The 288,358-nt window shown below is 46.3% G+C and overlaps 3 protein-coding genes across 11 annotated transcripts in view; 2 read left to right on the top strand and 1 right to left on the bottom strand.

Moving 5' to 3' along the window:
* The window catches only part of CIC (capicua transcriptional repressor), a 240,222-nt gene extending 186,084 nt beyond the window's left edge, over nucleotides 1–54,138 (top strand). For 3 of the 9 annotated variants that reach the window (XM_077456632.1, XM_077456631.1, XM_077456624.1), the window contains exons 3-22: nucleotides 12,217–12,366; nucleotides 12,453–12,660; nucleotides 15,827–15,956; nucleotides 16,926–17,108; nucleotides 19,256–19,421; nucleotides 21,857–22,053; nucleotides 26,878–27,106; nucleotides 27,198–27,298; nucleotides 28,902–30,054; nucleotides 30,234–30,445; nucleotides 32,162–32,334; nucleotides 34,153–34,337; nucleotides 34,696–34,995; nucleotides 36,386–36,575; nucleotides 44,000–44,270; nucleotides 47,605–47,852; nucleotides 48,100–48,254; nucleotides 50,154–50,285; nucleotides 50,400–50,531; nucleotides 53,539–54,138. In XM_077456632.1, the coding sequence (XP_077312758.1) occupies nucleotides 12,217–12,366; nucleotides 12,453–12,660; nucleotides 15,827–15,956; nucleotides 16,926–17,108; nucleotides 19,256–19,421; nucleotides 21,857–22,053; nucleotides 26,878–27,106; nucleotides 27,198–27,298; nucleotides 28,902–30,054; nucleotides 30,234–30,445; nucleotides 32,162–32,334; nucleotides 34,153–34,337; nucleotides 34,696–34,995; nucleotides 36,386–36,575; nucleotides 44,000–44,270; nucleotides 47,605–47,852; nucleotides 48,100–48,254; nucleotides 50,154–50,285; nucleotides 50,400–50,531; nucleotides 53,539–53,816 (4,793 nt within the window). In that variant the 3' untranslated portion in view covers nucleotides 53,817–54,138. The remainder of the gene's footprint in view (nucleotides 1–12,216; nucleotides 12,367–12,452; nucleotides 12,661–15,826; nucleotides 15,957–16,925; nucleotides 17,109–19,255; nucleotides 19,422–21,856; nucleotides 22,054–26,877; nucleotides 27,107–27,197; nucleotides 27,299–28,901; nucleotides 30,055–30,233; nucleotides 30,446–32,161; nucleotides 32,335–34,152; nucleotides 34,338–34,695; nucleotides 34,996–36,385; nucleotides 36,576–43,999; nucleotides 44,271–47,604; nucleotides 47,853–48,099; nucleotides 48,255–50,153; nucleotides 50,286–50,399; nucleotides 50,532–53,538) is intronic. The other 6 variants (XM_077456630.1, XM_077456625.1, XM_077456627.1 and 3 more) reach the window with 6 other exon arrangements.
* Nucleotides 54,139–76,503: 22,365 nt separating this feature from the next.
* Nucleotides 76,504–100,311, bottom strand: PAFAH1B3 (platelet activating factor acetylhydrolase 1b catalytic subunit 3). The gene is made up of 6 exons (XM_077456623.1): nucleotides 100,147–100,311; nucleotides 86,306–86,392; nucleotides 84,907–84,996; nucleotides 82,302–82,418; nucleotides 79,801–79,923; nucleotides 76,504–77,485 (listed from the first exon to the last, which is right to left on the bottom strand). Exons 2-6 carry the CDS (start codon nucleotides 86,384–86,386, stop codon nucleotides 77,216–77,218), a joined length of 681 nt encoding a protein of 226 aa, XP_077312749.1. The 5' UTR covers nucleotides 86,387–86,392; nucleotides 100,147–100,311; the 3' UTR covers nucleotides 76,504–77,215.
* A 198-nt stretch (nucleotides 100,312–100,509) lies between these two features.
* On the top strand, nucleotides 100,510–206,727 carry PRR19 (proline rich 19). The gene is made up of 4 exons (XM_077456622.1): nucleotides 100,510–100,663; nucleotides 164,824–165,785; nucleotides 191,919–192,073; nucleotides 203,861–206,727. Exons 2-4 carry the CDS (start codon nucleotides 164,852–164,854, stop codon nucleotides 204,932–204,934), a joined length of 2,163 nt encoding a protein of 720 aa, XP_077312748.1. The 5' UTR covers nucleotides 100,510–100,663; nucleotides 164,824–164,851; the 3' UTR covers nucleotides 204,935–206,727.
* The last annotated feature ends 81,631 nt before the right edge of the window (nucleotides 206,728–288,358 follow it).

Genomic DNA, 288,358 nt, shown 5'->3' with positions numbered 1-288,358 from the left:
AGTCACATTCATATACTTGGGCCAATTTTTGGACAGAAGCCAAGTAACCTACCATCATGTCTTTGGAGTGGATCGAGCTGGGGCCCAGGTAAGTATTAGGGGGGAGACTGCTGCACGCTGAAGGTTTTTTTTATCTTAATGCATTAATATTAAAAAAAAAAAAAAAAAAAAAACCTTCTGCCGTTACCACTTTAAAGAGCCACAGCTGTCTGAATACCCAACCAGTGGCCACATCTGATAGGATGCAGTCTCTGTTTGACCAATAATTTTCCAGACAGTTCTTCAGTTTTTTTTTTTTTTACTTTTGTCGAGCAGGGTGGTGCTTGCAGGTCCACCCATTGCTCGAATTTTGGACTACAATTAGAGCCATGTATAGAATTCCACCCTGTATGCATAGAAAGAACCCAGAATTATCTATGTAGGGCTGATTGTTTTCATTACCCCATCCCCTCCCGCTGATAACCTTAGACTTGCTCCCCTGCCAATCTACATTTTGGGGCCCTCGGAAATAAACCATACTTTTAGGTCGGGGGGGCATGTGACCTTCTACTCTTACTTCCAGAACGCAGTGGCCAATAGCCACATCCAAAACCTGTCAAGTGGGAAGGGGCGAAGGGCATGAACTCTATGTAAGTTCAGTGCAGAGCTTACACAGGGCTTGGATTTAGGCAATCAGAGCACAGGTGAAGGCTCATGAACCGGTATTCTGTAATCACACAAGTGCTCCTCATAGGGTGGAAGAGGCAGGAACGAGAGCTGTGTGCGAGAAGTCCTGGCGTCGGGTTTTGCCCAACCAATAGCTTTGTTCCCCAAAGAAACATTTATGGTCGTACTCTGGACTATAGACTTTGGGTTGTCCTATGAACTGGGTAACAAAACCCCCAGATTGGTGACGGACATCTGTTGGCTTTGTCAGCTTGACCAAGATTAGACCATTGCTTCAGGCGGTGTCTGTAGAACAGTGGTCATCAGCCCTGTCCTCAGGGCCCACCAACAGGCCAGGTTTGCAAGATAACTGAAATACATCACAGGTGATATCATTTGCTGCTCAGTGATTGCAGTATTCTAGTCTGCATCTCCCCCAAGGTAATACATAAAACCTGGCCTGTTAGTGGGCCCTGAGGACAGGGTTGATGACCACTGCTGTAGAAGACCTCTACTGCACTGTAAATGCTAGTTGCTTGCTAGTAATAAAACAATCCTGTGGATAAGTACACTCTGAGCCCCCTCAGCCTGGAATGTGTATGTGTGCATGTGTTCAGTTGTAGCAGCTCTCTGATTCTTTGGGCACCAAGTCCGATATGGGCTTTTCCATAGAATTGGCTTGGCAGGTTGGTTGCCAGGTCATTCCTCCAACCTAACTAAAGAATACACCTCCTGCGCATGAGTGTGGTGGTCTAGCACTGAATCTTCCTATACATTCAATCTTTGGCTGTAGGAGTAAGCTCGGCACCCCTTGCAGCCCTCTTAGGACTGGAGAGAGTCCCAACAAAATACCCAAAAAGACGAGGGAGAGGGTGCACCAGTCAAGGGAGAGGGTGCACCAGACTGGTGCACCCTCTCCCTTGTCTTTTTGGGTATTTTGTTGGGTCTCTCTCCAGTCCTAAGAGGGCTGCAAAGGGTGCTGAGCTTACTCCTACAGCCAAAGATTGGATGTATAGGAAGATTCAGTGCACCAATCTAGCGCGTTATCCCAATGACCATTTATTTGTAAAAATAGCTAAATATCTACTTCCAAACATAACTGATGAAGCTGGTTGAAGTAGTAAAGTTGTTCAGATCACTCCATATATGCTCCTAAAGGCTTGGGAGGACATCTCAAGGATCCCAACAGGGTTGCGTGTTCCCCCCCCCCCCCAAATCCTGTAAGCCAGTTGGATCCAGATGTCCTCCTAAGCCTTAAAAGCATATGGAGTGGTCTGAACTTTACTACTTTGATGAGCTTTGTCCGTTTTTATGTTTGTAAGTAGATATTTACCTACTTTTAGACATAAATGATTATTGAGGTAATGCGCTAGGCTGGTGCGACCTCTCTCTTTCCTCAAACCTCCCCTGTTGCTTATGCTTAGCTGACAACCTGGAACAAGCATGCAGCAAAGGTCAAAGCGAAATCAAAACTGAAGAACGGCATGCTTGTTCCAGGTCATTGGCTCAGAGAAGAACTAAAGTTATTTAATTAGCCTGACAGCCACACAACTGGCATTTTCAGAAGAAGGACACCTCGATAATTCAGCGCAGGTTTCCTTTTAACAAAAAGTCTACTCAGACCATGCATGGGGTGTTGTGTGGTTAGTAGGACTTCATGTGACTTTTAGTTAACCAGGTGCCTTGGGTTCTTATTCCGGTGTGACATCTTTTTATCTAGTAACTCCTCCGCTTTATAATTTTGGGTTCTCCTCTGCTGGAGGTGAATCACGCATCCCGCCCCGTCTGATATCAGTCAGCAAGTTGGCACAGATGGTTGCAGACAGCTTGTGTGCGCTGCTGTCATCTCATGTCGGCAATGCTGGTGCTACAGACTCCACACAGGCTTGGCAGCGTGTATTGCGGGTAGATGCATCACTCAGATGTTTATTAAAACCTTGGATGAGTCTGTTTGCTTGGGCCGTGTTTCAGGTATATCCCTACACTGCACAGCTTAGGAAGGAGACTGCAGGCAACGCTGCCTTGGAAACGTATGCAAATATTCCTCTTCAAAAACAAAAACAAAAATTTACACCTCTTGGTTGTATTTGGTATTATAGGGAAGTCGCTGTCGAGGTGTCTCTGATGTTGGAGAAACCTACCAGCGTTGCAGTCTACAGGGTGGACAACATAAGGCAATGGGAATTCTGTGATGATCTCAAATGTGACTCCACCTAAGGAGAACCTTAACTTAAAGCGGAGCTCCATCCGGGGAGAGTGGTTTTGACAGGTACCCACTCCCATATTGGTTCGCCGTGGTGGGACTGCTGTGTGCAAAACCACTGTGAGAAGGTCAAGCTACTCCTGTAGGGCCATATTTGTGAAAATGTCATTAAAACGGATTCCCAGACTATTCCCCTTACACATACCCCGCCCCCTCCCACCCCCCATGTGAATGAGTAGGGGTACATTGTACCCCTACTTATTCATCCAAAAAAAGTGTCAAAAAGAAACAATCACAGACAGTTTTTGACAGTTCCTTTTATTAAACAAAAACCATGTTGCCCGGTGAAGATCCTGCGTCCATCACCATGAACTCCACCACTGACCCGAATAAAACAAGACTCTGCAGTCTGCACCCGCTGCCTGGCATTTCTTAAATGGCTAAAGGGTGGGGCCCCCCAGCAATGTCACCGGGTGACTCCCGCCTCTTGTGACGTCATCGAATGGTGCACTCTGTGTCGATGACATCACGGGGGGTGGGATCCCCTGGTGACATCGCTGGGTTACCCCACCCATCCATCTGTTTTTAGTGGACCGGGTGTCAGCAGACGCATATCCATTGCCGTCTGCCGCTCTCCTCGTCTGTCCTCTTCTCTCCTCTCCTCGTCTGTCCTCTCCTCTCCTCGTCTGTCCTCTCCTCTCCTCGTCTGTCCTCTCCTCTCCTCGTCTGTCCTCTCCTCTCCTCGTCTGTCCTCTCCTCTCCTCTCCTCGTCTGTCCTCTTCTCTCCTCTCCTCGTCTGTCCTCTTCTCTCCTCTCCTCGTCTGTCCTCTCCTCTCCTCTCCTCGTCTGTCCTCTCCTCTCCTCTCCTCGTCTGTCCTCTCCTCTCCTCTTCTCGTCTGTCCTCTCCTCTCCTCTCCTCTTCTCGTCTGTCCTCTCCTCTCCTCTTCTCGTCTGTCCTCTCCTCTCCTCTCCTCTCCTCGTCTGTCCTCTTCTCTCCTCTCCTCATCTGTCCTCTTCTCTCCTCTCCTCGTCTGTCCTCTTCTCTCCTCTCCTCGTCTGTCCTCTTCTCTCCTCTCCTCGTCTGTCCTCTTCTCTCCTCTTCTCGTCTGTCCTCTCCTCTCCTCTCCTCGTCTGTCCTCTCCTCTCCTCTCCTCGTCTGTCCTCTCCTCTCCTCTCCTCGTCTGTCCTCTCCTCTCCTCTCCTCGTCTGTCCTCTCCTCTCCTCTCCTCGTCTGTCCTCTCCTCTCCTCTCCTCGTCTGTCCTCTCCTCTTCTCGTCTGTCCTCTTCTCGTCTGTCCTCTTCTCGTCTGTCCTCTTCTCGTCTGTCCTCTCCTCTCTTCTCCTCGTCTGTCCTCTCCTCTCCTCTCCTCGTCTGTCCTCTCCTCTCCTCTCCTCGTCTGTCCTCTTCTCTCCTCTCCTCTCCTCGTCTGTCCTCTTCTCTCCTCTCCTCTCCTCGTCTGTCCTCTTCTCTCCTCTCCTCTCCTCTCCTCGTCTGTCCTCTTCTCTCCTCTCCTCTCCTCGTCTGTCCTCTTCTCTCCTCTCCTCTCCTCGTCTGTCCTCTTCTCTCCTCTCCTCTCCTCGTCTGTCCTCTTCTCTCCTCTCCTCTCCTCGTCTGTCCTCTTCTCTCCTCTCCTCTCCTCGTCTGTCCTCTCTTCTCTCCTCTCCTCGTCTGTCCTCGTCTGTCTTCTTCTCTCCTCTCCTCTCCTCGTCTGTCCTCTCCTCTCCTCTCCTCTCCTCCTTCTCATTGTGTCAGTGGCCCCTGTGAGTTTTTACAGAAGGTCACAGCAAGTCTGTAAAAACAGGAACCTGAACAAAGGAGACCTTCCTGAGGGTGCATACGGGCCGGGCTGTGAACTCCCTGCACCGCAGAACACAGCGCCAGCCTGCAACTCTGCCAGCAACTGGCAGTGAGCCCCATGTACAATACATAGTGGAAAGTCTGACCAGTCAGATGTGTATTATTATTATTATTATTATTTTTATTTTTTTTACCTAAATGGCAAATAGTGTCTAGAAAGCTGATTGACTTTTGGTATTAACACTTCTTTACATCAGGAACCTCCTGAGACTTTGAGTTTTCTTAGTGCCAGTCTTTTACATTGTAGTCAGCCATTGATCTTCCTTTAATCATCTAATCTCCTGACTTCCTGTTTGAGGTGACAACCAGCAGTGAGCTCAGGCTTGTTTAGACACAAGTCTGACCCTGCCTCAGCTATCCCACCAGAAACTGTGAAAGCCGACAGCCAATCGTAGGCGGTGAAGAAATTTGCCACCCTGCAGCCTGGCTGTGGGACAGGAAGTGCCTCTGCCACCTATAATTGGCTGTTGGCTTTGACCGCTTCCGGCGGGATAGCTCAGGCAGGGTCAGACTTATGTCCACCCGAGCTCATCCCTATTGACAACAAAGCATGATCAGCCCTGCCTGGTTCTCCTCCCCTGCTGGACTACAGAACTACTCCCCCTTCCCCTTTAAAGATACCATTTCACCAAGCTTTCATAAAATAGGTCAGCAGCTACCTTTTTGTGTAGGTGCTAACTTAAAAAAAAAAATGGCAGCCCATCAAATCCACCACAGTCTTCCTCCTCGCACCCAACGTCTGCAAGGCGCCCAACCCCATGCCCCCGCCGCCATCTTGGATTTGGGCTGGCAATATATTATACAATTTTCTTGTACAACTTCCCTTTAGATTTACTATACTTTTTAATTAGAATCATGAATTTAAATAAATATGAATTGGTCGGCCATTTTCGGCACATTTTTAGCACAAGAAAAGCTCAAGAAAAATGCATTCCTTTTCAAATTCTATGTATCTCTTCACACTGTTCTGTTGCGCTTTCGTGGTGGTAAAAAAAAAAAAAAAAATCTTGCTGCATTTTTGATCAGTTAAAAAAAATGAAAAATGTACCTCCACGTTGAAATCTATTGAAAACGCATCAATTACGCATCCATTATACTTTTTTGATGTCGTTTTTGAGCCACATGACCTATGAAAAGCACAGTAAAATCGCCTGCGTTTTTGGCACCATTATCGGCACCTTTTTCTCTATTGGCCGAATTTTTGGTTGCTGAAATTAAAATGCGGTCAAACTTGTCAAGTCAGAATGTTGTTTATCATAATGCGTCCTATGCATTCAGATAAAAAGTCTTCTATGTGGAGCTGCCTGCCTAATACTTACCTGAGCCCCCACTCGGTCCAGGAATGTTCACGGGTGTCTCATTCTGCTCTAAGTCAGGGGCGGGACTGCGAGAGGAGCTGAGTCTAGCCGAATACACTCGGCTTTCTGTATGTTGGCAGCGCTCGCTTCTCTCCGCTCAGTCAGCGGGGATCGGCATTTAACACGAACCCACGATTTTCCCCTGAGCTTAAGGGGGAAAAAGTGTGTGTTATACGCCGATAAATACGCTATATATAAAATAATATGCAAAGTGGTTGAAGGGAAGCTTCAGAATGGCCAAGATGTATTTTTACAAATTTCAGATTTTTTGCAGGATTGCTGCGGACAGATCAGACACTTTTAAAACTTTTTGTTTGGGACCAGTGACATTTATGCAGCGATCAGTGCTATAAAAATGCACTGATTCCTGTATAAATGTCGCAGGCAGGGTAGGGGTTAACACTTGGTGGCGATCAAGGGGTTAAATGTGTTCCCTGGGAGGTGTTTCTAACTGTGGGGGGAGGGGACTGACTGGAGGAGGAGAGAGATCGCTGTTTCTGATCACTAGGAACAGACGATCTCTCTCTACTCCCCACTAGGAACCGACGATCTCTCTCTACTCCCGTCAGAAGGGGGAGCTGTTTATTGACAGATCCTCGTTCTGGCTCTGTAGAGCGATCGCGGGTGGCTGGTGGACATTGCGGCTGCCGGTCACTGGAGGAGGCGAGAGATCGCTGTTCCTGATCACTAGGAACAGACGATCTCTCTCTACTCCCCACTAGGAACCGACGATCTCTCTCTACTCCCCTGTCAGAAGGGGGAGCTGTTTATTGCCATTGACTGATCCTCATTCTGGCTCTCTGTGGATCGATCGCGGGTGGCTGGCGGACATCGCGGCTGCCGGTCACTGGAGGAGGAGAGAGATCACTATTCCTGATCACTAGGAACAGACGATCTCTCTACTCCCCTGTCAGAAGGGGGAGCTGTTGACCTTGACAGATCCTCGTTCTGGCTCTCTGTGGAGCGATCGCAGGTGGCTGGTGGACATTGCGGCTGCCGGTCACTGGAGGAGGCGAGAGATCGCTGTTCCTGATCACTAGTAACAGACGATCTCTCTATTCCCCTGTCAGAAGGGGGAGCTGTTTATTGACAGATCCTCGTTCTGGCTCTCTGTAGAGCGATCGGGGGTGGCTGGTGGACTTTGCGGCTGCCGGTCACTGGAGGAGGCGAGAGATCGCTGTTCCTGATCACTAGGAACAGACGATCTCTCTATTCCCCTGTCAGAAGGGGGAGCTGTTTATTGCCATTGACCGATCCTCATTCTGGCTCTCTGTGGAGCAATCGCGGGTGGCTGGCGGACATTGCGGCTGCCGGTCACTGGAGGAGGAGAGAGATCACTATTCCTGATCACTAGGAACAGACGATCTCTCTACTCCCCTGTCAGAAGGCGGAGCTGTTTATTGACCTTGACAGATCCTCATTCTGGCTCTCTGTGGAGAGATTGCGGGTGGCTGGCAGACATCGCGGCTGCCGGTCACTGGAGGAGGAGAGAGATCACTGTTCCTGATCACTAGGAACAGACGATCTCTCTATTCCCCTGTCAGAAGGGGGAGCTGTTGACCTTGACAGATCCTCGTTCTGGCTCTCTGTGGAGCGATCGCAGGTGGCTGGCAGACATGGCGGCTGCCGGTCACATGCATCCGCGCACCCCCACTGTATCTATTGCACGAACCGACGTACAGCTACGGTGATTCACGCAATAGAGCTAGCCTGCCAGCCGTATACCGGCGACTGGTCAGCAAGTGGTTAAACACTTTCAATTTGTATGCAATCAGGCAGGCCCTTGAACTAGTTTAAAGGTAAATCTAAAGGAAATTGAATGAGAAAATTGTATAATGTATGGCCAGCTTAACTAATCTCTCACATCAGCTCCCCTGCTGCGCATGCACAAGGTCAACGGACTTCAGGGAGGCTGTCCTAAAACCTCCTGGGATGTGTACTAGGAGGCTGTAGGTGGGTAGAGGCCTCGAGCCTAGGCATGGAATGAGGAAGTACACAGTGAAGGAGTGGGCACCGGTGAAAGTGGTACTACATACCCCCCGAAAATTATAAATAATCTGCAAAGGTGTGTGGGAGAATATTTGAATGATGCTCGGTGTTTATTCGGAGTGAAGGTCCGCTCTGACTCCTCCATGTTTACATCCTCCACACTCCTTCCCTCCCACACAATCTGCCGTCTATCTGTCCCCCTCTGCTGCAAAATCAGATTTCCTGCTTGTGTAAAAAGAATGCTCTTGTTACCAAGTCCTGTGCATTTCTCCGCATGGAGAGCGACAGAGGGGGACACATAGCAGGCGGCTTGTGTGGGAGGGGAGGGAGTGCAGAGTATGGAGATGAGGACGTTCTGTAGTCCAGCGGGGGAAGCATTGGACGGTACTGATGACGCTGTGTGAGATTGTAGTGCAGCAAATGCACCGTACGATCGGCTCAAACAGGAATTTAGTAGCTCACAGGAATATTAGCCGATCAACGGTATTTATTCCGCTGTACTTTCTGCAGTTTTAAAGGGATACAATATTATATAGAGCCAACAGTTTGCGCAGCACTTTACTATCTAAACAGAGACAGTACAGTTACAATACAAGAGGGTTAAGAAGGCCCTGCTCGCAGGAGCTTAACCACTAGCCGACCAGCGCACGGGCGATGTACGTCGGCACAATGGCGCGGCTGAGCAAGTGGGCGTACAGGTACGTCTCCTTTAAATTGCGGCATAGTGGGTGCGCACCGCCGGTGGCACGCACGCCCTCCATGTGCTCCATGACTGTGCCCACGAGTCCCGCTGACTCTATGTCCGCCGGGGTCCCGCGATTGTGTCCTGGAGCCGAAGGACAGGGAGATGCCTTTGTAAACAAGGTATTTCCCCATTCTGCCTAGTGACATGATGGGGGATCTACTGCTCCTTGTCATCGGGAGCGGTGATGCTCTCATGTCAGTGGAAGCCCCCCAACCCCCCCCCACACAGAACACCTCCCTAGGACACATTTAACCCCTTGATCACCCCCTAGTGTTTAACCACTTAGTAATCAGTGCATTTTTATAGCACTGATCGCTGTATAAATGACTACGGTCCCAAAATGGTGTCAAAAGGGTCTGATGTGTCCGCCATAATGTTGCAGTCGTGATAAAAAATTGCAGATCGCCGCCTTTACTAATAAAATAATAAAAATGCTATATATCTATCCATTATTTTGTAAACGCTATAACTTTTGCGCAAACCAAACGATATATACGCTAATTTCGATTTAATTTTGATTAATAGGACAGAACTTTGAGCTTTGGGTGGCCTTATTAGCACAGGAACCCCCCCCCCCCCCTCCCCATGTTGAGGGGCATGTGGCCTGATGCCCACCTCCCTTTTTTTTGCCAGGTTGCATGCTAGCATAAGGGTCTGCTATGGATTTTTGGGGAAGACCCCCAAGACAATTTAACAAATTTGGAAGTGGGGTCCCATTTATAATCCATACCTGACCTAAAATGACTGGTATGGATTGGGGGGATCCCCATGCGTTTTTATTTTTCCTTTTTTTTTTTTTTTTAAATGCTGGCTTTTTTGTTTACCGCTGACAGCAGATGAGTCATGATTGTGGAGGACGCCGCCATTAAAATACCGCAGGTTTTTACTACTAAAATACGGCATCTTCTCAAAAAAATAGTACATGTGGTGTTTAAATAGCTTTTTTATTTATTTTTTTTTTTTTTTCAGAATAAAAAACAAAAAAAAAACCACTGAGTTATTTCACCGCTGATTTTAACGCGGTAAATACTGCTTAGTGCATTGAGCCCAATGTCCAGCGGGGAGGATTCCCCTAACCACCTCACTTGTGTGGATGGAGGAATGTTTTTTTTATTTTTTGTTTTTTTATTTGTTTTTTTTGTTTGTTCTGTTTTTGTTTTTGTTTTTTGTTTTCCTTTTTTCTTTTTTTTTTTCTTTTTTTCCCCCAATTCAGCCCATTGGCTGATTGGGGGGGAAAAAAAACCCTGAATCCTTTATGACCAGCTTTTTATTTTCTTCTTTTAAGTCCTGTATAGTAGGAATCGCTAAAAGGTGCCTTTCTCTTACCCCTCTTCTGTGCAGCGCCCTGCAATACCCAACAGCCAATCACAGCTCACATCTGGCTTCTGCCACTACCGCATTTCATTTCTCTACAACAAATAGATAAATAAGTCCCGTACTTACAATAGCAGTGCTGTGTATAAGTTGTATTTCACAAAGTTACTGGTTACATGTTAAATAGGAAAGTTCAAGGAAAGCTTGGTGCAGGTATATGTTTAACACCGGTGTGATATAATGCACATGTTCTGATGCACTACAGTGCGTTTGTGGTCCATAATAAAAATTGTCAGTTTCTATCTCCAAAATATGACACGTTGGGGTTTTTTGTTTTGCATTTTTGGGGTGTTGGGAGACCCATAGAAGTCAATGGTGATGCATTTAATGTGGTGTGATGTATTAAAAAGCTTTGGTCAGTGGCTGTTCAACTCGATCCACTCCAAATACTTATTTAAAAGACCAATGGAAATTTACATCAACACACACCTGAAGGCACAAAGGAAATGCATATTTACACATGACAACAAAGAAAAGGGAAAAAAAATGCACGTCTATACACACACAGAGATCTGAATGGGGCCTGCATGTTTTGTTTGAAAGTATTTGTTGATGCGACATCACAATTTTACCCGCTTGTTCTATTTCATCAGATTATGGCGGTGACTTATATGTGATTTATAGACCCCCCCCCCCCCCCCAATGGCTGATGTATCGTGTTTTGATGTATGCAGTCCAGCTTTTCACATACTGCATAGAATCACCTAATACTAAAAAAAATTAAAATAAAATATATATAAAAATCTGTATATTTTCCTTAACCTCTTCCCACCTACCCCAGTGGTCCCTTTAAATCGTCCTGCATGTCCAGGGAGTTGATCATGTGACCATCACCTGGAGCGGGGGGGGGGGGGGTGATCATGTGACCACCATCAGTTGCGGGAGGAAATCATCTGACCAACATCATGTGGGTGATCATGTGACCACCATCATTGGGGACAGGGGAGAATCATGTGACCCCATCACTGGGGGAGGGGGTGGGCAATCATGTGACCACCATCATGGCGTGGGGGGAATCTTGAGACCACTATCACTGGGGGGCGATCATGCGACCACCATCACTGGGGGGCGATCATGCGACCACCATCACTGGGGGGGTGATCATGCGATCACCATCACTGGGGGGCGATCATGCGACCACCATCACTGGGGGCGATCATGCGACCACCATCACTGGGGGCGATCATGCGACCACCATCACTGGGGGGCGATCTTGCGACCACCAACACTGGGGGGCGATCATGCGACCACCATCACTGGGGGGCGATCATGCGACCACCATCACTGGGGGGCGATCATGCGACCACCATCACTGGGGGGCGATCATGCGACCACCATCACTGGGGGGCGATCATGCGACCACCATCACTGGGGGGCGATCATGCGACCACCATCACTGGGGGGCGATCATGCGACCACCATCACTGGGGGCGATCATGCGACCACCATTGCAGTGGTCACTTGATCAGTAGCTGTTTCTGGCCCCCCACCCCCCGGCTAACGAGCTTTAGTCTGGTTGGAGATCTGGCATGGCAGGGGAGAACCCTGTATCACACACCTTTTTTTTTTTTTTTTTTTTTTTTTTTTGGGGGGATCTGGTTGAAAAAAATAAAATAAAACGTGTATACCCCACATAAATCACATGCAGTCCGACAGCACTGATATAGTAGAGAGCTTTCTTGTTCCTGTCTGCCCACTCACGTGCATGCAGAATGTCAACAATGGAGGGGTTGCAGTTAGAGGGAGTAAAAAGAATAAAAAGCAAAAAAGAAAAGAAAAAGCTTTGTATTTCTTCTATCAGGAGGTTATGTAGGGCACTGGATAACTTGACGGGTGACCTTCAGTAGCTTTTCCATTCCTTTATGTTGATGCATATTTCAGGGAACCTTTTATTTATTTTTATTCATATTTTAATAGAATCTCCTAAATAAGCCTATAAGCCTGCCTCTCCAACATAAATGCAGGTTTTCAATGATTGCCTTTTATTTCTTATTTTTTAGTATTTTATACGCCTATTACACAATTTTTCTTTTTTGTCTTTTTAGTATGGACGAACGTAGAGCCGAGGTCTGTGGCGGTCTTTCCTTGGCACTCTCTGGTTCCTTTTTTAGCACCAAGTCAGCCTGACTCTTCCGTCCAGCCCAGCGAGGGTCAGCAGCCTGTCAGTCACCCAGGAGCAGCCAACCAAGGCAAAGGTAAGTCCCTTTGTTTTTGTACTCTTATGACCCTAATGTTTGTTATGGGTACAGTTTGAATATTTAATGTTTCCTCTGTTCCTCAGAACCCCCTGAATCGGCATCTGTGGCACACGAGCCTGTGCCCGCAACAAGCAATGAGGATGAACGCTGCGGAGTCCCTCATGCTGAAACCGTGCCATCCCTACCGAACGAGGAGCCTCCCAGAAAGCCACAGCACTTGGAGGGACCCCTACAGGGCCCTGCAGGAGATCGCAGGGTGGACAGCGAGACGGAAAGTGACCACGATGATGCGTGAGTCGGATTACACTTTGTGTATTGTCTTTCTGTATTATGGAGGGCGATCGACTGCAGAGTGAGGGTTCCTTGCTAGCGCCACAGGTAATGTCAGCCCACTCCTGTCCTCTACACTGTGCACAGTGCTGACCGTGCAGACTCAGAGTTCTCAGCATGCTGACTGTGTCTTTCTGCTTTGATTATGAGCAGCATTCGCTGGTAGGCAACACAGATCCTTATATTTAGAAGTCAAAAACAAACTGCACTAAGCATGATCTGCATCTAATCTGAACATGTTACCTAGTCCTATCCTGAATTATTACTCTTCCCGTACAAAGAAAACACTCTGTTTGTCCCTAAATTCTTTGGGCTCGTTCACTCCCTGTCTTCCGTTAAGCTGCTTTGATCTGCATAGATCAATAGAAGCCCACATAGAAAGTTATTGTTTTTTATATGCCCTGTTCATACTATAACACTGTGTGGGTGGGTTGCAGTGCATTCCGTAAAAATGCTGATGTGACCCCCGGGTCCTCTCCCATCCTAGATTGCCTCAGAGGTTCTCCCCCCAGTGTATAGATTGTGTTCATATTTTTGCCACCCAAATGCATTATTTTACGTTTTTCTACATTGAACCTCATTTGCCATGTAGTTGCCCACCCCATTCATTTGCTCAGATCTTTTTGCAAGGTTTCCACATCCTGCGGAGAAGTTATTGCCCTGCTTAGCTTAGTATCATCCGTAAATACAGAGATTGAACTGTTTACCCCATCCTCCAGGTCATTTATGAACACATTAAATACGATTGGTCCCAGCACAGAACACTGGGGGACCTCACTACCCACCCCTGACCATTGCGAGTGCTCCTCATTTATCACCACCCTCTGAACTTGCCCTTGTAGCCAGTTTTCAATCCACGTACTCATCCTATGGTCTATGGCAGTGATGGCGAACCTTGGCACCCCAGATGTTTTAGAACTACATTTACCATGATGCTCATGCACTCTGCAGTGTAGCTGAGCATCATGGGAAATGTAGTTCCAAAACATCTGGGGTGCCAAGGTTCACCATCACTGGTCTATGGCAACGGACCTTATTTTGTACAGTACACATTTATGGGGAACTGTGCCAAATGCTTTTGCAAAATCCAGATACACCACGTCTACGGGCCTTCCTTTATCTAGATAGCAACTCGCCTCCTCATAGAAGGTTAACAGATTGGTTTGGCAAGAACGATTCTTCATGAATCTATGCTGATTACTGCTAATGATACCATTCTCATTACTAAAATCTTGTATACAGTCCCTTATCATCCCCTCCAAGAGTTTACATACTATTGATGTTAGGCTAACTGGTCTGTAATTCCCAGGGATGTATTTTGGGCCCTTTTTAAATATTGGTGCCACGTTGGCTTTTCTCCACTCAGCTGGTACCATTCCTGTCAGTAGACTGTCGGTAAAAATTAGGTCTGGCAATTACTTAGAGTTCCTTAAAGAGGGATTCCACCTACAAAAAAAATATTAAAAGCCAGCAGCTATAAATACTACAGCTGCTGACTTTTAATAAATGGACACTCACCTGTCCCGGGGTCCAGCGATGCCGAGGCCGATCGATCTCTCGGCTCTCGGCTGCTGCCGCCACCATTCTAGCTGAGGGAATCAGGAAGTGAAGCGAATCGGCTTCACTTCCCGGTTCCCTACTGCACATGCGCGAGTCGCGCAGCGCAATAGGAATTGTCCGCGCTGTCTCTGGGACCCGTGTGTGTCCCAGCAGACAGCGCGGCAGGACAGGAAGAGGCATAGACTCCCACGGGAGTCTATACCCGGAAGTGGGTGTAAATACCTGTCTTTGACGGGTATCTCCACCCCCCTCCCCCCTAAAAGGTGCCAATTATGACACCGGAGGGGGGGAGGGTTCCGATCAGCGGAAGTTCCACTTTAGGGTGGAACCCCGCTTTAAGTACCCTTGGGTGCAAGCCATCTTGTCCCGGTGATTTATTAATGTTAAGTTTCCCAAGTCTAATTTTAATTCTGTCCTCTGTTAACCATGGAGGTGCTTCCTGTGATGTAACATGAGGATAAACACTGCAGTTTTGGTTACTGAAGCCCCCCGATTCCCTCGTGAGGACTGAGGAGAAAAAGAAATTCAATACCTTCCCCATCTCCCCATCCTTTGTAACCAGATGTCCTTCCTCATTCTTTACGGGGCCAATATGATCTGTCCTCCAAAGGGCTCTCTGTTGTGCCTACATCCGGATGTAGGCACTCTAATACAGGAAGGGTGTTACTGGCAGGATCATCAGATAAAAACAGAAGGACAAAAACCTGAAAGAATAAAATGAAAGCAGCCACCACATCTAATGATTGGCAAGTTGGCAATATATTCCATTTTGGTTTTGGGTTTAATTCCGCTTTAAAGCACGGCCTGAAGAATCTTCACACCCAACAGAGTGTCAGACGCTTGCATGCTCCAGTGTGCAATGGTGTCTTCTGTTGACCCCTACTTCAGTACTGTGTCCTGTAGTAACTTGGGGGGCAGCGGATGCTATGGTAGCGCACATCGCGGGATGCCGGCATATAAAGAAGCTACCACTTTGTAAGATGGCAGAGGTTGGAGGATTTGTGGATAGAAACCCTCTTCTTTTGCTACCTATTAACCCAGCAACAAATTAATTTAAAATTTCATGTCCCTTTTCCCAGTACAGTATGTGTGTTCTTTATGCAACTAAATGTTGTAAACCTTCCAGTACCACCTTTAAATAGTGTGGAGTGCCTTCTGTTACTGTTCATTTCAGCCAGTAAAGACCCCTTTACATGGGGGTGCCTGAAGACAGTGGTTCTCACCTCCTCTCCTCAGGACCCACTAACAGGCCAGATTTTAAGTATTACCTTTGGGGAGATGCAGACTAGACTTCTGCAATCACTGAGCAGCAAATGATATCACCTGTGATGTATTTCAGTTATCTTGCAGACCTGGCCTGTTAGTGGGTCCTGAGATTAGGAGTTAAGAACCACTGCCTTAAGGCCATCATTGGGCATGCTGGTCCCCAAGGTTATGCTACTCCCTAAGGTATGGGGCTTTTCCAGGGCAACCATATTAATAAGTAAGAATGGTAGTGTCTCCACAGATGAATACAACCCTTTTTGAGATTCATTCTCATTTCATCACTGTACTTTTTTTTTTTCAGTTTCTTTTCTATTGGGCCTGCTGATATACCACTCCAAGTGCATGCTGGGAAGCGCCGGACTCAGTCACTTAGTGCACTTCCAAAAGAAAGAGACTCCTCCTCTGAAAAGGATGGGCGCAGCCCAAACAAGGTATTCTGGGAAGTTCTATGAAAATGCAGCTATTGCTCAAACTTTGCATTACAGGGCACCTACTTTATTTATTTTTTTAGATTGTTATGACAATAACCTCCTCCTCCTCCTCCTCCTTCTCCTCCTTCTCCTTCTCCTCCTCCTCCTCCTTCTCCTCCTCCTCCTCCTCCTCCTTCTTCTTTTTATTAAGGCTCAGTTCACACTGGTGCGATGCGGGAACCAGCGCGATTGCTGGACTGGTTCCAGCATCACATCTGACTTGCAGGCAGTTCCTACTGACATCTGTGGACCGCTGCGGGTGTCAAAGTAAAGGCAATGACACTCCCAAATAGGTTTGTAAGAACTCAGTGTGAACTGTGAAATCGGACGGGAATCGGATCGCATGGGTCTGAACACGCCCATTCGATCCAATTCCAGTGCGGACAAAAAAAAAAGGGTCCTGCACCATTTTGGTCCGGCTACTATGCGATTTCAGCTATACAAACTGTGTGGCTGATTTTTGCATCTCACAGACCTCGCATGTGATATGGACGGCAATGCGTTGCAAATCACATGCAATGTCTGGGATTGTATCAGTGTGAACCCAGCCTAAATCTCCATTATTTAAGTGGAAAGTTCAATGAATTGCTCTATGGTACATAGAAGGAAAGAGAAGCTAGCATGGTTAATGCATTACTGCTGAACATACCTGTAATCACTTGTGTAAAGCAGCAGATAAAAATCAGCGTGTGTGAAGTGATAACCTAGAGGATGTTTCGGAGCAGCATGTAAGAGCATGTGTAGCTGCCTTTTCATTCTGAGTTTTCATTGTGCACACGAGTGATGTTGGTTAAAAATATAACTTAACATCCGTACAAGGCCATACAGTTTGATCAGCAGAATGGATAGAAAGTACTAGATCTCTCTTCCATGCTTTTAACTTTTTTTTTTTTTATATATATTCTGCATTTTGATTCATTTTCTCTACAGAGGGAAAAAGATCATATCCGCCGTCCCATGAATGCCTTCATGATTTTTAGTAAACGTCATCGCGCCCTTGTGCACCAGCGCCATCCAAATCAGGACAATCGCACAGTCAGCAAGATCCTGGGAGAGTGGTGGTACGCCTTGGGGACCAAGGAAAAGCAGAAGTATCATGACTTGGCATTTCAGGTACTGGAGAGAATATGGTTTAGGAGTTTTACTAGGATGATAAAACTAGTAAAGTGAATCTTTCCTTCGTCCATGCAGAGTAAAGCAGAAGGTTCACTTAGCTCTCAATTTCCCCCCCAGCACAATATAGCCACATTTTCTTAGTTCCTGCACCTCTCAGGCTGTCTGCTTGGAATGGGAGAAAAAAAGCGAGAGACGGGATCAAAGAAAGGTGGTTGGGGCAGGAGGGGGCGCATAGTGAACTGTTGCAAGGCCATTGACATTAAAATAATTAACATTTTCTTAACAAGCTGTAAATAACCTTGACCTACATCCCCTTACTGACCTCTGTAGTTGCTGCCACTTTGGAGTGATTAATCCTCAAAGTTTTGTAGTTTTACCTCCAGTTTTTTTTTTTTTTTTTTTTTTTTTTTTTTTTTTAACCTCTTCCCATAGTTCAGATATCCCCTGCCAGCCTTCCAATCTTAGTGTAAAGGGGGTACATTGACCCATTTTGGTAAAACTTCACTGTAGAAAAGCTCCTGGCAGGGGAGCTATGTACATAAGTGGGGCCCAAGCACCTGATGAGTAGAAACGCTGCCTGTACTGCCTTATTTCTGAAACAAATCCTCCTGTGGCTCCCCCTGAAGCCCATCAGCTTCTCCTTTTCTCCCTTCCACTGCCTTTCCCCTGGTGCAGGAAAACACACAGGGGGATACTTCCAGTATATTCACTTCTCTCCCCCTGCCACACCGATCACCCCCTTCTGGGTCCTTTCATTACCGATCCTCCCTCTCTCTCTAACACCGACTTCAGCTGGAAGACACACAGAGGAGGATCAGGAGGTCAATAAACGGGCACACTTAAAGAGGGTCCACCCCTGTTACCTGACCATTCCTCCGTTATCCATGGTTTGATTTTACTGTGTCGGTAGGGTGGGTTCATGTGTATCCAGCCAGTGTCTGGCCTTATATATGCAGCAGAGTCTCTAACCTTGTCCAGTCTAATGGGAACCTTCACAGCCAAAGATGTCATTCAATGCATGGGTTGTGAGGCAGAGTGGGTGCAACGGTGGTAAAAGTCATTGGGCACCAGACACTTCTTGGATGCAAAAGAGGTTTTATTTCTTTAACAGTCTTTTTTTTTATATTTTGCGAGGGAAAGAGGGTTAGAGCCAGGACACCCTTAAGTAGTTGCAATTTCAAATGGCAGATTCCGAGACTTTAGTAGGAAGACAGCCGTACAGGGAAAGGCCCCAGCAAAGTGCCACTTCTGTAAGTTCAGGATTGCTGTCTCCTATGGCAACAATACTTAAACAGTTCCTAATTCAAATGTAACAGTTCTCTCAGCTTTACTACAACTCCTTGTAGTTCTTCAGCCCCTTGAGCAACTGGTCTCTCACTGGACCCTCTGTTGATGGTGTCAGTAGTGGGAGTGGTACCCCATCATTGGTGTCAGTTGGTGGAATAGTGCCCCAAGGGGCAGATACGTGACCAGTGGGAGTAGAAAATGCCCCGGCAACAGTGCTCCATAATTTGTTTTAATGAGGGGCATATTGCCCCATGGTGTCAGTTGGTGGAATAGTTCCCCAAGGGTCAGATAAAGGAAAGCAAAGGGCTGCAGTGTAGGGACCACCAGTAGTGTATACAGAATTGGTGTTCAGTAAACCCACATTCTCTGACCCGGGTTACATAGTAAGGTTGAACAAAGACACCAGTCCATCCAGTTCAACCTGAGTGAGCGTCTACAATTGTCCCTATCCCTGTACATTGCACACTCACATTGGTCCCTACCATCAAGGAGCCCACAATCCAAGGCCCCCATTCATATACTAGGGTCAATTTTGGGCAGAAGCCAATTAACCTACCTGCATGTCTTTGGAGTGTGGGAGGAAACCGGAGTACCCGGAGGAAACCAACGCAGGCACAGGGAGAACATGCAAACTCCAGGCAGGTAGTGATGGGGTTGGGATTCGAACCAGCGACCCTTTTTACTGCTAGGTGAGAGTGATACTCACTACACCACTGTGCCACTGGTTGCTGTGTTTTGAAACCATTTCTCTGATCACTTCCCGTGTAAACCATTGTGTATAACATTTCAGACATCCTACAGAAGATTTTTTTGTGATGCGGAATAATAAAGTGTCATCACTTTCTTCCATGTATCAGGTGAAAGAAGCGCACTTCAAGGCTCACCCTGATTGGAAGTGGTGTAATAAAGACCGCAAGAAGTCCAGTTCAGATGTGAAGCAGGTGATGCAGGGGCCCTGGGGGGTCCCCAAAGAGATGAGGGAGAGAAGTATGTCTGAGACTGGGACTACAGCTGCCACGGGAGGTAAGGAGAAGTGCAAGGCAGGGTCTTCTGTTTTCTATCTTTTACCAGTTCTAGTTATTTAGTAATGTTCCAATAAAATATATACTTTGTATTATGTGTTGTGCCTGTTATTTTAGTTTTTGTAGATAAGAAATGGGTTTTGATCCTGTTACCTACTGTTGTATAAGACTGTCTGCAAAGTAGATCTGAACACAATCACTGAAATCTAATGTAAGCTGTAAGCTAATCGTGTTATTTCAAAAGTGGTTCTAATCTTTTTAAATCTGCCGCTGTCCTAAAATTAATATCTGATTGCAGCTGGACAGTCCTAGCTCAGGCTGTTATAGGATGACAATGTGTGTAGCTTTAAGGCTGGGATCACACCATTGTGAATTGGATGCGGGTTCCCCCCCCCACATCCAATTCGCATGACAGGAGGTGGTGACTGGCTCTCTATGGATATGTTCACATATCTCCGGGGTGGCTGCAGAGCAGCTTACACAGGAATACTGTGTGTCTTTGGTTTCAATTTCAGGGCCAAATTCAGGCAAATATTCGGCCCTGAAATGGAGAACAGGGATGCACCGGATCCCTGCTGCGATTTGCGGCCGTCTGCAGTGCGAACCCAGCCTAAAAGTATACTTTGCCACTTCCAAGATGGCCACTCAAGTTAACCATCAGGAAGTGAATGTGATATCACCGGACGTTGCCACCCAACATGTTTCGTCATCATAAAGCAACGTCCTCAGAGCTCACATCTGTTTTTTCTATTTTTATATCCCATCTGACCTCCTACAGCACCCGGCCGCCATATTGGCACCCCGCGTCTTCAGAAAAGATCACTGCGTGCCTACATACCCCAAATGGCTTGCTACACAACTACATTAAAAGCACAAACCAGTGGTCTCGCTAAGATTACAAGGCAAATGCTAACCTCGTGTACGCCAGTTATTGTCTATTGATAGGATTTACTCCCATCGCTCCCGGTAGCCATATTGCTACTCCCATATACCTTATAAAAATGGGTATTGATCTTTATAAACCGAGAGAGCCCACTTAAGCAAATGTCATGATGTGAATGACTTATAAATATAAGTGCAGCGATCGATTTTTTGGCTTGTTAAATCCTCCTACTACCTCCAGCAGCCATGTATGTACTCCCATATTTAAAACTCCTTTGCTCCTACATTGTCACCATCTCACACGATGGAGATTACGAGTAGCTATTCCCACTCAAGGTATGCAGTCCACTGTTATCCCTTTGGAGAACCTACCTAAGAAATGCCATGCAGCCATCACTGGAGTGTATATAGGAGGGAAGTATCTGCAAGAGGCTGCAGGCAATCGGCACCATTGAGCCATAACAAAGGATAAAATAAAGGTGTAAACAAGTACGGTACAAAAAAAAAGCACTGTTTTGATAAGCAGAGATTATAGCAAGCTAATGGTTGTTTAATTAGGGTTAAGGTTAAAAAAAAAAGCCCAGGATCAACTAACGTAACGCATATGGCACCACCATCCCTCAAATATGTATACAGAGAAATTTTGGGAGGTTGGGGACTTTATGGGTGCACTATACAAATCCACATAACACAATTTAGATATAAAAAAATATAATTTTATTAAATCTCATGAAAAATTGATAAAAGCATTTCATACAATACATCAGCATCCATCTATGTGAAAGGGCCACGACTTTCAGTATTATTTTGTTGTTTTCATGCTTTTAATTCTACATGTTTCGCCATGAGGCTTCTTCAGGAATGATCAATTTTCATGTGATTTAATAAAAAAAAAATTTTTTTATATCTAAATTGTGTTATATGAATTCATATCAAGTGTACCCATAAAGTCCTATCGCTCCCAAAGTTTCTCTGTATAATTAGGAATAAGATTTACTTTAACAAATGCTTGGCAGCTACTTCTGAATACTTCTGTTACAGTAACACAAAGCTGTTCCCTTGATCTCTGTGGTGTTGCTGGGACAAGCAGTGTAGTTTCTCTATTGTTTATTAAAGGACACAGCAGAACTTAGTCGCGGAGTCCCATCTGTGACAGAGTTCAGCTGTGTCCTTCAATAAACTCTGTAAAAAGGATTTTTACACTGAGTACAAAAATCCAATTTTTTAAATCTCCCCTCCATCTCCACCTGTAGGTGATTTCTAGTATTGCGTCCCATCTATGGTGTTGCTCATGAGTAAGGGCTCATTGACGCAGGCTTATGTGTATTTTTCTGAATGGAATGCAGGTTCTTGCTAGCAGAAGATCCTCACCTAAACTAGATTCCCCCTTTCTGTGTGCACTGAGAGGTCATGTTAAGGAGTAAGTAACATTTTTAGCCATGTTTGGAGACTGCTAATTGAGTTTTTTTCTTCTGTTGTCATTTCAGCAGGCTTACAAATGATTTGTGCTTATACTTTCCAAAGCACCTAATGGATTCTTCTGCTTTGCTCCAGGTTCCTCAGACATTGCTTCTTCCGGACTACTCCTGGAGTCTAAGCACGGGGCCCCCTCCTCTGTTCTGCCCTCAGAGCGCCTGGTTCCCACCTCCAGCACCTCTGCCCAGCTCCCTCGTCCGCGGGCATTCTCCCATAGTGCTGTGCAGAGCATAGAGCACAGGGAGGACAGCAAGGCTCTGCAGGAGCTCAAACAGGTACATATACTCTCTTACACAAACCTTGAGTGTCACAAACTGGATCTACCTGCAAGGTAAAAACCATTTACACTATATAGAAGCTGACCATCACACCAAAATCATGTATAAATTAAAATAAAGATCTTTCCCTTTCCAGCTTTCTGTGCTTCTGGGAAAGCTTTCCACAAGAATTTGGAGTGTTTGTGGGAATTTGTGTGCATTCAGCCTAAAAAAACGTGTGGCTGGATGTACAGTTTGAGGGAATCTGTCACATAGTTGTGGCCCGTACACACGATCCGACTATCGTACGACTTTTTTGGCTTAACCACCTGCTGACCGCTGCACGCCGATATACATCAGCACAATGGCAGCGGTGGGCAAATGGGCGTACCCTGTACGTCCCCTTTAAATTGCGGGGGTTAGCGGGGGCGCACACAGGATGACCGTGCCAGAGTCCGCTGGTCCCCCGGCGATCATGTCACGGAGCCGCAGAACGGGAAAGTGCCTATGCAAAAAAGGCATTTCCCCGTTCTGCCTTGGGACATGACAGAGATCAATGCATCCTGTCATCGGGAGCAGTAATCGCTGTCATGTGGGTTGAAGCCCATCCCCCCACAGTTAGAATCATGCCCCAGGACACACTTAACCCCTTCATCGCCCCCTAGTGGTTAACCCCTTCCCTCCCAGTGTCATTTACACAGTAATCAGTGCATTTTATAGCACTGATTGCTGTATAAATGACAATGGTCCCAAAATAGTGTCCAATGTGTCCTCCATAATGTCGCAGTCATGATAAAAATCGCAGATCGGCACCAATACTAGTAAAAAAAAATTTTAATGCCATAAAACTATACCCTATTTTGGAGATGCTATAACTTGCACAAACCAGTCAATATACGCTTATTGTGATTTTTGTGATTTTTATTTATTTTTTGTTACCAAAAATATGTAGAAGAATACACGTTGGCCTAAACTGAGGAAATTTTTTTTATTTTTTATATAAATTTGGGTGATGAATTGTTGTGATTGGCTCTTGTATTTCTTCAAACATATTGTATTTCTTGGTGCCGTACAACTGCAAGCTTGCAGGTTAAATTATTCATGTAAATAGGAGCAGAGCTGCAGGAAGACGAACAGACCCGTGTCCGTTTATTGCTGATCGTTGTAGAATCATGTGACTTCAAGGTCTGCATAGCTCTGAAATTTTGTGTTTCAGATTGGCGAATGGCGATGCCATCTTTCCATATTCGTTTGGGACGTGGCTACTTTAAGGGTTCACATAGCTGTAGAATTAGCCCCCAATTAACATTGCCTACTAAAACGGACATACGTGCCCCCTTTATGCCCTTCTCTGTGGCGCTACGTACCTGCCTCCTCCTCTTTTTACTGTTTTGTAACTCAATCTTAGCGGAGACGGGCAGTGAAAGGGCAAAGGGAGTTCCTTAGAACCTTCCTTTAACCTGTTTCTAGAGTTAAATTAACAGGAAGTATGTGAATTGTGAGGATCTATGGAGCAACCCTTTAGAGCTAACTTAATAACTGTATATATTAATACTCTTAAAGTGTAAGTAAAGGCAAAACTTTTTTTTTTTTTTTTTTGAGTAGAGAGGGCTTGGGATACCTGTCGGATTGTTTTTGCAGCCTGGGTCCCTGGTAGCGATAATGTTACCCTCTCTATCTTGTTTATCATTATCAGTTTAAGTTAAAAGAAAATCCCAAATTTTGAGATGGCCTTAGAATAGTGATAAAGGAGAAACTAGTTCTGGGGATTTTCTCTCACTTCCTGCTTTGACTATATGGGACAGGAAGTGAAGGGAAATCGCAAATAGGACACAGATGGCAAAAAAAAAAAAAAACCTGACCAAGGTTATTCCCTTCCCTTATTCTAAAATGGGCAAGAAAACTTTTTTATGTCTTTTTAGTTCTACTTTAAAGCGGGGTTCCACCCTAAAGTGGAACCTCCGCTGATCGGATCCCTCCCCCCCTCCGGTGTCACAATTAGCACCTTTCAGGGGGGAGGGGGGTGGAGATACCTGTCAAAGACAGGTATTTACACCCACTTCCGGGCATAGACTCCCGTGGGAGTCTACGCCATTTCCTGTCCTGCCGCGCTGTCTGCTGGGACACACACGGGTCCCAGTGACAGCGCGGAGAATTTCTATTGCGCTGCGCGACTCGCGCATGCGCAGTAGGGAACCGGGAAGTGAAGCCGATTCGCTTCACTTCCTGATTCCCTCACCTAGAATGGTGGCGGCAGCAGCCGAGAGCCGAGCGATCGATCATCCTCGGCTGCCGGCATCGCTGGAACCCGGGACAGGTGAGTGTCCATTTATTAAAAGTCAGCAGCTGTAGTATTTATAGCTGCTGGCTTTTAATTTATTTTTTTTTTTTGGTGGAATCCCTCTTTAAGGTGTCCTGGTTCCCGGTATAGATCCTGGTTTTATATGTGTTGTGTATTGTAAGAGCTCTGCACTCCAGAGTGGATGAGAATTAGGGGTCCAAAATCTAAAACTTGTTATTAAAAAAGCTTTCTGTAGACGGAGATATCACAAAGGGTCCCGGAAGAAGTCGGCAGAGTGCTGGAAAGATGAAAGCGTCCCAGTGGTTCATACAAAGCTTATATGATCACTTTTGCTATTACTGTTAAAACGATTGTTGTGAATTGATCTGTTATTGTGTTAAATGTCTATAGATCAGTGTGTTATCTTTTTGGATACCCAGTTTAAATTAGAGTTTTATTTGTATTTTTTTTGTGCTAGTTTTTGAGCCCTGATAGGGGGAGCTATCAGCCCCGCAACGTGTAAGATTTTTACCAGTTGTATTATGTCAAAGACTATACTGGACTTGAATGATTATTCAATCATTGTTTCTAATATGCTACAGATTTTTCCAGGGACCCTTTTGTAACGCCTATTCACAGAGAGCTATCTTTTAAGGTTTTATTCATTCTTCATTTCACGTTGTTCCATGTTTTTATTTCAAATTTTTTCACGTTCCATGTTATTTTTATTCTTCTGTTCTTCAGAGTTAATATGTAGTCTATATTGGGTGTCCTTCTGTGTAATATATAGTCAGTTTGGTTTCAGGTATGCAGTTAATAAGGCTGAAAAAAAGCTGATGGGGGGGGGGGGACCAACCTGCAAGGAAAAGCAGTAGTTACCTTTCGTACTACCATTGACACAAAATGTCTTTAAAAAGGAAATCTTGCTGAAAAATCTTCTGCATTCACCACTTTAAGCCCTTGTACATGCGGTCGGAGAATCCGTCGTAATGTGTCCTATCGGACCGTGTTGTCGGATAATCCGACTGTGTGTGGTATGCATCGGACTGTTTCCGTCGGAATATCCGTCGGACCCAATTTTCCAACATGTTGGAAATATTTTCCGACCAACTGGTCCGATAGGACATACTCCGATCATGTGTAGAGAATTTCGATCGGACAAAGTGCCACGCATGCTCAGATCAAATTCCTACACCAAAGCTATTGGCTACTAGCCTGAACGTAGTCCCATCGTAACGAAATTACATCATCACGTTCTGAAAGATTGGATTTTTCGACAACTTTGTCCGGCCGTGTGTATGCAACAGTTTCGGACAAGATCCGACGGACAAAATCCGACGGATTTGGTTGTCTAAATGTCCGACCGTGTGTACAGGGGCTAAGAGTATCAGATGCCTTTGCCCCTCTGTCACGCTTACCCCTAACTAAGGTGGTCAGACACTATAGCTGGCTTCTGTATTCTTTATTGATTAAAAAAAAAAAAAAAGTTTTTATTAAAGTTTAAATTTTTACCAAGACAAATGACAGAAATTATGACTAAATAACATATCAGTTACAGTATTTAGATACATAGATAATAGTATCCAAAAATAATAAAAAATATAAAGAAAACCATATTAATTATCTCAATTATAATAGGGATAATAAAGGTAATGATCGGGAGGTTATTAATACATCCATTGTGGAGACAATACACAAAAGTAATATAAATATTATCTTCATATATTTATATGCTGCCAATTCAAGTAATTCAAAGATGATGAACCTAAATAAACTGAACTGTGTTCTGGACAGTAATAGTAACCTGTCATTTAATAGATACAAAACAAAGATTAAAATATTAGAGCAGGGTAAGTAATTTTTTAATTCAAGTTATCTAGGAACAAATAACTCATCTGGCTTCTGTATTTTTCATCTATAGCAGCCCCCTTTCCCATGAGGCAAGCAGGCCTGCCGGTACGCAGTTGCCCCCAGGACTTGCTATAGTGCCTGGCTACCACCCCAGGGTAGGCGCGAACTAAGCAACGAGGTAATCCAATCTAGCAGGGTCGACAAACTGGGAGCTTGATCACGTATTACACAATCTATCACAAGAATGAGACTGCAGGCTTGGCTGGCTTAAATCGGGTTTGATCTCCACACAGAGTCTGGCCACAATCAATCACCTTGCAGATAGATAGACAAGGAGAATGCCACAGCCAAAACCAAAATGCTGGAACCAGCAGCTATGTGTGGTTTCATTTTACATCCACCTACATCACAAAGCACACAGTTGTGAAGTAACTAAAGAGCACAGTAAGGTGTCGGACATCTGACATGCAGAAGTGTGCTCAATGCTGAAGGGTCTTCGGCAACTTTATCTAAGGCAACTGGATGTGGTGGTACAAAAGGTAACCGATTTTTACTTTTGTTGGCTGGTTAAATTTTTATTTTTTTTGGCACTGTAAAGAACATGCTGCACTAAGGACGTATTTAGTTTTTGTAAAGTTGTCCTTTTAAAGCTGATGGGTAGTTCATCCACATTATTGGTGACATGTTACAACTGTAGTGATTACTCACAGATGTGCTCAAGTCGTTCTCCGTATCCCAATCAGAAGGCAGCATTTGGTGGCCCAGAGCCTTCATCATTCCCAATGCCTGCGCACAGCGAGAACGCCGCATGTCCCACTTCCAGAGCTTGCCCGCCTCTTCCTGCATCCTACCGCTCGCAACGCACAGCCAGCGAGGACATGACCAGTGACGAGGAGAGGATGGTCATCTGTGAGGAGGAAGGAGACGATGACGTTATTGGTGAGTGATCAGAGCCTGTGACGCGGCTTGTTACAGTAATAATAATTTTCTTGCATTTTCCTTTATTTCATGATCTCTATCTTCTCTCCAGCAGATGACGGCTATGGCTGTGCAGATATAGACTTGAAATGTAAGGAACGGGTGACAGACAGTGACAGTGAAGGAGTATCAGGAGATGAAGCAGAAAGCAAGGTATGTCGCACACCACCTATCCACACTTACCTGAGGATCCAGGAACACCTACTCCCAAGCCTCGTTACACTGCCCCTCAATCATACCACAGACTTCTACATATCTATGACCTTGCAGAAATAAATCACAACCTTCTCCAAGCCAGGGTCACCTACAAGAAGCATTACGTACAGAGAAATATGCATTGGAAGGAGGATAAGGAGCAGCAGGAGAGCCGTTGTAATCACATATCTTACTGGATACCAAGGATTGCAATAGTTTTAGAAATCTCCAATAAAATGAAACCAGTTTTGAGTGACAGAAGTTGGTCAACCTTGTCAATCCCGTAGACAGCGGTGCCTGTGTTTTGGCAAATATCTCCTAAACCGTGTAGGTTTAGGAGATTTTTCTTGGACCTACAGGTAAGCCTTAATCTAGGCTTACCTGTAGGTCAAAGTGGTTTGTAAGGGTTTACAACCACTTTAACCCTCTTGGGCATGGAGGTCACCAGAGCTTCACAGGTTGCCACTGGAGTCCTCTTCCACTCCTCCATGACGACATCACAGAGCTGGTGGATGTTGGAGACCTTGTGCTCCTCCACCTTCCGTTTGAGGATGCCTCACAGATGCTCAATAGGGTTTAGGTCTGGAGACATGCTTGGCCAGTCCATCACCTTTACCCTAAGCTTCTTTAGCAAGGCAGTGGTCGCCTTAGAGGTGTGTTTGGGGGTCCTTAACGTATTGGAATATTGCCCTGCGGCCCAGTCTCCGAAGGGAGGGGATCGTGCTCTGCTTCAGTATGTCACAGTACATGTTTACCTTCATGGTTCCCTCAATGAACTGTAGCTCCCCAGTGCCGGCAGCTCTCATGCAGTCCCAAACCATGACACTCCCACCACCATGCTTGACTGTAGGCAAGACACACTTGTCTTTGTACTCCTCGCCTGGTTGCCTCCACACACGCTTGACACCATCTGAACCAAGTAAGTTTATCTTGGTCTCACCAGACCACAGGACATGGTTCCAGTAATCCATGTCCTTAGTCTGCTTGTCTTCAGCAAACTGTTTGCGGGCTTTCTTGTGCATCATCTTTAGAAGAGGCTTCCTTCTTCGGTGTATGGTCTGAGCACTGACAGGCTGACTCCCCACCCCTTCAACGTCTGCAGCAATGCTGGCAGCATTCATACATCTATTTCCCAAAGACAACCTCTGGATATGACGCTGAGCACGTGCACTCAACTTCTTTGGTCGACCATGGCGAGGCCTGTTCTGAGGGGAACCTGTCCTGTTAAACCACTGTGCTGCAGCTCAATTTCAGGGTCTTAGCAATCTTCTTATAGCCTAAGCTAACTTTATGTAGAGCAAAAATAATTATTTTTTCAGATCCTCAGAGAGTTCTTTGCCATGAGGGGCCATGTTGATCTTCCAGTAACCAGTATGAGAGATAACACCAAATTTAACACACCTGCTCCCCATTCCCACCTGAGATCTTGTAATGCTAACAAGTCACATGACACTGGGGAGGGAAAATGGCAATTTTTGTACACACACACACACACACACACACACACTTATAAATATTTTTTTATATATACATTTTTTTTTCCTTTTTACTTAATCTCTAGGTGGCTCCTCAAGGTGTCTTTTCGCCCGTCATCCGTTCCTCCTCACACTCTGGAAGTTTTACACTTTCCTCTGAGGACTTCAAATCAGATAGAGCTATGAATGTGGCTCAGTCACCGAAGCCTAGTGACCATCCACAAGCCTCCTTCCCCCGTGGGTACCCTCCACTGCCTCCTGCCAAGCCGCCTCCTCCTCCTCCTCGTACACCTACCCAACATCAAGCTAGGAGAACTTCAGAAGTGCGCTTCACTATGGTCGACCCTGCCATGAGCTACAAGAGGAAACGCAGTGTAGATGGTGCAGGACAGAAGATGGTGGGGGATGGTGTGCCTCCCCCGAATCAGTACCCTGCTCAATCAGTCATCTCATCCACTGCAACCCAAACCATTGTCCTGCCCAGTGTGCCCTCACCACACTTTTCCAGCACTATATATTCCCCCATATCCAAACCCTATGATGGGCAGAGAGGAACACCTGATGGTCGGTCTTCTGTCCCTGCAGTAGGAACTGTACTTGTTTCGGGGCCACAAGGATTTGGAGTTTTACCTCCTGGTTTTAAGCAAGCCTCCACTGTAGTTACGAATGTAGTCAAACCAGTTATCAGCACACCAGTTCCTATTGCAAGTAAACCATTACCCATTGCCAGAAGCAGCAGTAGCAGTGAACTTTGTGATGGTCGTATACCTGGTTCCCCGCTGGGCATTGGGGTTGTCTATGCTCACGACAGGAAGCAAGTTCAACATCTGACATCTCCTGCCTCTCCCCACCCACAGGGCAAACCCGCTGGTGGGCTCGTAACCAACCTGCTGGTGGGAGCGCCTAGCTACGGACAGCCCGCACCCACTTCAGGAAATGGGGCAGGTCCTGTTACCGCACTGCAGTTCATTACCCAGAATCCTGCAGGCAGCCCCAATGGAGCAGTACCTCTGGGCATACTTCAGCCACAACAGCTGCTTCCTGCTTCAAGTAAGAGAGGCAACATCACCCAAGTGCAGTACATCTTGCCCACCATCCCACAACAGCTGCCAGGAGGCATCCACTTCACCCTTCCTTCTGCAAATGCTAAAGTGATCGCTACCCCTCAAGCTGTTCCAATTGTCCAGCCTGGTCCAGCTGCTAGCCCGTCTCTGGGCATTGTGTCAGCAACTGCCAAAGGTAAGAAGTTTTATGTAAAATTTACTTTTGCTTTCTACTTCCTCCGCCTCATTCTCCCTTCACTTTATCAATATTCTGCTTTTTTCCTTCTCCTTTCCTTCTTTCATATTCTTTATCAGCCTCCTCTTTTCTTCTCCATTCACTTTGATCTATTTTATAATTTTCCCATGCTCTAATAGCCCAGTCGGTGTCTCCTGCCCCTTCACCTGGGAGCTGCACTCAGCTGCTTTCTGCTCCAGGAATCCTGTCTCCAAATACTCCTGTTCAGGGCAAGATGCTTGTTCCAGTTACCACGCCTCATGTGACTGTGCGGACGGGCCCTACTACAACCCAGCTGCCGCTCATGACATCCCCCTTCCCGGTTCAGAATGGTGCACAGCCTGCGAACAAGGTCAGTGGTTTTATATTATAAAAAAATATATATTATTATTAACGATTTATATAACACCGACAGTTTACTCACTGCCTTACAATGTTGAGAGGGGAGATATATATATAGAGATATATATATAATCTATATCTCACATTTTCAGGTCCTTTCTCTTGTTTCCTAATCCTTTAAACCCCTTGACGCCGAAGTAACACAAAAATGCGGCCCCGCTGCACTAGGCTTTTTGCCATGGGGCTGCGTATTTTCATATCTCCCTTTGTGCTGGGAGCGTGCCGCATGCCCCTAGTACCGAGACTGAGATCTACCTGAGAGCTCCGCGCCCAGAACACCCGATTCTGGGTCATCTGATCACTGTGGCAGCTTTTGATTGGCTACCACAGGGATCAGCCACACTGAATCCCGCCCGTCTTTTTTTTTTTTTTTCTCGCTCTCTCTGAAATTAACCAGGAAAATGTTAAGGCTTGTGTGTAGCAGCCCCCCAGCACCTACCTGAGCCCCTTCTCTCTTCAGTGATGTCCACGATCCCCTCAGCCATCCGGGACATTCCTCCTGAATGGCTGAGACAGAGCAGCCACACCATTGGCTCTCGCGGCTGTCAGTCAGCCAATCCGGTGAGAAAGTGGGCGGGCAAGGTCTGGGCTTCGTGTCTGAGTGGATACCCGGAGCACTGACTGCCCCCTGTAGCAAGCTGGCGGAAGGGCACTCAGAGGAGGGAGGGGCTAGGAGCAGCAGAGAGGGACCCAAGCAGAGGAGGATGCGGGCTGCTCTGTGCAAAACCAACTGCAAAGAGGAGGTAAGTATAACATATTTATTATTTAAAAAAAAACAACAAGCTTTTACAATCACTTTGCTCAACTGGGACAAAGCAATAGGTTTGCCTTAATTCTCGACCCCACCACATCATAACTTTTCTTTCATTCCCCTGCCTCTGTTCAGCACCGGCCCTGGATCATTAAGTACTATTATGCAGAGTGTTTAGACCACTTTCACACTGGGGCGCTTTTCAGGCGCTTTAGCGTTAAAAAAACAAAAACAAAACATCTGCAATCCCAATGGGAAAGCCCGAGTGCTTTCACACTGAGATCCCTTTTCACACTGGGGCATTTTTCAGGTGTTTTAGCTTTAAAAAAAAGCGCCTGAATGAAGCCGCAACTGCAATCCCAATGTGAAAGCCTGAGTGCTTTCACACTGAGGCGCTGCACTGGCAGGGCGTCAAAAAAAGTCCTGCAAGCAGCTTCTTTGCAGCGCTTTTGGAGCACTGAATACACCGCTCCTAAAGCACCCCTTCCCATTGAAATCAATGGGAAGCGCTTTTGGCAGCAGCGCTTTGTGGGCGCTTTTAACCCTTTGGCCACTAGCAGGGTTTAAAAGCGCCCCAAAAACGCTGGTAAAGCGCTGCTACTTTAAGTGCCGCTTTACGGGCGTTTTTCGGGTGCTGGCAGTGGGAAATGGCTCTTAAAGCACTTGGGCTTTCACATTGGTATTGCAGACGAGGCTTCTTTCAAGCACTTTTCAGGTGCTTTTTTTTAACGCTAAAGTGCCTGAAAAACACCCCAGTGTGAAAGGGGTCTAACTGTCATGTGTAAACTTTGACTTTGTAACTTAACCCGGCCATAGATTGATCAAATCATTATTTCTTTGTCCATAGCAGGTGTGCCACAGTAGCAAGCATCTTTTTTTCCTTTACAATTGTCTTCTTGCTTTGTCCTTTTTCAGATTATACAGATCACTCCAATGCCCGTGGTGCAACCGCCAGTTCCAAAGCAGAGTGCCTTAGTGACTCCGGGCAATTCAACACTCCAGAGTGCTATCCCTGTCACCATGGCAACCGCAGCAGTTGTAGCCGCAGCATCCCAACCACAGAAAGTCATCCTACCATCATCAACTAGGTCATTTATTTTTATTTTTTTAAATGTATCGGTTGAACTAGATGGTCTCTTTATTTTATTTTTTACGCAAACTTCAGATTTTTTAATGCTGTGATGTAATTTTGTGATTTATATACCCAGTCACTTACATTTTATATAAATTGTAACATGTTAAAGTGACCATATCGCCAACTTGGGTGTGTTCAACCTGCCCATACATGGTTCGAATCTCTTGATCTGAACCATCTATGACCGGCTTAAGGGAAACTAAATCAGAAGAGGTGCTTCTAAATAATTAAAGTGGTTGTAAACCCTTACAACACACTTTGACCTACAGGTAAGCCTAGATTAAGGCTTACCTGTAGGTCCAAGAAATATCTCCCAAACCTTAGGAGATATTTACCGAAAGACAGGCAGCGCTGTCTATGGCGCATTCGCTGTAGACAGCGGCGCACTGAGCGTGCCGCCGTCAACGGCAGTATGCCGAGCGTGGCGGCTACTGTGCGCATGCGCGGGAGTGACATCATCGCGGCTTCGCCGAATGACAGCGGCAGAGCAGCGAGACCCACCGAAAAGATGGATGCGCCGGACTACAGGGGACAGTGGTGACTTCGCTGGCTCCCGTGTCAGGTAAGTGACACATAATGGACTACTATGCGATGCATAGTAGTCCATTATGCTTTACCTTTGCAGGGAATGAAAGAGGAAGTAAACTCATCAGGGTTTACTTCCTCTTTAATAGCTGGCATATATTTTTTCACTTTTCAGATTCCATATGTTTCTTTTAAAGTAGAAATATGGGCTACAAAAAAGGCATACTATGCTGCCATTGCTGGCATTAACACTTCACTTTTTGTTTTTCTGCTTTTTCGCTGTGAAATGGCTTTTATTGCCTGTTGATCCTGCTAGTAGATCTGTTCTTCTTCAACTTCCCTTTGACGGGTGACTGTGTTGTTCCCTCTGCACATCATCATGGTGGACAAGGCGGTCTTAGACAATTATGTTGTTTTTAATGGAGTTTACATAAGTCCAGCTAACACTTTGTACGCAATTACAACTGTTTTGTCCATTGATACAGACAGCGGGACCCAGGATTTGATTGACAGCAGCGGGAGCCAATGTCTCCTGTTGCTATCAATCTGTCCAATGAGCAGAGGGACAGCGGCTGAAGCCGCAGGTAGCTGGATCGGATGTTCAGGTAAGTAAAAAGGGGGAAGGTTTTTCAACTTAACGCATTAAGGTGCAAAACCTTGAGGCTTGACAACCACAACGACCAATCTTTTTCTGGCACTTTTTTGTTCACATTTAACAATCATTTATTTATTTATTTTGCTAGAAAATTACTTGGAACCCACAAACATTATTATAATTTTTATTTTTATTTTAAAGCAGAAGCCCTAGAGAATAAATTGGTCAGTTTTGAATTTTTTTTATGTCACCCGGTATTTGTGCCACAGTTTTTCAAATGCAACTTTTGGGGAATTTTTTTTTTAATGCTTACTTTTAAAAACGGCTTAAATGCAAAAAAACGCAATACATTTTTTTTTTTTTTTTTTGTAAAAAAAAAAAAAATGTTATGCCGAGTATATAGATACCAAACATATCGTACTGTTACATGAGAGCCAACCGCTGGCTCTAAAAAAAAACTGTACCGGGTACATGGCTGGTTGGCAAGTGGTTATACAAGACACTGATGGGTATGGCTGTGTATATGTATGTATGTATATATATATATATGTGTGTGTGTGTGTGTGTGTGTGTGTGTGTGTGTGTGTGTGTGTGTGTATGTGTATATATATCTCTATGTCCTAATATTCTGTATTGTTTTTCTCTGTACAGGATCACATATGTCCCCTCAGCAGCAGGCAGCACCCTTCCCCTGGTGACCACCAGTTCACACTCCCAGACTGTGACAGCAGGCACTGGCCATTGTGTCCAGCCTTCACTAGGGACTGGCTCCATGGCACTTGGCTTCACCACCATAAGTCCTAATGGTCGGGCCATAGTCCAACCACTACTAGCAGGTAAGAGATACTGTCCTAGAACTGCAATAGGGGGAAGATGCAGTATTTATGCATTCAGTCTTTTCTTGTATAGAAAACCCACAAAACTGCCAAAGTAAGCAGTGAGCATGACCAGCAGTAGCAAGAATCAAAGGCGGGGGTGCATGTGTTTCTTACCAAACCCCCCCCCCCTCTATATCTTTTAGATTAGTAATTGTAACTGCTAATATAAATCTGAAACATTCAGGAAACTTCAGTTCATCCAAATGCTTTTGTGCTTTTGAATTCATTCATTCTCATTAATAGCATGAGTATGAACAGCTGTATGGCTTGCTTAATAATGATTTGTTTTGTGTTATTTCTGGTCTTTGTATTACAGGGCAGAGCCACATCCTTGCCCCCGGGCAGGTCACCGTGTCTCCGGCCTCCACACCACCTGTACCCTCCACCTGTGGCAGCCAAGTCTTAACAGCGATATACCCAACAATCGGGTCTAGTACACTGACTGTGGCAGCTGCTTCCCCAGCTCAGAATTTAGTATGCACTGTGGCCGGTACAGGTACCGTGCCTGCTGCACCAACCACCATCTTGACCAAAGCCATCAGCACCCCTTCGACAATCAGTGCCCCACCTGTGCCATGTACAGTGGGCAGTACATCACAGGTCACCACCGTCACTGGTACGCATTTTTAAAAATAATAATACCTCTGTTAATAGCTTTTTAGGCCCTGAATAGATGGCCGCTGGCACCCATACTGTATGCTGGAGGTGTGCGTTTTTTGGCTTCTGTATCTGCCCTCGGCTGCTTACAGAGGTAGATTCAGTGGCTGCACAAAAACAGCCGCATGTCACAATTTGACAGCTGAGCAGGAGCGAGCGCATGGCCCCAAATGCACACAGGGTGGCAGCGACCTTCTGAACGAGGACTAAAGCACTGTCTGCATCTAACTTCCCATTTAAGATTACCCCAATGCAGTTTTCATAAATACTACCACAGCTGTTCACAATGTATGAAAAGTACATGCAGTTTTGAGTGCTTTGTTATATATAAAGACAGATTAATACATCTCTATACATTTAACCATAGAGCTTTTTCTTCTTAACCTGTTGACGCCCGCATAACCTATACATGCGGCGACAAAAGGGTGGATTATAACGGCCAAGCACCACACATATGCATTGCTGGGCGGTCAGTGTTTTTGTGCTGAGGGCGTGCACACAGCGTGCTTGCAGCACTGAGACCAAGTTGTCAATGAATGTCCAGATCCACACTAATGATCGGTAGTTAGTGGGACTGGCTCCCGATCATGTGACCACTCTGACACCCAATCACAGTGGTCACATGCTCACCAATCCTAGACGCCTCTACCTGAGAAGTATAGGGGGGTAAACACGTTAGAGCAGATTTGACGTTTCATTGTAACAGTGAGCAGGCAGGATTTTATTGCAGAAGAGACCATGTCTCTTCAACAAAATGCCCTTACCTTGCTGTCTTCTCCATCGCTGGAAACTGAACTGCGCATGCAGAGGTCAGCTCACAGATCCGGGCTGGTCTGAGTACCAGGATGAATAGCTTCTGCGCAGGAATGACACCATCTCGCCAATGAAGATGGCAAAAACCAGCAAACAGTAGAAGATGGCGGCGAGGGGGCGCTGGAAAGGTACGTTTTAACCCCTTTTAGTTGTGCTTTAAGGTGGAGCTCCACCCAAACGGGGAAGTTCCTCTTGTTTGCACACTCCCCCATTACATCCACTGCAACATTTGGCCCTTTTTGGGGGGAGTAGGTACCTGGTTTTGGCAGGCACGTGCTCCCACTTTCAGCTGCTGGCTTCCCTTGGTCAAGATGCCAGCGCCTGCACCTGAATCGGTTTGAAGAATTGAAGGGGAGGCCAGTGATGGATCCCTGGACAGGTAAGTGTCGTCATATCAAAAGTCAGCAGCTACTGTGTTATTTTGACTGGAGCTCTTCTTTAAGTGGTTACATGTAATGAATTCAGTTGCTGATTGTTAGGATTTTTCTTTATTTAATACAACTTTTACTCAAGCAGCATGTCCTGTTTTTTTGCAGCCTCTTCTGTTACCTTCAGTTTGGTGACTCCCAAATCTCAGAGGAACCTCTCTAAGCCTCCTCAGAAAGTGAAGGCAACCATTGCCAGTATTCCGGTGGGGTCATATGAGGCTACATCACCCTCACCCTGTGTGCGCACTACTTCCCGCCCTGCGCCGCTGCCACCTTGTGAAGAGACACCTGAACCAAAGTAAGAAGCTTTACAACATTTCCTAAGGGGAACGGGCCCAGATATCTGCCCCAAAAATTAGCTTGGCTTATGCTCAGTACCATTTAGCCTCTGGCTTCTTGTAAGTCTTGGATGCTCTCAACACATCACCAGTCATTTCCAGACTGTTCCTGTCCACTTGTGAGTTTTGGGTCTTTCTGCCCCCTCTTTTTACCATACTAATTGAAATTAAAGATGGTGTAACTCTTGTTTTGACCACAGCAAGTTTGCAGACCATGGGCCTCAGTCCATAAACCTCATAGAAAGTCTCAGAAAGATTTTTAAAAAAATGTCAGTTGCTATAATTCTTCAGGAAGTCTCTTTTGGGTGATTTGGTTGGTTTGGTTCTGCCAGCCTGTATCTTCATTCTTCACCATTCTTGGAGCCCTCAAACACCTGTTGATCTGTTGCCAGAGAAGCTTTCTATACTAGGCTAGAGAACCGACTAGAGCAGTATGGCCAACCTTGGAACACCAGATGTTTTGGAACTACATTTCCCATGATGCTCCACTACACTGCAGACTGCATGAGCATCCTGGGAAATGTAGTTCCAAAACATCTGGGGTGCCAAGGTTCGCCATCACTGGACTAGAATAAGCATATAGGGGTTGATTTACTAATACTGGAGAGTGCAACATTCAATCGGATCCTAACTTCAGTTTGTTCAATTAGGCTTTGACAATAAAACCTGGAAGCTGATTGGTTTCTATGCAGAGCTACACCAGATTTTACATCCTCCAGTCTTCATAAATTAACCTCATAGTGTTGGAAGCTGATGGGGGGGAAGGGGGGTCTCAGTAATGTACATGCTGCTCTAATTTGGATCCCTCCTTCACAGTGGACTTGCCCTTTAACCACTTGCTTACTGGTTATTTAAACCTCCTTCCTGCCCAGGCCAACTTTCAGCGCTGTCATACATTGAATCACAGTTGCGCAGTCATGCAACACTATACCCATATGACTATTTTTTTTTTTTTTTACACAAATAGCGCTTTCTTTTGGTGGTATTTAATCACTACAGGAGTTTTTATTTTTTGCTAAACAAACAAAAACATTTTCATAGTTTGCACTGATTGGGAGGCACTGATAGGCTGCACTGATTGGGAGGCACTGATAGGCTGCACTGATTGGGAGGCACTGATAGGCTGCACTGATTGGGAGGCACTGATGGGCTGCACTGATTGGGAGGCACTGATGGGCTGCACTGATTGGGAGGCACTGATGGGCTGCACTGATTGGGAGGCACTGATGGGCTGCACTGATTGGGAGGCACTGATGGGCTGCACTGATTGGGAGGCACTGATGGGCTGCACTGATTGGGAGGCACTGATGGGCTGCACTGATTGGGAGGCACTGATGGGCTGCACTGATTGGGAGGCACTGATGGGCTGTACTGATTGGGAGGCACTGATGGGCTGCACTGATTGGGAGGCACTGATGGGCTGCACTGATTGGGAGGCACTGATGGGCTGCACTGATTGGGAGGCACTGATGGGCTGCACTGATTGGGAGGCACTGATGGGCTGCACTGATTGGGAGGCACTGATAGGCTGCACTGATTGGGAGGCACTGATAGGCTGCACTGATTGGGAGGCACTGATAGGCTGCACTGATTGGGAGGCACTGATAGGCTGCACTGAATGGGAGGCACTGATAGGCTGCACTGATGGGAGGCACTGATAGGCTGCACTGATCGGGAGGCACTGATAGGCTGCACTGATCGGGAGGCACTGATAGGCTGCACTGATCGGGAGGCACTGATAGGCTGCACTGATCGGGAGGCACTGATAGGCTGCACTGATCGGGAGGCACTGATAGGCTGCACTGATCGGGAGGCACTGATAGGCTGCACTGATCGGGAGGCACTGATAGGCTGCACTGATCGGGAGGCACTGATAGGCTGCACTGATCGGGAGGCACTGATAGGCTGCACTGATCGGGAGGCACTGATAGGCTGCACTGATCGGGAGGCACTGATGGGCACTGCTTATCAGTGCTGATATGCACTGGTAGGTGGCTCTGCTTAGCAGCAGTGGGTCTGGAGTGTGTGGGACCGATGTCCCATTTACGCAAGATGGTAATCGTGTTGTTTTTTTTTTTTTTATAAGCCCATTACAATGTTCTGTTTACATTACACGATCAACTGTCATTGGCTGACCGCTGATCACATGTGTTAAGAGGTCAGGATCGGCCCCTTACTCCGATCTATGATCAGCCGAGTCTCATGGACTCAATGATCACAGAGAATACCACGCATGCCCCGCAGGCATCACATGCACGGGAGGACGTACATGGATGCCCTTCCGGCAATTTAGGCCCGTGTTGTAGGCATCTTTCGGCTATAGAACAGGCAGCAAGAGTCCAGTATTATGACAGCTGTAACCAACAAGTAATCAGGGGGCAAAGAAATAGCCACCAATAACTTTTATTGTTTTTCCTCATGAGAAAGATATTCTCTTTTTGAGTTTTTTTTTTTTTTTTTTTTTATTGGGTATTTACTATTAAAGGTTTCATTGTTATTAACACATACAAAACAGTCACACCACACCATTTACCACTTCAATTGAGGACTGTGTTCATGTCATGTAATTTGTGTAAACAGTGAAACAATCATCCGTTACATTAAGGACAACATTGTGAGATGTAATACCAGGTTCACTTTAAAGTGGTTCTGCACCTTTAACCACTTGCCGCCCGCCCTATAGCAAATGGACGGCGGCAAAGTGGTTTCATAATCCTGACCGGACGTCATATGACGTGATCAGGATTATGAGCCGCTGCGCGCCCCCGGGGGCGCACATCGCGGCGATCGTTGTTGCGGGAAGTCAGTCTGACACCCGGAAACTACGATCTCGGTAAAGAGTCTCCGACGGAGACTCTTTACCACGTGATCAGCCGTGTCCAATCACGGCTGATCACAGTGTAAATAGGAAAAGCCGGTGATCGGCTTTTCCTCACTCGCGTCTGTCAGACACGAGTAGAGGAGAGCCGATCGGCTGCTCCTCTGAAGGGGGGGGGGGGGTCTGTGCTGATCGATTATCAGCACAGCCCCCCCCCCCCCCGAGGATGCCCACACTGGACCACCAGGGACGCCACCAGACCACCAGGGATGCCAAGGACAAGGTATGCCACCCTAGACCACCAGGGATTCTAGTCAGTGCCACAATGGATGCCAATCAGTGCCCATAATGGATGCCAATCAGTGCCCACAATGGGCATCACTGATTGGCATGCATTATTGATTGGCACTGATTGGCATCCATTAGTGCAATATATTATAATACAATGCCGCCTATCAGTTCCCATCTGTGCCGCCTATCAGTGCCTACCCATGCCCACCTGTGCCGCCTACCCATGCCCACCTGTGCCGCCTACCCATGCCCACCTGTGCCGCCAGCCCATGCCCACCTGTGCCACTTATCCATGCCAATCCGTGCCAATTTGTGCCACCTATCAGTGCCCATCAGTGCCCATCCGTGTCGCCCATCAGTGCCACCCATCAGTGCCGCCTATCAGTGCCACATATCGGTGTCCATCAATGCCACTTCATTGGTGCCACCTCATCGGTGCCCATCAGTGCCGCCTTATCATTGCCCATCAGTGTAACCCCATCAGTGCCCATCAGTGAAGGAGAAAACGTACTTATTTGCAAAGTTTTGAAACTGAAACAAAAAAAAAATTTTTTTTTTCAAAATTTTTGGTATTTTTTTTATTTGTTTAGCAAAAAATAAAAACCGTAGAGGTGATCAAATACCACCAAAAGAAAGCTCTATTTGTGGGAAAAAAATGATACAAATTTCATTTGGGTACAGTGTAGCATGACCGCGCAATTGTCATTCAAAGTGCGACAGCGCTGAAAGCTCAAAATTGGTCTGGGCAGGAAGGTGTTTAAGTGCCCGGTATTGAAGTGGTTAAAAAAAATATTAAAAGCCAGCAGCTACAAATATTGCAGCTGCTGACTTTTAATAAATGGACACTTACCTGTCCCAGGGTCCAGCGATGTTGGCGGCAGATGACGAGCAATCGCTCGTCTCTCTGCTGCCCCCGCCGCCATCCTCTGTCAGGGAATCGGGAAGTGAAGCATTGCGGCTTCACTGCCCGGTTCCCTACTGCGCATGCGCGAGTCGTGCTGTGCGTCTCTGCTGGTCCCCGCTGTGTCCTGGGAACTGTGTGTTTCCCAGAACACAACGGGGGGGGGCGGGGCATCTGCAGCGGTCTTGTCCCGGAAGTGGGTGCAGATACCTGGATTATCCAGGTAACTGCACCCCCCTCCCCCCTGAAAGGTGCTGATTGTGGCACCGGAGGGGGGAGGAGGGATCAGATGAGCGGAACTTTCACTTCAGGGTGGAGGTCCGCTTTAAATGTACCGATATGAAAGCGCCCAACAGGAGGGCAACCTATATAAGTTAATGGTATAATTATTAGTATTTGTATTTTGGTAGTTGTGCGCTTTGTCTCCAAGAGCTTTGCATTGTTATTATTCTGCATCTTTTATACTGCCTCTCCTTTTCCGGTGGGCATTTCCTGCCTAAGACCTTGGGCAGAGCTGCACAAAGAATGACAGGAAGCAAGTTGTATAGCAGGTGATCCTTGTCACTGTAGTCATGGTAAAAAAATAAAAAAAATATTTCATCAGTTTCTGACACTGATCTCAGTGTTTCTAAAGTGACAATGCCGCCCTGGGCTCACAGGAAGTAGGCTGAATGACACCGAACACTATTCACTTTGGTGCTGAATCAGAGTTTGGGGGGGGGGGTTTGTTACAGGAGACTACGCCAGAAAAGTTGAGTATTGCTACAAGAGCTTTTTTTAGTTTTTGCAGTGATTGGCCGATTTATGTTTTTTTTTTTTGTTTTTTTTTTATTAAGGCAGCTCGAGAATAAGGGAAGTGTCTTCATTTCTGTCTTTGCCCTGTTGGGGAGGTCCACCCTCACTGACAGGGCTCCTGACACTTCCCCTCCACAATTGGGAATAGAATTATTTGATCCCCGGCAGATTTTGTACGTTTGCCCACTTACAAAGAAATGAAGGCTCTATATTGTTTTATCATAGGTGTGTTTAAAATGATAGAGACAGAATATCAACCGAAAATACAGAAAAAAACGCATGATATTAATGTTATAAAGTGAGTTGCAGTTCAGTGAGTAAAATAAGTATTTGATCCCCAAGCAACTTAGTACTTTGGTGCAGAAACCCATGTTGGCAAGCACAGAGGTAAGACGTTTCTTGTAGTTGGTTACCGGGTTTGCACACATCTCAGGAGGGATTTTTGTCCACTCTTTTTTTTTTTTTCTTGGCTGTCTCATGACAATTTGAAGTTTCAGCTCCCTCCATACATTTTCTACAGGATTAAGGTCTGGAGACTGGCTAGGCCACTCCATGACCTTAATGTGCTTCTTCTTGAGCCACTCCTTTGTTGCCTTGGTGTTATCTTTTGGGTCACTGCCATGCTGGAAGACACATCCATGACCCATTTTCAGTGTTCTGGCTGAGGGAAGAAGGTTCTCATCCAAGATTTTACAATACATGGCCCCATTCATTGGCCCCTTAATGTGGCTAAGTTGGCCTGTCATTTTAACAGAGAAACAGCCCCAAAGCATAATGTTTCCACCTCCGTGCTTGACTGTAGGGATGGTGTTCTTAGGGTCATAGTCAGTATTTTTCTTCCTCCAAACACGGCGAGTCGAGTAAATGCCAAAGAGCTAAATTTTGGTCTCATAACCACAGAACTTTTTCCCAATCCTTCCTAGAATTATTTAGATCAGTGATTCTCAACCAGGGTTCCTCCAGAGGTTTCTAGGGGTTCCTTCAGCATTTGGCAATTTCTGCCTCTCAGATAAGTTCCCACCGACACCATTGATCTTTCCTGATATCTGTAAGGAGGTAATTCTTCCCAATGCCCACAAGTGTAAGGACCATACTTCTCACTGACCATCACACTAATGTATCATGAGTTGTAGATTTCTAATTTTTAGCAGGGGTTCCCCGAGACCAGAGAACTATTTCAAGGGTTCCTCTGTGTTAAAAAGTTTGAGAAAGGTTGAGTTAGGTGTTCCTTGGCAAGCTTCAGATGGGTCTGTATGTGTGCCTTCTTGAGGAGGGTGACCTTGCGGGCACTGCAGAATCCATGGTGGCCCATTTGTGTTACCAATGGTTTGTTTGGTGACTGTGGTCCCAACTACCTTGAGATCATTCAGAAGCTCCTCCCGTGTAGTTCTGAGCTGATCCCTCACTTTTCTCATGATCACTCTTACCCCATGAGGCGAAAAGCTTGCGTGAAGCTCCAGACCGAGTGCGATTGATTGCTATTTCGTATTTCTTCCATTTGCGAATAATCGCTATAACAGTTGTCTCCTTCTCACCAAGCTTCTTGCTGATGGTCTTGTAGCCCATTCCAGCCTTGTTCAGGTCTATGATCTTGTCCCTGAGGCCTTTGACAGCTCTTTGGTCTTGCCCATGATGGTGAGGTTTGAATGGAAGAAAGAGATTCTGTGGACAGGAGTCTTTTATACACATAATAGGTTGTCATTAGGAGCACCTTCTTAAAGAGGGATTCCACCAAAAAAAAAAATATTAAAAGCCAGCAGCTATAAATACTACAGCTGCTGACTTTTTAATAAATGGACACTCACCTGTCCCGGGTTCCAGTGATGCCGAGGCCGATCGATCGCTCGGCTCTTGGCTGCTGCCGCCACCATTCTAGGTGAGGGAATCAGGAAGTGAAGCGAATCGGCTTCACTTCCCAGTTCCCTACTGCGCATGCGCGAGTCGCGCAGCGCAATAGGAAATCTCTGCGCTGTCACTGGGACCCGTGTGTGTGTCAGCAGACAGCGCGGCAGGGCAGGAAATGACATAGACTCCCACGGGAGTCTATGCCCGGAAGTGGGTGTAAATACCTGTCTTTGACAGGTATCTCCACCCCCCTCCCCCCTGAAAGGTGCCAATTGTGACACCGGAGGGGGGGAGGGATCCGATCAGCGGAGGTTCCACTTTAGGGTGGAACCCCGCTTTAAATTGACAGGGACTATCTGTGTACCACATAGTGTAGCCAGTCTGTGAGAAGCCAGTATTATTGTTGGTTGGTAGGGGATCAAATACTTATTTTACTCACTGAACTGCAACTCAATTTATAACATTTGTATCATGTGGTGTTTCTGGATTTTTGGTTGATATTCTGTCTCTATGATTTAAAATACACCTGTGATAATAATTATAGACCCTGCATTTCTTTGTAAGAGGGCAAACATACACAACCTGCATGGGATCAAATAATTATTTTCCCCACTGTATATACAAAACTGCGAAGAAAAAAAAAAAAGAAAAGTTGGTATGAGTTGCATTCTATGACCTCGGTGCGTTTGACTATAAAGGTTCATCACCCTGTCTCCTCCATTTCTTTGTGCTAGGTACACAGCAGAACCTCGAGGGGCATCCATAGGCCGGGAGCCTACCACAGAATCATCCTCTTCATCTAGTGCTTTCCCTGCCGCTCCGCCTCGGGATTTAGCTGCGGGGAAGCCTAGGCTGACAGCTGCAGAAGAGCGCTCGTCACGAGACGCGTGGGCGAAGTCCGCAACCGAGGAGAAATCAGTTGGGTCCCCGTTACACGGTGGAGTTGTCGGGCTGTCTGACATCAAAAGGGAGCCACCATCTCCCACCATCAAGAAGGAATCCGTGGTAATTAGTAACGTCAAGTTAATTCTATTTATACACAGCCTGAGTGACTCAAACCCACCCACCCGTACCTTGGCTATATTCAGACCTGACAAATGTATGTAATTAGGTTTTGCAACAATCTGTCAGTAAACTCATGTCAGCATGACAAATGCACATCAGGGATTTCTTTGACAGTCAGGTAGAGGATCTGTTCGTTTTGTGGTCTCTTTTAGACTGTCCGCTTTTTTTTACAAATGTTCATTGGACAACACAGCAGACCTCTGAGGTAACAGTGGTGTAGTGGTCAGCACCCTCACCTAGCAGTAAAAAGGGTCACTGGTTTGAATCCCAACCACGACACTACCTGCCTGGAGTTTGCATGTTCTCCCTGTGCCTGCGTGAGTTTCCTCCGGGTACTCCAGTTTCCTCCCACACTCCAAAGACATGCAGGTAGGTAAATTGGCTTTTGTCCCAAATTGGCTCTAGTATATGAATGGGGACCTTGCATTGTAGGCTCCTTGAGGGTAGGGACTGATGTGAGTGTGCAATGTACAGGGATAGGGACAATTGTAGACACTCAGGTTGAACTGGATGGACTGGTGTCTTTATTCAACCTTACTAACTATGTATAAGACCTGACCCTAGCAGAAGAGCTTGCAATCTAGTCTCTTTTTTTGAAACCAGCTCTTAGTGTTGGAGAACCTACAATTGCTAGAATGATGCTGCTGGTTGAGGCTGAGTTCACACTGGTGCGATGTTAGACAGATCACGTGATGTCTGTTCGATGCAAAATTCAGCCACACAGATTGTATGGCTGAATTTGCATTGCATTCGCACCAGAATGCTGCAGGACCCTTTATTTAATTTTTGGTCCACACTGGAATCTGATCGCATTCCTGCACCGTTTGGTTCGCATATCGCAGTGCAAACTGTCAATCTGGGGGTGTCATTAACTTTCTCTTGACATCCGCAGCGTTCTGCATAGGGCAGTGTGAACAGCCTGCGATTCCTAATGCAATGCGGGAACGGGAATCGCAGTCGCAGTAGTGTGAACCAGCACTCGAGGTTCAATTAAAGCCAGCCATAGAGGGATCAAAATTTGGCCAGTTCAGCAGGAACCAGTCGAATTTTGATTCACCTATAGCCATTCCCACTCAGCAGAGATTTACCAGAGATTTCTGTCCAACAGGAATGTCTGAAAATGTTCAATCAATTAGCAGCTCTGATCAGCGGAAGAGTCCCTGCTGTGTGAATACAGTAGCACAGCATAGAGATATACCTCCATCCATCTTGCTTGTGTGGCTAGGAGAACCTGTTTGTTTTTTTTATTTTTTTTTTCCAATTTTTTTTCCAATCTATGGCCAGCCTATATTTTCAACAAGGCTTACACATAATTTTGTGTGCAATTAGTAGTATCACTAAACCCACAACAGTAAAATTAGTCTGTATGTGTAGTAAAGCATACTTGTTATAGTCACTGTGGAAGGGATTCATCCTCTGCATTGTGTAAAAAGGCTGTTTGCTCTGTCCTCTTTGATCCTCCCCTACTTACTGCCCCCAATCTATCTGCTAATACTACAGAGCCTTGGAGACATTCTGCAAATGCTCAGTTTGGTGTGAATTGCTAGAGACTGAGGTTTTTTTCTCGGGGGGGGGGGGGGGGGGAGGGGGTGCATTTGATCAGCACAGGGCCAATCGGCACTGTCCAGACAGAGTCAGGGGTCTTGCAGCCTCACAGGACAGTTAGAATAAGTAACTCCTCATACAAGATTAACCAGTGCTCGGCCGGACACTGATAAGGTCACAAGACTGCTATATACTGCTGATGAGAAAAGGTATTTAGCAGTTTATATTTACTAAAATAATTGCATTTCTCTGTACTGCGGAAGACAGATCTAGTGAATGCAGGGTCCTGGGTTTAGTAACACTTTAAAGCAAAATCTGAACTGACTTTACAGGTACTACACTTCTACCATGGGTGGCATGTAGGTACCTCATATATATTGTAGCATGTCAGGAGCTCCATATAAAGTGGAATTAAAGTCCGCAGTACTGCCTCCCCTACAAGTTTCCAAGGTCCATCTTCTACATCTATAAACGCATACGTGGTCCATATAGTGAACTTGGTGTTGAGTTATTCACTTTAAGGTCATCACAGAAGACACGGGGGCACTCTCTTTACATCTGGAGGAAAAGAGATTTAATCTCCAAATACGGAAAGGTTTCTTCACAGTAAGAGCTGTGAAAATATGGAATAGACTCCCTCCAGAGGTGCCAGCTCAGTAGATTGCTTTAAAAAAGGCCTGGATTATTTCCTAAATGTACATAATATAACTGGATACTAATATTTATAGGTAAAGTTGATCCAGGGAAAATCAGATTGCCTCTCGGGGGAACAGGGAGGATTTTTTTTCCCCTGCTGGAGCAAATTGGATCATGCTCTGTTGAGGTTTTTTGCCTTGCTCTGGATTGTGTGTGTGTATGTAGATATAGATATATGTGTGTGTGTGTATGCATATATATATGTGTGTGTGTGTGTGTGTGTGTATATATATATATATATATATATATATATATATGTGTGTGTGTGTGTATGTATATATATATATATGTGTGTGTGTGTGTATATATATATATATGTGTGTGTGTATGTATATATATATATATATATATATATATACACACACACACACACACACACACACACACACACACACACACACACACACATATATATATATTGTGTGTGTGTGTGTGTATATATATATATATATATATATATATATATATATAATATTCGATATATATATGTAATATTCGATATATGTAATATTAGATATATATATATATATATATATATATATATATATATATATATATATATATATATATATATATATACATTTTTTATTTTATTTTTTCTCTTCTATTGGTTGAACTGGATGGACTTTTTTTTTAACCAGACTAACAATGTAACTACTCTCTGCTGGGTGCCATGCTGCAGCCACCTTCTTTGGTTGGTGCGAGATGGCATCACTTCTGAGCATGCACAGTAGTTCAGTCATCCTGGTACACATGATCTGTGCTGGAATTGTAAACTGAGCTGTGCATGCGCAGCTCGGTGTATATTCTACGGAAGACTGCAAGTAGTCAGGTAGGTTTATTTTATTGCAGAAAAGACATTACATGTGGAAGGCGGGTTTTGATGGGCCAGAGCTCTTTCTGTATTATTGAGCTTTCTGGGGCGTTGTCTGGGAAGACTTGTGGTCATCTCTGGGTTACTCTACTGTTATCACCTCTCCTAGTGGTTTAACATCGCTGGCAATTAATTCTTTGTTTCCTGTCTTTTACATAGTATTCAATGGATTGGAAGGGCACAGTCCCAGAGAGCCGTTTAGATCCCTCACCCGCTGCGCCTGCTCCACCTCCACCATCTTCGCCTGTTCCACCACCTGCATCCAGCAGTATCGGTGGCTCTCCAGGAGAGGCTGGTCGGTCAGCGGGAGGACCACTTCCTGAAGCTTCTGACAGAAAGGACGGACCAGTGAAAAAACCCAAACTGCGGCCTCCACCCTTGAAGAAGACATTCGATTCTGTTGACAAGTGAGTCCTTTCTGGCTCTTGGTGTGTTTGAGGCCCCTTCACCATCCATTTTTAAATCATTCCCTGGAAGGCTGTTTCTGTGCACTTTGCTGCCTTCCGTCTACCACAACTTGTCCAGGGGTCTGATTTTCATTGCCAATGTTGCCCAGTATCTCCAATGTGTGGCCATCTTTTCCTCACATTGCTTATTTCTATGAATGAGCACACACTTGTTCTAAGCTACTGACATCTCTTGTTGTTCCACCAGCAGGGTCTTGTCTGAGGTGGACTTTGAGGAACGATTTGCAGAGCTCCCAGAGTTCAAGCCGGAAGAGGTGCTGCCCTCGCCCACCCTTCAGTCTCTTGCCACCTCTCCTCGGGCTATCCTGGGCTCCTACCGTAAGAAGCGCAAGAATTCTACAGGTATGTGCTAGAGCTGCACGATTCTGGCTAAAATAAGACTCATGATTTTTTTGCTTAGAATATAGATCACAATTCTCGTGGCGTAACAACATCATCTTTCACATCGCACACACACACAAAAAAAAACAGGCTAACTCTATGTGTATTTTTTCCCAAAAAAATTGCGTTGGAAAGACCGCTGCGTAAATACAGTGTGACATAAAAAATTGCAACAACCATTATTTTATTCTCTAGGGTCTCTGGTAAAAAAAAAAATAAAAAAAAATATATATATATATATATATATATATATATATATTATAATGTTTGGAGGTTCCAAGTAATTTTCTAGAAAAAATACAAGTGCCAGGAAAGGTTTTAGACTTTAAGTGGCTAAACTTTCCTCATGTCAGACCAAGTTCATTCGTTCGATCTAAGAACGAAAAGCTACAATGTTTATAAATGTTGTGAAAAACTTGGCAGACTGCCCGATTTATTATTTATACAGCTGAGTGAGCAAAGAACTCTACACTTGTTACATGAATGAGTGTGGAAAATCTGCATAGAGATTGTGAGGGGGTTTGAATCGAGATCATGATTTTTTTTAACAATTAATCGTGCAGCTCTAGTATGTGCCTACGCTTAAAGTGATTGTAGCATGGGTACTTAAAGGAGTTGTAACGGCAGAAGGTTTCTTATCTTAAAGCATTCTATGCATTAAGATAAAAAAAAAACTTTTTGTGTGTAGCAACCCCCTAATTACTTGCCTGAGCCCCATCTCTCTCCGTCGAAGTCCAGGACATGCTACCTGATTGGCTGAGACACAGCAGTAGCGCCTTTGGCTCCCGCGGCTGTCAATTAAAGTCGGTCAGCCAATCAGGGGAGGGAGGGGTGGTGCCGGATTAGGCTTCTGTGTCTGAATGGATACATAGAGCTGTGACTCTGCTCCAGTGCCCCCATAGGAAGCTGCTGATTGGGGGGGGCCAGGAGCAGCAAAGAGGGACTGGAGAAGAGGAGGATTGGGGCTGCTCTGTGCAAAACCAAGTGCACAGAGGAGGTAAGTATAACATGTTTGTTTTTTAAACAAGACTTTACAATCACTTCAACCTATGGCCCTCCAGCTGTTGTGGAACTACAAGTCCCATGATGCATTGCAAGGCTGGCAGTTACCAGCATGACTTCCAAAGGCATAGGCATGCTGGGACTTGTAGTTCCACAACAGCTGGAGGGCCACAGGTCAAGCATCCATAAATAGACTTGCTTTCTCAGGTGGTCTCTACTACCTATTTTGGAGTTTTCCCTGCAATCTCTGTTGACTTAAATGTGTTGTTATCCAGTAGACTAAATGTCTGGAAAACATTTAGTAAGATAAAAGGATAATGACCGACAACGAGGGTTGCACTGAACTATGCAAATGCTCCGGTACCTGAGACCTAGACCTTTTTGTGGTGCGAGTTAAGTCTATACAAAATGAATGGGCTCAAATTGCACTAGAAAGAATCGCATACGGTTTCCCCACCGCTTCCGTATGAACCCCGACTTGTCATAGTGACTTCAGCCTTGGTTCACACAGGAATGGTGCTGGAAACCGCTTGCGATTCGGACAGTAATTGCACTGCATTCATGTTCGACTCGTATGCGATTCTTTGAATTCACTTGGTATTGGCTCATATTGCACCACAATGGTATCCGTATTCATACTCAATAAAAACCGGTAGCTGTGCAACCCTACCCACAACCACTGTGCTTCTAAGCAGCAAAGAGAGCCGGCATGAAGAAATATAGCTGTGTCCATGTAGATTTATAAATGGGACTTATGAGATTTTATATTATTCTTTTATCATTGTGCAGTGATTGGTTTTGTATGGACTAAAAAGAAATGACATGAAGTCACACAGTTTTTTGTTTCCTACCTGCCAGACTTGGACTCTTCTACAGAGGATCCCATCTCTCCGAAGAGGAAAATGAGGAGGCGTTCTAGCTGCAGCTCGGAGCCGAACACCCCAAAGAGCGCCAAGTGTGAAGGAGACATCTTCACGTTTGATCGCACAGGTATGATCCCCTTTTGCTCCTCCCTTTTCTTCCTCAGTCTGTCCACTATGGGCGGCTGTTCTTCCCCCTTCTTTATTCTGGCATCATAGATTGTAATCTGGTTTCCCCTCACAGGCAGCGAGGCAGAAGATATGCTGGCAGAGCTGGAGTATGATAAGGTCCCATACTCCTCCTTACGTCGGACTTTGGATCAGCGGCGGGCTCTGGTCATGCAGCTTTTCCAAGAGCATGGCTTCTTCCCATCTTGTAAGTGTGCAGGAACCGGAGAGCAGTGTATCCGCATGGAGCAGTGGTTTTATTTTACGAGTTTTGTTATAAGTCACTGATTGGTGTTTTCCCTTCTATACTGTTCTGGTGTAAAATTTGGGATTTTTGGGCTTTTTCTTACGATGAAAAGGGGGAAAAAATATGCAGCCACCACCTTAACATTATTAGGTTCAGTTTATGACATTTTTGTTCTTGGGTTTTTAGATATACTTTAATGATATCATAACCATCATATTTTAAACGACTGTTATGTTTTGTTAGTAATGATCATTTAATAGAACAAAAGTTATTTCATTCTATTTTGTGTAGATTAGTGATCTAAAGCAGGGGTCCCCCAACCCCCGGGCTGCAAATCGGTATCGATCCATGGCAGGACCGCATAGCGGGAGGTGATCGGCGACCACGGTCCAGGCGGGACTATCACAGAGCAGCACAGTGGTGTAGTGGTTAGCACTTTCACCTAGCAGCAATAGGGTTGCTGGTTCAAATCTCAACCACGACACTATCTGCCTGAAGTTTGCATGTTCTCCCTGTGCCTGCGTGGGTTTCCTCCGGGTACTCCGGTTTCCTCCCACACTGCAAAGACATGCTGGTAGGTTAATTAGACCCTGTCCAAAAAAAAAAAAAATTGGCCATAATATGTGTATGTGTATGTTGTAAGTGTGTCGGGACTCTACAGGTTAAAGGACCGCATAAATAGCTGCAGATGGACACCGGTGGCAAGAAAAGCGCCCTGAGGCGATTCAGTTTGTATAGGTAGCGCTATACAAGTCATTCATTCATTCACAGACCGTGGATTCTGCTCATCCCCTGTTGTGTTCTCTGAGCCCGTGTGTCTTCTCCTAAGTCTCCTGCCCCGCCGCTGATGTCATCCTGTCAGCACAACAGGGGGTGGCAGGAGCTTGGCGTTTTTCATATTAAAGCGCTAGTAAACCCGCATATTTTTTTATTTTATTTTTTTATTTTATTTTTTTAAACCTGTAAGACAAAAGGCATAATGAGCTAGTATGCACCACATACTAGCTCATTGTGAAATACTTACCTTAGAATGAGGCGTCTGCAGGTGATCTCAGTCCACGCCGAGGGAGCTGACATTTTCCCTCGGGGTGTTTCCGGGTATCATGGCTCCGGCGCTGCGAGTGGCCAGAGTCCCAATGTCGTCAGTCCCGTGCTTGCGTGCGGGAGACTTCTTTCTGGCAAGGTCCGGCATCTACCGGACCTTTCAGCCGGGAAATTCAGAGCGCATGCGCCGGTGAAGTCAGCGGTTGCATGCAAGGGGAATATTTCCTAAACCATACAGGTTTAGGAGATATTTTAGTTTGACCTACAGGTAAGCCTATAATAAAGCTTACCTGTAGGTAAAGTAAAATAAAATTACTTTACTACCGCTTTAACAAGTGGATAATCACCCACTTGTTGACATAAATTGGGCAGCTCCCGCCCTCCATCTAAATCTGCATCTCCTCCCCGACCCCTGCCCTGCTGACAGGTTGACATCGGCGGCAGCGGGAGACCTGGAAGAAGACACGATGCTGAAAACTGCCTCTATCCTGCCACAGGTAGGACTGTGCAGGGGAGGCAGAGACTGAAATGGGGCAGGAGAGAGGAGGGGGCATGACTGCAAGGGTCACTGTGACAGGGGGGCTGTGATTGCAAGGGACACTGTGATATAAAGAGGATTGCCCTGTAAAAGGACACTGCAATCATTACAGTGCACAGTCCTTTTTTATATCACAGTATCCCCTTTATTACACAGTGCCCCTTCCATTACATTATTGCCCTGGGCACTGTAATGTAAAATGGGGCTGTGATGTAAAGGGGGACCGTGGACACTGTAAAGGGGGTTGTGGTGTAAAGGGGGCCTAAGGACAAGGACAGACACAGTGAATATCCAGTCTACCTCTTGGTTCATGTTACTAAAAAGTTTGGGGACCGCTGATCTAAAATACCAGTTCAATCTATTTAGACACCAGGTTGTAACACTTTTTTTTAAATGCCCATGTGGGGGGTGAAAAGCACTGTACAGTAATATGCTTTGACTGGTATTGTGTCCCGTACCTTTAACCACTTAAAGCGGAGGTCCACCCTAAAGTGGACCTCCGCTCATCGGAACCCTCCCCCCCTCCGGCGCCACAATTGGCACCTTTCAGGGGGGAGGGGGGTGCAGATACCTGTACAGTACAGGTATTCTGCACCCACTTCCAGGATAGCTCTCTGCGGAAAGGGGCGTATATTACGCCCCTTTCCGCAAGTGCCCGCCCCTTTCCGCAAGTGCCCCGCTGCCTGCTGGGAAACACACAGATCCCAGAGGCAGCGGGGACCGTCCTTATTGCGCAGCGCGATTCGCGCGTGCGCAGTAGGGAACCGGGAAATGAAGCCGAAAGGCTCCATTTCCTGATTCCCATACCCAAGATGGCGGCGGCAGCACCCGACATACGATCTACACATCGGCTTCGGGTGCCGACATCGCGGGCGCGCTGGACGGGTAAGTGTCACTATTTTAAAAGTCAGCAGCTGCAGTATTTGTAGCTGCTGGCTTTTAAAACAAAAAAAAAAAAAAACGCGGAGTCCCGGTGGACTCCTGCTTTAAGGAAGGATTTGCCCCCTTAATGACCAGGCCACTTTTTACAATACGGCACTGCATCGCTTTAACTGACAATTGCGCGGTCGTGCAACGACGTACCCAAACAAAATTGATGTCCTTTTTTCCCCCACAAATAGAGCTTTCTTTTGGTGACGTTTGATCATCTCTGTGGTTTTTACTTTTAGACGTTTTTTTTTTTCGCCTTCCTCTGGATCAACTGTGGGTATAGGATTGGGTATATGGGATTGTATGATATGATATTTTTTGTTTTATTTATTTTTATGGTTGAAATAGATGGACTTGTGTCTTTTTTCAACCTGACTAACTATGTAACTATGTAAATTGATCAAGAAAATTGTATAATGTATGGTCAGCATAACTCTTCTTGTTTTTTCTTCTTAGCCCAGGCCACTGCCGCCTTCCAATCCCGCTACTCTGACATCTTCCCCACAAAGGTGTGTCTCCAACTGAAGATCCGCGAGGTGAGGCAGAAGATCATGCAGACCGCCACACCAACAGAACTTCACTCTTTTACAGAGCACGCTTCCTCCAGCACCTCTGAAACCTCAGCACCTTCTGAAATGCAGCCCCCACAGGATCCCACGCTGCGGCCCAGCGAGCCCCCCGACGCTTCTTGGGAGGCAGGCCAGGAACCTCCTGACTCCTCCAACACTAGATGAGTGGATAAGAACGGGGGGCCCTTTTCTGCATAGGCACCCAGTGAACTCCCGGAGGGCCGAGGGACAACCTCAAGCAAGGAATACCCAGGGCCAACCAAATGGATAAACCTGCTCCCCCTAGCCGCAACCAGACTTTGCCCCACTTGCACAGACAATCCACCCATTCCTTGGCAGAATGTGCACTCTGGATGGGCAGTGCCACCCTCCTGCGGGCAGAGATAGCCAGATGTTGGCAGTGTGATAATAATCCACACTGGATTAAACACTGCAGTTCTGGCTGCAAGTAGAGATGGCTAATCACATTTTTTTTTTTTTTTTTTTTTTTTTTTTTTAAACATGGAGGGCCTGCTCGGGGGTCCGGCGGCCTAGCCTTTTACCGGGTGTTCCTACGTAGTATAGAATGCTATAAAAATAAAAAAAAAAGACATGTCTTTGGCATGATGATGGACAAAGCATAGTGATGTAGCAGGGAATGCCGTGACGGTGGATTGTATGGACCCCAGCAGCAGGGTTGCGACAAAGCAGTTGTAGTGGATTATTAATCGGTTTCCTTGAAAAGCGTGCGACACCCAAGGACACAAGTGCCGTGATGGGCGGACGGGTGATTTTTAGTGGGGAGGGGGGAAATATCAAATAAAAAAATATTTTCTTATGACACTTTAGTTCAACCAGAAGCAGCTGCACTATGGGGAGCTGTATAAATATATATAATTCTATATATATATGTAGACCTTTTTTTTTTTTTTGTAAGCCAGATGGTCGTCGTTGAAATTCCTTCTATAAGAATGTTGATGACGCAGCACATCACATATCGCACAGACATGTATGTATACATATATATACACTGTGTGTATGTCTGTATGATACAAGTGTGTGCACTTACCTGTATGTGTGATGCTGATGAGTGGGCGGGGCTTGTTTTTCAAATACAGACTGCATACGTTTCCAACGCAGACAAAATTGCTTCTTTCCCATTGGTTGACATTTAACAATGAAGACAACCTTGTCACGAAGCAACCTACCTGTGTGGGAAGCCTGCCGTTTTTTTTTTGTTTTTTTTCGGCTTCCAGGCCACATGCTTGTTGCGGGTGCTGAAGTAGATCGGGCCCCTAACGTAGCATGCAGAATAGAATCTTCCATCAGTGGCTTCTCACGTAAACCTTTCATAAGATGCCTTTTTGGTGCTCCTCTCTGTAAAAGTGCATTGAACCATATTCTTTAAAGGAGATGAGGATCTTGTTAGTGATGATGAGGGTGGAATCGCCTCAAGTCTGTTTTCTGTTACAGCCAGCATGGCAGAACCTAAAGAGACCCTGTCACCCAATTTATTTCGACAACAATCTTCCCATAGCATTTTTTATTCACTATATGTTTTATGCATGTTAGAACTGTAAAAGCCTCCCTTGTGTAGATATGTAGAAGCCCCAAGACTGCTGCTGGGCATTGCCATCTTGGATGTCAGGAGACTCGGATGTCACCTACATTAAGTGACACTTTATGGCAGGGGTGTCAAAGTTGATTTCATCTCAGGCCACATTAGCATTATGGTTGCCCTCAAAGGGCCAGTTGTATCTGTAAAGCCAAAGTTCACTAAAAAAAAAGGGCCGACATTCGGCCCGTGTGTATGCCAGCTGGTTCAACGGAGGCTCCTGTTGGACGAGCTTGATAGAAAACCAGCTCCAGGTCAGCGCTGTCAGCCAATGGCAGAGAACGATGTTCAGTGTTCTGGCGGGGGGCCGTCCCCCTGTCAGAACACAACAGCTCAGTGCGGGGAGATCGCTGTACTAATGTCGTAGAGATAGTACAGTGACTCTGACCATAGCTGAATGTTTTTTTTATTTTTTTTTTCGTTCAACTTGCTGGGTTGAACGGAAAAATTCATAGTGTGTACCAGGTTTAAGACTAGATGTCAAGAGCCTACCCCCCCCCCCCTTTCTTTACATCACAGTGCACCCCCTTACCTTGCTTCTGGGGAAGAAGATGGGGGCGGAGATTGGAAGCAGAAAGTGTGAAGGGTCTGGAGGGGGGCTGTAGTGAGCTGCAGGAACTGGTGAAGGAGGGCTGGAGTGAGCTGCAGGATCTGGTGGAGGAGGGCTTGGGTGAGCTGCAGGAACTGGTGAAGGAGAGCTGGAGTGAGCTGCAGGAACTGGTGAAGGAGAGCTGGAGTGAGCTGCAGGATCTGGTGGAGGAGAGCTGGAGTGAGCTGCAGGATCTGGTGGAGGAGGGCTGTAGTGAGCTGCAGGATCTGGTGGAGGAGGGCTGTAGTGAGCTGCAGGATCTGGTGGAGGAGGAGGGCTGGAGTGAGCCGCAGGATCTGGTGGAGGAGGGCTGTAGTGAGCTGCAGGATCTGGTGAAGGAGGGCTGGAGTGAGCTGCAGGATCTGGTGGAGGAGGGCTGGAGTGAGCTGCAGGATCTGGTGGAGGAGGGCTGTAGTGAGCTGCAGGATCTGGTGGAGGAGGGCTGTAGTGAGCTGCAGGATCTGGTGGAGGAGGAGGGCTGGAGTGAGCCGCAGGATCTGGTGGAGGAGGGCTGTAGTGAGCTGCAGGATCTGGTGGAGGAGGAGGGCTGGAGTGAGCTGCAGGATCTGGTGGAGGAGGGCTGGAGTGAGCTGCAGGATCTGGTGGAGGAGAGCTGTAGTGAACTGCAGGATCTGGTGGAGGAGGGCTGGAGTGAGCTGCAGGAACTGGTGAAGGAGGGCTGGAGTGAGCTGCAGGATCTGGTGGAGGAGGGCTGTAGTGAGCTGCAGGATCTGGTGGAGGAGAGCTGTAGCGAACTGCAGGATCTGGTGGAGGAGGGCTGTAGCGAACTGCAGGATCTTGTGGAGGAGGGCTGTAGTGAACTGCAGGATCTTGTGGAGGAGGGCTGTAGTGAACTGCAGGATCTGGTGGAGGAGGGCTGTAGTGAACTGCAGGATCTGGTGGAGGAGGGCTGTAGTGAACTGCAGGATCTGGTGGAGGAGAGCTGTAGTGAGCTGCAGGATCTGGTGGAGGAGGGCTGTAGTGAGCTGCAGGATCTGGTGGAGGAGGGCTGTAGTGAGCTGCAGGATCTGGTGGAGGAGGGCTGGAGTGAGCTGCAGGATCTGGTGGAGGAGGGCTGGAGTGAGCTGCAGGATCTGGTGGAGGAGGGCTGGAGTGAGCTGCAGGATCTGGTGGAGGAGGGCTGGAGTGAGCTGCAGGATCTGGTGGAGGAGGGCTGTAGTGAGCTGCAGGATCTGGTGGAGGAGGGCTGTAGTGAGCTGCAGGATCTGGTGGAGGAGGAGGGCTGTAGTGAGCTGCAGGATCTGGTGGAGGAGTTCTGCCCTCCTCTGCTGCCGACTACTAATGCTGGCCATGCACTATGTGAAAAATTACCCGAACCCATTTTCGAAAAACGAACATTCGGCCGTAAGCGCAAACGATAGTGCTATCATGTAATGACTGATAAATCGTTCAGTGGACATAAATGAGTGCATTTTTTGTTCATTTTTTTTTTTACATATACCTAGTGCAGACAGTTCAGATGGGAAACACATTAACCTTTCAATTTATCGCTCGTTCGGCAAAAAATCTCCAAACTTGTCCTTCGTTTTTTCGGCTCAAAAACATCCCAAAGATTATCGATTTTGTGCGCATTAACTGGCCGAAAAACGAACGTGCAGTCTAAATGAACAAATTTTAATAAAATGAAGTAAAAAAAAAAAATCTAATATTTTAAGTTAAACACTGCAAATGAGCTTTAAAAATATGAAATTTTTTAAGTTGCTGATAGGGTCTCTTTACGAAAGGATGTGCTGGTTGTTATGGGCAACGCTTAGACAGGGCTCTTCTCTCAATACCCAAGCTAGAAAAGGCTCTGCGTTGGGTCTCTTTACAGGGGAACAGTATACGGAGGCGAAGCCCTGCTGTTTATAGAGTTCTTGTCAGTATACAGAATTAACTCTGCTGTATATAATGGTGTATACACTGTCCGTATACATAGATGCACATGTAGGCTAAGAAGGCGTTTGCTCCTCTTTTTGCACAGTTCCTGCTACAGTCACAGAGGGATCTATCGGTGCTCTCATTATAGCCAAGGGAAGCCAGCCTCCTAGGTGGGCACACCATACATACATACTACTATAAAGAAGTGTGATCACACCTATGTAGAAACATTACAGACCCGTTGGCGCATAACTAAATAATGAGGTGCACTTTGATGTGTCGGGAATGGCAATGACTGTGAAAAAAATAAAAAAATAGAGACATACAGCTATATATGCACAGGGTGCTTGTGCTCAGGATCCAGGGCATGTGGGATTGGCCCCTTCCTATCATGCGACTTACCCTGCACTAGGGAGGGGACTGTGCCTGCTAAATCACATTGCTTTGAGTTTTCGATGCTGTATTTGCGTGGGTGACCCATCCGCCCCTCTATACAAACATGCTGCATTATATAGTGCTATTAAGCTTTCCTCTTCTTATGGTGCTGCAGCACACAGACTTTGTTCGGGCCTCGAGGGCAGCAGCCATTTTTTTTTTTTTTTTTTTCGTCCCGGTAACAGGGGCATTGGGGCCCTATTTGGTGGCAGCGGGAGGTTATTCCATCACGACGTGCAATCCAAAGGCAATACAGACGAGGATGATCACAGGACAGAGGCTGATGCTCGCTATTTCCTTTTACGCCGGTGGCTTGCTTGTTTTTAAAGATGAACTGCTTAGCAGTGGCACAGCACCCTGTATCTGCCAGGAAGACTGAACAGTAACAAACAAACTGAAGGGGGTGCCAGCATACAATGCCCACTCCCCTGCCACCAGCGTACCCACAGATCAGATCGTGGAGACATCTTGCGCTTATATTTTCGTTTGTTCAAAGAAAGGACTGATACAGAACAGACATGTTGATCATGTGCAATATTTCTTACTGTATTAAAAAAATAAAACCTAAAAAAAAAAGAAAACGTGTGTTTTGTGTATGGGAGGATGTCCATTATGTTGCTGCCTGGGAAATGAAATGCTTTTAAAAGAAAACTCTGTTCTCCGAGAGTATGCGTTTTGGGTATTTGCTTTTCCACATTTTATTACTACAGAATATTTCCTATTAAGATTTATAAATGCTCCCTCTAGTGGTCGCCTGTAGATTCTGTTATGGAATTATTTTTCCTGCTTATAACACTATTGGTAGTGGGCATTCAAATATTTACATTCCTTAAAGGATAAGTTCACTTTTAAAAAAAAAAAAATAATAATAATAAATGCACATTTTTGCATAGCAACATTTACTACAAGGAGAAAATCCATAACAAAATTTAAAATTCCTTAGGAATCTCCACTTACCTTATCCCGCTGCAGGGTTCTGTGGTAAAACCAAACGGACCCAATCTTCACCCCTCACGGCGGGCTCCGTTTAAAAAAAAAAAAACTTCAAGGACCCCTTGTTATCGGGGGTTCCACTCCCTTGGACCCGTATAGCACCCCGCCAGGAAGCTTTATGGCTGAAAAAAGCAAAGCACTGGATCCTGGGGTCCAGCTCTCAAAAAAGAGAAGCGTTACAGGCTAAACCTCGTTTCTTCCGACACAAGGCCCGGCTACCATTCAATTTGGCCTGAAAAGACACTTTTAACACAAGCTTTGCACAGCTTGCCAGCAAAGGATTGCTCCAGTGGAGCTCAGCACATCTTTACTCGTGACCAACATCTTAGACACTGGCGAAAAAAATTAAGGTACTCCCAGTAATGGGGAGTGAACATCCTGTCTTAGGGTGTGCCAGTGTCTATCACCTAAAGGTGGCCTATAACCCACATAGTAACTACTATGGCTCTGTGTCCAGTGATTTACGATAAAGAAATGTGCCTCTTTTTTTTTTTTTGGAGCCTGTAAAGCAGGGGTCTCAAACTGGGGGTCCTCCAGCTGTTGCAGAACTACAAGTCCTATCATGCCTCTGCTTGAGGGAGTCATTCTTGTAACGGTCAGCCTTGCAATACCTCAGGCGACTTGTAGTTTTGCAACAGCTAAAGGGCTGCCAGTTTTGAGATCCCTGCTGTAAAGCATTGCACCAGCGATCGGCAGATCGTTAGCGCCATATGCAGGTCTCCTTCAGATCTGTCAATGTATCTATTTGCCCGGACATCATGCACAGGCAAGCAGATACACTGCCAGGAAGCGGACAGCCGCAAAGGATGTCAGGGCTTGTAGTTCATTCACACAGAGCTGATTTAAAAAATGGACAGCTAGTGCAGGGAACTTCTCCCCGTACTGCTGTCACAGGGAGTGCCGAGATCACACAGCGGCTGCAGCATTGGGAACATGTTACATGTTCCACCCTAAAAACATATGTAACATGTTCTCAAAGGTGAACTTATCCTTTAAAATCAGTGACAATGTTTTAATATAGGCCATCACCACTGTAGCTGCAGGCACTGTGAAGCAATTCATCCTCTAAGGCAGGGGTCTCAAACGTGCGACCCTCCAGCTGTTGCAAAACTACAAGTCCCATCATGCTTTTGCCTGTGGGAGTCGTGCTTGTAACTGTCAGCCTTGCAATGCCTCATGGGACTTGTAGTTTTGCAACAGCTGGAGGGTCGCCAGTTTGAGATCACAAGGTCACAAGAGAAGCACTAAAATCAGGCTGCCAGGTTGATGCTGGGAAAGGAGAGTTGGTGCTAAGTCACTGATTTGGGGGGGCGGGGGGGGGGTAGCAGGGTGAGCTGAGCTGCTGAGTTTCTGCTGGTAGGGGGGAGCTACAGTGAATTTCTGCAGACCCCCACATGTTAGATATTATGAATTAGATGTAACCACGCTGGACCCAATCATTAATAAATAACAGATTCCTGGAGGGCAGCTATAAAGTACTTTCTGATTTGGCATTTAAGAACAAATGCCTCCGCAGTGTCTGCCGCTACAGAGGTCAGTGCAGGCTCGTTGAGCCCGGGTTTGCACTGTAGCAATGCGGGAACCAGCGCCATTCCAGCACCAGTTCCCGCATTGCATCTCTCCCGCAGTCAGTTCGCACTGCCCTCTGTGAACTGCTGCTGGTGTCAATACAATGTTAATGACACCCCCAGATCAGTTCACAGATTGCAGTGCTAACTGTGGATTCGGACTGGATTCGAGTCGCATGGGTGAGAACAATCCAATTCCAGTGCGGGGGGGGGGGGGGGGGGGTTTCCTGCACTTTTTTTTTTTGTGTGAATCCAATGCGAGTTCAGCCTGTATGGCTGAACTCGCATTGCACAGACAATCGCATTTGATCTGCACCAGCAGTGCGGGTACGAATCATATGCGATGTCTGTGTTCGAAAAAGTCTGAACCCGGGCCTAAAGTGTTTGTAAAGGCTCAAGGTTCTTTATCTTCATGCATTCTATGTACAAAGGTTAAAAAGAAAAAACATTTTTTTTGGGCAGCAGCCCCCCCAATACTTACCTGAGCCCCATCATGATCTAGTGATGTGCATGACAGCTCTGGCTCTCCAGGGACTCCCTCTCCTCATTGGCTCCCGCTGCTGTCAATCACAGCCAGTGATCCAATGAGGGTAAAGTGGGGGCGGGGTGGCCACGGCTCTGTGTGTGACTGGACATGCAGAGCAGCGGCTCGGGTGCCCCCACAGCAAGCTACTTGCTGTGGGGGCACTCAGCAGAAGGGAGGGGCCAGGAGCACCGGTGGGGGATCCGAGGAGGATTGGGGCTGCTCTGTGCAACACTATTACACAGAGTAGGTAGTATGCCATATTTTTTAATAAAAAAATAAAATAAATAAAGCCTTTATATCACTTTGAGGGTTCCTGCTTCTAAATCTCCTGTGCCTCTCAAGCCCGATCTGTATTCTAATTGCTATCCAGAGGCTACTGACAGGCGTTGAGGAAGCGATGCAAGGCCTCCTCACCGATTGGTTTAACCCCATGGTTTCTTAAAAATGCGCCTATTGCACCTTAAGGGGGGGGGGGGGGGGGCAAAAATATGGCTAATCTGCACATTTTCACTGCCCCTCCCCCCAACAGCAAGCCTAAATGAGGCCTTAAGTGTTACTGCCTGGTAAGAATTGGTAATATTTGAATTTTCATACTTGTCCATAGTTCAGCTTTAAAACTTCAAGCAAATGGCTAAATATACAATTGAAATACTAAACCTGGAAATGTTTTCTTTCATAAGGATTTGTATTTTTGTGGATCTTATTCTGAGACAATCTTACTACACACCAGAGCCAGGCTGGCTTATCTACTACAGTTCATCAATACAGCTGGGTCACTTCACAGCTGGTGATGGCACGGTCAGGGCACAGCCATGAATTGATGAGGTCATTCCTTTGTTCATTTAATTCTCCTCCTGGCACAATGTTCATTGTCACTACACGTACATTGCAAAACACACATGATTGGCTGGCTGCTCGTACTACTAAATGCATTTCAGGAATTAAAGCCCAAATCAAGGAAATGTGAAAAATCCTTCCTTACAGTGGGGCTGTGCCTGCTCTGCAAAGGTAAACTGCTTGCTTAGTCTTCAGGAGGGTAAAAAGCACCTCCTCTCCCCCAGCAGAGGGTGCTCTTTCACACCTAAGCAGTGGACTGTCTCACGGTGTCATCACACCAAAAGCAGGGCCATCTACCCACCTCCTCTCCCCCAGCAGAGGGTGCTCTTTCACGCCCTAGCAGTGGACTGTCTCAGTGTCATCACACCAAAAGCAGGGCCATCTACCCACCTCCTCTTCCCCCAGCAGAGGGTGCTCTTTCTCACCCTAGCAGTGGACTGTCTCACAGTGTCATCACACCAAAAGCAGGGCCATCTACCCACCTCCTCTCCCCCAGCAGAGGGTGCTCTTTCACACCCTAGCAGTGGACTGTCTCACAGGGTCATCACACCAAAAGCAGGGCCATCTACCCACCTCCTCTCCCCCAGCAGAGGGTGCTCTTTCTCACCCTAGCAGTGGACTGTCTCACAGGGTCATCACACCAAAAGCAGGGCCATCTACCCACCTCCTCTCCCCCAGCAGAGGGTGCTCTTTCTCACCCTAGCAGTGGACTGTCTCACAGTGTCATCACACCAAAAGCAGGGCCATCTACCCACCTCCTCTTCCTCCAGCAGAGGGTGCTCTTTCACACCATAGCAGTGGACTGTCTCACGGTGTCATCACACCAAAAGCAGGGCCATCTACCCACCTCCTCTCCCCCAGCAGAGGGTGCTCTTTCACACCCTAGCAGTGGACTGTCTCACAGTGTCATCACACCAAAAGCAGAGCCATCTACCCACCTCCTCTCCCCCAGCAGAGGGTGCTCTTTCACACCCTAGCAGTGGACTGTCTCACAGTGTCATCACACCAAAAGCAGGGCCATCTACCCACCTCCTCTCCCGCAGCAGAGGGTGCTCTTTCACGCCCTGGCAGTGGACTGTCTCACGGTGTCATCACACCAAAAGCAGGGCCATCTACCCACCTCCTCTCCCCCAGCAGAGGGTGCTCTTTCACACCCTAGCAGTGGACTGTCTCACAGTGTCATCACACCAAAAGCAGGGCCATCTACCCACCTCCTCTCCCCCAGCAGAGGGTGCTCTTTCACGCCCTAGCAGTGGACTGTCTCACGGTGTCATCACACCAAAAGCAGGGCCATCTACCCTAAGTGCACCGGCCCTTAGACCGGTGGCATGTGGGGGAGAAGATGCTGTGGGGACCAGTCTAGCAGCATGGCTGGAGAATCCGATAAGTAGATCTTTTCTATGTCCTCTAGACCTTAATGAGCAAAGAACACCTTGTAATGCAGGTTGCAGCTCCACTGCAAAGTATATTAGGCTTGGTTCACACTTCCACAACTTGTGAGACTCCAAGTCGCATTACTGAAGATGCTCCGACTTTAGAAAAGGTTCCTGTACTACTTCAAGGTGACTTCTATCCAACTTGTACCCATAGACTTTAATGGAAGTCGAGTCCTTATCTATATTGATGTGATTTGGATCCAACTTTACAGGAAGATTACACAGGAATTCTGTGCAGTGTAGCCCCTCCCTCACTTCAAAATTGCATCAAGTGGCACCAAAGTAGTACTTAACCGCTTCAACCCCTCAAAATTGTACCCCCTTCCTGACCAAGAGCACTTTTTGCGATTCGGCACTGCGTCACTTTAACTGACAATTGCGCGGTCGTGCGACGTGGCTCCCAAACAAAATTGACGTCCTTTTTTCCCCACAAATAGAGCTTTCTTTTTGTGGTATTTGATCACCTTTGCGGTTTTTATTTTTTGTGCTATAAACAAAAAAAAGTTATAATTTTGAAAAAAAATTTTTTTTTACTTTTTGCTATAATAAATATATAAAAAAAAATGTTTTTTCTCAGTTTAGGCTGATACGTATTCTTCTACATGTTTAGTATAAAAAATAAAAAAAAATCGCAATAAACGTTTATTGATTGGTTTGCACAAAAGTTATAGCGTCTACAAAATAGGGGATCGTTTTAACGCATTTTTATAAATTTTAGTAATGGCAGCGATCAGTGATTTTTATCGTGACTGCGACATCCCCCCCCCCAACAAATAGAGCTTTCTTTTGGTGGTATTTGATCACTGCTGCGTTTTTTATTTTTTGCGCTATAAACAAAAAAAAGCGTCAATTTTGAAAAAACTAATTTTTCGCATTTTGCTATAATAAATATCCCCCATTTATTTTTTTTTTCCTCAGTTTAGGCCGATACATATTCTTCTACATATTTTTGGTGAAATAAAAAAAATAGCAAGAAATAAGCGTTTATTAATTGATTGGTTTGCACAAAAGTTATAGCGTTTACGAAATAGGGGATAGTTTTATGGGATTTTTCTTAATTTTTTTTTTTCTTTTCCTAGTGATGGTGGCGATCAGTGATTTTTTTTTATCATGCCTGCAACATTAAGGCGGACACATTGGACATTTTTGACACGTTTTGGGACCATTGTCATTTATACAGCAATCAGTACTATACAAATGCACGGATTCCTGTGTAAATGACCCTGGCAGTGTAAGGGTCAAGTATGTCCTGGGGAGTGATTCTAACCGCGGGGAGGCGTGACTACGTGTGACACGTCACTGATCTCTGCTCCCGATCATCGGGAGCAGAGATCAGTGAAACAGTCACTAGGCAGAACGGGGAGATGTTTGCTTACATTAGCATCTCCCTGTGGTGATCACGGGTATCCCCGCGGTGATCGAGTCCACGGGACCCACGACCCGACTCACAGAGGTCCCGGGCTGGCGCTCACGCGATGGCACATGGGCAAATTTAAAGGTACGTACAGGAACGCCCATTTGCCCAGCCGTGCCATTCTGCCAACGTACATCGGCATGCGCCGGTCTGGAACCGGTTAAGTCGCATCATAAGTTGCGTAACTTTCAGGTCACAGTAGTGTGAACTGAGCCTTAAAGTTATGAAGGAGCGTGTGAATTCTTCCCTTTCCTCTAGTGTGACTGTGCTTGGCCCCCAGTGCTGTCCCACAAGGGCAGGTAGAGTCCTCAGACCTATTTAAACTCCCAATTGCAGGGACTCGGATGGTGTTGTCTTCACTCCAGGTGGCTCAAAGGAGCACCCAAGGTAGGCAAGGCAAGTATGTGCTGAGGAAGGCGAGGACGTTAACCTGAATGTGCAAACCAGTGGTTTGCATTAACCACTTGCCGCCCACCATATAGCAGAATTACAGTGGCAAAGTGGTTTTAATATCCTGACCTGACGTGATCAGGATATTAAGCCGCTGCGCGCATATCGGCGATCGTTGTTGCGGGGTGTCAGTCTGACACCCCGCAACTATGATCTCAGTAAAGAGTCTCTGATGGAGACTTTTTACCATGTGATCAGCCGTGTCCAATCACGGCTGATCACAGTGTAAATAGGAAGAGCCGGTGATCGGCTTTTCCTCACTCGCATCTGTCAGACGCGAGTAGAGGAGAGCCGATTGGCTGCTCCTCTGACGGGGGGGGGGGGGTCTGTGCTGATCGATTATCAGCACAGCCCCCCCTGAGGATGCCCACACTGGACCACCAGGGATGCCCAGCACCAGGTATACCACCCTAGACCACCTGGGATGCCAGTCAGTGCCCACAATGGATGCCAATCAATGCCCATAATGGATGCCAATCAGTGCCCACAATGGGCATCACTGATTGGCATCCATCCCTATACAATACTGTACACTACAATGCCCATCCGTGCTGCCTATCCGTGCCCATCCATGCTGCCTATCCGTGCCCATCCATGCCACCTATCCAGGACAATCCGTGCCACCTACCAGTGCCTATTTGTGCCACCTATCAGTGTCTGTGTCGCATATCAGTGCCATCTATCAGTGCCACTTCATTGATGCCACATCATTGGTGCCCATCAGTGCCAGTCACTGTGGCCCCGTCAGTGTCCATCAGTGAAGGAGAAAACGTACTTATTTACAAAGTTTTGTAACTGAAACAAAAAAAAATGTTTTTTTCAAAATGTTCTGCCTTTTTTTAATTTGTTTAGCAGATAATAAAAATCCCCAGAGGTGATCAAATACCACCAAAAGAAAGCTCTATTTGTGGGAACAAAATGATAAAAATTTAGCTTGGGTACAGTGTAGCATGACCGCGCAATTGTCATTCAAAGTGTGACAGCGCTGAAAGCTCAAAATTCGTCTGGGCAGGAAGGTGTATAAGTAGCCGGTATTGAAGTGGTTAAAGGAAATATGAAATATAACATTGGACTTCCTTCTATTTGCCGGTCAGATGGCTTCCCTGTGTAGTAATTGACCTGGAGAAAGTATACAAGTCCATTCTGATTGCTTCTTCTGGGTCTGCAACTTGGAACATAGAAAAGCCACACATATGTAAGTACCCCCTTTTAGGGGAAAGTCAGCTATGGCAGCCTATGTTACTCCGGATTTCAGCACTGTACAGTTAAATTCATGGGGACAAGGGCAGAGTTTTCTTTCTCATGCAGGGAAGTTCTAGAACAGTCATGTTATACTGCTGCTGCTGAAGACGTAAGGATTGGATAAAAACGTCCAAAAAATAATTTGTAGACCAGACCAGGAAAATATCGCCTTTACCCAGCATGCATTTGTTTGGTGTTTTTTTTTCTAGTGTCCTAGGAGAATGGACTTCTTTAGCTGTGTTGTGAAATGAACCAATGTCACTAGCTTTTTTTTCTCCTTTATTCTCTACAATTTCCTCTTCAATCAAGGTTACTCACTACTTTGCAGTTTGAACTTACCTTTAGATATCAATTATCTGGATCAGCTGAATTTCGGGGGTGCCGCACCCAGGCCCCACTGGACATTGCAGGAGTGGTCTGGTCTGGAAGTGACCATTGAGCGCTGGGTCTGCTTTAGGTACTTTCCAGACCCCAGTCTATCACCAGCTCAGCCCTGGGGCACATTTCAGATACAGAACCAATAGTCTTGCTTGTCCTGTGTCTCTTAAGACTCACTTTGTTAGTAAATTCATTGGGCTGAGCACTAGGCGTTGCCTCGTTCGTTCACCACTGGTTTTATTCCGGAAGTGGCTTACATTGAGGGATTCGGCACTATTATCCACTGAGTGCTGTGTCCTGTGCATACTTTCTCACTATTAAAGGGGTTGTAAAGGTTCGTTTTTTATTTTCTAAATAGGTTCCTTTTCGCTAGTGCATTGTTGGTTCACTTACCTTTTCCTTCGATTTCCCTTCTAAATGTTTTTTTTCTTTGTCTGAATTTCTCACTTCCTGTTCCTCCTCAGTAAGCTGTTCTGGCTGACTAACCACCGCTCGGATGATGGTGAGAAGTTTACTGAGGAGAAACAGGAAGTGAGATATTCAGACAAAGAAAAAAAACATTTAGAAGGGAAATCGAAGGAAAAGGTAAGTGAACCAACAATGCACTAGCTTAAAGGAACCTATGTAGAAAATAAAAAACGAACCTTTACAACCCCTTTAAGCGTGCAGGCACTACTGTTCCTATTTTGAAAGAGATGCACAGAAATCCAATCTCTTGTCCGTTCCTACTGCCTGCCTATATTGGCCTTGGTCACCTCTGGCCTTCAAACTGTCATCGGCCACTAGCTGCCTGAGCACGAGTAACTTGACGTTGTGCTTCGTACCCTAAGCTTAGCTGTATTACCACCACGCGGTTGCAGCAAATACATCTAGAAAGAGAGGATAATCCTGCACCAGGTGATCCTCCGCTCAAATTCAAATGGGTCTGAAGATGCTTGTTCTGTCTGCACTCTGGAAACCAGGGACCTGATAGTTAATGGGTCATCGGAGTCCCCCTTGGCGTTGTAGGGTGAGGCAGAGTCCCCTCCCATTTCATTAAGGTCCTTCACTGCAGTCACACAAACGTTTGTGACCACATTCACCAATTCTACATAGATGTTAACCAGAGAGTTTCTAAGCTCACGCCTGTACCTTCCCCTACAAAGTCAATCTCTGATTTCCATGCAGCCCTAGAAGAGGGTAGGCCACCAGTCGCATTGGCCATATCTGCTTCAGAGTACCCGCAGTCTGTTTCCGATGAGATTTTTTTCAGAGGAACTGTGCTCTTTTGCTATTACTTTAGATGTACAAGAGACAGTTTCAGCCCTTAATTATACATTCTGCACTACTCTGCATCTTCATGATCAACCTGCTGGCTCTAGCCTTGTCTTTTATTTTTTTCATCATAAAAGGGTAGCAATATACATAGTCTTGTGTCTTAAAGAGTCCCTATTGGTTTCAAAGACCTTTATAACGCACTCACTATTCAAGGGTTCCAAATGATCATCTGCAAAGTCTACCCATGGGATCCAGATAGAGGCTTGGAGGGCAAAATGGCTGGCTGAGTAGCTGGGGAGAATCAGTCTTCCCCTGCTGGACAATTTTGACACAAACTTTGAATTTTTTTTTTTTTATTTAAGGTTAAAAAGATTGACAGCATCCTTTATGAATTAGTCTGAGGGTAAGGAGCGCTAATGTTCTATCTGTTGCTATGCAACTGGGTTTTTCGCCAGGTCTCCACGTTTAGAAATTGCTCATTTCCTGTAGGTGTCGGTATACAGCGTAGCTCTGCAATGGAGGGATCCAGTATGTGGTTATCCTCAGTTCCCTCACCATCAACCAGGGAGTTACCCGTCTAATTTCCTTTTCATAACAGTAGTTGAAGGGCCTTCTCCTTTTCCTAGTCTCTGTCCACCTCAGCCCAATACTCTGTTATTGTGTGTCTTGTTTCTGAGAAGACTTGAATGTCTACTACTAGAGATCCAGTAATTCCTTACCTGATGACGCCATTTCCCCATGAGATATTCCTGACCAGGCCTTTTCTTCCTTAGGGATGTCCTCTATTTTCCGAATCATCATCTCCAGGACAAATAGTTCTTTCTACACCTGGAAACCCTCTCTGGTCAGGTCTCCTGGGTTGACACCACAGAGAACAGCTGTTTCTTCATCATCAAGAAGGGATGGTAGTCATTCCTGGATGTGAAAAGTACCACAAATCTTGATTCCCCTAAGGGCAATACCCTGAAAGCCAGTTCTTTCCTTGGACAAGCAAGGTTCATCTCAGTCCCTGTGCTGCAGGTGAAGAAAGCCGTGTCGCCCTGGGCTGTCTCCAAGTGGAACAAACAAGTCTGCCTTAAAGTGGAAGTAAACTCCCCTATCGTTTTCAGCCAAGGAAGCTGCCATCTTTGCCTCTGTTTAATCTTCAACTGCTATGGTGCTGCACATGTGATTCGTTATGACACCAGCCATTGGATGGTTTGATAGTTTGGCTGAGAACACAGCCAATGTGCAGTTAGCATTCCCCATATGCCTTTTTTTTAACTGTTTAAATCCATGGGTTTACTTCCACTGTAAGGACTCTGGGACCTGTGCAGCTTGGGGTTAGGCCCCTCTTCTTTGGCTTATCTACAGCTTTTGTACAGAAAGCCCTCTAGTTATGCTTAGGCAAATATGTTTCGCTGTCCTGTTAAGACTCCTTTTCGTTAACCCCACAGCTGCTGCTGCTGCTTCACTGGCTATGGGGAGTTGGGAACATTCTATGACTCTTATGCCCTGTACACACGATCGGAATTTTGGTCGGAAAAAGCTCTGATGGTTTTCCCGACAGGATTTTATTCAAGCTGTCTTGCATACACACGGTCACACCAAATTTTGACTGTCTAGAACACGGTGACGCAGAAAACGTATGACGGGACTAGAAAATGGAAGTTCAATACCCAGTAGCCAGTAGCTTCCATCTCCTAGTTGAATCTGAGCATGCGTGAGTTTTTGTGCATCGGAATTGCATACATGCGATCAGAATTTCCGATAGAAAGTTTTTCCATCTGAAAAATTGAAAAAATGCTCTCAAATTTTTGCTGGCGGGAATTTGACCAGCTATATTTTCCGATGGAGCATACACACGGTCACATTTTCCGATGAAAAGCTCTCATCGGTCTTTTTCTGGCCGAAATCTGTTAGAGATAAGGATAGCCAGGATTATTCTTTTGTAGTAGGTTTCCACTTAGGGCATGTCCCAGACGGGCTTCTTGCTTACTGGTATGGCTAGTTCATCCTCAGCTCATTTAGGGTTGAAACTCATCTCACCAGTTTATGGCGAGGCTATAAATTGTATCTCCTGCCTACCCTTGTTGCCATGTTTTCCCATGCACTTTACCCTTCAGTCATGCTGCATTCATTGAAACCCGTGTTCTGTGCTGGACTTGGGTGACATTTTCGTTGCAGTTTCTAATCATTTTCCGAGTTCTTCTCTGGAAAGTACCTATTTGTCAAGGTGATTTTTCAGCACTTTCCTTCAGGTATGGCATTCTAATTTCTCAACCCTTAGGGGGTCAGGTGAATAGAAGTTTAAGACTTTTCTGGTCTTGACCTTTTCCCAGGTTCATTGTCTGGTACACATTAAAGCCCCATACACACTATCAGATTTTCTGCAGATTTTTTTCCTTCAGATTTACCAAAACCATGTAGTGGAAGGGCCTGCCTGATTGCATACAAATTGAAACTCCTAAGGTTTGACCTTATATTATATGGTTTTTGGTAAATTTAAAAGGAAAAAATCAGCACAAAATCTGATAGTGTGTATGGGGCTTTAAGAAGCATATCTGATGTTTTTCCTCACTAAATAAGTATTTGCTAATGGTTGGGGGGTTCAGGTTTTGTAGCTTCTCACCTGGACTATGGTTCAATGTTTCTCCCCTAATTGAGTTTCTGCTTGGTAACAGTTCTAAGTCATGGGCATTGTGTTGATTCTTTGTCCTCCCTTAGGTCGTGTTGGCAGATTTCCCTATCATGCAGGATGGGGTTAGACCTCATCCGGTGTCAGATTTAGGCAGCTCTTGGGCTGCAGGTAGTTCACAGTTCGGTTTTGTTAGGCCTGTTACCATTGCTGCTGTTTGGTCACCCCTTTTCGGGCTGTTTTGGAGGTCCCAATGGTGTAGGATTTACTGCGTCTCGCAATGGACGAGAAAGGAAATAGGATTTTTGTACTCCTCGGAGTACGTTGGGGAACACGGGTCCAACACCTCTCTGTGTTTATGATTATGCTCTTGGTACTGCTTGCTACAAATTGAGGCATGCTGTGAAAACAAGGAGTTATCCTGGGCACGGCTACAAATTTTGTGTTAGTCCAATCCTGTTGACTGAAGTATAGGACTTTTTGGGTCACTCAATGGACTTTGGTTTATCCAATCCTTATGTAGGTGGCAGTAGAACAGGAACAGTACATGACTTCCCATGTCCCTCAATGCACTCCAAGAAACACATTTTACATTGAGTACAAAAATCCTATAATTACCCTCAAGAACAGTTACCGATTTTATATGGAGAGGGGATCTGTTATATTGGTATTTTAGGAGCATGTATAGTGTATTTGTGGAGGTTTTGAAGAACACCTGTACTTCTGGAATCCTAAGATTGTGTCTCCTTGTTGGTGTCAATCACATAACCAAAGCCGTGGCACTGGGTCACACAGCCTGTACCAAAGGTTATTCAAGAACTTTCCTGCATCAGTAAATGCCATAACATCAGTATTGGTCACATGAACAGCCCCACAGGGGAGCCAACCACAGGATTCCAGAACAAAAGGTATTTTTTTACACTGGTCATTGTTTCCTGCATTTTTGCCTACTTTACCTACCTGTGAGAGTTCATCAATTTCTTGACCTAGTAACAATCAATGTAGAAGGTTTTTGACATAGCTCTCTTTCTCTATAGGCTAGGGGTCTCAAACGTGCAGCCCTCCAGCTGTTGCAAAACTACAAGTCCCATCATGCTTTTGCCTGTGGGAGTCATGCTTGTAACTGTCAGCCTTGCAATGCCTCATGGGACTTGTAGTTTTGCTGGAGGGCCGCCAGTTTGAGACCCCTGCTATAGCCTGTTGTGGTGAGGTTTCAGCTCTTCATCATTGAAATGAAGCAAAAACCACTCCAAACATATAAAGTTTGGAATTAGATGTAGTAAGTGTCACACGAAATGTAGAAAAACCATAGGATTGTTAAAAGGGATCCATATCCTGAATGTACAGTTAAAATTGTATAAATACAGAGCCTGGTGGATCAACCCATTTCACAAGGATTAAGTGCTTCATCAGGATTCGTGTTCCCTTATTTCAGAAGGATATGGGATACAATACAATATCTGTAATAGAGGGTGTAGCATAGCATCAACATTTCTCTTTTGTTCGACGGACACAGCCCCTCCTTACACACCTGGCTATGCCCATGGGCTGTCCTCCATTAGTATATAACCCCCTCCCTGCTCTAGGCATTCATTTTATTTCTGTCTATTCAGGAACAAGGACCAAGCTCCTTGCTGGGATATCTCTTGGTTCTAGCAAATTTAGCTTTTTCTCTTCGTAGATCTTCCAGGAGAAAATGCAAGGAAGATCTACAAATCAACTGCCGGACTGGGCAACAAGCTGGATAATCTAGATCCAGTGGTCTCCCCAGTGCAGCCAGCAACTACATGCTAGGTCACCCCACGACATTACCTCAATGGACAGAGGCTGGCCCGCCAGTTAAATGTCTCGCAGGGTCGCATAGGAATGGGCTCTGGTTCGAGTCGCAGCAGTCACTTGGCCGACAGCCCCCCCCCCCCACTTCCGTGGCGAGGAGTTTTGTCTGGAGGGTCACCCCCAACATGGACTGGTAAATACAGTCCCCCCTCTTCTCATTTGTGTGGTTTGTGCTAGATGCAGGTACCCTCTTTGGATGGTCGGACCTGCCTGCAGAATTCCCTCTCCCATCCTAAAGGCCCTTGGTTAAACTGGGCTTCCCCGTCCCCCCACGGATTAGTGGGAGTCCCAGGGCAGGCAGCAGGGACCCCTAATGGCCCATTCCCCTTCTGGGTGGTGTGTCCTGCCCTGGCGGTATGGGGGGGGGGGGGGGGGGGGGGTCCAGTGCAGCGGAGACCACTAGGTGCATGCCCTGCTGCGTGTGCAGTGGGAGGTAGTGTTCAGTTTGGAGGTCTCAGTGCTAAGAGCGCAGCGGTGCAGCTTTCACAGCAGTGTCCCCTTAAATGTTCACATGACCTGGCGGAGTACAGTATGTTTTTGGAGGGGGGGGGGGGGGTCCCTTGCATAGGGTGTAGGGATGTTGAAGGCAAAGAGAGGACCCTGGCAGCATGCTTCAGCATGTCATATGACTGGCGGCCATGTTTGGGAGGTCCGCTGACATCACAACAGCCATTTTCCCTTGGTTTGGCTGGTCTCCGGCCGACAGCCATGTTTGTGTAGCTGATGACACCCCGGCAGCCATTTTTCCTTAGTCTAAGGAGACGTCTGGAGCCTCATGGAGATACCAGGGCACCTCCTCTTCCTGCCCGGGATGGATGAAATAGATGCCGACCATTGGTGTTTGCTGTGTCCAAATTACGGCGCTCTTCAGGCTGGGAGGGTGAGTCTTTGGGGGTCCTTGTGTATCTCCCACTCTGCTTATAGGTACCCTGGCCATTGATTCCTTTTGTACTACAGAGTCTTCTTTCCTATGGGGCCTCAGGGTCACATCTCACCCACTGATCCCCCCCAATGGAGGTGGCAGGTCCATCAAAACCCCAACTTCCCATGGTTGCAATGACAGCGTTCCTTGACTCATTGGTTTTCCGGGCATTCTTGGTGGCTATAACCTCAGCCCGCAGGGTTTCAGAGTCGGCACCATTATCCTGTTGTAGTCCCTATTTAGTACTCCATACGTCCCTGCCCATCGTTTCTGCCCAAGGTCGGCTCTGATTTCCATTTGAATGAGGACATTGTGTTGCCATCCTTGTGTCCCAAGCCGGCTCATCCCAAGGAATTTGCTTTACATACCTTGGATGTGGCTTGTGCGATTCGACTGGCAGCCACTGAATCTTTCCAGAGGTCAGACTCGCTTTTTTTTGGGTTACACAGGGACCAACAAAAAGGCTGGCCGCTTCCTCGGCTACTATCTCCAGATGGATCAGACAGACTGACTCAGAAGGTATTCTACTAAGGGTCGGCTTTCTCCTTTCCCTGTCACAGTGCATTCTACTCAGGCATTTAGTACTTCTTGGGCCTTCAGTCGTCAAGCGTCAATTTAACAGATTTGCAAGGCAGCCACTTGGTCGTCAGTGCATACCTTCACAAAAAATTCTGTAACGTAGCTATTTTGGTATCTGCGCATGCTTCTTCTGGCCACAAGGTTTTGCAAGCTCCTGTTTAAGAGAGAGGGGGGGGGGGGGGGGTGTTCCCTCTTTAGGGGTGTTTTTTCCTCAAATACTTTTTTTTTCCCAGAAGGGGCTCCTGTGACCCAGTTAGGGGTCTTGTGGTTAGCTTTGGGTCATTTTGCCCACCCCTCATTTTTCTTTGGCAAAGCATTTGGACATCCCAATGGTCAAGATTAAGGAGGTGCCGAGTCAGTCAATGAACAAAAGATAAAATTGGATTTTTGTACTCACCATAAAATCCATTTCTGAGCTTAATGGACACAGCACCCACCCCTCTATGGAGTTTGATACTTCTATTACTGCTTGCTACTTAAAGCGGAGGTCCACCCTAAAGTGGACCTTCCGCTCATCGGAACCCTCCCCCCCTCCGGTGCCACAATCGGCACCTTTCAGGGGGGAGGGGGGGTGCAGTTACCTGGATAATCCAGGTAACTGCACCCACTTCCGGGACAGCTCTCTGCGGAAAGGGGCGTAACTTACGCCCCTTTCCGCAAGTGCCCGCCCCTTCCCGCAAGTGCCCCGCTGCCTGCTGGGAAACACACAGATCCCAGAGGCAGCGGGGAGCGTCCTTATTGCGCAGCGCAATTCGCGAATGCGCAGTAGGGAACCGGGAAATGAAGCTGAAAGGCTCCATTTCCTGATTCCCATACCCAAGATGGCGGCGGCAGGACCCGACAGACGACCTAGCGATCGGCTTCGGGTGCCGACATCGCGGGCACGCTGGACAGGTAAGTGTCACTATTTTAAAAGTCAGCAGCTGCAGTATTTGTAGCTGCTGGCTTTAAAAAAAAAAAAAACGCGGAGTCCCGGTGGACTCCCGCTTTAACTGAATACCTAGCCGAGCAGGGAGGGGGTTATTTACTGACTGAGGCCAGCCCATGAGCATAGCCAGGTGTTTTTTGTTATGCCTAGTCCTACTCTTGCAGAGGCAATATAACCCAATGGGTCAAGATTAAGGAGGCACTGTGTCCGTCGATATACTCCGAAAAATTGATTTTACGGTGAGTACAAAAATCCAATTTTTCAATAATTCAATATACACATCACGGAAGAATAAAGTGCTAAAGAGGGGAGAAAAGAGGTATTTGAAAAAAAAAAATAAAAAAATAAAAAAAAACAATATGCTGGTGGTCCCCCTCCATTTATTTCTCCTCTTTAGCCCTTTGTTGTTCTGCGATGTATATATTGAATTATAAGAAATTTTGATGTGTTATACACGATGTATCACATCCCATATCCTTGTGAAATAAGAGAACGTAGATCCTGATGAAGCACTTTATCCTTGCTAAACATGGTGATCCACCGCCCCCGATAAAAGCAATCTCGTGGCGAATCCTCCACTCAGACCACTTTTATCTGAAAGCCAGCCACTCGCCGTTGTTGAAAATACCGGGGTTATGGCAGCTAGCTGCTGCCATCACAACGGTATTTAGTGTCAAAGTACCGATGTACAATGACGGCTAAGTGGTTAAAGATGTATGTGTTTTTAAGTGACACTTCTTACATCTACCTACCTTTTGTAAGTTTGGAGTATTTTTTGCTTCGTGTGTATGAGATAGAGATTTTATATATATCTATTCTATTTATTATAAATGATATATTATTTATTTTTTTTAATGGGGGGGGGGGGGGGGGGGGTGATGGTGTCCATTTTTTTTGTGTGTGTGTGTGTGTGTGCACAGTCCTTTCACCAGTTAATTTTGGAGACTAAAATACTTTAGTCATTTAAATAAATAATTATTTTAGTCTACTAAAACAATTCAGTTTACTAAAATGCGGCTAAAGCAACATTTTAGTCAAAAGGCTAATTTTATATCACAAACGACTAAATCTGTGTCTGTAGTGCATGTTCAAACCCTAATACCATAAATAATAAACAGGATATTAGATTTTTTTACTCCAAGAGTATATAATGTTTGGCAGCTCTAAAGACATAAATTTGAATGCATTATCTAAACCCATTAAGCGTAAATACATGTAAAAATTAACACTGCCTTCCACCCATGTGTATATAGACGTATACAGCTCTTCATCACTATCCAGTTTGGGCTTCAACTTTGGTGAATTACTCTGCTTCAAATCTCTGCTCTCAAATTGTACAAATCACAGAAAAAAAATAAAAATAAAAAAAGTGAGAGTCACAACACATTTATTATGTGATTTGGTGACAAGCCTTCCAGGTATAGTGGAATCACACTTGCGGTGTACACAAAAGGTCATATCGGGGTCCAGAACAAAAAAAAAAAAAAACAAACAAACATTAACTCTCACTGTAATATACAAAATCAAATAGGATTAACTGTACAAAAGAACATAAAAACAAAAAGGAAGTGTAGTACTAAACAAATGGTCTCCAACCAGCTAGCTGCTTGCATTCAAGTCGTTTATTAAAACAAGTGCAGACTGCTCCTTAACGACCCTCGGCCAGGTAGGAGCCAATGCTGAAACAGTTTGGAGGAGTGCTCTGTCAAAGAAAAACTTGCACCTGTTTCAACAAACAGCTTGCACCTTTTGCAAAGGAAAAAAAAAAAAAAAAAACAGGCTGAAAATAAAGCTGCAGCTGGTTAGGGATCAGCAAGTGTTTGCGGGGCTAGGAAGAAGCGTCTCCCGTCCTCCCCAGAGGCAGTGGATATTAAGTGTTAACTTGGGAAGACAGCACCCCCTGGTGGAATGATAAAGTTATTGCACTGCTCTTACCCAGGCAGGATTTACTACCATATTCCCTTCAACCTTATCTTTGGAGAAGTTTTAAGAGGGAAGCCTTTTAAGAGAACCAGTCTCGCCCTCCTCTGGCATTATTTTTCCAGGTTATTCCCAATTCTTTCTAGATAACTATTTGGTTCACTATTGTTGAGCTGGCACCTTTCTGCCCTCTAGCAGCTGCAGCAGTTTTTTGTGCAGAGGCTGACAGATGCGAGCGTATCCCTGGCGGCTCAGGTGGAGGTAATCATACATGTCGTTGTGACTGATAGTGCCATCGGAATGCACAAACCCAGGATCCAGATCAAAGAGCATGGCGTTGGGCATGGAGGGCATGGCTTCTGCTAGCAGCTCATTCACCTGCTTGTTCCTGTCCCGTAAGGGGTTCGGGTTTTTCCCTCGTGGCAGCAAACTCTGCGAAAAACAAGAAAAATGGTTCAGTAAAATATTACAGCCCAAACCAAGCTCCCATTTTACTTATGTCTAAAGGAATGGAACGTGTTTTTTTTCCTATCTATATATAACCAGTATTGTTGCCCCTCCAGTTTTCAACTTGAGGAGCCCCCTCTTCTTTACCCTCACCGCTTTCTAAAAACGACTTAATCATCCCAGAACCCATCCCATGCGGGCCAATCACAAGCCAGCAGTATGTAGTACATGTCACCTTTAGGGATCATTTACACTTGCTTCAAAACATGGCATTGGACACTCTTTTTAAAGCTCTCAATGCCAAAGCACCTGTTACTAAATAAAATGGTTAGCTTACTAAAGTCCTGTTCACATGCTTTGCCTCATAAATGATACCCCATGTTGCTTTCTTGGTGCTTCAAAGCCTCTCCAAAGCCTCCATAGAAGTCTAAGCCCTTGTACACATGGTTGGAGATTCCGACGGAATGTGTCCGATCGGACCGTTTTGTCGGATAATCCGACTGTGTGTGGTCTACAATCGCACTGTTTCCGTCGGAGTATCCGACGGACCAAGTTTTCCAACTTGTAGCTAAAAATTTTCCGACAAAATGCTTCGATCGGACCTTGTCCGATCATGTGTAGAGAATTCCGATCAGTCAAAGTGCCACGCATGCTCAGATCAAATTCCTACATCAAAGCTATTGGCTACTAGCGTGAACGTAGTCCCGTCGTAACGAAATAACGTCATCACGTCAGATTTTCCGACAACTTTGTCCGACCGTGTGTATGCAACAGTTTCGGACAAAATCCAAGGGATTTGGTTGTCGGAATCTCCGACCGTGTGTACAAGGGCTTAGACAAAAGCACCCGATGCCTTTGAGGGGCTTTTATTGAGGCCTAGCTACGCTTTGTTTTGGAGGTATTCAAGGTATGAGATATCCCAGGATGCACTGGGATACCAACAAGCAAACCATAAAGACGTCATCAGTAGTCACTTCCGCTTCACATGTAGATATTTTTGAAGTGGCTGAGTGCTGCCACTGAGCGGGGCACGGGCAGAGCTGGGCGTTACCACTGAGCAAGGGATCTGTTGAACGAGGGGGGCGATTTTACTGTTGTGGGTTTAGTAACACTTTAAAACTAAAAGGAGAGGAGGAGAATTTTCACTAAGGAAGTGACTGCTCTGGACTTCAACAAAATGGTGGCCTCCAGCAAGAAGAAACAGGAGCAATGCTACAACACACACATTTTGGTAGCATAATTATTATTGTGGCATGCATGTTCTTTTGTTAAAAGAATATTAAATTAACAAACTGTTGTGGGTAAAGATTTGCTTTAAGCTTTACATTTTTTTATTCTATCCATGATGCAGGCTCAGCATCACGTGTGGGAATTACCTAGGGCAGCCTACATGCAAATATAGCCTGCAAAAACACTCACTTTTCTAAAAGCTGACATTCACCCAATAAGGCATTTTGATATTTGCACAAACCCTCCCAACAGTCAGCTGACTGCTGGACTGAGGGCTCTTGAGAGGAGTACTGAGGCAGAGTGCTTGGCAGGAGAGGAGTACTGAGGTAGTGGTAGCTATTGGTAGGATGGCAGCTGCTGCAGTTGGAAAATGCACTCAGTGGTACTTCGGTACCACAAAGTACCCTGGGCACATACTGCACTAAAAATGCAAGTACAGCTAGGTGCAGTGCCTAGCCACAGCAAATGTCAGATTCTAATGAAGTTGGACAGGCTGCCCGGCAGCAGGGCTGGAAGGCACACTTGTTCTCTCTGCCCGTGGCTAAACAAACGTCAGGGCTACACGCCCAGTGTTTGCAGGGCATAAACAGATCTGTCACTAGCAAACTGGTATAGAGTACTGCAGCCTCCAAGGTCCACTGCAAGGGAAGCCTGTTCTAACGGTAAAAGTTTACCTGACTTTTTAGACTTTTGTCTTCCACATACACGGTCTGTGGCTCAGAAGTATTGTAGCCAGACAAGTAGCATTTTCAGAAATGTTAGCAATGAGCCCAAGTTGTGAAACAATTAGTGGGGGGGAAAAAAAAAAAAAACTGAGCAGGTCTGAAATAGGACAGCCTTGCCTTCTACAATAGAAGCTCCATATAAGCCGGGCTGTCAAACCCCATGATCTTATGATGGGTGTCGGGCAGAGACACCATATTTTAGGGTGCCAAATACGCAGTTTTCTCTAGTGCAACCGCTGTTCTACACCATATCCTGACGACTTTTGTGATCCACTCCAAATTGTCACATGCCGACTTGTCATAATCTGCAACATTTCAGGGAGGAGGTAGTTCTCCGACACTTACCAGCACCACGACCTTAGCTTGAGGCTGCCTCTGCTGCATGCATCGGACAATGGCTTGAATACCCCCTGAAATCTGCTCTGCAGTGTTTCCCTGGTTGAATGTGCCCACCCAAAGCACAATAATCTGTTAAAAATCAAAGAACACAAATAAATGTACATTTACATCACTCAGAATGCATCTTGCCTTTAGCTACAAAAAAAATAAATAAAAAAAATGATACTATCCAGTATGGGGTGTACATTTATAAGTATCTACAGCAGGATCTGATTCCACAGTAATTCGTTCACCTCAAACTTCAAAGTAAAGAAGGTAGCTGCACTCCAAATTAAAAGCCATAGTTAAAAATTTGATGAATGGTCCAACAAACAAGTGAAACGTGTTAGGCTGGGTTCACACACGTCAGGCTGCGGTTTGCAGTGTTTGTTCACCGGGTCAGGTGCAAATTTTTGCCCGAATTTGAACCTGAACCAAAAACACACAGGACACTTTTCAAAACCTCACCGTGACCTTCCCAGACATGTGTGAACCGACTCCAGTAAAAGCCAGTCACATTCACGTGTTATGTGAATTGGATGCGGTTAAAAATGCATTATATTCACATATATGTGAACCCAGTCTTACAGGCAGAGATCAGGTGGTCTGTTCATTAAAAGAGAAGTAAAAGGTTTTTTTTGTTTTTATTTCCCCATTTTATACTTACCTAGATGGATGCAGCATCGGTCCTGTCCCCCTGCACTGAGAGCCGAGAGATCAAACATCGCCGATCGCTCTGTTCTCACAGCTCCCTGGGCAGAGAGCTGCTGACTAATCAGTCAGCAGCTCTCTGCTCTGCCCCCCCCCTCCGCATTCACTGGAGCCCTGAGCTGGCTGTGGAGAGGTGGGGGAGCGGCCGTCTCAGGCTCTCAGCGGCTTGCTGAGAAGGGAATCAGACCAGGCACCTGGCTAATCCAGACTTTACTGTCGGGATGATGCGGTGCCTGGACTGATTCCTGTGACGTCAGCAGAGAGCAGACTTCAGACCATTCTCTGCTGAAAACGGGTCACAGGAGTGCAAAACGAATTGCACTCTTGTGACCCATAGGAGAAGAAGCCCAACCAAACAAGCTCAGGCTGGACTTCTCATTTAAGGCTGGGTTCACACTGATGTGAATTGGATGCAGTTTTCTCAGCAACCAATTCACATGACAAGAGAGTGTGACTGGCTCTCAATGAAGCCTACTTGGCAGCCACAGAGAGATAATTGTACAGGGGACTTGTGCATCTTTGGCTGCGTTTCAGGTCCGAAGTTCAGACAAAAAAAAAATAAAAAATCATGCCCGATTCGTCCCTGAAATGGAGAACAGGGATGCACTGGACCCCTGCTGTGAGCCATGTTCATATTAGGTGTGAACTCGGCCTCAATCTTTTCCCATGGCTTTTAATTTGGAGTGCATCTGCCTTCTATATTACCAACATTGTAATAGAATTTTCTGTAATCCCCCGTGCCCTCTATACGGCAGCACTTTTAGATAAGCTTTGCACTAGAATGTAGCACCAATTAAATCACATTCACATTTGGGTGCAGGGGCTGGGTTTCACCCACTTTCTTTTGCCATGTGTGCAGACCTCAAAAAGTGACCCGGTGCATTCAAAGAAGCACAAAGCAGGTCAAACACAGCCTCAGAATCATCATCCATAATGCACATTTGTAATAAAAAGAAATCTGTAGATCTTTCATTAACCTCCCTGGCGGTATGATTCCTTCTGGTTTTAGGTGCTGAAAGCGGTACAATTATTTTGCATGGAAATCTGGCGTTTTATATTGTAGTCCTGTAATTCTTAGGAATAACTCTCTTAAATCTGTTCAAACCAGAGTCTAGCAGACATCCCGGGTATGATAAAGTTTATAATATAATAAATAATAATACAAATTATTCAATAATGTAATCAAATCCTAAAACACTGAAAAAGGGACACTTTTTGGTTGCTATGGACAATCTCCAAATTTCAGGCAGAAAAAAAAAAAAAAACAGTATTTATAATATAAAAGTGTATGCAGGGCATTGCACAGACCACTAGGGACAAAGGGGGTGTGTAATTTTTAATACAGTACTGTAATCTGTAAGATTGCAGTACTGTGTGTGTTTTGTGTCTTTTTACTTTTTTGAATTTGCCGCCGTTCTCCGCTCCTGTGCGCCGTAACGTCGCAGCGAACGGAGCTCTGCGGCATTCGGCACTGTGAATCGAGCGCAGGACAGCTCGCTCACACAGCGCGGAGGACATCGCTGGATCCAGGGGGACAAGGTAAGTAACTCTCCCTGTGTCCTCCCTGCATCCAGCGATGCAATCCCAAGTCTGGCTCGGGGTTACCGCTCCTGTTAGTAAAATCCCAACCCGAGCCACACTCGGGATTACTGCCAGGGAGGTTAAAGCACAGTGCAGAAAAACAAAGCCCGTCTATACAAGCTCCTAATATGGGACACTTTTTGAGCACATTTGTGTCTCACAAATCTAAGACCCACCTTTGGTTTGATGTGTTTCAGTTCCCCGTTCTCCATTCTCCATAATACATGCTGGGTGCCCTCACCCAATCCTCCAAAGTTCAAGGCGTGCATAGGGGAGAAGAGATCCCTCCAAACCTGGCGAAAAAAAACTAAATAAATAAATCCTTGCCATGTGAGCTGATGCACAGGTGAGGGAAAGTGCGTAAAGGAGCTTCCAAAAGGATAAGAAATATAAACCAACCAACAGACTTGTGTTCCGTATTTCCCGGTGTATAAGATAACCCCCTAATCTTACAGGTTTTTAAGATTTTTCGCCTGTACTCACCGTATAAGACGACCCGCCCCTTCCCGAGGCATATCCTGCTTCCTTCTTGCTGGAGCCAATCAGGGCGAGCGATGCATTTTATTCATGAATACAAAGCCTGTTTGAATTGGCATAGGCTGTAACATCAGCCCGCGCCTCTCTGACTCTCAAAGCCAATCCGAGCAGGCTACTGTATGTAGCTTACTCAGATTGGCAGAGGTTGTTACTCCAATCCCGGCAGGCTCTGTATTCATTTGAATACATCCCTCACTGGGATCGGCCGAAGCTACACACAGTATAACCACACATCCAGCAGGCATCTGAGTAGCTGACCCCGGCATATAAGGCGACCCCTGCTTTTTGGCCAGCTTTTTTTTAAGTGTAAAAGGTCATCTTATACTCCAAAAAATATGGTATTTTACTAGTTAGCAGGTAGTAAGCTAAATATGTAAGGAACTGCAGACTCTGAGCAATGTTGTCGCTCTCCTAAAGGCAAAACTTTTATACATTTACTTTGAAGTAAGGAAAGGTTATTTGTATGGTTGCACCAATACCGGTATCAGTGCCGATGCTAAGCATTTGCATGAGTACTTGTACAAATGCTGCAATACCTAAAACCGTATCACATGCGGTTTCCCGCACCACCCCTGTGTGAACCCAGGCTTGTCATAGGGTCTTCAGTCTGGTTTCACACAGGAGTGGTGCAGCAAACCACATGTGATCCGGACAGGAATTGCATGCAGTTCTTTGCAGTATGATTTGAGCCCATCGCACCACATAGGTATCAGTACTCGGTATCAGGGAGTATTTGTGTACCAAGTATCAGTACTTCTAGTCACAAGTAAAAAAAAAAAAAAAAAAAGTATCGGTGCAACCCTAGGTATTTTTTTTAGCTATCTTGAGTCCAAATTAGGCAGATTTCCCTTTAATTCCTGTCTAATGACGGTGTTCTGTCAAAAACTGTCCGGCAAATCGGATAGTGTCTGCCCCGTATTGCGCAGGCGTAGCATAGAGAAGGAGACTCCGAAGGTCTCAGAAGAAGAATGGCGTCTGTACACTGAGTCCAGGTGCAAGCCCCATCATCCAAGTGGACATATCGGTAGCGCATAGCAACAGGGCCCCTCGCGGGCTCGCTTCACTCGCCACTCTTCGGCCACGGCCTCGATTCGCTCGGCTATTTTTTATTCTAGCTCTATGTCCACTTGGATGGTGGGGCTTGGACCTGGACTCACTGTGCAGATGCCGTTCATCTTTGGAGACTTTCGGAATCTCCTTGTCCGCCCTGTACTGTGCAAGCACAGTACAGGGCAGACACTATTCAACACATCACCGGCCATACATGCAACCCGACAGGTTGGTTGTACTTTAAACGCCCACATGCCACACACACACACACACACACAATTACCAAACATATTGGGATGCCTGCATTTACACGCACACAACGTTTAATGGCATCCCAGTCTTAGTCCGTAGGGTTCAATATTGAGTTGGCCCACCCACTGCAGCTATAACAGCTTCAACTCTTCTGGGAAGGCTGTCCACAAGGTTTAGGAGTGTGTCTATGGGAATGTTTGACCAATCTTCCAGAAGCGCATTTGTGACGTCAGATACTGATGAGAAGGCCTGGCTCTCAGTCTCCTCTCCAATTTATCCCAAAGGTGTTCTATCCGGTCGAGGTCAGGACTCTGTGAAGGCCAGTCAAGTTCCTCCACCCCAAACTGGCTCATCCATGCCTTTATGGACCTTGCTTTGTGCACTGGTGTGCAGTCATGTTAGGTACAGGAAGGGGCCATCCCCAAACTGTTCCCACAAAGTTGGGAGCATGAAATTGTCCAAAATGTCTTGGTATGCTGACGTCTTAAGAGTTCCCATCACTGGAACTAAGGGGCCAAGCCCAACCCCTGAAAAGCAACCCCACACCATAATCCCCCCTCCACCAAATGATTTGGACCAGTGCACAAAAGCAAGATCCATTAAGACATGGATGAGCGACTTTGGTGTGGAGGAACTTGACTTATGTAATAAAAAAACAAAAAAAAAACAAAAAAAAAAAAAAACCTTCTGACTTTAGAATCACTTAAAGTTTAATGTATGGAACTCCATTCCTTGTTTAAGATTTGTATTTCTTTCACTCTGTTGCAGATTTTCCCTCACCCTCCCACCTGGTAAAACCAGCAGGACAGGAAGCAAGAATATGTTTTTTGTTTTTTTGTTTTTTAACTGGAGCCCAGGATAGCAGTAAAAACGCAAGGCTTTGCACCTTCCTCATTCCATCCATAGGATGGAAACTGTTCTGGCTTTGACATACACTTTTACCTCAAACTGATGCATCAGCTGAACATTAGAATCTCCTATGAACACGACCTCGGGCTCCTTGTCTTTGCTGCTCGACACAAAGTGATTGTGCTGTAAGACATGTAAAACAACAAAGACCCATTAAAAAAGGGGGAAGCGGGCGTGTAAATGCATCTTTTTTTCCCCAAAAATAAAAGTTTCCTTTATTTACAGTCAGGTACATTATACAATACTGTATATTCTTCATTTGAGCAAGCACATAGAGCTTTAAAACCTCTTTTCCCCACATTTTCCTATACTTTGGGGGAGAACTACTAAGGCTGGGTTCACACTGCTGCGGTGTACGAGAACCGGATGTGATTCGCACTGCACTGCGCACAGGAGCCGCCACCTGCGGCATTTCGCTGACTGTTGACTCAGTGTGCCTGCGTCGTAGACAGCGGTGCCCGTCTTTCGGCAAATATCTCCTAAACTGTGTAGGTTTAGGAGATATTTCTTGGACCTACAGGTAAGCCTTAATCTAGGCTTACCTGTAGGTCAAAGTTGGTTGTAAGGGTTTACAACCACTTTAATGTCTTTGTATGCTGTAGCATAAAACATTACTCTTCACTGGAAACACCTGAATGCAATCATTTGAAGCCAAATAATTTTGGCCATATAGGTGTGAGTGGCAATTGACACTATGCAGTGCAGGAACCACATGCAATTTTGAACAGGAATCGCACCGCATTCACATGCAATTCTTTAGCAATGCAATTTGAGCCATTATTCTGTATGGCTCAAATCGCAGAGAATATAAACCAAAAATGTGCAGGACCTTTTTTGGCCGTGCCAGAATTGGACTGCGTTTTTTCCAAACTGATTTTGGAGCGTCATTAACATATCATACACACCTGCATAAAGGCGGTGCAATTTGGATGCAGTGTGGAATCTGCAGCAAATTTGCACCGTATTAGTGTGACCCGGGACTCAAGGTCAGTGTGTGTGCACTCCCCTGCTCAACAGAAGAGGACTGTTTAGTGCAGGGGTAGGCAACCTGGGGCCCTCCAGCTGTTGTGGAACAAAATTTCCCATGAGGCATTGCAGTTACAATTATTCCCAGACGCATGAGGGGACTTGTACTTCTACAACAGCTAGAGGGCCCCAGGTTGCCTACCCCTGGATTTAGTGGAGTTTTGTTGAAAGCATATGTTGGAAATTTGTTACTGATTAGCCAATCGGCTACAGCCACTAATTAGTGCATTCTGACAGTGGCAGGTGCTGGCGGGAGGGATTCCCCCATCTGCCTTATGTATGTGAATGGAGAAATCAGTTGGGTTTTTGTTCAGTCCGCTGGCTAAAAAACAAAACAAAAAAACCCCTAACAGCATATTTCCAGCTTTAGCAAACTGAAATCAAACAAACAACATGCCCAACTCACCATAGACATCCAGCGTCCATCCCCCTGCACATCCGGCAAAAGGGTGGGGACAGCGGCCGGGTTCTGATTATCGTCACTCATTCTGCCCTATACAAAGGAAACAGATAGAATGTTAGAATTGTCCAAACTTTCATCATTGTTTCACCATCATGGCCCATCAGAAACAACCTCCCCAACATCTCCAAGCCACGTCCCTTTCTAACCAAGGAAACCACAAAGCTCCCGATTCACTCCCGGTCATCTCTCGCCTTGACTACTGCAACTCCCTTCTCATTGCACCTTTAAATAGTCCATCATGAATGCTGCTGCCAGACTCATCCACCTTACAAACTGCTCAGTGTCTGCTATACCCCTCTCTGCCAATCCTTCCATTGGCTGCCACTTGCCCAACGGATTAAATTCAAAACACGAACATTAAGTTTCCAAGCCATCCACAACCTAACCGCCCTCTTCATTCCTCCCAAGACCTCCTGCTCCCTCATCACCTCCTCCCATATCCGCCTCCGGGACATCTACAGAGCCTCGCCCATCCTCTGGAATTCCCTACCCCAATCTGTCAGACTGTCCCCAAATGTATCCACTTTTAGGCGATCCCAGAAAAAGAAAAAGAAAAAGGAGGAGGGAGGAGGAGTGCCAGAACAGGCCTTTTATGGAAATGGTTAGACACGGAAATGGACAAAGCTCAGAACTAAAAACGGGGCTGCATCAGTTCAGGAAGTTTTTTGCTGATGAAAAGGACAGATGAATACAGATTCAGGTTACATCGGCAGCCTTCTTCACTTCAGCTCAGTTTACATCTGCTTTTTTTTTTAGTTGTTGAACAAATTTTAGGTGATAAAAGTATCAACCAAAAATAAAAAATAAAAAAAAATGCTCTTGCTTAAAAATGCAAATAAATGGAATGGCTAATATCCAATCAAATCTGTATAAATGGAAGAGGACACAGCCTTGTTCCATTTCCGTTCAGTGCATCCTGGGAGCTCAGACGCCATCTTAAAGAAGTAAAAAAGCTTGTCAGTTCTTTCTTTGCACTTCTGTGACCCGGTTTCATCCGAAAGTCACCAGCTCTCTGCTCACAGTGCTCTTAGACCCTGTACACACGGTCAGAGATTGACAACCAAATCCATCGGATCTTGTCCAAAACTGTTGCATGCACACGGTCAGACTAAGTTGTTGTCGAAAAATCCGATCTTTCATAACATGACGACGTAATTTCGTTACGATGGGACTACGTTCAGGCTAGTAGCCAATAGCTTTGATGTAGGAATTTGATCTGAGCATGCGTGGCACTTGGTCCGCTCAAAATTCTCTACACATGATCGGAGTATGTCCGATCGGACCAGGTGGTCAGGAAATATTTCCAACATGTTGGAAAATTGGGTCCGACGGAATCAGTCCGATGCAGACCACACACAGTCGGATTATCTGACGACGCGGTCCGATAGGACACATTTCAACGGATTCTCTGACTGTGTGTACAAGGGCTAAGAACGGAGCAATCAGTGGTGTTTGATTGCTCGGTTCTCAGTCTTAGAGTCGGTCGGGGGGCGATCTTTCATCCACCTGGGTAAGTATAATCCTTGAGGGAAAAAAAAAAAAAAACCACCCTGAACTTGTTTTAACCCCTTTGTGCCCAAGGCTCCTTTCACACAGGTAGTCCGCTTTGCTCAGCAGGGGATCGATCCGCTGATCCCCCGCTGAGCTGGTGGATGACAGGTCCGTCTCCCCTCACTGTGCAGACACAGACCTGTCAGAGCCCCGCTCTCCTCTATGGGGAGATCAGACGAACCACCTGTCCGTTTTCATCTGATCCGATCGATGGTTGGAAAATAGGGTCTTCATCCGTCTGGATTTCACGGACAGGATCGGATCGGATAGCGGCATGTGTCAGCGCATATGTCACCACTGACATCTGCTGCCCCATAGGAGTGAATGGAGAATCCGATCAGGTCTGCTTGGAAAATTGGCGTACCTGATTGGAAAGCCCGTGTGAGCAGAACCGCCCCGGAGTGTTTACATGAATCGTGAGGGGGATGAATCAAGATCACAATTTTTTTTAACTATTAATCGTCCATCTCCAACACCAGAGCTTGCAACTCAGACATGTGTCTGTGGTCACCTGCCTGTATACCACGCTGCTTATGCAAATTAAGGCAATTCATTGGGGACCCCCAGGTCACCAGCCCCCCACCGTTTTTGCATACCTGAACCCCTTCATTCAGTCGGCAGGGCGCGCCGGCATCTTCCCCATGGGCTCCTGATTGGATAGATTGATAGCAGCGCAGGCATTGGCTCCCACTGCCGTTAATCAAATCCAATGACGCAGGCACCATGGGGCGGGGCCGAGTTCGGCATTCTGTGTCCATAAGCGCAAATGTTGAACTCGGGAGCGTGCCCGCAAGGTAACACCCCCGGCAAAGCGCTTCTCCTAGGGGGAGATCTTATGTGGGGAGGAGCCGCTGGGGGACCCCAAAAAGATGTTCGGGGCCACTCTGAGCAAAACGAGCTGCACAGTGGGAGGTAAGTACGATAGGTTTCGTGTGTACGAGGCTTTAGGATGGCTGCCGCTGTTACTTAATTTATATTCCAGTTGACATTTTAATTCATGAACTGAGATTACTCGCCCCCCCCTTTTTTTTTTTTTTTTTGGTTAAAAAAAAAAAACGCTTAGAGCCTACCTTTGATTGCAACATACACCCTTCTGTGCGCCAGAACTTTTGCAGCTTACCAACTATTTGATGTGCTGGCTGCATTTTTTTTACTTTTCTTAGTTTTTTTTTTTTCCCCTGGTGATCTGGCCAGTAACACACCTCCCTTATTAGTGAGCCTCCACTCTGGAGGAAGGAGCACAGAGGGCATCTTTAAACAGCATCATTCTCAGTCTGGGGGGGAGGGGAGCGTTAAATGTATGTTTGTAAGCAGGTTTAGATATACTAACAAATTGAAGACAAACTCCAGCTCACACTTTATAATTAGTTACAGTAGTTTTTTTGTTATTTTTGTTTTAGGATATAGGGTTTACAATCAGGGGTCTCAAACTGGCAGTCCTACAGCTGTTACGAAACTACAAGTCCCATGGGGCATTGCAAGGATGACAGTTACAAGCATGACTCCCACAGGCAGAGGCATGATGGGACTTGTAGTTTTACAACAGCTGGAGGGCCACCAGATTGAGACCCCTGAACAAATAAAAGCTGATCACTGTAAGCACCCCCCTGGCAGTGGTGTATGGTTGGTCTCATCCATGTAAAGCAGTGGTTCTCACCTCCTGTCCTTGGGACCCACTAACAGGCCAGATTTTAAGTATTACTTTGGGGAGATGCAGACTAGAATACGGCAATCACTGAGCAGCAAATTATATCACCTGTGATGTATTGCAGTCATCTTGCAAACCTGGCCTGTTAGTGGGTCCTGAGGACAGGAGTTGAGAACCACTGATGTAAAATGATATATTCTGCTGAAGAGCTAGAGCTTTTGAAAAAACAACAGACTTGCTGGCTGGATTACCAGATAAAAATGAAAAGCAAGAAAACCTAAAAAAAAAAGAAAACTAATGCAGCCATCACATCTTTATTGGTAAGCTTCAATACAAAATGTTTGTTTTTGGGTTCAATTGATTTTTTTTTAACCACTTCCTGCTCGTAGGACATCAGATGACATCCTTAGGTAGAAGTGATACCATGATGATAGGTGCAGCTATAGGCATCATTCACATATCTTTGTTTTCCCCAACAATCCCCTCGTAAAAGCCATCCTAGGGGCTTTTTAGCCACCGAATCGCTTTTACAGGCAATGGGAGGGGACGCGGAACACTCCCCCCCCTCCCTTCAGTGCCTCTCCCGTGCGATCGGAGCCAGATTACTATAGAGCTGTCTGTAAACCAGATGGTCCCTGGCCATCTCTATGACCTTGGGAGGTCGGAAGCAACTTCTTGACATCACTTCCGGCTCTGGCAGATGTAAACACTGGACAGTTTTTTATCCCTGGAAAGTCTGAGATCTGATTTTTTTTTTTTGTTGATCTCATGCTTTCCAGGGTACGGGAGATATCTGCTGTCTTAATTGATCCTGCATCTCTCCATAAAGAGGACCGGTCATGCTTTATTCCTATTACAAGGGATGTTTACATTTCTTGTAATAGAAATTAAAAAAAAAAGTGATAAAAGAAAAAAAAAAAAAAATAATAATAATAATAATAATAATAATAATAATAATAATAATAATAATAATAATAATAATAATAATAGGCACACAGTGTAAAAAAATAATTCTAAAAAAAAAAAAAAATTTAAAAAAATGGAATTACGTACCGGTAATGTCCTTTTCCAGGAGTCTTTCAGGACAGCCACCTTAGAGAGACACTGGCTCCTCCCCTCTTAGGAAACACCGCCTTCATTTTCAGGATTTAAGCCTCCTCCTCCCTTCATTCCTCAGTTCTTCCAGAGTACCTCCGGCCAACTGGGGAGACACAAGAACACGTCAAACAAACAAACCTTTAGTCTTACCTGACGGTCTCATGTGATGAGTTCACGATGGTCTGCAAAAAACTTGGGTGGGAACCGGTGCTGTCCTGAAAGACTCCTGGAAAAGGACATTACCGGTACGTAATTCCATTTTTCCCCAATCGTCTTTCAGGACAGCCACCTTAGAGAGGATAAGCGAGTACATTACCTTAGGGTGGGACCACTGCCTGCAGTACTTTACGGCCAAAGGCTTGGTCTTTGGCTGACAGAAGATCCAGTCTATAATGTTTCACAAACGTAGAAACACTGGACCACGTTGCAGCACTACAGATCTGTGCAGGAGATGCCCCAGCCCACTCTGCCTGAGAAGTTGCCACTGCCCCGGCTGAGTGTGCTCTAACCCCAACTGGGGGATCTAACCCCCCTGTCACGTAAGCCTGTCCAATGGCTAACCTTAACCATCTAGCTATCGTACGTTTAGAGGCTTTGGAACCCTTCCTAGCCCCAGAAAACAACACAAAAAGTGAATCAGATTTCCTGAACTGACTTTGTGCAATCCAAATAATGAAGAACACATCTTTTAACATCTAATCTGTGAAACATGTGTTCCTGTTCTCTTACTGGATTCGAACAGAAAGTAGGTAGCACAATCTCCTGTATTCTTATGGAAACTAGAGGCTACCTTAGGTAAAAAAAGGCCGGATCTATCTTAAAAACCAAATGATCCGGAAAAAACCTGAAAAAAAAAAAAAAAAAAAAAAAAGGTGCCCTAATAGAAAGGGCTTCGAGTTCACTTACTCTCCTTGCTGTAGTGATTGCCACCAAAAATACAGTTTTGAGAGTGATCAATTTTAACGAGCAAGGTTCTAACGGCTCAAAAGGTTCCCCTGTGAGAACCTGTAAAACTAAAGCAAGATCCCGACTGGGAAGGGGGGCGACCAAAGGCTTGGTCTTCGCCTACTTAAGGCTCTGAAGAACCTTACTATCCCAAGGTCTGACATTAGATGTCTATCCAGAAATACGATTGAAACGGATACCTGACTCTCCAATGTTTCAGGGCTAACCTTTTATCTGCCCCTGACTGCAGGATCTCTAGAACAGCCCCCGAGCTGTGCTCATTGAAGGAGTTCTCTGAGCACCAGCTATTGAACCGCCTCTATACCTTCAGGAAAATGGTCTGAGCTTCCATTTACCTGCAATTCAAAAGAGTGGCTACTAAACAGTCTGAGACCCCTTTGCCGTTCGGTAATTCCTCAGTAGCCAAGCTGCAAGGTTCCACCTGGGGACAGCAGATTGGACCCTGGGAAAGGAGACACTCCTAGACCGGGAAAAAAACCAGGGGAGTTCCACCGACAGGCCCTTCAGAATGGAGAACCACGGCCTCCTGGGCCAATGAGGTGCGACTAGAAAGAGATGGTAATCTCCACCTGAAACTTCCTTAACTCTGCAGGAATCAGGACGGGAATCAGGACGGGAAGGGGGAAAGCATAGCACCTAGAGAGACCCTAAGTCTGTGCTTAGTGCGTCTGCTCCCGACATCCCATCTCCCCTGCTCATAGAACAGGAGATGGCTTCTTTCGCGTTTTCCCTTGGGGCAAAAGAAGTCTATCGAAGGAATCCCCCTCCACCGGGTGATCATTTCGAAAACGTCCTGTTTGAGAACCTGGTTGCTCTCTCCCCGCATTCTCCTGCTGAGGAATCTAATACCTGAATTTGCTCTCCTTTCCACCGGATCACTGGAAGGACAGGAATTTAACATTTGGCCCATCTGAGGGTGGCTTTCGCTAAGGCCCCTAAGGCTCTGCTCCAAAAGCCCCCGTCTTATTGACGTAAGCCACTGCCAAGGGATTGCCTCCCTGACTCCTACCTAATGTCCCCAGAGCACTCTCTGAGGGGTCCTGAGAACCGGATCTACTGCTCTCAACTCCCTCCAATTTTGAGGGTCTCTGACTCCTTCCTCCTTGGATATTGGCCAAATCCACTCTAGGCTTTGTGACAAACATGCTCCCCTTTCCCACCAAAGGGACTTTAAAATACGGGCTGTGTAGTATTATCTCAATGCTCTAAGTCGGCTATTCACTGCTACCCTGCCAGCACAGGACAGCCAGCTGTGACCTTTGCCATTCAGTGATCAGTCGTGAGCCACCGTGCTAAAGCTAGCAACGGACACCCTCGTGATTTGGCACAGGGTGGACTAGAACTCATAGACATACGCAATCCAACCGCAGCCTGCGCCTTTGGGAGACGGCGCGCATTGTCACACGCCACCGCTCCTGGCTTCTTTACCTGAGTTAGAACCGAAACCAAAGAGTCCTAAGACCCCCTACTGTGGTCCCAAACCTTCAAGATGAATAGTTTGCAGAGGACGGTAACGTAACCCCGTCCACTGAACAGCTAGGAGCGTGGATGTCAGTAAGCTCAACCTGACCTTCTTCACTGAGTTCTGACGGTTGCTCTGGAGAAACAACAGTGCTTTGTCTACCTTCTGGATTTTCTCCAAGGAGGGAAGCCCCCTTTTTTTTTTTTTTTTTTTTTTTTGTTGAGCCCAGCACCTACCCCAGGAAGGTGACCCCTTGGGAAGGAGTTTAAGATGAGTTTCCCTAGGTTCAGAGACCAACCCAAGCTCACTAATAGGTCCCTTGTAAGCTGTGGATCCCCGTTCAACTGCGCCAGAGAAGGGACAAACAGGAGAAGATCGTCAAGATACACGATCACAGAGACTACCCTGAGACGCAGGAAGGACAGAATCTCTACCATCGCTTTGGTGAAGATACGAGGGAGAAGGGGATAGCCCAAAGGGGAGTGCTTTAAACTGAAGGTGTAGCACCCCTACAGAGGTTATCACTGCCAGCCTGAGGAAACGCTGGTGGCTCTCTGCGATGGAAATATGCAGGTATGCATCCTTACTATCGATGCCCTGAAACAGTTTTGGTGGAAGAGGTGCCCTCACCCCGTGACTAAAACCAACCAAAAACTTCTGTAGGTGACCAAGACACCCAGACGATTCAGGTTCAGGATGAGCCTGAACTTTTCCGAAGGCTTGCGAACCACAAATGAGAGAATAGAAGCCTTGCCTGTTTAACCTGCTGGGACCTTTGTTACCACTTCCTATTCCTCTAACTCCTGAAGAGGAAAGAAAGGCACATTTTGTCAGCTCAGTGACAAGGAGTCTCAAAAGGGGGAAGCTCTGAAAACTCCACACGGTAACCTCCTTTGATGATCCCCAACACAAACTGATTGGAGGTGATCATCTCCCATTGGGGGAGGAAGGACCCTTTTTAAACTGCTCCCCCTATTTTTTCTTAAGGGGAAAGGCCTCTTTCTTATAAGCCGTGCGATAGCACTGCTTCAAGACCTGGCCCAAACAGCAGGTCTCCTCTAAAGAAGAATTCCACAGAGCTTTGATCTGGACGCCCTGTCCCTCTGCCATGTCTACAGCCTTAAGGCCCTCCAGGCTGAGTTGGTCAGAGCCGAGGACCTTGCATACAATCGAATGGATTGAGCCGAAGCATCCGCAGAGTATGCCAACTCCTTAAGCAGCACGGGAAAAGGAGGATAGAAAAGACTCCCCTGCCGTCATTGCTTCATCTGGATAAGCCAATACTTTGTACTACGAGCCACCACTGTGGCTGCTATGGCAGGCTTAGAGATTTCCTTATGGTAAAACCCAGGCATCTTCAAACCATAGGGTCTGAAAGTACCCCCATGTCCCCAAGGACAGGTCAGTATGCCTGGACATCTGAGAAAAGGCCGCATCTAACCTGGGGGATTTTATTCCAGATGAGAGCCTCCTCTTCCGCCCAAGGAAACCTTTGCTTTAATGCACCAGAAAAGAAAAGTTTTCTTTCGGGATCCTGCCATCCTTGATGGCATTGATCAAGACATCATGACCCGGGAACACCCGCTCCCCCTAGGCCCTAGTACATCTGATCGTGGGGTGACAGTGCCTCCTAAGTGATTTGGACAGCTCTCAAGAGCCTTTCCACCTCGTCCAGGGGAAGTTTATACCGTAAGGTTCTTTTGGGTTCCCCATCCAAGTCCTCACCCTCAGTCTCCCCTTGGGAGTCTGAGACGGCCCTGTCAACTTCTTCCTCAACTTCCCTCTGGAACCCTCTGGATTCTCCCTAACCTGTGGGAGGAACAACCATTGGGTTAGGTGGAACACTCTGCTGTGCTGGTGAAAAGAGTGCTCTGGAGCTGAGGGCATTGGAACCTTCACAGAAGACGCCAGATCTACACCCTGTTCTGCTGCCTGCTTTCTAATGGCACCCAAACAGAGCTACGGACTGAGCTATCCAGGCCTTTAATACACTCCTTACAAAGTGCCTTGAACCAGGAATTCCCCAAAGAGGCTCCACATGAAGGCCACTTCCTCCAAGAACCAAGGGGGGGGCTGCTTAAGTCTTTCTGAGATACCGAAGTAAAAGAGAGAGAGCAGCATAAACTTTAAAAAGAAAAGAAAAAACACCAGCACTACTTAAGAGGACCACCGGGAGTGCCCCCTCCTAGGATCAATCTCCACCTGGATCCCAGATGCACTGCCCTTCCCCCCGACCACCTAGGGGGAAAACACACCAGTGGAGCTACTGGTTATAAGGTAAGGGAACCCCTCTCCAGGGCTATTACCTTTGGGTGGCTGGTGCCGTTAATTCCAGGAGCACTTGAAGCCACTGCTTCGGACATTCTCCTGTTGAGGAAGAGTGGTACGAACGTGCCTCCGACAGCTACCTGTGCAACTGTAGAAAGAGAGGCTGCACCAGCCGAACGCTAGGTTCCCCTCCACGTGCCGCGTCCGGAACCGGAAGACGCGGATCCAACGAAGAGGTCCGCCCCCACCGGAATTGACGTCGCCCGCCAACCGGTCCGGCCTCTAGCTCCCAGCCGACTGAATACACAGGGGGACCTTGGACGTCCTCGTTGCAGCGCCCCACTGGGCGAAACGCAGGGATGAACCTCCCCAAAAACTTCCTGCTTTCCCCAAGCGAAGATTGGAGTGCGTATAGAGAAAAAGGTCAGTCAAAAGTTCAGCTTCCCCAGCCGACCGGACTGCCTGTTCCGTTAAAACACCCGCGGGTGAACGAACGGACGACCCTGTAAAACTTCCTGCTTTTCCCAAGCGAAAGTTTAGGGTGTATAGACAGTACGAACGCTTCAGCTCCCCGCTGATCCGACTGTCAAGGGCTGACCGATAGACGGTCGGATAACCAAGTGGGGCCGGAGCTCCGCTCGGATAGCTTCAGTCTCACCAACTGAATTCAGCTAAGGTTCCTTAGTGGTGTCTCCCCACCGGAGGAAACACCATAACTGAGGAATGAAGGGAGGAGGAGGCTTAAATCATGAAAATGAAGGCGGTGTTTCCTAAGAGGGGAGGAGCCAGTGTCTCTCTAAGGTGGCTGTCCTGAAAGACAATTGGGGAAATAATAATAATAATAATAAAAAAAAATACAATTAAAGCGCCCCTATCCACTCGTGTTTGCACACAGAAGCGAATGCATAGGTAGGCGGCGCCCACTTATGTAAAGGCGTTCATACCAAACATGTGAGGTATCGCTACAAAAGTTCTAGCGAGAGCAATAATTTGAGAGCTAGACCACCCCCCCCTCTAACTCTAAACAGGTAACCTGTATAAATGTTTAAAGCGATATAATGATAGAGACTTAGATAAAATATATTACAGATAGAGATATATGTCCCTGCACTCCCGGGTCTGGCGCGCGCGCACACACACACACCTGTGCCGCTGGCAACCAGCGCCAGTGATCTGCTTATGTTAACAAGGTAGACTGCTGTTCTGTCAGTAGGGAAGGTATTGATCCTGTGTTTCTGTCTAGTACAAGTAGTAACCAAGCACTGGTCAGGCACAGTTAACCCTTTGATCGCCCCTGATGTTAGCCCCTTCCCTGGCAGTGTCATTAGTACAGTGATAGTGCATATTTTTAGTACTGATTTCTGTATGGGCGTCACTGGTTCCCAAAAAGTGTCCAATCTGTCCGCTGCAATATCGCAGTCCCGCTAAAAATTGCTGATCACCGCCATTACTAGTAAAACTAATATAAATTGTAAGAGAAAAAAAAAAAATTTATATAATATATATATATATATATATATATATATATATATATATATATATATATACATACATACATACATATACTATATATCCCAAATTTCTGTTTACCAAAAGTATGTATCAGAATACGTATTGGCCCAAATTGATGAAGAAATTAGATACATTTTTATTGGATGTGTTTAACCGGTTGCTGACAGTATACCTGCGGCAGGTTGGCACGGCTGTGCAACTCGCCATAGCTATACGTTGGCTCTTTAAGACGCTATAGCAGATGCCCGCAGCGTGTCACCGAAGCCGATGCGCCTGCCCGGAGGGCGCGATGTCCACCGGATGCCCCCAATTGCTCCTGACAGAAAGAGAACGGGGTGTTACAGTTTATTCATATGCAAAAAAAGTATCTACATGTTCATAAAAACTAGGTTACAAATGTACACATTAAAATTAGGAATTAGACATGCCCATGCTAGGGCAAGTGCTACAATTACTGACGCGTTTCAAGGGAAGCCCTCTTCATCAGAGCCTTGTAAAAAGTCAAGAGAGGTCTGTACAGTATTGTAGACCGACAAAAAGGGGAGTGGCTAGTTGGGAGGTGTGTCATATGGTTGTCCACATCCCAGCGCTCTATATGTCATAGAGAGATGTGATTCAAATGTCCCTTATGGGAATTCAATGTGTATCTGTCGGTTGTGCTGCATCCAGGTTTCCATGGCTGATGTCTCACATAGATGGAGACAGCTGATATCCTCATTGTGACACAAGACTACTTTCTGATTGGAGCGACCTAGAACCCTTACAGAAACAACTGCATCCTGTTCTCAAACAGATGCATGGAGGCTGCATCCTCCTTGTAAACCTGGATGCAGCACAACCGACCGACACACACTGAATTCCCATAAGGAACATATGAATCACGTTTCTCTCTATGACATATAGAGCGCTGGGATGTGGACAACCTTAGGAGAACTCATCACTCAGCATGTGACACGCCTCCCAACTAGCCACTCCCCTTTTTGTCAGTCCACAATACTGTGCAGACCTTTCTTGCCGTTCTACAAGGCTCTGATGAAGAGGGTTTCCCTCAAAACGCGTCATCCAAATTTTAGCACTTGCCCTTGCATGGGCATGTCTAATTCCTAAATTTAACGTGTACATTTGGAACCTAGTTTTTATGAACACTTAGACACTTTTTCGTATGGATTCATCTTTTTTTGCATAAGAATAAACGGTAACACCATGATCTATGCGTTAGATCACAGACCTTACATCTCCTTCTTACACTTGGCTTTCTTCGGACCACCCCTGGTCGGGTTAGGCAGCGGCACTCGCGTGATCATCTTCTAATTAATCTTTTCCTTTTGAACGTGCTACCATTTTATATCAACAACGCCTTCACCAGCGCAGGAGAAGAAAAAAAAAAACTCTGTTTGTTTATATTGTCACTGGAACAAGAATCTGTAAACAGTGTAAACAGACAAATCCCAGTTCTGTTGGGGGGAGTGGAGACAGATTGTGTGTTCATACTACCCCGTTTCCAAGAAAGTATATTGCAGCCATCACCGACAATCACATTAGGTCTTATTTTCGGGGGAAACAGGGTAAGTAGGAACATCAAAATGTCTCCTCCCCCAGTCACTCCCCCCCCCCCAGTTAGAAACACACGTAGGGAACACAGTGGATCGCCCCCTGGTGTTAACCCCTTCTCTGCCAGTGACATTTATACAGTAATCAGTGGCTATTTTTAGCTCTGATCGCTGTATAAATGTCACTGGTCCCAAAATAGTGTCAAAAGTGTCCGATCTGTCTGCCGCAATCCCCAAAAAAAAAAAAAGTATACACACTTATATATATATATATATATATACACACACACACACATACACCATTACTTGTAAAAAATAGAAAATTAAAAAAAAAAAAATATATATATATATATATATATATATATATATATATATATATATATAAGCTGATGAAGAAATGTGTTTTTTTTTGGGGTTATCCATCATAGCAAAAAGTACAAAATATTGTTTTTTTTTTTGTTTATAGCACAAAAAAAAAAAAAAAAAGCAGAGGTGATCAAATACCACCAAACTAAAGCTCTATTTGCGGGGGGGGGGGGGGGGGGGGCGACGACGACAACATCAATTGTATTTGGACACAGCGGCGCATGACCGCGCAATTGCCAGTTAAAATAACACAGAGCCGTATGGCAAAAAATGGGCAGGTCATGAAGAGGGGGGGGGGGGGGGGGAGTGTGTGTAAAACTTTGTGGAGCTGAAGTGGTTAAAGCGTGACATGTTAAGCATCCATTTATTCGGCGGATCATCATCTTTTATATTTTGCCAACAAATTGGGTTACATATTGTGTTTTTTTTTTTTTTTTTGTTTTCTTTTGGCATCAGACTTAATGAAAGTGTTTTTTAGTATGTTTTTTTTGTATTTTTTTTTCCCTAAAAACATTGCATTTAAAAAATTGTTGTGCAAATACCGTGTAACAAATTGCAATGATCACCATTTTATTCTCTAGGGTCTCTGCTTAAAAAAATAAATTCAAAACATTAAGATTAAAAAAAAAAAAAAAAAAAAAAAAAAAAAAAAAACTATATATATATATATATATATATATATATATATATATATATATATATATATATATATATATATATATATATATATATATATATATATATATATATATATACATATACATATACATACACACACACACATTTTTTTTTTTTTTTTTTTATTATTAATAATAATAATAATAATAATATCTGGGGGTTTCTAGCAACAACAAAAAAAAGGTGATTTTTTCGTAGGAGTGAAATGGTAGAACTGGCCCGGGGCTGGAAGTGGCAAAAAAAAAAAAATGGCGCAACACGCGTTTTGTTGTATTTTTCATGTGTTTCTGCGTTGCTCGGGGTAAATGCGGCCTTAAAAAAATAATAATAATAAATTGCACCGCCAAAAGCGTGACGCACATTATGGCACTTTTTTTTTTTTTTGCGCTATTCCAGGAGCGCTCAGGTGTGAATGGGGCCCCCAGGGCTTTCCTTACTAGATTTCTGAGGCAACAATGAACCTGATTGGTCCCCTACAAGATGCAGCAGAAGCTCCAATGGGCCCCACACTGCAGGCCATACAGGGATGCTGCATGGAGTATGAAGCTGTAATGTGAGGCCATCATTATAATTATATAGGTGAGGGTGACACCATGTCATCACACAGGGGACACCCCCATCCACACACACAGACAAGCCCTCCTCCTCCCCCCATCATCATAAAGGAATCCACCACACTCCTCACCTGCTGATCCCTCTTCGCTGTCTGCAGCCCTGGAATCCTCCCTTCCCCGGCTCACACCATCCCCCTTCTACTGCGGGGGGGAATCCACAGACAACCCTCCCACTGTTCAAGAGAGCACAGGAGCCCGCCTCCCCCTCGGCCAGTCATCGGCTAGCCCCGTCCAGGAAGTTACTCATCGACTTTACCGTGCACCCCCGTTTTATAAATCAAGTGGTCTCGTCTTCGTTTAACGCAACGAGATGGTCTGAGTCATGTCACTTTTTACAGGGGTGTACATATCCACCCCTTCTTAGCGTTATAGTCCAGGCCAGTCAGCACTCGCCAATAGAGGGGACGATACCAATTGTCACTAAAAATGGGGGTGATAGAATCCGGTGGTGGCGTATACCGGTTTAACCGAACATCATGCGATAGAGTTGTCGGTGGTGCCGCCATATTGAAATAGCTGGTCGTTACCGAGTGGCTAGGCAACGTGAATGTGATATGTGGTGTCTGCCAGCTGGGCTCTTCCATTAAGGTGATATATTAGGTGTTAAAGGACATGCAGAGTGCCAGCCTCCCATGCCAATGGGCAATAACATTGTCTTCATGTATCAGAGGTGCTCTGTGTCGTACCAATGAAGAATAACACTAAACAGGTGCAATTCCTCCCATTCTGCATGTGAAGGACTGCATACCTGAAATATGACACTATCAGAGCTCTATGCAGGTTTTTCAATGAGCCAATCATGTTCTCCGCTGTTATTGTTTCTGCAAGCAGCACCAATCTACCTGCATATCGCCTCCTTTGTAATTAAGGGACGTTTTCCATCACATATGGTGCGTTATGTGATGGCGATCCACTGCAAATAATGCCCCAAAAAATGTGCGAATCTGAAAATTTCGAAAGTCTCTTTCATACGGGCGGTGCAGCATTACCGGGCTCAATCAGGAGGCGATACAACGGCTCCTTGCCGTCCCTCAAATGCCCGCTGAAAAGCAATCCAGAATGCAGGTCACTCCACGGCAAGTGTTAAGGCTTGTTCTGATTGGCTGCAGTATGGGAATTGTGCGAAAGCGCAATTTTTCTTGCACTACGCCGAAAACGCTGCCTCCTCCTGATGCTCACAGCGGTCAATCATTTCTAATGGCACCCGCACACATCTGACAAACGCGGACGTGTTTGCAGCCTCCAAAACGCCTGGTACTGTGTGGTTTGTTGCGGCGCAATTTTCTAAATGAAAATTGAAGTTAATGGGAAGCCTAAAACCAAGGCTTGATTTTCGGGGGGCACAGTTCAGGCACCTTCAGTACTGAATGTATGCTATGGCAAGGGGTGCTGGAGGGTCTATTGATACTGGCTGCTGGGGGATCTATTTTTGTATGGGGCTCTGTTGTTGCTAGGTAGGTGTATCGTTGCTAGCGGGGAGATCTATTGTCGTTAGTGGGGATCTATTGTTGCTGGGTAGGTCTATTGTTGATGGCGGGGGGATCTATTGTCACTGGTGGGATCTATTTTTGTGTGGGGGTCTGTTGTTGCTGGGTAGAGAGCCAGAGCATTGTGTGTATAAGGCAGCAGTGTGATCCAGGGGGAGGGGGCAGAGAGCCAGAGAATTGTGTGTATAAGGCAGTAGTGTGGTTGGGGGGGGGTGGAGAAACAGAGCATTGTGTGTATAAGGCAGCAGTGTGATCCAGGGGGAGGGGGGCAGAGAGGCCGAGCATTGTGTGTATAAGGCAGCAGTGTGATCCAGGGGGAGGGGGGCAGATAGGCGGAGCATTGTGTGTATAAGGCAGCAGTGTGATCCAGGGGGAGGGTGCAGAGAGGCAGAGCATTGTGTGTATAAGGCAGCAGTGTGATCCAGGGTGAGGGGGGCAGAGAGGCGGAGCATTGTGTGTATAAGGCAGCAGTGTGATCCAGGGGGAGGGGGGCAGAGAGGCAGAGCATTGTGTGTATAAGGCAGCAGTGTGATCCAGGGGGAGGGGGCAAAGAGACGGAGCATTGTGTGTATAAGGCAGCAGTGTGATCGGGGGGGGGGGGGTGGAGAAACAGAGCATTGTGTGTATAAGGCAGCAGTGTGATCCAGGGGGAGGGAGCAGAGAGCCAGAGAATTGTGTGTATAAGGCAGTAGTGTGATCGGGGGGGGGGTGGAGAAACAGAGCATTGTGTGTATAAGGCAGCAGTGTGATCCAGGGGGAGGGGGCCAGAAAGGCCGAGCATTGTGTGTATAAGGCAGCAGTGTGATCCAGGGGGAGGGGGGGTAGAGAGGCGGAGCATTGTGTGTAAAAGAAAGCAGTGTGATCCAGGGGGAGAGAGGTGGAGAATTGTGTGTATAAGGCAGCAGTGTGATCCAGGGGGAGGGGGGCAGAGAGGCGGAGCATTGTGTGTATAAGGCAGCAGTGTGATCCAGGAGGAGAGAGGTGGAGCATTGTGTGTATAAGGCAGCAGTGTGATCCAGGAGGAGGGGGCAGATAGGCGGAGCATTGTGTGTATAAGGCAGCAGTGTGATCCAGGGGGAGGGGGCAGAGAGGTAGAGCATTGTGTGGATAAGGCAGCAGTGTGATCCAGGGTGAGGGGGGCAGAGAGGCGGAGCATTGTGTGTATAAGGTAGCAGTGTGATCCAGGGGGAGGGGGGCAGAGAGGCAGAGCTTTGTGTGTATAAGGCAGCAGTGTGATCCAGGGGGAGGGGGAGCAGAGAGGCAGAGCATTGTGTGTAAAAGGCAGAAGTATGATCCAAGGGGAGGGGGGCAGAGAGGAGGAGCATTCTGTGTATAAGGCAGCAGTGTGATCCAGGAGGAGAGAGGCCGAGCATTGTGTGTATAAGGCAGCAGTGTTATCCAGGGGCAGGGTGGCAGAGAGGCGGAGCATTGTGTGTATAAGGCAGCAGTGTGATCCAGGGGGAGGGGGGCAGAGAGGCGGAGCATTGTGTGTTAGCAGCAGTGTGATACAGGGGGAGGGTGGCAGAAAGGCGGAGCATTGTGTGTATAAGGCAGCAGTGTGATCCGGGGGAGGGGGGTAGAGACACAGAGCATTGTGTGTATAAGGCAGCAGTGTGATCCAGGAGGAGAGAGGCGGAGCATTGTGTGTATAAGGCAGCAGTGTTATCCAGGGGCAGAGAGGCGGAGCATTGTGTGTATAAGGCAGCAGTGTGATCCAGGGTGAGGGGGGCAGAGAGGCGGAGCATTGTGTGTATAAGGCAGCAGTGTGATCCAGGAGGAGGGGGCAGATAGGCGGAGCATTGTGTGTATAAGGCAGCAGTGTGATCCAGGGGGAGGGGCAGAGAGGCAGAGCATTGTGTGTATAAGACAGCAGTGTGATCCAGGGTGAGGGGGGCAGAGAGGCGGAGCATTGTGTGTATAAGGCAGCAGTGTGATCCAGGGGGAGGGGGGCAGAGAGGCAGAGCTTTGTGTGTATAAGGCAGCAGTGTGATCCAGGGGGAGGGGGCAAAGAGGCGGAGCATTGTGTGTATAAGGCAGCAGTGTGATATAGGGGAGGGGGAGCAGAGAGGCAGAGCATTGTGTGTAAAAGGCAGAAGTATGATCCAAGGGGAGGGGGGCAGAGAGGAGGAGCATTGTGTGTATAAGGCAGCAGTGTGATCCGGGGGAGGGGGGTAGAGAGACAGAGCATTGTGTGTATAAGGCAGCAGTGTGATCCAGGAGGAGAGAGGCGGAGCATTGTATGTATAAGGCAGCAGTGTTATCCAGGGGCAGGGGGGCAGAGAGGCGGAGCATTGTGTGTATAAGGCAGCAGTGTGATCCAGGGGGAGGGGGGCAGAGAGGCGGAGCATTGTGTGTTAGCAGCAGTGTGATACAGGGGGAGGGTGGCAGAAAGGCGGAGCATTGTGTGTATAAGGCAGCAGTGTGATCCAGGGGGAGGGGGCAGAGAGCCAGAGAATTGTGTGTATAAGGCAGTAGTGTGATCGGGGGGGGGGGTGGAGAAACAGAGCATTTTGTGTATAAGGCAGCAGTGTGATCCAGGGGAAGGGGGGCAGAGAGGCCGAGCATTGTGTGTATAAGGCAGCAGTGTGATCCAGGGGGAGGGGGGGTTGAGAGGCGGAGCATTGTGTGTATAAGGCAGCAGTGTGATCCAGGAGGAGAGAGGTGGAGCATTGTGTGTGTAAGGCAGCAGTGTGATCCAGGAGTCGGGGGCAGATAGGCGGAGCATTGTGTGTATAAGGCAGCAGTGTGATCAAGGGGGAGGGGGCAGAGAGGCAGAGCATTGTGTGTATAAGGCAGCAGTGTGATCCAGGGTGAGGGGGGCAGAGAGGCGGAGCATTGTGTGTATAAGGTAGCAGTGTGATCCAGGGGGAGGGGGGCAGAGAGGCAGAGCTTTGTATGTATATTATTAGTATAAAATATATAATGGGGGGGTATTATTAGTATAAACACAGTATATAATGGGGGGTATTAGTACACAGTATATAATGGGGGGGTATTATTAGTATAAACACAGTATATAATGGGGGGGTATTATTAGTATAAAATATATAATGGGGGGGTATTATTAGTATAACTATAAAATATATAATGGGGGGTATTATTAGTACACAGTATATAATGGGGGGGTATTATTAGTATAAACACAGTATATAATGTATATTATTAGTACCCATTATATTATTATTATGGGGGGTATTATTAGTATAAAATATATACCGTAATGGGTACTAATAATATACATTATATACTGTGTTTATACTAATAATACCCCCCCATTATAATACCCCCCCATTATTATAATGGGGGGGTATTATTAGTATAAACACAGTATATAATGTATATTATTAGTACACAGTATATAATGGGGGGGTATTATTAGTATAAACACAGTATATAATGGGGGGTATTATTAGTATAAAATATATAATGGGGGGGTATTATTAGTATAAAATATATAATGGGGGGTATTATTAGTACACAGTATATAATGGGGGGGTATTATTAGTATAAACACAATATATGATGTATATTATTAGTATAAAATATATAATGGGGGGGTATTATTAGTATAAACACAGTATATAATGGGGGGTATTAGTACACAGTATATAATGGGGGGGTATTATTAGTATAAACACAGTATATAATGGGGGGTATTATTAGTATAAAATATATAATGGGGGGTATTATTAGTATAACTATAAAATATATAATGGGGGGTATTATTAGTACACAGTATATAATGGGGGGGTATTATTAGTATAAACACAGTATATAATGTATATTATTAGTACCCATTATATATTTTATACTAATAATACCCCCCACAGTATATAATGGGGGGGTATTATTAGTATAAACACAGTATATAATGGGGGGTATTAGTACACAGTATATAATGGGGGGTATTATTAGTATAAACACAGTATATAATGGGGGGTATTATTAGTATAAAATATATAATGGGGGGGTATTATTAGTATAAAATATATAATGGGGGGTATTATTAGTACACAGTATATAACGGGGGGGTATTATTAGTATAAACACAGTATATAATGTATATTATTAGTACACAGTATATAATGGGGGGGTATTATTAGTATAAACACAGTATATAATGGGGGGTATTATTAGTATAAAATATATAATGGGGGGTATTATTAGTATAAACACAGTATATAATGGGGGGGGTATTAGTACACAGTATGTAATGGGGGGGTATTATTAGTATAAACACAGTATATAATGGGGGGTATCATTAGTATAAAATATATAATGGGGGGCTATTATTAGTATAAAATATATAATGGGGGGTATTATTAGTACACAGTATATAATGGGGGGGTATTATTAGTATAAACACAGTATATAATGTATATTATTAGTACCCATTATATATTTTATACTAATAATACCCCCCATTATATACTGTGTTTATACTAATAATACCCCCCCATTATATACTGTGTACAATAATACCCCCCATTATATATTTTATACTAATAATACCCCCATTATGCCAATTCCGAGCTAGCTCTTATCATCCAACATCGGTATCTGAATGGACAGATACTCCATAATTTCTTGGAAAGCCTCTGCAGAAGAATGGACCATGTTATAGAACAAAGGGGCTCTACAGTTCCTTGAAAAAGTATTTATACCACTTGAAATTTTCATGTTGCAACCAGAAACGTAAATGTATTTTTATTTTATTGGGATTTGATGTGATAGACCAATACAAAGTGGCAAAAAATTGTGAAGTGGAAGGAAAATGATAAATGGTTTTCAAAAGGTTTTACAAATAAATATCTTGTCTATGAGTGCATTTGTATTCAGCCCCCCGAGTCAATACTTTGTAGAATCACCTATATTTATTTCAGGTACTTGTATAGCGCCGTCAATTTGTACAGTGCTTTACATATACATTGGGCATTCACATCACCACCCTCTTTTGCTGCAGTTACAGCTGCAAGTCTTTTGGGGATGTCTCTACCAGCTTGGCATATCTAGAGAGTGTAATTTTTTCCCACTCTTCTTTGCAAAAATAGCTCAAGCTAACCAGCTGTCAGATTGGATGGAGAGCGTCTATGAACAGCAATTTTCAAGACTTGGCACAGAATCTCAATTGGATTTAGGTCTGGACTTTGACTGGACCATTCTAACACATGAATATGCTTTGATCTAAACCACTCCATTGTAGCTCTGGCTGTATGTTTAGGGTCATTCTCCTGATGGAAGGTGAACCTCCGCCCCAGTCTCAAATCTTTTGCAGACTCTAAGGCCACGTACACACGGGCGGACTGTTCGCCCAACTTTGTTCGTCAAACAGTTTCGGCAAACAGTCCGCTCAAAATTAGCATGGACGGACATGGCCACACACGGCACTTTTTGAGCGGACTGTTTCAGCGAACTGTTTGCCAAACAGTTCGCTCAACTTTTGAAATGAACGGACTCGCCCACGTAAGGCGGAGGCAAGTCCGCCCATTTCGAGCGCGTGTACAGGTAGGCGGGGCCCGCGAAGGAGACGTCGCGGGCTCCGCCGCCTGGAATGGACTTAAAGGGGAACCCCAACACCGAAAAAAATCGGCGTGGGGGTCCCCCCAAGTCCACAACAGACCCTTGTCCGAGCACGCTACCCGGCCGGCCAGGAAAGGGGGGTGAGCGAGCGCGCCCCCCCTCCTGAGCCGTACCAGGCCGCGTGCCCTCAACATGGGGGGTGCCTTGGGGAAGGGGGGGCCGCACGGCCCCCCCACCCCAAAGCACCTTGTCCCCATGTTGATGAGGACAAGGGCCTCTTCCCGACAACCCTGGCCGTTGGTTGTCGGGGTCTGCGGGCGGGGGGCTTATCGGAATCCGGGAGCCCCCTTTAAGACCCCCGGATACCGGCCCCCCACCCTATGTGAATGAGTATGGGGTACAATGTACCCCTACCCATTCACCTGTAAAATAAAAGTACCCAAAAAAAAAAACACAACACACGAGAAAAAATATTTTATTGCACAGCTCCGGGGGTCTTCCGTCTTCGGGGGTCTTCTCCAAGAGATGTTGACACGTCGCTCTCTCCGGCCGGAATGCCAGAGCCGCGCTGTGCGGTCACTTATATAGTGACAATGGGGCGGTGTCACATGGTATATGTCACATGGGTTGGTCACATGGTGACCCCGCCCCCTTACGATGTCATAGTCCCCATGTGACATCAACCCATGTGACCAACCCATGTGACATATACCATGTGACACCGCCCCATTGTCACTATATAAGTGGCAGCGCAGGGCGGCTCTGGCATTCCGGCCGGAGAGAGCGTCGTGTCAACATCTCCTGGAGAAGAAGAAGAAGAAGAACAAGAACGGAAGGCGGCGACGGCGACAGCGGCGACAGAAGACCGGGCCACCGCCTGTAAAAGAGCTACAAGAAGGCGCGGTGGCCCGGCAGAAGAACCGAAGGCGGCGACAGAAGAACGGAAGGCAGCGGCGACAGAAGACCGGGCCACCGCCTGCAAAAGAGCTACAAGAAGGCGCGGTGGCCCGGCAGAAGAACCGAAGAGGGGGACAAGACCCCCGAAGTCGGGAGAAGAGGCCGGCGGCGGGGAGGAAGAAAGCCGGACTCCTCCGCTAGTAAAAGAGCTACAAGAAGATAGCGGAGGAGTCCGGCGAGAAGACCCCCGAAGACGGAAGACCCCCGGAGCTGTGCAATAAAATATTTTTTCTCGTGTGTTGTGTTTTTTTTTTTTGGTTATTTTTATTTTACAGGTGAATGGGTAGGGGTACATTGTACCCCATACTCATTCACATAGGGTGGGGGGCCGGTATCCGGGGGCCCCCTTCTTAAAGGGGGCTCCCGGATTCCGATAAGCCCCCCGCCCGCAGACCCCGACAACCAACGGCCAGGGTTGTCGGGAAGAGGCCCTTGTCCTCATCAACATGGGGACAAGGTGCTTTGGGGTGGGGGGGCCGCGCGCCCCCCCCTTCCCCAAGGCACCCCCCATGTTGAGGGCACGCGGCCTGGTACGGCTCAGGAGGGGGGGCGCGCTCGCTCGCCCCCCTTTCCTGGCCGGCCGGGTAGCGTGCTCGGACAAGGGTCTGTTGTGGACTTGGGGGGACCCCCACGCCGATTTTTTTCGGCGTTGGGGTTCCCCTTTAAGTCCATTCCAGGCGGCGGAGCCCGCGACGTCTCCGTCGTGGGCCCCGCCTACCTTCACACGCGCTCGAAATGGGCGGACTTTCCTCCGAGCGGGAACAGTTTGCTCATTTCGAAAGTGGCCTACACACGGGCGGACTGTTCGCTCAAACAAGGTTTCAGCGGACAGTTTTTCGGAATTTCCGAAAGACTTTGTCCGTCCAACTGTCCGCTGAAACTGTCCGCTGAAAGCCCACACACGAGCGGACTGTCCGCCCAAACACTGTTCAGCGGACAAGGTTGGGCGAACAGTCCGCCCGTGTGTACGCGGCCTAACAGGTTTTCTTCTAAGATTGCCCTGTATTCGGCTACATCCATCTTCCCATCAACTCTGACCAGCTTCAACATCCCTGCTGAAGAAAAGCAACCCCACTGGGCGTCATTTGGACATGGCTGAGTGAAGCTGCTTTTTCTTTGAGCTCCCGGCCTCAACCCTCACATCTCGGTAAAACACAAATTAAACCGGTATGCACTCAGCCAAAAAGATCAGGACTAGAGCAACAACAGGGGGGTCCCCCTCCAGCAAGACCCCAGGCAAAATCCACCACTATTTCAAGCATCTACAGGTGATCTCCCCCGGAGCCAGAATGGCGGCGCCACAAATCCCCACACGCGTAGCTATACAGAGGGCCCAAATCCAAGACGCCCACTCTCCATTACATAATACCCCCACCTCCTCTGAACGATCCCCAACTACTCCACAGAACCTTCAGCCGGACACGATGCCCTCTCCCCAACCGCCCGATAACTACATACTGGACCAGGACATTAGGGCATTATTGGAAGCCCTCCTCACCCGGTTGGATATTGAGGCCCTCATTCTCCGTCTGGAAGAAACACACAGACAAGACATACAGGAGGTGGGAGGAGAGGTCTCTAATCTGGCAGAATGGGTGTCAATGGGAGAGGAATCGGTCACATCATTAGAGGGACGGATGACAGCACTGGAGCAATCCCGAGACCAGCACCATGACACCGCCATAGAGCTTCAGCTCCACCTGGAGGACATCGAGGACCGGAGCCACAGGGAACCGACTCAGAGAACATCCGGGAGACAGTGAGAGAAATCTTCCAGACCTTACTGGATGACCCGGAGGCCGAGGTCGCATTGGACAGGGTACACAGAGCCCTGGGCCCCAGATCAGAAGACCCGAGCAGGCCCCGCTATGTAGTATGCAGACTCCATCCTTACACCCAGAAGGAGAATATCCTATGATGAGCCTGGGAGCACGGAGACATAGCAGCAGAGGGCTCACAAATCTTCCAAATCCTTCCAGACCTGTCCAGGGCAACTCTGAAATGGAGGGCTCTCCTGAGACCCCTCCTCAACTTGGCCAGGTGAAAGGGGGTCAAGTCCTGCTGGGGATATCCTCTGTTAGTGACATTCATCAAAGACACAAATGCTTTTACTCTGCAGACCTCCCGGCTCTCTTCCGCTTCCTAGAAACAGACCCGATGCCGGTACTGGACTGGCTTCAGATCCTTCTGCGTCCAACCGGCAGATCAGGCATATCCACGTTTCGCAGACCTTTGCCTCTCCACCAGCAGAGGAGCAGACGGAGACACCGGTCCATCTCAAAATTTCGAAGGTCTCTTTCATACGGGCGGTGCAGCATTACCGGGCTCAATCAGGAGGCGATACAACGGCTCCTTGCCGTCCCTCAAATGCCCGCTGAAAAGCAATCCAGAATGCAGGTCACTCCACGGCAAGTGTTAAGGCTTGTTCTGATTGGCTGCGGTATGGGAATTGTGCGAAAGCGCAATTTTTCTTGCACCACGCCGAAAACGTTGCCTCCTCCTGATGCTCACAGCGGTCAATCATTTCTAATGGCACCCGCACACATCTGGCAAACGCGGACGTGTTTGCAGCCTCCAAAACGCCTGGTACTGTGTGGTTTGTTGCGGCGCAATTTTCTAAATGAAAATTGAAGTTAATGGGAAGCCTAAAACCAAGGCTTGATTTTCGGGGGGGGGGGCACAGTTCAGGCACCTTCAGTACTGAATGTATGCTATGGCAAGGGGTGCTGAAGGGTCTATTGATACTGGCTGCTGGGGGATCTATTTTTGTATGGGGCTCTGTTGTTGCTAGGTAGGTGTATCGTTGCTAGCGGGGAGATCTATTGTCGTTAGTGGGGATCTATTGTTGCTGGGTAGGTCTATTGTTGATGGCGGGGGATCTATTGTCACTGGTGGGATCTATTTTTGTGTGGGGGTCTGTTGTTGCTGGGTAGAGAGCCAGAGCATTGTGTGTATAAGACAGCGGTGTGATCCAGGGGGAGGGGGCAGAGAGCCAGAGAATTGTGTGTATAAGGCAGTAGTGTGGTCGGGGGGGGTGGAGAAACAGAGCATTGTGTGTATAAGGCAGCAGTGTGATCCAGGGGAAGGGGGGCAGAGAGGCGGAGCATTGTATGTATAAGGCAGCAGTGTTATCCAGGGGCAGGGGGGCAGAGAGGCGGAGCATTGTGTGTATAAGGCAGCAGTGTGATCCAGGGGGAGGGGGGCAGAGAGGCGGAGCATTGTGTGTTAGCAGCAGTGTGATACAGGGGGAGGGTGGCAGCAAGGTGGAGCATTGTGTGTATAAGGCAGCAGTGTGATCCAGGAGGAGAGAGGCCGAGCATTGTGTGTATAAGGCAGCAGTGTTATCCAGGGGCAGGGGGGCAGAGAGGCGGAGCATTGTGTGTATAAGGCAGCAGTGTGATCCAGGGGGAGGGGGGCAGAGAGGCGGAGCATTGTGTGTTAGCAGCAGTGTGATACAGGGGGAGGGTGGCAGAAAGGCGGAGCATTGTGTGTATAAGGCAGCAGTGTGATCCGGGGGAGGGGGGTAGAGAGACAGAGCATTGTGTGTATAAGGCAGCAGTGTGATCCAGGAGGAGAGAGGCGGAGCATTGTGTGTATAAGGCAGCAGTGTTATCCGGGGGCAGAGAGGCGGAGCATTGTGTGTATAAGGCAGCAGTGTGATCCAGGGGGAGGGGGGCAGAGAGGCGGAGCATTGTGTGTTAGCAGCAGTGTGATACAGGGGGAGGGTGGCAGAAAGGCGGAGCATTGTGTGTATAAGGCAGCAGTGTGATCCAGGGGGAGGGGGGCAGAGAGGCGGAGCATTGTGTGTATAAGGCAGCAGTGTGATCCAGGGGGAGGGGGGGTAGAGAGGCGGAGCATTGTGTGTAAAAGAAAGCAGTGTGATCCAGGGGGAGAGAGGCGGAGAATTGTGTGTATAAGGCAGCAGTGTGATCCAGGGGGAGGGGGGCAGAGAGGCGGAGCATTGTGTGTATAAGGCAGCAGTGTGATCCAGGAGGAGAGAGGTGGAGCATTGTGTGTGTAAGGCAGCAGTGTGATCCAGGGGGAGGGTGCAGAGAGGCAGAGCATTGTGTGTATAAGGCAGCAGTGTGATCCAGGGTGAGGGGGGCAGAGAGGCGGAGCATTGTGTGTATAAGGCAGCAGTGTGATCCAGGGGGAGGGGGGCAGATAGGCGGAGCATTGTGTGTATAAGGCAGCAGTGTGATCCAGGGGGAAGGTGCAGAGAGGCAGAGCATTGTGTGTATAAGGCAGCAGTGTGATCCAGGGTGAGGGGGGCAGAGAGGCGGAGCATTGTGTGTATAAGGCAGCAGTGTGATCCAGGGTGAGGGGGGCAGAGAGGCAGAGCTTTGTGTGTATAAGGCAGCAGTGTGATCCAGGGGGAGGGGGCAAAGAGACGGAGCATTGTGTGTATAAGGCAGCAGTGTGATCGGGGGGGGGGGGGGTGGAGAAACAGAGCATTGTGTGTATAAGGCAGCAGTGTGATCCAGGGGGAGGGAGCAGAGAGCCAGAGAATTGTGTGTATAAGGCAGTAGTGTGATCGGGGGGGGGGGTGGAGAAACAGAGCATTGTGTGTATAAGGCAGCAGTGTGATCCAGGGGGAGGGGGCCAGAAAGGCCGAGCATTGTGTGTATAAGGCAGCAGTGTGATCCAGGGGGAGGGGGGGTAGAGAGGCGGAGCATTGTGTGTAAAAGAAAGCAGTGTGATCCAGGGGGAGAGAGGTGGAGAATTGTGTGTATAAGGCAGCAGTGTGATCCAGGGGGAGGGGGGCAGAGAGGCGGAGCATTGTGTGTATAAGGCAGCAGTGTGATCCAGGAGGAGAGAGGTGGAGCATTGTGTGTGTAAGGCAGCAGTGTGATCCAGGAGGAGGGGGCAGATAGGCGGAGCATTGTGTGTATAAGGCAGCAGTGTGATCCAGGGGGAGGGGGCAGAGAGGTAGAGCATTGTGTGGATAAGGCAGCAGTGTGATCCAGGGTGAGGGGGGCAGAGAGGCGGAGCATTGTGTGTATAAGGTAGCAGTGTGATCCAGGGGGAGGGGGGCAGAGAGGCAGAGCTTTGTGTGTATAAGGCAGCAGTGTGATCCAGGGGGAGGGGGAGCAGAGAGGCAGAGCATTGTGTGTAAAAGGCAGAAGTATGATCCAAGGGGAGGGGGGCAGAGAGGAGGAGCATTGTGTGTATAAGGCAGCAGTGTGATCCAGGAGGAGAGAGGCCGAGCATTGTGTGTATAAGGCAGCAGTGTTATCCAGGGGCAGGGTGGCAGAGAGGCGGAGCATTGTGTGTATATGGCAGCAGTGTGATCCAGGGGGAGGGGGGCAGAGAGGCGGAGCATTGTGTGTTAGCAGCAGTGTGATACAGGGGGAGGGTGGCAGAAAGGCGGAGCATTGTGTGTATAAGGCAGCAGTGTGATCCGGGGGAGGGGGGTAGAGAGACAGAGCATTGTGTGTATAAGGCAGCAGTGTGATCCAGGAGGAGAGAGGCGGAGCATTGTGTGTATAAGGCAGCAGTGTTATCCAGGGTCAGGGGGGCAGAGAGGCGGAGCATTGTGTGTATAAGGCAGCAGTGTGATCCAGGGTGAGGGGGGCAGAGAGGCGGAGCATTGTGTGTATAAGGCAGCAGTGTGATCCAGGAGGAGGGGGCAGATAGGCGGAGCATTGTGTGTATAAGGCAGCAGTGTGATCCAGGGGGAGGGGCAGAGAGGCAGAGCATTGTGTGTATAAGACAGCAGTGTGATCCAGGGTGAGGGGGGCAGAGATTCGGAGCATTGTGTGTATAAGGCAGCAGTGTGATCCAGGGGGAGGGGGGCAGAGAGGCAGAGCTTTGTGTGTATAAGGCAGCAGTGTGATCCAGGGGGAGGGGGCAAAGAGGCGGAGCATTGTGTGTATAAGGCAGCAGTGTGATATAGGGGAGAGGGAGCAGAGAGGCAGAGCATTGTGTGTAAAAGGCAGAAGTATGATCCAAGGGGAGGGGGGCAGAGAGGAGGAGCATTGTGTGTATAAGGCAGCAGTGTGATCCGGGGGAGGGGGGTAGAGAGACAGAGCATTGTGTGTATAAGGCAGCAGTGTGATCCAGGAGGAGAGAGGCGGAGCATTGTATGTATAAGGCAGCAGTGTTATCCAGGGGCAGGGGGGCAGAGAGGCGGAGCATTGTGTGTATAAGGCAGCAGTGTGATCCAGGGGGAGGGGGGCAGAGAGGCGGAGCATTGTGTGTTAGCAGCAGTGTGATACAGGGGGAGGGTGGCAGAAAGGCGGAGCATTGTGTGTATAAGGCAGCAGTGTGATCCAGGGGGAGGGGGCAGAGAGCCAGAGAATTGTGTGTATAAGGCAGTAGTGTGATCGGGGGGGGGGTGGAGAAACAGAGCATTTTGTGTATAAGGCAGCAGTGTGATCCAGGGGGAGGGGGGCAGAGAGGCCGAGCATTGTGTGTATAAGGCAGCAGTGTGATCCAGGGGGAGGGGGGGTTGAGAGGCGGAGCATTGTGTGTATAAGGCAGCAGTGTGATCCAGGAGGAGAGAGGTGGAGCATTGTGTGTGTAAGGCAGCAGTGTGATCCAGGAGTCGGGGGCAGATAGGCGGAGCATTGTGTGTATAAGGCAGCAGTGTGATCAAGGGGGAGGGGGCAGAGAGGCAGAGCATTGTGTGTATAAGGCAGCAGTGTGATCCAGGGTGAGGGGGGCAGAGAGGCGGAGCATTGTGTGTATAAGGTAGCAGTGTGATCCAGGGGGAGGGGGGCAGAGAGGCAGAGCTTTGTATGTATATTATTAGTATAAAATATATAATGGGGGGGTATTATTAGTATAAACACAGTATATAATGGGGGGTATTAGTACACAGTATATAATGGGGGGGGTATTATTAGTATAAACACAGTATATAATGGGGGGGTATTATTAGTATAAAATATATAATGGGGGGGTATTATTAGTATAACTATAAAATATATAATGGGGGGTATTATTAGTACACAGTATATAATGGGGGGGTATTATTAGTATAAACACAGTATATAATGTATATTATTAGTACCCATTATATTATTATTATGGGGGGTATTATTAGTATAAAATATATAATGGGTACTAATAATATACATTATATACTGTGTTTATACTAATAATACCCCCCCATTATATACTGTGTACTAATAATACCCCCCATTATATATTTTATAGTTATACTAATAATACCCCCCCATTATATATTTTATACTAATAATACCCCCCCATTATATATTTTATACTAATAATATACATTATATACTGTGTTTATACTAATAATACCCCCCCATTATATACTGTGTACTAATAATACCCCCCATTATATATTTTATACTAATAATACCCCCCCATTATATATTTTATACTAATACCCCCCATTATAATTCCCATACGACTGTATAAGGCAGCAGTGTGATCCAGGGTGAGGGGGGCAGAGAGGCGGAGCATTGTGTGTATAAGGCAGCAGTGTGATCCAGGGGGAGGGGGGCAGAGAGGCAGAGCTTTGTGTGTATAAGGCAGCAGTGTGATCCAGGGGGAGGGGGCAAAGAGGCGGAGCATTGTGTGTATAAGGCAGCAGTGTGATATAGGGGAGGGGGAGCAGAGAGGCAGAGCATTGTGTGTAAAAGGCAGAAGTATGATCCAAGGGGAGGGGGGCAGAGAGGAGGAGCATTGTGTGTATAAGGCAGCAGTGTGATCCGGGGGAGGGGGGTAGAGAGACAGAGCATTGTGTGTATAAGGCAGCAGTGTGATCCGGGGGAGGGGGGTAGAGAGACAGAGCATTGTGTGTATAAGGCAGCAGTGTGATCCAGGAGGAGAGAGGCGGAGCATTGTGTGTATAAGGCAGCAGTGTTATCCAGGGGCAGGGGGGCAGAGAGGCGGAGCATTGTGTGTATAAGGCAGCAGTGTGATCCAGGGGGAGGGGGGCAGAGAGACGGAGCATTGTGTGTTAGCAGCAGTGTGATACAGGGGGAGGGTGGCAGAAAGGCAGAGCATTGTGTGTATAAGGCAGCAGTGTGATCCAGGGGGAGGGGGCAGAGAGGCGGAGCACTTAGAGGTGGCACTGATGGGTGGCACTAAAGGGCATTGATAGGTGGCACTGAAGGGCACTAATAGGTGGCACTGATGGGTGGCAGTGATGGGCACTGATGAGTTTCAGTGATGGGCACTGGTAGGGGACACTGAGGAAGCACTGATTAGCCCCACTGGTGGGCATTGATAGGTGGCACTTGTGGGCACTGATTGCTGGCACTTACGTACTCAGGGCCCTGATTCGTGGCACTGTGGGCACTGATTTATGGCACTAGCTGGCGGTACTGGTGGGCACATATGAGGCTTTAGGACCAATGTATCTTCAAACAGAAGCTGATGATCGGCTTTTTTTTCTCCTCATGCTGTCAGCGTGAGAAGAAAATAAAAACGATTACCGATCTGGTTACATCACATGATCAGCTGTCATTGGCTGACGGCTGGTCACATGGTAAGGGGCTGGGATCGACCCCTTACTCGGAACTGTGATTACCTGAGTCTCATTAACTCAGGTAATCACAGCGTGTGCGCTCTTCAGAGGGGCGTGGCGAGCCTGCAAAGGGGAGGACGTCAATAGACGAACTCCCGGCAAAGCAGATGCATGCTGTAGCCGTCATTCGGCTATAGCGCAGATCTGAAGCAGTTAACACTTAGACCTACATATTGCCCAAATTGGGGCGTCTGGCCTTTACACATCCCAGTCCAAAGCTGGGTACACACTATCAGATTATCGGACAAATTATCCTTCATTTTTTGTTGCATGCTAGTCTCATATCAAAAGTGAAGAGGTTACTCAACATACGAAAATTCCCATACGACTGAATTCAACTTCAGAAATGATGTAACGTGTTAAATTGTTTTGTATGTTTTTTTTTGGGTTTCTGAGCATGCGTAGTCTCGCTCTTACGATTTTTTTTGGACAAAAAACGTACTACTTAACCACTTCCCAACCGGCCAATGCACATATACGGCCGGGTGGGAGCCGTCTACTTCTGATAGGACGTTCAGGAACGTCCTTCAGAAGGAGCGGGATGGCGCACGCTCGTGCCCACGCAGCGGCGCGATCCCGATATGCTCGTGGGGGGGTATTATTAGTATAAACACAGTATATAATGGGGGGTATTAGTATAAAATATATAATGGGGGGGTATTATTAGTATAAAATATATAATGGGGGGTATTATTAGTACACAGTATATAATGGGGGGGTATTATTAGTATAAACACAGTATATAATATATATTATTAGTATAAAATATATAATGGGGGGGTATTATTAGTATAAACACAGTATATAATGTATATTATTAGTACACAGTATATAATGGGGGGGTATTATTAGTATAAACACAGTATATAATGGGGGGTATTATTAGTATAAAATATATAATGGGGGGGTATTATTAGTATAAAATATATAATGGGGGGTATTATTAGTACACAGTATATAATGGGGGGGTATTATTAGTATAAACACAGTATATGATGTATATTATTAGTATAAAATATATAATGGGGGGGTATTATTAGTATAAACACAGTATATAATGGGGGGTATTAGTACACAGTATATAATGGGGGGGTATTATTAGTATAAACACAGTATATAATGGGGGGTATTATTAGTATAAAATATATAATGGGGGGGTATTATTAGTATAACTATAAAATATATAATGGGGGGTATTATTAGTACACAGTATATAATGGGGGGGTATTATTAGTATAAACACAGTATATAATGTATATTATTAGTACCCATTATATATTTTATACTAATAATACCCCCCACAGTATATAATGGGGGGGGTATTATTAGTATAAACACAGTATATAATGGGGGGTATTAGTACACAGTATATAATGGGGGGGTATTATTAGTATAAACACAGTATATAATGGGGGGTATTATTAGTATAAAATATATAATGGGGGGGTATTATTAGTATAAAATATATAATGGGGGGTATTATTAGTACACAGTATATAATGGGGGGGTATTATTAGTATAAACACAGTATATAATGTATATTATTAGTACACAGTATATAATGGGGGGGTATTATTAGTATAAACACAGTATATAATGGGGGGTATTATTAGTATAAAATATATAATGGGGGGGTATTATTAGTATAAACACAGTATATAATGGGGGGGGTATTAGTACACAGTATATAATGGGGGGGTATTATTAGTATAAACACAGTATATAATGGGGGGTATCATTAGTATAAAATATATAATGGGGGGGTATTATTAGTATAAAATATATAATGGGGGGTATTATTAGTACACAGTATATAATGGGGGGGTATTACTTAAACCTTGTTTAAGCGAACAGTCCGCCCGTGTGTAGGCCACTTTCGAAATGAGCAAACTGTTCCCGCTCGGAGGAAAGTCCGCCCATTTCGAGCGCGTGTGAAGGTAGGCGGGGCCCACGACGGAGACGTCGCGGGCTCCGCCGCCTGGAATGGACTTAAAGGGGAACCCCAACGCCGAAAAAAATCGGCGTGGGGGTCCCCCCAAGTCCACAACAGAACCCTTGTCCGAGCACGCTACCCGGCCGGCCAGGAAAGGGGGGCGAGCGAGCGCGCCCCCCCCTCCTGAGCCGTACCAGGCCGCGTGCCCTCAACATGGGGGGTGCCTTGGGGAAGGGGGGGCGCGCGGCCCCCCCACCCCAAAGCACCTTGTCCCCATGTTGATGAGGACAAGGGCCTCTTCCCGACAACCCTGGCCGTTGGTTGTCGGGGTCTGCGGGCGGGGGGCTTATCGGAATCCGGGAGCCCCCTTTAAGAAGGGGGCCCCCGGATACCGGCCCCCCACCCTATGTGAATGAGTATGGGGTACAATGTACCCCTACCCATTCACCTGTAAAATAAAAGTACCCCAAAAAAAAAACACAACACACGAGAAAAAATATTTTATTGCACAGCTCCGGGGGTCTTCCGTCTTCGGGGGTCTTCTCGCCGGACTCCTCCGCTCTTTTGCAGGCGGTGGCCCGGTCTTCTGTCGCCGCTGCCTTCCGTTCTTCTGTCGCCGCCTTCGGTTCTTCTGCCGGGCCACCGCGCCTTCTTGTAGCTCTTTTACAGGCGGTGGCCCGGTCTTCTGTCGCCGCTGTCGCCGTCGCCGCCTTCCGTTCTTGTTCTTCTTCTTGTTCTTCTTCTCCAGGAGATGTTGACACGACGCTCTCTCCGGCCGGAATGCCAGAGCCGCCCTGCGCTGCCACTTATATAGTGACAATGGGGCGGTGTCACATGGTATATGTCACATGGGTTGGTCACATGGGTTGATGTCACATGGGGACTATGACTTTGTAAGGGGGCGGGGTCACCATGTGACCAACCCATGTGACATATACCATGTGACACCGCCCCATTGTCACTATATAAGTGACCGCACAGCGCGGCTCTGGCATTCCGGCCGGAGAGAGCGACGTGTCAACATCTCTTGGAGAAGAAGAAGAACAAGAAGAAGAACAAGAACGGAAGGCGGCGACGGCGACAGCGGCGACAGAAGACCGGGCCACCGCCTGTAAAAGAGCTACAAGAAGGCGCAGTGGCCCGGCAGAAGAACCGAAGGCGGCGACAGAAGAACGGAAGGCAGCGGCGACAGAAGACCGGGCCACCGCCTGCAAAAGAGCTACAAGAAGGCGCGGTGGCCCGGCAGAAGAACCGAAGAGGGGGACAAGACCCCCGAAGTCGGGAGAAGAGGCCGGCGGCGGGGAGGAAGAAAGCCGGACTCCTCCGCTAGTAAAAGAGCTACAAGAAGATAGCGGAGGAGTCCGGCGAGAAGACCCCCGAAGACGGAAGACCCCCGGAGCTGTGCAATAAAATATTTTTTCTCGTGTGTTGTGTTTTTTTTTTTGGGTACTTTTATTTTACAGGTGAATGGGTAGGGGTACATTGTACCCCATACTCATTCACATAGGGTGGGGGGCCGGTATCCGGGGGCCCCCTTCTTAAAGGGGGCTCCCGGATTCCGATAAGCCCCCCGCCTGCAGACCCCGACAACCAACGGCCAGGGTTGTCGGGAAGAGGCCCTTGTCCTCATCAACATGGGGACAAGGTGCTTTGGGGTGGGGGGGCCGCGCGGCCCCCCCTTCCCCAAGGCACCCCCCATGTTGAGGGCACGCGGCCTGGTACGGCTCAGGAGGGGGGGCGCACTCGCTCGCCCCCCTTTCCTGGCCGGCCGGGTAGCGTGCTCGGACAAGGGTCTGTTGTGGACTTGGGGGGACCCCCACGCCGATTTTTTTCGGTGTTGGGGTTCCCCTTTAAGTCCATTCCAGGCGGCGGAGCCCGCGACGTCTCCTTCGCGGGCCCCGCCTACCTGTACACGCGCTCGAAATGGGCGGACTTGCCTCCGCCTTACGTGGGCGAGTCCGTTCATTTCAAAAGTTGAGCGAACTGTTTGGCAAACAGTTCGCTGAAACAGTCCGCTCAAAAAGTGCCGTGTGTGGCCATGTCCGTCCATGCTAATTTTGAGCGGACTGTTTGCCGAAACTGTTTGACGAACAAAGTTGGGCGAACAGTCCGCCCGTGTGTACGCGGCCTTAGAGTCTGCAAAAGATTTGAGACTGGGGCGGAGGTTCACCTTCCATCAGGAGAATGACCCTAAACATACAGCCAGAGCTACAATGGAGTGGTTTAGATCAAAGCATATTCATGTGTTAGAATGGTCCAGTCAAAGTCCAGACCTAAATCCAATTGAGATTCTGTGCCAAGTCTTGAAAATTGCTGTTCATAGACGCTCTCCATCCAATCTGACAGCTGGTTAGCTTGAGCTATTTTTGCAAAGAAGAGTGGGAAAAAATTACACTCTCTAGATATGCCAAGCTGATAGAGACATCCCCAAAAGACTTGCAGCTGTAACTGCAGCAAAAGAGGGTGGTGATGTGAATGCCCAATGTATATGTAAAGCACTGTACAAATTGACGGCGCTATACAAGTACCTGAAATAAATATAGGTGATTCTACAAAGTATTGACTCGGGGGGCTGAATACAAATGCACTCATAGACAAGATATTTATTTGTAAAACCTTTTGAAAACCATTTATCATTTTCCTTCCACTTCACAATTTTTTGCCACTTTGTATTGGTCTATCACATCAAATCCCAATAAAATAAAAATACATTTACGTTTCTGGTTGCAACATGAAAATTTCAAGTGGTATAAATACTTTTTGAAGGAACTGTAGAGCCCCTTTGTTCTATTATTAGTATAAAATATATAATGGGGGGGGGGTATTATTAGTATAAAATATATAATGGGGGGTATTATTAGTACACAGTATATAATGGGGGGGTATTATTAGTATAAACACAGTATATAATGTATATTATTAGTATAAAATATATAATGGGGGGGTATTATTAGTATAAACACAGTATATAATGGGGGGTATTAGTACACAGTATATAATGGGGGGGTATTATTAGTATAAACACAGTATATAATGGGGGGTATTATTAGTATAAAATATATAATGGGGGGGTATTATTAGTATAACTATAAAATATATAATGGGGGGTATTATTAGTACACAGTATATAATGGGGGGGTATTATTAGTATAAACACAGTATATAATGGGGGGTATTATTAGTATAAAATATATAATGGGGGGGTATTATTAGTATAAACACAGTATATAATGGGGGGGGTATTAGTACACAGTATATAATGGGGGGGTATTATTAGTATAAACACAGTATATAATGGGGGGTATCATTAGTATAAAATATATAATGGGGGGGTATTATTAGTATAAAATATATAATGGGGGGTATTATTAGTACACAGTATATAATGGGGGGGTATTATTAGTATAAACACAGTATATAATGTATATTATTAGTACCCATTATATATTTTATACTAATAATACCCCCCATTATATACTGTGTTTATACTAATAATACCCCCCCATTATATACTGTGTACAATAATACCCCCCCATTATATATTTTATACTAATAATACCCCCATTATGCCAATTCCGAGCTAGCTCTTATCATCCAACATCGGTATCTGAATGGACAGATACTCCATAATTTCTTGGAAAGCCTCTGCAGAAGAATGGACCATGTTATAGAACAAAGGGGCTCTACAGTTCCTTCAAAAAGTATTTATACCACTTGAAATTTTCATGTTGCAACCAGAAACGTAAATGTATTTTTATTTTATTGGGATTTGATGTGATAGACCAATACAAAGTGGCAAAAAATTGTGAAGTGGAAGGAAAATGATAAATGGTTTTCAAAAGGTTTTACAAATAAATATCTTGTCTATGAGTGCATTTGTATTCAGCCCCCCGAGTCAATACTTTGTAGAATCACCTATATTTATTTCAGGTACTTGTATAGCGCCGTCAATTTGTACAGTGCTTTACATATACATTGGGCATTCACATCACCACCCTCTTTTGCTGCAGTTACAGCTGCAAGTCTTTTGGGGATGTCTCTACCAGCTTGGCATATCTAGAGAGTGTAATTTTTTCCCACTCTTCTTTGCAAAAATAGCTCAAGCTAACCAGCTGTCAGATTGGATGGAGAGCGTCTATGAACAGCAATTTTCAAGACTTGGCACAGAATCTCAATTGGATTTAGGTCTGGACTTTGACTGGACCATTCTAACACATGAATATGCTTTGATCTAAACCACTCCATTGTAGCTCTGGCTGTATGTTTAGGGTCATTCTCCTGATGGAAGGTGAACCTCCGCCCCAGTCTCAAATCTTTTGCAGACTCTAAGGCCGCGTACACACGGGCGGACTGTTCGCCCAACTTTGTTCGTCAAACAGTTTCGGCAAACAGTCCGCTCAAAATTAGCATGGACGGACATGGCCACACACGGCACTTTTTGAGCGGACTGTTTCAGCGAACTGTTTGCCAAACAGTTCGCTCAACTTTTGAAATGAACGGACTCGCCCACGTAAGGCGGAGGCAAGTCCGCCCATTTCGAGCGCGTGTACAGGTAGGCGGGGCCCGCGAAGGAGACGTCGCGGGCTCCGCCGCCTGGAATGGACTTAAAGGGGAACCCCAACACCGAAAAAAATCGGCGTGGGGGTCGCCCAAGTCCACAACAGACCCTTGTCCGAGCACGCTACCCGGCCGGCCAGGAAAGGGGGGCGAGCGAGCGCGCCCCCCCTCCTGAGCCGTACCAGGCCGCGTGCCCTCAACATGGGGGGTGCCTTGGGGAAGGGGGGCCGCGCGGCCCCCCCACCCCAAAGCACCTTGTCCCCATGTTGATGAGGACAAGGGCCTCTTCCCGACAACCCTGGCCGTTGGTTGTCGGGGTCTGCGGGCGGGGGGCTTATCGGAATCCGGGAGCCCCCTTTAAGAAGGGGGCCCCCGGATACCGGCCCCCCACCCTATGTGAATGAGTATGGGGTACAATGTACCCCTACCCATTCACCTGTAAAATAAAAGTACCCCAAAAAAAAAACACAACACACGAGAAAAAATATTTTATTGCACAGCTCCGGGGGTCTTCCGTCTTCGGGGGTCTTCTCGCCGGACTCCTCCGCTATCTTCTTGTAGCTCTTTTACTAGCGGAGGAGTCCGGCTTTCTTCCTCCCCGCCGCCGGCCTCTTCTCCCGACTTCGGGGGTCTTGTCCCCCTCTTCGGTTCTTCTGCCGGGCCACCGCGCCTTCTTGTAGCTCTTTTGCAGGCGGTGGCCCGGTCTTCTGTCGCCGCTGCCTTCCGTTCTTCTGTCGCCGCCTTCGGTTCTTCTGCCGGGCCACCGCGCCTTCTTGTAGCTCTTTTACAGGCGGTGGCCCGGTCTTCTGTCGCCGCTGTCGCTGTCGCCGTCGCCGTCGCCGCCTTCCGTTCTTGTTCTTCTTCTTGTTCTTCTTCTTCTCCAAGAGATGTTGACACGTCGCTCTCTCCGGCCGGAATGCCAGAGCCGCGCTGTGCGGTCACTTATATAGTGACAATGGGGCGGTGTCACATGGTATATGTCACATGGGTTGGTCACATGGTGACCCCGCCCCCTTACGATGTCATAGTCCCCATGTGACATCAACCCATGTGACCAACCCATGTGACATATACCATGTGACACCGCCCCATTGTCACTATATAAGTGGCAGCGCAGGGCGGCTCTGGCATTCCGGCCGGAGAGAGCGTCGTGTCAACATCTCCTGGAGAAGAAGAAGAACAAGAAGAAGAACAAGAACGGAAGGCGGCGACGGCGACAGCGACAGCGGCGACAGAAGACCGGGCCACCGCCTGTAAAAGAGCTACAAGAAGGCGCGGTGGCCCGGCAGAAGAACCGAAGGCGGCGACAGAAGAACGGAAGGCAGCGGCGACAGAAGACCGGGCCACCGCCTGCAAAAGAGCTACAAGAAGGCGCGGTGGCCCGGCAGAAGAACCGAAGAGGGGGACAAGACCCCCGAAGTCGGGAGAAGAGGCCGGCGGCGGGGAGGAAGAAAGCCGGACTCCTCCGCTAGTAAAAGAGCTACAAGAAGATAGCGGAGGAGTCCGGCGAGAAGACCCCCGAAGACGGAAGACCCCCGGAGCTGTGCAATAAAATATTTTTTCTCGTGTGTTGTGTTTTTTTTTTTTGGGTACTTTTATTTTACAGGTGAATGGGTAGGGGTACATTGTACCCCATACTCATTCACATAGGGTGGGGGGCCGGTATCCGGGGGCCCCCTTCTTAAAGGGGGCTCCCGGATTCCGATAAGCCCCCCGCCCGCAGACCCCGACAACCAACGGCCAGGGTTGTCGGGAAGAGGCCCTTGTCCTCATCAACATGGGGACAAGGTGCTTTGGGGTGGGGGGGCCGCGCGGCCCCCCCTTCCCCAAGGCACCCCCCATGTTGAGGGCACGCGGCCTGGTACGGCTCAGGAGGGGGGGCGCGCTCGCTCGCCCCCCTTTCCTGGCCGGCCGGGTAGCGTGCTCGGACAAGGGTCTGTTGTGGACTTGGGGGGACCCCCACGCCGATTTTTTTCGGCGTTGGGGTTCCCCTTTAAGTCCATTCCAGGCGGCGGAGCCCGCGACGTCTCCGTCGTGGGCCCCGCCTACCTTCACACGCGCTCGAAATGGGTGGACTTTCCTCCGAGCGGGAACAGTTTGCTCATTTCGAAAGTGGCCTACACACGGGCGGACTGTTCGCTCAAACAAGGTTTCAGCGGACAGTTTTTCGGAATTTCCGAAAGACTTTGTCCGTCCAACTGTCCGCTGAAAGCCCACACACGAGCGGACTGTCCGGCCAAACACTGTTCAGCGGACAAGGTTGGGCGAACAGTCCGCCCGTGTGTACGCGGCCTAACAGGTTTTCTTCTAAGATTGCCCTGTATTCGGCTACATCCATCTTCCCATCAACTCTGACCAGCTTCAACATCCCTGCTGAAGAAAAGCAACCCCACTGGGCGTCATTTGGACATGGCTGAGTGAAGCTGCTTTTTCTTTGAGCTCCCGGCCTCAACCCTCACATCTCGGTAAAACACAAATTAAACCGGTATGCACTCAGCCAAAAAGATCAGGACTAGAGCAACAACAGGGGGGTCCCCCTCCAGCAAGACCCCAGGCAAAATCCACCACTATTTCAAGCATCTACAGGTGATCTCCCCCGGAGCCAGAATGGCGGCGCCACAAATCCCCACACGCGTAGCTATACAGAGGGCCCAAATCCAAGACGCCCACTCTCCATTACATAATACCCCCACCTCCTCTGAACGATCCCCAACTACTCCACAGAACCTTCAGCCGGACACGATGCCCTCTCCCCAACCGCCCGATAACTACATACTGGACCAGGACATTAGGGCATTATTGGAAGCCCTCCTCACCCGGTTGGATATTGAGGCCCTCATTCTCCGTCTGGAAGAAACACACAGACAAGACATACAGGAGGTGGGAGGAGAGGTCTCTAATCTGGCAGAATGGGTGTCAATGGGAGAGGAATCGGTCACATCATTAGAGGGACGGATGACAGCACTGGAGCAATCCCGAGACCAGCACCATGACACCGCCATAGAGCTTCAGCTCCACCTGGAGGACATCGAGGACCGGAGCCACAGGGAACCGACTCAGAGAACATCCGGGAGACAGTGAGAGAAATCTTCCAGACCTTACTGGATGACCCGGAGGCCGAGGTCGCATTGGACAGGGTACACAGAGCCCTGGGCCCCAGATCAGAAGACCCGAGCAGGCCCCGCTATGTAGTATGCAGACTCCATCCTTACACCCAGAAGGAGAATATCCTATGATGAGCCTGGGAGCACGGAGACATAGCAGCAGAGGGCTCACAAATCTTCCAAATCCTTCCAGACCTGTCCAGGGCAACTCTGAAATGGAGGGCTCTCCTGAGACCCCTCCTCAACTTGGCCAGGTGAAAGGGGGTCAAGTCCTGCTGGGGATATCCTCTGTTAGTGACATTCATCAAAGACACAAATGCTTTTACTCTGCAGACCTCCCGGCTCTCTTCCGCTTCCTAGAAACAGACCCGATGCCGATACTGGACTGGCTTCAGATCCTTCTGCGTCCAACCGGCAGATCAGGCATATCCACGTTTCGCAGACCTTTGCCTCTCCACCAGCAGAGGAGCAGACGGAGACACCGGTCCATCTCAAAATTTCGAAGGTCTCTTTCATACGGGCGGTGCAGCATTACCGGGCTCAATCAGGAGGCGATACAACGGCTCCTTGCCGTCCCTCAAATGCCCGCTGAAAAGCAATCCAGAATGCAGGTCACTCCACGGCAAGTGTTAAGGCTTGTTCTGATTGGCTGCGGTATGGGAATTGTGCGAAAGCGCAATTTTTCTTGCACCACGTCGAAAACGTTGCCTCCTCCTGATGCTCACAGCGGTCAATCATTTCTAATGGCACCCGCACACATCTGACAAACGCGGACGTGTTTGCAGCCTCCAAAACGCCTGGTACTGTGTGGTTTGTTGCGGCGCAATTTTCTAAATGAAAATTGAAGTTAATGGGAAGCCTAAAACCAAGGCTTGATTTTCGGGCACAGTTCAGGCACCTTCAGTACTGAATGTATGCTATGGTAAGGGGTGCTGAAGGGTCTATTGATACTGGCTGCTGGGGGATCTATTTTTGTATGGGGCTCTGTTGTTGCTAGGTAGGTGTATCGTTGCTAGCGGGGAGATCTATTGTCGTTAGTGGGGATCTATTGTTGCTGGGTAGGTCTATTGTTGATGGCGGGGGATCTATTGTCACTGGTGGGATCTATTTTTGTGTGGGGGTCTGTTGTTGCTGGGTAGAGAGCCAGAGCATTGTGTGTATAAGACAGCGGTGTGATCCAGGGGGAGGGGGCAGAGAGCCAGAGAATTGTGTGTATAAGGCAGTAGTGTGGTCGGGGGGGGTGGAGAAACAGAGCATTGTGTGTATAAGGCAGCAGTGTGATCCAGGGGAAGGGGGGCAGAGAGGCGGAGCATTGTATGTATAAGGCAGCAGTGTTATCCAGGGGCAGGGGGGCAGAGAGGCGGAGCATTGTGTGTATAAGGCAGCAGTGTGATCCAGGGGGAGGGGGCAGAGAGGCGGAGCATTGTGTGTTAGCAGCAGTGTGATACAGGGGGAGGGTGGCAGCAAGGTGGAGCATTGTGTGTATAAGGCAGCAGTGTGATCCAGGAGGAGAGAGGCGGAGCATTGTGTGTATAAGGCAGCAGTGTTATCCGGGGGCAGGGGGGCAGAGAGGCGGAGCATTGTGTGTATAAGGCAGCAGTGTGATCCAGGGGGAGGGGGGTAGAGAGACAGAGCATTGTGTGTATAAGGCAGCAGTGTGATCCAGGAGGAGAGAGGCGGAGCATTGTGTGTATAAGGCAGCAGTGTTATCCGGGGGCAGAGAGGCGGAGCATTGTGTGTATAAGGCAGCAGTGTGATCCAGGGGGAGGGGGGCAGAGAGGCGGAGCATTGTGTGTTAGCAGCAGTGTGATACAGGGGGAGGGTGGCAGAAAGGCGGAGCATTGTGTGTATAAGGCAGCAGTGTGATCCAGGGGGAGGGGGGCAGAGAGGCGGAGCATTGTGTGTATAAGGCAGCAGTGTGATCCAGGGGGAGGGGGGGTAGAGAGGCGGAGCATTGTGTGTAAAAGAAAGCAGTGTGATCCAGGGGGAGAGAGGCGGAGAATTGTGTGTATAAGGCAGCAGTGTGATCCAGGGGGAGGGGGGCAGAGAGGCGGAGCATTGTGTGTATAAGGCAGCAGTGTGATCCAGGAGGAGAGAGGTGGAGCATTGTGTGTGTAAGGCAGCAGTGTGATCCAGGGGGAGGGTGCAGAGAGGCAGAGCATTGTGTGTATAAGGCAGCAGTGTGATCCAGGGTGAGGGGGGCAGAGAGGCGGAGCATTGTGTGTATAAGGCAGCAGTGTGATCCAGGGGGAGGGGGGCAGATAGGCGGAGCATTGTGTGTATAAGGCAGCAGTGTGATCCAGGGGGAGGGTGCAGAGAGGCAGAGCATTGTGTGTATAAGGCAGCAGTGTGATCCAGGGTGAGGGGGGCAGAGAGGCGGAGCATTGTGTGTATAAGGCAGCAGTGTGATCCAGGGGGAGGGGGGCAGAGAGGCAGAGCTTTGTGTGTATAAGGCAGCAGTGTGATCCAGGGGGAGGGGGCAAAGAGACGGAGCATTGTGTGTATAAGGCAGCAGTGTGATCGGGGGGGGGTGGAGAAACAGAGCATTGTGTGTATAAGGCAGCAGTGTGATCCAGGGGGAGGGAGCGGAGAGCCAGAGAATTGTGTGTATAAGGCAGTAGTGTGATCGGGGGGGGGGGTGGAGAAACAGAGCATTGTGTGTATAAGGCAGCAGTGTGATCCAGGGGGAGGGGGCCAGAGAGGCCGAGCATTGTGTGTATAAGGCAGCAGTGTGATCCAGGGGGAGGGGGGGTAGAGAGGCGGAGCATTGTGTGTAAAAGAAAGCAGTGTGATCCAGGGGGAGAGAGGTGGAGAATTGTGTGTATAAGGCAGCAGTGTGATCCAGGGGGAGGGGGGCAGAGAGGCGGAGCATTGTGTGTATAAGGCAGCAGTGTGATCCAGGAGGAGAGAGGTGGAGCATTGTGTGTGTAAGGCAGCAGTGTGATCCAGGAGTCGGGGGCAGATAGGCGGAGCATTGTGTGTATAAGGCAGCAGTGTGATCCAGGGGGAGGGGGGCAGAGAGGCGGAGCATTGTGTGTTAGCAGCAGTGTGATACAGGGGGAGGGTGGCAGAAAGGCGGAGCATTGTGTGTATAAGGCAGCAGTGTGATCCAGGGGGAGGGGGGCAGAGAGGCGGAGCATTGTGTGTATAAGGCAGCAGTGTGATCCAGGGGGAGGGGGGGTAGAGAGGCGGAGCATTGTGTGTAAAAGAAAGCAGTGTGATCCAGGGGGAGAGAGGCGGAGAATTGTGTGTATAAGGCAGCAGTGTGATCCAGGGGGAGGGGGGCAGAGAGGCGGAGCATTGTGTGTATAAGGCAGCAGTGTGATCCAGGAGGAGAGAGGTGGAGCATTGTGTGTGTAAGGCAGCAGTGTGATCCAGGAGGAGGGTGCAGAGAGGCAGAGCATTGTGTGTATAAGGCAGCAGTGTGATCCAGGGTGAGGGGGGCAGAGAGGCGGAGCATTGTGTGTATAAGGCAGCAGTGTGATCCAGGGGGAGGGGGGCAGATAGGCGGAGCATTGTGTGTATAAGGCAGCAGTGTGATCCAGGGGGAGGGTGCAGAGAGGCAGAGCATTGTGTGTATAAGGCAGCAGTGTGATCCAGGGTGAGGGGGGCAGAGAGGCGGAGCATTGTGTGTATAAGGCAGCAGTGTGATCCAGGGGGAGGGGGGCAGAGAGGCAGAGCTTTGTGTGTATAAGGCAGCAGTGTGATCCAGGGGGAGGGGGCAAAGAGACGGAGCATTGTGTGTATTAGGCAGCAGTGTGATCGGGGGGGGGGGGGTGGAGAAACAGAGCATTGTGTGTATAAGGCAGCAGTGTGATCCAGGGGGAGGGAGCAGAGAGCCAGAGAATTGTGTGTATAAGGCAGTAGTGTGATCGGGGGGGGGGTGGAGAAACAGAGCATTGTGTGTATAAGGCAGCAGTGTGATCCAGGGGGAGGGGGCCAGAAAGGCCGAGCATTGTGTGTATAAGGCAGCAGTGTGATCCAGGGGGAGGGGGGGTAGAGAGGCGGAGCATTGTGTGTAAAAGAAAGCAGTGTGATCCAGGGGGAGAGAGGTGGAGAATTGTGTGTATAAGGCAGCAGTGTGATCCAGGGGGAGGGGGGCAGAGAGGCGGAGCATTGTGTGTATAAGGCAGCAGTGTGATCCAGGAGGAGAGAGGTGGAGCATTGTGTGTGTAAGGCAGCAGTGTGATCCAGGAGGAGGGGGCAGATAGGCGGAGCATTGTGTGTATAAGGCAGCAGTGTGATCCAGGGGGAGGGGGCAGAGAGGTAGAGCATTGTGTGGATAAGGCAGCAGTGTGATCCAGGGTGAGGGGGGCAGAGAGGCGGAGCATTGTGTGTATAAGGTAGCAGTGTGATCCAGGGGGAGGGGGGCAGAGAGGCAGAGCTTTGTGTGTATAAGGCAGCAGTGTGATCCAGGGGGAGGGGGAGCAGAGAGGCAGAGCATTGTGTGTAAAAGGCAGAAGTATGATCCAAGGGGAGGGGGGCAGAGAGGAGGAGCATTGTGTGTATAAGGCAGCAGTGTGATCCAGGAGGAGAGAGGCCGAGCATTGTGTGTATAAGGCAGCAGTGTTATCCAGGGGCAGGGTGGCAGAGAGGCGGAGCATTGTGTGTATAAGGCAGCAGTGTGATCCAGGGGGAGGGGGGCAGAGAGGCGGAGCATTGTGTGTTAGCAGCAGTGTGATACAGGGGGAGGGTGGCAGAAAGGCGGAGCATTGTGTGTATAAGGCAGCAGTGTGATCCGGGGGAGGGGGGTAGAGACACAGAGCATTGTGTGTATAAGGCAGCAGTGTGATCCAGGAGGAGAGAGGCGGAGCATTGTGTGTATAAGGCAGCAGTGTTATCCAGGGGCAGGGGGGCAGGGGGGCACCCCAAAGCACCTTGTCCCCATGTTGATGAGGACAAGGGCCTCTTCCCGACAACCCTGGCCGTTGGTTGTCGGGGTCTGCGGGCGGGGGGCTTATCGGAATCCGGGAGCCCCCTTTATTATTATTAGTATAAACACAGTATATAATGGGGGGGGTATTAGTACACAGTATATAATGGGGGGGTATTATTAGTATAAACACAGTATATAATGGGGGGTATCATTAGTATAAAATATATAATGGGGGGGTATTATTAGTATAAAATATATAATGGGGGGTATTATTAGTACACAGTATATAATGGGGGGGTATTATTAGTATAAACACAGTATATAATGTATATTATTAGTACCCATTATATATTTTATACTAATAATACCCCCCATTATATACTGTGTTTATACTAATAATACCCCCCCATTATATACTGTGTACAATAATACCCCCCCATTATATATTTTATACTAATAATACCCCCATTATGCCAATTCCGAGCTAGCTCTTATCATCCAACATCGGTATCTGAATGGACAGATACTCCATAATTTCTTGGAAAGCCTCTGCAGAAGAATGGACCATGTTATAGAACAAAGGGGCTCTACAGTTCCTTCAAAAAGTATTTATACCACTTGAAATTTTCATGTTGCAACCAGAAACGTAAATGTATTTTTATTTTATTGGGATTTGATGTGATAGACCAATACAAAGTGGCAAAAAATTGTGAAGTGGAAGGAAAATGATAAATGGTTTTCAAAAGGTTTTACAAATAAATATCTTGTCTATGAGTGCATTTGTATTCAGCCCCCCGAGTCAATACTTTGTAGAATCACCTATATTTATTTCAGGTACTTGTATAGCGCCGTCAATTTGTACAGTGCTTTACATATACATTGGGCATTCACATCACCACCCTCTTTTGCTGCAGTTACAGCTGCAAGTCTTTTGGGGATGTCTCTACCAGCTTGGCATATCTAGAGAGTGTAATTTTTTCCCACTCTTCTTTGCAAAAATAGCTCAAGCTAACCAGCTGTCAGATTGGATGGAGAGCGTCTATGAACAGCAATTTTCAAGACTTGGCACAGAATCTCAATTGGATTTAGGTCTGGACTTTGACTGGACCATTCTAACACATGAATATGCTTTGATCTAAACCACTCCATTGTAGCTCTGGCTGTATGTTTAGGGTCATTCTCCTGATGGAAGGTGAACCTCCGCCCCAGTCTCAAATCTTTTGCAGACTCTAAGGCCGCGTACACACGGGCGGACTGTTCGCCCAACTTTGTTCGTCAAACAGTTTCGGCAAACAGTCCGCTCAAAATTAGCATGGACGGACATGGCCACACACGGCACTTTTTGAGCGGACTGTTTCAGCGAACTGTTTGCCAAACAGTTCGCTCAACTTTTGAAATGAACGGACTCGCCCACGTAAGGCGGAGGCAAGTCCGCCCATTTCGAGCGCGTGTACAGGTAGGCGGGGCCCGCGAAGGAGACGTCGCGGGCTCCGCCGCCTGGAATGGACTTAAAGGGGAACCCCAACACCGAAAAAAATCGGCGTGGGGGTCCCCCCAAGTCCACAACAGACCCTTGTCCGAGCACGCTACCCGGCCGGCCAGGAAAGGGGGGCGAGCGAGCGCGCCCCCCCTCCTGAGCCGTACCAGGCCGCGTGCCCTCAACATGGGGGGTGCCTTGGGGAAGGGGGGGCCGCGCGGCCCCCCCACCCCAAAGCACCTTGTCCCCATGTTGATGAGGACAAGGGCCTCTTCCCGACAACCCTGGCCGTTGGTTGTCGGGGTCTGCGGGCGGGGGGCTTATCGGAATCCGGGAGCCCCCTTTAAGAAGGGGGCCCCCGGATACCGGCCCCCCACCCTATGTGAATGAGTATGGGGTACAATGTACCCCTACCCATTCACCTGTAAAATAAAAGTACCCCAAAAAAAAAACACAACACACGAGAAAAAATATTTTATTGCACAGCTCCGGGGGTCTTCCGTCTTCGGGGGTCTTCTCGCCGGACTCCTCCGCTATCTTCTTGTAGCTCTTTTACTAGCTGAGGAGGCCGGCTTTCTTCCTCCCCGCCGCCGGCCTCTTCTCCCGACTTCGGGGGTCTTGTCCCCCTCTTCGGTTCTTCTGCCGGGCCACCGCGCCTTCTTGTAGCTCTTTTGCAGGCGGTGGCCCGGTCTTCTGTCGCCGCTGCCTTCCGTTCTTCTGTCGCCGCCTTCGGTTCTTCTGCCGGGCCACCGCGCCTTCTTGTAGCTCTTTTACAGGCGGTGGCCCGGTCTTCTGTCGCCGCTGTCGCTGTCGCCGTCGCCGTCGCCGCCTTCCGTTCTTGTTCTTCTTCTTGTTCTTCTTCTTCTCCAAGAGATGTTGACACGTCGCTCTCTCCGGCCGGAATGCCAGAGCCGCGCTGTGCGGTCACTTATATAGTGACAATGGGGCGGTGTCACATGGTATATGTCACATGGGTTGGTCACATGGTGACCCCGCCCCCTTACGATGTCATAGTCCCCATGTGACATCAACCCATGTGACCAACCCATGTGACATATACCATGTGACACCGCCCCATTGTCACTATATAAGTGGCAGCGCAGGGCGGCTCTGGCATTCCGGCCGGAGAGAGCGTCGTGTCAACATCTCCTGGAGAAGAAGAAGAACAAGAAGAAGAACAAGAACGGAAGGCGGCGACAGCGACAGCGACAGCGGCGACAGAAGACCGGGCCACCGCCTGTAAAAGAGCTACAAGAAGGCGCGGTGGCCCGGCAGAAGAACCGAAGGCGGCGACAGAAGAACGGAAGGCAGCGGCGACAGAAGACCGGGCCACCGCCTGCAAAAGAACTACAAGAAGGCGCGGTGGCCCGGCAGAAGAACCGAAGAGGGGGACAAGACCCCCGAAGTCGGGAGAAGAGGCCGGCGGCGGGGAGGAAGAAAGCCGGACTCCTCCGCTAGTAAAAGAGCTACAAGAAGATAGCGGAGGAGTCCGGCGAGAAGACCCCCGAAGACGGAAGACCCCCGGAGCTGTGCAATAAAATATTTTTTCTCGTGTGTTGTGTTTTTTTTTTTTGGGTACTTTTATTTTACAGGTGAATGGGTAGGGGTACATTGTACCCCATACTCATTCACATAGGGTGGGGGGCCGGTATCCGGGGGCCCCCTTCTTAAAGGGGGCTCCCGGATTCCGATAAGCCCCCCGCCCGCAGACCCCGACAACCAACGGCCAGGGTTGTCGGGAAGAGGCCCTTGTCCTCATCAACATGGGGACAAGGTGCTTTGGGGTGGGGGGGCCGCGCGGCCCCCCCTTCCCCAAGGCACCCCCCATGTTGAGGGCACGCGGCCTGGTACGGCTCAGGAGGGGGGGCGCGCTCGCTCGCCCCCCTTTCCTGGCCGGCCGGGTAGCGTGCTCGGACAAGGGTCTGTTGTGGACTTGGGGGGACCCCCACGCCGATTTTTTTCGGCGTTGGGGTTCCCCTTTAAGTCCATTCCAGGCGGCGGAGCCCGCGACGTCTCCGTCGTGGGCCCCGCCTACCTTCACACGCGCTCGAAATGGGTGGACTTTCCTCCGAGCGGGAACAGTTTGCTCATTTCGAAAGTGGCCTACACACGGGCGGACTGTTCGCTCAAACAAGGTTTCAGCGGACAGTTTTTCGGAATTTCCGAAAGACTTTGTCCGTCCAACTGTCCGCTGAAAGCCCACACACGAGCGGACTGTCCGCCCAAACACTGTTCAGCGGACAAGGTTGGGCGAACAGTCCGCCCGTGTGTACGCGGCCTAACAGGTTTTCTTCTAAGATTGCCCTGTATTCGGCTACATCCATCTTCCCATCAACTCTGACCAGCTTCAACATCCCTGCTGAAGAAAAGCAACCCCAGTGGGCGTCATTTGGACATGGCTGAGTGAAGCTGCTTTTTCTTTGAGCTCCCGGCCTCAACCCTCACATCTCGGTAAAACACAAATTAAACCGGTATGCACTCAGCCAAAAAGATCAGGACTAGAGCGACAACAGGGGGGTCCCCCTCCAGCAAGACCCCAGGCAAAATCCACCACTATTTCAAGCATCTACAGGTGATCTCCCCCGGAGCCAGAATGGCGGCGCCACAAATCCCCACACGCGTAGCTATACAGAGGGCCCAAATCCAAGACGCCCACTCTCCATTACATAATACCCCCACCTCCTCTGAACGATCCCCAACTACTCCACAGAACCTTCAGCCGGACACGATGCCCTCTCCCCAACCGCCCGATAACTACATACTGGACCAGGACATTAGGGCATTATTGGAAGCCCTCCTCACCCGGTTGGATATTGAGGCCCTCATTCTCCGTCTGGAAGAAACACACAGACAAGACATACAGGAGGTGGGAGGAGAGGTCTCTAATCTGGCAGAATGGGTGTCAATGGGAGAGGAATCGGTCACATCATTAGAGGGACGGATGACAGCACTGGAGCAATCCCGAGACCAGCACCATGACACCGCCATAGAGCTTCAGCTCCACCTGGAGGACATCGAGGACCGGAGCCACAGGGAACCGACTCAGAGAACATCCGGGAGACAGTGAGAGAAATCTTCCAGACCTTACTGGATGACCCGGAGGCCGAGGTCGCATTGGACAGGGTACACAGAGCCCTGGGCCCCAGATCAGAAGACCCGAGCAGGCCCCGCTATGTAGTATGCAGACTCCATCCTTACACCCAGAAGGAGAATATCCTATGATGAGCCTGGGAGCACGGAGACATAGCAGCAGAGGGCTCACAAATCTTCCAAATCCTTCCAGACCTGTCCAGGGCAACTCTGAAATGGAGGGCTCTCCTGAGACCCCTCCTCAACTTGGCCAGGTGAAAGGGGGTCAAGTCCTGCTGGGGATATCCTCTGTTAGTGACATTCATCAAAGACACAAATGCTTTTACTCTGCAGACCTCCCGGCTCTCTTCCGCTTCCTAGAAACAGACCCGATGCCGGTACTGGACTGGCTTCAGATCCTTCTGCGTCCAACCGGCAGATCAGGCATATCCACGTTTCGCAGACCTTTGCCTCTCCACCAGCAGAGGAGCAGACGGAGACACCGGTCCATCTCAAAATTTCGAAGGTCTCTTTCATACGGGCGGTGCAGCATTACCGGGCTCAATCAGGAGGCGATACAACGGCTCCTTGCCGTCCCTCAAATGCCCGCTGAAAAGCAATCCAGAATGCAGGTCACTCCACGGCAAGTGTTAAGGCTTGTTCTGATTGGCTGCGGTATGGGAATTGTGCGAAAGCGCAATTTTTCTTGCACCACGCCGAAAACGTTGCCTCCTCCTGATGCTCACAGCGGTCAATCATTTCTAATGGCACCCGCACACATCTGGCAAACGCGGACGTGTTTGCAGCCTCCAAAACGCCTGGTACTGTGTGGTTTGTTGCGGCGCAATTTTCTAAATGAAAATTGAAGTTAATGGGAAGCCTAAAACCAAGGCTTGATTTTCGGGGGGGGGGGGCACAGTTCAGGCACCTTCAGTACTGAATGTATGCTATGGCAAGGGGTGCTGAAGAGTCTATTGATACTGGCTGCTGGGGGATCTATTTTTGTATGGGGCTCTGTTGTTGCTAGGTAGGTGTATCGTTGCTAGCGGGGAGATCTATTGTCGTTAGTGGGGATCTATTGTTGCTGGGTAGGTCTATTGTTGATGGCGGGGGATCTATTGTCACTGGTGGGATCTATTTTTGTGTGGGGGTCTGTTGTTGCTGGGTAGAGAGCCAGAGCATTGTGTGTATAAGACAGCGGTGTGATCCAGGGGGAGGGGGCAGAGAGCCAGAGAATTGTGTGTATAAGGCAGTAGTGTGGTCGGGGGGGTGGAGAAACAGAGCATTGTGTGTATAAGGCAGCAGTGTGATCCAGGGGAAGGGGGGCAGAGAGGCGGAGCATTGTATGTATAAGGCAGCAGTGTTATCCAGGGGCAGGGGGGCAGAGAGGCGGAGCATTGTGTGTATAAGGCAGCAGTGTGATCCAGGGGGAGGGGGGCAGAGAGGCGGAGCATTGTGTGTTAGCAGCAGTGTGATACAGGGGGAGGGTGGCAGCAAGGTGGAGCATTGTGTGTATAAGGCAGCAGTGTGATCCAGGAGGAGAGAGGCCGAGCATTGTGTGTATAAGGCAGCAGTGTTATCCAGGGGCAGGGGGGCAGAGAGGCGGAGCATTGTGTGTATAAGGCAGCAGTGTGATCCAGGGGGAGGGGGGCAGAGAGGCGGAGCATTGTGTGTTAGCAGCAGTGTGATACAGGGGGAGGGTGGCAGAAAGGCGGAGCATTGTGTGTATAAGGCAGCAGTGTGATCCGGGGGAGGGGGGTAGAGAGACAGAGCATTGTGTGTATAAGGCAGCAGTGTGATCCAGGAGGAGAGAGGCGGAGCATTGTGTGTATAAGGCAGCAGTGTTATCCGGGGGCAGGGGGGCAGAGAGGCGGAGCATTGTGTGTATAAGGCAGCAGTGTGATCCAGGGGGAGGGGGGCAGAGAGGCGGAGCATTGTGTGTTAGCAGCAGTGTGATACAGGGGGAGGGTGGCAGAAAGGCGGAGCATTGTGTGTATAAGGCAGCAGTGTGATCCAGGGGGAGGGGGGCAGAGAGGCGGAGCATTGTGTGTATAAGGCAGCAGTGTGATCCAGGGGGAGGGGGGGTAGAGAGGCGGAGCATTGTGTGTAAAAGAAAGCAGTGTGATCCAGGGGGAGAGAGGCGGAGAATTGTGTGTATAAGGCAGCAGTGTGATCCAGGGGGAGGGGGGCAGAGAGGCGGAGCATTGTGTGTATAAGGCAGCAGTGTGATCCAGGAGGAGAGAGGTGGAGCATTGTGTGTGTAAGGCAGCAGTGTGATCCAGGGGGAGGGTGCAGAGAGGCAGAGCATTGTGTGTATAAGGCAGCAGTGTGATCCAGGGTGAGGGGGGCAGAGAGGCGGAGCATTGTGTGTATAAGGCAGCAGTGTGATCCAGGGGGAGGGGGGCAGATAGGCGGAGCATTGTGTGTATAAGGCAGCAGTGTGATCCAGGGGGAGGGTGCAGAGAGGCAGAGCATTGTGTGTATAAGGCAGCAGTGTGATCCAGGGTGAGGGGGGCAGAGAGGCGGAGCATTGTGTGTATAAGGCAGCAGTGTGATCCAGGGGGAGGGGGGCAGAGAGGCAGAGCTTTGTGTGTATAAGGCAGCAGTGTGATCCAGGGGGAGGGGGCAAAGAGACGGAGCATTGTGTGTATAAGGCAGCAGTGTGATCGGGGGGGGTGGAGAAACAGAGCATTGTGTGTATAAGGCAGCAGTGTGATCCAGGGGGAGGGAGCAGAGAGCCAGAGAATTGTGTGTATAAGGCAGTAGTGTGATCGGGGGGGGGGGGGTGGAGAAACAGAGCATTGTGTGTATAAGGCAGCAGTGTGATCCAGGGGGAGGGGGCCAGAGAGGCCGAGCATTGTGTGTATAAGGCAGCAGTGTGATCCAGGGGGAGGGGGGGTAGAGAGGCGGAGCATTGTGTGTAAAAGAAAGCAGTGTGATCCAGGGGGAGAGAGGTGGAGAATTGTGTGTATAAGGCAGCAGTGTGATCCAGGGGGAGGGGGGCAGAGAGGCGGAGCATTGTGTGTATAAGGCAGCAGTGTGATCCAGGAGGAGAGAGGTGGAGCATTGTGTGTGTAAGGCAGCAGTGTGATCCAGGAGTCGGGGGCAGATAGGCGGAGCATTGTGTGTATAAGGCAGCAGTGTGATCCAGGGGGAGGGGGGCAGAGAGGCGGAGCATTGTGTGTTAGCAGCAGTGTGATACAGGGGGAGGGTGGCAGAAAGGCGGAGCATTGTGTGTATAAGGCAGCAGTGTGATCCAGGGGGAGGGGGGCAGAGAGGCGGAGCATTGTGTGTATAAGGCAGCAGTGTGATCCAGGGGGAGGGGGGGTAGAGAGGCGGAGCATTGTGTGTAAAAGAAAGCAGTGTGATCCAGGGGGAGAGAGGCGGAGAATTGTGTGTATAAGGCAGCAGTGTGATCCAGGGGGAGTGGGGCAGAGAGGCGGAGCATTGTGTGTATAAGGCAGCAGTGTGATCCAGGAGGAGAGAGGTGGAGCATTGTGTGTGTAAGGCAGCAGTGTGATCCAGGAGGAGGGTGCAGAGAGGCAGAGCATTGTGTGTATAAGGCAGCAGTGTGATCCAGGGTGAGGGGGGCAGAGAGGCGGAGCATTGTGTGTATAAGGCAGCAGTGTGATCCAGGGGGAGGGGGGCAGATAGGCGGAGCATTGTGTGTATAAGGCAGCAGTGTGATCCAGGGGGAGGGTGCAGAGAGGCAGAGCATTGTGTGTATAAGGCAGCAGTGTGATCCAGGGTGAGGGGGGCAGAGAGGCGGAGCATTGTGTGTATAAGGCAGCAGTGTGATCCAGGGGGAGGGGGGCAGAGAGGCAGAGCTTTGTGTGTATAAGGCAGCAGTGTGATCCAGGGGGAGGGGGCAAAGAGACGGAGCATTGTGTGTATAAGGCAGCAGTGTGATCGGGGGGGGGGGGGTGGAGAAACAGAGCATTGTGTGTATAAGGCAGCAGTGTGATCCAGGGGGAGGGAGCAGAGAGCCAGAGAATTGTGTGTATAAGGCAGTAGTGTGATCGGGGGGGGGTGGAGAAACAGAGCATTGTGTGTATAAGGCAGCAGTGTGATCCAGGGGGAGGGGGCCAGAAAGGCCGAGCATTGTGTGTATAAAGCAGCAGTGTGATCCAGGGGGAGGGGGGGTAGAGAGGCGGAGCATTGTGTGTAAAAGAAAGCAGTGTGATCCAGGGGGAGAGAGGTGGAGAATTGTGTGTATAAGGCAGCAGTGTGATCCAGGGGGAGGGGGGCAGAGAGGCGGAGCATTGTGTGTATAAGGCAGCAGTGTGATCCAGGAGGAGAGAGGTGGAGCATTGTGTGTGTAAGGCAGCAGTGTGATCCAGGAGGAGGGGGCAGATAGGCGGAGCATTGTGTGTATAAGGCAGCAGTGTGATCCAGGGGGAGGGGGCAGAGAGGTAGAGCATTGTGTGGATAAGGCAGCAGTGTGATCCAGGGTGAGGGGGGCAGAGAGGCGGAGCATTGTGTGTATAAGGTAGCAGTGTGATCCAGGGGGAGGGGGGCAGAGAGGCAGAGCTTTGTGTGTATAAGGCAGCAGTGTGATCCAGGGGGAGGGGGAACAGAGAGGCAGAGCATTGTGTGTAAAAGGCAGAAGTATGATCCAAGGGGAGGGGGGCAGAGAGGAGGAGCATTGTGTGTATAAGGCAGCAGTGTGATCCAGGAGGAGAGAGGCCGAGCATTGTGTGTATAAGGCAGCAGTGTTATCCAGGGGCAGGGTGGCAGAGAGGCGGAGCATTGTGTGTATAAGGCAGCAGTGTGATCCAGGGGGAGGGGGGCAGAGAGGCGGAGCATTGTGTGTTAGCAGCAGTGTGATACAGGGGGAGGGTGGCAGAAAGGCGGAGCATTGTGTGTATAAGGCAGCAGTGTGATCCGGGGGAGGGGGGTAGAGACACAGAGCATTGTGTGTATAAGGCAGCAGTGTGATCCAGGAGGAGAGAGGCGGAGCATTGTGTGTATAAGGCAGCAGTGTTATCCAGGGGCAGGAGGGCAGAGAGGCGGAGCATTGTGTGTATAAGGCAGCAGTGTGATCCAGGGTGAGGGGGGCAGAGAGGCGGAGCATTGTGTGTATAAGGCAGCAGTGTGATCCAGGAGGAGGGGGCAGATAGGCGGAGCATTGTGTGTATAAGGCAGCAGTGTGATCCAGGGGGAGGGGCAGAGAGGCAGAGCATTGTGTGTATAAGACAGCAGTGTGATCCAGGGTGAGGGGGGCAGAGAGGCGGAGCATTGTGTGTATAAGGCAGCAGTGTGATCCAGGGGGAGGGGGGCAGAGAGGCAGAGCTTTGTGTGTATAAGGCAGCAGTGTGATCCAGGGGGAGGGGGCAAAGAGGCGGAGCATTGTGTGTATAAGGCAGCAGTGTGATATAGGGGAGGGGGAGCAGAGAGGCAGAGCATTGTGTGTAAAAGGCAGAAGTATGATCCAAGGGGAGGGGGGCAGAGAGGAGGAGCATTGTGTGTATAAGGCAGCAGTGTGATCCGGGGGAGGGGGGTAGAGAGACAGAGCATTGTGTGTATAAGGCAGCAGTGTGATCCAGGAGGAGAGAGGCGGAGCATTGTATGTATAAGGCAGCAGTGTTATCCAGGGGCAGGGGGGCAGAGAGGCGGAGCATTGTGTGTATAAGGCAGCAGTGTGATCCAGGGGGAGGGGGGCAGAGAGGCGGAGCATTGTGTGTTAGCAGCAGTGTGATACAGGGGGAGGGTGGCAGAAAGGCGGAGCATTGTGTGTATAAGGCAGCAGTGTGATCCAGGGGGAGGGGGCAGAGAGCCAGAGAATTGTGTGTATAAGGCAGTAGTGTGATCGGGGGGGGGGGGTGGAGAAACAGAGCATTTTGTGTATAAGGCAGCAGTGTGATCCAGGGGGAGGGGGGCAGAGAGGCCGAGCATTGTGTGTATAAGGCAGCAGTGTGATCCAGGGGGAGGGGGGGTTGAGAGGCGGAGCATTGTGTGTATAAGGCAGCAGTGTGATCCAGGAGGAGAGAGGTGGAGCATTGTGTGTGTAAGGCAGCAGTGTGATCCAGGAGTCGGGGGCAGATAGGCGGAGCATTGTGTGTATAAGGCAGCAGTGTGATCAAGGGGGAGGGGGCAGAGAGGCAGAGCATTGTGTGTATAAGGCAGCAGTGTGATCCAGGGTGAGGGGGGCAGAGAGGCCGAGCATTGTGTGTATAAGGTAGCAGTGTGATCCAGGGGGAGGGGGGCAGAGAGGCAGAGCTTTGTATGTATATTATTAGTATAAAATATATAATGGGGGGGTATTATTAGTATAAACACAGTATATAATGGGGGGTATTAGTACACAGTATATAATGGGGGGGTATTATTAGTATAAACACAGTATATAATGGGGGGGTATTATTAGTATAAAATATATAATGGGGGGGTATTATTAGTATAACTATAAAATATATAATGGGGGGTATTATTAGTACACAGTATATAATGGGGGGGTATTATTAGTATAAACACAGTATATAATGTATATTATTAGTACCCATTATATTATTATTATGGGGGGTATTATTAGTATAAAATATATAATGGGTACTAATAATATACATTATATACTGTGTTTATACTAATAATACCCCCCCATTATATACTGTGTACTAATAATACCCCCCATTATATATTTTATAGTTATACTAATAATACCCCCCCATTATATATTTTATACTAATAATACCCCCCCATTATATATTTTATACTATTAATATACATTATATACTGTGTTTATACTAATAATACCCCCCCATTATATACTGTGTACTAATAATACCCCCCATTATATATTTTATACTAATAATACCCCCCCATTATATATTTTATACTAATACCCCCCATTATAATTCCCATACGACTGTATAAGGCAGCAGTGTGATCCAGGGTGAGGGGGGCAGAGAGGCGGAGCATTGTGTGTATAAGGCAGCAGTGTGATCCAGGGGGAGGGGGGCAGAGAGGCAGAGCTTTGTGTGTATAAGGCAGCAGTGTGATCCAGGGGGAGGGGGCAAAGAGGCGGAGCATTGTGTGTATAAGGCAGCAGTGTGATATAGGGGAGGGGGAGCAGAGAGGCAGAGCATTGTGTGTAAAAGGCAGAAGTATGATCCAAGGGGAGGGGGGCATTGTGTGTATAAGGCAGCAGTGTGATCCGGGGGAGGGGGGTAGAGAGACAGAGCATTGTGTGTATAAGGCAGCAGTGTGATCCAGGAGGAGAGAGGCGGAGCATTGTGTGTATAAGGCAGCAGTGTTATCCAGGGGCAGGGGGGCAGAGAGGCGGAGCATTGTGTGTATAAGGCAGCAGTGTGATCCAGGGGGAGGGGGGCAGAGAGACGGAGCATTGTGTGTATAAGGCAGCAGTGTTATCCAGGGGCAGGGGGGCAGAGAGGCGGAGCATTGTGTTTATAAGGCAGCAGTGTGATCCAGGGGGAGGGGGGCAGAGAGACGGAGCATTGTGTGTTAGCAGCAGTGTGATACAGGGGGAGGGTGGCAGAAAGGCAGAGCATTGTGTGTATAAGGCAGCAGTGTGATCCAGGGGGAGGGGGCAGAGAGGCGGAGCACTTAGAGGTGGCACTGATGGGTGGCACTAAAGGGCATTGATATAATGGGGGGTATTATTAGTATAAAATATATAATGGGGGGGTATTATTAGTATAAAATATATAATGGGGGGTATTATTAGTACACAGTATATAATGGGGGGGTATTATTAGTATAAACACAGTATATGATGTATATTATTGGTATAAAATATATAATGGGGGGGTATTATTAGTATAAACATAGTATATAATGGGGGGTATTAGTACACAGTATATAATGGGGGGGTATTATTAGTATAAACACAGTATATAATGGGGGGTATTATTAGTATAAAATATATAATGGGGGGGTATTATTAGTATAACTATAAAATATATAATGGGGGGTATTATTAGTACACAGTATATAATGGGGGGGTATTATTAGTATAAACACAGTATATAATGTATATTATTAGTACCCATTATATATTTTATACTAATAATACCCCCCACAGTATATAATGGGGGGGGGTATTATTAGTATAAACACAGTATATAATGGGGGGTATTAGTACACAGTATATAATGGGGGGGTATTATTAGTATAAACACAGTATATAATGGGGGGTATTATTAGTATAAAATATATAATGGGGGGGTATTATTAGTATAAAATATATAATGGGGGGTATTATTAGTACACAGTATATAATGGGGGGGTATTATTAGTATAAACACAGTATATAATGTATATTATTAGTACACAGTATATAATGGGGGGGTATTATTAGTATAAACACAGTATATAATGGGGGGTATTATTAGTATAAAATATATAATGGGGGGGTATTATTAGTATAAACACAGTATATAATGGGGGGGGTATTAGTACACAGTATATAATGGGGGGGTATTATTAGTATAAACACAGTATATAATGGGGGGTATCATTAGTATAAAATATATAATGGGGGGGTATTATTAGTATAAAATATATAATGGGGGGTATTATTAGTACACAGTATATAATGGGGGGGTATTATTAGTATAACTATAAAATATATAATGGGGGGTATTATTAGTACACAGTATATAATGGGGGGGGTATTATTAGTATAAACACAGTATATAATGGGGGGTATTATTAGTATAAAATATATAATGGGGGGGTATTATTAGTATAAACACAGTATATAATGGGGGGGTATTAGTACACAGTATATAATGGGGGGGTATTATTAGTATAAACACAGTATATAATGGGGGGTATCATTAGTATAAAATATATAATGGGGGGGTATTATTAGTATAAAATATATAATGGGGGGTATTATTAGTACACAGTATATAATGGGGGGGTATTATTAGTATAAACACAGTATATAATGTATATTATTAGTACCCATTATATATTTTATACTAATAATACCCCCCATTATATACTGTGTTTATACTAATAATACCCCCCCATTATATACTGTGTACAATAATACCCCCCATTATATATTTTATACTAATAATACCCCCATTATGCCAATTCCGAGCTAGCTCTTATCATCCAACATCGGTATCTGAATGGACAGATACTCCATAATTTCTTGGAAAGCCTCTGCAGAAGAATGGACCATGTTATAGAGCAAAGGGGCTCTACAGTTCCTTCAAAAAGTATTTATACCACTTGAAATTTTCATGTTGCAACCAGAAACGTAAATGTATTTTTATTTTATTGGGATTTGATGTGATAGACCAATACAAAGTGGCAAAAAATTGTGAAGTGGAAGGAAAATGATAAATGGTTTTCAAAAGGTTTTACAAATAAATATCTTGTCTATGAGTGCATTTGTATTCAGCCCCCCGAGTCAATACTTTGTAGAATCACCTATATTTATTTCAGGTACTTGTATAGCGCCGTCAATTTGTACAGTGCTTTACATATACATTGGGCATTCACATCACCACCCTCTTTTGCTGCAGTTACAGCTGCAAGTCTTTTGGGGATGTCTCTACCAGCTTGGCATATCTAGAGAGTGTAATTTTTTCCCACTCTTCTTTGCAAAAATAGCTCAAGCTAACCAGCTGTCAGATTGGATGGAGAGCGTCTATGAACAGCAATTTTCAAGACTTGGCACAGAATCTCAATTGGATTTAGGTCTGGACTTTGACTGGACCATTCTAACACATGAATATGCTTTGATCTAAACCACTCCATTGTAGCTCTGGCTGTATGTTTAGGGTCATTCTCCTGATGGAAGGTGAACCTCCGCCCCAGTCTCAAATCTTTTGCAGACTCTAAGGCCGCGTACACACGGGCGGACTGTTCGCCCAACTTTGTTCGTCAAACAGTTTCGGCAAACAGTCCGCTCAAAATTAGCATGGACGGACATGGCCACACACGGCACTTTTTGAGCGGACTGTTTCAGCGAACTGTTTGCCAAACAGTTCGCTCAACTTTTGAAATGAACGGACTCGCCCACGTAAGGCGGAGGCAAGTCCGCCCATTTCGAGCGCGTGTACAGGTAGGCGGGGCCCGCGAAGGAGACGTCGCGGGCTCCGCCGCCTGGAATGGACTTAAAGGGGAACCCCAACACCGAAAAAAATCGGCGTGGGGGTCCCCCCAAGTCCACAACAGACCCTTGTCCGAGCACGCTACCCGGCCGGCCAGGAAAGGGGGGCGAGCGAGCGCGCCCCCCCTCCTGAGCCGTACCAGGCCGCGTGCCCTCAACATGGGGGGTGCCTTGGGGAAGGGGGGGCCGCGCGGCCCCCCCACCCCAAAGCACCTTGTCCCCATGTTGATGAGGACAAGGGCCTCTTCCCGACAACCCTGGCCGTTGGTTGTCGGGGTCTGCGGGCGGGGGGCTTATCGGAATCCGGGAGCCCCCTTTAAGAAGGGGGCCCCCGGATACCGGCCCCCCACCCTATGTGAATGAGTATGGGGTACAATGTACCCCTACCCATTCACCTGTAAAATAAAAGTACCCCAAAAAAAAAACACAACACACGAGAAAAAATATTTTATTGCACAGCTCCGGGGGTCTTCCGTCTTCGGGGGTCTTCTCGCCGGACTCCTCCGCTATCTTCTTGTAGCTCTTTTACTAGCCGAGGAGTCCGGCTTTCTTCCTCGCCGCCGGCCTCTTCTCCCGACTTCGGGGGTCTTGTCCCCCTCTTCGGTTCTTCTGCCGGGCCACCGCGCCTTCTTGTAGCTCTTTTGCAGGCGGTGGCCCGGTCTTCTGTCGCCGCTGCCTTCCGTTCTTCTGTCGCCGCCTTCGGTTCTTCTGCCGGGCCACCGCGCCTTCTTGTAGCTCTTTTACAGGCGGTGGCCCGGTCTTCTGTCGCCGCTGTCGCTGTCGCCGTCGCCGCCTTCCGTTCTTGTTCTTCTTCTTGTTCTTCTTCTTCTCCAAGAGATGTTGACACGTCGCTTTCTCCGGCCGGAATGCCAGAGCCGCGCTGTGCGGTCACTTATATAGTGACAATGGGGCGGTGTCACATGGTATATGTCACATGGGTTGGTCACATGGTGACCCCGCCCCCTTACGATGTCATAGTCCCCATGTGACATCAACCCATGTGACCAACCCATGTGACATATACCATGTGACACCGCCCCATTGTCACTATATAAGTGGCAGCGCAGGGCGGCTCTGGCATTCCGGCCGGAGAGAGCGTCGTGTCAACATCTCCTGGAGAAGAAGAACAAGAAGAAGAACAAGAACGGAAGGCGGCGACGGCGACAGCGACAGCGGCGACAGAAGACCGGGCCACCGCCTGTAAAAGAGCTACAAGAAGGCGCGGTGGCCCGGCAGAAGAACCGAAGGCGGCGACAGAAGAACGGAAGGCAGCGGCGACAGAAGACCGGGCCACCGCCTGCAAAAGAGCGGAGGAGTCCGGCGAGAAGACCCCCGAAGACGGAAGACCCCCGGAGCTGTGCAATAAAATATTTTTTCTCGTGTGTTGTGTTTTTTTTTTTGGGTACTTTTATTTTACAGGTGAATGGGTAGGGGTACATTGTACCCCATACTCATTCACATAGGGTGGGGGGCCGGTATCCGGGGGCCCCCTTCTTAAAGGGGGCTCCCGGATTCCGATAAGCCCCCCGCCCGCAGACCCCGACAACCAACGGCCAGGGTTGTTGGGAAGAGGCCCTTGTCCTCATCAACATGGGGACAAGGTGCTTTGGGGTGGGGGGCCGCGCGCCCCCCCCTTCCCCAAGGCACCCCCCATGTTGAGGGCACGCGGCCTGGTACGGCTCAGGAGGGGGGGCGCGCTCGCTCGCCCCCCTTTCCTGGCCGGCCGGGTAGCGTGCTCGGACAAGGGTCTGTTGTGGACTTGGGGGGACCCCCACGCCGATTTTTTTCGGCGTTGGGGTTCCCCTGTAAGTCCATTCCAGGCGGCGGAGCCCGCGACGTCTCCGTCGTGGGCCCCGCCTACCTTCACACGCGCTCGAAATGGGCGGACTTTCCTCCGAGCGGGAACAGTTTGCTCATTTCGAAAGTGGCCTACACACGGGCGGACTGTTCGCTTAAACAAGGTTTCAGCGGACAGTTTTTCGGATTTTCCGAAAGACTTTGTCCGTCCAACTGTCCGCTGAAACTGTCCGCTGAAAGCCCACACACGAGCGGACTGTCCACCCAAACACTGTTCAGCGGACAAGGTTGGGCGAACAGTCCGCCCGTGTGTACGCGGCCTAACAGGTTTTCTTCTAAGATTGCCCTGTATTCGGCTACATCCATCTTCCCATCAACTCTGACCAGCTTCAACATCCCTGCTGAAGAAAAGCAACCCCACTGGGCGTCATTTGGACATGGCTGAGTGAAGCTGCTTTTTCTTTGAGCTCCCGGCCTCAACCCTCACATCTCGGTAAAACACAAATTAAACCGGTATGCACTCAGCCAAAAAGATCAGGACTAGAGCAACAACAGGGGGGTCCCCCTCCAGCAAGACCCCAGGCAAAATCCACCACTATTTCAAGCATCTACAGGTGATCTCCCCCGGAGCCAGAATGGCGGCGCCACAAATCCCCACACGCGTAGCTATACAGAGGGCCCAAATCCAAGACGCCCACTCTCCATTACATAATACCCCCACCTCCTCTGAACGATCCCCAACTACTCCACAGAACCTTCAGCCGGACACGATGCCCTCTCCCCAACCGCCCGATAACTACATACTGGACCAGGACATTAGGGCATTATTGGAAGCCCTCCTCACCCGGTTGGATATTGAGGCCCTCATTCTCCGTCTGGAAGAAACACACAGACAAGACATACAGGAGGTGGGAGGAGAGGTCTCTAATCTGGCAGAATGGGTGTCAATGGGAGAGGAATCGGTCACATCATTAGAGGGACGGATGACAGCACTGGAGCAATCCCGAGACCAGCACCATGACACCGCCATAGAGCTTCAGCTCCACCTGGAGGACATCGAGGACCGGAGCCACAGGGAACCGACTCAGAGAACATCCGGGAGACAGTGAGAGAAATCTTCCAGACCTTACTGGATGACCCGGAGGCCGAGGTCGCATTGGACAGGGTACACAGAGTGACAATATAGTGACAATGGGGCGGTGTCACATGGTATATGTCACATGGGTTGGTCACATGGTGACCCCGCCCCCTTACGATGTCATAGTCCCCATGTGACATCAACCCATGTGACCAACCCATGTGACATATACCATGTGACACCGCCCCATTGTCACTATATAAGTGGCAGCGCAGGGCGGCTCTGGCATTCCGGCCGGAGAGAGCGTCGTGTCAACATCTCCTGGAGAAGAAGAACAAGAAGAAGAACAAGAACGGAAGGCGGCGACGGCGACAGCGACAGCGGCGACAGAAGACCGGGCCACCGCCTGTAAAAGAGCTACAAGAAGGCGCGGTGGCCCGGCAGAAGAACCGAAGGCGGCGACAGAAGAACGGAAGGCAGCGGCGACAGAAGACCGGGCCACCGCCTGCAAAAGAGCGGAGGAGTCCGGCGAGAAGACCCCCGAAGACGGAAGACCCCCGGAGCTGTGCAATAAAATATTTTTTCTCGTGTGTTGTGTTTTTTTTTTTGGGTACTTTTATTTTACAGGTGAATGGGTAGGGGTACATTGTACCCCATACTCATTCACATAGGGTGGGGGGCCGGTATCCGGGGGCCCCCTTCTTAAAGGGGGCTCCCGGATTCCGATAAGCCCCCCGCCCGCAGACCCCGACAACCAACGGCCAGGGTTGTCGGGAAGAGGCCCTTGTCCTCATCAACATGGGGACAAGGTGCTTTGGGGTGGGGGGGCCGCGCGCCCCCCCCTTCCCCAAGGCACCCCCCATGTTGAGGGCACGCGGCCTGGTACGGCTCAGGAGGGGGGGCGCGCTCGCTCGCCCCCCTTTCCTGGCCGGCCGGGTAGCGTGCTCGGACAAGGGTCTGTTGTGGACTTGGGGGGACCCCCACGCCGATTTTTTTCGGCGTTGGGGTTCCCCTTTAAGTCCATTCCAGGCGGCGGAGCCCGCGACGTCTCCGTCGTGGGCCCCGCCTACCTTCACACGCGCTCGAAATGGGCGGACTTTCCTCCGAGCGGGAACAGTTTGCTCATTTCGAAAGTGGCCTACACACGGGCGGACTGTTCGCTTAAACAAGGTTTCAGCGGACAGTTTTTCGGAATTTCCGAAAGACTTTGTCCGTCCAACTGTCCGCTGAAACTGTCCGCTGAAAGCCCACACACGAGCGGACTGTCCGCCCAAACACTGTTCAGCGGACAAGGTTGGGCGAACAGTCCGCCCGTGTGTACGCGGCCTAACAGGTTTTCTTCTAAGATTGCCCTGTATTCGGCTACATCCATCTTCCCATCAACTCTGACCAGCTTCAACATCCCTGCTGAAGAAAAGCAACCCCACTGGGCGTCATTTGGACATGGCTGAGTGAAGCTGCTTTTTCTTTGAGCTCCCGGCCTCAACCCTCACATCTCGGTAAAACACAAATTAAACCGGTATGCACTCAGCCAAAAAGATCAGGACTAGAGCAACAACAGGGGGGTCCCCCTCCAGCAAGACCCCAGGCAAAATCCACCACTATTTCAAGCATCTACAGGTGATCTCCCCCGGAGCCAGAATGGCGGCGCCACAAATCCCCACACGCGTAGCTATACAGAGGGCCCAAATCCAAGACGCCCACTCTCCATTACATAATACCCCCACCTCCTCTGAACGATCCCCAACTACTCCACAGAACCTTCAGCCGGACACGATGCCCTCTCCCCAACCGCCCGATAACTACATACTGGACCAGGACATTAGGGCATTATTGGAAGCCCTCCTCACCCGGTTGGATATTGAGGCCCTCATTCTCCGTCTGGAAGAAACACACAGACAAGACATACAGGAGGTGGGAGGAGAGGTCTCTAATCTGGCAGAATGGGTGTCAATGGGAGAGGAATCGGTCACATCATTAGAGGGACGGATGACAGCACTGGAGCAATCCCGAGACCAGCACCATGACACCGCCATAGAGCTTCAGCTCCACCTGGAGGACATCGAGGACCGGAGCCACAGGGAACCGACTCAGAGAACATCCGGGAGACAGTGAGAGAAATCTTCCAGACCTTACTGGATGACCCGGAGGCCGAGGTCGCATTGGACAGGGTACACAGAGCCCTGGGCCCCAGATCAGAAGACCCGAGCAGGCCCCGCTATGTAGTATGCAGACTCCATCCTTACACCCAGAAGGAGAATATCCTATGATGAGCCTGGGAGCACGGAGACATAGCAGCAGAGGGCTCACAAATCTTCCAAATCCTTCCAGACCTGTCCAGGGCAACTCTGAAATGGAGGGCTCTCCTGAGACCCCTCCTCAACTTGGCCAGGTGAAAGGGGGTCAAGTCCTGCTGGGGATATCCTCTGTTAGTGACATTCATCAAAGACACAAATGCTTTTACTCTGCAGACCTCCCGGCTCTCTTCCGCTTCCTAGAAACAGACCCGATGCCGGTACTGGACTGGCTTCAGATCCTTCTGCGTCCAACCGGCAGATCAGGCATATCCACGTTTCGCAGACCTTTGCCTCTCCACCAGCAGAGGAGCAGACGGAGACACCGGTCCATCTCAAAATTTCGAAGGTCTCTTTCATACGGGCGGTGCAGCATTACCGGGCTCAATCAGGAGGCGATACAACGGCTCCTTGCCGTCCCTCAAATGCCCGCTGAAAAGCAATCCAGAATGCAGGTCACTCCACGGCAAGTGTTAAGGCTTGTTCTGATTGGCTGCGGTATGGGAATTGTGCGAAAGCGCAATTTTTCTTGCACCACGCCGAAAACGTTGCCTCCTCCTGATGCTCACAGCGGTCAATCATTTCTAATGGCACCCGCACACATCTGGCAAACACGGACGTGTTTGCAGCCTCCAAAACGCCTGGTACTGTGTGGTTTGTTGCGGCGCAATTTTCTAAATGAAAATTGAAGTTAATGGGAAGCCTAAAACCAAGGCTTGATTTTCGGGGGGGGGGGGGCACAGTTCAGGCACCTTCAGTACTGAATGTATGCTATGGCAAGGGGTGCTGAAGGGTCTATTGATACTGGCTGCTGGGGGATCTATTTTTGTATGGGGCTCTGTTGTTGCTAGGTAGGTGTATCGTTGCTAGCGGGGAGATCTATTGTCGTTAGTGGGGATCTATTGTTGCTGGGTAGGTCTATTGTTGATGGCGGGGGATCTATTGTCACTGGTGGGATCTATTTTTGTGTGGGGGTCTGTTGTTGCTGGGTAGAGAGCCAGAGCATTGTGTGTATAAGACAGCGGTGTGATCCAGGGGGAGGGGGCAGAGAGCCAGAGAATTGTGTGTATAAGGCAGTAGTGTGGTCGGGGGGGGTGGAGAAACAGAGCATTGTGTGTATAAGGCAGCAGTGTGATCCAGGGGAAGGGGGGCAGAGAGGCGGAGCATTGTATGTATAAGGCAGCAGTGTTATCCAGGGGCAGGGGGGCAGAGAGGCGGAGCATTGTGTGTATAAGGCAGCAGTGTGATCCAGGGGGAGGGGGGCAGAGAGGCGGAGCATTGTGTGTTAGCAGCAGTGTGATACAGGGGGAGGGTGGCAGCAAGGTGGAGCATTGTGTGTATAAGGCAGCAGTGTGATCCAGGAGGAGAGAGGCCGAGCATTGTGTGTATAAGGCAGCAGTGTTATCCAGGGGCAGGGGGGCAGAGAGGCGGAGCATTGTGTGTATAAGGCAGCAGTGTGATCCAAGGGGAGGGGGGCAGAGAGGCGGAGCATTGTGTGTTAGCAGCAGTGTGATACAGGGGGAGGGTGGCAGAAAGGCGGAGCATTGTGTGTATAAGGCAGCAGTGTGATCCGGGGGAGGGGGGTAGAGAGACAGAGCATTGTGTGTATAAGGCAGCAGTGTGATCCAGGAGGAGAGAGGCGGAGCATTGTGTGTATAAGGCAGCAGTGTTATCCGGGGGCAGAGAGGCGGAGCATTGTGTGTATAAGGCAGCAGTGTGATCCAGGGGGAGGGGGGCAGAGAGGCGGAGCATTGTGTGTTAGCAGCAGTGTGATACAGGGGGAGGGTGGCAGAAAGGCGGAGCATTGTGTGTATAAGGCAGCAGTGTGATCCAGGGGGAGGGGGGCAGAGAGGCGGAGCATTGTGTGTATAAGGCAGCAGTGTGATCCAGGGGGAGGGGGGGTAGAGAGGCGGAGCATTGTGTGTAAAAGAAAGCAGTGTGATCCAGGGGGAGAGAGGCGGAGAATTGTGTGTATAAGGCAGCAGTGTGATCCAGGGGGAGGGGGGCAGAGAGGCGGAGCATTGTGTGTATAAGGCAGCAGTGTGATCCAGGAGGAGAGAGGTGGAGCATTGTGTGTGTAAGGCAGCAGTGTGATCCAGGAGGAGGGTGCAGAGAGGCAGAGCATTGTGTGTATAAGGCAGCAGTGTGATCCAGGGTGAGGGGGGCAGAGAGGCGGAGCATTGTGTGTATAAGGCAGCAGTGTGATCCAGGGGGAGGGGGGCAGATAGGCGGAGCATTGTGTGTATAAGGCAGCAGTGTGATCCAGGGGGAGGGTGCAGAGAGGCAGAGCATTGTGTGTATAAGGCAGCAGTGTGATCCAGGGTGAGGGGGGCAGAGAGGCGGAGCATTGTGTGTATAAGGCAGCAGTGTGATCCAGAGGGAGGGGGCAAAGAGACGGAGCATTGTGTGTATAAGGCAGCAGTGTGATCGGGGGGGGGGGGGTGGAGAAACAGAGCATTGTGTGTATAAGGCAGCAGTGTGATCCAGGGGGAGGGAGCAGAGAGCCAGAGAATTGTGTGTATAAGGCAGTAGTGTGATCGGGGGGGGGGGTGGAGAAACAGAGCATTGTGTGTATAAGGCAGCAGTGTGATCCAGGGGGAGGGGGCCAGAAAGGCCGAGCATTGTGTGTATAAGGCAGCAGTGTGATCCAGGGGGAGGGGGGGTAGAGAGGCGGAGCATTGTGTGTAAAAGAAAGCAGTGTGATCCAGGGGGAGAGAGGTGGAGAATTGTGTGTATAAGGCAGCAGTGTGATCCAGGGGGAGGGGGGCAGAGAGGCGGAGCATTGTGTGTATAAGGCAGCAGTGTGATCCAGGAGGAGAGAGGTGGAGCATTGTGTGTGTAAGGCAGCAGTGTGATCCAGGAGGAGGGGGCAGATAGGCGGAGCATTGTGTGTATAAGGCAGCAGTGTGATCCAGGGGGAGGGGGCAGAGAGGTAGAGCATTGTGTGGATAAGGCAGCAGTGTGATCCAGGGTGAGGGGGGCAGAGAGGCGGAGCATTGTGTGTATAAGGTAGCAGTGTGATCCAGGGGGAGGGGGGCAGAGAGGCAGAGCTTTGTGTGTATAAGGCAGCAGTGTGATCCAGGGGGAGGGGGAGCAGAGAGGCAGAGCATTGTGTGTAAAAGGCAGAAGTATGATCCAAGGGGAGGGGGGCAGAGAGGAGGAGCATTGTGTGTATAAGGCAGCAGTGTGATCCAGGAGGAGAGAGGCCGAGCATTGTGTGTATAAGGCAGCAGTGTTATCCAGGGGCAGGGTGGCAGAGAGGCGGAGCATTGTGTGTATAAGGCAGCAGTGTGATCCAGGGGGAGGGGGGCAGAGAGGCGGAGCATTGTGTGTTAGCAGCAGTGTGATACAGGGGGAGGGTGGCAGAAAGGCGGAGCATTGTGTGTATAAGGCAGCAGTGTGATCCGGGGGAGGGGGGTAGAGACACAGAGCATTGTGTGTATAAGGCAGCAGTGTGATCCAGGAGGAGAGAGGCGGAGCATTGTGTGTATAAGGCAGCAGTGTTATCCAGGGGCAGGGGGGCAGAGAGGCGGAGCATTGTGTGTATAAGGCAGCAGTGTGATCCAGGGTGAGGGGGGCAGAGAGGCGGAGCATTGTGTGTATAAGGCAGCAGTGTGATCCAGGAGGAGGGGGCAGATAGGCGGAGCATTGTGTGTATAAGGCAGCAGTGTGATCCAGGGGGAGGGGCAGAGAGGCAGAGCATTGTGTGTATAAGACAGCAGTGTGATCCAGGGTGAGGGGGGCAGAGAGGCGGAGCATTGTGTGTATAAGGCAGCAGTGTGATCCAGGGGGAGGGGGGCAGAGAGGCAGAGCTTTGTGTGTATAAGGCAGCAGTGTGATCCAGGGGGAGGGGGCAAAGAGGCGGAGCATTGTGTGTATAAGGCAGCAGTGTGATATAGGGGAGGGGGAGCAGAGAGGCAGAGCATTGTGTGTAAAAGGCAGAAGTATGATCCAAGGGGAGGGGGGCAGAGAGGAGGAGCATTGTGTGTATAAGGCAGCAGTGTGATCCGGGGGAGGGGGGTAGAGAGACAGAGCATTGTGTGTATAAGACAGCAGTGTGATCCAGGAGGAGAGAGGCGGAGCATTGTATGTATAAGGCAGCAGTGTTATCCAGGGGCAGGGGGGCAGAGAGGCGGAGCATTGTGTGTATAAGGCAGCAGTGTGATCCAGGGGGAGGGGGGCAGAGATGCGGAGCATTGTGTGTTAGCAGCAGTGTGATACAGGGGGAGGGTGGCAGAAAGGCGGAGCATTGTGTGTATAAGGCAGCAGTGTGATCCAGGGGGAGGGGGCAGAGAGCCAGAGAATTGTGTGTATAAGGCAGTAGTGTGATCGGGGGGGGGGGGGTGGAGAAACAGAGCATTTTGTGTATAAGGCAGCAGTGTGATCCAGGGGGAGGGGGGCAGAGAGGCCGAGCATTGTGTGTATAAGGCAGCAGTGTGATCCAGGGGGAGGGGGGGTTGAGAGGCGGAGCATTGTGTGTATAAGGCAGCAGTGTGATCCCGGAGGAGAGAGGTGGAGCATTGTGTGTGTAAGGCAGCAGTGTGATCCAGGAGTCGGGGGCAGATAGGCGGAGCATTGTGTGTATAAGGCAGCAGTGTGATCAAGGGGGAGGGGGCAGAGAGGCAGAGCATTGTGTGTATAAGGCAGCAGTGTGATCCAGGGTGAGGGGGGCAGAGAGGCCGAGCATTGTGTGTATAAGGTAGCAGTGTGATCCAGGGGGAGGGGGGCAGAGAGGCAGAGCTTTGTATGTATATTATTAGTATAAAATATATAATGGGGGGGTATTATTAGTATAAACACAGTATATAATGGGGGGTATTAGTACACAGTATATAATGGGGGGGTATTATTAGTATAAACACAGTATATAATGGGGGGGTATTATTAGTATAAAATATATAATGGGGGGGTATTATTAGTATAACTATAAAATATATAATGGGGGGTATTATTATTACACAGTATATAATGGGGGGGTATTATTAGTATAAACACAGTATATAATGTATATTATTAGTACCCATTATATTATTATTATGGGGGGTATTATTAGTATAAAATATATAATGGGTACTAATAATATACATTATATACTGTGTTTATACTAATAATACCCCCCCATTATATACTGTGTACTAATAATACCCCCCATTATATATTTTATAGTTATACTAATAATACCCCCCCATTATATATTTTTATACTAATAATACCCCCCCATTATATATTTTATACTAATAATATACATTATATACTGTGTTTATACTAATAATACCCCCCCATTATATACTGTGTACTAATAATACCCCCCATTATATATTTTATACTAATAATACCCCCCCATTATATATTTTATACTAATACCCCCCATTATAATTCCCATACGACTATATAAGGCAGCAGTGTGATCCAGGGTGAGGGGGGCAGAGAGGCGGAGCATTGTGTGTATAAGGCAGCAGTGTGATCCAGGGGGAGGGGGGCAGAGAGGCAGAGCTTTGTGTGTATAAGGCAGCAGTGTGATCCAGGGGGAGGGGGCAAAGAGGCGGAGCATTGTGTGTATAAGGCAGCAGTGTGATATAGGGGAGGGGGAGCAGAGAGGCAGAGCATTGTGTGTAAAAGGCAGAAGTATGATCCAAGGGGAGGGGGGCATTGTGTGTATAAGGCAGCAGTGTGATCCGGGGGAGGGGGGTAGAGAGACAGAGCATTGTGTGTATAAGGCAGCAGTGTGATCCAGGAGGAGAGAGGCGGAGCATTGTGTGTATAAGGCAGCAGTGTTATCCAGGGGCAGGGGGGCAGAGAGGCGGAGCATTGTGTGTATAAGGCAGCAGTGTGATCCAGGGGGAGGGGGGCAGAGAGACGGAGCATTGTGTGTTAGCAGCAGTGTGATACAGGGGGAGGGTGGCAGAAAGGCAGAGCATTGTGTGTATAAGGCAGCAGTGTGATCCAGGGGGAGGGGGCAGAGAGGCGGAGCACTTAGAGGTGGCACTGATGGGTGGCACTAAAGGGCATTGATAGGTGGCACTGAAGGGCACTAATAGGTGGCACTGATGGGTGGCAGTGATGGGCACTGATGAGTTTCAGTGATGGGCACTGGTAGGGGACACTGAGGAAGCACTGATTAGCCCCACTGGTGGGCATTGATAGGTGGCACTTGTGGGCACTGATTGCTGGCACTTACGTACTCAGGGCCCTGATTCGTGGCACTGTGGGCACTGATTTATGGCACTAGCTGGCGGTACTGGTGGGCACATATGAGGCTTTAGGACCAATGTATCTTCAAACAGAAGCTGATGATCGGCTTTTTTTTCTCCTCATGCTGTCAGCGTGAGAAGAAAATAAAAACGATTACCGATCTGGTTACATCACATGATCAGCTGTCATTGGCTGACGGCTGATCACATGGTAAGGGGCTGGGATCGACCCCTTACTCGGAACTGTGATTACCTGAGTCTCATTAACTCAGGTGATCACAGCGTGTGCGCTCTTCAGAGGGGCGTGGCGAGCCTGCAAAGGGGAGGACGTCAATAGACGAACTCCCGGCAAAGCAGATGCATGCTGTAGCCGTCATTCGGCTATAGCGCAGATCTGAAGCAGTTAACACTTAGACCTACATATTGCCCAAATTGGGGCGTCTGGCCTTTACACATCCCAGTCCAAAGCTGGGTACACACTATCAGATTATCGGACAAATTATCCTTCATTTTTTGTTGCATGCTAGTCTCATATCAAAAGTGAAGAGGTTACTCAACATACGAAAATTCCCATACGACTGAATTCAACTTCAGAAATGATGTAACGTGTTAAATTGTTTTGTATGTTTTTTTTTTGGTTTCTGAGCATGCGTAGTCTCGCTCTTACGATTTTTTTCGGACAAAAAACGTACTACTTAACCACTTCCCAACCGGCCAATGCACATATACGGCCGGGTGGGAGCCGTCTACTTCTGATAGGACGTTCAGGAACGTCCTTCAGAAGGAGCGGGATGGCGCACGCTCGTGCCCACGCAGCCGCGCGATCCCGATATGCTCGTGGGGGGGTATTATTAGTATAAACACAGTATATAATGGGGGGTATTAGTATAAAATATATAATGGGGGGGTATTATTAGTATAAAATATATAATGGGGGGTATTATTAGTACACAGTATATAATGGGGGGGTATTATTAGTATAAACACAGTATATAATATATATTATTAGTATAAAATATATAATGGGGGGGTATTATTAGTATAAACACAGTATATAATGTATATTATTAGTACACAGTATATAATGGGGGGGTATTATTAGTATAAACACAGTATATAATATATATTATTAGTATAAAATATATAATGGGGGGGTATTATTAGTATAAACACAGTATATAATGTATATTATTAGTACACAGTATATAATGGGGGGGTATTATTAGTATAAACACAGTATATAATGGGGGGTATTATTAGTATAAAATATATAATGGGGGGGTATTATTAGTATAAAATATATAATGGGGGGTATTATTAGTACACAGTATATAATGGGGGGGTATTATTAGTATAAACACAGTATATAATGTATATTATTAGTATAAAATATATAATGGGGGGGTATTATTAGTATAAACACAGTATATAATGGGGGGTATTAGTACACAGTATATAATGGGGGGGTATTATTAGTATAAACACAGTATATAATGGGGGGTATTATTAGTATAAAATATATAATGGGGGGTATTATTAGTATAACTATAAAATATATAATGGGGGGTATTATTAGTATAAAATATATAATGGGGGGGTATTATTAGTATAAACACAGTATATAATGGGGGGGGTATTAGTACACAGTATATAATGGGGGGGTATTATTAGTATAAACACAGTATATAATGGGGGGTATCATTAGTATAAAATATATAATGGGGGGGTATTATTAGTATAAAATATATAATGGGGGGTATTATTAGTACACAGTATATAATGGGGGGGTATTATTAGTATAAACACAGTATATAATGTATATTATTAGTACCCATTATATATTTTATACTAATAATACCCCCCATTATATACTGTGTTTATACTAATAATACCCCCCCATTATATACTGTGTACAATAATACCCCCCATTATATATTTTATACTAATAATACCCCCATTATGCCAATTCCGAGCTAGCTCTTATCATCCAACATCGGTATCTGAATGGACAGATACTCCATAATTTCTTGGAAAGCCTCTGCAGAAGAATGGACCATGTTATAGAACAAAGGGGCTCTACAGTTCCTTGAAAAAGTATTTATACCACTTGAAATTTTCATGTTGCAACCAGAAACGTAAATGTATTTTTATTTTATTGGGATTTGATGTGATAGACCAATACAAAGTGGCAAAAAATTGTGAAGTGGAAGGAAAATGATAAATGGTTTTCAAAAGGTTTTACAAATAAATATCTTGCCAATGCGTGCATTTGTATTCAGCCCCCCGAGTCAATACTTTGTAGAATCACCTATATTTATTTCAGGTACTTGTATAGCGCCGTCAATTTGTACAGTGCTTTACAAATACATTGGGCATTCACATCACCACCCTCTTTTGCTGCAGTTACAGCTGCAAGTCTTTTGGGGATGTCTCTACCAGCTTGGCATATCTAGAGAGTGTAATTTTTTCCCACTCTTCTTTGCAAAAATAGCTCAAGCTGACCAGCTGTCAGATTGGATGGAGAGCATCTATGAACGGCAATTTTCAAGTCTTTGCACAGAATCTCAATTGGATTTAGGTCTGGACTTTGACTGGGCCATTCTAACACATGTATATGCTTTGATCTAAACCATTCCATTGTAGCTCTGACTGTATGTTTAGGGTCATTCTCCTGCTGGAAGGTGAACCTCCGCCCCAGTCTCAAATCTTTTGCAGACTCTAACAGGTTTTCTTCTAAGATTGCCCTGTATTCGGCTACATCCATCTTCCCATCAACTCTGACCAGCTTCAACATCCCTGCTGAAGAAAAGCAACCCCAGTGGGCGTCATTTGGACATGGCTGAGTGAAGCTGCTTTTTCTTTGAGCTCCCGGCCTCAACCCTCACATCCCAGTAAAACACGATTTAAACTGGTATGCACTCAGCCAAAAAGATCAGGACTAGAGCAACAACAGGGGGGGCCCCTCCAGCAAGACCCCAGGCAAAATCCACCACTATTTCAAGCATCTACAGGAGATCTCCCCCGGAGCCAGAATGGCGGCTCCACAAAGCCCCACACTGGACCAGGACATTAGGGCATTATTGGAAGCCCTCCTCACCCGGTTGGCTATTGAGGCCCTCATTCTCCATCTGGAAGAAACACACAGACGAGACATACAGGAGGTGGGAGGAGAGGTCTCTAATCTGGCAGAATGGATGACAATGGGAGAGGCATCGGTCACATCATGACAGCACTGGAGCAATCCCATGACCAGCACCATGACACCGCCATAGCGTTTCAGCTCCACCTGGAGGACATCGAGGACCGGAGCCACAGGGAACCGACTCAGAGAACATCGGGGAGACAGTGAGAGAAATCTTCCATACCATACTTGATGACCCGGAGGCTGAGGTCGCATTGGCAAGGGTGCACAGAGCCTTGGGCCCCAGATCAGAGGACCCAAGCAGGCCCCGCTATGTAGTATGCAGACTCTATCTTTACACCCAGAAGGAGAATATCCTATGATGAGCCTGGGACCACAGAGACATAGCAGCAGAGGGCTCACAAATCAGGATTCTCTCAGACCTGTCCAGGGCAACTCTGAAACGGAGGGCTCTTCTGAGAACCCTCCTCGACTTGGCCAACCGAAAAGGGGGTCACGTACTGCTGGAGATATCCCCTGTTGGTGACATTCCGCAGAGACACAAACGCTTTTACTCTGCAGACCTCCCGGCTCTCTTCTGCTTCCTAGAAACAGACCCGATGCCGGTACTGGACTGGCTTCAGATCTTTCCGCGTCCAACCGGCAGATCAGGCATATCCACCTTTCGCAGACCTTTGCCTCCCCACCAGCAGAGGAGCAGACGGAGACACCGGTCCACCTCAGGGGGCGCACCACGTGAGTAGGCCCTGGGCCACCCATAACTGATCATCACCCCCCCACCAGACCCACTGTGATCGGTACCCAACAGTTAAACACCGGACCTGGCCCCCAGCTTTGGCCCATATCTTGATGGGCAAAGGGTCGATAAACCGAGCTCTCCTACCCCCACTTCCCACACCAGGCCTAGAAGAGACCACCCTCCATATTGAAATGGAGCTGCAGCTCACCGCAAACATTTTGCCCACAGCCTCCGGAGGCCCTGAAATAATAATACCACTACTACCCCACAGCAAGGAACGGGAGACTCCAGTAATACCTGTCACACCTAATGCCAGAGAAGCATTGGCTCTCTCCCAATAAACAATGCGGAATGACTGCCCTGCAGACCCTTAGAGCACCACACAGCTTCAGAACCCTGACAACATTTTACAACCCCCAGCCTGGCGCCCTATGGGGACCCTGGAAATATTACTGTAAATGCTTCCTGTAAACACCCCACCCAGAACAAACATAGCGCACTTTGTGTTAGCGCACACAGGGAGATTGATAGTCGGGGATACCCTCCTAACTATCCACTAAGCCATAGAGAGGGCCGGCAAACCAGACATGGCTGGATGCCGTACCAAACTGGATAAAAATGGGGCGACAGGCTGTGGCTCCCTGTCAGACTACCTCCCCATGGAGAGAGGCGAGGATGCTCGTACACAACCTCGGGGGGGTCGGCGCTCACACAGTTTTGCTACTGCTCAGATCCCTCATGAGAGCCAGATGTGAGACTATTCTACCGCCAGGAATGCTGCACCATAAACCGAGAAAAGCAACCCCACAATATGACGTTGTACCACCATGTTTCACGGTGGGGATGGGGTGTTCAGGCTGATGTGCGCTGTTAGTTTTTTGCCACACATAGCGCTTTTTCTGTTTTACCAAAACATTTACTTTTGGCTTCATCTGACCAGAGCACCTTCTTCCAAATGTTTGCTGTGTCCCCCACATGGCTTCTCACAAACTGTGGACAGATTCTCCCACCTGAGCTTTGGATCTCTGCAGCTCCTCCAGAGTTACCATGGGCCTCTTGGCTGCTTCTCTGATAAATGCTCTCCTTGCCCAGCCTGTCAGTTTAACCTAACCCTGCATTAAACTTCTCCACAACTTTATTCCTGACCTGTCTGGTGTATTCCTTGGCCTTTCGTGATGCTGTATGTTCACTAAGGTTCTCCAACAACCTCTGATGGCTTCACAGAACAGCTGTATTTATACTGAAATTAAATTACACACAGGTGGACTCTGTTCACTAATTAGGTGATTTCTAAAGGCAATTGCTTCCACTAGATTTTAGTTAGGGGTATCAGAGTAAAGGGGGCTGAATACAAATGCACGCCACACTTTTCACATATTTATTTGTAAAAAAAAAATTGAAAACCATTTATCATTTTCCTTCCACTTTACAATTATGTGCCACTTTATGTTGGCCTATCACATAAAATCGCAATAAAATAAATTTACGTTTTTGGTTGTAACCAGGGCCGTCTTTAATGCAGGGCTAAAGGGGCAGCTGCCCTGGGCCCTGTCATTGTTGTGGGGCCCAAAGTAGCTGCCTCATACTTGCCAACTATCCTAGTTTAAATTTCCTTGTCCCTTGAAGTTTTAGCCCTGTTGTTGTGTACAGATGACTCACCTGCAGACCCTGTGTTTACATGTAAATAACTGACATTCATATGTAAATAGCAGCGGCATTACTAAGCAAATAGCTGTGGCCAGCTGCATTGATATGTAAATAAAGGTGGCATTTATATGTATATCATGCTTCCCTGCAGTGAGGAGATGATGTGCTGTAACCTCTAGCAATCAGTGAGCAGTATTACTGTACAGCAGGGGGTCTCCAAACTGTGGCCCGAGGGCCAGATGTGGCCCTTTGCTAGCCTTTATCCGGCCCTTGGGGCACAATTCCTTCCACTGATATAACCCACTATTTCTCCCACTGACACCAACAATGGGGCACCAATTCCACCAATACCAATGATGGGATACTATTCCTCCTACTAATAAGGGGTATACTCCTCCTCCTATTAACCACCAACCCTGAGGCCATATTTTTTCTTAATGATGCTTGGCCAGTGATATGTTCTGCCTCTGCTGGCGACAATCCGGCCCTCCTAAAGTCTGAAGGACAATAAAGTGGCCCTTTGTTTGAAAAGTTTGGAGACCCCTGCTGTACAGTAATCTCTAGCAACTAATTAACAAGCAGAAATCATTTGCTGTAACCTCTAGCAGCTAATCAGTGAGCCGTAATGTGTGCTGTAACTTCTAGCAACCAGTCAGTAAGCAGTAATGATATGCTGTAACCTCTGGTAACCAATCACAATTGCTGCCTGATCTGATACAGTAAACTGATTTTAAGTCCAGCTTCTATTTATTGTATGTCTCAGAGCAGGTGGAGAGTGAAATTGCATGGGAGCGGCCCCCCAAAAAAAAATTTGCCCGGGATCCAATCAATATTAACCACTTGCCGCCCGCCCTATTACAAATAGACGGCGGCAAAGTGGTTTCATAATCCTGACCGGACGTCATATGACGTCCTCGGGATTATGAGCCGCTGCGCACCCCCGGGGGCACGCATCGCGGCGATCGTTGTTGCGGGGTGTCAGCCTGACACCCGGCAACTACGATCTCGGTAAATGGGAAGAGCCGGTGATCGACTTTTCCTCACTCGCGTCTGTCAGACGCGAGTAGAGGAGAGCCGATCGGCTGCTCCTCTGACAGAGGGGGTCTGTGCTGATCGATTATCAGCACAGCCCCCCCAAGGATGCCCACACTGGACCACCAGGGACGCCACCAGACCACCAGGGATGCCCAGCAGAGGTAATCCTCCCTAGACCACCAGTGATGCCAGTCAGGCACAATGGATGGCAATCAGTGCCCATAATGGATGGCAATCAGTGCCCACAATGGACATCACTGATTGGCATGCATTATTGTTTGGCACTGATTGGCATCCATTAGTACATTATAACACCTGTGCTGCTAATGAGTGCCCACCTGTGCTGCTAATGAGTGCCCACCTGTGCCGCTAATGAGTGCCCACCTGTGCCGCCTATCAGTGCCCACCTGTGCCGCCTATCAGTGCCCACCCATGCCCATCTGTGCCGCCTACCCATGCCCATCTGTGCCGTCCATCCATGCCAATCCGTGCCAGCTATCAGTGCCAATTTGTGCCACCTATCAGTGTCCATCCGTGTCGCCCATCCGTGTCGCCTATCAGTGTCGCCTATCAGTGCCGCCTATCAGTGTCCATCAATGCCACCTCATCAGTGCCACTTCATTGGTGCCCATCAGTGCCGCCTTATCAGTGCCCATCAGTGTAGCCCCATCAGTGCCCATCCGTGAAGGAGAAAACGTACTTATTTACAAAGTTTTGAAACTGAAACAAAAAAAAACATTTTTTTTTAAAATTTTCGGTATTTTTTTATTTGTAGCACAAAAAATAAAAACCGCAGAGGTGATCAAATACCACCAAAAGAAAGCTCTATTTGTGGGAAAAAAATGATAAAAATTTCATTTGGGTACAGTGTAGCATGACCGCGCAATTGTCATTCAAAGTGCGACAGTGCTGAAAGCTCAAAATTGGTCTGGGCAGGAAGGTGTTTAAGTGCCCGGTATTGAAGTGGTTAAAGACGGCACTGGTTGTAACATGACAAAATTTGGAAATTTTCAGGGGGTATGAATACTTTTTCAAGGCACTGTATAATAATGTCCATGGTTTTTGAATTGGATGTCAATTAACTGATGTGAGGTTGAGGAGTCCAAAATCTTTTAGCCATATAGGGCACATTTCAACTTACAGCAATAAACGTAATTTTTTGGGGGCTTTGGCTCATGGATTGTTTTCCATCCATGTATAGTTGGTCATCTGTTAATACTGTAACTCTTTATTTCCTAATTGTTGGCCTTAGGTGATGTCCTGAGTCAATATTTGCCATAATGGATCGTGAGAACAGCTGTCTGCCATCGCTAAAGGATAAAGGACCAATTCCCAGCTTGGCCGGGTTAAAGTCAAAACTCAATTCTAAAGATCAGGAAAATCTCTGCAAAAGCATCACGAACACAGTGATAAAAGCAAGAAGGAGGAAGACCAAGAAAGAACGCAACAGTATTAAATTTAAGATGCACAAAGAGACATTTCAGAAGAAGGGGTGGCTTCAGGACTGTCCACGTGGACTTGACAGGTCTTCTAATTCACATGGTCCAAAAACAGCAACTCAACTTTCTTCAGGAATAAAGTCGTTGATGTCAAAGCAAGTCTTTATAACTCAAGGTCGCCTGACCCAGCACCAGGGGATATTTGATCATGAGGTGAAGTCTGTCAACATTGAGAGGCTTGTAAGAGAGACACCAGAGGTAGATGCAGCTAAGACAGACACTGGCACTGCCACCAATCAGTCAGAGAGAAGGACACCAGTAGGCAACATGGAGCTGGATGCTGGCCTTATTCCAACACTGGAGGTGAAGGATCAAGAGGAACTTCCTTTAAACCAGAAAAGCTCAGACAACCTGGGTTCTAGAACATTAGAAGTTGTAGAAATGAAGACCCAGGTCTCTCAGACTGAGTCCAATTTACCCCAAGCTGTAGACAAGGAAAGCTTAACATCGTGCATCCAAGGCAGTGGCAGCCAACTGCAGAGCACATTGTCAGATAGCAGGAGTGGCGCTTTTCTTGAAGAAATACAGGAGGCACCTGTCTATGAGGTAGCTGAAAGCATTAACAATATTCTGAGCCAACTTAACCTATTCCCAGGTCGCAACCTGGTGAGTGAGATTCGCCAGTCTGTAATGAAAAAGGCGAAGGAGATGTCCGGCACGAGTTCCAACCTATCGATCCTACCTGTGCAGAGAAAGCTGGACAACACCTGTGCAGGTAAGACTTACTGGACTACTGTCACTTCTAGCCTGGCAGGTAGGTGCTCTCTTTTTCATGGATTTATATCTGTTTAATAGGCAGCTCATAGAAAGAACATCACAATATTTTTGGCAGCCAAAAGCTCCCAGTATTTTAATGTGAACCTGGCCTTGTCAAAAAATGTTTTCTAAGTATTTCCAGTGCCCCTATTGAGACCGGTGGATTCTAGCTGTAGGCTATATACAGGTTCTTTATTGTTTGGAAAGCGAAGTAGATAGTAATTTAGACCCCATTCACACCTGAGCGTTTTGTAGCTTGACGCCTGAAGCTACAAAACGCTGGAGGGCAAAAGTCGCCTGAAGCCGAACGCCTGAAGCTCAAACAAGTTCCGGACCCTTTTTTGTTGTGCGAATCGGGCTGATTTGGGCGTTTTTCTTCTTTTAACATTGGTGACCTTTTGCCCTGCACAATCGCGGTAAAAAACGTTGCAAATCGCTGCAGAAAACGCTACGCTCAGGTGTGAATGCAGCCTGAGACTAGAAGACAATTTTTACCCCCAAACCTCCCTTCTCCGAGCCAAATCAGTGTTTTTCAACCTGGGCTGCCGCAATCATGGGACCCAGTCTTCTCTGTATCAGCGTCGCAAGTTGCTATGGTACGGGCAGGCTGTGTGCCAGCATGATGATGGCAACCCAGACCATAGCAACACATGACTGATCCAGGGCAGGCAGGATACAGGACTACCCCCCCCCCCCCCCCCCGTGTTCAGGAGAAGATATGTTCCTCCTCAAGAACTCCCCACTTCTCACCCTCTGTCGTGCTGCTTGGGCTGAAAATAAAGACTTTAATGTGAAGAGGGGACTGCATGAAGGGGGGGGGGGTCTGTGCTGGGGAGGCTTTGTTGTGATGAGGGGACTCTGATGGGATGGTGGGATGCATGTATATGGGGCCTCTGATGCAAGGGTGTGCTCTGAAGTGACGGGGGCATCTGATGTGAAGGGGGGCTCTAATGCGATGGCAGGATCTATGTATGGCAGCCTCTGATGTGATAGCAGGACCTATGTATGGCAGCCTCTAATGTGAAGGGGGGGACTCTGATATAATGGGGGCCTCTTATGTTAAGGGGGGCCTCTAATGTGATAGGGGGCTTCTACTGTGAAGTTCATTTAATCAAGGCATTTTTCCAAGGTTCATGTTTCCCATAAGTAACATTTATGATTAAGATTTTTTCATAATTTTATAGGATGCCATGATTAAAAAAAAAAAGGTTGGGAACTGCTGCTCCAGGTCACATTCCAGAAAAATATTTTCCTTTTCTTGTTCCCGTTGTGAGAAGCAACTTTTTTTTTTGAACACCCTATGACATCATTACTATTCTCGTAAAAGCTCAGCAGGGGTAGCTGTTGGGAGCTCAGCTCCTATTGAAGTAAGCACACCTCCAGAACTACATCTCCCAAAAGCCTCTCTCTCTAAACATGGTGCGTGGGTAGGGTCTTGGGAATCAAAGCAGCAGGATTGTTTTGCTGGTAAAGAAATCAACGTATGCATACAGAGTAGGACAGAGATTGGTGGGGAATAGGTGGAGTTCTGTAGTCCAGCAGGCAGGTCTGACAAGACTGGCTGTGATTTCAGTGGAGAAAAGGCACGGTGTTCTCAGACCAAACAGGAAGTTAGAAGCACACTGGATTTCTGGCAGATCTCCTGGCATTTTTCTGAACTTGCAGCATTTTTAAAAGTTAAAACATGGGAAAATGCACAACTTGGACGAAGATCAATGGGGACTCAGCAGGGACTTGGTAGTCAAGTTGAAGACTAATGCCCTGTACACACGGTCGGACATTCCGACAACAAAATTCATCAGATTTTTTACGACAGATTTTGTGCCAAACTTGTCTTGCATACACACGGTTGGACAAAGTTGGCGGAAAATCCGATCGTTCTTAACAAGGTGACGTACAACACGTACAAACGGGCCAGGAGCCAACTTATTCTGAGCATGTGTGGCACTTTGTGTGTCGGAATTGTCTACACACGATCGGAATTTAAATGATCGGATTTTGTTGTCGGAAAATTTTAGATCCTGTTCTCAAACTTTGTGTGTTGGAAATTCCGACGGAAAAAGTCAGAAGGAGCCCACACACGATCGGATTTTTTGACAACACGATCCGATCACACATTTTCCTTCGAAAAGTCCAACTGTGTGTACACTTTGTGTGACTTTTTTTTACAGGGCTTCTCGGACAGAGCAAATCGACGCTCCCCTGTGCCGGAGCTGACCAATCATAATCACTCTAATCCGTCCTGGAAGCCCTGCAGAAAGAGGAAGAAGAGTGGGGATTTTGAATCCCCAGACTGCTAGACCGATTGCGTGGGCACTGACAGTTCATCACACACAGGAATAAGTACATCAGAGGCCGGGGGTGTTTAGGGTGTTATTTTCACCTTTTCATTTTTTTTTCTGAAAAGGTGCTAACACTTCAAATACTTTTTTTCTTGAGTATGATGCTTCCTGTCCTGGCATAGCTATGTATCAGCCATACTCCTCAGCACAAGTATCCTCACACAGATCTCTATTACAGAGATGGGAGGAGGGGTGTGTGACCAGTTCTGTTACTGAGCACTGATTAGTGAGTGCTCTGGGTGCCCTTAGGGGTACAATTACACCAGATGTAGTGGGACTGCGTTGGGCAGCTATCTCAGCAGAGTGCAGCATTGTAAACTGCCTTGTCTCTGGTGTGCCCGGTTCCCTCCACCATGTTGTGGTGGTGTGCGGGCAGTGTGTACTGAACAAATACTGCGTATAGTACTTTTTTCCAGCGGTAGAGCAGGGGAATGGAAACTCGCACATCACTGCAGGAAATTGCAGTAAGGAATTGTCTCTGTAAAATTTCAATAATGTTAATTGAAAAGAAAAAACTGTGAACAGTGCGATGTACCAAGAATGGCACATTAGCAGTGCAGAGACCCTGATGGACCACAACGCGCACCTACTGCTGGTGTAAACTAACCCTAAAACCTTATTAAACTAAACCAGAGGTCTCCAAACATTCTTCACAAAGGGCCAGTTTCCTCTCCTTTAGCCCTTGTACACACGGTCGGACATTCTGACAACCAAATCCGTTGGATTTTGTCCGATGGATTTTTGTCCGACGGATTTTGTCCGAAACTGTTGCATACACACGGTCGGACTAAGTTGTCGAAAAATCCGATTGTACATAACGTGATTACGTTATTTCGTTACGACGGGACTACGTTCAGGCTAGTAGCCAATAGCTTTGGTCTAGGAATTTGATCTGAGCATGCGTGGCACTTTGTCCGTTGGAGTAGGCTACACATGGTCGGAGCATTTTGTCGGAAAATTTTACGGACAAGTTGGAAAACTTGGTCCGTCGGATACTCCGACGGAAACAGTCCGATGGAGTCCACACACAGTCGGATTATCCGACAAAATGGTCCGATAGGACTCATTCCGTCGGAATCTCCGACCGTGTGTACAAGGGCTAAGAATTTAAGGGGGCCCAAACTGTGGCCAATTGTAGTAAAAAAATAATGCCCCCTTGTTTGTTTTACTGGGGGTAATTGTGCCCTATCTTTGGTGTCACTGGGAAGAATTGTGCCCCCATCCTTATTGTCACTGGGAGGAATTATGCCCCATCCTTGGTGTTATTGGGCACCATTATTGGTGTCATTGGGAGGAAATGTGCCCCATCCTTGGTGTCATTGGGAGGAATTGTGCCTGATCATTGGTGTTATTGGGCCCCTTAGTTGGCGTCATTGGGAAAAATTGTGCCCCATCATTGGTTTTATTTGGAGGAATTCTGCCCCGTCGGTATCATTGGAAGGAATTTTGCCCCATCATTGTGGTCACTGGGAGGAATTGTGGCCCATCCTTAGTGTTATTGGGTCCCATTGTTGGTGTCATTGGGAGGAACTTTGCCCCATCCTTGGTGTCAATGGGAAGAATTGTGCCCCATCATTGGTTTTATTGTGAGGAATTGTGCTCCATCGTTGGTATCATTGGGGGGAATTGAAAGAAATCAAATGTCACCAGCACACCAAGCATCTCCAGAGTGGGTCCAGAGCTTTATTTTGCATTGTTACAGCAGACTGCAACGTTTCAGAGCCACGCAGGACCCCTTCACATGCCTAAAAACCAGCCGTTGGTCGCTACAGCACCCGTTTACATGCACAGCCATTTCTACAGGAAAGTGTGCGTTGGGATTAGAGCATTGGAAGATTGGGAGGAATTGTGCCCCATCGTTGGTGTCATTGGGAGGAATTGTACCCCTTCATTGATGTCAGGGGGCGGGTCAATTACTCCCCAGCAATCAGTGGATAAAACAAGGGCCAGATAGAGGCATGCATCTGGCCCCCAGGCCGAAGTTTAGAGACCATTGGACTAAACAGTTATTTGTATATACCCAGCTTGACTGCTGTAACAGTATAAGGTAGTAAGATTATGAATGTGGAATCTGTTCATACAATGTTAGTCGGGCTGTATATCTACACCAGGCATGTCCATACCAATTGCGCCCCACGTTCCGGTTTCGAACGGCCCGCCTGGTAATTTGGACATATATATCTTTTGTGGCCCCCAACGAATCTCTGAGTGCCGGGGCCACAGAAGATATATATACTGGCTGCCTCAGAGGGGGTGGGACGAGTGCCGTACATACAGGAGAATTTCCTGTCTACTCGCGGCCTCTGTAATAGTCCAGAAGTCCAGTCTCCTGCGCTGCCATTGGACGACTGTTCTGCTTATAATATGAGGCGGGGCTTTGTATTAACCACTTACTTACTGGGTACCTAAACCCCCCTCCTGCCCGGACCAATTTTCAGCTTTTAGCGCTGTCACATTTTGAATGACAATTGCGCGGTCATACAACACTGTACCCAAATTAAATTTTTATCATTTTTTTCTCACAGATAGAGCTTTCTTTTGGTGATATTTGATCACCACTGGGATTTTTATTTTTTGTTAAACGAATTAAAAAAGACCAAATAAAAATAAAATAAAATAAAATACAAAACTGTTTTATATTTTGTTCATAAATTTTGCAAACAGATATTTTTTCTCCTTCATTGATGTACGCTGATGGGGCTACACTGATGGGCACTGATAGGCACTGATTGGCTGCACTAATGGGCACGATAGGCTGCATTAATGGGCACTGATAAGGCGACACTGATAAGGCGGCACTGGTGGGCACTGATAGGTAGTGTTGGTGGGCACTGATGGCATTGGTATGCACCAAAAGGCGGCACTGAAGAGCATTGATAGGTGGCACTGAAGGGCACCAATAGGTGGCACTGATGGGTGGCAGTGGCAATGTGGGTGCTGTATTCATGGCAATGGTGGGGCTGCATTCATGACAATGGGGGTGCTGGATTCATGGCATTGGGGGTGCAACATACATGGCAATGGTGGGGCATTCCTATATAGGAACATCGAGTTTATAAAAATATACCTGTGCAGACATGAAGTGTGAGATTTATGCAGTGTATACATCCTCAGCAATAGGACACCGCTGCCGAAAGCATCCTAATGCCTGAAATGTTTGTGTAGCTGCAGACTGCTTATGTCCTTCAAGCTGTTGGGTCCTTTTCAGCATCCGTGTTCTGTTGCTAAGGGCACAGTTGCTCTGCGCATATTAGCTCAGCGTCTGACAGATGCGAATAGAGAAAGAGATCAGTCGCAGTATAATGCTCCCCCTACACTAGTTTATAAGGAACAAGTTCTGTGGCCGGAATCAACCTGCAGGTACATTTACACATGAGAAACGACCAGTAACTAGGCGTCAGTGGCCGTTGGTGCTCCATTTTTGGGGGGTGTCGGCAGAGAAACCACCTAGTCACGGTCAAAAACCCCCGCCTCCCCTCCCCATTTGCTCAAGCGATTGGCGAACAACCCCCCGTCACCCGCCTGTTTGCCCACTAGCCCGGTCCAGGTCGCGGGCAGCTTCGGCGGCTTCCTCCCTGCTTCTGTTTCTGGCCAATACGGTCGATTCTCCTCTCGGCCAATCAGGTCTTAATAACTTCCTCATTGGCCGGGGGGAAAAGCAGGAAGACTATAGCGAATTGGTGTCAGTGGAAGAAAAAGTACCCCATCATTGGTGTCAGTGGAAGAAAAAGTGCCCCATCATTGATGTCAGTGAGAGGAAAAGTGCCCCATCATTGGTGTCAGTGGGAAGAATAGTGCCCCATCATTGGTGTCAGTGGGAAGAATAGTGCCCCATCATTGGTGTCAGTGGGAAGAATAGTGCCCCATCATTGGTGTCAGTGGAAGAAAAAGTACCCCATCATTGGTGTCAGTGAGAGGAAAAGTGCCCCATCATTGGTGTCAGTGGGAAGAATAGTGCCCCATCATTGGTGTCAGTGGGAAGAATAGTGCCCCATCATTGGTGTCAGTGGGAAGAATAGTGCCCCATCATTGGTGTCAGTGGAAGAAAAAGTACCCCATCATTGTTGTCAGTGGAAGAAAAAGTGCCCCATCATTGATGTCAGTGAGAGGAAAAGTGCCCCATCATTGGTGCCAGTGGGAAGAATAGTGCCCCATCATTGGTGTCAGTGGGAGGACTGGTGCCCCATCATTGGTGTCAGTGGATGGCATGGTGCCCCAAGGGCCGAAAAAAACAAGTTAAGGGCCATATCATATAATATGCCCATAATAAAAGTGCATTCGTTCAGAAGATGTACTGGACAAATGGCAGTGCGCATTTTTTTTATTCGACTTTTGCATGTTCTTCTTTAACCCCTTCACACCAACATAACGCAAATATGCAGTCTTCAGCTTAAAGGGGTTGTACAGGGGTGATGCCAGCGGCTGCAGACATCACCCTAGCACCGCTTTTTAAAGCCGACGGTCAGCTTTCATATGATAACAATTGATGCGGCTAAGCAGCCGCTCGATCATTATCACAAGCAGTGGGAGGGGATGTCCCCCTCGCTGCCTTCCGTGCCTTGCCCGGGCTCTCCCATCCCTCTGGGAGGACCGGGCTACCAGCTGGCACGTCTGACGGCTGCCCGGAGTCCCGAACAATGCCACAATCGGCTTTGATTGAGTCTCGGATCTGGTAACCTAAAAGCAAAAACAAATATTCAAAACAGCCAAACTTGGCGTTTTAAATGCTTTTAAGTCCAAAGGAGAGATTTGGGGTCTTATAGAACCCAGATCCCTCCATAAAGAGTACCTGTCACTGTCTATTACTGTCACAAGGGGTGTTTACAGCAATAAAAGTGATAGAAATAATAAAATAAAGGTACAGTGTAAAACTAAAATAAAATAAATAAGAAAAAAAACATTTTTAAAGTCCTCGTCCCCCCGAGCTTGTGCGCATAAGCAAACGCATACGCAAGTCGCACCCACAAATGTAAACCGTTTTCAAACCACACATATGAAGTAGTGCCACAATCGTTAGAGCGAGAGCAATAATTCTAGCGCAATACCTCCTCTGAATTTCTAAAAAGCCAACCTGTAGAAATTTTTAAAGCGTCGCCTATGGAGATTTTCATTTTCATTCCATGAGCGTGCGCAATTTTAAAGCATAACATGTTATGTATCTATTTACTCAATATAACATCATCTTTCACATTGTACAAAAGAATTGGGCTTACTTTACTACTGTTTTATTTTCTTTAATTTATGAAAGTGTATTACCGTATTTATTGGCATATAACACGCGCCCCAAGTTTAGGAGAGAATTTTAAGGAAAAAAAACTTTTAGGAGGGAAGTTTAAGGAAAAAAAAAAACTTACATTTAAATGCCCATCAGTGCAACCTTATCAGTGTCAGTGCAGCCTTTCCCCAGTGTCCATTGCAGCCTTGTCAGTGCAGCCTCGCCCCAGTGCAGCCTTGCCACAGTGTCCATTGCAGCCTTGTCAGTGCAGCCTCGCCCCAGTGCAGCCTTGCCACAGTGTCCATTGCAGCTTTGTCTTTGTTACTGGGTGGATTTAAAATTTGTGCCACTGAGATCGCTGAGACTGGGCAGAGCGGAGCGATCGCCGCCGAGATACACATAGCCGAGTGTACTCGGCTCCTCTCGGCTGTGCTCACAGTCACGCCCACTCCTGCCCTATGATGGACATAACACAGGTCCAATGGCGGGACTGGGCATGACTGCGAGTGGAGCCATGCCTAGCCAAGTACACTTGGCTATGTGTCTCGGCTGCGATCGCTCCACTCACAATCAGCGGAGATCGGCTTATAACACGCACCCACAATTTTCCACTGATTTTAAGGGGAAAAAAGTGCGTGTTATACGCTGATAAATACGGTACTTCCAAAAAAATTCCATTTGAAAGGCCACTGCTCGAATACAGTGTACATTCTCTAGGGCAGGCTTTCTCAACCTTTTAACCCTAGAGGAACCCCAGAAATAATTTTCATGTCTTGAGGAACCCTTACTAAAACCAATTCATTAGGGGTCAATAGGAACAATGCTCCTTATACTGATGGTCAATAGGAAGAATGTTCCCCTTAAAGTGGTGCTCAGAATGCCACCCTTAAAGAGGAAGTAAACCCTGATGAGTTTACTTCCTCTTTCATTCCCTGCAAAGGCAAAGCATAATGGACTACTAAGCATCGCATAGTAGCCCATTATGTGTCACTTACCTGACACAGGAGCCAGCGAAGTCACCGCTGTCCCCTGTAGTCCGGTGCATCCATCTTCTCGGTGGGGTCTCGCAGCTCCGCCGCTGTCATTCGGCGAAGCCGCGAGGACGTCACTCCCGCGCATGTGTATGGGAGCCGACACGCGCGCCAGCTCCGTCGTTGAAAATGCCACGCTCAGTGCGCCTGCGCGCCGCTGTCTACGGCGCATGCAGTGCCTGTCTTCGGACAAATATCTCCTAAACCGTATAGGTTTAGGAGATATTTCTTGGACCTAAGGGTAAGCCTTAATCTAGGCTTACCTGTAGGTCAAAGTATGTTGTAAGGGTTTACAACCACTTTAAAGACAGCTAAAAAGATATTTGGATAAGTGATGTTGAACCTTGAACTCTGTAGGCACCATCAAAAAGGTGGTTCATCAGCCACAGCTCAAGGAACCCCTAGAAGACCTCTGGAGAAACCCCAGGGTTCCACGGGACCCTGGTTGAAAATGGCTGCTCTAGGGTCTCCGCTAAAAAATACATATATAATGTTTGGAGGTTCTTAGTCATTTTTCTAGTAAAAAATACAAATTTGAACTTGTAAGCAACAAGTGTCAGAAAAAGGCTTAGGCATGAAGGGGTTTAACTGTAAAAATCCTCTTGTATTGAAGGACCCGACGTTCAGTACAAATCCGAACAGCAAGTCCACGTCGCCAGATCACGATATATAATCGTTTCTTCCAAAGGGTCTAATCCTGGTAACAAAGTGCCAGCTGGGTATGAAGGGCTGGCAGAGAAGTGGGTCGTGCCTCATGTTATGTGAGAAGGCCTGCTGAGAGAAGAAAGAAATGAAAGCTGTTCTCGGACAATCGTGACTCGGTTCTTAGAGCCCTTTACCTAAAATGTTGCTGAAATTGGGGTAACCCTTTTTTTTTACCACTGTGTGCAGAGTAAAGTGGACTCGGATTTTAAAGTGCAGGGCAGAGGGAAAGCAACAAGCGCACCTAAAGAGGCCCTCTCAACTTTCCCATTTAAGGCAAAGAGACCGGATCTCTGCAAAAGACCCCTTTCCCCCGACCCGGTAGGGGCCCCATTCACACCTCCATGTTTTGTAGCTCCAAAATGCTGGAGGAGAAAGAAAAAATCTTTATGGAGGAGGTTCACATCTCCACTCCAAGTCACCTGAAGCCAAACGCCTGACGCTCAAAAAAGTTCTGGAGCTTTTTTTTTGTAGCTCGAATTGGGCAGATGTGTGCGCTTTAAATTCCCATAGAAATTACTGATTTTTATGCGTATTCGCACGTTTTGCTATGTGTTTATGCGCAATGTTCTGCTCAAAAAAAAAAAAAAAAATAGTAATATTATATGAATAAAAAATGTAAAGTAAATAAACAAATAACTAAAAATCATCATAAATATATAAACATTTTATTAAATTAATTAATAATATTTAATAATACATAAATAAATAATAATTAACCCCTAACCTTAAAAAAATATATTAAATAAATTATTATTCATAATAATAAATAAACACCCAAACTCTAATGCCGCGTACACACAAGCGGAATGTCTGACAGAAAAAGTCAGCTTTTCATCGTATATTCCGATCTTGTGTATGCCTCATCTGAATTTTTTTTTTAACGAAAATTCTGACAGACCTAGAAATAGAACGTGTTTTAAATATTTCTGACGGAACCAATTCCTATCAGGAAAACTGCTCATCTGTATGCTGTTCCGAGGGACCCAAAACGACGCATGCTGTGAAGCAAGTACGAGACAGAGGCTATTGGTTACTGGCTGTTGAACTTCCTTTTTCTAGTCCCGTCGTACGCGTTGTACTTCACCGTGTTCTTGGTCGGACTTTGGTGTGATCGCGTGTATGCAAGACAGTTTCAGCGGAACTCCATCGGAACGCCGTCGGAAAAACCTTCGGAGTTTATTCCGACGGGAAAACCGGTCGTGTGTACGCGGCATAACAAAAAAAATTATACTATTAATAATAATAATAATAATAATAATAATAATACTATTAATAATGTATTAGTATTATTATTGTTATCATTATTATTTATTCATTTTGTGTAGGGGTGCACCGAATGGAAATTTTGGTACTGAAAATTCAGGATGCACTTAGCCGAAAACCGAAAATAACAGTTTATCAGCCCGGAAGGTTTTACCCCCTTCCTGACCAGAGCACTTTTTACAATTTGGCACTACGTTGCTTTAACTGGTAATTGCGCAGTCATGCAATGGTGTACCCAAACAAAATTTGCATACTTTTTTTCCCCCGCAAAATAGAGCTTTCTTTTGGTGCTATTTGATCACCTCTGCGGTTTTTATTTTTTCTTTATCCACAAAAAACGAGCAACAATTTTGAAAAAAAAAATAATATTTTTTTTACATCTTGCTATAATAAATATCCCCGAAAATGTTTTTGAAAAACACATTTCTTCATCATTTTAGGCCAATATGTATTCTTCTTGATATTTTTGCTAAAAAAAAGAATCGCAATTAGCGTATATTGATTGGTTTGCGCAAAATTGATAGCGTCTGCAAACTATGGGAAAGATTTATGGCATTTTTATTATTTTTTTACTAGTAATGGCGGTGACCTGCAATTTTTAATGATATTTCGGCAGACAGATCAAACACTTTTGACACATTTTTGGGACCATTGACATTTATACAGCGTTCAGTGCTAAAAAAATGCAATGATTACTGTGTAAATGACACTGGTAGGCAAGGGGTTAACACTAGGGGGCGATCAAGGGGTTAAATGTGTGTTCCCTCAGTGTTCTTCTTAGTAAAACGACGTTGTGCCGTATAGTAAAAAATGGCCTGGTCAGGAAGTGGGTAAATCCTTCCAGGGCTGAAGTGGTTAAATGGTTTGCTATACGGTTCGGCTACCTCCAGTCTGTGTTTTTCTTGGTCATGGAGATCTATCTGTGATTCTTGAAGGAGCCACAGGATTTTTTTGGACTTTTCTCACCCTTGCTCCATTTCTCTTTGGACTTTGTTTTTTTCATCATGGAAATTTGCTAGAGGAGCAAGATGTTTGTAGATGTCCATGTGTACACTTTTTAATGTTGAACCAATCCTTAGACTGGGGTGCCTTGAGGCTGAAAATACTTTTCAAGGGCGCTGTGACTGAAAAAAAGGTTGAAAAACACTGTTCTAAAGTATCTGCTAGTGGGAACAGGACCTAAAGTAAGGTACATAAACTACCTCTTACAGCATTAGAATTCTGAATTAGAAATAGTTGACCACTAGATGTCGCTCCTCACTATGCAATATTTTAAGAACGTCGGCACAGGCAAGAAGATACATATAAAGACACTTTAGTAGGCCTGTGTTGGGAAAAGAGGACCAACAGGGCATAACAGGGCATTGTCCTCACCAACTTTCCATTCCAGCACTCTGTCAACCTTCTCCTCATTGCTATTCCCTGTTACGCTCGCGATGACCCTGTATTCCTGCACCATCAGCCTCCACCACCACCCTATCAAACCTCTCCTCCATGACCCTTCCCTGTCATACTAGCAGTGACCCTGGATTCTTGTATCATCATCCTCAACCACCATATCAACCCTCTCCTCCCATGACCCTTAATCAAACTAGCAATGATCCTGGATTCTTGCATCATCAACCTCCACTGCTACCATATCAATCCTCTGCCCCCATGACCCTTCCCTGTCATACTAGCAATGACCCTGGATACTTGCCTCATCAACCTCCACCACCACCTCATCAATCCTCTTCTCCATGACCTGTCCTTGTCATACTAGCAATGACCCCGGATTCCGTCATTATCAACCTCCATCACCACCATATCAACCCTCTCCCCCCATGACCCTTAATCAAACTAGCAATGATCCTGGATTCTTGCATCATCAACCTCCACCGCTACCATATCAATCCTCTGCCCCCATGACCCTTCCCTGTCATACTAGCAATGACCCTGGATACTTGCCTCATCAACCTCCACCACCACCTCATCAATCCTCTTCTCCATGACCTCTCCTTGTCATACTAGCAATGACCCTGGATTCCTTCATTATCAACCTCCACCACCACCTCATCAATCCTCTTCTCCATGACCTGTCCTTGTCATACTAGCAATGACCCCGGATTCCGTCATTATCAACCTCCATCACCACCATATCAACCCTCTCCCTCCATGACCTCTCCTTGTTATACTAGCAATTACCCTGGATTCCTTCATTATCAACCTCCACCACCACCTTATCACTCACACAGGCTATTCTGTTCCTCCCTGTGTTCCTATTGGCAGGAGGAAGAAGGGAGCAGTTATAGGAACCTATTGATGGGGCTTTAACAAGCAGCTGATGCAAAGGATTCTGGAATGTGTAGTCTCTACTAGTTGTGACCCTGGATTCTTGTATAATCATCCTCAACCAGCACCACCATATCAACCCTCTGCCCCCATGACCCTTAATCAAGCTATCAATGATCCTGGATTCCTGCATCATCAACCTCCACCACCACCTTATCAATCCTCTCCTCCATGACCTTTCCTTGTCATACTAGCAATGACCCCGGATTCCTTCATTATCATCCTCCATCACCACCATAGCAACCCTCTCCCTCCATAACCTCTCCTTGTCATACTAGCAATCACCTTAGATTCCTGCATCATCAACCTCCACCACCACCTTATCACCCACACAGCCTCTTCTGTTCCTCCCTATGTTCCTGTTGCCAGAAGGAAGAAGGGAGCAGTTACAGGAACCAATTGATGGGGCTTTATCAAGCAGCTGATGCAAAGGACTCTGGAATGTGTAGTCTCTACTAGCAGTGACCCTGGATTCTTGTATCATCATCCTCAACCAACACCACCATATCAACCCTCTGCCCCCATGACCCTTAATCAAACTAGCAATGATCCTGGATTCTTGCATCATCGACCTCCACCGCTACCATATCAATCCTCTCCCCCATGACCTCTCCTTGTCATACTAGCAATGACCCTGGATTCCGTCATTAACAACCTCCATCACCACCATATCAACCCTCTCCCTCCATAACCTCCATGACCCTTCCCTGTCATACTAGCAATGACCCTGGATTCCTGCATCATCAACCTCCACCACCACCATATCAAACCTCTCCCTCCATGACCTCTCCTTGTCATACTAGCAATCACCTTAGATTCCTGCATCATCAACCTCCACCACCACCTTATCACTCACACAGGCTATTCTGTTCCTCACTGTGTTCCTGTTGCCAGGAGGAAGAAGGGAGCAGTTACAGGAACCTATTGATGGGGCTTTTTTCAAGCAGCTGATGCAAAGGACTCTGGAATGTGTAGTCTCTACTAGTTGTGACCCTGGATTCTTGTATAATCATCCTCAACCAACACCACCATATCAACCCTCTGCCCCCATGACCCTTAATCAAACTAGCAATGATCCTGGATTCTTGCATCATCAACCTCCACCACCACCTTATCAATCCTCTCCTCCATGACCTTTCCTTGTCATACTAGCAATGACCCCGGATTCCTTCATTATCATCCTCCATCACCACCATAGCAACCCTCTCCCTCCATGACCTCTCCTTGTCAGACTAGCAATGACCCCGGATTGCTTCATTATCAACCACCACCATATCAACCCTCTCCCTCCATGACCTCTCCTTGTCCTACTAGTAATGACCTTAGATTCCTGCATCATCAACCTCCACCACCACCTTATCACTCACACAGGCTATTCTGCTCCTCCCTGTGTTCCTATTGGCAGGAAGAAGAAGGGAGCAGTTACAGGAAACTATTGATGGGGCTTTAACAAGCAGCTGATGTAAAGGATTCTGCAATGTATAGTCTTTATCTGAAACAACTCCATATCTTTCTATGGGGACAGAAATACAAGAGCCAGCATGCTCTAGGTGGCAGGAAACAAGACTCTTCAGGTCTGGTGCAAGGATTTTTGACACCCCAGGTGAAACCTAATTTTGCCGCCCCCACAGGCTCCGCCCCTGAATCCACCCCCTTTGCCCGAGCATCAGTGTGACAGGAGCCGGCGCTAGAGGAAGCATGCAAGTGCAGTAGAGAGCACTGATCATAGAGGTGCGCAGAGGATGTTTGCTTCTGTTCCATCAGGACATGTCCTCCAGTGCTGAGCCTCTATAATGACGCTACAGCACGGCTGCCTGAGTAACATGCAGTAGAGGCATCCCCTGCATCCCCCTGTGCATGCTTTATCCCAGCAGCGCCCACTAGAGGATATTACATTTATTACAGAGTTATTTATAATACAGCACCAAAAACTTACATAGAGCAGGGAAACCAGCTGCCGGACGCCCAAGGCAGCAGTGCACCCTAGGCGGCTGCATAGTTTGCCTAGTGGTAGCACCGGCCCTGACTCCATCTTGCTTATTTGAAGCCCCATACACAGAGATCATCTGAGAGAAAGCATCTCTCCTTCAGGTCTGCCTCATGGTCACTCAGAATCGCCTTATGCCCCATACACACTATCATTTTTTTCTTCAGATTTACCAAAACCATATAATATGAGGTCAAACCTTAGGAGTTTCAATTTGTATGCAATCAGGCAGGCCCTTGCACTACATGGTTTTGGTAAACCTGAAGGAAAAACTCGGCAGAAAATCTGATAGTGTGTATGGGGCATAAGGCGATTTCGAGTGACCAAGAGGCAGTGAAAGAGATCAGACCTGAAGGAGAGATGCTGTCTCTCAGGTGATCTCCCCACGCGATTAAGGCCTCCACTGCCAGTTGGGATGTCCAGCCTGAGAGGGGGATTCCAGGTGCATATCGAGGCGCACCTGCACCGACGGTAAAGCATTCCAGTGTGAGGTGACTAGTCGGGTCACTGGGAAAGCCTGCAGTTCCAGGACGTTCATTTGATCCTTAGCCACATGAGAGAGCATTTTGCCGATCTGCAGAGAACATAGACACTGCACCATAGAAGGAGTATAAGCACTGTATACAGACATCGTTGCTGGTAGTCATCTTGCTGACACTTGTACCACAGGGATAAGGGATAGGGCTATCCATTTCTGGGACACTGTATACAGACATCATTGTCCTCTCACCTTGCTGAGGAGCATCCTGCCTGTTTCAATTGATTAAGCTGGGCCAGTTGTGTTGTTTGGGCCTGCTATCCAGGAGTTTAAGTGCACCAACAAAAGTGGCTAGCTGAAGACACCAAACCTTATCCTTTCTTCAAAAGGACTAAAGCTACTAGTGCCATACGGATCCGCACACACATATTTAGGGCTCTGTATATGCATTGGATGTGTGGGAAAGTTTATCTAGAAAGTTAAGCCATTACTTGTTGACTTGAATAAGTGTTTAAAGTTGGGCCTGCAGTGTTGGGAGAGAAGAGAGAGACCTGACACAAAGGAAGTAATTCCTTCCCACGTCCCTGTGCATCGCTGCGCTCGCAGGGAATGTGGGAAGTGACGACAATTCGCCGACTGAGCTAATTTCAGTGTTTTTGATTTGATTACATTATTGAATACATTTTATTATTTTTATATTATTATTTTTGATAAATATTGATAGTTATTTATTATATTATAATTTATGATTCCGTGTTTCAAACTTTATCAAACCCGGGATGTCTACTAGACTTTTGTTTGGAGTTATTCCTAAGAATGACAGGCCTACAATATAAAACACCTAATTTCTATGCAAAACAATGTACCGCTTTGAGACTCAAAAATCTGACATAATTGTACCTCCAGGAAGGTTAAGGTGAAAAATCTTCCGTACTGCAGCAGCCCCCCAGAGCCTGCCTTTTACTTACCTGAACCCAAACTTTCCAGCGACGAGACTGAGCACAGCAGCTCCAGCCGGTGTCTTGGATGCTCATTGGATAGATCAATAGCAGCAGGAGCCATTGGCTCCCAGTGCTGTCAATCAAATCCAGTAAGCTGGGGGCAGGGCTCAGTCCTGCTGTCTGTGTCAATGGACGCAGCAGCAGGACTCAGGAGTGCGCCCACACAGGTGCCCCCTTGGAATGCAGCTCTCTCCGTGGGGGGCGCTCAAAAAGAGGAGGAGCCAGAAGCGCTGATGGGGGACCCCAGAAGAGGAGGATCGGACCGCTCTGTGCAAAACCCTTGCAAAGAGGAGGTAAGTATAACATGTTTGTTTTTTTAAAACAAACCTTTAGTATCACTTTAACCTTTGGCAAAAAAACATGGAAGCTGATTGGGTACTTTGCAGAGTTTCACCAGATTTTGCACTCTCCAGTCTTAGTAAATAACCCCCATTGGGGGGGGGGGAGTATTTACTAAACCTGGAGCACTCAGAATCTAGTATAGCTGTGAATGGTAGCCAATCAGCTTCTAAGCTCAGCTTGTTCAATTAAGCTTTGGCAATAAAACCTAAAGGCTGATTGGTTACTATCCAGATTTACACCCGATTTTGCACTCTCCAGTTTTAGTTAACCACTTGCTATCAGCATATATACGTTGGCAGAATGGCACAGCTGGCCAAAGTAACGTACGAGTTCCCACCGTGCGCGCGCGCGCCTGCCGCGGCCTCTGTGACCGTGCCCACGGGATCCGCGGACTCAATTGCCACGGGGATACCTGCGATCGTGTCACGGAGCTCAAGAACAGGGAGATGCCAATGTAAACAGCATCTCCCCATTCTGCCTAATGACAGGACACTGATTGTCTGCTCCCTGTCATCGGGAGCAGCGATCAGTGTCCATGTCACACAAGCCCATCCCCCAGACAGTTAGAAATACTCCCGTAGGACACACTTAATCCCTCTCCGCCCCCTAGTGGTTAACCCATTCACTGCCAGTGACATTTTTACAGTAATAAATGCAATTTTATAGCAGTGATCGCTGTATTAATGCCAATGGTCCCAAAAATGTGTCAAATTGTCCGATTTGTCCGCCATAATGTCGCAGTCACGATAGAAATCGCTGAGCGCCGCCATTACTAGTAAAAAAAAAAAATTATTAATAAAAATGCCATAAAACTATCCCCTATTTTGCAAACGCTATAAGGCTGCTTTCACACTGGGGCGGTATTCAGGCGTTACAGCGCTAAAAATAGCGCCTGTGTAGCGCCTGAAAAAAACCGGCCCCTTTAAATCCAGTGTGAAAGCCGGAGGGCTTTCACACTGGAGCGATGCGCTGGCAGGACAGTGTAAAAAGTCCTGCTAGCCGCATCTTTGCAGCGGTGAAGGAGCGGTGTATTCACCGCTCCTATACCGCTCCTACCCATTGAAATCAATGGGACACCGCGGCAATACCGCCGGCAAAGCGCCGCTGCAGCGGCGCTTTGCGGGCGGGTTTAACCCCTTTTCGGGCCGCTAGCAGGGGTTAAAACCACCCCGCTAGCGCCCGCACACCGCCGCTAAAACGACGGTAAAGCGCCGCTAAAAATAGCGGCACTTTACCGCCGACGCCGCTCCCGCTGCAGTGTGAAAGCAGCCTAACTTTTGCACAAACCAATCAATAAATGCTTATTGCGATTTTTTTTTACCAAAAATATGTAGAAGAATACGTATCGGCCTAAACTGAGGAAAAAATATGTTTTTTTATATTTTTTGGGGGATATTTATTATAGCCAAAAGTAAATATGCGTTTTTTTTTCAAAATTGTCTCTATTTTTTTGTTTATAGCGCAAAAAAGAAAAACCGCAGGGGTGATCAAATTCCACCAAAAGAAAGCTTTACTTGTGGGAAAAAAAGGATGCCAATTTTGTTTGGGAGCCACGTCGCAGGACCGCGCAATTGTCAGTTAAAGCGACGCAGTGCCGAATCGCAAAATGTGCTCTGGTCAGGAATGGGGTATATCCTTCCGGGGCTGAAGTGGTTAACCACTTGACAACTGGGCACTTAAACCCCCCTCGTGACCAGACCAATTTTCAGCTTTCAGCGCTCTCACGCTTTGAATGACAATTACTCAGTCATGTAACACTGTACCCAAATGAATTTTTTGTCCTTTTTTTCATACAAATATAGCTTTCTTTTTGTGGTATTTGATCACCTCTGGGTTTTTTAATTTTTGCGCTATAAATGAAAAAAGACTAAAAATTTTGAAAAATAAAAAATTGAGTACTGTCTGTGATACTTTTTTTATTTGCACTAACATACAATTTTTCAGGACAAGCTTTCGGGGTATGTCCCCTTCTTCAAGGTCCAAGCAGTACTGATTTACAAATTTTTAAGCAGAATGTAGAAAAAAAAACACCTCTGAGGGAAAGAAGAGAAAAAAAGAGAAAAAAAAAAAAAAACAACAAAAGAGGTGTTTTTTTTTTTTTTTTCTACATTCTGCTTAAAAATTTGTAAATCAGTACTGCTTGGACCTTGAAGAAGGGGACATACCCCGAAAGCTTGTCCTGAAAAATTGTATGTTAGTGCAAATAAAAAAAGTATCACGGACAGTACTCAATTTTCTCTGTCACAATTGCACTAATACGGCTACAATCACATTAAGTATGAAAAAAAAAAAAATTTTTTTCTTTGTTTCTGTGATAAAATTTTGCAAATTATTAATTTTTCTCGCTCGCGGGAGCGTGCAATGCAGAAGTAAACAGGAGGACGGCCTCTGGCAATTGGCGCCCACGCTGCAGCCGTCTTTCAGCTATAGCGCGGATGCCTAGTGGTTAATAACCCTCATTGGGGAGGATATTTACTAAAACTGGAGCACTCAGAATCTGGTGCAGCTGCGAATGGTAACCAATCAGCTTCTAACCTCAGCTTGTTCAATTAAGCTTTGGCAATAAAACCTGGAAGCTGATTGGTTGCTATCCAGAGTTACACCAGATTTTGCACTCTCCAGTTTTAGTTAATAACCCCCATTGTCACTTTGCCCTGTTTGGGCATGGTGACAGTGTATTTTGAAGCATGTCCCCCATTACCTGAAACACGAGTCTGTTAAAGGTGGCGGTAGGAGAAACCGCAGATAGAAGTTTGGGTCACTCACTACTGCCCTCTCTGTTCTTCATGGTGTAGTGATTTAATTTGGATAGTATTAGCCCTTGTACACACGGTCGGAGATTCCGACAGAATGTTTCCTATCGGACCGTTTTGTCGGATATTCCGACTGTGTGTGGTCTCCATCGGAGTGTTTCCGTCGGAATATCTGACGGACCAACTTTTCCAACTTGCCGGTAAAATTTGCAGACAAAATGCTCCTATCAGACATACTCCGATCATGTGTAGCCTACTCCGACGGACAAAGTGCCACGCATGCTCAGATCAAATTCCTAGACGAAAGCTATTGGCTACTAGCCTGAACATAGTCCGGTCTTAACGAAATAACGTCATCACGTTATGTACAATCGGATTTTACGACAACTTAGTCCGACCGTGTGTATGTGACATCACTTCCGGACCTCTTCCGGAATTAATCCGTCGGAATCCGTTTGGTTGTCGGAATCTCCGACCGTGTGTACAAGGGCTTAGAGTAGAAGTATGAACGCTTCAAGTCTTTTTTTTGCGCTATTCCTCCAGCCAGTGACCCCGTGTCTCTTTCTTCTGCCTCTTCCAGTTACATTCTGCTGATTTTCTAATAAGCTCCTCTGACAATGAGCTGTGTGTGTGGATTTACATAAGTCTGTCCCCTTAGCAATGTGTTAATATTAATGTTTGCACACGGGAAGATAAGAAGTTTTTTTGCCTAATGATCCAGCGGCAGCTAGGACAATCCTCTGTCTGATACGGCGCCTTGTAGAAATTAGGTCACTCCGCTGTATAGCTTCCAAAAGTGCCGCCGCTCAAAGCAGGCCGACTTACAGAGTCGCTAAATGTGACGGGTTTGACAGCCTGACGGGAGCGGGCCTGAAATATCACAAAAGCCTGTCTTCTCTGCATCTCAACTCCACCATGATTAAAACAGAATTTTCGGCAAATCCTCTATGAACACGTAAAGGGGGTTAGCTCACCTTTCCAACGCAAATAATAAAGCGTTCATGTTATGTTATGTTGTGACCGTTTGCTGGAGTTCTATATAAGCACAGAAATACCAGTGTTTTTGGGGGTACGTAGGCCCCCTTTATATTGCAGTGACAAGTGTTTTGTGCTGATATGGGACTCCAGTGACCGGTCACATTGCATATCAAGTTAGAGTGCTGGCTTTCATTATGGATTTACACGGTGTCGCCATGTTGCTATGCACCCAGCCCTACAAAGGGGTCTACAGAAGGTGTGTGTGGTGTGGTTTGAACCCAACAAGGGTTCTAATTAGGGATGCACCAATACCATTTTTTTTTTTAATAACGAATACGAATACCGATACTTTTTTTTTAGTACTCTACCAATTACCGATACCTACCGTAACTATTTTGTTTGCACTTCAGCTGTCAGCAATCGTACAAAAGCAAAGTCGAGTTTTTTTGAAGTTTTTATGTTTTTTTTTACATACCGTCACCAGTGCGGCACAGTGTCATCAAATGTCTGGTGTGCCAGTGATCAGGGATACTGGCTGGTGACAGTAGGTTAAAAAAAAAAATTAATAATTTTTTTATTCAAATTTTTAACATTTTTGTAAGGATTTTTTTAACATATATATATATATATATACTTACCGGTATCTATATATATCTATATATATATCTCTATATATATATATATATATATATATATATATATATATATATATATATATATATATATATATATATATATATCTATATATATATATATCTCTATATATATATATATATATATATATATATATATATATTACACACTTCCATCATACTGACGCTGTACTACCCTGCATGGTGATCAGAATTTATTTTTTTCTTTTACACTTTGATTGCTATTACAATGATGATCACTGTAACAGCAATGTTTTCAACTCATGAATTAGCTACATTCATAACAGCTGTGATTTACTATTGTGTGCTGTGATTGGCCCACAGCTATCACATGGCCCAGGTATCATGTGATTGCTGTGGGCCAATCACAGCATCACTATTGGAAACACAGCTGCTATGGATAATATTTATTCATAACAGATTTGTTGACATTGCAGGATTCACCCGGACAGTTCAGGTTTTGAATCATGCTTCCGGGTTTCAGACTGCCTGAAACCCGGACACATTATTCAGGCTGGACTATGGCTTCCCAGCAGGGTTGCTGGCTGAAGTTGTCTAAGCTAAGAGTGTCTGTTACACTCTTATTCACACTGCCCAAAGCCAACACTAACAGCCCCCCAACCCCCCCCCCCCCCATACAGACACACACAGACATTAGTTGGTGGGAAATTTGAAGCCCAGCAGCCACAGATACATCTGGATGAGAGGTGCCGAATGCCAAGGGGTGAGTGAGCTCACCATCCCTCTCTGTCTGTGACTGAAGTCTCCCCTTCTCTCTCCTGCCTCTGAGTGAGTACAGTAAGGTAAATCAGGGTTCTCAGAGCACCCCTTACATCAGAGTTCCCCTTTACATCAGAGTCCACAGTGTTCCCCCTTACAGCAGGGTCCACTCCGTACATCAGAGTTCTCAGTGTTCCCCCTTAGATCAGGGTTCCCAGAGCATCCCTTATGTTAGAGTCTCTAGATTTCTCCCTTACATCAGAGTCTCTAGATTTCTCCCTTACATCAGAGTCTCCAGATTTCTCCCTTACATCAGAGTCTCCAGATTTCTCCCTTACAGTGCAAGGGAACTATGCAAGTTCAGATGTAAAATGGGAACTCTGTGGACTCTAATGTAAAGGGGGGCTCTTGTGATTAACTTCATATGATTTAACCACAACATTTATGTTTATACTATAAAAAAAAAAGAAATTGCTGTGCACCCCGTTCGGGTTTGACTTTAAGAAAAGGTGGCAACCCTATGCCCTAGTCACTCAAATCGGCCAGGGACCAGGAACGGCGGTGCGCACCTCTAACCCGGAAGAGGCAGGATGAGGTACATGTATGTGATCCTGCCTGGCCATGCTGCCCTGCCGCAGTAAATGATAACTAGCTAAACTAACAAAAATATCTCCTATCTCCATTAACCGCACCGTGCCAACAAATATGCTGGGTTCTCTGGGTTATGTTTGTGTATGTGGCTTGAGAGTCAAACACCCACATAATGTCATTCCAAATTTTTATGAACTCAAACCTTTGAAAATGTCGCCATTAAGCTAATTTCTTTCTGAGCGAAAACCACTTGATCTTAATGTTGCATTAAGAAACATTATGCAAACATTCTTTTTCTCTTATGTTCTCAACAATAAAATGTACAGGGAAAAAGCTGTCCTAAGTTAAAGCTGAACTCCGGCCTTCCCTTCAGTCATACATGGTTACAGTGGGGGAAATAATTATTTGATCCCCTGCAGATTTTGTAAGTTTGCCCACTTACAAAAAAAATGAGATTTTGTATTGCAGCAAAAAATTCTAAGTAAATTGTAAAAATATATTTATTACAAAAGTTGAACATACAGAAACATAAATATCTGTTAAAACATGAGCTCTGTGGATGAGGTTAACAAACATACATAATGATACAGTAGTGAAGTAAACATGCAAAACATGATTTAAGTATATATGATCATACTAGAAACAACCCGGACGCGTTTCGACCATATGTAGGAGAGGTCTTCTTCTAGGAGAAAAATAAAGACTTCTACAAGAGGCCACGTCGGTACGGGTACAAGCGCGACCTCTTATAGGTCCTGATTCTGGCCCTGTGGGCATCTGCCCTTTCGTGGCACGGGGGGTTTTTCAGTCCTTGCTGTGTTGTGTGGATTCTCAAGCAAATCTTTTAGGGCCAGTTCACACCAGATGTAGTTCCGTTTTTTCTGCACCAATACAGTCAGTTACGGTCAGTTTCTGCACCAGAAAATCACTGCATAGTGGAAACTAGAGCCATTGGAATACATGGAAAACATGGTGCATGCATTTTTAGTGCAGAAAAAAAGCACACGAAACTGAACGGAACTGCGTCTGGTGTGAACAGACCCTTAGGCACAATACTTGGGAGGCTTTCTTCACAGCTGTCAGTGTTAAATATAATTATAATATTTCTAATTTAATATGTTAAAATCATTTTACATTATTGTTTGAGTTTTAGTGTGCTCATTCATATATTGTATTTTCTAGAATTCTGTATTTTTTCTCCCAGAAGAAGACCTCCACTACATATGGTCGAAACACGTCAGCTTTGTTTCTAGTATGATCATATATATTTATATCATGTTATGTTTTACATGTTTACTTCCAGGCTGTATCATTATGTATGTTTATTAGCTCATGTTTTAACAGATATTTATGCTTCTGTATGTTCAACTTTTGTAATAAATATATTTTTACAATTTACTTTTTTTTTATTTTTTTTTTGCTGCAATACAAAACCTCATAGGGAAACCTTTTCCATTTTTGAACAATCCATTGCGGTCTGAACTTGTAAAACTTTTAAAGTGGTAGTAAACCACACCCATTTAAAATGTTTTTAAAAAACCTGCAAGACAATGGCATAGGGTGCTAGTATGCAACACATACTAGCACATTATAAAATGCTTACCTTAGAACGAAACCCTCTAGTGGTGTGTTGTCACTACTAACAGGGATTCCATCTTCACCATGTCTTTTTTTCCGGGTTCACATGCTCCAGCGGTTTGATTGGCCGAGCCGCCATGACGTCACTCCCGCACATGCACGTGGGTGTCACCGACTGCGGCACGGAGCTCTGAAGGGAGAACAGGTCCCTTCAAAATGCATGCAATGGTGACATCACCGTCTACTATACTAAACCATCAAGAAACAGTGCAAGTTTAGGAGATATTCACCGAACCTACAGATAAGCCTTATTATAGGCTTACCTGTAGTTACAAGTAATAAAAATACTTTACTACCACTTTGGGAAACCCCTGACATAGTCAGTAAGCACTATAAGGCCCCTTTCACACAATGTGGACTTCTTTTGATCAGCAAATGATCTGTCCGGTGCTGATCGGAGCAGAACATGTGGATGACAGGTCCGCGTCCGCTCCGTTTTTGCAGTGCAGACACGGATGGACTCTGCTCTAGGGACTTTGCTGTCTGTTTACACCCTGTCTGATCCACCTAGACGGAGAAGGATGGATCCCCTTCCATTTTTTTTTGCAGACCGGATTGGAGGTAGGCGGGTGGACACAAGTCCACTTACACCCGCCAGTCTAATGCCCCATACACACGGTCGGACATTCCGACCACAAAATCCATCAGATTTTTTCAGACGGATTTTGGCCGGAACGTATGTTGCATACACACGTTCACACAAAGTTGTTGGAAAATCCGATCGTTTAGAACGAGGTGACATAAACCACGTACGTTGGGACTATAAACGGGCCAGAAGCCAATAGCTTTCATCTCTTAGTTTATTCTGAGCATGCGTGACACTTTGGCCGTCGGAATTGTCTACATACGATCGGAATTTAAATGATCGCATTTTGTTGTCGGAAAATTTTAGATCCTGCTCTCAAACTTTGTGCGTCGGAAAATCCAATAGAAAAGGTCCGATGGAGCCCACACACGATCGGATTTTTTCCGACAACATGATCCGATCGCACATTTTCCGTCGGAAATTCCGACCGTGTGTACGGGGCATTATGCCCCGTACACACGGTCGGACATTCCGACCACAAAATCCGTTGGATTTTTTCTGACGGATTTTGGCCGAAACTTGTGTTGCATACACACGGTCGGACAAAGTTGTTGGAAAATCCGATCGTTCAGAACGAGGTGACGTAAACCACGTACGACAGGACTATAAAGAGGCCAGTAGCAAATAGCTTTCGTCTCGTAATTTATTCTGAGCATGCGTGGCACTTTGTCCATCGGAATTCTCTACACACGATCGGAAAAAGTCAGTTTTAGATCCAGATCTCAAACTTTTTCCGTCGGAAATTCCGAGCCCACACACGATCGGATTTTCCGACAACATAAACCGATCGGACTTCCGACTGTGTGTATGGGACATTAGGGTGAATGGACTGTCCGATCTGGTCCACCTCAAAAACAGAATAGGCAAACCTGATCGCAAAGGCTAAGCGTCCATGTTTTAAACGATCAAAAGTCCATGCTTCAGGCAATATACCAAAAGAAAAAAGCAGCTTGCATAATATCCTGATATGTGATTTATAATAATAAATATGAGTGTTGCGCTAATCTATATCGAAATAAAATTGAATTAAACCATGTAATTATTCAAACACGCATGATGCTCAGTGCTAATAGTTCTATGAAACCATCAAAAACACTGCACAAAAATTGTGAACGAGGTGCAAAAGTGCCACACAATTGTTATGGATGAGTATATAAATGAATATAAATATAAGTATTTCCAGTCCAAAGGAAAGTCCGTGCTAAAATCAAGAACCACATGCAAATGTAGAGGGAAAAAGCCAAAAAAGGGGCACAGTCTTTATAGTAAGTTGCCTTCTAGTAAGGGTTTATCCCAAACACAGTGGTGGTTTGGATCTCACTGTGAAGGGTTAGTAGATCACCTCCTTTTTTGGCTTTTTCTCTCTACATTTGCAAGTGACCATGTATACCAATTGTAGAGCTAAGGTAAAAGATTTACAGATAGAGAGCATTTAATTGCTAAGGGTTGTCTAATTTTATTTTCTAATGGATTTGCAGCTAATACTTCCTTAATATCTCGGTGGGGACATGCCAGTGAAGGAGGGACGAGTGTCAGGAAAACTACCTGGAGGCCACAAGGTCACATGCAGTCAACCCCAGTCCACTTCATGCCTTTCCCCAGAGACAGCCCCAGCCACACGCTTACAAAGATGGTGAGTATGTACAGTAGAAGAACATGTAGGATGGGGTAAGTGGAGGTCAACTGAATGCAGCCACTGCTGTGCACTAGTGGTGTAACTAGAACCTTCAGGGCCCCGCCGCACGAAACCATTGAAGAGCCCCCCTGACTCCTAGCCGGGCCCTTCCTTCTGATCCTGGGGTTGTTCCCTCCGAGCCTATGGCCCATTACTCCCGTCGGGGGGGCCTTTATTACAGTCCCACTGCAGGCCCCCTTCCTGCCGTCTTTGGATCCACCTGGTGGAACGCACCAGTCACAAGTGTGACCTTTGTGACCCTTATATCTGTCACTGTTGCCAGTATTTTTTTATTTTAATTTTTAATTTTATTTTACTATTGTAGTTTATCTTTTTACTATTGTATTTTTTTTTTTTTTTTTTACAATTTTAGGTTTAAATATTTTTAACTGTTTTTTTTAGGAGCGGCTACACTGTACCCCTGGATAAAAGGGGCAGAATAGCATAGTGGAGCCAATGCCCTCCATTTTTGTCCTGGGGCCACCGAAAGCCTGCGTCTCCTCCTTTCCCTCCTGCAGGCATTCAGCTGCTGCAGGAGGAAAATGGAGGGCATTGGGTCCTCTATATGGGGCCCCTCCTATGTAGGTGTATAGGGGGTGCCACATGGGCCCACTGGAGCATGAGGCCAGGTTGCAATTATGATCCCTATAGTTACACCCCTGCTGCACACACAAGACAACTACACACATATTTTGGGTGGAATTGTCCTTAAATCAGTGAATTGCTAATGTGTTGGCAGCATCATTGTAGATGTGTTAAGCCAGAAGGTCTTCTTAGTTTATCTTTATTCTGTTATTTATAGAATCAGTTGCAGGTAGATTCAGTAGACTTTTCAGAGTGCTTCTGGGTGGTTGCACAGTTTCTTTTTTTATTCTGTGCTGAGCAGCCTCCCACCTTGAGTGCCATAGATAGCAATGCATGGAATCTGGGAATACAGTCTGCTTTTTTTTACAGGCCTGGAGCCATTTACAAATGAAGGGTACCTGCAGCTAGAGAGATGTAGCTGGCAGGGCAGTCAGGTGAGGAAAAATGAAGGCCTGGATAGGAATCAGAGCCATTCTGCTCTTAAAGTGGTGTTCCACCCAAAAAAGAAAATGCATGAATGTGCCTAAAAAAATTAATTTGGAATTTTTTTTTTCCTGACAGACTCCATGGCAGCCTACGTGTGGGTTTAGTCCCGCCTCCATTACCCTATAGGACGACACTCCCATAAATCTTTGCTCCCTGCCACAGGCCGTGTTCTTTTTTTGTCCTCCTCCATAGGACCTAACATGTGTCTTTTTACCCTGAAGACTTATTTTTCTACATTACGGACCGGCCGTGCGACTTGGAAGTCGCAGATTTCCGATAAGCTCTAGCTACTAGCGGAGTATGGAAAAGGGGCATGTGGAAGAGGCGCTGAAGAGTTGTATGCCTAGTCACTGACAGGTGAAACCGCGTTTAAGTCATGAGACCTTGCTACTAGCAGGTGACTGTTCGCCCCCAACGTCCCCCCCCCTCCTCCTCCTGAAGTCCGGCGTGTGTGGGGACCTACCTCGGCTGGTGTCCGTCTTCTGGAATGGTGAGCCGTTTTCTTCCATGGCAGCCTGTATTTGTTGTTTGCATCTTTCTTTGCAGGTTGCAGTGTCCCTTCGTTTTTTTCCCCCATACACCGCCGTGCGGTGTATCTGGCCGTTCGGGCGGCTGGTTTCCGTGCGTTCCAGCCGCCCAGTTACTTCCTGGTTTCGCCGCTCGGTCGTTCTGCGCATGCGCGAGACCGGGGCGAAGACGAGGCTTGGTTCGCGCATGCGCGATGCGGGCTTCGCGCATGCGCACTAGCGTTTTAGTGACGAAAATCGTGACGTCACTTTGGCGGCGAATTTAAAGACAGAAAACAGCTGATAGTTTGCCTGGGATGTTTGTAAGCCTGCAACTTCATTCTGAGCTCTGTTTCTTCAGTTTTAAGGTATGTGCCTTATGGGATCAGTTTTTTCTCTGCCTCCTTAAGCTGTTTTTCTGTGTTTAAATTAGGCTGTTTCTTTCTCCAGCCCTATGGATCCTGGGGATGCCTCACCGCTTGCTAGTGGCCAGCCCTCTCGGAGAAGGTACTTCTTTTGGGGTTACCTACCGGGGGGGGGGGGGGGAGCAGTGGAACATTAGGGAATGTTCCACTAACGCTGCTGGTTTCTTCTACAGCCCTTCTAGGTCTACTCAACGGCGAAGTTCTCACCGAGGAAGTGACTCGTCTAAGTCCCACCGCCGGCATTCCTCTTCCAGGTCCAGACGACATGATTCTCCTGCGAGAACCAGTCTCCGTAGCCGGGATTCTTCCCGCCCTTCATCAGCTCACCCAAGTCACGTAGCTGAAGGTGTATGCTGGGGGTGCAAGACGCAGGTTCCTGCTGACAAGTCCCTTTGTGATGCCTGTTATATCAAAGCGACAGGTGAAAGGAGTGACTCTGACCAACAGCTAAGGTCTATGGTGGAAAGATTGGTTAAGGACAGTCTTAAGAAGTTTGATGCCCCCCAGTTATCTCCCATGGAGTCTCCAAGGTCTCCAGGGAGGGATGCTCAGGCCCAGGACACTTGGGATTCCTCACTGCCTAGCCATCCATCTGCTGTCCTTTCAGAGAGTGAGTCTGAAGAGGAAGAGTCTGGTTCAGGTTTTGATTTTGCCCTGCTCCCTCCTTTGGTCAAAGCCATTAAGGAAACGCTGAGCTGGGAAGAGCCGGTAGTGGCTCCGGCAAAACAAAGAAAATTTTTCAAACAATTGAAGAAAGAACGTATTCGTTTCCCCTTCCTCTCGGAACTGGGAGAAGTGATTTCAGATGAGTGGAGCAAGGTAGAGAAAAAGAATTCTCTTCTTTCTAAAATCCAGAGACTTTATCCCTTCAGGGAAGAAGAAGTTAAGAATCTGGAGTCTCCTCCTCTAGTGGACGCAGCAGTAATGCGATTGGGCAGACATGTTACCCTTCCCCTGGAAGACACAGTCTCTTTTAAGGACGCTTTGGATAGAAGAATGGACTCTGACCTAAAGCGGATCTACCTTACGGCTGGGATGGCCTGCAAGCCGGCCTTGGCTGTAGCGGCTCTGTCTAGAGCAATGGAGGTTTGGTCCAATAATGTTGATGATTCACTCAGAAATGTTTCCGAAGATCTGGCCAGGAGTTCTCCCATTCAGGAGTTGAGACTAGCTTCAGCTTTCCTGGGAGAGGCCTCGATCGACATTATCCGTCTAGTGGCTCGAGTTATGCTCTCCTCTGTAACTGCCAAGCGTGCCCTTTGGCTCCGTCCTTGGTTAGCCGATCCCGCTTCTAAGCAGGTTTGGTGCCGTATTCCTTTTGATGGTTCTTCCCTTTTTGGCAATAAGCTGGATAGTGCCATAACTCGAGCCACTGGAGGTAAGTCGGGGTTCCTTCCTCAGGATAGACGCCTGCAGGGTCAAAGAAGATCGTTCCCTAGGAAGCAGGCTCATGATCGCGCTAGGGAGGCGCGCACTTACAGGCCTGGACGTGAATTTTCTAGATCTTGGAGGTCCAGACAGACATCTCTCAAGAAGTCTGCGAAAGGCAGTTCAATGGGGGAGAAGGAGCCGACTAAGTCCTTTTGAGATCAAGCCCGTCCAGGCGGTCCGGGTAGGAGCACGTTTGTTCCACTTTCGACACGTTTGGGCGGCCTTGATCCAGGATTTTTGGACCGTCAAGACGGTCTCTTCCGGACACACGTGGACATTCAGCAGTGTACCCAAACTCAAGTTTGTTCCCACATCCATTCCAAAGTCAGAAGAAAAAAGGCAAATTCTTCTAGCTTACATAAAATCTTTGTTGGATCAAGGCGCCGCTATTCCTGTTCCAGATGTCCAGCGCGGCAGGGGAATGTATTCACCTCTTTTCCTGGTCCAGAAGAAGAATGGCACTTGGAGGCCCGTAATAGACCTAACGCGTCTAAATCACTACATAAAAAAGGAGAAGTTCAAGATGGAAACGCTGTCCACGATCCAACGATCAGTGCAGCCAGGGGACTGGCTTGTCTCAATAGACCTCAAAGACGCCTATTTTCACGTCCCAGTGGCTGCAGAGTTCCAACAGTTTCTCCGTTTTTCCATTGGCCAGTTCCACTTTCAGTTTACTTGCCTTCCTTTCGGTCTGTCAACTTCTCCCCGCACTTTCTCGAAAGTCCTTCTGGCTGTCGTAGCCTTGTTGAGAATCAGAAAGATCCGGATTCATCATTATCTAGACGATCTGCTTCTTCTCGCTCAGGACAGGGATTGTCTCTTGAGCCACAGGGATCAAGTCATCGCAACCCTCGAAGAATTCGGTTGGCTCCTGAATTTAGAGAAGAGCCAGTTGGTTCCTACGCAGTCTCTCGTGTTCCTCGGTGCCCTGTTCAACACAGCAAGAGGTACCATCTCTCTACCCGAGGAGAAAATTGCAGTAATTCGAGACAGGATCCACCTAGCTCTCTCCTCTTCTCGTCTCAGTGCTCTTCACTGCCTAAAGATCATAGGCACCATGGTGTCTACTATACCCATGGTGAAGTGGGCACAATGGAGGATGCGCCCCTTTCAGGTGGGGTTTCTCCATCAATGGTCGGGAGAAAAGGCTCAGTCCATCGTAGTTACTCAGACCATGAGAGGTTCCCTCCTTTGGTGGCTTCGTCGGGAGAATCTACTGAATTGTCACTCTCTTCTACCAATCAAATGGATCTCAGTAACATCAGATGCCAGCAACAAAGGCTGGGGGGCACATTGTCTTTCGGAAGTGGCCCAGGGCGTTTGGGACTTTCCCTCTCGGAGTATAGTGTCGAATGTGTTGGAACTACGAGCAGCCTTCCTAGCGCTGTTGGCGTTTCCACATCTGATAGTGGGTGCATCCGTAGTCCTCAGGCTGGACAATACGTCTGCGGTCGCATATGTGAGGAAGCAAGGGGGCACCAGAAGTCGGTCTTTGCTGAAGGAAGTGGAGCCAATAATGCATTGGGCTCAGAGGAACCTGTCCAACCTAACAGCAGCCTATGTACCCGGAGTCCTCAATGTCCAGGCGGACTTTCTTTCACGAGTCCACTTGGACAACAACGAATGGTCCCTTCACGAAGAGGTGTTTCAGTGGGTTCTATCCCTGGGGATGTCTCCAGAAGTGGACCTTTTTGCCTCTCGTTTCAACAAGAAGCTAACAAAGTTCTATTCGAGGTTCAAGGATCCGCAGGCCTTCGGGATAGATGCCCTAACAGAGCAGTGGCGATTTCACAAGGCATATGCTTTTCCCCCAACGCCAATCATCTTCCAATTCCTGAGGAGACTCAGATGGGAAGGAGTGGAAGTATTGGCAATAATTCCGTATTGGCCCAACAGGCCCTGGTTCCCTCTCCTATCTCTCCTCAGCTTTCGGGATCCGGTTCCTCTTCCATCCAGACGGGACCTTCTCTCCCAAGGGTCGGTTCTCCATCCATGTCCGGCTCAGCTCCGGTTGAAGGTCTGGTTCTTGAGAGGGGAAGGCTGGAAGCTCTAGGGTGTCCTAAGGAAGCCATTCCTACTCTTCTAAGTGCAAGGAGAAGGAGCACTAATAAGGTGTATGAACGAATCTGGGCCAAGTTTGTTGATTTTGTGTCCTCCAGAACCAGTTCCTATGTTTCACCCACGGTTCAAGATGTATTGGGGTTCCTGCAATCTGGCTTGGACTTACCTTTATCAGTTAGCTCCCTTCGGGTTCAAGTTTCAGCTATCTCCGCTTTTACAGGGGTACAGTGGGCCAGCCACGCCCTCATTCAGCAGTTTTTCAAGGGAGCAGTAAGATTGAGACCCCAAAGGAAACCCAGATTCCCCAAATGGGATCTTCCTCTAGTCCTGGACTTCTTTTCTCTGCTCAATACGGATCTCTCCATCCGAGAACTTACCTTGAAAACCGCGTTCCTGGTGGCGGTCACCTCAGCGAAACGAGTTTCGGAAATTCAAGCTCTGGGAGCCAAGGAGCCTTTTCTAACCTTTTTTCCGGATAGAGTGGTCCTAGTTCCAATGTTAGGGTCAAACCCTAAAGTCACTTCAGTCTTTCATAATAATCAAGAAATCTCTCTACCCCTATTCAGATCCTCGGATTCCTCAGATATTCATCCTCTTGACGTTGGAAGCTCTTTAAAGCTCTACTTGGAAGCTACAGCTCCGTTCCGGCAGTCGGATTTCCTGTTCGTTCTGTTCTATGGTAAGAACAAGGGCACTAGAGCATCAGTCAGGGCAATCGCTGCATGGATAGTTCAAGCAATCCAGTGGGCATACAGAGATAAGGGCTTGGCTCCTCCTCAGGCGGTGACGGCACATTCAACCAGAAGTCTTTCGACCTCGTGGGCAGCTTCTCGCCATGTGGCCCCTGACGTGATATGCAGGGCAGCCTCGTGGTCTTCCATTCACACCTTTATGTCTCATTATTGTGTTGAGCCAGCGGCTTTATCCTCAGTTGATTTTGGTGTTAAAGTTTTGTCAGTTGACGGTGTCAAATAAATCTTTGTTAAGCAGCATTTTTGCCCACCCGGGTGTGTCTTGGCGAGTTATTTCCCACACGTAGGCTGCCATGGAGTCTGTCAGGAAAACGGAAAATTTATGTCAAATACTTACCGTAATTTTCCTTTCCTGATGGACTCAATGGCAGCAGGAGTTCCCTCCCAAATGGCTGGAGTAGGATAGTTACCGAACACGGCCTGTGGCAGGGAGCAAAGATTTATGGGAGTGTCGTCCTATAGGGTAATGGAGGCGGGACTAAACCCACACGTAGGCTGCCATGGAGTCCATCAGGAAAGGAAAATTACGGTAAGTATTTGACATAAATTTTCCGTTTTTTTACTCACCTCTAAATGGCTGTTGCTAGGGCGTCCCTCGTAGTCTGCCTCCTTCAGTGCCTGGGCTCTTGACGTCACTTCCCCTCGGCGCAGGAAGGGGGGCTCAGCTCTGCCCCCTCCCTCCTGTCAATCATCTGGGACACGTGACAGGTCCCAGATGATTGCGTGGCCAATCACGGTGCTGTTCGCACATGTGCAGTGGGTTCACAGCCGGGTGCCCACAGTTACAATGCTGGCGCCACCGAAAGGAGGGGGGGACGAGCGGGGCTTCGATCCCCCGCATTGCTGGACCCTAGGACAGGTAAGTGTCCGATTATTAAAAGTCAGCAGCTACAGTATTTGTAGCTGCTGACTTTTATTTTATTTTTATTTTTTTATGGGAACACCTCTTTGGATTACATTTCTGAAGCTGGTTTAAATAGGATCTTTCACTGGGATTAGAGGGGGCAAACTGCTGCAGGTACCTAGAGGTGCACAAACCTGTAGCAGTCTCCCAAACGTCCCTATCACAGTGCATTCCTGTTCAGATGGGCAAAGCTTTGACGATTTCCAATAGTATCAGAACCTTCTGCTAATCCCATCCCGTAAAACATTTTTATTGGCCCATTACTATGACGGGCAGCCTCACTGGCAAATAGGTGGCAGAAAAGGATGGACAAGTTTTTGGCAGCAGCGCTTTTAACCCTTTATTTGGCCACTAGCAGGGGTTAAAAGCACCCCAATAACGCTCGAAAAACGCTGGTAAAGCGCTGCTAGTTTAAGAGGTGCTTTACGAGTGTTTTTCGCGCACTGACATTGTGAAAGGGCTCTTAAAGCACTTGGGCTGTCACATTGGCATTGCAGATAAGGCTTCTTTCAAGCGCTTTACAGGCGCTTTTTTTTAACAGTAAAGTGCCTGAAAAATGCCCCAGTGTGAAAGGGGTCTAAGGCAGGGTTTCTCAACCAGGGTTCCTCCAGAGATTTCTAGGGGTTCCTTGAGCAATGAGCAATTTCTGCATCTCAGATAAATTCCCACTGACAACATTGTTATCTGCAAGGGGGAAATTCTTCCCAATGACCACAAGTATAAAGCGCATTCTTCCCACTGACTATCACATTATTGTATTATGAGTTGCAGATACAGTCGTTTTTAGCAGGGGTTCCCTGTGACTGGAAAGTTATTTCAAGGGTTCCACTGTGTTGAAAAGGTTGAGAAAGGCTGAATTAATGTGTGTTATAATATGCCTCATCATGCGCTAACACAGCACAACAGTGTAGGGCTGAAACAACTAATCGATTATGAAATTAATCGATTACTATTTTCATAATCGATTAATCGGCCAGTAACATGATGGTGTTAAAAAAAAAAAAAAAGAGCCCTTTATAGTACAAAAATAGCAAATAATCGCTACTGTAAATGTTACTTTCACAGTTCTACAGTAAAAAAATGAACCCCTTACAGTAGTGATTATCTTCTTTTTTTCTATAAAGGGCTCGTTTTAGTTTTTGTTAACCCCATTCTGTTACTAAACGTCTAAGCCCTTGTACACACGGTCGGAGATTCCGACAACCAAATCCGTCGGATTTTGTCAGTCGGATTTTGTCCGAAACTGTTGTATACACACGGTCGGACAAAGTTGCCGGAAAATCCGACGTGATGACGTTATTTCATTACAACGGGACTACGTTTACGCTAGTAGCCAATAACTTTGGTGTAGGAATTTGATCTGAGCATGCGTGGCACTTTGTCCGATCGGAATTCTCTACACATGATCGGAGTATGTCCGATCGGAGCATTTTGTCGGAAAACTTGGTCCGACGGAAACAGTCCGATGTAGACCACACACAGTCGGAATATCCGACAAAACGGTCCGATCGGACACATTCCGTCAGAATCTCCGACCGTGTGTACAAGGGCTTAGACCTGGTTCACATCTATGCGTTTTATGGTGCTCTTTGCAGAAATGCATTACAGTTCACATCTATGGGACACGTTCACATCTGAAAGGGTCAGGGACTTTTAATGCACAATAGTGCTTTATTGGTTCAATATACTTCAATGGAGAAGCTGCAGAAAAGCATGTAATGCATTTTTGCAGCAATTTTTGTTTTTTAATCTGCCCAAAAAAATTGCAAAAAATGCAAATTGCAGTAAAATCACGTGCACAAAAATTAAAATGTACAGCAAAAAGCACTGCAGAAACAGATCAAAAGCAAACTGCATAGGTGTGTACCGAGCCTTATGCCGGCCACACGGATCAATTTTCAGATGAGAATATTCAGACGAAAAATCTTTGTACATTCGCTGAATGAAAGAATTTTGTTTGAAATTTTCACTTGTTTTTAACATTCTGTTTTTAAAATGAATAATTTCTGAATGAAAACCACAAACACTGTCTGAAAATTACTTTGACTAAGACGTTTTCTATTATTTGCAAATTTTCCCATCACTGTGGTTGAAAATGACCGTCAATTTGACCCACTTTTTTTTTTTAAGGTTATTAATCGATTAATCAAAACAATAATCGGCCATCTAATCGATTATGAAAATAATCGTTAGTTGCTGCCCTTCAACAGTGTAAACCCAGATATTAGCCTGAGGATAACCTGCTGTGTCTGCCTACTAGTTATGCCGCGTACACACGATCAAACAAGCGGGTGGAAAATTCCGGCAAACTCAAGACCGCCAAACAATCCCCCCGTGTGTAGCCTCCGGCATACTTTTTTGACCCGAAAGTACGGCGGACTTAGAATGTAGTTTTACACTCCAATCTTCCCGCCGGACTCGCATTTCGGTGGACAATCCGGCCGTGTATATGCCAGTCCGCCGTACTTTTGAAATGAACGGACTTTTCCCGCCCGGAGAAAAGTCCGCTCATTTCGAGCGGGTGTGCAGGTAGGCGGGGCCCGCGAAGGAGACGTCGCTGGCCCCGCCGCCTGGTATGGACTTAAAGGGAAACCCCATCGCCGAAAAAAATCGGCGTGGGGGTACACCCAAAGTCCACAACAGACCCTTGTCCGAGCACGCTACCCGGCCGGCCAGGAAAGGAGGGGCGAGCGAGCGCCCCCACCCCAAAGCACCTTGTCCCCATGTTGATGAGGACAAGGGCCTCTTCCCGACAACCCTGGCCTTTGGTTGTCGGGGTCTGCGGGCAGGGGGCTTATCGGAATCCGGGAGCCCCCTTTAATAAGGGGGCCCCCGGATACCGGCCCCCCACCCTATGTTAATGAGTATGGGGTACAATGTACCCCTACCCATTCACCTGTAAAATAAAGTACAAAAAAAACACAACACACAAGAAAAAATAATTTATTGCACAGCTCCGGGGGTCTTCCGTCTTCGGGGGTCTTCTCGCCGGACTCCTCCGCTATCTTCTTGTAGCTCTTTTACTAGCGGAGGAGCCCGGCATTCTTCTTCGTCGCCGCGGCCTCTTCTTCCGACTTCGGGGGTCTTGTCCCCCTCTTCGGTTCTTCTGCTGGGCCACCGAGCCTTCTTATAAATCTTTTACAGGCGGTGGCCCGGTCTTCTGTCGCCGCCGCCTTCCATTCTTCTTCTTCTCCTGTAGATGTTGACTCGACCTTCTCTCCAGCCGCAATGCCAGGGACGCGCTGCGACTTATATAGGGACAAGGGGCGGTGTCACATGGGTTGATGTCACATGGGTTTGTGTCACATGGTGACCCCGCCCCCCTTACGATGTCACAGTCCCGGAGGATGCTGGGACTGTCGCCATGTGACATCAACCCATGTGACCAACCCATGTGACATCAACCCATGTGACACCGCCCCTTGTCCCTATATAAGTCGCAACGCAGCGCGTCCCTGACATTGCGGCCGTAGAGAGCATCGAGTCAACATCTCCAGGAGAAGAAGAAGAAGAAGAAGAACGGAAGGCGGCGGCGACAGAAGGCCGGGCCACCGCCTGTAAAAGAGCTATAAGAAGGCGCGGTGGCCCGGCAGAAGAACTGAAGAGGGGGACAAGACCCCCGAAGTCGGAAGAAGAGGCCGCAGTGACGAAGAAGAATGCCGGGCTCCTCCGCTAGTAAAAGAGCTACAAGAAGATAGGAGTCCGGCGAGAAGACCCCCGAAGACGGAAGACCCCCGGAGCTGTGCAATAAATTATTTTATCTTGTGTGTTGTGTTTTTTTTGTACTTTATTTTACAGGTGAATGGGTAGGGGTACATTGTACCCCATACTCATTCACATAGGGTGGGGGGCTGGTATCCGGGGGCCCCCTTATTAAAGGGGGCTCCCGGATTCCAATAAGCCCCCCGCCCGCAGACCCCGACAACCAACGGCCAGGGTTGTTGGGAAGAGGCCCTTGTCCTCATCAACATGGGGACAAGGTGCTTTGGGGTGGGGAGGCCGCGCGGCCCCCCCTTCCCCAAGGCACCCCCCATGTTGAGGGCACGCGGCCTGGTACGGCTCAGAAGGGGGGGTGCTCGCTCGCCCCTCCTTTCCTGGACGGCCGGGTAGCGTGCTCAGACAAGGGTCTGTTGTGGACTTTAGGGGGACCCCCACGCTGATTTTTTTCGGCGTTGGGGTTCCCCTTTAAGTCCATACCAGGCGGCGGGGCCAGCGACGTATACTTCGCGGGCCCCGCCTACCTGGAGACGCGGACTTTCCTCCGCGTGTGTGAGCGAGTCCGTTCATTTCAAAAGTAGGGCGGATAGTACGGCGGACTTAGTACGCCGTATTAGTCCGCTGAAAAAGTGCCGTGTGTGGGCAAGTAGCCCGTTCGGAAAGTCCGACGGACAGTCTGGCGGGAAGTCCGCCAGACTAAGTACGTCGGACAGACGGCTACGTGTGTACGCGGCTTAAGATCACATAGAACTCTGGTTCTGAGCCCTGTGACCTAATAATTCCATAAAATAATTCTTCTGTTACTGTTCTGTTACTTGATATGATTACCGGTAGCTATTTGTTAAGTGTTGCTGATGTTTGTCATTTATCAAATATAGGTCAGACCAGAAAGTGGTCAGCAGATACTCAGTCCAGAGCTCCATCAGCCTGTAAGATCTGAGTCCGGATATGAACATTCTCTTCAACACCATCCTATATTAGCTGAAAACTCTCCACATCAAGTTACTGTTCAGTTACCAAGTGAGGGTTTCAGACCAGGCAAGCAAGACAGAGATACTTTAGGTTGCTGTAGAAAAAATATACACAGATCAAAACACAGTGTGCCAGTAAATGTTGGTAGCCCCCAAGTAAGATGGGCGTCAGGCCATGATGATTTGATGTACACACATAATACTAACCAGAAAAGCATCAAGCGCTGTGCAAATCAAAGACTAGTTAAACAAGGGTGGTTACCTAGACAGCATCTACAAGATGTCCTCTCCGAGCAGCCTAATACATCAGAACCAAGATTCAGGCCCAGTCCTTCTAGAGAGAGCCATCCATCATTTGATGTTCTACACAATATCTTTAGCCATAATGTACACAATTCTCATCAAAAGTCAAAAATCCTTGGTGTGTCCCCACTTGAATCCAAGGCTTGCTATGCAGGGATCAACTCCCACCAGTCGAAATCTAAGAATCCTTTTGCGAGCCACCGTAATATCTCTTATGAGGACCATGGAACTAAAGCCAATAGATTCCAGCTGGAAGATTCTTTGGAGTTGAGAAACAAACATCTGTTCTCACCTTTGGGAACAGACATGGATCCACCTCATGACATTTTCTGCACCAGTTTTTCACAAAAACAGAGAAACAGCAATACATCTGGTGACTATAGCATATGGAGTTCACCGTTTTCACTGAGAGAAGCCACTAGTGTGGTGAGTAATCATGACACAGGATGGCACAATGGGGACAATTGGCCACACAGAACATCACATCAGGACAATTGGCCACACAGAACATCACATCAGTACAGTCAATGGAAAAAGAGACCCATAGCAATGCCTCCAACATCTGTAGAGCCAGAAGATTCTTTTGTTGGTTTTCCCTATGCAAGATCGCTGCAAAGTGAGCTAACAGATAAACTAAGCCCTGAGACCTGGGTCTACCCAAGAATGAGACTCTACTAACTGCACCTACAGAGTTTCCAAAGTAAAAGCCTTTCTTTTCATTCTTGGATGGAGTGAGGATGGGTTAGAACTTCTGTCAGGTTATTTTTGCTGCCTGCATCCCCACTAAAAAGCTTCACCCTCAACCTCTGTCCTGGTAATAAAAAGGGAAAGAAACAGATTTTGGTGCCACTAAAAGTATAGGTGAAAGCCTAATCCTGTGTCCCAGAAAATGGGATGCAGCAGGCTTGTCCTGACACCAATCCAGAGGGCTAGGTAATGTAAATAGGAAATGATTGCCGCTACTCCCGATTGGCTCAAGTGAAGAAATGATAAGGAGCGGCCTTGGCCTACATCTCTCCACCAAGACATGTAGATGTAGAGACATGTAGATGTGAAGACATGTAGATGTGGAGACATGTAGATGTGGAGATATGTAGATATGAAGACATGTAGATGTGGAGACATGTAGATGTGGAGACATGTAGATATGAAGACATGTAGATGTGGAGACATGTAGATGTGAAGACATGTAGATGTGGAGACATGTAGATGTGGAGACATGTAGATGTGGAGACATGTAGATGTGGAGACATGTAGATATGAAGACATGTAGATGTGAAGACATGTAGATGTGGAGACATGTAGATGTGGAGACATGTAGATGTGGAGACATGTAGATATGAAGACATGTAGATGTGGAGACATGTAGATGTGAAGACATGTAGATGTGGAGACATGTAGATGTGGAGACATGTAGATGTGGAGACATGTAGATGTGGAGACATGTAGATGTGGAGACATGTAGATATGAAGACATGTAGATGTGGAGACATGTAGATGTGAAGACATGTAGATGTGGAGACATGTAGATGTGGAGACATGTAGATGTGGAGACATGTAGATGTGGAGACATGTAGATATGAAGACATGTAGATGTGGAGACATGTAGATATGAAGACATGTAGATGTGGAGACATGTAGATATGAAGACATGTAGATGTGGAGACATGTAGGCTGAGGCTGTTCCTCATCGTTTATTCACCTGGGTTGGTCGGGAGTAGTGGCGATCTTTTCCTCTTTACATTTACCCCTTCCACATCTCAAATATTCTCTGTCTTGCAGAACCAAGCTATGGTCTTGGTCAGGACAGAAAGTGATTAGAAATCCAAAATATTCTACAGTTGTCACAGAAATAGAGGGGAATAGGTTCCACCGACACCTATCTAAGGGGGGATTTCTTCTAAATTTAAAGAGATCTCCACTCATTTCCTGTTGTGTCTCCAGGACAAAAAAAAATGGAAATCACCTCATCGGAGTGTAGAGGGAAATAAAAATAAAACACCTGACAAGGGTTTTATCAATTATACTTTATCTACAACTAGAAAAAGTCTTGGCTTTAGATATGATCTAAAGCACTTATGTAGCTTCAGATTGCTTTTATGCCGTGGTACATTGGTCCTTGAGATAAGTGTTTGCATGGTCCAATTGACAGGCCCCACATTACAGTTCTGCATTGGGCAGGTCCATTCACAGATAAGATAATCAATTATAACATGGTATTGAGGGAGCTGTTTTGTGAGTTGCACTGTAGAAATGACGTCAAAAAGATAGCATGCACTTTTTTTTTTAAAACAACTGAATGCAAGAGAATTCGGCAGCTGGGTGAGGAAACCAGGAAATATGATTTGGTCACCACTCCCTGAATAATCATTACATCTGGAAGAGACATCAGACCCGTTTCTGTATAATTTGAGGATATTCTGAAGAACTAATCTGTACAACTTCAATAAAATTTTTCTAATTTTCATAAATGTATTGCATCCTATCCATGATTCAGTCACACGTACTGTCATAAAATAAGAAGTGTTGAGTGATGATTTTTAGCAGTGCAAGCAAAATATACTCAGTAGATGCAATCGCTTTTACAAGAATTTTATCATCTAACACTTGAGTGTTTCTCAAAGTGGTTGTAAACCCTCCCCCACAACTTTGTCCCATGTGAATCAGCATAAAAAACCCTAATGAACACTGCTTGTAGATATCTCCTTACTTGCTCAGTATTGTCGTAATCCTTTTTGTTCTTTAGAATGACATCACTGAGCATGCCCAGATCTCCCCTGATTTACGGCACACTCTCTATGTCTTGTCTATCTGTTATCAGGACTTCCTATGCACACAACACTTAAAGCGGGATTCCACCCTAAAGTGGAACCTCCGCTGATCGGATCCCTCCCCCCCTCCGGTGTCACAATTGACACCTTTCAGGGGGGAGGGGGGTGGAGATACCTGTCAAAGACAGGTATTTTCACCCACTTCCGGGCATAGACTCCCGTGGGAGTCTACGCCATTTCCTGCCCTGCCGCGCTGTCTGCTGGGACACACACGGGTCCCAGTGACAGCACGGAGATTTCCTATTGCTCGGCGCGGCTCGCGCATGCACAGTAGGGAACCGGGAAGTGAAGCCGATTCGCTTCACTTCCTGATTCCCTCACCTAGAGTGGTGACTACAGCAGCCGAGAGCCGAGCGATCGATCGGCCTCGGCTGCCGGCATCGCTGGAACCCGGGACAGGTGAGTGTCCATTTATTAAAAGTCAGCAGCTGTAGTATTTATAGCTGCTGGCTTTTAATATTTTTTTTTGGTGGAATCCCTCTTTAACCCCAAGCAGGCTGCTAATCACTCATAGCTTCCTCCTACACACCATGTGACCTCACATACAGTGTAAAGCAGCGCATGGGACAGCATTACTACAGTCTTATCAGCTGAAGCTGATAGGACTCATACAGGCAAACACTAGGTAATCAGCACAAGTAAATACTATGAAATAAACAAGTCGGCTATGAACAGGGAAGCAGGGTTGCCATAGAAACGTTGGATTGAGAAGGAGGCTTGGTTAACAGTACAGGAAGTGCTCAATGTAAGGGCGGAAATACACTCTACTGTGGACCCAGGAAACAATACTTAAGATGGTGCTGCCTAACCCCTGGAAACAAGTTTTTTAAAGTTTCTTTAAATAGTAAGTAATATGTGATTTGGGCTGGATTACAGTGGCTATACTTTGATAATTACTTATTATAATGGACTAAATTAAAAGAAGCATCAGAGTGGGAGAGTTTACTTCCTCTTTAACCCTTTGTCAGTCATGGCACCCTTTAAAAATTATGAACAGTCTCGAGGCACCACATTCTAAAATGTAAAAACTATTCTAATAGTTTTACATAATGCAGAAACATCCACAAGTCCAAGTAGGACCCCCAACGTTAGAGGTGGTCTATTCTTCCAAAGCAAATGCACTTTTGCAAACTGGTTCTGACTAGTATTCAAATGTTTCTCCATCACTCAGCTAATGTGACCCCACCGCTGATGGAGAGGGGCAGGGAAGGGTCCAACAAGGATGCTATTCAGGCGACTGACATCCTCCTTATCAACTGATGATGCCATTGGTCATTAGGATGCTGGCAGCTATAAGGCTGTAATGGTGTACAATTAAAACCTGTGACTTAGTGTAACTAAAAGGCAGCCCTCATCCACACGCCGACTTGTATACAATTTTTGGCAAATTTTTAGGCATGTTGCCAAGGCACCCCTGAATAAACCTCTGGGCACTCTGGTTGAAAATTGCTGCTCTAACTGATTGATTGGTGTTACAGCACATCAATCTAAGCCCTTGTACACACGGTCGGACATTCTGCCAACCAAATCCGTTGGATTTTGTCCGACGGTTTTTGTCCGAAACTGTTGCATACACACGGTCGGACCAAGTTGTCGGAAAATCCGATCGTTCAGAACGTGATGACGTTATTTCGTTACGACGGGACTACGTTCAGGCTAGTAGCCAATAGCTTTGGTGTAGGAATTTGATCTGAGCATGCGTGGCACTTTGTCCGATCGGAATTCTCTACACATGATCGGAGTATGTCCGATCGGACCAGTTTGTCGGAAAATATTTCCAACAAGTTGGAGAATTGGGTCCGACGGATATTCCGAAGGAATCAGTCCGATGCAGACCACACACAGTTGGATTATCTGACAACACGGTCCGATAGGACACATTCCGACGGATTCTCCGACCGTGTGTACAAGGGCTTAGGGTGGCACAGTGGTGTAGTGGTTAGCACTCTCACCTAGCAGTAAGAAGCGTCGCTGGTTCAAATCCCAACTATGACACTACCTGCCTGGAGTTTGCATGTTCTCCCTGTGCCTGTGTGGGTTTCCTCCCACACTCCAAAGACATGCAGGTAGGTTAATTGGCTTCTGTCCAAAATTCGCCCTAGTATAAGAATGAGGACCTTGGATTGTGGGCTCCTTGAGGGTAGGGACCGATGTGAGTGTGCAATGTACAGGGATAGGGACAATTGCAGACACTCACTCAGGTTGAACTGGATGGACTGGTGTCTTTATTCAACCTTACTAACTATGTAATGTTATTTTAAACATTATTATGCAAGGATCAATATACATTTTACTTTACTTACCATTAAAGTAAAACTATAGGCAGAAATCATAATCTCAGGATGTCGGCTATGTGCTCCATATACCGTATAACTTCTATGTTGTAGTTTCAGTTATAAGCATTGAAATGAACATAGGTCAATGCCGCAACTTCAACCAACCCCTATTCAAAAATATGGTAATAATACTGGTCCATCTGAGACTTGACGGTAAAAAATAAAAAAGAGTTCTGGTTACATGATTACCTTTCCACTACCGGCCGGTTGATTGGACAGTGAAGGGTCAACAAAACATTGTTGGGAAGGTCTATATGTTCTCCCCTCCTGTAAGCATATCTACAGTTTTAGATTGACAACCATGTACAATGCAATACAGCTCTTATGCTCCTTTCACATGAGCAGTCCGATCGGGTCCGTTTTTCAGAGACCATTCTCCTCTGTTGAGCGGCAGATGTAAACGGCAGGTGTCTGTTTACACTCAAAATAAGAGGGGAAGGACAACAATTGTACTCACATATTAAAGTGCTGATGAAGAAGGTGTGGCATGCCTTCGAAAAGCGTCCCTATTGGCCTACGGCCCTTGCTGGGTTGACAGCACACAAACGATGGCAGAAGATCGTTTCCTTTGACATCTATCCCAGCTCTGTATTGTATATACCACCGCGGCAGTCCCCGGTCTCTCCGGCATCAGCTCTTCCTAGATGGAGTCCTCGCATTACAGGCTTTATTTGAATTGCCAGATAATCCATCTCCTCCGGATATCTGACCGCAGCACTCTTGGATTGTCCTGGAACACACATCTCTGGCCCCAGTCTGTCTCCCCCTTTAACCGCTTGCCGACCAGCCGCTGCAGTTGTACTGTGGCAACATGGCCCGGCTGTGCGAATTGCTGTTATCTCACATCGCTTCCTTTTTTGGCCACTAGGGGTGTGCTTGCGCCCCCCGCTCGCCCATGGAGCCGTTGCGAGTGCCCGGCAGTCGCGATCACCGCCGGGCTCCCGCGATCGCTCAGGGCACACCGAGAACCGAGATCTGTGTGCATACACACACAGTTTCCGGTTCTCTGAGGGGAGAAGAGATAGATCGTCTGTTCATACAGAGTATGAACAGCGATCTGTCATCTCCCCTATACAGTCCCCTCCCCCTTCAGTTAGAGCACACACTAGGGAACACAATTAACCCCTTGATCGCCCCTCTAGTGTTAATCTCTTCCCTGCCAGAGACAGTACAATAATCAATGCATTTTTATAGCACTGATCGCTGTGTAAATGCCAGTGATCCCAAAAATTTGTAAAAATTGTCCAACATGTCCGCCATGTCACAGTCCCGATAAAAATCACAGATCGCCGCCATTACTAGTAAAAAAAAAAAATTTATAATAAAAATGCCATAAAACTATCCCCTATTTTGTAGATGCTATAACTTTTGCGCAAACCAATCAATATACGCTTATTGCGATTTTTTTACCAAAAATATGTAGAATACATATCGGTCTAAACTGAGGAAAAAAATATTTTTATATATATTTTTGGGGGATATTTATTATAGCAAAAAGTAAAAAATATTGCGTTTTTTTTTCAAAATTGTCGCTCTTTTTTGTTTATAGTGCAAAAAATAAAAACCACAGAGGTGATCAAATACCACCAAAAGAAAGCTCTATTTGTGGGAGAAAAAAAAGGACCTCAATTTTGTTTGGGAGCCACGTCGCACGACCGCGCAATTGTCAGTTAAAGCGACGCAGTGCCAAATCACTGGTCAGGAAGGGGGTAAAATCCTCCGGGGCTGAAGCGGTTAATATGTGAGTGCAATTGTTGTCTATACATTTATATATTTATATATATATATATATATATATATATTTTTTTTTTATAATAAACTGTACTACTCCATGCCTGCCTGGCCCCTCTCTGTCCTTCCCCTCTTTTCTTGCAGATTGTGGATGTGGATTCCCAATCCATTGTGAGAAGGCAGCCTCGCATATGATGTCAGTTTTAGTCCAGAGACTGAAGAATATTGTTTCATCATTGGTGGCAGTTGAAGAAACAGCACTTCATAGATGATTTTGGTGTCAATGGGAGGAATACTACCGTTTGTGTCAGTGGGAGGAATAGTGCCTCATAGCTGGTGTCACGTGAGAGTAATAGTGCCTTATCATTGGTGTCGGTGGGAGGGATAGTGCCTTATTACTGGTGTCAGTGGGAGGGATAGTGCCTTATCATTGGTGTCAGTGGGAGGAATAGTGCCTTATCACTGGTGTCAGTGGGAGGGATAGTGCCTTATCATTGGTGTCGGTGGGAGGGATAGTGCCTTATCATTGGTGTCGGTGGGAGGGATAGTGCCTTATCATTGGTGTCAGTGGGAGGGATAGTGCCTTATCATTGGTGTCAGTGGGAAGAATAGTGCCTTACCACTGGTGTCAGTGGGAGGGATATTGCCTTATCACTGGTGTCAGTGGGAGGAATAGTGCCTTATCACTGGTGTCAGTGGGAGGGATAGTGCCTTATCATTGGTATCAGTGGGAGGAATAGTGCCTTATTATTCATGTCAGTGGGAGGGATAGTGCCTTATCACTGGTGTCAGTGGGAGGAATAGTGCCTTATCATTGGTGTCAGTGGAAGGGATAGTGCCTTATCATTGGTGTCAGTGGGGAGGAATAGTGCCTTATCACTGGTGTCAGTGGGAGGAATAGTGCCTTATCATTTGTGTCAGTGGGAGAAATAGTGCCTTATCATTCGTGTCAGTGGGAGGGATAGTGTCTTATCATTCGTGTCAGTGGGAGGGATAGTGCCTTATCACTGGTGTCAGTGGGAGGGATAGTGCCTTATCACGGGTGTCAGTGGGAGAGATAGTGCCTTATCATTGGTGTCAATGGGAGAGATAGTGCCTTATCATTGGTGTCAGTGGGAGAGATAGTTCTCCATTCTCGATGTCAGTGGGATGAACTGTACCCCATTAATAGAGTGGAAAGGAGTTGTGTCCCATCATGTTTAGGGGGAGAAAAAGCTCCACAAAGGCCAGATAAGGGCAAGCAAATGAGTCACAGTTTGAGGACGCTAGTTTAGGAAATTAATGACGTTCTTCGCTACGTGATAAACTTACCAAAGAAGTATCAAGAAAGGCCCACTGCCTAATAAAGACTAAACATTTTATTTCTGATATAGCCCTACCTAGCTGTGACCGCACACACCAGTAAAAATACAAATCCCTTTATAGGTGAGTGGCCATATCTTGAGTCTGGTTGTAGGCATTTTAACATTATATTGTTGTGCAATCATTTTAAATCATAAAAAAGTCCCCAATTCAATTTCAAAAGAGCAGAACACTGGAAGATATCAACCTGAAAAACTGAACACGGCAAGAAAAATCCATATAGATTAATAAATGGGACTTTAAATACAACCTCATCAGTTTTGTACATAAATCGTGGCAACAAAATAACACATAAAAACACAGTTTTTATTCGACAGGAAGTATAAAGTCCAATATTAAAAATCCCATAAACATTAGGTGTAGTAATACAATCTAAACATGTAAGCTTTGTGTTTCGCGGATCTTCCGCTTCGTCAGGACATTTATTGAAGCTATTTACATGTCAGAAGTATACAAAAAAGAAGGGTTGGGACTTTAGATGAGGTATGTACAGCATGGCTGAAAGAGGAGTCAATGATGAAAAACATATGTTTATTGTCTTGAACAGTGGGTGGCATAGCATATTATAGTTAGTACATACATGAATATATGAACATCATATTATATTTTATATTGGTATTTACCCACAGTTATACTCAATTTACTTAATCCTACAGAATTGGAGCCCATATAGACCACCACTTGGATTGGATACCCCCTTCTCTTTTCTTTTGGGGACCAATATGTGTGCCCGGTTCCCGGGACAGACATCTTAACCGCCTCGCGCCCGCTGGCCGTCAAATGGCGGCCAGGCGGCACAGGTCTCGTTCTGGGCAGGTGTCATATGACGTCCTCCCAGAACAACCGCTCTTGTGTGCCCCTGGGGGCATGCATCGCATCAATCGGTGGTGCGGTGTGTCAGTCAGGCACACTGCTTCACCGATCTCGGTAAAGAGTCTCTGACGGAGGCTCTTTACCATGTGATCAGCTGTGTCCAATCATGGCTGATCGCGATATAAACAGGAAGAACCATTGATCTGCTTTTCCTCACTCGCATCTGACAGATGCGAGTAGAGGAGAGCCGATCGGCTGCTCTCCTGACAGGGGGGTTTGTGTTGATTGTTTATCAGCACAGCCCCCCCTCTGATGCCCACCCAGGACCACCAGGATGCCGCCAGGACCATCAGGAATTGGCATCACTCTGGGCCACCCGGTATGCCACCCTAGACCACCAGGGAAATGCCAATCAGTGCCCAGGCAGCTGCCAATCAGCACTCATCCCAAATTCTTGCCAGTGCAAGTGCAATCAGTGATGCCTATCAATGCCATCTATCAGTGCCACCCATAAGTACCCATCAGTGCATCCTTTCAGTGCCCATCAGTGTCGCCTATCAGTGCTCACCAGTGCCACCCATGATTGCCCATCAGTGCCGCTTATCAATGCCCATGAGTGCTGCATATCAGCGCCTCCTACCAGTGCCCATCAGTACCGCCTATCAGTGCCACCTCATTGATGCCACCTCATCGGTGCCGCCTTATCAGTGCCCATCAGTTAAGGAGAATAAGTACTTATTTACAAAATTTTATAAAAGAAACAAAAGAAAAACTTTTTATTTTTTTTCAAAATTTTAGGTCTTTTTTTTTTATTTGTTTAGAAAAAAATAAAAACCCCAGAGGTGATCAAATACCACCAAAAGAAAGCTCTATTTGTGAGAACAAAATTATAAAAATTTTGTTTGGGTACAGGGTAGCATGACTGCGCAATTGTCATTTAAACAGTGACAGTGCTGAAAATTGTCTTGGGCAGGAAGGGGGTGTAAGTGCCCGGTATTGAGGTAGTTAAGCAGCCCTCAGCTTTCAGTTTACATGTTCCAGACTTAACAGATATGTGAGTATTTTAAAGGAATGGGTAATTTCCTCCACCCCCCCCCCCCACGTAGAATTTTTCAGCCAAATGCAGCAAAGTTGATTGGGCAGCACTTTACAGTACAGGTGGACAATGATCCCAAATACACTGCAAAACGAACTCGGGAGCTTTTGAAGGAAAAGAAGTGGAATATTCTGTAATGGTTGAGTCAATCACCTGATCTCAACCCAATTGAGGGTTTCACTTGCTAAAAGCAAAACTAAAGGCAGAAAGACCCACAAAGAACAACTGAAGACGGCTGTAGTTAGAGCCTGGCAGAGCACCAGAAAGGATATAACCCAGTCCTGGTAAAGTCCATGGGTTCTAGACTTCAGGCAGTCATTGCCAGTAAAGCATTCTCAACAAAATAATAAAAATGATCATTTTATTTCTGATTATATTCATTTGTAAAATTACATTTGAGTCTCTGAAAATGGGAGGACTGTGTATAAAAATGGTTGCAGTTCCTAAAATTTCTACTTGATATTTATGTTCAACCCCTTGAAATAAAGCTGAAAGTCTGCACTTCGAATTCATTTGAATTGTTTTGTTTTATTTGTTTTTATTCTGGTGGCATTCAGAGCCAAAACTATGAAAATTGTGCCCGTGTCCAAATATATATTGACTTATCTGTATGTCAAACACAAGGCCCGCGGCTCTTACCCTCCACTCCCACTCCCCAATGTCACTTGTAAAAACAGAAGCCTTGTGTGTTTAAAAGGGACAGCTTTGCTCTCAGTGGCTCCCCCAGATCTAACAGATCCCTGCACAGGCTCATGGTGTGGACAGATCTCCAAAATCTGAGGGAGAGAACGATCTCCCTGCAAGGCGAGGCAGAGCTGCCTACACAGGGAGGTACTAGAGCCATACCATAATGTAGGTAGCATAATCCTGAACCCTGCACTTTGTACATAGCATAATCCTGAACCCTGCACTCTGTAGCGTACGCCTGAACTCTGCACTCTGTATGTAGCGCACTCCTAAAGTCTCCACACTGTACTGTGCACTGTGTACTGTGCACTCATGAACCCTGCACTTTGTACATAATGCAATCCTGAACTTTACACTCTGTACGTAGCATAATCCTGAACCCTGCACTCTGTACGTAACACACTGTTGAACCCCTGCACTCTTTATGTAGCGCACACAACTGAAGTCTGCACTCTGTACATAACACACTCCTGAAGTCTGCACTCTGTATGTAGCGCACTCCTGAACCCTGCATGCTGTATATAACACTCTCCTGAACACTGCACTCTGTACATAACACACTTCTGAAGTCTGCACATAACACACTCCTGAATTTTGCACTCTGTACATAACACACTCCTGAAGTCTGCACTCTGTACATAACACACTCCTGAACCCTGCACTCTGCACATAATGCAGTCCTGAACTTTGCACTCTGTACGTAGCATAATCCTGAACCCTGCACTATGTACTTAAAACACTGCTGAACCCTTGCACTCTTTATGTAGCACACTCCTGAACTCTGCACTCTGTACGTAACACACTCCTGAACTCTGCACTCTGTACATAACACACTCCTGAAGTCTGCACTCTGTACATAACACGCTCCTAAAGTCTGCACTATGTATGTAGCGCACTCCTGAACCCTGTACTCTCTATATAACACACTCCTGAACTGTGCACTCTGTACCTAACACACGTCTGAAGTCTGCACTCTGTACATAACACACTCCTGAAGTCTGCACTCTGTACTTAGTGCACTCCTGAACCCTGCACTCTGTACACAATGCAATCCTGAACTTTGCACTCTGTACATAGTATAAACCTGAACCCTGCACTCTGTACCTAACACACTGCTGAACCCCTGCACTCTTTATGTAGTGCACACTCCTGAACTCTGCACTCTGTATGTAGCACACTCCTGAACTCTGCACTCTGTATGTAACACACTCCTGAACTCTGCACTCTGTATGTAGAGCATCCCCATATACAACCGGCCCTTTGAGGACAACCATACTTCTGATGAAAGTGAGTTTGACACCCTTGAATAAAAGGAACTACAACAAAGGAATTTTTGGGAGCCAAATATATGACTAAATCAAGGTAAAGAAGTATTGAGATGCCAAAATACCAAAGATGGAGTCACCGAGCACTAAACATATTATTCCTAATACAGCCCTGCCTAGTTATGACCACACATAGCAGCAAATATACAAATCCCTTTTTCAAGTGAATGGCCATATCTAGAGTCTTGTTGTAGGTATTCTAAAATTATATTGTTGCGTTATCAATTTAGATACAGAGAATGCCCAGCTGAGTTCTGTAATGAGCATCAAGGAAAAAAAAGCAATTATCTTCTTAGCATGCCCACACTCACTGGCTGTTATGGATGAGTCAGCCTAGCCAGGTACGTGGTGTACAGTCTATTCATGTTTTCAAAAATGGGAAATTGATTTGCAGTCGCGTGTTTTGCAGGGTTGCCGTTCATCACAAAGTGTCTGAGGCTAAAACATGGTTTAGTACGCTGTCAAAAAAATCTGTTCAGAGAGAAGCAGAAAAATGCAGACTTAGACCTTTCCGGCATTAACGGTATAGTTCAGAGCTGCCAGTTATACCACATTCCTAATTCTAATGTGCAAGGCGAAGTGAGTGCTGCGGTTCTTCTGTACCCTTGGTCAACCCTTCCCCCCCACTATCCTTGGGGTCAATGTGCTGTGTGAGTTATTTTATAGGACATGTATAGCGCGTTTGTATATTTCTTTATTTTATTGTATATTGCATATTTAACCTGCACCCATTGAACCCCAGAATTCACAGTCATCTCTAGCAGTCCCATATAACATGTCCCCAACTACACCTGTAGCATGCCTGCAGCCTCTGATCATCTCCTGTACTATGTCTGCAGTCTTTGACAGTCTCCTGTAGTATGTCTGCAGCCTCTGACCATCTCCTGTAGAATGTCTGCAGCCTCTGACCATCTCCTGTAGAATGTCTGCAGTCTCTGACCATCTCCTGTAGAATGTGTGCAGTCTCTGACCATCTCCTGTAGAATGTGTGCAGCCTCTGACCATCTCCTGTAGAATGTGTGCAGCCTCTGACCATCTCCTGTAGAATGTCTGCAGCCTCTGACCATCTCCTGTAGAATGTCTGAAGCCTCTGGCTGTCTCCTGTAGTATGTCTGCAGCCTCTGACCATCTCCTGTAGTATGTCTGCAGCCTCTGGCCATCTCCTGTAGAATGTCTGCAGCCTCTGATCATCTCCTGTAGCATGTGTGCAGCCTCTGATCATCTCCTTTAGAATGTCTACAGCCTCTGACTATCTCCTGTAGTATGTCTACAGCCTCTGACCATCTCCTTTAGTATGTCTACAGCCTCTGACCATCTCCTTTAGTATGTCTGCAGCCTCTGATCGTCTGTAGTATGTCTACAGCCTCTGACCGTCTCCTGTAGTATGTCTACAGCCTCTGATCGCCTCCTGTAGTATGTCTGCAGCCTCTGACCGTCTCCTGTAGTATGTCTGCAGCCTCTGACCATCTCCTTTAGTATGTCTGCAGCCTCTGACCGTCTCCTGTAATATGTCTGCAGCCTCTGATCATCTTCTGTAGTATGTCTGCAGCCCCTGATCATCTCCTGTAGTATGTCTGCAGCCCCTGATTGTCTCCTGTAGTATGTCTGCAGCCTCTGATCCTCTCCTGTAGTATGTCTGCAGCCTCTAACCGTCTCCTGTAGTATGTCTGCAGCCTCTAACCGTCTCCTGTAGTATGTCTGCAGCCTCTGACCATCTCCTTTAGTATGTCTGCAGCCTCTGATCATCTCCTGTTGTATGTCTGCAGCCTCTGATCGTCTCCTGTAGTATGTTTGCAGCCTCTGATTGTCTTCTGTAGTATGTTTGCAGCCTCTGGCCATCTCCTGTAGTATGTCTGTAGCCTCTGACCGTCTCCTGCAGTATGTCTGCAGCCTCTGATCGTCTCCTGTAGTATGTCTTCAGCCTCTGATTATCTCCTGTAGTATGTCCACAGCCTCTGACCGTCTCCTGTAGTATGTCCGCATCCTCTGACTGTCTCCTGTAGTATGTCCGCATCCTCTGACCGTCTCCTGTAGTATGTCTGCAGCCTCTGACCATCTCCTGTAGTATGTCCGCATCCTCTGACCGTCTCCTGTAGTATGTCTGCAGCCTCTGACCATCTCCTGTAGCATGTCTGCAGCCTCTGATCATCTCCTGTAGTATGTCTGCAGTCCCTTACCATCTTCTGTGGTAATACATATGCTGAATATTATGTGTGGCCATTTTATGGTGTCAGGGGCAGCAGTTGAAGCCCCTTATACCTTGTAAATTCACCATCACAGTTCTACTGCATATGTATATTTTGTATTTTCATATGCAGTCAGCCGATGGAGCTCTTGGCTCCTTTCTGCATGTTTTCATTTGCTAAGTAGGTAAGTCGAGCAATTACAGTGACATACAGAGGATTCTCTAGTAGCAATACTTTAAATCTCTGTTTTCAATGCAATTAAAAAATCTGGAAGAATGTAAAAATTGGAGTTATTGGAAATGTGAGCCCAAATGAACTGTTCATGGCCTCATGCACATGCCAGTACTGTTTTTAGATAGGATCTTGCTGGTAGCAAGATCCTGCGTAAATACACTATATACACCTGCCCTTACACGCACATGAACTTTAATGGCATCCCAGTCTTAGTCCGTAGGGTTCAATATTGAGTTGGCCCACCCTTTGCAGCTATAACAACTCCAACTCTTCTGGGAAGGTTTAGGAGTGTGTCTACTGGAATGTTTGACCATTTTCCCAGAAGAGCAACGAAAGGGTTAAACTCCATATTCATTGAGGGGAAAAAAAGTCCTCAATGGGATCAATGTACATTTCAGGGATTTTAACAATCATTGTAGCAGAGTTGTTACCTGAATGTTGCTCTGCATTTGTTTTGCTATATTCCTGTGCAGACTGATTCCGAAAGGTAGCTTCTGGTTCATTATCATCATCTGGTGCACTCTCAGTGTTCTTTTCCAATATTTTTTTTTAATGAAAAAGTTTAGGCATGGTAATAAAGTACTAATACAGTACTAATACTACATACAGTTGAATAGTACAAAAATAAAGATGTGTTGCCCACTCAAAGAATATCCTGTGTATTAAAAAAATAGTTTATGCTTAGTGATATATGCTATAAAGTATTATATTAATATTAATGGATAATAACCAAAATGTTGGAAAAATATATATATAAATAAATATATATAAGTAATGCGGTTCCTCAAATAAAGTGCAAAATGTATTATGAAAAAAAAAAAATCCACCAAAAAGTGCCTAGTGCTATGAATCAATCGAGTGTCACTATTCAAGTGTTTTTTACTTCTATACTTGTGAGTATTATCTTTTACAATAAGCATCTATTCTTTAGAGATGTTGGGCTATGGTATATGTTTTTTTTTTTTCATTTGAGTGTCACTGGCAATCTGCTTGAAGTCGCTGCCTTGGAAAGTGTTGTCGGCGGCTAGATCCGAAGATTTCCATCCCGATGCTGAGATAAAGCCTGGGAAAACTTGATGCCCCTCCTGACGCCGAAATAGAGCCTGGGAAAACTTGGTGATTCATGCCGGTGTAACCTCTTAGGCCGCGTACACACGCGGGGACTGTTCGCCCAACTTTGTCCGCTGAACAGTGTTTCGGCGGACAGTCCGCTCGTGTGTGGGCTTTCAGCGGACAGTTTCAGCGAACAGTCTGCTGAACAAAGTTTTTCGGAAATTCCGAAAAACTGTCCGCTGAAACTTGGTTTCAGCGAACAGTCCCCTCGTGTGTAGGCTTGTTCGTCAAACTAAGTTCCGCGCATGCTCAGAAAGGATTTACACGCCGAAAGTTATAATGCAGTGTATAGGACGTCGTATTTTCCGTCCCGTCGTACGTGCCGTTCACGTCATCGCGCACGGTTTCAGCAAACTGTTCGTTCGTCGTGTGTGGGCAAGTTCGTCCATGCTAATTTTGAGCGGACTGTTTGCTGAAACTGTTTGACGGACAAAGTTGAGCGAACAGTCCCCGCGTGTGTACGCGGCCTCATACTTTGGAGGTTGGTAGTTTGGTAAATAGCGTTCCCCCTCTTTATGGTGGTAGTCTCACAATCCTGAGGGCTAGTAATTCAATGAACAGCAGTGGTGGAGCATTAGATGGACTTGCATGGACAATCATTGAACATTTTATGCAGTTTATTGAATGGTTTATTTCACTTTATTGAATGGTTCATGGTGGATTTTTTTATAATACACTTTGACCTTTATTTGAGGAACTGCATTACTTTTATATATTTTTATATATAGCCTCTAGCACTATTCAGAGATTATCTATTTTTTGATACACGGGATTCTTTGAGTGCACCACTTTTATATAACGTTCAGTTAAATGTCAAGCGATGGTGTCATATCAAGCAATAACAGAACCAACTCATCCTAGTCGTACAACATCTAAGCGGTATAGAAGTGGTAGTCCTCAACCAACTGCGCCCTAAGCCCTTGTACACACGGTCGGAGATTTCCACAACCAAATCCGTCGGATTTTGTCCATCGGATTTAGTCTGACGGATTGTGTCCGAAACTGTTGCATACACACGGTCGGACTAAAGCCGCGTACACACGGGCGGACTGTCTGTCCAACTTAGTCCGCCGAAACACATTTCAGCGGACAGTCCGCTCGTGTGTGGGCTTCAGCTGACTTTTTCAGCGTGCAGTCTGGCGGACTAAGTATTTCGGAATTTCCGTAATATTGTCCGTCCAACTTTGGTTTCAGCGGACAGTCCGCTCGTGAGTAGGCTAGTTGGACGGACTAAGTATGGCGCATGCTCAGAAAGGATTTACACGGCGGAAGGTTGCATTGCTGTGTATTGGACGTCCTATTTCTAGTCCCGTCGTACGTGCTGTACACGTCATCGCGCAAGCTTTCAACGGACTGTTTGTTCATCGTGTGTGGTCAAGTCTGTTCATTCGAAGGTAGGACGGACTGTCCGTCGGATTGTCTGACGGACTTAGTTGGCCAGACAGTCCGCCCGTGTGTACGCGGCTTAAGTTGTCGAAAAATCTGATCTTTCAGAACGTGATGACGTAATTTCGTTACGATGGGACTAGATTCAGGCTAGTAGCCAATAGCTTTGATGTAGGAATTTGATCTGAGCATGAGTGGCACTTGGTCCGATCAAAATTCTCTACACATGATCGGATTACGTCCGACCGGCCCAGTTGGTCGGGAAATATTTCCAACATGTTGGAAAATTGGGTCCGACGGAGATTCGGACGGAATCAGTCCGATGCATACCACACACAGTCGGATTATCTGACGACACGGTCCGATAAGACGCATTCCGACGGATTCTCCGACCGTGTGTACGCGGCATTAGGGTTAGGACGATAGCGCAAAGAAATCGTAGGGAGCAGTAGTTAGGGCCAGCCATATACTGTGAACAGTTTAGAGGTCACTTTCTCACGCCGCAGATGTGCAATACATGTATTATTCCTAAAAAAAAAACGGTAAAAACTAATTCTACAGAACCAAGCATATTTCCAAATACCAAATAAGAGAACATGATGCTTCCATACTTAATCCGGGCCAGAGGGGACTCTAAAGCCTGCATCAAAGCATTCATAGGGAATAAACAGGGAAACTGAAAGGGAGAAGAGAAAGAAGGAAGAAAAGGAGGAAAAAAGACACATGAAGCTTATCACCATGTCCCAAACGTTCCACAACCCAACCCCACCCGCTAAGGAGATTGGAGGTATCTAGTGCAGGGGTTTCAGACTTTTTCAAACCGTCCCGAAGGACTAGCTAGTCAATTTTTCAATAATCATAATCCAAGAGATTTTATGTATGACTAGTGCAAGATTGATTACAGGGGATTTCCATGCTCACGCTATGGTGATTTTAGCTGCTAAAAAGATGAAAAAGGCAAGGATTCTGAGACATCTCGGTATCTCGCTTGACAGGTCAGAAAATAATGCTGTCTTGACATTTCTAGGGACATTCAACCCAGCCACAGAGTAAAGAAGATTAAATATCCTAGTCCACACTAAAATTCAAGAGACCAATTATAAAATCATGACACGGTGGTATCTTACACCTAGTCGCCTACACGCCATTTTCCCGGACACGTCAGAACGTTGCTGGCGATGCCATGAGGAAAGGGGGACCATGTTACATATGTTTTGGTCCTGCCCTAAGTTGACGCCTTTCTGGACTGCAGTACGCGAGATGGCTCAAAAATTTACTGACCTACCGATCCCCAACGACCCGGCATTCTTCCTACTCCATGTGTCCATTCTGCCCCCCAGAAGATATAAGAGATCTATACTGCGACATTTGACTAACGCAGCTAAGTCCTGTATTCCCATACTTTGGAAACAAGACTGTCCTCCAACCGTAGCGATGTGGTTGAGGAGGGTAGAAGACATGAATAAAATGGAAGACTTAGTGCTGACGGCACAGCACAGACAGGACACCTACAGGAAAACCTGGTCTCTCTGGAATATGTTCATACTCTCAGATGAAGGAAAGTCCCTGCTTGCGACTTGAGCGGTTGTGATTATACAGACACTAGGCAGTATACGGCGGTTCCAACCCCATGGACATGTACCCCAGTCAAACGCCTCCCATTATCCCTCCACATCCCCCTTCCTTCCCGATCCCCCCCCTTCCCCTGTAACTTACCTTTCTTTCTTCTCGCATTCTTTTCTGGTAGCGATATGTCGGCCTATCTTGTTTAGACCTTGGCTGTACCAACGGACTGAGCCTCGGGGGTGTGTAGACCCGGGTTATATTCTCTTTCTTGTGCTGTTGGAATATGCACTGTATTTTATAACCTATCAAGATGTGTGACTATGAGGCTGCGACCTCCATTTTTATGCTACCGCTGTATGTTAAACGGGCCCTTGCCCCATTGTTAAAAACGAATAAAATATATATTTGAAAAAAAAAAAAAATATCCTAGTCCAGAACCATTGGACTGCAGGACCACCAAACATGGAGCATATTACCCTTCTGCCCGCAATCCCTGAAGCATAGGTGGTGAGGTGTCGGGGTAGATCTTAGACAACCATGTTGGGACAAGATGCCAAGGGGACAACACTTTATAGCTCACCTCCACCAGGGAAGTATTGAGGATTCCCCTGTGCACCATGGTCGACCATTAGCAACATGTGTCCTCTTCTGTAACCTTACCCAGGTCTGACTCTCAGGCTAATTGGTAAGGAATTTTAGAGCCTTGGTGTAAAACTCCACAATGCTTTCACGATTCCCCGGTCACACTCTGTGTTCTAATGAGAAAAGGTTCCAGGGTCTGCTTCCCTTTGGACATATTTTAAATGTTTGTAAAGGCTAAAGTTTTTTTCCCACCTGCTCATTCCCAGTCCCCCCTAAATTCTTACCTGAGCCTGATCTCAATTCAGCACTGTGCCCGAGAGCAGCAGCGTTTCTGTCTCTCTCTCTCCTGCCTGGACTCTGAGGCAGCAGCGGAAGCCATTGGCTCCTACTGCTGTCAATCAAATATTGTGAGGAGCAAGCAGGGGGTGGGGGGTGAGACCTACTGTGTGTGTCAATTGATGCACTGCCTGTCTCAGGATTAGGCCCACACAAGTGCCACCATAGCAAGCAACTTGCTATGGGGTCACTTGAAAGGAAGGAGGAGCCAGGAGCGCCGGTGAGAGGGACCACAGAAGAGAAGGTTTAAGGCTGCTCTGTGCAAAACCATTGCACAGAGCAGGTAAGTATAACATCTTTATTATTTAAAAAAAATATACTTTTACAATTACATTAACTCATGGGTAGTATCTTACCAAAAACTGAAATTCCTATTGCAGGAGGTGTCTAAAATCTGATCTGTATCTTAATATTTCATGACATTTCTGGGGGATGTTCTGTACACTCAATGTGTACAGAATGCCTCCAGGTTGCCATATTACATTTCATTTTACAGAAAATTACTGCGCTGCAGTTTGAAAAATAAAAGTAAATTTTGCTAACATTAAATGGCTTGTGTAGCAATTGTATATCCTATTTTATTATTTTTATTTTCTATATTTGTTCCTGTAAAAAGTGGAGTTATCCTTTAAAATAAGGTATAAAAAGTGAGTAAACTTTCCGTCTGATATTAAATATTATTGTCCCGACTGTAGAGACACTAGATAGCGCAGCAGTCCCCGGCTCTCCGCATCTCATGATTGATGCATATTGCATGGGCCAGAACCAATTTGGAAGCAAAGAAGGAAACATCTCGTGGAGCAGCCAAGCAAAAAGGAAAACACTAAAAAAACACATCTCCCCATCTTTATAGAAAATGCTTTACGAAATGTTTTACAAACTCATCTCTAGAGCCCATAAAATGTATCTTTGTCATAAGCGGGGGCTCGGCTTGTCTCTCCAGAACAGGTTATAGTGACATATATCCTCGCGCTGACATCCGCAGCGAGGTGAGCGATCGGCTACATTCTGCTCTTTGCGGGTTTTGACAGCCGTGTCAGTAAAAGTAAAAATTGTGCTGGCTGTGGCATTTCTTTTTAATTAGCCGGGAAACAAATACTATATGATTATATCAACAGCCTATTCATTCGATACCTGGGGGATAATTATTTTTCTGCAAGCTCGTTAATTTTAGCTTTGCACATTAAAAGGTTTGTTTATTTTCATTTGTTATTACAGAGGCAGTTGAAAGTTTCAAAGTTCAGCATTATTAATGCTTCTTACGTGAAAATTCTACTAAAGGATGAAAAGAATATCTAAAGCCAGAGCTTTTAGTTGGGGGATTTTTGGCTATTTGTGTCTCATTGGGGACCATTGTCTTAATTTCCTGTTCCGTGGACACAGAAGCCTTTTTGTAGTATAGGAGCGCTGAACCTTGTGGTGATTTGTTGCAACATTATATGTAGTGTGCAGTCCTGGAGGCTGCTTACCAACAAACTGTGGTGTCCTGCTGCACCCCAGCTAAAACAATTTGAAAAGATGGGATTGCCACACTAGCAGTTTTACTACTACAGGTCGGCCGATATGCGCAGGATCACGTATTTACAGTGGGGAAAATAATTACCATATATACTTGAGTATAAGCCGACCCGAATATAAGCCGAGGCACCTAATTTTATAAGAAAAAACTGGGAAAATGTATTGACCTGAGTATAAGCCTAGGGTGGGAAATGCAGCAGCAACTGGGTAAATAATGCTCATCTGCAGCCTCACTGTTCCCATCTGCAGCCTCACTGTGCCCACCTGTATCATCAGTGCCCATCTGCAGCCTCTCTGTGCCCATCTGTAGCCTCACTGTGCCCATCTGTAGCCTCACTGTGTCCATTAACAGCCTCACTGTGCCCACCTGTATCATCAGTGCCCATCTGCAGCCTCGCTCTGCCCATCTGCAGCCTCACTGTGCCCATTTGCAGCCTCACTGCGCCCACCTGTACCTTTGATAACCAAAACTGTGGGTGTCTCCCACTGTATCATGCAGTCTTTTTTTTGACCTGAGTATAGGCCTAGGGTGGGAAATGCAGCAGCAACTGGGTAAATAATGCCCATCTGCAGCCTCACTGTGCCCATCTGCAGCCTCACTGTGCCCACCTGTATCATCAGTGCCCATCTGCAGCCTCTCTGTGCCCATCTGTAGCCTCACTGTGCCCATTTGCAGCCTCACTGTGCCCATTTGCAGCCTCACTGTGCCCACCTGTATCATCAGTGCCCATCTGCAGCCTCGCTGTGCCCATTTGCAGCCTCACTGCGCCCACCTGTACCTTTGATAACCAAAACTGTGGGTCTCTCCCACTGTATCATGCAGTCTTTTTTTTTTTTTCTCAACCAAAGGTTTTATTAAAGCAAATTCAGGTTTACAATAAAGAATTTAAAAAAAAAACTCTTAATAACAAAGAAAGTAATGACATTGGTATAAGTACAGTTCTTGCAGATGTTATATAGCGTCTGAACAATGACATAGTAAATGCTAGATTGTGAAGTTTACAATTAACCATGCAGTCTTAACTGTTCGGCGGCCGTCCACTGTAACAAAGCCCCGCCTCCTCCTCATCCGTGATAGACGGAACACTGATTCAGTTTGCCAGCATTGTATCAGTGTTCAGTGTTCCGTTTATCATGGACGAGGAGGAGGCGGGACTTTGTTACAGTGGACGGCCGCCGAACAGTTGAGACTGCATGACACAGCGGGAGACCCTCACTCGAGTATAAGCCAAGGGGGTGTCAGGGCTGGCTTAGCCCTTCCTTCTCTGGGCTGGCTGCTCAGCTGTCGGCTAATTGCCAGCTCTCATCTCTCTCCACAGTTACCAGCTGTTCCTGATCATGCTCGTCTGACCTGCCTACTTAAAGCTATCCAGCTCACTTCACCTCTGCCTTCGCCTTGGTCACATTACAAGAAATCATCTCCTGCGGTTCTATTTAAAGACTGGCTTGCATACATCCCTTCCGGCTCCTTATCCTGCTTGCTGTTGCTCTACTTGGATCCCTGACTTCTGGCCTGGCTGATTACCCGATCTGATTATTGAACTCTGGCCTGGCTGACTACTCTATCCGGTTACTGGACTCTGGCTATGCTTTGACTACGCTTTTTCTATTTACCTTTTTATTTTTATTTAATAAACAAGTGTGATTTAATTGTACTTCTGTCTCAGTCTGATTCATAGTTTCTGACAGGCGGGCTTTTTCAGCATAAAAAATGTGCTGAAAAAGACGGCTTATACTTGAGTATATACTGTATTTGATCTGCAGATTTTGTAAAATTGCCCACTTACAAAGAAATGAAGAATCTAGAATTGTTATCATAGGTGTATTTTAAATGATATAGAGATATTATCAACCAAAAATTCAGAATAAAACACATTATACAAATGTTATAAATAGAGTTGCAGTTCAGTGAGTAAAATAAGTATTTAATCCCCTACCAACCACAATAATTCTGGCTCCCATAGACTGGCTATAGTAGGTGCTCATGTGGTACACAGATTAGGCCTGTCAATTTAAAAGGTGCTCCTAACGACAACTCGTTATGTGTATAAAAGATACCTGTCCACAGAATCTCTTTCTTCTCTTCAAACCTCAACATTATGGGCAAGACCAAAGAGCGGACAGAGGACGTCAGGGACAAGATTGTAGACCTGAACAAGGCTGGAATGGGCTACAAGACCATCAGCAAGAAGCTTGGTGAGAAGGAGACAACTGTTATAGCGATTATTCGCAAATGGAAGAAATACAAAAGAACCATCAATCGTCCTCGGTCTGGAGCTCCATGCAAGCTTTTGCCTCATGGGGTAAGGATGATCATAAAAGTGAGGGATCAGTGCTGTGGTCATATGAGGCCAAAATTGAACTCTTTGGCATTACTCGACTCGCCCTGTTTTGAGGAAGAAAAATGCTGACTATGACCCTAAGAACACCATCCCTACAGTCAAGTACAGAGGTGGAAACATTATGCTTTGTGGCGGTTTCTCTACTAAAGGTACAGGCTAACTTTGCCGCTTTGAGAGGCCAATGGACAGGTCCATGTATTGTAAAATATTGGATGAGAACCTTTTTCCCACAGCCAAAACACTGAAGATGGGTCTTGGATGGGTCTTCCAGCATGACACTGACCCAAAACATACTACCAAGGCAACAAAGGAGTGGCTCAAGAAGAAGAACATTAGGGTTATGGAGTGGCCTAGCCAGTCTCCAGACCTTAATCCTATAGAAAATGTATGAAGGGAGCTGAAACTTCAAGTTGCCAAGTGATAGCCAAGAAACCTTAAGGATTTAGAGAAGATCTGTAAAGAAGAGTGGATCAAAATCCCTCCTGATATATGTGCAAACCTGGTAACAAACGAAAACAAAAAGCACGGCACTGCAGCACAGAGATTGGAACAGACATTTTTTTTTTTTTTTTTTATACGAAAGTTAAACATTTTAAGGTTCATACTCTTTTTTTTTTTAAATGCATACAGTACCTTATCCTCAAGCGCTTCACATATATTTAGGGCCAATTTACTTCTATTAACACATGCATTCCACACAATGCCAGAGCAGCAGATGTTACGCCAATAGGCCTGCCCGTGCCATTCTGCCGACGCACATCGGCGTGCGCCGGTCGGGAAGTGGTTAAAAATATTTGAATTATTCTGCGCTGAGGTGAAATAGCAGTATAAGTTTAGCAGCTACTAAAGAATTGTGATACCAATTGAAAACAGATTAAATAATCAAAGCAGCGCTAAAATATACAATTAAAGATCAACCAATTCATAAATCAATAGGAATAAAATGCCTATTTCTCAATCAATACAAATGAAATGCAATAATCAATAATGCAAAAATGCAATAAGCATTTGACACAGTTCCCCATGAACGTTTACTGTAAATAAGGTCCGTGGGCATGGACCATAAAGTGAGTACATGGATTGAAAACTGGCTACAAGGGTGAGTTCAGAGTGTGGTGATAAATGGGGAGTACTCGGAATGGTCAGGGGTGGGTAGTGGGGTCCCTCAGGGTTCTGTGCTGGGACCAATCCTATTTAATTTGTTCATAAATGACATGGTGGATGGGGGAAACAGTTCAATCTCTGTATTTGCGGACGATACTAAGCTAAGCAGGGCAATAACTTTTCCGCAGGATGTGGAAACCTTGCAAAAAGATCTGAACAAATTAATGGGGTGGGCAACTACATGGCTACATGGTTCAATGTAGAAAAATGTAAAATAATGCATTTGGGTGGCAAAAATAGGAATGTAATCTGTACACTGGGGGGGGGGGGGGGCTCTGGGGGAATCCAGGAAAAGGACCTGGGGGCCCTAGTAGATGATAGGCTCAGCAATGCCATGCAATGCCAAGCTGCTGCTAACAAAACCAACAGAATATTGGCATGCATTAGAAAGGGGGTCAACTCCAGAGATAAAACAATATTTCTCCAGCTCTACAAGACTCTGGTCCGGCCGCACCTGAAGTATGCTGTCCAGTTCTGGGCACCAGTCCTCGGGAAGGATGTACTGGAAATGGAGCGAGTACAGAGAAGGGCAACAAAGCTAATAAAGTCTCTGGAGGATATTAGTTATGAGGAAAGGTTGCGAGCACTGAACTTATTCTCTCTCTAGAAGAGAGTCGCTTGAGAGGGGATATGATTTCAATATGCAAATACCATACTGGTGACCCCACAATAGGGATAAAACTTTTTCGCAAAAGGGAGTTTAACAAGATTCGTGGGCACTCATTAAAATTAGAAGAGAAGAGGTTTAACCTTAAACTACATAGAGGGTTCTTACTGTAAGAGCGGCAAGGATGTGGAATTCCCGTTCGCAGGCGGTGGTCTCAGCCGGGGGGCATTGATAGTTTCAAGAAACTATTAGATAAGCACCTGAACGACCGCAACATACAGGGATATACAATGTAATACTCCGGTTTCCTCCCACACTCCAAAGACATGCTGGTAGGTTAATTAGACCCTGTCCAAAAAAAAAGAATTGGCCATAATATGTGTATGTGTATGTCAATGTTGTAAGTGTGTCGGGACTCTACAGGTTAAAGGACAGCGTAAATAGCTGCAGATGGACACCGGTGGCAAGAAAAAGCACCCAGAGGCGATTCAGTTCGTATAGGTAGCGCTATATAAGTCATTCATTCATTCATACTGGCTGACCTGATGTTGGGAAAGCAGCTATAGATGTCTGTAATGAGGACATAGCATTACTGACAAATAGTCACACACATAGGTTGGACTTGATGCACTTGTGGCTTCTTTCAACCTCACCTACTATGTAAATATGTAACTATGTAATAAAGTGCAATACAAAAAATAAGATAAAAATTAGCAAATTGCATATAAAAAAATACAACTCATAAAACAATATGTTAAATGTGCAATAAATAAAAAAGTAAAATGTGCAAAGTTCATAGGATTAGTCCACCACCTAGTATGGTGCAAAAAAGACCACAAATAAGTCCTTTCTGGAATGTTGTGCTCTTATCTAGATGCTTTCCACTCTCCAGTGAAGAATAAGTGCTGCCACCACCAATCACTCATATAGCAGCCTCTTATAAAACTCCTCAGGACCATTCAATTATTAATGGTCAAAAGTGCATGAATGATCCTCCACATATGGTCTCCCGGTTCAACCTGACCTTCCCACATGGATCACCCCTGCCACAGCGAAAGGCCTCCAGTGACATAAAAAGCAAAAAAAAAACTTATTGTGAAACAGTAAAGCACTTACCTTATTACAAAAATTGCCGAAAGTGCCATCCACAATAAAAAATTAAAAATGCCTGGAACACATCAAGGATCCAATGTATGTGATCAGGTCACATCAGAGGCCACACCTTTTATTTATTGCACTTTTTATGTATTTTTTTAATGAGTTGTATAGTTTATATGTAATTTGCACATTTTTATCGTATTTATTGGATTGCACTTTATTGCATTTCATTTGTATTGATTGAGAAATGATATTGATTTATGAATTGGTTGATCTTTATTTGTATATTTTAGTGCTGCTTTGGTTATTTTATAATGCATATTGCAACTCGCTGCAAAGCATGGCAATTCACCGTTTTGCATTGCATTGCGGCAAAATGTTTGTGACATTTTTCTTGCATCAGAAGCATGTTGATTCCAATAAACGGTCTTATCGCAACACATGACAATGCTTGCCATAATGCACATTAATGCACCATATCAAGAGGGAGGAGTCTGTGGAGATGCCGGGACGTGCGCCATGAGAGCCGGACCTCATGTCCGCTGACTAGGATAGCAGCGTCTGTCGTGTCTTCCCCGCCTGCACTCCCTCTACGTACCTCCCTCCCCCGGATCAGCTCGATGCGCTATGGAGAGGATTGGCGCTCTGGAAGCGTGCGATCCGATCTTCTGGGGGAATGACCTGGTGAGTCCCACGGGGGCCTGCGAGGTGCTGGAGGTGCCGACCAGGGGTGAGTTGAGGGGAAACCCTCAGTGAGCTTGTTGAAGCGGGCAGTCGTGGTGCTGGTGAATAGCCAGCAGAACACAGCAGCAGTCGGTGACACATACAGGTGCTGGCGGGACCGGGAGAGAGCCGTGGTCACACAGCAGAAAGCCGGAGAAGTACAGTAGAGAGTCCCCTGCCCCGCACAGAAGATAAGAAGTCCCCCATTCTGCGTGGACCAAATAAGTGAAACTGAATAGACCAAAAACTGTATCACGTAAATATGTAAGATAAGTGTGCTGGTAAAAAATTTAATCTGACTGTTTGACAACTAAATTGAATGAGAGGAACTGAGGAGATTTTGATGAGCAGAAGGGGGTGAAGAAAGGAAGGAAAGATCAAAAAACATCAAGGGAAGGAAAGGAGTGTGAAAGAACTCTGTGGGGGGGGGGGCCTTTTTTTTATAATGAGAGGAAAGGTGACACGAAGCGGGGGAAAAACAAATTGCCGCTGACAAGTTTGGGACCCAGTAGGAGTCCGGGTCCCATGGGTAAATATCTATTACAAGGAGAAGGAGAGGCAGAAAAGCAGCAAAGTATGAAAGGGCGACAGCAGGAAAGCAGAGATAAGAAGGAAAAGAAAAGGGGCCAAAGCAAGGAGTCAACAGAGGGTAGCCCATCCCCAGAAGTGAGTATGGAGCAAAGGTTAGAAGAGTCCAGAGAAGGACCCCCAGGAGGGACAGAGGTGTTGGACCCATCCCAGTTACCGACAAAGGGTGATATGGAAAAAATGTTTGCAGCTCTGGAAAACTCACTAAAAACAGAAATGACAAACATTCATAAAAATCTAGGACATATGTTAGCAAGATTAGAAGAGGGAGAAACTACGATACTTGCTCTTTCAAAATTAATTGATGAACTGAGAGGGGAATTAACGTTAATAAAAAAAGGAACAACAGGAACAAAAAGTATAAAATTGAAGACTGAGAAAATAGAGAGCGAAAAAAAAATCTGAGAGTATGTGGGTTACCAGAATCAATACAGGAGGCTAAATTAGTAGAAACAATGACGACTTTACTAAACCCACTGTTGGATAAAGCTGTGACCAACGAAATAGAAATAAAGAAAATGTATAGAATAAGAAAACCACCTGGACTTCCAAAGGAAATACCTAGAGATATAATTGTATGTTTTAAAAAATGGGAGGATAAGATAGTAATTTGGAAAAAACTGAGAAGAAATCCACCAATTAAATTTGAAGGAAACATACAATTGTTTCAAGACCCAGCACAAGAGACTTTAAAAAGAAGAAAGATGTTTAAATCCCTATTAAAAACCCTCCAGGAGCAAGACATACAATATAATTGGTGGTTTCCAGCCAGCTTAAATGTGACAAGAAAGGGAGTCAGCACCAGATTGAGATTTATGGAAGAAATTCCAGATTTTTGCAGAAAATTGGGAATTCCAGCTCCGGGGGGGGGGGGGGGGGGGAAGGAGTGGAAGGAATGGGGGAGGTGGGCGGGAGACTAAGATAGACTAGTGAGAATAGACAGGCAAATATATAGGTGGGGGGGAGGAATCGGCGCGGAAAGGGCCACGCTCCTTGTTAAAAAGGAGAAGGGGGCCCTGAGCATCAACCAGATTCCCACCTCAAATAAGAGGAAGTAATGAAAAATTTGTTTGCTTCCGGGACCACTTGGTCAGAATATCAACAAATAGAGGGAAGGTGGGGGGAGGGGGGAGGATGAGGTTCCAGTGTTCTCTTCTGAAGAAAAGGGAAGGAAAAGAGAAAAGGAAGGGGAAAGGAAAAAAAAGAAAAAAATTTACTTTCTGGCCAAAAATAAAAACTGTGAAACTGTGATTGCCCCGCGTGTCGCCGGGGGGGGGGGGGGGGACCCGACCCAGGCCTCAAATGGGGACCCCCCCGCTGGGACGTGCGAGGAACTGAATGGAAATGGAAGAGAAGGATAGTGCCCAAGTTGTATCGTATAACGTACGGGGTCTAAATTCCTTAAGGAAGAGAAATATAATCCTGATCGAATTGGAAAATTACAATGCCGGAATAGTATTTTTACAAGAGACGCACATTACACAGGACTCAAATATCAAAACACGCTCAAGAGCGCTACCAACCTGGTTCTATGGGGATTCCCCGGTAAAAGGGGCAAAGGGAGGGGTCGATAGGTATAGGGAAAGAAATAAGGTTTGAAATCGAAAATAGGAAGGTGGACCCAGAAGGAAGGTTCCTTTTTCTGGTAGGAAAACGAAACAACGAAAAATACACATTAGCCAATATATATTGCCCAAATAAAAGTCAGAAAAAATATCCGGTGAAAATCTTGACAGATCTAAATTAATTTAAACAAGGAAAACTAATATTGGCGGGGAATTTTAATTTCCCCTTGGATCATAAAATGGATAGTACGGCGAGCACGATGAAGAGAGAAATTAGACAAGTGAAGATAATTAAAAAAAAAGTTTTTTGAACTTCAACTAGTAGACCTGGGAGGCCCATAAGTCAGTAATCAGAGGAAAACCGATTGCTTTAAGAGCTAGAAGGAAACAGGATCGGAAAATAGCCATGGCGAAAATCACAAAAGAAATTTGTGAATTAGAACAAAAACACAAAAAGCAAGCGAAAAAGGAAATATTATGAGACTTGATTAGAAAACTAGAACAACTAAAGAGACCGTACTTGAAGAAGAAGAAAGAAGTAACTACTACAAGGTAGCCCAGGAGAGATACAAGTGGGGGAACAAACCAGGGAAATACCTTGCAAATATAGTAAGGAAAAAGAAGGCAATAAACTTTATAGATAAGATCAAAAACGAAAAGGGTGAAATAGGTAATAAAACAGCAGAGATCGCAGCAGCATTCCATCGATATTACAGTGAATTATACGCAATAAGAAAATAGGAATCGGTCCAGGAATGGGAAACCAGAAAAAGGAAGATTCAAATTTATTTGAAAGAAGCAAATTTACCTAGAATTCAAAGGGAGCAATTAACAGAATTAGAAAAAAATATCACGGAGCAAGAGATAAAACAAGCGATAAAAGAAACTCCATCTGGAAAAAGCCCAGGACCAGACGGTTATACAATCAAATACTATAAGCAATTTCAAGAGTCCCTGATCCCCAGACTGTGTGAATATTTTAACAACTTAGGAGAGAAAGAGAAGACCCAGAAAGAATCTCTACTGGCATACATCACGATAATTCCAAAAGAGGGGAAAGATAAAACTAATTGTTCTAGTTATAGACCCATTGCCCTCTTAAATACTGACATCAAAATGTATGCAAAGATCCTGGCCACCAGATTAAAAAATGTAATACCACAATGGGTAAATCCCGATCAGACCGGGTTCGTACCCGGAAGAGAAGGAAGGGATAACAGTTTAAAGACAATCCTGATGTTAGGTAAACGAAAGAGGATTGGGTCCCCAGGTCTACTCCTATCATTAGATGCAGAAAAAGCATTTGATAGGGTAGACTGGGGATTCATAATGGAAACACTCAGATATTTGGGAATAGGACCAAGGTTTATGCAATGGATCAAGAACCTGTACAATGGTCCAACTGCTAGGATCAGAGTAAATGGGAGATTGTCTTCTGACATTGGGATGGGCAATGGTACACGACAATGGTGCCCGCTCTCGCCTTTCCTATATGTCCTATCAATGGAATCACTGTTGGGGACCCTAAGAAACAGCGGGGATATAGGAGGGGTAAGAGTGGGAGAAAAGGTACATAAGATAGCAGCATACGCAAATGATGTGTTGATGTATGTGACAAATCCAGAGGTGATTTTGCCAAATATTTTGAAAGAGGTAACAAAATATGGGGAATTATCAAACTTTAAAATAAATCCCGTTAAAACAAAAATTTTAAATATAAATGTGGAGGAAAAGGAGGTACAGAATTTGCAAAAAACACTGCCGTTTACGTGGGTAAAGGAAGAACTAAAATACCTAGGAGTAAAAATAACCCCTACTGTAGAGAAACTATATGTTGCAAATTACATCCCACTGATCAATGAAGTCAAGATGGACTTGACAAAGATAGGTCCTAGAACACTGTCCTGGATAGGCAGAATAAATTGGTTTAAAATGGTCACCTTACCAAAAGTAATATATATATATACTACAAATGATACCAATAAGGGTACCGAAGAGCTTTTTTCGGATTATAAATTTTTTTTTGATAAAATATATATGGCAGAATAGGAAGCCGAGAATAAAGTATGCACTAATCACAAGGAAAAGGGAAAATGGAGGATTGGGAACCCCAGATGTAAATAGGTATTATAACGCAATAATAATGACAAGGTTGATAGAATGGACGAAGGCAAACACTGAGAAAAAATGGGTTGAGATAGAAAATACACTAAATAATAGTACACTGCATAAAAACATTTGTGTACCACAAAAATATAGGACACTGGGACAAGACACACATGCCCTAACCAAAAATGTGTTTAAAGTTTGGGATACAATAAATCAGCAAGAGAAATGGGAATATAACTCCCCATTAATGGCACTTTCAGGGACTACATTTTTTATACCTGGTAATGAGATGTTCACTGCACAGAAAATAAAAGCCCCTCAATTGAAAGATGTAGTGGTGAAGGGTAAAGTTAAAACAAGACAAGAAATAGAAAAGGACACCGGATGGAAAATAAATGATTGGAATCAATTCCAATTAGCAAATTTCGTAAAATCACTTTCACAGCCAATAAGAGGAGAAGGAGAAAAGAGGCCTCTGGAGAAGCTCTTCTATACCCAACATTCGGCAAGGAAAGGAATATCCAAAATATATGAAATATTTACTGAGTTAGAAGGTCATGGAAGACTGGCCTGTATAGATCAATGGGAAAAAGAACTGGACTCAAAAATTGACAACGAACAAGCGAAGAGGATGATAAGATCAGTATATGATGGTGCCCGAGATATGAACGTCACTGAGATGAATTATAAACTATTGGCCAGATGGTACTTGACACCAGCAATAATAAATCGATATCAACCAGAGAGCTCCCCACTATGCTGGAGAAAATGTAATCAAAAAGCAACAATGTTGCATATATGGAGTGCCCAAAAATAGTGGTGTACTGGCGAGAGATATTGAGCACTATAAATGAAATAACAAAGGAAAACATAGAATATAAACCACAGACATGCTTGTTCCAAGACCTCAAAACACAAAAGAAGCAGATAGGGAAAACAATTATACCGATACTTCTTAACACGGCAAAAGGACTAATCCCGAAGAATTCGTTAAATCCCAAAAAAACAGAGTTGAGAGATTGGTTTGATAAAATCGAGTACCATAAAAAAATGGAAAACCTGGAGAGAAGACTTAGGCCGCGTACACACGGGCGGACTGTCCGCCCAACTAGGTTCGTCAAACAGTTTGACAAACAGTCCGTTCAAAATTTGCATGAGCGGACTTGACCACACACGACGAACGAACAGTCCGCTGAAAATTTGTGCGATGACGTGAACGGCATGTACGACGGGACGAGAAATTCGGCGTCCGATACACTGCAATGCAACCTTCGCCGTGTAAATTCTTTCTGAGCATGCGCGAGACTTAGTTTGCCGAACAAGCCTACACACGAGCGGACTGTTCGCTCAAATCAAGTTTCAGCGGACAGTCTAAGGCCGCGTACACACGCGGGGACTGTTCGCTCAACTTTGTCCGCTGAACAGTGTTTCAGCGGACAGTCCGCTCGTGTGTGGGCTTCAGCGGACAGTTTCAGCGGACAGTTTGACGAACAAAGTTTTTCGGAAATCCCGAAAAACTGTCCGCTGAAACTTGGTTTGAGCGGACAGTCCCCGCGTGTGTAGGCTTGTTCGTCAAACTAAGTTCCGCGCATGCTCAGAAAGAATTTATACGCCGAAGGTTGCATTGCAGTGTATAGGACGTCGTTTTCTAGTCCCGTCGTACGTGCCGTTCACGTCATCGCGCAGGGTTTCAGCGGACTGTTCGTTCGTCGTGTGTGGCCAAGTCCGTCCATGCTAATTTTGAGCGGACTGTCTGCTGAAACTGTTTGACGAACAAAGTTGAGCGAACAGTCCCCGCGTGTGTACGCGGCCTTACGGAAATTCCGAAAAACTTTGTTCGTCAGACTGTCCGCTGAAACTGTCCGCTGAAGCCCACACACGAGCGGACTGTCCGCTGAAACACTGTTCAGCGGACAAAGTTGGACGAACAGTCCGCCCGTGTGTACGCGGCCTAATAATAAAAAAGGGGGAAGCTGGGAAAAATTTAAGCTTACAGAAAATTATTTACTACTTATAAAAGAAAGTGGTGATAGAAGGTAGTACAGAGGAGAGCACAAGGAACAGGCGTGGGGTAAGAGTAGATTGGGGTAGGGTATAAACTAAGAGAGAAATTCCACTTGTTTTATATGAAAATTGAAAATATTGGAAAAAAGAATAGGAAAAGAAAAAAAAAAGAAAAATAATAAATAATAAAGTTCTAAAAAAAAAACGATGATGTGAAAACCAGAAGAGACCAACATTTGAACTGGGAAAGTTGAAATAAGTCTCTCGGGAATTTCGCTGAAGTGGAAAAAAAAAAATGCACCATATCAAAGTATATGGATTCTTAAAGCAGTTGTAAAGTCAGATTTTTTTTATCTCAATGCATTCTAATTTGTGTTTACTATACTTCAGTTTGTGAATGAACAGGAAGCCGCTTAGCACAGAGCACTTCCCATTCATTCACTGCCCCCCGTGCAGCGGAGGTTGCAGAAAAAGGCATGTGTGTTTGAGCTTTGGGGTGCACACGCTAATGCGATAGGCTGCACACACCTACGGATATATCTGTTTATGGGTTTATCCCTCCTGAATTAGTACCACTGTTTGTGACAGGTACACTTTTATACTAAATTTTAGATTGCCCTTCACCCCACATTTGGGCACAATGACATCCGAGGGCACAATGCAGGGCTCTTGTTCTCAGGTGTTATAGTTGTACTAGTTTTGTAATATTCATTATGTTTGCCGCACATCTGCAGTGCTGGCAGAAATAATATTACTCTGGATGCTTCAAGCAGAAAAATATAGTCATTGTCTACATACTTGTGCCAAGTTATTGTTTTCATTTGTTTTCACTAAGCTGGGTTCTTTATAGGACTCAAGAGGAGCGAGCACCCTGCATGTGCAGCGGGATTTGTGCAAAGCCCCAGGATTACCTTCTGCAATTTTCTAGTTGGAATGGAATATTCACAATAAAAAAGCTGCTATGGAAATTACGCAGAATTGGGCTGTTTCCTCCCTGTTAACATCCGATGAAACAATAAAAACTCTAAACCATTGAGCCTCATACCCACATCCTCATCTCTTCCTCTCTTGTCTTTTCCATCCAGCTCATCTACCTTTTTCCATCTACCTCTGTCTCCTTTCTATATCCAATTCATGCTCTTTGGGGATCATTTACTAAAAGAGTTATTCACTCTATCTTTCACATCAAAATACCCACTCGGGTTAACTTGTTGCTTATAAGTAAAAATCTGTATCTTGGAACTCCCAAACATTATATATATATATATATATATATATATATATATATATATATATATACATACACACACACACACAGTGGGGACGGAAAGTATTCAGACCCCCTTACATTTTTCACTCTTTGTTATATTGCAGCCATTTTCTAAAATCGTTTAAGTTCATTTTTTTTCCTCATTGATGTACACACAGCACCCCATATTGACAGAAACACACAGAATTGTTGACATTTTTGCATATTTATTAAAAAAAAAAAAAACTGAAATATCACATGGTCCTAAGTATTCAGACCCTTTGCTGTGACACTCATATATTTAACTCAGGTGCTGTCCATTTCTTCTGATCATCCTTGAGATCAGTGGCGGCCCGTCCATAGGGGGCGCGCCCCCCCCCCCCCCCCCCGGAAGTAAAAAAAATGTATATATATATAGAAAAAAATTATTTGAAAAAAAAGTCCTTTTGTGCACTGTGTCCCGGCGCCGGGCGCAGTGCAATATTGGAAGCGCCACGTCTATGCAATCACGAGATTGCAGACGAGGCGCTTCATTTGCTCCAAAAAAACTCGCTCTGTGGCGCGGTCAATCGCGCCACAGGCTTCTGGCGTGATGGACTGGCCGGGCGAGTCTCAGTTAGGACCTGAGCAGAGCTTCCGACGTCACTCAAGGAAGTGACGTTTCCACTCGGCTTCTCAGCTCAAGCCCACTCTGCTGCTACTCCGCTGCTCATCAGGTAAGAGCAAAGAAGCCTCACACAGCAAGCACTTTTAGTCCTCATTGTTTTGGTCGGATGCCAATCCCCCTCTCCCCCCCTGCTTATCATGCACGGCCGGCTTTGTGATAGGCGAACGGCAGCACATTATCAAAGTTTTGGTGGTTGGACGGCAGCAGCAATCCCCCCCCCCCCACTTATGAACTTTAGTTTAATGTATGGTATGGTGCAGGTTGCAACACCTGCATCATACATGACGTGTAAAAATGAACTCCTACACATCTATTGATTTTAAAGCAAATTTTTATCAAAGACAACATTTAAAGCACACAGCTGCCATGTGCCACTCTGCTAAATTGAATACAGTTGACCATATGATTTTTTATTTTTTGTAAGAAATGTTAAGATTGAAGGATAGACTGCCCCTAGGCAGTCAAAAAAAAAATGTTAAAAAAAAGTAAAAAAAAATAATAATAAAATAAAATGTTATTTAAACATGTCCCTTTAAGAATAATAATAAAAAAAAAGTCCCTATGTGTACTGTGTGCCGGCGCCGGGCGCAGTGCAATATTGGAAAAGCCACGTCTATGCAATCACAAGATTGCAGACGAGGCACTTCATTTGCCCCAAAAAAACTCGCTCTGTGGCACGGTCGATCGCAATCTTGTGATTGCATAGACGTGGCGCTTCCAATATTGCACTGTGCCCGGCACCAGGACACAATGCACATAAGCACCTTTTAAAAAAAAAATAACATTCTTAAAGGGACATGTGGCGCGGTCAATGGCGAATGCAGATGTATAATTGACAGGTTGCAGAATGCAGATATGTACAATTTACAGGTTGCTTTAGTAGAGACTGGTGTATAATGTGCAGCCTGGTATATGATGTGCAGAGCCCGGTGTATAATGTGCAGCCTGGTATATGATGTGCAGAGCCCGGTGTATAATGTGCAGCCTGGTATATGATGTGCAGAGCCCGGTGTATAATGTGCAGCCTGGTATATGATGTGCAGAGCCCGGTGTATAATGTGCAGCCTGGTATATGATGTGGATTCTATAAGTGGTGGGGCTTGTGAGAAATGGGAGGGGCCAAGCGTGGGGGCATCCTAAAACTTCACCAGCCGCCACTGCTTGAGATGGTTCTACACCTTCATTTGAGTCCAGCTGTCTATATAATACCTTACAGCTCACAGTGCATGTCAGAGCAAATGAGAATTATGAGGTCAAAGGAACTGCCTGAAGAGCTCAGAGACAGAATTGTGGCAAGGCACCAGATCTGGCCAAGGTTACAAAAAAATTTCTGCTGCCCTTAACCACTTAACCCCCGGACCAATTTGCAGCCAAAGGATCAGGCCCCCTTTTGCGATTCGGCACTGCGCCGCTTTAACTGACAATTGTGCGGTCGTGCGACGTGGCTCCCAAACAAAATTGGCGTCCTTTTTTTCCCACAAATAGAGCTTTCTTTTGGTGGTATTTGATCACCTCTGCGGTTTTTATTTTTTGCGCTATAAACAAAAATAAAGTGAAAATTTTGAAAAAAAATGCAATAGTTTTTACTTGTTGCTGTAATAAATATCCCCCAAAAATATATAAAAAAAACATGTTTTTTTCTCAGTTTAGGCCGATACGTATTCTTCTACATATTTTTGGTTAAAAAAAATCGCAAATTAGCGATTATTGATTGGTTTGCGCAAAAGTTATAGCGTTTACAAAATAGTTTTATAGCATTTTTATTAATATTTTTTTATTAGTAATGGCGGCGATTAGCGAATTTTATTGTGACTGCGACATTATGGACGGATATTTTTGACACATTTTTGGGACCATTGTCATTTATACAGCAATCAGTGCATTTAAATGCACTGATTCCTGTGTAAATGACACTGGCAGTGAAGGAGTTAACCACTAGGGGGCAGTGTAGGTGTTATGTATGACGTTATTTTTGTTGTAGGGGGGCGTGGCCTGGCATGTGACGTCATTGATTGTCTTTCCCTATAAAAGGGAACAGACGATCGCTGACAGCCATAGTAGGAAGCACAGGGAGAGGTTTGTTTACACAGACCTCTCCTCGTTCTTCAGCTCTGTGACCCAGTCACGGCACACCAGCGGCGATTGGGTCCGCTGGTACCGCGGCGCGCTACTGACCCACGGCTAGGCACTTAAAAGCAACGTACAGATACGTGCTTGTGCCCAGCTGTGCCATTCTGCCGATATACATCGGCGCAAGGCGGTGCTTAAGTGGTTAAGGTTCCTAAGAACACAGTGGCCTCCATTATCCTTAAATGGAAGACGTTTGGGACAACCAGACCTCTTTCTAGAGCTGGCCGGCTGGCCAAACTGAGCTATCGAGGGAGAAGAGCGTTGGTGAGAGAGGTAAAGAAGAACCCAAAGATCACTGTGGCTGAGCTCCAGAGATGCTGTCGGGAGATGGGAGAAAGTTGTAGAAAGTCAACCATCACTGCAGCCCTCCACCAGTAGGGGGCTTTATGGCAGAGTGGCCCGATGGAAGCCTCTCCTCAGTGCAAGACACATGAAAGCCTGCATGGAATTTGCTAAAAAAACACCTAAAGGACTCCAAGATGGTGAGAAATAAGATTCTTTGGTCTGATGAGACCAAGATAGACCTATTAGGCCTTAATTCTAAGCGGTATGTGTGGAGAAAACCAGGCACTGCTCATCACCTGTCCAATACAGTCCCAACAGTGAAGCATGGTGGTGGCAGCATCATGCTGTGGGGGTGTTTTTCAGCTGCAGAACAGGACAACTGGTTGCAATCGAGAGAAAGAGGAATTCGGCCAAGTATAGAGATATCCTGGACGAAAACCTTCTCCAGAGTGCTCAGGACCTCAGACTGGGCCTCAAGTTTACCTTCCATCAAGACAATGACCCTAAGCACACAGCTAAAATAACGAAGGAGTGGCTTCACAACAACTCTGTGACTGTTCTTGAATGGCCCAGCCAGAGCCCTGACTTAAAGCCCAATTGAGCATCTCTGGAGAGACCTAAAAATGGCCGTCCACCAACGTTTACCATCCAACCTGACCGAACTGGAGAGGAGGAATGGCAGAGGATCCCCAAATCCAGGTGTGAAAAGCTTTTTGCATCTTTCCCAAAAAGACTCATGGCTGTATTAGATCAAAAGGGGGCTTCTAATAAATACTGAGCAAAGGGTCTGAATACTTAGGACCATGTGATATTTCAGTTTTTCTTTTTTAATAAATGTGCAAAAGTTTCAGCAATTCTTTGTTTTTCTGTCAATATAGGGTACTGTGTGTACAGTCATGAGGAAAAAAAAAATGAACTTAAATGATTTTAGAAAATGGCTGCAATATAAGAAAGAGTGAAAAATGTAAGGGGGTCTGAATATTTTCCGTCCCCACTATATATATATATATATATATATATATATATATATATATATATATATATGTATATATGTATATATATATATATATATATATATATAGTATATATTTTTTTTAGAGACCCTAGAGAATAAAATGGCAATTGTTGCAATATTTAATGTTACACTGTATTTGTGCAGCGGCCTTTCAAATGCAATTTTTTTCAAAGAAATACACTTTCATGAATTAAAAAAAAACAATATAGTTAGCCCAATTTTTTGTATAATGTGAAAGATGATGTTGCACCGATTAAATAGATACCCAACATTTTGTGCTTTAAAATTGTACACGCTTGTGGAATGGGAACAAACTACGGTACTTAAAAATCCCCATAGGCGACGCTTTAAAAAAGTTTAAAAAATCTTAACGGTTACCAGTTTAGATTTAAAGAGGAGGTCTAGTGCTAGAATTATTGCTCTCATTCTAATGATTGTGGCGATACCTCACATGTGTGGTTTGATTTGAGTGCTCGACTTACGTATGCATTCACTTCTGCGTGTGAGCACGGAAGGATGGGGCGCTTTAAAATTTCTTTTTTTTTTCTTATATTTTTTTATTATTATTTTTTACACTGTCCCTTTAAAAAAAAAGTTTCACTTTTATTACTGTCACAAGGAATGTAAACATCCCTTGTGACAGTAATAGACAGTGACAGGTACTCTTTATGGAGGGATCTGGGGTCTATAAGACCCCAGATCCCTCCTGTACTCTTAAAAGCATTCAAAACAGCCAGATGTTTTGAATGCTGTCATTTTTTAAAATCTGGCACCTTTAAGTCTTCAGTAAACCGTCTCATCCGCGCCCATCAATGCAGCCTTACCAGTGCCCATCAATGCAGCCTTACCAGTGCCCATCAATGCAGCCTTACCAGTGCCCATCTATGCAGCCTCACCAGTGCCCATCTATGCAGCCTCACCAGTGCCCATCCATGCAGCCTCAACAATGCCTATCAATACAGTCTCACCAGTGTCCATCTATGCAGCCTCACCAGTGCCCATCAATGCAGCCTCACCAATGCCCATCAATACAGCCTAATCGGTGCCCATCAATGCAGTCTCACCAGTGCCCATCAGTGCAGCCTCACCAGTGCCCATCTATGCAGCCTGACTAGTACCCATCTATGCAGCCTGACCAGTGCAGCCTCACCAGTGCCCATCAATGCATCCTCACCAGTGCCCATCAATGCAGCCTGGTCAGCAGCTGTCCTGTGGTCTGAGACCAAAATAAACTTTTTGGGTTCAGATGGTGTCAAGCATGTGTCGTGGCAATCAGGTGAGGAGTACAAAGACAAGTATGTCTTGCCTACAGTCAAGCATGGTGGTGGGAGTGTCATGGTTTGGGGCTGCATGAGTGCTGCCGGCACTGGGGAGCTACAGTTCATTGAGGGAACCATGAATGCCAACATGTACTGTGACATACTGAAGCAGAGCATGATCCCCTCCCTTTGGAGACTGGGCCACAGGGCAGTATTCCCGCATGATAATGACCCCAAACACACCTCCAAGAAGAAAAGAATATTTAGTATCACCACAGAGTGTGGATACTACCAAAGTATTCTGTGCCACGTCCTATAAGTTTAGACAAAGAATTTTTAGAATGGAAGGCTTGGACTTTTTAGGCATGACTACATGGGGTATTTTTTATAAAAAATTATTGTTACACGCCTTGCACTTCTTCGGGAGAATCAAAAAGACACTAAATAGAAAACAAAATATACAGTAAGATCAAACATCATATATATAAAAAGTAAAAATACATTAAAAGATTGGTATGACACTGGTTCTGTGGGATGCTCTATGGGGACGTGTGTAACATAATACAAAAAATACTTTAAGCCTCATATTTGACATTGATTATTATCAAAACAAAACACATGAAACACGTAGAGCCCAGGATATTACTACCATCTCAATCTGTTACATCCTACCTCTAGAATCCAATAAATTGACTATGGAATGAGTAATTCTTCACCTCCAAGCCACTTATGCTATTTCCTATGGCTATGTACAGGATATACTGTTCGATCTTGTTATATTGACTTTCTCTATTGTTGACATAGTGTTTTAAATGTATTTTCTATTTTTAATAAACATTTTTTTTATAAAAAATATGCCATGTGGTCGTGCCTAAAATCCAAGCCTTCCATTCTAAAACTCTTTAAACCTCCAAGAAGACCACTGCCTTGCTAAAGAAGCTGAGGGTAAAGTTGATGGACTGGCCAAGCATGTCTTCAGACCTAAGCCCTATTGAGAATCTGTGAGGCCGCGTACACACGCGGGGACTGTTCGCCCAACTTTGTCCGCTGAACAGTGTTTCGGCGGACAGTCCGCCCGTGTGTGGGCTTTCAGCGGACAGTTTCAGCGAACAGTCTGCTGAACAAAGTTTTTCGGAAATTCCGAAAAACTGTCCGCTGAAACTTGGTTTCAGCGAACAGTCCCCTCGTGTGTAGGCTTGTTCGTCAAACTAAGTTCCGCGCATGCTCAGAAAGGATTTACACGCCGAAAGTTGTAATGCAGTGTATAGGACGTCGTATTTTCCGTCCCGTCGTACGTGCCGTTCACGTCATCGCGCACGGTTTCAGCAAACTGTTCGTTCGTCGTGTGTGGGCAAGTCCGTCCATGCTAATTTTGAGCGGACTGTTCGCTGAAACTGTTTGACGGACAAAGTTGAGCGAACAGTCCCCGCGTGTGTACGCGGCCTGAGGCATCCTCAGACAGAAAGTGGAGGAGCGCAAGGACTCTCGCAACCACCAGCTCAGTGATGCCATCATGGAGGAGTGGAAGAGGACTCTAGTGGCAACCTGTGAAGCTCTGGTGAACGCCATGCCCAAGAGGGTTAAGGCAGTGCTTGAAAATAATGGTAGCCACACAAAATATGATCACTTTGGGCCCAATTTTGGCATTTTCACTTAGGGGTGTACTCACTTTTGTTGCAATTGGTTTAGACATTAATGGCTGTGTGTTATTTTGAGGGGACAGCAAATTTACACTGTTATACAAGTTGTACACCCATTACTTCAAATTGTAGAAAGTGTAATTTCTTTAGTGTTGTCACATGAAAAAATATATTAAAATATTTACAAAAATGTGAAGGGTGTACTCACTTTTGTGAGATACTGTATAAAGGAATGTATCCTCATCCAAAAGTTATGAACTTTGGGGCAGGTCCACAGTATGTGTAATGTTGTGCCCATCTGGCCACAAGCTCTGAAGTAGAAAGTCTGGGTACATTTTTGAGAGGCAATCTGGTACCACCTGGCATGTACTTTATATCCAGCCTCAATCACAGTAACATTCAGCATACCTTTGTGGATACGGGTACTCCAGGAGTGCCAGGTCTCCACCTCAGGAGCTACTGAATGCCCAACTACCATGCCACCTGGTAAGTGAATGTAGCAGAAGGAGTGCTGAAAAGTTGGTACAGCATTGAGACGCCCCCCTGCAAAGAGGCCTCTAGCATCTGTTTTCAAACATGGTGCGTACTGCTAGGTCAGAGCTGTTTTTCTATAATTTATTCAGAAAATTCGATATTTGCTGTAAGTGAAAGTGCTCCAAGGAGGGCATCTCCAGGCTGCGCATGACGTACGATATAGGGATGGTCAAGAATATCCCTTATATGGTAGAGTCCATTATTCAACGACCATGTAAATCTACGGGGTCGCATACCAGGTGGGATCAGGCGATTATTGAAAAGGGGAGCTACAGGTGTATGGGAAGAGCGTACGGGCCATCAACTACAGCTCATATTCCACAAATGTATAGAATGGGGTAGCGTGGGGGCATAATATAGCTTTACGGTATCCCAGGGGAGTCCATAGTATTAAATCCATTCTAAGTGGGGAGCAAGTTTTGGTTTATAAGGACAACCAGTTTGGCCTATAATTTCTGCTATGAAGTTGGTATAATTGTACAAGCTGTGCCGTCACATAATACGTCCGGCAATCCCAGTTCACCCATATCCTTAGGAGTGTACATCGTGGCCCAGGCCACTCTATTAAACTTGGTGCCCCAGTTAAACTGTAAAATCTTTGATTGAAACTGCTGTGTTGAAGCTACTGGGACCTGGATAGGCAAGGTTCTAAAATAGTATAATAACAACCAGGGTAGGACTGACATCTTTACCAAATTGATTCTCCCAGGTTCACATCAGTCCACGTCCTCACGTCCTCCTAAAGTTTAGGAAACAGGACCAGGTAGTTAGCCTTATAAAGGGATGAAATATTGGGGGTAATCCAATACCTACGTAGGAGAGTGATGTTTTTTGCCATTCAAAGGGTTGTGTAACGCATTTTAAAAAAGTGTGATTGTCATTGAGAATGTAAACCAATTCTGTGTATAAGGAGCCCCTGAACCTGAGGTGCCCGGGCTCCTTAAGGTCTAAATCTGGCTCTGCCCCATACCATGTATGTTCTGCTTCTTCCTGGTTCAGGCCTCTCATGACATGGGTTGACTCCATCCACAGGCTGCTGTAGGTGTCAAAAGTTTGTTGACACCTGACCACCACCCCTATATGAGCTTGCCGGATATCCAATTTAAAATCCATGAACATTAATATTGAGACCCCCACTCCCTTGTGGCTACAACAGCCACCAGGCTCTCACAAGAATTTGGAAATCGTCTATGGGAATTTGTGTCCATTGAGCATTTATGAGATAAGGTACTGATGATGGACAAGACTTGGTTCCGAATTCGTGTTCCAGTTCATCCCTAAGATGTTTACAGTGGGGTTGAGGTCAAGGGCTCTGTGCAGGACAATCGAGTTCCTATACATCAAATTAATCAAACCATGTTTTCATGGAAGCAATGAGAAATAGAGAAAGTTTGAATTTAGGAAGTGTCTTTGGGAACTAGTGTCCTTTTATGCATTTATGAGATCAGGTACTGATGTTGGACAATGGTATTCCAATTTTTTCCTAAGGTGATCAGTAGAGTTGAGGTCAGGGCTCTGTGCAGTACAGTCAAGTTTTTCTTTACCAACTTCATCAAACCATGTCTTCATGTAAGAAATTCGAAAAAAAGGGAAGGTTTGAATTTGGGAAGTGTCTGTGGGAACTTAGGTCAGGGTTCTGTGCAGGATACTCGCATCCCTCCACATCAAACTCATCAAACCATGTCTTTATGGAAGTAACAAGAAAATGTGAGGAAGCCGCACACTGGGTCAAACCACTATTAATCATTTATAGTTTATTCTTCTAATACTATGCAAGTTCACTCATATCATGTTCCATAAAATGTTTCACTTAGCAAGCAGCTTATTCATATGACAGACTTCTTATGGAGCCACCATGTGTAGTGCATGGGCATTGGGTCATTGGGTGTGCATTCTTTTATAGAGCTGGTTTTGTACACAAGGGTACGTACAACCATCCTGGAACAGAAAGGGACTTCCCCAAACTGTCACCACAAGGTTGATAAAAGTACAATTCTCTTTCCCCCTCCTGCTCTCTCGTATTTGTTCTCTCTTATTCTCTACTCTACTCTCTTTATTATCTTTTCTCTACTCTCACGTTACCTCCGTATCCTTTATTTCTCTGTTCTTTCCTTCCTCTTTTATTTGAGAAATCAAATCACGCATGATTAACATCACGGCACAGGAAGTTTGAACAAAACAACATTCTTGTACACAGTGTTCTACTTTCCCTGCCTCTTGGGGTTTCTGATTAGTCAAATTTTGTGCACTACTCAGATATCTGTATTTTGGGTCCTAAAAGAGGCATCATTGGTGCAAATACTGCAGTGAGGTAGAGTTTATATGTCCAATTTTAAATTTCAAAATTTCTGGAGATATACACAAATCCCCCCCTAACTGTCTCTTATTTGGAGGGACTGTTCCTCTATTGAAACCACATCCCTCAACTGTCTCTCATCAGCTCTAGAATGTCACATGACACAACGCAGGGGAGTCTGGGAATAAGAAAATCTCCCAGCCAGAGGTGTAATTAGAATCTTCGGTGCAATAAAATATGAAGGGACCCCCGAGCCCAGGCCGATCCCACTGATCCTGGGACTCTTTGCTCCTGCCCTTTATTACGGCCCCACAACGGGACTCTTTCACATGTTCTGTAGCGGGCCCCCTTCCTGCCCTTACTTTAGAGTCCTCCCTTACATTAAAGTTCACAGTATTCCCAGAGCCCCCTTTAAATCAGAGTTCCCCTTTACAGTACATCCACAGGGTTCCCCATTACAGTGCAAAGGTGAACTCTGCAGACCCTGATATAAAGGGGAATTGTGTAGACCCTAATGTAAAGGTGAACTCTGCAGACCCTGATGTAAAGGGGAATGCTGCAGACTCTGGTGTAAAGAGCAACTCTGATGTAAGAGGTTCTCTGGTCACCAGAGCCCTCCCTTAGATCAGAGCTTGCAGAGTTCCTTCTTACCTTAGAGTCTGCAAAGTTCCCCCTTGCACTGTAAGGATAAACACTGCTGACTCTGATGTAAGCAGGGATGCTGCTGCAGGGCCAGATTAAGAGCATTGTGTGCTTGGTGCTGAGGCTTTTGGTGGACCTTTTACTGGGCACCCTTCTGCTTTCCAAGAGCCTGTGCTGGCATGCCCTCAAACTCAAAAGGGCACAACCACACAGGCATAACACTAGGGAAGTCTGGCATTTGATTTGCCAAGTTTCTGTAAGGACCGTGCATCAACGTGCACTCTGAGCTGAAGAGTGCAGCTGCGCAGGCCTAACACTATGGAAGCCCCAGACTTCTGTAAGGGCCCTGCATTGGCGTGCCCCAGGCTTCTGTGAGCGCCCTGCATTGGCGTTCCCCAGGCTTCTGTTAGGACTCCTGCTCATGCAGTGCCCATTATCAATCCCACCACCCTGCCAAGGCGGTGCATGTGGCATGCAGGGCCCATCAGGGGAGATCCCTTCCCATTGGCCCATTGCTTTCCATGGGCAGCCTGTCCTTTTTGGGTGGCTGGGCCTATATTAAAGTAGGGGCCTGGAGCTACAGCTCCAAAAGCCCCTACGTTAATCCAGCCCTGTGCTGTTGGGAGCTCTAATGTGGGAGGGAGGGGGGGGGAACTGGTGAATACACAAAGGAAAAGGGGTTCATTGATGTAGGAGGGGAGTGAGGACACTGATATAAGGGGAACCTTTATATAAGGGCCCCTCTTTACCTTAGGGTCTCCCTTCCCCCTTACATCAGTGACCCCTCCCCCCACAGTGTGACTGACTGACTGACTGCCCCACAGACTCTGTGTGGCCTGGAGTTGTTACACACACCCCCACACATCGGCACCTACGGCACATTTTATTGCATGCAAAACCACATGGTACTGCAGCACCATGTGCATTGGTGTGGCGCGATTGAAAACAGGGTTGGGACTTCTTTCCCTGCATTTTTCTCAGGCAGAGCAGCCAATTAAAATGAATGGGCTGCCCTACCTGTGATGTGTACATGCAAATGCACAATTCCGTTACATCAGCATCCTCAATCCCCCCCTTCACATCACAGTCACTCCCCTTCACATTACTGTCTTCAGCCCCCCCCCCCCCTTTACTGTCCTCAGCCCCTCATTACTGTCCTCAGACCCTTATATTACTGTGTTAAACCCCCACTACTGCCCTCAGCCCCCCCACATTATTGTCCTGGAATCAGTGGCGTAACTAGAACCTTCAGGGCCCCGATGCAAGAAACCATGAAGGGCCCCCCGGAACCCCAGCCAGGGCCCTTCCCTCCTAGTCTGGCGGTGGAACTCCAGGGTGTGGTCACAGGTATAACCTTTGTGAGTCCTGTAGTTCCACCACTGGCATCAGTAGTTTTTTTTTTATTTTTTTTTTAATCTGGCTGGCTGAGAATGGATGGATGGAAGAGTATTGCTGAGTATCGGACTGAGCGGCAATGCATAGAGCAGGAGAGGGGTACTCTAAGGAGCCGGCCGAGGACAAAGGTCATGCGGGAAATGCAAAACTAAAGAGCAGCCAGTGCAATAGTCGAGCATGGAGCTCTGCTAGTCACCCTCCACCTCCAGCCACCCGTGTGCATGGTGCACTGGTACCCCTAGCTGCCTATGCTGCTACCGGCCATATGTAGAGGGGGCTGCATGGACCCCTTGCAGCACAGGGCCCAGTTGCGGTCGCGACTGCTGCACCCCCTATAGTTACGCCCCTGCCTGGAATCCTCCATTACTGTCCTAAAACTCCCTCTTACTGCTCTTCACCCCCCATTACTGTCCTTAGCCTCCCCATTATTGCCCTCAGCCCCCATTACTGTCCTCACCCCCCCAATAATGCCCCCCCCTCATTAATGTCCTAAGCCCCCCCCCCCATTACTGTCCTTATACACTCCATTACTGTACTCTGCCTCCCTCGCTAATGTCCTTGGCCCCCTCCATCAATTTTCTCAGCCGACCCTCCATCAATGTCCTCATTCCCCTCCATCAATGTCCTCAGTCCACTCCTCATTATTGTCCTCATCCAGTAATGTCCTCAGCTCTCCCCCATTAATGTCCTCAGGCCCCACCTCCATTAATGTCCTCAGCCCCCCTCCATCAATGTCCTCAGTCCACCCCCATTAATGTCCTCAGCTCCCCCCCCATTAATGTCTATAGCTCCCCTCAGACAGCTGGGCCTCCCGCAGACGGCTCTGAGAGAATAAAAGCCACAGAGGCTCTTAAGTGGCGGGACCATGGCCCACCATGATGCCTGGAGTAAAGCCTATTGTGAAAGGGGGGCCACCCCAAACCCCTGGAACAAGGGCATAGTCGCAATTGTGACACCTGACGCTACAGCAGTGCCCCCAGCCTTCAGCTGCACTGTATTTGATGTCTTAAAGTCCAGGAAGGCAGAAGGATTTGTACACACAATGACCTGGGGTAGTAACAAAGATGTGTACTTGGAAAGGAGATTTGGGGGGAAATGATTTGTGTTGGGAGCAGTGATTTGGGGGAAGATCTGTGCTGAGAGGGGAGATTTTTGGTGGTGGTGGGGGGATTTGTGCTGGGAGGGAAAATCTTGGGGTAAGGAGATGACTGGTGCTAGGAAGGTGTGTGTAGGGGGGAGGGGTGATGGTTGTTGCTGGCATTGGGGGACATTAGATGGGGGGGTGCAGAATTTATTCTGGCAGGGGGGGGCATAGGAGTGGTGGGGGGACTTGTGCTTGGAGGGGGGATGGGTCAGTATCCTTTTGTTCACTCAATGTAAAATAAAAAGAAACTTCACTGGGCTGCACAGCAAATAAAACACTCCAACCAAGACCAGCATTTCCGTGAGGGAAGGTTGTGCAATGAAACTGTATCCGGTCAAAATGTAAAGTCATATATTAATTTCCATATTATATTTGAATTATTTCTTGTCTACTTATCCCCCAAAGCATAAATTACTCCTCCCCCCAGTACAAATCTACTCCACTTCTGAAATCCTCACTCTCAGCACAAGTCTCCCCCCCCCCATCCCCCCAGCTCAAATGCCCCCCCTCCAAAAAAACTTCACCCCCCCTAGCACAAATCCTCTACCCCTAAAATTTCCCTTCCTAGTACATATCTTCTCCCCCCACTTCACATTTATCTTTCAGCACAAATTCCCCCAAATCCTCCCTCCCAAAACAAATCCCCCTAGATCACCATTCTTAGAACTGCCCCCCCTCCCCCAAAATTCCCCCTGTCCCACCCGCCCCCAAATTCCCCCTTCTCATACAAAAACCCTCCCCCCCAATCTCCTTGTGTTACCCCCTCACATGATACCACAGTGCCCTGGGCAGTCGTCCCTCCTGCCCCCCCCCCCCCCCTTGTCCCAGCCATGCCTCAATAACTGAATCAGCCATCCTCAACCAGGGCTGCATGGAATCCTAGGGTTTCTCCAAGGGTTGCTAGGGTTTCCTTGAGCTGTAACTGTAGACCTTCCATCTGATGGTACCAGCACAATTCTGGGGCCAATGCCACTTTGAAGAGCCAGCGACATTACACCAATGACCTTTGTCGGTATGGGTGGAATTCTGACCACCACTGTAAGCCCTTGTACACACGGTTGGACATTCTGACAACCAAATCCGTTGGATTTTGTCCGACGGATTTTGTCCGACGGATTTTGTCCGAAACTGTTGCATACACATGGTCGGACAAAGTTGTCGGAAAATCCGATTGTACATAACGTGATGATGTTATTTCGTTACGACGGGACTACGTTCAGGCTAGTAGCCAATAGCTTTGGTCTAGGAACTTGATCTGAGCATGCGTGGCACTTTGCTTGTCGGAGTAGGCTACACATGATCGGAGTATGTCCGATCGGACCATGTTGTCGGAAAATTTTATAGACAAGTTGGAAAACATGGTCCGTCGGATATTCCGACGGAAACAGTCCGATGGAGACCACACACAGTCGGATTATCCGACAACACGGTCCGATCGGACACATTCCGTCGGAATCTCCAACCATGTGTACAAGGGCATAGAGGGGCATCCTTACCACCAGCGTGTGAGACATTCTTTCTGAGGAATTGGTTTTAGCAGGGGTTCCCTGAGACCTGAAAATCATTTCAAGGGTTCCACTGAGGGTTAAGAAAGGCTGATCTAGTCTAAAGTTGTCCAGAGTAAAAATCTAAAGACCCAGGCAGCTAATATTGTAAAGCCTTGTACACACGGTCGGAGAATCCGTCGGAATGCGTCTTATCGGACCGTGTTGTCGGATAATCCGACTGTGTGTGGTCTGCATCGGACTGATTCCGTCCGAATCTCCGTCGGACCCAATTTTCCAACATGTTGGAAATATTTTCCGACCAACTGGTTTGATCAGACATACTCCGATCATGTGTAGAGAATTTTGATCGGACCAAGTGCCACGCATGCTCAGATCAAATTCCTATATCAAAGCTATTGGCTACTAGTCCCATCGTAACGAAATTACGTCATCACGTTCTGAATGATCGGATTTTTCGACAACTTAGTCCGACCGTGTGTATGCAACAGTTTCGGACAAGATCCGACGGGCAAAGTCTGACGGATTTGGTTGGCAGAATGTCCGACCGTGTGTACAGGGGCTTAGAAGGAGATCAGCAATAACAGCTATTGTATCTACTGTGCAGACAATTGGATCAGATTATGGAACTCCAGCACAATCCGAGAACCAGAGACTGGCTGTGCGGTGTAGCTCCACCAGCAGTTACAGCTTCAAGCCGCTCATCACTTTTCTATCAGAACTTCAAAGATGAAATGTTCAAACATATCCTTCCAGCTTGCTTCATCAGCCAGAATCCTCCTGCAAGTTCTTCAAATGTCACCCAGAAAATCCCCCTCCTCTTCCTCTTCTTCAGATCTTACTCTCTCTTGAAGCAGTGAGGAAGAATAGAAAGTGAATCTACTGCCCTTCAGCCAGACAACAGTTAATTGAGGAAGTGGCGGCACACTGGGTTTTAATGCCAGCAGAAGCTGTGGATTAGAGGGCTGCGCTGGAGAGATCCTAAAGCCTTGTGTTTAATGTACCCTGCAAGGAATAACAGATACGTGGGTACATCACAGATACCACACAGAGGAACTGAGAAGGAAAAGAAACCCACAGAAAATCTCAGTAGAAGTTCTGATGAAATTCAAATTTTGTGACTAGTGTCTAGTTCCTAAAATTTCAGTGCCAAACTGCTGTCATTTCCAAATACAGACACGTGATGACATGAGATGTCAAAAACACTTGCTACAGCAACTTTCAGAATATTAAAGCAAAAATCAAGGTAGATATAAAAAATGGCCAAAACAACCCTTATGCTGCTGGAGGAAATATTACGGAGGTAGCAGTACCATCACCAGCAGGGCTGGGACAAGGGGTGGACAGGAGGGACGGCTGCCCCTGGCGCCAATGGTTGATTGCAGGGGTAGGGGGCCCCCTGACCCTAACCCTAAGGGAAAGGGGGGGTGCAATTTGGCGTCTTTGCCCTGGATCACCTTGTCCCAGCACTGATCACCAGCAAGTGGTATTTTTCATCCAATTTTCGTATTGTGTGTATGAAGCTTAACTGTTAGTACATAAAAAAAAAATCCTCAATAAACATAAATACGGTAATTCTCTGAATAATCAGAATTCATTAAATTGTGCTTTCATGCAAATGTGAACATCATGTTCTGATCTTTATTGGGGAATGTTATTTTGTATATAGAGTGTTTATGTGGCGAGTTTACTCTTTTCATTGAACAGAGTTTGGATAACACAGGGTTAAAAGGAAAGGTCATAAATGAACTGCACATTATCCGGACAGAATGCTTGGGGAGATAGTGATGTGTTCCTGCTTAGGAGATGTATGTTAGCTTGGGGGGCTGCAAACTCTGCAGGGCTCCAACACACACTCGCTGCTATTCCAACCCTTCACATATTTCCACATAAACTTCCCTCCTGGCATTTGCCAGGTATTGTGCTCAGCTTACCACCCCAAACTGATGTTCCTCCCTCAGCTCACCTCTCTCCTTGCATGTCCTGTGAGCAGAATAGCTGTGCTCCTCCTCTGGGTTCTCTCATCATATGGCACTGAAGATAGAGGAGGGGGGGGGGGATTCAGCGGGACACACAGAGCAAGTATGCAGGAGACTGGAGGGGAGACGAGGAGACAGAAAATCAGGAGGGGCCGGCGGGGGGGGGGGGGCGCACATCACGACAGGTCTGACTAAATACAATCTCTTAGCAGCAGGAACCTGATCTACCGGTCAGCTAGCTGTGATTGACAGGTAGATCGAAGAGGAAGCTGTCATGGGGCCCCCTAGTGGCAATACCTGAATGGTCAGGTGTGTGGAACTTACTATTGTGAGCTGTGTCGCCAGCTGCTGGTGTAGCACCTGCCACACAGCTCACAGACTTCAAAGGACACGGCTGCTAATGGGAACTGAGTTCCTGTTGTGGAAAAAGTACAGGAACTCCGTTCCCATGCGTTCCCGCAGGACTTGAGCCCTGCTTACCATAATTCTCTTTTCCTGGTGCCTATCCATGTCAGCATACCTGTAACACACTCCACCTTGGCTCCTCCCTCAGGACTGATGAATATGTAATATAGCATACTGAGGGTGGGATTGTATGCTGCCATGGATAGGCACCAGGAAAATAAAATTACTGTAAGTATGAAACACTTTTCTTTTTTTCCTGATGCCTCCATGGCAGCATACCTGACAAATAGCTAGTTGAAATAGGTGCGATGATGCATAGTAAAAGATTTATTTGAAAAATTATTTAAAATAGGCAAATGCCGGACTGATAGCCTGTCTGCCACATTCTGCAGATGAGAAAGCTGCCGGGTCTACTCTGTAACATCTCGTAAACGCATGTTGGGATGACCATGATGCTACCCTTTCGATCGTTTTGATGGATACGTCTGCTCTGGCCGTCCAAGAAGAAGCAAACAATCAGGTGGCATACAGCTCAACTGAAGAGGGGGTTCCGCTCCCCTATCCCCGTACACCTTCTTAACCAACTTGATTATCCATGAAACCATTGTACTAGGGATCTGCAAACTATGGCTCCCCAGCTGCCGCAGAACCACGAGACATTGTATATTCACAGACATGACTAGACATGATGGATACTGCAGTTCCGGAATGGCCAGAGGGCCCCAGATGATGCTTCTTTGCTACTGTCTTTTTTTTTGGGGGGGGGGGGGGGAGTATTACAAATAGGTTAGATAAAAGTCTGAAGGGAGTTGTGGCTTGAAGATAGTGTTTTAGTACCAAAGTAATGTCGTCTTTGTGAAGAAGGTCAAAATTGGATGTGAAAAGATTGGCAGAGCCCAAGACTCAGAGATAGTAGAGGAAGAGGAGAACTTAGGGATGAATCCATGTACCGTTCTAAGTTCCAGTCCATCCGAGTACAAAAAAAAAAATTATAATCTTCTGATCCCAGAGCCTGAAGTTCTGATACTCCTCAGCCTGATGCCATCACCACAAAGAAAAATAGTTTCCAAGTAAGATTCCACAAAGAAGCTGAATCAGATGGGGCAAAATGCTGTTTGGATAAGGGCTCCAGAGTTATAGGGAGATCCCAAGTGGGAAAGATTTGTTTTAATGGGTGGGCTTATCTTCTTGACTGTCTTGAAGAATTTGATTAGTAAAGGATCTTCAGGCCATCTCTTGTTGTCACAGCAGAGATTGCCACCAGCTGTACCTTTAAATTGCTTAACCACTTGCAGACCGGACCATTTTGCTGGTCAAAGACCAGACCACTTTTTGCGATTCGGCACTGCGCCGCTTTAACTGACAATTGCGCGGTCGTGCGACGTGGCTCCCAAACAAAATTGACGTCCTTTTTTTCCCACAAATAGAGCTTTCTTTTGGTGGTATTTGATCACCCTTGCGGTTTTCATTTTTTGCGCTATAAACAAAATTTTTTATTGTGACTGCGACATTGTGGGGGACCCATCGGTCATTTTTTACACATTTTTGGGACCATTGTCATTTATACTGTAATCACTGCTATATAAATGCAGTGATTCCTGTGTAAATGACACTGGCAGTGAAGGGGTTAACCAGTGGGTGGCAGTGTAGGGGTTAAGTGTTCCTAGGGGTGTGTTACTAACTGTGGGGGGGTTGGGCTTTCATTTAGTGAACACTGATCTCTGCTCCAATCACATGGAGCAGAGATTAGCGTCACTAGTTGCTAGGCATAATGGAAAAATGCTGTTTACACAGCATTTCCTCCATTCGGCCGCTCCGTGAGACGATCGCGGGGATGCCCGCGGCGATCGAGTCCGCGGGTCCCGCGACCGGACTCACGGGGGTCCCGACCAGCGCGGGATTGAATATTGGACGTACCTGTACGCCAATATGCCTGCCCGTGCCATTCTGTCGACGTACATCGTCGTGCGCTGGTCGGGAAGTGGTTAATCCTAATCCTAAATCAAGGTATGCTTGCAGGAAGTAAAGGAGTTGGAAAGAAGGAGGTACATCAGGATTGAAGTTTTGCCGTTCCCAAAAGATCTAAACTTATTTCAAACCTTGTCACGCGTATTGGTCATTGAAGGCTCCTGTGCTTTGAGCAGAGTTGAAACAACTCTGGAGAAACATCCTAATGATTAAAGCCTCTGTTTTAACATTCTAATGTGAAGGTTCAATCTGTGAGGATTCTCATGGGTGTGATGCCTCGAGTCAGAAGAAAGGGCATCAGAGGAATATTTACCGGGGCTGGACACTAAGAAATACTGCCCTATAGAATCATGGGTTTCCCTGCAAATATGGCAGGACTGTTATCAACGTTTATTGTTGATATTGCAAGTCTCGAGGTAGAATTTTTGAGGTGGGAGGCCGTAGGAGCCCTAAATTAGATTGCATGCCCAAGGACTTGACAAGGCATCTATTGCTTCTGCCCAAAGATGAGGTAGATGCAGGGCCGTCTTTAAGGCAGGGCAAAAGGGGCAGCCGCCATTGTTGTGGGGCCCAAAACAGCTGCTTCATACTTGCCAACTATCCAGGTTTAAATTCCCTTGTCCCTTGAAGTTTCATTCCTGTGCTGTGCCCCAAAATCTCAGTGTGAAGTGCTGGTACTAATGCTGCCCAGCTCTGCCCTATTTGTTGTGTGCAGATGCTTTACCTGCAGACCCGTGTTTACATGTAAATAACCGGCAAAGTTTTCCTAGGCAATTGATTGAAAACATTATTTTTTTTCTTTTTTCCTTTCCTCTTCAACAATGGCTCACATATCATCCATCAGAGAAAGCCTATGTTTCCACTATTGCGACCTGAAAGTCTCACGATGTTTCCACGATTTTGATGCGACTTGAAACAATGCCTGCGTATTCTTGAGGTCTATGGACCTCAAGTCGCATCAAAGTGGGACCAAAGTAGTGCAGGGACTATTCTGAAGTCCCTGCCACTTGAAATCGCACAGATAAACGGTACTCATTGGAAATCAAGGGGTACGACTTGTCATGTGACTTTGCAGTTCCAAGTCGTATGACTAGTCGCACTAGTGGAAACCGAGCCAAAAGATGGAAACCTGCTTCTTTAGAAATGGGAAGTACATCTTTTGACTACTCAGATGTAGTGTCGGCTTTCTCCCAGCCAATAGCTGGCTTTACAGGTTGGACATAGGGCTGAACTAGGAAAAAGTTGAAGTCCGAGGGCCGAGCTCTTCTGAAGTATCTTCAGATGGCCCACCATCATCCAGATGTCTAGGAGGAATACTTGCTGCCTGGTGAGAGGATTCTCTTGAGGATGGGCCAGGAAGAGTTAACTTCTGTGGAAGAGATTGAGCTAATTGAACTGTTGTTGCTTATTCCGCTATGTATCCCCTGTCCACCTTTGAGTAGGACAGCTTAGCTGTTAACCCTCTGACTCTCTGTCTGCTGCATAGACTCTAATGCCGCGTACACACGATCGGAATTCCGGCCAGAAAAAGACAGATGAGAGCTTTTTTATCGGAAAATGCGACCGTGTGTAATTTAGCTGTCCGAATTTCCCCCAGCCAAAAACTGATAGCATGTTCTCAATTTTCCCAACGGAAATTCCGATGGTGTGTATGCAATTCCGACACGCCAAAAAGACAGAAGTTATTGGCTACTGGGTATTGAACTTCTTTTTCTAGTCCCGTCGTACGTGTTGTACGTCACCACGTTATAAAAAAATCAGAAATTGGTGTGACCGTGTGTAGGCAAGACAGCTTGAGCCAAATTCCGGCGGAATTCTGTCGGGAAAACCATCAGAGCTTTTTCCTACGATAATGCCGACCGTGTGTACGCGGCATAAAACAGCTTTTGCAGACCAATTGGCTGGTAATGGGATGACCCTGCATCCTCCGCATTTAGGGATTTGAGAACTGGTGAATGTGAAGAACTATGTCTTTTCACGGATGAACCCTCGCCACTTGCATGATATTCTGATCTGGTTAGGGCCTTCATAGGTTTGCTTATGTTGCCTTCATATCCACTTGGACTTTTTCTGGCTTACAAGGCTGAAATACATAAACGTACCAGCATAAGTGCTCTCTTTTTTTTTTTTACTCACCTGGACGACAGTCCCTACCTTAAATGTTGGAGAGGGCCTTGTGTGGGTGGCGTACTGCTTATTTTAGTCAACAGACAGAAAAAGAAGCTAGAGAAAGATAAGGGCCGGTTCACACAGCAGGCGAGGCGAGGCGACTCCGACTTGCCTCGCCGCGACCTGCCGCGGCCTCAGCGGCGACTTGCAAATTACTTCTGTATAGAAGTCAATGCAAGTCGCCCCGAGGTCGCCCAAAAGTAGTACAGGAACCTTTTTTCTGAGTCGGAGCGAGTCGAGTCGCTCCTCTCAGAACGGTTCCATTGTACAGAACGGGGGCGACTTGCGAGAGCGAGGCGAGGCGAGTCGTGTCGCCTCGCATCGCCCGCTGTGTGAACCGGCTCTTAAGGAGTTAGCAACTGGTATTTCAGCTGGAGCAAGGAAATGGTATTCCTGAGTACAGAAAAAGAAAGAAATTACATTTACCATTGGCTAAAAACAGGGTCCCCTCCAGGAGCTCCCCGCATAGGCAACCTCCTCAGATGACAACAGGCTGCCGTGCTGAAAGCTCCAGTAATAAACAATGGGGAGGGGAGGGACATCTGTGGAAGATACAACCCTCTAAAAAAAGATTTTGACAAACAAGGGCATTAAATTAAAAAATTGCCCCATTCCACCACCTCCGGCCAGACCACGCATACGTGGCTGTTGGCACTAGGACCTATGGAGACCACCGATCTCAGCCCAGCCTACCGTGCCGGCTCCTCATGTCCGCGCATGCGCAGAGCGGGCAGGAAGACACTGAGGGACGCAGAAAAGCTGGTGTGAGGTGCACGCCGCCCACTATAGTAACCAGGAATGAAGGTACAATATAACAAGGAGGAGAAGGTGGTGGGGAAGAAGAAAGTGAGAAAGAGAGAGAGGAACGCAAAGAAAGGAAAGAGAGAGAGAATGGATGACAGGAGGGAGAAATTGAAGGATAAGTGAAAAATAGATATTGTTGCTATCTCTGCTGCAGGCTTGAGCAAATGCCAGTATATAAATGCAGACAGGAGCTCTTAGTTACGAGACAACTGCTGTCCCAAAAGACCCACAGAAGGGACTCCCTACCTTATCAGTGCATTTAGCTGCCCAAGAATAGGGACTGCACCTGGGAGGGGCTTGAACCCAGCTGGAAGCTGCCAACTGCAGAGGTAAGGGACATTCGACCACCATTCACTGACCATGCGGTATGAGGTGAAAAAAAAGGAGAATGCTGGGAGTGCACTAATCCTTTTCTTTTATAATATTCACTGGTCCTGAGGGAGGAGCCAAGGCGGAGCTTGTCACAGGTATGCTGAAATGGAGGCACCTGGAAAATCAATTATTCTCCATGGAGTTGGTTCACATATCCACTTCAAGTCACTTGAAACTCAAAAATGTTTTGGAGCTTTTCTTGTAGCTCAAAATGGGCAGATTTGAGCGTGTTTGTTGTGTTTTTATTCCCATAAAATTTATGGAAACACCCAAACCCGAGCAAAAATTATTATTATTAATAAAAATAGTAATAAGAAGAATGTATTTATTTTGTGTTACATGGTTTATTATTATTTTATTTTATTTATTTTATTCATTTATTATTTATTTATGATTATTTGTATTTATTTATTTGTGTATTTATTTACATTTATTTATTTATTATTATTAGCAGTAGTAGTAATATTAACACCCTAACAAAAAAAGAAGAAAAAAGAAAAAGAAATTAATAAGATAATAAATAAAATATTAACCCCTAACCCTAACCTAACTTAACCTTAAAGTGATTGTAAAGGCTTGTTTTTTTTTAAATAACAAACATGTTATACTTACCTCCTCTGTGCTGTTGGTTTTGCATAGAGCAGCCAGGATCCTCCTCTTCTAGGGTCCCTTTTCGATGCTCCTAGCCCCTCCCTCCTTTGAGTGCCCCTCAGCCAGCAGCTTGCTACAGGGGGCACCCAAGCTGAGTCAGAGCTCCATGTATCCATTCAGACAGGGTTCAATTTAACCTCCAGAGTTAGCAGCTAGCGTCCTACTTTCACCTCTAAACACCAAAAAAATGGTAAAAAATATCAAGTGATCAGACCAGGTCAACCTGGTCTGATCACTTGTAGATATGTTGGCTATTTATGAACAGATTCTATGATATGATCTTTAATTTGTTTTATTTTGTTGTGTGCATTGCTTCATCCGAGGAACATCACAATGTAATTAATGTAGAGTTCTCCTTTTATAATTATAGCAGTGGAAGTGAAACTATCAAACTATGGGAAACATACTGCTAAAATATACCCAAAGCACGTGATATCCTGCACAAATGTGATATACTGCTAGAAAGGTGCCTTGTAGATATTATATGGAGCCGACTACTCCCTGCCCTTCTGTAGTAGTATAGTCCAGTATTGTATAATATAGTAGAGTGAAGTATAGTATAGTCTAGTATTGTATAGTATAGTATAGTCTAGTATTGTATAGTATAGTGTAGGACAGTATAGGCTTGTCTAGTATAGTATAATTTAGTATAGTCTAGTATTGTATAGTTTAGTCTAGTATACTACAATATAGTCTAATATTGTATTGCATACTAGACATGGGCGCCGTCAATAAATTTGTTTCGTTCCGTTACGGTTCGTATTAGAATTAATTCGTACTTCGTATATTTCGTGTCCGAAATACAATTTCAATTCTTACGAAATACGGATTGTCGTTAGGTTCGCTAACTTGTACGTACATTCTTTACGATGAATTTAAAGGCAAAAATATACCTCAATATGACAGTCGATGCTGATGGAAGTTTGTTTTTTATCCGAAATACGAAATTCCGTTGAAGAATTTCCTATCCGAAAATACGAATTTTCGTTAGATGCGTTTCGGTCCAAATTTCGTTACTACGGAAACAACATGTGACTTAGTTGACCAATCAGAGGTTTTCTTCTGCTGCTGAGGCCTACAGGGCAGGCACGATCATTTGACTTCCCTTTGTGGGTTAGTTAGTGTAGTGGAGCAGGTCACACAATTATTTGTCTGTGCATCTGAGCGAATATCTTTGCAATCCTTAGTTTTTCAATGTTCATTTTAGTTTATATCTGTTGTAGTTTGCAAGTGTATGATCTGTTAGTGTTATACCACACCAAACAATTTCCAGTGACCCCGCACATCCCCGGTGACCCCGTACAGTGCGGGGGATCAAAACTGGAGCAGGCAGAAACTGGAGCAGCTGTGCATGGCAGCCATGTGCTCATTATGAGGGGCTCCCACCATCCCTGTGCTGTGCTGACTTCCTCCTGGGGCTGTACCCCTGCTGTGCTCAGTATGTCAGCACAGCACAGGAATTTGGTTACAGCCCCAGGAGGAAGTCAGCATAGCACAGGGATGGTGGGAGCCCCTCACAATAAGCATAATGAGTCGTCGACGCGACGACGACGACTGATCCGAAAATTTGTAAACAAAAGTTCGTATTTCTTACAAAATTCGGACGCATTGCAATTCGTATTTCGGATCCTCCCGAACGTACGAATTTAGGGAAATTCGTACGAATTTGAGATTCGTACGAAACGAATTGCACGTCTATTGCATACTGTATATAGTCTAGTCTAGTTTTGTATAGTACGGTAAACTATTGTCTGGCATTGCATAATATAGTTTAGTAGTATAGTATAATATAGTATAGTATAGTATAGCATAGTATAGTTTAGTCTAGTCTAGTCTACCATTATAGAGTATAGTATAGTCTAGTCTAGTATTGTATTGTATTTGTAATATAGTAAAGTATTGTATAGTCTACTATAGTATAGTATAGTATGGTATGGTATGGTATGGTATGGTATTGTATAGTATAGTTTAGTCTAGTCTAGTATTGTATAGTATAGTCTAGTCCAGTATTGAATTGAATTCGTAATATAGTATAGTAATCCTTAGCCTACTCTAGCACAATCTGGTCTAGTTTTGTATATGTAATATGGTATAGTATTCTCCAGTCTACTCTAGTCTAGTCGGGTATGGTATTGTATTGTATAGTCTACTCTAGTCTAGTCGGGTATGGTATTGTATTGTAGCAAGCCAACCGGTGAGTGCCCTGGGCATCCGTGCAAGCAAACCATTTGAAGCCAAGTCAAAAAAGAGGAGAGCGGGAGAGCGGCACAGTGGTGTAGTGGTTAGCACTCTCACCTAGCAGTAAAAAGGGTCGCTGGCTCAAATCCCAACCACGGCACCACCCGCCTGGAGCCCGCACGCCCCCCCCACACCCGCGTGGGGCCCCCCTGGCCTCCCCCCACACCCCAAAGACATGCAGGTAGGCCAATTGGCCTCTGTCCAAAATTGGCCCTAGTATATAAATGGGGACCTTGGATTGTGGGCTCCTTGAGGGTAGGGACCGATGTGAGTGTGCAATGTACAGGGATAGGGACAATTGTTGACACTCACTCAGGTTGAACTGGATGGACTGGTGTCTTTATTCAACCTTACTGACTATGACTATGGGTCAAGTGCACACTAATAATGCATTAATTAAATCTTATAAATCATAAAAATTTGATGTAATATCTAGCTAAAAAAAAAAGCAGGGAGGTTCAGTCAAAACAATGCAACCACATATTTGTACAAAAAGAACAGAACTCCCTTGTATGTTTATGTTATACAAGGCAATTATATACAAGTAGTAGTCAACAGCACAGCAAAGAAAACCAGCAAAAAAAATTGGTTATTGATACATAAGTATTATGATAAATCAATAAAGGAGAAAAAAGGAAATAAAAAAACTAGAAAGACAATAACAAAGATGATTTGAAACTTAAAGCAGGGTAACTGAAGGCACAAAGGTCAGAGATCCAACGTGCCTCACATTGCAGTAAAATTTTGTCGTTGTCACCCCCTCTCTTATTGGGGGGGGCATGTTCGAGAACGAAGAAGTGCATCTTGGAATCATCAAAATTATGGTAGAAGCCCATATGGCAACTTATGGGTGTCTCCGTCTTTTTTTTCAAAACCAAGGAGACATGGTCCCTGATGCGATGAAAAAACGGGCGTTTTGTTTTACCGATATAAAACGCATCACAGTCACAAATCATGATGTGTATTCCACTGGGAATGCTAGTTCTGGTGACAACCAGGGATTCCTTTACTTTGGAGGGGTTTCTTCCCACTTCCCATTGTGGCTATAGAACAAGAAGTGAAGAGAAACCCCCAAATGGGAAAAAAAGATCAGATGTGGAAAAAAAACTAACAGAGGCTATGACCCTCCTTTACTATCCAGAATGAAAAATAATGTTTTTCTGTTAGTTTAAGTAGGTTTGGGGTATTAGGGCTTGGTAGAGGTTATGGATGAATCAGACGGTTGCTATAGTATGGCAGCTCTCTTTTGCTCGGTGGAGCTCTGATATGTCTAGATGTGAACGGGGCATTAGAGATGAGCCCGGCTATCATTTGTATTTTATTTATCAAAATTAAAGGTTCACAGGTTTGCTCTGCCTATCACATTAAGATGTGCATCCAAAAGTAGGGTTGCCATCTGTCCGGGATTCACCCGAACAGTTTTGGGTTTGGAATCACGTGCCCAGGTTTCAGACTGCCTGAACCCCCGGACACATTATTCAGACTGGACTATGGCTTCCAGATGCATCTGAAGTCTCCCTCCTTCTCTCTCCTGCCTCTGAGTGAGTACACTAAGGTAATTCAGGGTTCTCAGAGCACACCTTACATCAGAGTTCCCCTTTACACCGGAGGCCACAGTTTTCCCCCTTACTTCAGAGTCCTCTCCGTACAAATCAGGGTTCCCAGGGAATCCCTTATGTTAGAGTCCCCAGAGTTCTCCCTTACAGAGTCTGCAGAGTCCCCCCTTACAGTGAAAGGGAACTCTGTGGACTTTGATGTAAAGGGAGACTCTTGTTATAAACGTCATATGATTAGAAATGTTATTTAACCACCTGACATCCACGCTATGGCTGAATGATGGCCACAGCACGGATGTGAATTACCGGGAGGCTGTCATATGCCTCCCCTGTGCACGCTCCCTGCGCGCGCCCTGCAGGAGCACGCTGTGATCACCAAGTCACTGTGACTCAGGTGATCACTGATCTGAGTAAGGGGCCGGTCCCGGCCCCTTACCATGTGATTAGCTGTCAGCCAATGACAGCTGATCACATGGCCAAAACAAAAGCTCAGTGATCGCTTTTTTTTTGTCCTCACGCTGACAGCGGAGGAGAAAAAAAAAAGCCAATCACCGGTTCACCTTAAAGGGACATCGGTCCCGAAACGGAAGAGGCAATTATGCCTTATAAGTGCAATGCCTGCAGTGGTGCCAATCAGTGCCACCTAGAAGTGCTGCCCATCACTGCCACCCATCAGTGCCCATCACTGCCACCTGTCGGTGCCCATCAGTGCCTCCTCATCAGCGTACATCAATGACGGACGAAAATTACCCGTTTTAAAATTTATAACAAAATTAAAAAATATATTTTTTATTTTAAATTCTGTTTTTTTACATTTTTTTAACAAAAAATAAAAATCGCACAGGTGATCAAATACCACCAAAAAAATGCTCTATTGCATCAGCGCTGAAAGCTGAAAATTGGTCTGGATAGGAGGGGGGTTTAAGTGCCCAGTAAGCAAGTGGTTAATAGCAAAATATATGTATAGTTTATACTATAAAAAAAAAATTCCTGTGTGCCACTAAAGTGTTTGGGTTTGACTTGAAGAAAAGGTGGCAACCCTAGCCCAAAGCTCAAACACACATGTCTTTCTCTGCAGCCGCAGCTGCGCAGGACAGTCAATGAATGGGAAGTGCTCTGTGCTGAGTAGCCTCATGTTTATTCACAAACGGAAGCATATAAACACAGTTTACTATGTGTTAATTTAGGAAGGGAAGGAGCTGGTAAATTACATATTTACTAGCACCTTCCCCCACTCTCCATCCTGAAACATTCCCTGCAGCAGCTGGGGGGGGGGGGGAGAGGAGGGAAGTCAGCAGCACTGCGGGGGGGGGGGGGGAGGGACAACATGGGGGAGGCTCGAGCAGTATGGGGAATTGGCACTGCACGGCACCAGGCACACCCCATGCGCACGCCTATGAAAAGGTTCTATGAATTGCTACCAGACAACGTAACTGAGTAAGCATTTAACTACAGTTTACAGCAAATTAAACCCCAGGATTACCCACCCATCCAGATTCCTCTTGCACAATAATTCTAAGCCCTGATGAAGGAGGATCTGTGCATAACCTCTGAAGAAAGTGACTGCCAACTCTTGATAGATCTTTTTTATTGTGCCAGATAAAAATGATATCTGCACTGATTACTACAGTTTGGGGCTCCTTTATCTGTTATATTCATATAAGATTTTAATTTTTTTGTCCCCAATGGGGAGATTTATTCTGCGTACACACGGTTGGATTTTCCGATGGGAAATGTTGGATGTGAGCTTGTTGGCTGAAAGTCCAACCGTGTGTACGCTCCATCGAACATTTGTTGTCGCACTTTCTGCCAACAAATGTTTGCTAGCAGGTTCTCAAATTTTCCTCCAACAAAACGTTGTTGTCGGAATTTCCGATCGTATGTACACAAGTCCGTTGCACAAAAGTTCAGGCATGCTCGGAATCAAGCAGAAGGAGCCGCACTGACTATTGAACTTCCCTTTTCTCGGTTCGTCAAACGTCTTGTGCGTCACCGCGTTCCCACGTTCGTAATTGTTGGCCAACATTTGTGTGACCGTGTGTATGCAAGACAATTTGGAGCCAACAACCTTCGAACAAAAATCCACGGTTTTGTTGTCGAAAAGTCCGATCGTGTGTATGGGGCAAAACTCTAATGCCATGTACACACGGTCAGAAATTCAGACGGAAAAGGTCTAATCGGATTATATTGTCGGAAAATCCGATCGTGTCTGGGCTCTATCAGACTTTTTCCATCGGAAATTCCAACGGAAAAAATTTGAGAGCAGGATCTAAAAAAATCCGATCTGACTTTTTCCGATCGTTTGTAGAGAATTCTGATCGGACAAAGTGGCATGCATGCTCAGATTAAATTACAAGACCAAAGCTATTGGCTACTAGCCTCTGCGTAGTCCCGTCGTACAGAACGAACGTCATCACGTTCCGAACAATCGGATTTTCCGACAACTTTGTCCGACCGTGTGTATGCAACAACAGTTTCGAACAAAATCCTTCGGAAAAAAACAACGGATTTTGTGATCGGAATGTCCAACCGTGTGTACGGGGCATTAATTCTTGCTCTAGTAAATACTATCACTGGGATTAAAAGAGTGAGGAAATTCCAAAGACACTTTTTACTGTTTTATAAAGTACTTTTGAAAGTATGTACCCCCCCCCCCCACACACACATGTTCTAAAACTAGCAGAGTATGAGCAATAAATGCATATCATCCTACCCTTTCACCAGCCACCCGGGCTCGGGCCCGGCAGGGGCTATCTCCGCCAAGTGCGTTACGTGACACAATTCCAATATGTTTCATTAGATGCAGACCAGCTATTTCTAATGCGAATAGACTTGCGACCCGTGCTTGTAAAGCTGCCAGGCTGACAGAAGGAATATTTTTTTGTACAGAGAGATATGAGGCTTGGGACATTTCACTATCAGATGCATTGGCTAACCTGTAGGTCCCTGTGATCTATCTAGGCCATTGGCGTCCAGAGATGCGAATACCAGAAACTCAGCAGAAAATCTCGGCTGAATCAGCAATAAACCTCTGCAAGACATTTCCCTGGCAGAGCACCGGGCCTGAAATTCACTGTGCTGAGCGTTGAAGCGCGCGTCCAGAGGTTAAACTGGATGACTTACAATTCCCCAAGCGCAATCCAATCTGTGCTTACATTATAGACCATCTACATCAGCACTGGGCAGACCACAGCTTTCCTAATAATATACAACCTTTTCATCAGCACTGGGCAAACTGTAGCTCTTAAAGCGGACCTTGTCACTAAATTGCATAGTTCAGTTTATGTGATAGGACACGTCAGCATTACCAAACTACATTATTATTTTAGGAGACATCTAAAACTTTACCATGTTGAAGGAGAAGTTTGGGATCTCAAAAATAATAAACACACTTATGCCCTGTACACGCGGTCGGACAATCCGACTACAAAATCCGTTGGATTTTGGCCCAAACTTGTCTTGCATACACGCAGTCGCACAAAGTTGTTGGAAAAATCCGATCGTTCAGAACGCAGTGACGTAGAACACGTACGACGGGACCATAAGGAAGGCAGTAGCCAATAGCTTTCGCCTCGTAATTTATTCCGAGCATGCGTGGCACTTTGTCCGTCGGAATTGTCTACACACGATCGGGGTTTAAACGATCGGATTTTGTAGCCAGAAAATTTTAGATCCTGCTCTCAAGCTTTGTGTGTCGGAGATTCCGATGGAAAAAGTCAGATGGAGCCCACACACGGTCGGATTTTGCGACAACAAGATCCGATCGCACATTTTCCGTCAGAAAGTCCGACCGTGTGTACAGGGCAATACTCACTTCTTTGCTGCAGCATTGTGTGATGCTGTCACTGTCCCACTGAGCACTCAGTTCCCAGTCAGCTTGGAGCGGAGAGCAGTGACTGTCAGTCTGTTTTGCTCCTCCAGCACTCACAGGAGCGCTAAGTAAGGGAGGTGGTGGGTACAATACATTTTTTATTACAGCTGGAATAACTAGCACTTACTGGTCGCTGTATTGCTTGCTCTTTCAAGATGTCTACTAACCATCCCATCAAGGCCAGGGACTTGCAGTCAGGGGTGGCAGGTGAGGCTCTGCCATGAACATAAAAAAAAATGATTGGGCTTCCAGGGTTGTAGCTCGGCGACCTATGGTCACAGAGTGTCAGGGCTGGGCTCAGCCCTTCCTTCTATGAGCTGGCCGCTCAGCTGTCTGCTAATCGTCAGCTTATATCTCCCCACAATTACTCAGCTGTTGATGATATCCTGCTCGTCAGTCCTGCCTACTTAAGCCATCCAGTCCAGAGGATCTCTGCCTTCGCCTTGGCCAACATCACAGAAACTATCTCCTGCGATCCTATTCAAGACTTGCTTTGCTGAGATCCCTTCTGGCTCCAGATCCTGCTTGCTGTTCCACTACATTGATCCCTGACTTCTGGCTTGGCTGACTATCCATTCCGGTTACTGAGCTTTGGCTATGTTTTGACTATGTTTATTCTTTTTACTTTTATTATTAAACAAGTGTGATTTAACTGTACTTCTGTCTCGGCCTTATTTCATGGTTTCTGACACAGAGATGCCAAATTTTGGGTGGTAGGTAGTCCTATCCTCACCACTGGTTAAAATTTGGGGCTCCTAGCATCTATGGTTCTGGAGATTCGGGGATCCTTGTGCAGCCTGTCAGAAGCTACATACAGAGTGGCCAGTTTAAATACAAGCTGACACACGCTGTTTGCAGCAGACTGAGAGGATGAGCTCACAGTGCCTCTCCTCACTTCTTGTTAGAGACACTGAGCTCAATGGACAGCTTGGAGTTTTGGACCAATGGTAAAGTACCATTGTTCCAAGCTGTCCAATAAAAATGCTGCAGTGGAGGCTGTGCTCTCACTGCAATGTCAGAGAAGGGGGCATGTGTCTAAAAGTCACATGCTCCCTTCCAGCCCAGCCCTCCTAAATAGAAGGAAAAAAACATGGGTTTATACATAGCTCCCAACTGTCCCTGATTTGGAGGGACTGTCCCTGATTTGGATTAAAGCCCCTCTGTCCCTCTTTCCTCCTAATTTTGGTCTGACTTATATAGCTGTATACAAAATGCACTTTTTATCTTTAAAAAATTCTAAATTGCTACATTTGTAAATTTAAAAAAAATGTATAAAGGAATAGTAGTGGTAAAAAAAAACAAAAAAAAAAACTTGTGGGTTTAACTAGTGTTTATTGTGTTTTTTGTTTTTACATATTTGTATCATTCTCCTTTAAGGGGGCGTGGCAGGGTGTGTGTCTTATGCATACATAATTTTGCTAATAGGTGTCTTTCGTTCCCATGTCAAAAATTTGGGAGGTATGGTTTATGGGTATAGGATTTACCCATGATCATATGTTTTTCTCTGACAGTTATGCCCTGTACACACGGTCGGACAAAGGTGACATTCGTTGCGTACGATGGAACTACGTAGAGGCTAGTAGCCAATAGCTTTGGTCTCGTAATATAATCTGAGCATGCGCGGCACTTTGTCCTTCGAAATTCTCTACAAACGATTGGAAAAAGTCCGATCAGACTTTTTTGTCGGAAAATTTGAGATCCCGCTCTCAAATTTTTTCCCTGGGAATTTCCGACGGAAAAAGTCCAATAGAGCCCACACACGATCGGATTTTCCGACAATATAATCCGATCGGACCTTTACCGTTGGAATTTCCAACCGTGTGTACATGGCATTAAAATGGTTGTAAACCCTTACAAACCACTTTCACCTACAGGTAAGCCTATATTAACCACTTGAGGACCGCCGTATTGCCATTGTACGTCAGCACAATGGCACAGGCAGGCATAATCACGTACATCTACGTGATTGCCTTCCAGCGGGTGGGGGGTCCGATCGGACCCCCTCCCGCTGGTTACGGCGGTCCGATTCGGTCCAGGAGCGCTCCGTGATGAGGGGATGGCCGTTGGTTTTCGGCCACCCCCTCTGGATCGCTCCTGGCCAATGAGAAGCTTCCTCCCCTGTGTATTGTTTACACAGGAAGGAGGAAGTGATGTCATTCTCCTCGGGGCGGTCTTTTTGACCGGACTACGAGGAGAACAGTAAAAGTAAGTGTGCACCAACACTACACTGACATGTAGGTACACACAGGCACACAAACCCCCCCCGATCCCCCCCCCCGATCGCCCCCCGATCCCCCCCGCCCCCCTCCCCCCCCAGTCACAGTGTCACTGATTGCATTGATCATTTCTTTACTGATCAATGCATTCAGTGTCAGTTGTGACAGTAAAAACTGTCAGGACAGTTAGTGTTAGGTCCAGGGTAGCCCCCTATCACCCCCCAATAAAGATTTAACCCCCTGATTGCCCCTAGAGTTAACCCTTTCACCCCCTTTTGCCAGTGTCACTAAGCGATCATTTTTCTGATCGCTGCATGTGTCGCTAGTGTTGCTAGGTAGCTAGTTATTTTTTTAGGTTCACCGCCAGGTTTTTATATCGCTAGGTACCCCGATATACTACCCAATAATGTTTTTAACCCCCTGATTGCCGCTAGTTAACCCTTTCACCCCCTTTTGTCAGTGTCACTAAGCGATCGTTTTTCTGATCGCTGCATTAGTGTCGCTACAGTCGCTAGGTAGCTAGTTATTTTTTTAGGTTCACCGCCAGGTTTTTATAGCGCTAGGTACCCCGATATACTACCCAATAATGTTTTTAACCCCCTGATTGCCGCTAGTTAACCCTTTCACCCCCTTTTGCCAGTGTCACTAAGCGATCATTTTTCTGATCGCTGCATGTGTCGCTAGGTAGCTAGTTATTTTTTTAGGTTCACCGCCAGGTTTTTATATCGCTAGGTACCCCGATATACTACCCAATAATGTTTTTAACCCCCTGATTGCCGCTAGTTAACCCTTTCACCCCCTTTTGCCAGTGTCACTAAGCGATCGTTTTTCTGATCGCTGCATTAGTGTCGCTACAGTCGCTAGGTAGCTAGTTATTTTTTTAGGTTCACCGCCAGGTTTTTATAGCGCTAGGTACCCCGATATACTACCCAATAATGGTTTTAACCCCCTGATTTCCGCTAGTTAACCCTTTCACCCCCTTTTGCCAGTGTCACTAAGCGATAATTTTTCTGAACGCTGCATCAGTGTCGCTAGTGTCGCTAGGTAGCTAGTTATTTTTTTAGGTTCACCGCCAGGTTTTTATAGCGCTAGGTACCCCGATATACTACCCAATAATGGTTTTAACCCCCTGATTGCTGCTAGTTAACCCTTTCACCCCCTTTCACCAGCGATCACAGTATAAGTGTCACTGGTGACGCTGGTTAGCCAGTTAGTTATTTAGGTTCCCCGTCAGGTTTTTATATAGCGCCAGGGACCCCCATATACTACCTAATAAAAATTTGAACCACCTGATTGCCCCTAGTTAACCCTTTCACCACTGATCACCGTATAAGTGTTACGGGTGACTCTGGTTAGTTTGTTTTTTATAGCATTTTATATTCAAATCCGGAAGGCAGTGCTTGGTTTTCGGGGTCCCGTACGTGGCTAGGCTCCCAAAAAGTCCCCCACATGTGGTATCCCCGTACTCGGGAGAAGCAGCAGAATTTATTTTGGGGTGTAATTTGACTTCTGCCCATAGCATGTGTGAGCAATATATCATTTAGTGACAACTTTGTGCAAAAAAAAAAAAGTTTGTAATATTCCCGCAACTTTTGGCAAAATATAAAATATTCCATGGACTCAACATGCCTCTCAGTAAATAGCTTGGGGTGTCTACTTTCCAAAATGGGGTCATTTGGGGGGGTTTTGTGCTATTTTGGCATTTTATGGCCTTCGAAACTGTGATAGGTAGTGAGGAGTTAAATCAAAAATTTGCACCCTTAGAAATCCTGAAGGTGGTGATTGGTTTTCGGGGTGCCGTGCGCGACTAGACTCCCAAAAAGTCCCACACATGTGGTATCCCCGTACTCGGGAGAAGCAGCAGAATGTATTTTGGGGTGCAATTCCACATATAACCATGGCATGTGTGAGCAATATATCATTTAGTGACAACTTTTTGTAAAAAAAAATTTTTTTTTTTTTTTTGTCATTATTCAATCCCTTAGGACAAAAAAAATAAATATTCAATGGGCTCAACATACCCATCAGCAATTTCCTTGGGGTGTCTACTTTCCAAAATGGGGTCATTTGGGGGGGATTTGTACTGCCCTGCCATTTTAGCACCTCAAGAAATGAGATCGGCAGTCATAAATTAAAAGCTGTGTAAATTCCAGAAAATGTACTCTAGTTTGTAGACGCTATAACTTTTGCGCAAACCAAAAAATATTCGCTTATTGACATTTTTTTTACTAAAGACATGTGGCTGAATAAATTTTGCCCTCAATGTATGACTAAAATTTAGTTTATTCGATTTTTCTTATAACAAAAAGAAGAAAATATCTTTTTTTTTCAAAATTTTCGCTCTTTTTCCATTTATATCGCAAAAAAAAAAAATCGCAGAGGCAATCAAATACCATCAAAAGAAAGCTCTATTTGTGGGAAGAAAAGGACGCAAATTTCGTTTGGGTGCAATATTGCATGACCGCGCAATTACCAGTTAAAGCAGCGCAGTGCGAAATTGCAAAAAGACCTCTGGTCCTTAAGGTATTTATTGGTCCGAGGCTGAAGTGGTTAAGGCTTACCTGTAGGTCCAAGAAATATCTCCTAAACCTATACGGTTTAGGAGATATTTACCTGAAGACAGCACTGGGTAAGCCGCAGATCGCGGCGATATGCCGCGAGTGTCGGCTCCCGTGCGCATGCGCGGGAGTGACGTCATCGCTGCTCCGGCGAATCACAGCGCTGGAACAGCGAGACCCACGGAGACCCACCAAGAAGATGGATGCTCGGAACTACAGGGGACAGCGGTGACTTCGCTGGCTCCTGTGTCAGGTAAGTGACACATAATGGACTACTATGCGATGCATAGTACCCCCTTATGCTTTACCTTTGCAGGGAATCAAAGAGGAAGTAAACTCATCAGGTTTTACTTCCTCTTTAAGAGGGAGAATCTGCTTCTATGGAAAAGGTACTTTTATAATCAAGCTAAGTCATAAGTTATTATGCTATATTTTATAACATAATAACTTATTATTCATCTAATTACTGTGAAATTACTGGTTGGAAGTTATAACTTCAAACTTCAGTAATTTGTCTGTTAAAGTGGTGTTGCAACCAAAAAATAAAAAAGTGTTTAAAAATCTTTAAAAAAAATAAAAAAAATAATTGGAAAAAAATTTTTTTTTTTACTCACCTCTAAATACCTGTTGCTAGGGGGTCCCTCGTAGTCTGCCTTCTTCTTTGCCCGGGCTGGTGACATCACTTCCCCTCGCACCGCACAGTCATCTGGGACCTGTCACGTGTCCCAGATGACTGTGCGGCGTATCATGGTGCCCTGAGCCGCTCGCGCATGCGCAGTGGGTGCCCGGCTGTGAAGCCACAGCCGGGTGCCCACAGTACGAATGACGGCGCTGCGAGCGGAGCGGGGAACGAGGGGGGGCTTCGTTCTCCTACATCGCTGGATCCTGGGACAGGTAAGTGTCCGATTATTAAAAGTCAGCAGCTGCAGTATTTGTAGCTGCTGACTTTAAATTTTTTTTTTTTTTTAGGGGCACCCCACTTTAAGCCACCTACTTGAGTACAGTTTTTGAAAATATAGTAAATTACCTTAAAAACAATATATGATAATTATTTGTTATTACTTTCTTATGGTAATTAACTACTTGCCACCCAGGCCAATTCTGACACTTCTCTCTTACATGTAAAAATCATCATTTTTTTTGCTAGAAAATTACTCAGAACCCCCAAACATTATCTATATAATTTTTAGAAGACACCCTATGGAATAAAATAGTGGTTGTTGCAACTTTTTATGTTACGCTGTATTTGCGCAGCAATTTTTCAAACTTTTTTTGGGGGGAAAAAACAATTGTCATGAATAAAAAAAATAAAAAAAAACACTAAAGTTGTATAATGTGAAAAGGACGATGTTATGCAGAGTAAATAGATAGCAAACATGTCACGCTTTAAAAGTGCGCACACTTGTGGAATGGCGCCAAACCTCAGTACTTAAAAATCTCCATAGGCGACGCTTTAAAAAATGTTTACAGGTTATATGTTTTGTGTTACAGAGGAGGTCTAGTGCTAGAATTGTTGCTCTCGGTCTAACGGTGATACCTCACATGTGTGGTTTAAATGCCCTTTACATATGCTAAAACAAGTCCTTATGCTGGTTAAATTAAAAAACTATGAGAACTAATGAAGGTGCTATATATATAACTAGTAGAACTACAGTGCCTTGAAAAAGTATTCATACCCCTTGAAATTTTCCACATTTTGTCATGTTATAACCAAAAAGGTAAATGTATTTTATTGGGATTTTATGTGATAGACCAACACAAAGTGGCATCCAATCTGACAGAGCTTGCGCTATTTTGCAAAGAAAAATGGGCAATAATGTCATCTCTAGATGTGCAAAGCTGGTAGAGACATCCCCAAAAAGACTTGCAGCTGTAATTGCAGTGAAAGGGGGTTCTACAAAGTATTGAGTCAGGGGGTGCCATACAAATGTACACCACACTTTTCACATATTTATTTGTAAAAAAATATGAAAACTATTTAGCATTTTCCTTCCACTTCACAATTATGTGCCACTTTGTGTTGGTCTATCACATAAAATCTCCCAAAAAAACATTTCCGTTTCTGGTTGTAACATGACAAAATGTGGAAAATTTCAATGGGTATGAATACTTTTTCAAGGCACTGTACATAATGAGAATAGAATACATAACTTGTGAATATGTAACCTGTGTGTATCTGGCTCTGATACTAGCCAGTGCCTCACCAGCCACTGACCTCACCACACGTCCCTGATCATGGGACCCCATACAGCCTTCCTGACAGGGCCCCCCCGGCCAAAAGTGACTGAGGGCATACTGTAGATTTATCGGTTCCTTTCTCCGTAGCCTCAGCTGCGCAGATGAATGAATAGGAAGCATTCAGAAGCTTCCTGCTCTTTCACAAACTGAAACATAGTAAACACAATTTACTATGCCTCAGTGATGAATGGACACAGGATTGATTGGTACTGATCGCTCACTTTGTTCATTCAAGAAAGGAAGGGGCTAGTAAATAATATATTTACCAGCCCCTTTCCCCACTCTCCATTATAAAACATTCCCCTGTGTGCCCACAGAAGCTGCTGGCAGGAAAGGAGAGATGGGAAGCCCGGCTGTACTGTGGGGGAAAGGGGCACACAGGGGGGCCCAGACAGAAAATGGAAGGGGCGCATGTGCTAGACCCAATCCCTCTACGCTGCAGCTGATGGGAGAAAGAGGAGGGGATGCATTGCAGAGGGAGCCAGAAGAGGATCAGTGTCTGCAATAAGACAGTACAGCCAGCCCTCCTGCTCAGCAGGTACCTGGGCCCCCCTTTGGAACTGATGGGGCCCGGGCCAAGTACATGAGGGCTGGCTTACTGCCTTATCAGCGGCTCTGCATCCCATTCACCATTGCCGGCTTAAGCAAAACTGTACCAAAGAGTCTGACTATATTGAATTAAGTACCCATCTCAAAAATACATTTCTGGATAAACAATACCCCGAAGGCCTGATTGATGAGGCTTATGAATCACACCTTCGGGGAAAACCATAAAAATCTGGCCATGATCCCAAGGTTGGTACTGTGAGATTTGTTATAGCCTTTCACTCGAAACACAAAAAGATGGAGGGCATACTATGGAAACATTGGAATATCCTTCAGCAGGATCCCCATTTAAAAACTATTTTACCAGCCCACCCTACCGTTACCTACCCGAGAGCTCCCAACTTAAAAAACAAAATTGCACCCAGCAAATTAAAGACCAATACTGTCTCACCAAATGTACTTGTCCTAATACCTATTACAGGCATGTATCAATGCAAAAAAACATGTTGCAAAACATGCCATTTTGTCTTTCATGGCCAAAAATCATTAAAGCCAAAAGGGAAATCCCATCAACTAAAGGACTTTTTTAATTGTTCATCAGACTATGTCGTTTATGCCCTTACCTGCCCTTGCAGCCTGCTTTATGTAGGCCAGACGATCCGGGCACGGAGAACAAGATTCGGTGAACACAGAAGGTTTATAGAGGGTGGCACAGACCTTCATAGTGTTCCCCGACACTTTGCTACAGTTCACCAAAAATCCACTGCAGGCCTTTGGGTGATTAGGCAAATCTCCAGTGCCCTTCCTGCAGCAGAGAGATTTAAAAAAGCTCTGTGCACGCAAAACATACTGGATATATGCTCTAAATGTACTTTCCCCTGGTGGCATCAATGAGATTATTGAAATTTATACTGCTATCTAATGTGCCCTCACCTCTTGGAGAGTTTTTTATCCCCACCTCTTCTCCCCCCCCAGTTCTATTCCGCCCTCACAACCCCCCCCCCCCCCACGCGCCACCCTCTTTTAGACCTTGCAGTAACCTTTGACTATGCGCGCGTGTATGTATATAGGCGCGCATGTGCGTAACCAATATATGTGTAATACAATATGCATTTCTCCTCTTATAAATAGCTATCAAAACATTGTTGTCCTGTGGCGCACGCGCGTGCGTGCATATATATGCATAGGTATGTGAGCGCATATATGCGCGCGCCTGTGTATATGTGCGAGCATGTGTTTAATGTGCGTTCCTTTTCCCAAAGATGCAAAATAGTAACTAAAACTTTGGTGTGCACCATTATCTCAAGGCGCACGTGCGCACGCACATGTTTTTATATATATATATATATGCACAGAGCTTTAGATGCACCCATCTCTGTGTAGCCATGCGCCTCGTACATACTTTATAGTTTCCATACGTTCATGTGCATATGTACATATATGTTTATATGTGTACATTTTTTAACTTATATACATATTTATAATTTTGCATCAGTAGTAACTTCTTAATATATCATGATATTTATACAACTCGTTTTTATTCCTCATGCCAGTTATTTTTATATTTTCATTTATATATTGTTCCTTTTTTCTTCCTCCCTTTTCTCCATATCATGTTAGTTTCATTTTAATTTATTTATATTATATATTTTATATTTATATATTTATTGATATAGTGTGCATATCATTTATCTATTGCTGTCTCTGTATTTACCCATGAGTCTTGAATGTTTGCATTACCATTGTTATATCTATTTGATTTTCCATTTTATTTTTACATTCATCATCTTTATTATTTTTTTTTATTATTATTATTATTATTATTATTCATCTTCCATTTCCAATTCATTAATATCAGTCTTTGTAGTTCTCCCGCTTGCTTTAAGAAGGAGCGCGGCTGTCAAAGCTCACGAAACCGGTCGCGCCCACCTCATGACGTCATCTCTCTCCGCCTGCGCTCCAGACTTCGTTCTGCTTTGAACTGCGCTCCACGGCCGGCGTCTGTGCCACTTCCTGGCCGCTAGCGGCTACAGCGCCTCAGCTTGACGGACTGTCAGATGACCACATCCATGCTCAGCTTTTAAAGTGACTGAATGCTCATACATCACATCCAAAATGTGAGTTCCCTGTATTAAATACGTTGTTATAATTAAAGTGTATGTTATCTCTACACCCAGAGGCGCCTCTTCCTTTGCTTTGGGACATGGTCTCTGTCCTTCAATGATGGCAGCCCTGGATATGGAGCTCCTGGTTTTAAATGCTTTCTTTTGTTCTACTGGACGGCAGCTTTTATATTTATAATCATACAGATCTTAACATAATATGGATTCTCATTCATATAATTGTACCACCACCCCCTCCCTTTAGAATGTAAGCTCTATGAGCCGGGCCCTCCTGTACCTTTTGTATTGTACTGTAATTGTGTTGTCCCCCCTATACATTGTAAAGCGATGCGTAACTGTTGGCACAATATAAATCATGAATAATAATAATAATAATAATTTAAAAAATTGGATTCTTGGTTTCAATTGAGAGACTGGTGGACATTGGGAAAAATCTTTGAACCTGTTTTTGCGCATTTACTTGTGTACTGCATCCCATTCCTCCTGTCTTTTGAAAATACTTCATTAAAAATGTATTTAAAGTGAAAATATTACAGTTTCCCTTTAGGGCCAGTTCACACCAGATGCAGTTCCATGCAATTCCGTGCAGTTCCGTTTTTTATGCACCAATACAGTCAGTTCCTGGTGCAGAAACTGACCGGAAACTAACCAGAAACTGACTGCATGGTGTGAACTAGAGCCATTGGAATACATGGAAAACACTGTGCATGCATTTTTAGTGCAGAAAAAAAGCGCACGGAACTGAAAAGAACTGCGTCTTGTGTGAACTGGCCCTTAAAGCGGTTGTATACCGCCCAAATAATTATTTTTTTTCTACACCTGTAAGGCAAAAGGCATAATGAGCTAGTATGCACCGCATACTAAATACTTACCTTAGAACAAGGCGTCGGTAACTCACCTGGTCCACGCCAAGGGAGCTGAAATGTTGCCTTGGCTTGTCTTCTGGGTATCGCAGCTCAAGCGCTGTGAATGGTAGGAGCTGCGATTTTCGTCGCTCCTGCACATGTGCGTGGGAGACTTCTTTCCGGCAAAGTCTGACATCCGACAAAGTCCGGCATTGCGAGGGGAATATATATATGTACGGTTTAGGAGATATTATTTTTACCTACAGGTAAGCCTTATTATATATACCTTATTATAGGTTTACCTGTAGGTAAAAGTTAGCCCTTGTACACACGGTCGGACATTCTGACAACAAAATCCGTTGGATTTTGTCCGACGGATTTTGTCCGAAACTGTTGCATACACACGGTTGGACAATGTTGTCAGAAAATCCAATTGTACATAACGTGATGACGTTATTTCGTTACGACGGGACTACGTTCAGGCTAGTAGCCAATAGCTTTGATGTAGGAATTTGATCTGAGCATGCGTGGCACTTTGTCCATCGGAGTAGGCTACACATGATTGGAGTATGTCCGATCGGAGCATTTTGTCGGAAAATTTTACGGACAAGTTGGAAAACTTGGTCCGTCAGATATTCCGTCGGAAACAGTCCGATGGATACCACACACAGTCGGATTATCCGACAAAACGGTCCGATAGGACACATTCCGTCGGAATCTCTAACCTCTTTAAGCCGACCAGAAACTACAATTCCCAACATGCCACACAACCATTAAATGCTAATGAACTTCTATTTCTATTGAGTTTAGACACCTCTATAGTTTTGAGCAGTACAGTCCCCCGTATGATACATTTCGTTTTAATTAAATTTTAAACTGTATTAAAATTCTATAGTCATTTTGCTCTTTTATGGTTTCCTGTGTGCATTGCCCTCTCTTGCTCTCTGTTCTTTCAAGTATGAAGTTGCTGGAAAAGGTTTTCTGCTTCGATAAATTCAATAGAACCACAGGCAGGAATAATCAAGAAGAAAGGAAAAGAGGCCTACAAAACGATAACATAATCCAACCATTAAAGTCAGATATAAATCCATTAGCCAAACATCAGTGCCATAGACGGCAATGAATAATGCCCATTCATAAGGTTTCTGCAGAGTTGTCTGCTGGGGTGACAAGGTTGATAATGACGTCATGCCAGAAAAAGCATTTGGAAGCTGTATTAGAAGAAATTCAAGACTATTAGGTTAAGCAAATGCATTCAGTAAGCTACTAATGCTACCTGGTAAAGAATGCAATTGTGTAAAGGCAGAAAAGTCCCACAATTCACTTTAAAGCTGAACTCTAAGCATTTACCCCCCCACCACCATCATCATGCACTGCCTCCCCAACTAATTGCTGTGCTACGAAAAAATCCTAAACTAAGTGCCTTTATTTGCCTAAATCGGTGAAACAGGATATGTCGAGTCCAGTGTCTTCTATCTTCTTCACTGCAGAGAAGGGTCCATCTTCGGGTACTAGGTAGTCTTCTAGAGCCTGAAAGAGCTTCACCATTAGCCCACAAAGACTCAGGGCTGGAGCATGGAACATGGCAGTGTGAAATGAGTTCTTCTGGAGCCTGAGAGGGCATCACCACAAGATTATAAAGACTCAGGGCTCTTGCAATGAACATGGGTGTGTGACATGAAGTCTTCAGGAGCCTAAGAGGGCTTTACCAGTAGACAGCCAATAGGAAGTGTACACATCACCCATGCAGTGACGTGGACACTTCCCATTGACTGTATAGTGGTGATGTTCTCTCAGGCTCCCAAAGGCTGCATATCACACTCACCTGTTCAAAGTCTTTCTTATGAGGCCGCGTACACACGGGCGGATTGTCTGCCCAACTAAGTTCGTCAGACAATCCGACAGACAGTCCGTTCAACTTTTGAATGAACAGACTTGACCACACACGATGAACAGACAGTCCGCTGAAAACGTGCGCGATGACGTGTACAGCACGTACGACGGGACTAGAAAAACGACGTCCAATACACTGCAATGCAACCTTCGTCCGTGTAAATCCTTTCTGAGCATGCGCCATACTTAGTCCGTCCAACTTGCCTACACACGAGCGGACTGTCCGCTGAAACCAAGTTTGGACGGACAAAACCAAGTTTGGACGGACAAAATTACGGAAATTCCGAAAGACAAAGTCCGTCAGACTGACCGCTGAAAAAGTCCGCTGAAGCCCACACACGAGCGGATTTCAGCGGACTAAGTTGGGCAGACAATCCGCCCGTGTGTACGCGGCCTAACTGTGCATCTACCGGCTTCCAGAGAGGGTGCTGTCTTAAAGGGCTAGCTTGTGGATTGCTCAGTATTCAAGCAATGGATCCACACACTAGAAAACTGACGCCCCTGTGTCCTCTTCTATTGTTTTCCTGTGCCTCTAGTGATCCCCAGCCTACAGTGTGTCCCAGATTCCTTCCAGCCTTTTCATCCCAGTGTGTCCCAGCCTTGTGGTCCTTAATCTGCATCATGCTATTGTCACACTGTGCACCCCTACTTGCATTCAATCTTCCTTCATACCGATGTCTCTCCCTCTCTGCAATTCGGTTTGTTCAGGTGAGTCCAGACATGAGTTTGAACCTGCGTGAGTTATCCCACGTGAAGCTGTCAAAGCAATCATAGGCAGTGGAAGCATTCCATGCTCTTTAAATGCATATACATGCCACATATGTGCAGCTGGGGGATGGGGAAACAAATTTCTTGTAGCATATCAATGGTCTCTGATAGATTTGGGAGCATTGCATTTACTGAATATTATGAGCAGAACCTTTGGTGATGTCAGAAGCCACACTTGATGTCCCTATATCAAGTAAATTGACCACTCCGCTCTACTGTCTTTCGGCAGTCTAAATTTTGCAAGTAGTACAGTTTTTGTTATTTTTTTCATTTTTTTTTTTTTTTACCAATTCCAGTTTCATTTTAGCTCCTGAGGATGTGATAAATACCCTTCACTGATCCTCTACTTAGAACACCATAGACGCTGTTTTCATTACAGACTCATTAGAAGATTACATTGCACTACTGAGAAACAACAGCAGGGATTTCCACATCAGGAGCTGTGTAAAAACGCATTATTATTTAATGTTTACTCATAATAGGAAATTACCTGGAGGGATCGCACTAGGCCACGTGTCTACCATGATGCAGTGCTGTTTATCTACAGGCAAATGAAGCGCAAGTGAAACTCCCCAGAGGCCTCCATTCCTTAACATGCAAATGTAGACAGCAAGAGCCCTGGATACAGACTTGAATTTCTCATTAAGCAAATGAAGTAATATCTGAGGGTGTAAGGAGATGCACTAGACTTTATGTTCAGATGATCTTTGTAATGGTTGTATTTTTCCATTATCATATTTGTCACCGCTCTCAAATATAAAAGGTTTTCATTTAAATTGAACCTGATAAGATAGAAATAAGTAATCTGCCCTTGCTGAATTGTTTTGTTAACTTGAACTCAGTCAAATAGCTAAATACACAGTTGAAATTTGTACATGTTAACTGTCTTACAAGACTCAATCATTGCAACTCTGTTCAGGCACTTTTGCCAGACATCATAGCCAAGTTGATGCCCTTATTTTTCTCTACTGCTGGTAAACAATACAGCTTGGTCAATGATGCACTCTGAGCCTACTGATTGGACAGTGAAGGGTGAAGGAACACCACCTCCCTATGGTCCTCTCTAGTAAACAAGGTAACAGTCTACATTTAAAAAGAACCTCCTGGCCTAAAAAATGTCTAGAGTAACAACAGGCTAAAGTTGAGGTGCTGCCTACAAGTACCCATGTTGGTCTTCATTTTGATACATAGCCAAGTTGATGACCTTATTTTTCTCTACTGCTGATAAACAATACAGCTTTGTCAATGATCCACTCTGAGCCTACTGATTAGACAGTGAAGGGTAAAGGAACACGACCTCCCTATGGTCCTCTCTAATAAACAAGGTAACAGTCACATTTAAAAAGAACCTCCTGGCCTAACAAAAAGTCTAGAGTAACAGGCTAAAGTTGAGGTGCTGCCTACAAGTACCCATGTTGGTCTTCATTTTGATACATAGCCAAGTTGATGCCCTTATTTTTCTCTACTGCTGGTAAACAATACAGCTTGGTCAATGATCCACTCTGAGCCTACTGATTGGACAGTGAAGAGTGAAGGAACACGACCTCCCTATGGTCCTCTCTAGTAAACAAGGTAACAGTCTACATTTAAAAAGAACCTCCTGGCCTAAAACATTTCTAGAGTAACAACAGGCTAAAGCTGAGGTGCTGCCTGCATGTACCCATGTTGGTCTTCATTTTGATACCTAGCCAGCTTGATGACCTTATTTTTCTCTACTGCTGATAAACAATACAACATGGTCAATGATTCACTCTGAGCCTACTGATTGGACAGTGAAGGGTGAAGGAACACCACCTCCCTATGGTCCTCTCTAGTAAACAAGGTAACAGTCTACATTTAAAAAGAACCTCCTGGCCTAAAAAATTTCTAGAGTAACAACAGGCTAAAGTTGAGGTGCTGCCTACAAGTACCCATGTTGGTCTTCATTTTGATACATAGCCAAGTTGATGACCTTATTTTTCTCTACTGCTGATAAACAATACAGCTTGGTCAATGATCCACTCTGAGCCTACTGATTGGACAGTGAAGGGTGAAGGAACACCGTCTCCATATGGTCCTCTCTAGTAAACAAGGTAACGGTCTACATTTAAAAAGAGTAACAAAAGGCTAAAGTTGAGGTGCTGCCTACAAGTACCCATGTTGGTCTTCATTTTGATACATAGCCAAGTTGATGACCTTATTTTTCTCTACTGCTGATAAACAATACAGCTTTGTCAATGATCCACTCTGAGCCTACTGATTGGACAGTGAAGGGTAAAGGAACACGACCTCTCTATGGTCCTCTCTAGTAAACAAGGTAACAGTCACATTTAAAAAGAACCTCCTGGCCTAACAAAAAGTCTAGAGTAACAGGCTAAAGTTGAGGTGCTGCCTACAAGTACCCATGTTGGTCTTCATTTTGATACATAGCCAAGTTGATGCCCTTATTTTTCTCTACTGCTGGTAAACAATACAGCTTGGTCAATGATCCACTCTGAGCCTACTGATTGGACAGTGAAGAGTGAAGGAACACCACCTCCCTATGGTCCTCTCTAGTAAACAAGGTAACAGTCTACATTTAAAAAGAACCTCCTGGCCTAAAAAATTTCTAGAGTAACAACAGGCTAAAGCTGAGGTGCTGCCTACATGTACCCATGTTGGTCTTCATTTTGATACCTAGCCAACTTGATGACCTTATTTTTCTCTACTGCTGATAAACAATACAACATGGTCAATGATTCACTCTGAGCCTACTGATTGGACAGTGAAGGGTGAAGGAACACCACCTCCCTATGGTCCTCTCTAGTAAACAAGGTAACAGTCTACATTTAAAAAGAACCTCCTGGCCTAAAAAATGTCTAGAGTAACAACAGGCTAAAGTTGAGGTGCTGCCTACAAGTACCCATGTTGGTCTTCATTTTGATACATAGCCAAGTTGATGACCTTATTTTTCTCTACTGCTGATAAACAATACAGCTTGGTCAATGATCCACTCTGAGCCTACTGATTGGACAGTGAAGGGTGAAGGAACACCGTCTCCATATGGTCCTCTCTAGTAAACAAGGTAACGGTCTACATTTAAAAAGAGTAACAAAAGGCTAAAGTTGAGGTGCTGCCTACAAGTACCCATGTTGGTCTTCATTTTGATACATAGCCAAGTTGATGACCTTATTTTTCTCTACTGCTGATAAACAATACAGCTTTGTCAATGATCCACTCTGAGCCTACTGATTAGACAGTGAAGGGTAAAGGAACACGACCTCCCTATGGTCCTCTCTAATAAACAAGGTAACAGTCACATTTAAAAAGAACCTCCTGGCCTAACAAAAAGTCTAGAGTAACAGGCTAAAGTTGAGGTGCTGCCTACAAGTACCCATGTTGGTCTTCATTTTGATACATAGCCAAGTTGATGCCCTTATTTTTCTCTACTGCTGGTAAACAATACAGCTTGGTCAATGATCCACTCTGAGCCTACTGATTGGACAGTGAAGGGTGAAGGAACACCACCTCCCTATGGTCCTCTCTAGTAAACAAGGTAACAGTCTACATTTAAAAAGAACCTCCTGGCCTAAAAAATTTCTAGAGTAACAACAGGCTAAAGTTGAGGTGCTGCCTACAAGTACCCATGTTGGTCTTCATTTTGATACATAGCCAAGTTGATGACCTTATTTTTCTCTACTGCTGATAAACAATACAGCTTGGTCAATGATCCACTCTGAGCCTACTGATTGGACAGTGAAGGGTGAAGGAACACCGTCTCCATATGGTCCTCTCTAGTAAACAAGGTAACGGTCTACATTTAAAAAGAGTAACAAAAGGCTAAAGTTGAGGTGCTGCCTACAAGTACCCATGTTGGTCTTCATTTTGATACATAGCCAAGTTGATGACCTTATTTTTCTCTACTGCTGATAAACAATACAGCTTTGTCAATGATCCACTCTGAGCCTACTGATTGGACAGTGAAGGGTAAAGGAACACGACCTCTCTATGGTCCTCTCTAGTAAACAAGGTAACAGTCACATTTAAAAAGAACCTCCTGGCCTAACAAAAAGTCTAGAGTAACAGGCTAAAGTTGAGGTGCTGCCTACAAGTACCCATGTTGGTCTTCATTTTGATACATAGCCAAGTTGATGCCCTTATTTTTCTCTACTGCTGGTAAACAATACAGCTTGGTCAATGATCCACTCTGAGCCTACTGATTGGACAGTGAAGAGTGAAGGAACACCACCTCCCTATGGTCCTCTCTAGTAAACAAGGTAACAGTCTACATTTAAAAAGAACCTCCTGGCCTAAAAAATTTCTAGAGTAACAACAGGCTAAAGCTGAGGTGCTGCCTACATGTACCCATGTTGGTCTTCATTTTGATACATAGCCAGGTTGATGCCCTTATTTTTCTCTACTGCTGGTAAACAATACAGCTTGGTCAATGATCCACTCTGAGCCTACTGATTGGACAGTGAAGGGTGAAGGAACACCACCTCCCTATGGTCCTCTCTAGTAAACAAGGTAACAGTCTACATTTAAAAAGAACCTCCTGGCCTAAAAAATGTCTAGAGTAACAACAGGCTAAAGTTGAGGTGCTGCCTACAAGTACCCATGTTGGTCTTCATTTTGATACATAGCCAAGTTGATGACCTTATTTTTCTCTACTGCTGATAAACAATACAGCTTGGTCAATGATCCACTCTGAGCCTACTGATTGGACAGTGAAGGGTGAAGGAACACCACCTCCATATGGTCCTCTCTAGTAAACAAGGTAACAGTTTACATTTAAAAAGAACCTCCTGGCCTAAAAAATGTCTAGAGTAACAACAGGCTAAAGTTGAGGTGCTGCCTACAAGTACCCATGTTGGTCTTCAATTTGATACCTGTAGAGCCCCTTGGAACCAATTAGGCTATTGTTATCGTCTTTGACTTTTGACCAAGTTAAGATGAAAGTTTAGCTAAAGACAGTTTTTTTTTAGGATTAGGTAGAACGGGGGAAGGAATCAAACCCACATCAAGTTTGTATTGCTAATGAGAACTTGTGCATTTAATATTTTTTTGTATTAGGAGCTTTGGAAGCATTGCATTGCACTTCGTACATTGTATGGCTAAGCAGTTACACAATAACAGGAAGCCTCAATGAACCACCACAGGCCACAACAGCACCATGGTAATTCACTAAGAACTACAAGCCGACAGCCACAAAGGTTGCTGGGCCTTGTAGTTTTCTATTCCTATTTTTCATTTTGATATAGTAAGGGAGGGTTATAATGGGAGATTTGCCTTCACTTCCTGTCCCATAGCCAAAACGGGAAGTGAGAGGAAATCCCTGCAAATTAAGGGAATCTCTTGGGGATTCCCAGGTCACCAGAAATATTGTCCCCATTGGAAGATTTCCCCTCTATTCCTTTTCTGAGGACAGCCCATTTACTCTTTCAATGATAATGGTAAACAGGACAAATAGAGAGGGGGGATCTCCCTAAATGGGACATATACTGTACATCAATAAAAACTAACAGGTTTTCTAATCTCTCTCCCCTCTAACCAAAATGAAAAAAAAAAGTTTTGCCTTTAGTTATACTTTAAGGCTAACACAGGACACATTAAGGCCTGGTGACACAACATCCAAGTTTTATCAAATGGCATGTTATCTTTAGTGTGGCTCTAGTGTAGCTCTTCCTTTCAGCATTCACCTGAATGCCCCACCCATATACTGCCGATATAGGCTCTAGCGGTGGGCATGGGGGCCTGATTGATGCCAGTCATTTTTTCTGGAGTTGATAACTGGCACATTAGATGCTGGTCTCCAATGTCATAGGAAACTCCATGCTACTCTTATCTAAAGCTAATTTGAACATACATATCTCAACTGGGT

The sequence above is a fragment of the Lithobates pipiens genome, unplaced genomic scaffold (assembly GCF_037356315.1).
Source record: "Lithobates pipiens isolate NorthernLeopardFrog02 unplaced genomic scaffold, aLitPip1_a1.2 Scaffold_27, whole genome shotgun sequence".
Lineage (NCBI taxonomy): Eukaryota > Metazoa > Chordata > Amphibia > Anura > Ranidae > Lithobates > Lithobates pipiens.
This window is presented reverse-complemented; position numbering and strand designations above follow the sequence as displayed.

Bases quoted from the DNA above. Each gene is read 5' to 3' on its own strand.
- PAFAH1B3 (XM_077456623.1), bottom strand. From the start codon at position 86,386: ATGAGTGACGATAATCAGAACCCGGCCGCTGTCCCCACCCTTTTGCCG. The intron at 84,997-86,305 runs GTGAGTTGGGCA...CATGTCTTACAG, and splicing joins ATGGACGCTGGATGTCTATG to CACAATCACTTTGTGTCGAG. The intron at 77,486-79,800 runs GTAAGTGTCGGA...TGTTTTTCGCAG, and splicing joins AAGCTAAGGTCGTGGTGCTG to AGTTTGCTGCCACGAGGGAA.
- PRR19 (XM_077456622.1), top strand. From the start codon at position 164,852: ATGGATCGTGAGAACAGCTGTCTGCCATCGCTAAAGGATAAAGGACCA. The intron at 165,786-191,918 runs GTAAGACTTACT...ATGGATTTGCAG, and splicing joins GCTGGACAACACCTGTGCAG to CTAATACTTCCTTAATATCT. The intron at 192,074-203,860 runs GTGAGTATGTAC...TATCAAATATAG, and splicing joins GCCACACGCTTACAAAGATG to GTCAGACCAGAAAGTGGTCA.